Source organism: Pantherophis guttatus, chromosome 6, assembly GCF_059756535.1.
Source record: "Pantherophis guttatus breed Tessera chromosome 6, ASM5975653v1, whole genome shotgun sequence".
NCBI classification, from domain to species: Eukaryota; Metazoa; Chordata; class Lepidosauria; order Squamata; family Colubridae; genus Pantherophis; species Pantherophis guttatus.
Genome location: NC_142068.1, coordinates 87799766 through 88088123, shown reverse-complemented (window position 1 = coordinate 88088123; position 288358 = coordinate 87799766). Strand labels below are relative to the sequence as shown.

Below are 288358 nucleotides of genomic sequence, written 5' to 3'. Positions count from 1 at the left end.
TCGGGCAGCAAAAATACTCGATTTTTAAAAACAGCTAATAATAACATTTTTAAGCATGGAATTCCACCCCGAATCACATTCTAGCATCCGTTGTTACCTTTGAGTCAAAAAAAATTTTTTTGCTCCTGGGCAGTTTTTTTTCTGACCCCGGCATCACGCGTTTTCTTCCTCGGGCAGCAAAAATACTCGATTTTTAAAAACAGCTAATAATAACATTTTTAAGCATGGAATTCCACCCCGAATCACATTCTAGCATCCGTTGTTACATTTGAGTCAAAAAAATTTTTTTTGCTCCTGGGCAGCTTTTTTTCTGACCCCGGAATCACGCGTTTTCTTCCTCGGGCAGCAAAAACACTCGATTTTTAAAAAGAGCTAATAATAACATTTTTAAGCATGGAATTCCACCCCGAATCACATTCTAGCATCCGTTGTTACTTTTAAGTCAAAAACAATTTTTTTGCTCCTGGGCGGCTTTTTTTCTGACCCCGGCATCACCCGTTTTCTTCCTCGGGCAGCAAAAACACTCGATTTTTAAAAACAGCTAATAATAACATTTTTAAGCATGGAATTCCACCCCGAATCACATTCTAGCATCCGTTGTTACCTTTGAGTCAAAAAATTTTTTTTTGCTCCTGGGCAGTTTTTTTTCTGACCCCGGCATCACGCGTTTTCCTCCTCAGGCAGCAAAAACACTCGATTTTTAAAAACAGCTAATAATAACATTTTTAAGCATGGAATTCCACCCCGAATCACATTCTAGCATCCGTTGTTACATTTGAGTCAAAAAAAATTTTTTTGCTCCTGGGCACTTTTTTTTCTGACCCCGGCATCACGCGTTTTCTTCCTCGGGCAGCAAAAACACTCGATTTTTAAAAACAGCTAATAATAACATTTTTAAGCATGGAATTCCACCCCGAATCACATTCTAGCATCCGTTGTTACCTTTGAGTCAAAAAAAAATTTTTTGCTCCTGGGCACTTTTTTTTCTGACCCCGGCATCACGCGTTTTCTTCCTCGGGCAGCAAAAACACTTGATTTTTAAAAACAGCTAATAATAACATTTTTAAGCATGGAATTCCACCCCGAATCACATTCTAGCATCCGTTGTTACCTTTGAGTCAAAAAAAATTTTTTTGCTCCTGGGCAGTTTTTTTTCTGACCCCGGCATCACGCGTTCTCTTCCTCGGGCAGCAAAAATACTCGATTTTTAAAAACAGCTAATAATAACATTTTTAAGCATGGAATTCCACCCCGAATCACATTCTAGCATCCGTTGTTACATTTGAGTCAAAAAAAATTTTTTTGCTCCTGGGCAGCTTTTTTTCTGACCCCGGAATCACGCGTTTTCTTCCTCGGGGAGCAAAAACACTCGATTTTTAAAAACAGCTAATAATAACATTTTAAAGCATGGAATTCCACCCCGAATCACATTCTAGCATCCGTTGTTACTTTTAAGTCAAAAACAATTTTTTTGCTCCTGGGCGGCTTTTTTTCTGACCCCGGCATCCCGCGTTTTCTTCCTCGGGCAGCAAAAATACTCGATTTTTAAAAACAGCTAATAATAACATTTTTAAGCATGGAATTCCACCCCGAATCACATTCTAGCATCCGTTGTTATATTTGAGTGAAAAAAAATTTTTTTGCTTCTGGGCAGTTTTTTTTCTGACCCCGGCATCACGCGTTTTCTTCCTCGGGCAGCAAAAACACTCGATTTTTAAAAACAGCTAATAATAACATTTTTAAGCTTGGAATTCCACCCCGAATCACATTCTAGCATCCGTTGTTACCTTTGAGTCAAAAAAATTTTTTTTGCTCCTGGGCAGTTTTTTTTCTGACCCCGGCATCACGCGTTTTCTTCCTCGGGCAGCAAAAACACTCGATTTTTAAAAACAGCTAATAATAACATTTTTAAGCATGGAATTCCACCCCGAATCACATTCTAGCATCCGTTGTTACTTTTAAGTCAAAAACAATTTTTTTGCTCCTGGGCAGTTTTTTTTCTGACCCCGGCATCACGCGTTTTCTTCCTCGGGCAGCAAAAATACTCGATTTTTAAAAACAGCTAATAATAACATTTTTAAGCATGGAATTCCACCCCGAATCACATTCTAGCATCCGTTGTTACATTTGAGTCCAAAAAAATTTTTTTGCTCCTGGGCAGTTTTTTTTCTGACCCCGGCATCACGCGTTTTCCTCCTCAGGCAGCAAAAACACTCGATTTTTAAAAACAGCTAATAATAACATTTTTAAGCATGGAATTCCACCCCGAATCACATTCTAGCATCCGTTGTTACATTTGAGTCAAAAAAAATTTTTTTGCTCCTGGGCAGTTTTTTTTCTGACCCCGGCGATCACGCGTTTTCTTCCTCGGGCAGCAAAAACACTCGATTTTTAAAAACAGCTAATAATAACATTTTTAAGCTTGGAATTCCACCCCGAATCACATTCTAGCATCCGTTGTTACCTTTGAGTCAAAAAAATTTTTTTTGCTCCTGGGCAGTTTTTTTTCTGACCCCGGCATCACGCGTTTTCTTCCTCGGGCAGCAAAAATACTCGATTTTTAAAAACAGCTAATAATAACATTTTTAAGCATGGAATTCCACCCCGAATCACATTCTAGCATCCGTTGTTACATTTGAGTCAAAAAAAAATTTTTTGCTCCTGGGCGGCTTTTTTTCTGACCCCGGCATCACGCGTTTTCTTCCTCGGGCAGCAAAAATACTCGATTTTAAAAAACAGCTAATAATAACATTTTTAAGCATGGAATTCCACCCCGAATCACATTCTAGCATCCGTTGTTACATTTGAGTCAAAAAAAATTTTTTTGCTCCTGGGCAGTTTTTTTTCTGACCCCGGCATCACGCGTTTTCCTCCTCAGGCAGCAAAAACACTCGATTTTTAAAAACAGCTAATAATAACATTTTTAAGCATGGAATTCCACCCCGAATCACATTCTAGCATCCGTTGTTACATTTGAGTCAAAAAAAATTTTTTTGCTTCTGGGCATTTTTTTTTCTGACCCCGGCATCACGCGTTTTCTTCCTCGGGCAGCAAAAACACTCGATTTTTAAAAACAGCTAATAATAACATTTTTAAGCATGGAATTCCACCCCGAATCACATTCTAGCATCCGTTGTTACCTTTGAGTCAAAAAAATTTTTTTTGCTCCTGGGCAGTTTTTTTTCTGACCCCGGCATCACGCGTTTTCTTCCTCGGGCAGCAAAAACACTCGATTTTTAAAAACAGCTAATAATAACATTTCTAAGCATGGAATTCCACCCCGAATCACATTCTAGCATCCGTTGTTACATTTGAGTCAAAAAAATTTTTTTTGCTCCTGGGCAGTTTTTTTTCTGACCCCGGCATCACGCGTTTTCTTCCTCGGGCAGCAATAACACTCGATTTTTAAAAACAGCTAATAATAAAATTTTTAAGCATGGAATTCCACCCCGAATCACATTCTAGCATCCGTTGTTACATTTGAGTCAAAAAAAATTTTTTTGCTCCTGGGCAGTTTTTTTTCTGACCCCAGCATCACGCGTTTTCTTCCTCTTGGAGCAAAAACACTCGATTTTGAAAAACAGCTAATAATAACATTTTTAAGCATGGAATTCCACTCCGAATCACATTCTACAATCCGTTGTTACTTTTAAGTCAAAAACAATTTTTTTGCTCCTGGGCGGCTTTTTTTCTGACCCCGGCATCACGCGTTTTCTTCCTCGGGCAGCAAAAACACTCGATTTTTAAAAACAGCTAATAATAACATTTTTAAGCATGGAATTCCACCCCGAATCACATTCTAGCATCCGTTGTTACCTTTGAGTCAAAAAAATTTTTTTTGCTCCTGGGCAGTTTTTTTTCTGACCCCGGCATCACGCGTTTTCTTCCTCGGGCAGCAAAAACACTCGATTTTTAAAAACAGCTAATAATAACATTTTTAAGCATGGAATTCCACCCCGAATCACATTCTAGCATCCGTTGTTACATTTGAGTCAAAAAAATTTTTTTTGCTCCTGGGCGGCTTTTTTTCTGACCCCGGCATCACGCGTTTTCTTCCTCTGGGAGCAAAAACACTCGATTTTTAAAAACAGCTAATAATAACATTTTGAAGCATGGAATTCCACCCCGAATCACATTCTAGCATCCGTTGTTACATTTGAGTCAAAAAAAATTTTTTTGCTCCTGGGCGGCTTTTTTTCTGACCCCGGCATCACGCGTTTTCTTCCTCTTGGAGCAAAAATACTCGATTTTTAAAAACAGCTAATAATAACATTTTTAAGCATGGAATTCCACCCCGAATCACATTCTAGCATCCGTTGTTACCTTTGAGTGAAAAAAATTTTTTTTGCTCCTGGGCAGTTTTTTTTCTGACCCCGGCATCACGCGTTTTCTTCCTCGGGCAGCAAAAACACTCGATTTTTAAAAACAGCTAATAATAACATTTTTAAGCATGGAATTCCACCCCGAATCACATTCTAGCATCCGTTGTTACATTTGAGTCAAAAAATTTTTTTTTGCTCCTGGGCAGTTTTTTTTCTGACCCCAGCATCACGCGTTTTCTTCCTCTTGGAGCAAAAACACTCGATTTTGAAAAACAGCTAATAATAACATTTTTAAGCATGGAATTCCACCCCGAATCACATTCTAGCATCCGTTGTTACATTTGAGTCAAAAAATTTTTTTTTGCTCCTGGGCAGTTTTTTTTCTGACCCCGGCATCACGCGTTTTCTTCCTCGGGCAGCAATAACACTCGATTTTTAAAAACAGCTAATAATAAAATTTTTAAGCATGGAATTCCACCCCGAATCACATTCTAGCATCCGTTGTTACATTTGAGTCAAAAAAATTTTTTTTGCTCCTGGGCAGTTTTTTTTCTGACCCCAGCATCACGCGTTTTCTTCCTCTTGGAGCAAAAACACTCGATTTTGAAAAACAGCTAATAATAACATTTTTAAGCATGGAATTCCACTCCGAATCACATTCTACAATCCGTTGTTACTTTTAAGTCAAAAACAATTTTTTTGCTCCTGGGCGGCTTTTTTTCTGACCCCGGCATCACGCGTTTTCTTCCTCGGGCAGCAAAAACACTCGATTTTTAAAAACAGCTAATAATAACATTTTTAAGCATGGAATTCCACCCCGAATCACATTCTAGCATCCGTTGTTACCTTTGAGTCAAAAAAATTTTTTTTGCTCCTGGGCAGTTTTTTTTCTGACCCCGGCATCACGCGTTTTCTTCCTCGGGCAGCAAAAACACTCGATTTTTAAAAACAGCTAATAATAACATTTTTAGCATTGGATTCCACCCCGAATCACATTCTAGCATCCGTTGTTACATTTGAGTCAAAAAAATTTTTTTTGCTCCTGGGCGGCTTTTTTTCTGACCCCGGCATCACGCGTTTTCTTCCTCTGGGAGCAAAAACACTCGATTTTTAAAAACAGCTAATAATAACATTTTTAAGCATGGAATTCCACCCCGAATCACATTCTAGCATCCGTTGTTACATTTGAGTCAAAAAAAATTTTTTTGCTCCTGGGCGGCTTTTTTTCTGACCCCGGCATCACGCGTTTTCTTCCTCTTGGAGCAAAAATACTCGATTTTTAAAAACAGCTAATAATAACATTTTTAAGCATGGAATTCCACCCCGAATCACATTCTAGCATCCGTTGTTACCTTTGAGTGAAAAAAATTTTTTTTGCTCCTGGGCAGTTTTTTTTCTGACCCCGGCATCACGCGTTTTCTTCCTCGGGCAGCAAAAACACTCGATTTTTAAAAACAGCTAATAATAACATTTTTAAGCATGGAATTCCACCCCGAATCACATTCTAGCATCCGTTGTTACATTTGAGTCAAAAAAATTTTTTTTGCTCCTGGGCAGTTTTTTTTCTGACCCCAGCATCACGCGTTTTCTTCCTCTTGGAGCAAAAACACTCGATTTTGAAAAACAGCTAATAATAACATTTTTAAGCATGGAATTCCACTCCGAATCACATTCTACAATCCGTTGTTACTTTTAAGTAAAAAACAATTTTTTTGCTCCTGGGCGGCTTTTTTTCTGACCCCGGCATCACGCGTTTTCTTCCTCGGGCAGCAAAAATACTCGATTTTTAAAAACAGCTAATAATAACATTTTTAAGCATGGAATTCCACCCCGAATCACATTCTAGCATCCGTTGTTACATTTGAGTCCAAAAAAATTTTTTTGCTCCTGGGCAGTTTTTTTTCTGACCCCGGCATCACGCGTTTTCCTCCTCAGGCAGCAAAAACACTCGATTTTTAAAAACAGCTAATAATAACATTTTTAAGCATGGAATTCCACCCCGAATCACATTCTAGCATCCGTTGTTACATTTGAGTCAAAAAAATTTTTTTTGCTCCTGGGCAGTTTTTTTTCTGACCCCGGCGATCACGCGTTTTCTTCCTCGGGCAGCAAAAACACTCGATTTTTAAAAACAGCTAATAATAACATTTTTAAGCTTGGAATTCCACCCCGAATCACATTCTAGCATCCGTTGTTACCTTTGAGTCAAAAAATTTTTTTTTGCTCCTGGGCAGTTTTTTTTCTGACCCCGGCATCACGCGTTTTCTTCCTCGGGCAGCAAAAACACTCGATTTTTAAAAACAGCTAATAATAACATTTTTAAGCATGGAATTCCACCCCGAATCACATTCTAGCATCCGTTGTTACATTTGAGTCAAAAAAAATTTTTTTTCTCCTGGGCGGCTTTTTTTCTGACCCCGGCATCACGCGTTTTCTTCCTCGGGCAGCAAAAATACTCGATTTTTAAAAGCAGCTAATAATAACATTTTTAAGCATGGAATTCCACCCCGAATCACATTCTAGCATCCGTTGTTACATTTGAGTCAAAAAAAAATTTTTTGCTCCTGGGCAGTTTTTTTTCTGACCCCGGCATCACGCGTTTTCCTCTTCAGGCAGCAAAAACACTCGATTTTTAAAAACAGCTAATAATAACATTTTTAAGCATGGAATTCCACCCCGAATCACATTCTAGCATCCGTTGTTACCTTTGAGTCAAAAAAAATTTTTTTGCTCCTGGGCAGTTTTTTTTCTGACCCCGGCATCACGCGTTTTCTTCCTCGGGCAGCAAAAACACTCGATTTTTAAAAACAGCTAATAATAACATTTTTAAGCATGGAATTCCACCCCGAATCACATTCTAGCATCCGTTGTTACTTTTAAGTCAAAAACAATTTTTTTGCTCCTGGGCGGCTTTTTTTCTGACCCCGGCATCACGCGTTTTCTTCCTCGGGCAGCAAAAACACTCGATTTTTAAAAACAGCTAATAATAACATTTTTAAGCATGGAATTCCACCCCGAATCACATTCTAGCATCCGTTGTTACATTTGAGTCAAAAAAAATTTTTTTGCTCCTGGGCGGCTTTTTTTCTGACCCCGGCATCACGCGTTTTCTTCCTCGGGCAGCAAAAATACTCGATTTTTAAAAACAGCTAATAATAACATTTTTAAGCATGGAATTCCACCCCGAATCACATTCTAGCATCCGTTGTTACATTTGAGTCAAAAAAAATTTTTTTGCTCCTGGGCAGTTTTTTTTCTGACCCCGGCATCACGCGTTTTCTTCCTCGGGCAGCAAAAACACTCGATTTTTAAAAAGAGCTAATAATAACATTTTTAAGCATGGAATTCCACCCCGAATCACATTCTAGCATCCGTTGTTACTTTTAAGTCAAAAACAATTTTTTTGCTCCTGGGCGGCTTTTTTTCTGACCCCGGCATCACCCGTTTTCTTCCTCGGGCAGCAAAAACACTCGATTTTTAAAAACAGCTAATAATAACATTTTTAAGCATGGAATTCCACCCCGAATCACATTCTAGCATCCGTTGTTACCTTTGAGTCAAAAAATTTTTTTTTGCTCCTGGGCAGTTTTTTTTCTGACCCCGGCATCACGCGTTTTCCTCCTCAGGCAGCAAAAACACTCGATTTTTAAAAACAGCTAATAATAACATTTTTAAGCATGGAATTCCACCCCGAATCACATTCTAGCATCCGTTGTTACATTTGAGTCAAAAAAAATTTTTTTGCTCCTGGGCAGTTTTTTTTCTGACCCCGGCATCACGCGTTTTCTTCCTCGGGCAGCAAAAACACTCGATTTTTAAAAACAGCTAATAATAACATTTTTAAGCATGGAATTCCACCCCGAATCACATTCTAGCATCCGTTGTTACCTTTGAGTCAAAAAAAAATTTTTTGCTCCTGGCCAGTTTTTTTTCTGACCCCGGCATCACGCGTTTTCTTCCTCGGGCAGCAAAAATACTCGATTTTTAAAAACAGCTAATAATAACATTTTTAAGCATGGAATTCCACCCCGAATCACATTCTAGCATCCGTTGTTACTTTTAAGTCAAAAACAATTTTTTTGCTCCTGGGCAGCTTTTTTTCTGACCCCGGCATCACGCGTTTTCTTCCTCGGGCAGCAAAAATACTCGATTTTTAAAAACAGCTAATAATAACATTTTTAAGCATGGAATTCCACCCCGAATCACATTCTAGCATCCGTTGTTACTTTTAAGTCAAAAACAATTTTTTTGCTCCTGGGCGGCTTTTTTTCTGACCCCGGCATCACGCGTTTTCTTCCTCGGGCAGCAAAAATACTCGATTTTTAAAAACAGCTAATAATAACATTTTTAAGCATGGAATTCCACCCCGAATCACATTCTAGCATCCGTTGTTACTTTTAAGTCAAAAACAATTTTTTTGCTCCTGGGCGGCTTTTTTTCTGACCCCGGCATCACGCGTTTTCTTCCTCGGGCAGCAAAAATACTCGATTTTTAAAAACAGCTAATAATAACATTTTTAAGCATGGAATTCCACCCCGAATCACATTCTAGCATCCGTTGTTACCTTTGAGTCAAAAAAAATTTTTTTGCTCCTGGGCAGTTTTTTTTCTGACCCCGGCATCACGCGTTTTCTTCCTCGGGCAGCAAAAATACTCGATTTTTAAAAACAGCTAATAATAACATTTTTAAGCATGGAATTCCACCCCGAATCACATTCTAGCATCCGTTGTTACATTTGAGTCAAAAAAATTTTTTTTGCTCCTGGGCAGCTTTTTTTCTGACCCCGGAATCACGCGTTTTCTTCCTCGGGCAGCAAAAACACTCGATTTTTAAAAAGAGCTAATAATAACATTTTTAAGCATGGAATTCCACCCCGAATCACATTCTAGCATCCGTTGTTACTTTTAAGTCAAAAACAATTTTTTTGCTCCTGGGCGGCTTTTTTTCTGACCCCGGCATCACCCGTTTTCTTCCTCGGGCAGCAAAAATACTCGATTTTTAAAAACAGCTAATAATAACATTTTTAAGCATGGAATTCCACCCCGAATCACATTCTAGCATCCGTTGTTACCTTTGAGTCAAAAAAAATTTTTTTGCTCCTGGGCAGTTTTTTTTCTGACCCCGGCATCACGCGTTTTCTTCCTCGGGCAGCAAAAATACTCGATTTTTAAAAACAGCTAATAATAACATTTTTAAGCATGGAATTCCACCCCGAATCACATTCTAGCATCCGTTGTTACATTTGAGTCAAAAAAATTTTTTTTGCTCCTGGGCAGCTTTTTTTCTGACCCCGGAATCACGCGTTTTCTTCCTCGGGCAGCAAAAACACTCGATTTTTAAAAAGAGCTAATAATAACATTTTTAAGCATGGAATTCCACCCCGAATCACATTCTAGCATCCGTTGTTACTTTTAAGTCAAAAACATTTTTTTTGCTCCTGGGCGGCTTTTTTTCTGACCCCGGCATCACCCGTTTTCTTCCTCGGGCAGCAAAAACACTCGATTTTTAAAAACAGCTAATAATAACATTTTTAAGCATGGAATTCCACCCCGAATCACATTCTAGCATCCGTTGTTACCTTTGAGTCAAAAAATTTTTTTTTGCTCCTGGGCAGTTTTTTTTCTGACCCCGGCATCACGCGTTTTCCTCCTCAGGCAGCAAAAACACTCGATTTTTAAAAACAGCTAATAATAACATTTTTAAGCATGGAATTCCACCCCGAATCACATTCTAGCATCCGTTGTTACATTTGAGTCAAAAAAAATTTTTTTGCTCCTGGGCACTTTTTTTTCTGACCCCGGCATCACGCGTTTTCTTCCTCGGGCAGCAAAAACACTCGATTTTTAAAAACAGCTAATAATAACATTTTTAAGCATGGAATTCCACCCCGAATCACATTCTAGCATCCGTTGTTACCTTTGAGTCAAAAAAAAATTTTTTGCTCCTGGGCACTTTTTTTTCTGACCCCGGCATCACGCGTTTTCTTCCTCGGGCAGCAAAAACACTTGATTTTTAAAAACAGCTAATAATAACATTTTTAAGCATGGAATTCCACCCCGAATCACATTCTAGCATCCGTTGTTACCTTTGAGTCAAAAAAAATTTTTTTGCTCCTGGGCAGTTTTTTTTCTGACCCCGGCATCACGCGTTTTCTTCCTCGGGCAGCAAAAATACTCGATTTTTAAAAACAGCTAATAATAACATTTTTAAGCATGGAATTCCACCCCGAATCACATTCTAGCATCCGTTGTTACATTTGAGTCAAAAAAAATTTTTTTGCTCCTGGGCAGCTTTTTTTCTGACCCCGGAATCACGCGTTTTCTTCCTCGGGGAGCAAAAACACTCGATTTTTAAAAACAGCTAATAATAACATTTTTAAGCATGGAATTCCACCCCGAATCACATTCTAGCATCCGTTGTTACTTTTAAGTCAAAAACAATTTTTTTGCTCCTGGGCGGCTTTTTTTCTGACCCCGGCATCCCGCGTTTTCTTCCTCGGGCAGCAAAAATACTCGATTTTTAAAAACAGCTAATAATAACATTTTTAAGCATGGAATTCCACCCCGAATCACATTCTAGCATCCGTTGTTATATTTGAGTGAAAAAAAATTTTTTTGCTTCTGGGCAGTTTTTTTTCTGACCCCGGCATCACGCGTTTTCTTCCTCGGGCAGCAAAAACACTCGATTTTTAAAAACAGCTAATAATAACATTTTTAAGCTTGGAATTCCACCCCGAATCACATTCTAGCATCCGTTGTTACCTTTGAGTCAAAAAAATTTTTTTTGCTCCTGGGCAGTTTTTTTTCTGACCCCGGCATCACGCGTTTTCTTCCTCGGGCAGCAAAAACACTCGATTTTTAAAAACAGCTAATAATAACATTTTTAAGCATGGAATTCCACCCCGAATCACATTCTAGCATCCGTTGTTACTTTTAAGTCAAAAACAATTTTTTTGCTCCTGGGCGGCTTTTTTTCTGACCCCGGCATCACGCGTTTTCTTCCTCGGGCAGCAAAAATACTCGATTTTTAAAAACAGCTAATAATAACATTTTTAAGCATGGAATTCCACCCCGAATCACATTCTAGCATCCGTTGTTACTTTTAAGTCAAAAACAATTGTTTTGCTCCTGGGCGGCTTTTTTTCTGACCCCGGCATCACGCGTTTTCCTCCTCAGGCAGCAAAAACACTCGATTTTTAAAAACAGCTCATAATAAAATTTTTAAGCATGGAATTCCACCCCGAATCACATTCTAGCATCCGTTGTTACCTTTGAGTCAAAAAAATTTTTTTTGCTCCTGGGCAGCTTTTTTTCTGACCCCGGCATCATGGGTTTTCTTCCTCGGGGAGCAAAAACACTCGATTTTTAAAAACAGCTAATAATAACATTTTTAAGCATGGAATTCCACCCCGAATCACATTCTAGCATCCGTTGTTACTTTTAAGTCAAAAACAATTTTTTTGCTCCTGGGCGGCTTTTTTTCTGACCCCGGCATCACGCGTTTTCTTCCTCGGGCAGCAAAAATACTCGATTTTTAAAAACAGCTAATAATAAAATTTTTAAGCATGGAATTCCACCCTGAATCACATTCTAGCATCCGTTGTTACATTTGAGTCAAAAAAAATTTTTTTGCTCCTGGGCAGCTTTTTTTCTGACCCCGGAATCACGCGTTTTCTTCCTCGGGGAGCAAAAACACTCGATTTTTAAAAACAGCTAATAATAACATTTTTAAGCATGGAATTCCACCCCGAATCACATTCTAGCATCCGTTGTTACTTTTAAGTCAAAAACAATTTTTTTGCTCCTGGGCGGCTTTTTTTCTGACCCCGGCATCACGCGTTTTCTTCCTCGGGCAGCAAAAATACTCGATTTTTAAAAACAGCTAATAATAACATTTTTAAGCATGGAATTCCACCCCGAATCACATTCTAGCATCCGTTGTTACATTTGAGTCAAAAAAATTTTTTTTGCTCCTGGGCAGTTTTTTTTCTGACCCCGGCATCATGCGTTTTCCTCCTCAGGCAGCAAAAACACTCGATTTTTAAAAACAGCTAATAATAACATTTTTAAGCATGGAATTCCACCCCGAATCACATTCTAGCATCCGTTGTTACATTTGAGTCAAAAAATTTTTTTTTGCTTCTGGGCAGTTTTTTTTCTGACCCCGGCATCACGCGTTTTCTTCCTCGGGCAGCAAAAACACTCGATTTTTAAAAACAGCTAATAATAACATTTTTAAGAATGGAATTCCACCCCGAATCACATTCTAGCATCCGTTGTTACCTTTGAGTCAAAAAAATTTTTTTTGCTCCTGGGCAGTTTTTTTTCTGACCCTGGCATCACGCGTTTTCTTCCTCGGGCAGCAAAAATACTCGATTTTTAAAAACAGCTAATAATAACATTTTTAAGCATGGAATTCCACCCCGAATCACATTCTAGCATCCGTTGTTACATTTGAGTGAAAAAAAATTTTTTTGCTCCTGGGCAGTTTTTTTTCTGACCCCGGCATCACGCGTTTTCTTCCTCTGGGAGCAAAAACACTCGATTTTTAAAAACAGCTAATAATAACATTTTTAAGCATGGAATTCCACCCCGAATCACATTCTAGCATCTGTTGTTACATTTGAGTCAAAAAAAAATTTTTTGCTCCTGGGCGGCTTTTTTTCTGACCCCGGAATCACGCGTTTTCTTCCTCTGGGAGCAAAAACACTCGATTTTTAAAAACAGCTAATAATAACATTTTTAAGCATGGAATTCCACGCCGAATCACATTCTAGCATCCGTTGTTACATTTGAGTCAAAAAAAATTTTTTTGCTCCTCGGCGGCTTTTTTTCTGACCCCGGCATCACGCGTTTTCTTCCTCGGGCAGCAAAAACACTCGATTTTTAAAAACAGCTAATAATAACATTTTTAAGCATGGAATTCCACCCCGAATCACATTCTAGCATCCGTTGTTACTTTTAAGTCAAAAACAATTTTTTTGCTCCTGGGCGGCTTTTTTTCTGACCCCGGCATCACGCGTTTTCTTCCTCGGGCAGCAAAAATACTCGATTTTTAAAAACAGCTAATAATAACATTTTTAAGCATGGAATTCCACCCCGAATCACATTCTAGCATCCGTTGTTACATTTGAGTCAAAAAAATTTTTTTTGCTCCTGGGCAGTTTTTTTTCTGACCCCGGCATCATGCGTTTTCCTCCTCAGGCAGCAAAAACACTCGATTTTTAAAAACAGCTAATAATAACATTTTTAAGCATGGAATTCCACCCCGAATTACATTCTAGCATCCGTTGTTACTTTTAAGTCAAAAACAATTTTTTTGCTCCTGGGCGGCTTTTTTTCTGACCCCGGCATCACGCGTTTTCCTCCTCAGGCAGCAAAAACACTCGATTTTTAAAAACAGCTCATAATAAAATTTTTAAGCATGGAATTCCACCCCGAATCACATTCTAGCATCCGTTGTTACCTTTGAGTCAAAAAAATTTTTTTTGCTCCTGGGCAGCTTTTTTTCTGACCCCGGCATCACGCGTTTTCTTCCTCGGGGAGCAAAAACACTCGATTTTTAAAAACAGCTAATAATAACATTTTTAAGCATGGAATTCCACCCCGAATCACATTCTAGCATCCGTTGTTACTTTTAAGTCAAAAAAAAATTTTTTGCTCCTGGGCGGCTTTTTTTCTGACCCCGGCATCACGCGTTTTCTTCCTCGGGCAGCAAAAATACTCGATTTTTAAAAACAGCTAATAATAAAATTTTTAAGCATGGAATTCCACCCCGAATCACATTCTAGCATCCGTTGTTACATTTGAGTCAAAAAAAATTTTTTTGCTCCTGGGCAGCTTTTTTTCTGACCCCGGAATCACGCGTTTTCTTCCTCGGGGAGCAAAAACACTCGATTTTTAAAAACAGCTAATAATAACATTTTTAAGCATGGAATTCCACCCCGAATCACATTCTAGCATCCGTTGTTACTTTTAAGTCAAAAACAATTTTTTTGCTCCTGGGCGGCTTTTTTTCTGACCCCGGCATCACGCGTTTTCTTCCTCGGGCAGCAAAAATACTCGATTTTTAAAAACAGCTAATAATAACATTTTTAAGCATGGAATTCCACCCCGAATCACATTCTAGCATCCGTTGTTACATTTGAGTCAAAAAAATTTTTTTTGCTCCTGGGCAGTTTTTTTTCTGACCCCGGCATCATGCGTTTTCCTCCTCAGGCAGCAAAAATACTCGATTTTTAAAAACAGCTAATAATAACATTTTTAAGCATGGAATTCCACCCCGAATCACATTCTAGCATCCGTTGTTACATTTGAGTGAAAAAAATTTTTTTTGCTCCTGGGCAGTTTTTTTTCTGACCCCGGCATCACGCGTTTTCTTCCTCTGGGAGCAAAAACACTCGATTTTTAAAAACAGCTAATAATAACATTTTTAAGCATGGAATTCCACCCCGAATCACATTCTAGCATCCGTTGTTACATTTGAGTCAAAAAAAATTTTTTTGCTCCTGGGCGGCTTTTTTTCTGACCCCGGCATCACGCGTTTTCTTCCTCTGGGAGCAAAAACACTCGATTTTTAAAAACAGCTAATAATAACATTTTTAAGCATGGAATTCCACGCCGAATCACATTCTAGCATCCGTTGTTACATTTGAGTCAAAAAAAATTTTTTTGCTCCTCGGCGGCTTTTTTTCTGACCCCGGCATCACGCGTTTTCTTCCTCGGGCAGCAAAAATACTCGATTTTTAAAAACAGCTAATAATAACATTTTTAAGCATGGAATTCCACCCCGAATCACATTCTAGCATCCGTTGTTACATTTGAGTCAAAAAAAATTTTTTTGCTCCTGGACAGTTTTTTTTCTGACCCCGGCATCACGCGTTTTCCTCCTCAGGCAGCAAAAACACTCGATTTTTAAAAACAGCTAATAATAACATTTTTAAGCATGGAATTCCACCCCGAATCACATTCTAGCATCCGTTGTTACTTTTAAGTCAAAAACAATTTTTTTGCTCCTGGGCGGCTTTTTTTCTGACCCCGGCATCACGCGTTTTCTTCCTCTGGGAGCAAAAACACTCGATTTTTAAAAACAGCTAATAATAACATTTTTAAGCATGGAATTCCACCCCGAATCACATTCTAGCATCCGTTGTTACATTTGAGTCAAAAAAAATTTTTTTCCTCCTGGTCGGCTTTTTTTCTGACCCCGGCATCACGCGTTTTCTTCCTCGGGCAGCAAAAATACTCGATTTTTAAAAACAGCTAATAATAACATTTTTAAGCATGGAATTCCACCCCGAATCACATTCTAGCATCCGTTGTTACATTTGAGTCAAAAAAAATTTTTTTGCTCCTGGGCAGTTTTTTCTGACCCCGGCATCACGCGTTTTCCTCCTCAGGCAGCAAAAACACTCGATTTTTAAAAACAGCTAATAATAACATTTTTAAGCATGGAATTCCACCCCGAATCACATTCTAGCATCCGTTGTTACTTTTAAGTCAAAAACAATTTTTTTGCTACTGGGCGGCTTTTTTTCTGACCCCGGCATCACGCGTTTTCTTCCTCGGGCAGCAAAAATACTCGATTTTTAAAAACAGCTAATAATAACATTTTTAAGCATGGAATTCCACCCCGAATCACATTCTAGCATCCGTTGTTACATTTAAGTCAAAAAAAAATTTTTTGCTCCTGGGCGGCTTTTTTTCTGACCCCGGCATCACGCGTTTTCTTCCTCGGGCAGCAAAAATACTCGATTTTTAAAAACAGCTAATAATAACATTTTTAAGCATGGAATTCCACCCCGAATCACATTCTAGCATCCGTTGTTACATTTGAGTCAAAAAAATTTTTTTTGCTCCTGGGCAGTTTTTTTTCTGACCCCGGCATCATGCGTTTTCCTCCTCAGGCAGCAAAAACACTCGATTTTTAAAAACAGCTAATAATAACATTTTTAAGCATGGAATTCCACCCCGAATCACATTCTAGCATCCGTTGTTACATTTGAGTCAAAAAATTTTTTTTTGCTTCTGGGCAGTTTTTTTTCTGACCCCGGCATCACGCGTTTTCTTCCTCGGGCAGCAAAAACACTTGATTTTTAAAAACAGCTAATAATAACATTTTTAAGAATGGAATTCCACCCCGAATCACATTCTAGCATCCGTTGTTACCTTTGAGTCAAAAAAATTTTTTTTGCTCCTGGGCAGTTTTTTTTCTGACCCTGGCATCACGCGTTTTCTTCCTCGGGCAGCAAAAATACTCGATTTTTAAAAACAGCTAATAATAACATTTTTAAGCATGGAATTCCACCCCGAATCACATTCTAGCATCCGTTGTTACATTTGAGTGAAAAAAAATTTTTTTGCTCCTGGGCAGTTTTTTTTCTGACCCCGGCATCACGCGTTTTCTTCCTCTGGGAGCAAAAACACTCGATTTTTAAAAACAGCTAATAATAACATTTTTAAGCATGGAATTCCACCCCGAATCACATTCTAGCATCCGTTGTTACATTTGAGTCAAAAAAAATTTTTTTGCTCCTGGGCGGCTTTTTTTCTGACCCCGGCATCACGCGTTTTCTTCCTCTGGGAGCAAAAACACTCGATTTTTAAAAACAGCTAATAATAACATTTTTAAGCATGGAATTCCACGCCGAATCACATTCTAGCATCCGTTGTTACATTTGAGTCAAAAAAAATTTTTTTGCTCCTCGGCGGCTTTTTTTCCGACCCCGGCATCACGCGTTTTCTTCCTCGGGCAGCAAAAATACTCGATTTTTAAAAACAGCTAATAATAACATTTTTAAGCATGGAATTCCACCCCGAATCACATTCTAGCATCCGTTGTTACATTTGAGTCAAAAAAAATTTTTTTGCTCCTGGACAGTTTTTTTTCTGACCCCGGCATCACGCGTTTTCCTCCTCAGGCAGCAAAAACACTCGATTTTTAAAAACAGCTAATAATAACATTTTTAAGCATGGAATTCCACCCCGAATCACATTCTAGCATCCGTTGTTACTTTTAAGTCAAAAACAATTTTTTTGCTCCTGGGCGGCTTTTTTTCTGACCCCGGCATCACGCGTTTTCTTCCTCTGGGAGCAAAAACACTCGATTTTTAAAAACAGCTAATAATAACATTTTTAAGCATGGAATTCCACCCCGAATCACATTCTAGCATCCGTTGTTACATTTGAGTCAAAAAAAATTTTTTTCCTCCTGGTCGGCTTTTTTTCTGACCCCGGCATCACGCGTTTTCTTCCTCGGGCAGCAAAAATACTCGATTTTTAAAAACAGCTAATAATAACATTTTTAAGCATGGAATTCCACCCCGAATCACATTCTAGCATCCGTTGTTACATTTGAGTCAAAAAAAATTTTTTTGCTCCTGGGCAGTTTTTTCTGACCCCGGCATCACGCGTTTTCCTCCTCAGGCAGCAAAAACACTCGATTTTTAAAAACAGCTAATAATAACATTTTTAAGCATGGAATTCCACCCCGAATCACATTCTAGCATCCGTTGTTACATTTGAGTCAAAAAAAAAATTTTTGCTCCTGGGCGGCTTTTTTTCTGACCCCGGCATCACGCGTTTTCTTCCTCTGGGAGCAAAAACACTCGATTTTTAAAAACAGCTAATAATAACATTTTTAAGCATGGAATTCCACCCCGAATCACATTCTAGCATCCGTTGTTACATTTGAGTCAAAAAAAATTTTTTTGCTCCTGGGCGGCTTTTTTTCTGACCCCGGCATCACGCGTTTTCTTCCTCGGGCAGCAAAAACACTCGATTTTTAAAAACAGCTAATAATAACATTTTTAAGCATGGAATTCCACCCCGAATCACATTCTAGCATCCGTTGTTACTTTTAAGTCAAAAACAATTTTTTTGCTCCTGGGCGGCTTTTTTTCTGACCCCGGCATCACGCGTTTTCTTCCTCGGGCAGCAAAAATACTCGATTTTTAAAAACAGCTAATAATAACATTTTTAAGCATGGAATTCCACCCCGAATCACATTCTAGTATCCGTTGTTACATTTGAGTCAAAAAAAATTTTTTTGCTCCTGGGCGGCTTTTTTTCTGACCCCGGCATCACGCGTTTTGTTCCTCGGGCAGCAAAAATACTCGATTTCAAAAAACAGCTAATAATAACATTTTTAAGCATGGAATTCCACCCCGAATCACATTCTAGCATCCGTTGTTACATTTGAGTCAAAAAAAATTTTTTTGCTCCTGGGCAGTTTTTTTTCTGACCCCGGCATCATGCGTTTTCCTCCTCAGGCAGCAAAAACACTCGACTTTAAAAAACAGCTAATAATAACATTTTTAAGCATGGAATTCCACCCCGAATCACATTCTAGCATCCGTTGTTACATTTGAGTCAAAAAATTTTTTTTTGCTTCTGGGCAGTTTTTTTTCTGACCCCGGCATCACGCGTTTTCTTCCTCGGGCAGCAAAAACACTCGATTTTTAAAAACAGCTAATAATAACATTTTTAAGCATGGAATTCCACCCCGAATCACATTCTAGCATCCGTTGTTACATTTAAGTCAAAAAAAATTTTTTTGCTCCTCGGCAGCTTTTTTTCTGACCCCGGCATCACGCGTTTTCTTCCTCTGGGAGCAAAAACACTCGATTTTTAAAAACAGCTAATAATAACATTTTTAAGCATGGAATTCCACCCCGAATCACATTCTAGCATCCGTTGTTACTTTTAAGTCAAAAAAATTTTTTTTGCTCCTGGGCGGCTTTTTTTCTAACCCCGGCATCACGCGTTTTCTTCCTCGGGCAGCAAAAACACTCGATTTTTAAAAACAGCTAATAATAACATTTTTAAGCATGGAATCCCACCCCGAATCACATTCTAGCATCCGTTGTTACATTTGAGTCAAAAAAATTTTTTTTTGCTCCTGGGCAGTTTTTTTTCTGACCCCGGCATCACGCGTTTTCTTCCTCTGGGAGCAAAAACACTCGATTTTTAAAAACAGCTAATAATAACATTTTTAAGCATGGAATTCCACCCCGAATCACATTCTAGCATCCGTTGTTACATTTGAGTCAAAAAAAAATTTTTTGCTCCTGGGCGGCTTTTTTTCTGACCCCGGCATCACGCGTTTTCTTCCTCTGGGAGCAAAAACACTCGATTTTTAAAAACAGCTAATAATAACATTTTTAAGCATGGAATTCCACCCCGAATCACATTCTAGCATCCGTTGTTAGTTTTAAGTCAAAAACAATTTTTTTGCTACTGGGCGGCTTTTTTTCTGACCCCGGCATCACGCGTTTTCTTCCTCTGGGAGCAAAAACACTCGATTTTGAAAAACAGCTAATAATAACATTTTTAAGCATGGAATTCCACCCCGAATCACATTCTAGCATCCGTTGTTACATTTAAGTCAAAAAAAATTTTTTTGCTCCTGGGCGGCTTTTTTTCTGACCCCGGCATCACGCGTTTTCTTCCTCTGGGAGCAAAAACACTCGATTTTGAAAAACAGCTAATAATAACATTTTTAAGCATGGAATTCCACCCCGAATCACATTCTAGCATCCGTTGTTACTTTTAAGTCAAAAACAATTTTTTTGCTCCTGGGCGGCTTTTTTTCTGACCCCGGCATCACGCGTTTTCTTCCTCGGGCAGCAAAAACACTCGATTTTTAAAAACAGCTAATAATAACATTTTTAAGCATGGAATCCCATCCCGAATCACATTCTAGCATCCGTTGTTACATTTGAGTCAAAAAAAATTTTTTTGCTCCTGGGCAGTTTTTTTTCTGACCCCGGCATCACGCGTTTTCTTCCTCTGGGAGCAAAAACACTCGATTTTTAAAAACAGCTAATAATAACATTTTTAAGCATGGAATTCCACCCCGAATCACATTCTAGCATCCGTTGTTACTTTTAAGTCAAAAACAATTTTTTTGCTCCTGGGCGGCTTTTTTTCTGACCCCGGCATCACGCGTTTTCTTCCTCGGGCAGCAAAAACACTCGATTTTTAAAAACAGCTAATAATAACATTTTTAAGCATGGAATCCCATCCCGAATCACATTCTAGCATCCGTTGTTACATTTGAGTCAAAAAAAAATTTTTTGCTCCTGGGCAGTTTTTTTTCTGACCCCGGCATCACGCGTTTTCTTCCTCTGGGAGCAAAAACACTCGATTTTTAAAAACAGCTAATAATAACATTTTTAAGCATGGAATTCCACCCCGAATCACATTCTAGCATCCGTTGTTACATTTGAGTCAAAAAAAAAATTTTTGCTCCTGGGCGGCTTTTTTTCTGACCCCGGCATCACGCGTTTTCTTCCTCTGGGAGCAAAAACACTCGATTTTTAAAAACAGCTAATAATAACATTTTTAAGCATGGAATTCCACCCCGAATCACATTCTAGCATCCGTTGTTACATTTGAGTCAAAAAAAAATTTTTTGCTCCTGGGCGGCTTTTTTTCTGACCCCGGCATCACGCGTTTTCTTCCTCGGGCAGCAAAAACACTCGATTTTTAAAAACAGCTAATAATAACATTTTTAAGCATGGAATTCCACCCCGAATCACATTCTAGCATCCGTTGTTACTTTTAAGTCAAAAACAATTTTTTTGCTCCTGGGCGGCTTTTTTTCTGACCCCGGCATCACGCGTTTTCTTCCTCGGGCAGCAAAAATACTCGATTTTTAAAAACAGCTAATAATAACATTTTTAAGCATGGAATTCCACCCCGAATCACATTCTAGTATCCGTTGTTACATTTGAGTCAAAAAAAATTTTTTTGCTCCTGGGCGGCTTTTTTTCTGACCCCGGCATCACGCGTTTTGTTCCTCGGGCAGCAAAAATACTCGATTTCAAAAAACAGCTAATAATAACATTTTTAAGCATGGAATTCCACCCCGAATCACATTCTAGCATCCGTTGTTACATTTGAGTCAAAAAATTTTTTTTTGCTTCTGGGCAGTTTTTTTTCTGACCCCGGCATCACGCGTTTTCTTCCTCGGGCAGCAAAAACACTCGATTTTTAAAAACAGCTAATAATAACATTTTTAAGCATGGAATTCCACCCCGAATCACATTCTAGCATCCGTTGTTACATTTAAGTCAAAAAAAATTTTTTTGCTCCTGGGCAGCTTTTTTTCTGACCCCGGCATCACGCGTTTTCTTCCTCTGGGAGCAAAAACACTCGATTTTTAAAAACAGCTAATAATAATATTTTTAAGCATGGAATTCCACCCCGAATCACATTCTAGCATCCGTTGTTACATTTGAGTCAAAAAAAATTTTTTTGCTCCTGGGCGGCTTTTTTTCTGACCCCGGCATCACGCGTTTTCTTCCTCGGGCAGCAAAAATACTCGATTTTTATAAACAGCTAATAATAATATTTTTAAGCATGGAATTCCACCCCGAATCACATTCTAGCATCCGTTGTTACATTTGAGTCAAAAAAAATTTTTTTGCTCCTGGGCAGTTTTTTTTCTGACCCCGGCATCACGCGTTTTCTTCCTCTGGGAGCAAAAACACTCGATTTTTAAAAACAGCTAATAATAACATTTTTAAGCATGGAATTCCACCCCGAATCACATTCTAGCATCCGTTGTTACATTTGAGTCAAAAAAATTTTTTTTGCTCCTGGGTGGCTTTTTTTCTGACCCCGGCATCACGCGTTTTCTTCCTCTGGGAGCAAAAACACTCGATTTTTAAAAACAGCTAATAATAACATTTTTAAGCATGGAATTCCACCCCGAATCACATTCTAGCATCCGTTGTTAGTTTTAAGTCAAAAACAATTTTTTTGCTACTGGGCGGCTTTTTTTCTGACCCCGGCATCACGCGTTTTCTTCCTCTGGGAGCAAAAACACTCGATTTTTAAAAACAGCTAATAATAACATTTTTAAGCATGGAATTCCACCCCGAATCACATTCTAGCATCCGTTGTTACATTTGAGTCAAAAAAATTTTTTTTGCTCCTGGGCGGCTTTTTTTCTGACCCCGGCATCACGCGTTTTCTTCCTCTGGGAGCAAAAACACTCGATTTTTAAAAACAGCTAATAATAACATTTTTAAGCATGGAATTCCACCCCGAATCACATTCTAGCATCCGTTGTTAGTTTTAAGTCAAAAACAATTTTTTTGCTACTGGGCGGCTTTTTTTCTGACCCCGGCATCACGCGTTTTCTTCCTCTGGGAGCAAAAACACTCGATTTTGAAAAACAGCTAATAATAACATTTTTAAGCATGGAATTCCACCCCGAATCACATTCTAGCATCCGTTGTTACTTTTAAGTCAAAAACAATTTTTTTGCTCCTGGGCGGCTTTTTTTCTGACCCCGGCATCACGCGTTTTCTTCCTCGGGCAGCAAAAACACTCGATTTTTAAAAACAGCTAATAATAACATTTTTAAGCATGGAATCCCATCCCGAATCACATTCTAGCATCCGTTGTTACATTTGAGTCAAAAAAAATTTTTTTGCTCCTGGGCAGTTTTTTTTCTGACCCCGGCATCACGCGTTTTCTTCCTCTGGGAGCAAAAACACTCGATTTTTAAAAACAGCTAATAATAACATTTTTAAGCATGGAATTCCACCCCGAATCACATTCTAGCATCCGTTGTTACATTTGAGTCAAAAAAAAAATTTTTGCTCCTGGGCGGCTTTTTTTCTGACCCCGGCATCACGCGTTTTCTTCCTCTGGGAGCAAAAACACTCGATTTTTAAAAACAGCTAATAATAACATTTTTAAGCATGGAATTCCACCCCGAATCACATTCTAGCATCCGTTGTTACATTTGAGTCAAAAAAAATTTTTTTGCTCCTGGGCGGCTTTTTTTCTGACCCCGGCATCACGCGTTTTCTTCCTCGGGCAGCAAAAACACTCGATTTTTAAAAACAGCTAATAATAACATTTTTAAGCATGGAATTCCACCCCGAATCACATTCTAGCATCCGTTGTTACATTTAAGTCAAAAAAAATTTTTTTGCTCCTGGGCGGCTTTTTTTCTGACCCCGGCATCACGCGTTTTCTTCCTCTGGGAGCAAAAACACTCGATTTTGAAAAACAGCTAATAATAACATTTTTAAGCATGGAATTCCACCCCGAATCACATTCTAGCATCCGTTGTTACTTTTAAGTCAAAAACAATTTTTTTGCTCCTGGGCGGCTTTTTTTCTGACCCCGGCATCACGCGTTTTCTTCCTCTGGGAGCAAAAACACTCGATTTTGAAAAACAGCTAATAATAACATTTTTAAGCATGGAATCCCGTCCCGAATCACATTCTAGCATCCGTTGTTACATTTGAGTCAAAAAAAATTTTTTTGCTCCTGGGCAGTTTTTTTTCTGACCCCGGCATCACGCGTTTTCTTCCTCTGGGAGCAAAAACACTCGATTTTTAAAAACAGCTAATAATAACATTTTTAAGCATGGAATTCCACCCCGAATCACATTCTAGCATCCGTTGTTACATTTGAGTCAAAAAAAAAATTTTTGCTCCTGGGCGGCTTTTTTTCTGACCCCGGCATCACGCGTTTTCTTCCTCGGGCAGCAAAAACACTCGATTTTTAAAAACAGCTAATAATAACATTTTTAAGCATGGAATTCCACCCCGAATCACATTCTAGCATCCGTTGTTACTTTTAAGTCAAAAACAATTTTTTTGCTCCTGGGCGGCTTTTTTTCTGACCCCGGCATCACGCGTTTTCTTCCTCGGGCAGCAAAAATACTCGATTTTTAAAAACAGCTAATAATAACATTTTTAAGCATGGAATTCCACCCCGAATCACATTCTAGTATCCGTTGTTACATTTGAGTCAAAAAAAATTTTTTTGCTCCTGGGCGGCTTTTTTTCTGACCCCGGCATCACGCGTTTTGTTCCTCGGGCAGCAAAAATACTCGATTTCAAAAAACAGCTAATAATAACATTTTTAAGCATGGAATTCCACCCCGAATCACATTCTAGCATCCGTTGTTACATTTGAGTCAAAAAAAATTTTTTTGCTCCTGGGCAGTTTTTTTTCTGACCCCGGCATCATGCGTTTTCCTCCTCAGGCAGCAAAAACACTCGACTTTAAAAAACAGCTAATAATAACATTTTTAAGCATGGAATTCCACCCCGAATCACATTCTAGCATCCGTTGTTACATTTGAGTCAAAAAATTTTTTTTTGCTTCTGGGCAGTTTTTTTTCTGACCCCGGCATCACGCGTTTTCTTCCTCGGGCAGCAAAAACACTCGATTTTTAAAAACAGCTAATAATAACATTTTTAAGCATGGAATTCCACCCCGAATCACATTCTAGCATCCGTTGTTACATTTAAGTCAAAAAAAATTTTTTTGCTCCTCGGCAGCTTTTTTTCTGACCTCGGCATCACGCGTTTTCTTCCTCTGGGAGCAAAAACACTCGATTTTTAAAAACAGCTAATAATAACATTTTTAAGCATGGAATTCCACCCCGAATCACATTCTAGCATCCGTTGTTACTTTTAAGTCAAAAAAAATTTTTTTGCTCCTGGGCGGCTTTTTTTCTAACCCCGGCATCACGCGTTTTCTTCCTCGGGCAGCAAAAACACTCGATTTTTAAAAACAGCTAATAATAACATTTTTAAGCATGGAATCCCACCCCGAATCACATTCTAGCATCCGTTGTTACATTTGAGTCAAAAAAATTTTTTTTTGCTCCTGGGCAGTTTTTTTTCTGACCCCGGCATCACGCGTTTTCTTCCTCTGGGAGCAAAAACACTCGATTTTTAAAAACAGCTAATAATAACATTTTTAAGCATGGAATTCCACCCCGAATCACATTCTAGCATCCGTTGTTACATTTGAGTCAAAAAAAAATTTTTTGCTCCTGGGCGGCTTTTTTTCTGACCCCGGCATCACGCGTTTTCTTCCTCTGGGAGCAAAAACACTCGATTTTTAAAAACAGCTAATAATAACATTTTTAAGCATGGAATTCCACCCCGAATCACATTCTAGCATCCGTTGTTACATTTGAGTCAAAAAATTTTTTTTTGCTCCTGGGCGGCTTTTTTTCTGACCCCGGCATCACGCGTTTTCTTCCTCTGGGAGCAAAAACACTCGATTTTTAAAAACAGCTAATAATAACATTTTTAAGCATGGAATTCCACCCCGAATCACATTCTAGCATCCGTTGTTAGTTTTAAGTCAAAAACAATTTTTTTGCTACTGGGCGGCTTTTTTTCTGACCCCGGCATCACGCGTTTTCTTCCTCTGGGAGCAAAAACACTCGATTTTGAAAAACAGCTAATAATAACATTTTTAAGCATGGAATTCCACCCCGAATCACATTCTAGCATCCGTTGTTACATTTAAGTCAAAAAAAATTTTTTTGCTCCTGGGCGGCTTTTTTTCTGACCCCGGCATCACGCGTTTTCTTCCTCTGGGAGCAAAAACACTCGATTTTGAAAAACAGCTAATAATAACATTTTTAAGCATGGAATTCCACCCCGAATCACATTCTAGCATCCGTTGTTACTTTTAAGTCAAAAACAATTTTTTTGCTCCTGGGCGGCTTTTTTTCTGACCCCGGCATCACGCGTTTTCTTCCTCGGGCAGCAAAAACACTCGATTTTTAAAAACAGCTAATAATAACATTTTTAAGCATGGAATCCCATCCCGAATCACATTCTAGCATCCGTTGTTACATTTGAGTCAAAAAAAATTTTTTTGCTCCTGGGCAGTTTTTTTTCTGACCCCGGCATCACGCGTTTTCTTCCTCTGGGAGCAAAAACACTCGATTTTTAAAAACAGCTAATAATAACATTTTTAAGCATGGAATTCCACCCCGAATCACATTCTAGCATCCGTTGTTACTTTTAAGTCAAAAACAATTTTTTTGCTCCTGGGCGGCTTTTTTTCTGACCCCGGCATCACGCGTTTTCTTCCTCGGGCAGCAAAAACACTCGATTTTTAAAAACAGCTAATAATAACATTTTTAAGCATGGAATCCCATCCCGAATCACATTCTAGCATCCGTTGTTACATTTGAGTCAAAAAAAAATTTTTTGCTCCTGGGCAGTTTTTTTTCTGACCCCGGCATCACGCGTTTTCTTCCTCTGGGAGCAAAAACACTCGATTTTTAAAAACAGCTAATAATAACATTTTTAAGCATGGAATTCCACCCCGAATCACATTCTAGCATCCGTTGTTACATTTGAGTCAAAAAAAAAATTTTTGCTCCTGGGCGGCTTTTTTTCTGACCCCGGCATCACGCGTTTTCTTCCTCTGGGAGCAAAAACACTCGATTTTTAAAAACAGCTAATAATAACATTTTTAAGCATGGAATTCCACCCCGAATCACATTCTAGCATCCGTTGTTACATTTGAGTCAAAAAAAAATTTTTTGCTCCTGGGCGGCTTTTTTTCTGACCCCGGCATCACGCGTTTTCTTCCTCGGGCAGCAAAAACACTCGATTTTTAAAAACAGCTAATAATAACATTTTTAAGCATGGAATTCCACCCCGAATCACATTCTAGCATCCGTTGTTACTTTTAAGTCAAAAACAATTTTTTTGCTCCTGGGCGGCTTTTTTTCTGACCCCGGCATCACGCGTTTTCTTCCTCGGGCAGCAAAAATACTCGATTTTTAAAAACAGCTAATAATAACATTTTTAAGCATGGAATTCCACCCCGAATCACATTCTAGTATCCGTTGTTACATTTGAGTCAAAAAAAATTTTTTTGCTCCTGGGCGGCTTTTTTTCTGACCCCGGCATCACGCGTTTTGTTCCTCGGGCAGCAAAAATACTCGATTTCAAAAAACAGCTAATAATAACATTTTTAAGCATGGAATTCCACCCCGAATCACATTCTAGCATCCGTTGTTACATTTGAGTCAAAAAAATTTTTTTTGCTCCTGGGCGGCTTTTTTTCTGACCCCGGCATCACGCGTTTTCTTCCTCTGGGAGCAAAAACACTCGATTTTTAAAAACAGCTAATAATAACATTTTTAAGCATGGAATTCCACCCCGAATCACATTCTAGCATCCGTTGTTAGTTTTAAGTCAAAAACAATTTTTTTGCTACTGGGCGGCTTTTTTTCTGACCCCGGCATCACGCGTTTTCTTCCTCTGGGAGCAAAAACACTCGATTTTGAAAAACAGCTAATAATAACATTTTTAAGCATGGAATTCCACCCCGAATCACATTCTAGCATCCGTTGTTACATTTAAGTCAAAAAAAATTTTTTTGCTCCTGGGCGGCTTTTTTTCTGACCCCGGCATCACGCGTTTTCTTCCTCTGGGAGCAAAAACACTCGATTTTGAAAAACAGCTAATAATAACATTTTTAAGCATGGAATTCCACCCCGAATCACATTCTAGCATCCGTTGTTACTTTTAAGTCAAAAACAATTTTTTTGCTCCTGGGCGGCTTTTTTTCTGACCCCGGCATCACGCGTTTTCTTCCTCGGGCAGCAAAAACACTCGATTTTTAAAAACAGCTAATAATAACATTTTTAAGCATGGAATCCCATCCCGAATCACATTCTAGCATCCGTTGTTACATTTGAGTCAAAAAAAATTTTTTTGCTCCTGGGCAGTTTTTTTTCTGACCCCGGCATCACGCGTTTTCTTCCTCTGGGAGCAAAAACACTCGATTTTTAAAAACAGCTAATAATAACATTTTTAAGCATGGAATTCCACCCCGAATCACATTCTAGCATCCGTTGTTACATTTGAGTCAAAAAAAAAATTTTTGCTCCTGGGCGGCTTTTTTTCTGACCCCGGCATCACGCGTTTTCTTCCTCTGGGAGCAAAAACACTCGATTTTTAAAAACAGCTAATAATAACATTTTTAAGCATGGAATTCCACCCCGAATCACATTCTAGCATCCGTTGTTACATTTGAGTCAAAAAAAATTTTTTTGCTCCTGGGCGGCTTTTTTTCTGACCCCGGCATCACGCGTTTTCTTCCTCGGGCAGCAAAAACACTCGATTTTTAAAAACAGCTAATAATAACATTTTTAAGCATGGAATTCCACCCCGAATCACATTCTAGCATCCGTTGTTACATTTAAGTCAAAAAAAATTTTTTTGCTCCTGGGCGGCTTTTTTTCTGACCCCGGCATCACGCGTTTTCTTCCTCTGGGAGCAAAAACACTCGATTTTGAAAAACAGCTAATAATAACATTTTTAAGCATGGAATTCCACCCCGAATCACATTCTAGCATCCGTTGTTACTTTTAAGTCAAAAACAATTTTTTTGCTCCTGGGCGGCTTTTTTTCTGACCCCGGCATCACGCGTTTTCTTCCTCTGGGAGCAAAAACACTCGATTTTGAAAAACAGCTAATAATAACATTTTTAAGCATGGAATCCCGTCCCGAATCACATTCTAGCATCCGTTGTTACATTTGAGTCAAAAAAAATTTTTTTGCTCCTGGGCAGTTTTTTTTCTGACCCCGGCATCACGCGTTTTCTTCCTCTGGGAGCAAAAACACTCGATTTTTAAAAACAGCTAATAATAACATTTTTAAGCATGGAATTCCACCCCGAATCACATTCTAGCATCCGTTGTTACATTTGAGTCAAAAAAAAAATTTTTGCTCCTGGGCGGCTTTTTTTCTGACCCCGGCATCACGCGTTTTCTTCCTCTGGGAGCAAAAACACTCGATTTTTAAAAACAGCTAATAATAACATTTTTAAGCATGGAATTCCACCCCGAATCACATTCTAGCATCCGTTGTTACATTTGAGTCAAAAAAAAATTTTTTGCTCCTGGGCGGCTTTTTTTCTGACCCCGGCATCACGCGTTTTCTTCCTCGGGCAGCAAAAACACTCGATTTTTAAAAACAGCTAATAATAACATTTTTAAGCATGGAATTCCACCCCGAATCACATTCTAGCATCCGTTGTTACTTTTAAGTCAAAAACAATTTTTTTGCTCCTGGGCGGCTTTTTTTCTGACCCCGGCATCACGCGTTTTCTTCCTCGGGCAGCAAAAATACTCGATTTTTAAAAACAGCTAATAATAACATTTTTAAGCATGGAATTCCACCCCGAATCACATTCTAGTATCCGTTGTTACATTTGAGTCAAAAAATTTTTTTTTGCTTCTGGGCAGTTTTTTTTCTGACCCCGGCATCACGCGTTTTCTTCCTCGGGCAGCAAAAACACTCGATTTTTAAAAACAGCTAATAATAACATTTTTAAGCATGGAATTCCACCCCGAATCACATTCTAGCATCCGTTGTTACATTTAAGTCAAAAAAAATTTTTTTGCTCCTGGGCAGCTTTTTTTCTGACCCCGGCATCACGCGTTTTCTTCCTCTGGGAGCAAAAACACTCGATTTTGAAAAACAGCTAATAATAACATTTTTAAGCATGGAATTCCACCCCGAATCACATTCTAGCATCCGTTGTTACTTTTAAGTCAAAAACAATTTTTTTGCTCCTGGGCGGCTTTTTTTCTGACCCCGGCATCACGCGTTTTCTTCCTCGGGCAGCAAAAACACTCGATTTTTAAAAACAGCTAATAATAACATTTTAAAGCATGGAATCCCACCCCGAATCACATTCTAGCATCCGTTGTTACATTTGAGTCAAAAAAAATTTTTTTTGCTCCTGGGCAGTTTTTTTTCTGACCCCGGCATCACGCGTTTTCTTACTCTGGGAGCAAAAACACTCGATTTTTAAAAACAGCTAATAATAACATTTTTAAGCATGGAATTCCACCCCGAATCACATTCTAGCATCCGTTGTTACATTTGAGTCAAAAAAAATTTTTTTGCTCCTGGGCGGCTTTTTTTCTGACCCCGGCATCACGCGTTTTCTTCCTCTGGGAGCAAAAACACTCGATTTTTAAAAACAGCTAATAATAACATTTTTAAGCATGGAATTCCACCCCGAATCACATTCTAGCATCCGTTGTTACATTTGAGTCAAAAAAAATTTTTTTGCTCCTGGGCGGCTTTTTTTCTGACCCCGGCATCACGCGTTTTCTTCCTCGGGCAGCAAAAATACTCGATTTTTATAAACAGCTAATAATAACATTTTTAAGCATGGAATTCCACCCCGAATCACATTCTAGCATCCGTTGTTACATTTGAGTCAAAAAAAATTTTTTTGCTCCTGGGCGGCTTTTTTTCTGACCCCGGCATCACGCGTTTTCTTCCTCGGGCAGCAAAAATACTCGATTTTTAAAAACAGCTAATAATAACATTTTTAAGCATGGAATTCCACTCCGAATCACATTCTAGCATCCGTTGTTACATTTGAGTCAAAAAAAATTTTTTTGCTCCTGGGCAGTTTTTTTTCTGACCCCGGCATCACGCGTTTTCCTCCTCAGGCAGCAAAAACACTCGATTTTTAAAAACAGCTAATAATAACATTTTTAAGCATGGAATTCCACCCCGAATCACATTCTAGCATCCGTTGTTACATTTGAGTCAAAAAAAAATTTTTTGCTCCTGGGCGGCTTTTTTTCTGACCCCGGCATCACGCGTTTTCTTCCTCTGGGAGCAAAAACACTCGATTTTTAAAAACAGCTAATAATAACATTTTTAAGCATGGAATTCCACCCCGAATCACATTCTAGCATCCGTTGTTACATTTGAGTCAAAAAAAATTTTTTTGCTCCTGGGCGGCTTTTTTTCTGACCCCGGCATCACGCGTTTTCTTCCTCGGGCAGCAAAAATACTCGATTTTTAAAAACAGCTAATAATAACATTTTTAAGCATGGAATTCCACCCCGAATCACATTCTAGTATCCGTTGTTACATTTGAGTCAAAAAAATTTTTTTTGCTCCTGGGCGGCTTTTTTTCTGACCCCGGCATCACGTTTTGTTCCTCGGGCAGCAAAAATACTCGATTTCAAAAAACAGCTAATAATAACATTTTTAAGCATGGAATTCCACCCCGAATCACATTCTAGCATCCGTTGTTACATTTGAGTCAAAAAATTTTTTTTTGCTCCTGGGCAGTTTTTTTTCTGACCCCGGCATCACGCGTTTTCCTCCTCAGGCAGCAAAAACACTCGATTTTTAAAAACAGCTAATAATAACATTTTTAAGCATGGAATTCCACCCCGAATCACATTCTAGCATCCATTGTTACATTTGAGTCAAAAAATTTTTTTTTGCTTCTGGGCAGTTTTTTTTCTGACCCCGGCATCACGCGTTTTCTTCCTCGGGCAGCAAAAACACTCGATTTTTAAAAACAGCTAATAATAACATTTTTAAGCATGGAATTCCACCCCGAATCACATTCTAGCATCCGTTGTTACTTTTAAGTCAAAAACAATTTTTTTGCTCCTGGGCGGCTTTTTTTCTGACCCCGGCATCACGCGTTTTCTTCCTCGGGCAGCAAAAATACTCGATTTTTAAAAACAGCTAATAATAACATTTTTAAGCATGGAATTCCACCCCGAATCACATTCTAGTATCCGTTGTTACATTTGAGTCAAAAAATTTTTTTTTGCTTCTGGGCAGTTTTTTTTCTGACCCCGGCATCACGCGTTTTCTTCCTCGGGCAGCAAAAACACTCGATTTTTAAAAACAGCTAATAATAACATTTTTAAGCATGGAATTCCACCCCGAATCACATTCTAGCATCCGTTGTTACATTTAAGTCAAAAAAAATTTTTTTGCTCCTGGGCAGCTTTTTTTCTGACCCCGGCATCACGCGTTTTCTTCCTCTGGGAGCAAAAACACTCGATTTTGAAAAACAGCTAATAATAACATTTTTAAGCATGGAATTCCACCCCGAATCACATTCTAGCATCCGTTGTTACTTTTAAGTCAAAAACAATTTTTTTGCTCCTGGGCGGCTTTTTTTCTGACCCCGGCATCACGCGTTTTCTTCCTCGGGCAGCAAAAACACTCGATTTTTAAAAACAGCTAATAATAACATTTTAAAGCATGGAATCCCACCCCGAATCACATTCTAGCATCCGTTGTTACATTTGAGTCAAAAAAAATTTTTTTTGCTCCTGGGCAGTTTTTTTTCTGACCCCGGCATCACGCGTTTTCTTACTCTGGGAGCAAAAACACTCGATTTTTAAAAACAGCTAATAATAACATTTTTAAGCATGGAATTCCACCCCGAATCACATTCTAGCATCCGTTGTTACATTTGAGTCAAAAAAAATTTTTTTGCTCCTGGGCGGCTTTTTTTCTGACCCCGGCATCACGCGTTTTCTTCCTCTGGGAGCAAAAACACTCGATTTTTAAAAACAGCTAATAATAACATTTTTAAGCATGGAATTCCACCCCGAATCACATTCTAGCATCCGTTGTTACATTTGAGTCAAAAAATTTTTTTTTGCTCCTGGGCGGCTTTTTTTCTGACCCCGGCATCACGCGTTTTCTTCCTCGGGCAGCAAAAATACTCGATTTTTATAAACAGCTAATAATAACATTTTTAAGCATGGAATTCCACCCCGAATCACATTCTAGCATCCGTTGTTACATTTGAGTCAAAAAAAATTTTTTTGCTCCTGGGCGGCTTTTTTTCTGACCCCGGCATCACGCGTTTTCTTCCTCGGGCAGCAAAAATACTCGATTTTTAAAAACAGCTAATAATAACATTTTTAAGCATGGAATTCCACTCCGAATCACATTCTAGCATCCGTTGTTACATTTGAGTCAAAAAAAATTTTTTTGCTCCTGGGCAGTTTTTTTTCTGACCCCGGCATCACGCGTTTTCCTCCTCAGGCAGCAAAAACACTCGATTTTTAAAAACAGCTAATAATAACATTTTTAAGCATGGAATTCCACCCCGAATCACATTCTAGCATCCGTTGTTACATTTGAGTCAAAAAAAAATTTTTTGCTCCTGGGCGGCTTTTTTTCTGACCCCGGCATCACGCGTTTTCTTCCTCTGGGAGCAAAAACACTCGATTTTTAAAAACAGCTAATAATAACATTTTTAAGCATGGAATTCCACCCCGAATCACATTCTAGCATCCGTTGTTACATTTGAGTCAAAAAAAATTTTTTTGCTCCTGGGCGGCTTTTTTTCTGACCCCGGCATCACGCGTTTTCTTCCTCGGGCAGCAAAAATACTCGATTTTTAAAAACAGCTAATAATAACATTTTTAAGCATGGAATTCCACCCCGAATCACATTCTAGTATCCGTTGTTACATTTGAGTCAAAAAAATTTTTTTTGCTCCTGGGCGGCTTTTTTTCTGACCCCGGCATCACGTTTTGTTCCTCGGGCAGCAAAAATACTCGATTTCAAAAAACAGCTAATAATAACATTTTTAAGCATGGAATTCCACCCCGAATCACATTCTAGCATCCGTTGTTACATTTGAGTCAAAAAATTTTTTTTTGCTCCTGGGCAGTTTTTTTTCTGACCCCGGCATCACGCGTTTTCCTCCTCAGGCAGCAAAAACACTCGATTTTTAAAAACAGCTAATAATAACATTTTTAAGCATGGAATTCCACCCCGAATCACATTCTAGCATCCATTGTTACATTTGAGTCAAAAAATTTTTTTTTGCTTCTGGGCAGTTTTTTTTCTGACCCCGGCATCACGCGTTTTCTTCCTCGGGCAGCAAAAACACTCGATTTTTAAAAACAGCTAATAATAACATTTTTAAGCATGGAATTCCACCCCGAATCACATTCTAGCATCCGTTGTTACATTTAAGTCAAAAAAATTTTTTTTGCTCCTGGGCAGCTTTTTTTCTGACCCCGGCATCACGCGTTTTCTTCCTCTGGGAGCAAAAATACTCGATTTTTAAAAACAGCTAATAATAACATTTTTAAGCATGGAATTCCACCCCGAATCACATTCTAGTATCCGTTGTTACATTTGAGTCAAAAAAAATTTTTTTGCTCCTGGGCGGCTTTTTTTCTGACCCCGGCATCACGTTTTGTTCCTCGGGCAGCAAAAATACTCGATTTCAAAAAACAGCTAATAATAACATTTTTAAGCATGGAATTCCACCCCGAATCACATTCTAGCATCCGTTGTTACATTTGAGTCAAAAAAAAATTTTTTGCTCCTGGGCAGTTTTTTTTCTGACCCCGGCATCACGCGTTTTCCTCCTCAGGCAGCAAAAACACTCGATTTTTAAAAACAGCTAATAATAACATTTTTAAGCATGGAATTCCACCCCGAATCACATTCTAGCATCCGTTGTTACATTTGAGTCAAAAAAATTTTTTTTGCTTCTGGGCAGTTTTTTTTCTGACCCCGGCATCACGCGTTTTCTTCCTCGGGCAGCAAAAACACTCGATTTTTAAAAACAGCTAATAATAACATTTTTAAGCATGGAATTCCACCCCGAATCACATTCTAGCATCCGTTGTTACATTTAAGTCAAAAAAATTTTTTTGCTCCTGGGCAGCTTTTTTTCTGACCCCGGCATCACGCGTTTTCTTCCTCTGGGAGCAAAAACACTCGATTTTGAAAAACAGCTAATAATAACATTTTTAAGCATGGAATTCCACCCCGAATCACATTCTAGCATCCGTTGTTACTTTTAAGTCAAAAACAATTTTTTTGCTCCTGGGCGGCTTTTTTTCTGACCCCGGGATCACGCGTTTTCTTCCTCGGGCAGCAAAAACACTCGATTTTTAAAAACAGCTAATAATAACATTTTTAAGCATGGAATTCCACTCCGAATCACATTCTAGCATCCGTTGTTACATTTGAGTCAAAAAAAATTTTTTTTGCTCCTGGGCAGTTTTTTTTCTGACCCCGGCATCACGCGTTTTCCTCCTCAGGCAGCAAAAACACTCGATTTTTAAAAACAGCTAATAATAACATTTTTAAGCATGGAATTCCACCCCGAATCACATTCTAGCATCCGTTGTTACATTTGAGTCAAAAAAAAATTTTTTGCTCCTGGGCGGCTTTTTTTCTGACCCCGGCATCACGCGTTTTCTTCCTCTGGGAGCAAAAACACTCGATTTTTAAAAACAGCTAATAATAACATTTTTAAGCATGGAATTCCACCCCGAATCACATTCTAGCATCCGTTGTTACATTTGAGTCAAAAAAATTTTTTTTGCTCCTGGGCGGCTTTTTTTCTGACCCCGGCATCACGCGTTTTCTTCCTCGGGCAGCAAAAATACTCGATTTCAAAAAACAGCTAATAATAACATTTTTAAGCATGGAATTCCACCCCGAATCACATTCTAGTATCCGTTGTTACATTTGAGTCAAAAAAAATTTTTTTGCTCCTGGGCGGCTTTTTTTCTGACCCCCGCATCACGTTTTGTTCCTCGGGCAGCAAAAATACTCGATTTCAAAAAACAGCTAATAATAACATTTTTAAGCATGGAATTCCACCCCGAATCACATTCTAGCATCCGTTGTTACATTTGAGTCAAAAAAAATTTTTTTGCTCCTGGGCAGTTTTTTTTCTGACCCCGGCATCACGCGTTTTCCTCCTCAGGCAGCAAAAACACTCGATTTTTAAAAACAGCTAATAATAACATTTTTAAGCATGGAATTCCACCCCGAATCACATTCTAGCATCCGTTGTTACATTTAAGACAAAAAAAATTTTTTTGCTCCTGGGCAGCTTTTTTTCTGACCCCGGCATCACACGTTTTCTTCCTCTGGGAGCAAAAATACTCGATTTTTAAAAACAGCTAATAATAACATTTTTAAGCATGGAATTCCACCCCGAATCACATTCTAGTATCCGTTGTTACATTTGAGTCAAAAAAAATTTTTTTGCTCCTGGGCGGCTTTTTTTCTGACCCCGGCATCACGTTTTCTTCCTCGGGCAGCAAAAATACTCGATTTCAAAAAACAGCTAATAATAACATTTTTAAGCATGGAATTCCACCCCGAATCACATTCTAGCATCCGTTGTTACATTTGAGTCAAAAAAAATTTTTTTGCTCCTGGGCAGTTTTTTTTCTGACCCCGGCATCACGCGTTTTCCTCCTCAGGCAGCAAAAACACTCGATTTTTAAAAACAGCTAATAATAACATTTTTAAGCATGGAATTCCACCCCGAATCACATTCTAGCATCCGTTGTTACATTTGAGTCAAAAAATTTTTTTTTGCTTCTGGGCAGTTTTTTTTCTGACCCCGGCATCACGCGTTTTCTTCCTCGGGCAGCAAAAACACTCGATTTTTAAAAACAGCTAATAATAACATTTTTAAGCATGGAATTCCACCCCGAATCACATTCTAGCATCCGTTGTTACATTTAAGTCAAAAAAATTTTTTTTGCTCCTGGGCAGCTTTTTTTCTGACCCCGGCATCACGCGTTTTCTTCCTCTGGGAGCAAAAACACTCGATTTTGAAAAACAGCTAATAATAACATTTTTAAGCATGGAATCCCACCCCGAATCACATTCTAGCATCCGTTGTTACATTTGAGTCAAAAAAAATTTTTTTGCTACTGGGCGGCTTTTTTTCTGACCCCGGCATCACGCGTTTTCTTCCTCTGGGAGCAAAAACACTCGATTTTTAAAAACAGCTAATAATAACATTTTTAAGCATGGAATTCCACCCCGAATCACATTCTAGCATCCGTTGTTACATTTGAGTCAAAAAAAATTTTTTTGCTCCTGGGCGGCTTTTTTTCTGACCCCGGCATCACGCGTTTTCTTCCTCGGGCAGCAAAAATACTCGATTTTTATAAACAGCTAATAATAACATTTTTAAGCATGGAATTCCACCCCGAATCACATTCTAGCATCCGTTGTGACATTTGAGTCAAAAAAAATTTTTTTGCTCCTGGGCAGTTTTTTTTCTGACCCCGGCATCACGCGTTTTCTTCCTCTGGGAGCAAAAACACTCGATTTTTAAAAACAGCTAATAATAACATTTTTAAGCATGGAATTCCACCCCGAATCACATTCTAGCATCCGTTGTTACATTTGAGTCAAAAAATTTTTTTTTGCTCCTGGGCGGCTTTTTTTCTGACCCCGGCATCACGCGTTTTCTTCCTCTGGGAGCAAAAACACTCGATTTTTAAAAACAGCTAATAATAACATTTTTAAGCATGGAATTCCACCCCGAATCACATTCTAGCATCCGTTGTTACTTTTAAGTCAAAAACAATTTTTTTGCTACTGGGCGGCTTTTTTTCTGACCCCGGCATCACGCATTTTCTTCCTCTGGGAGCAAAAACACTCGATTTTGAAAAACAGCTAATAATAACATTTTTAAGCATGGAATTCCACCCCGAATCACATTCTAGCATCCGTTGTTACATTTAAGTCAAAAAAAATTTTTTTGCTCCTGGGCGGCTTTTTTTCTGACCCCGGCATCACGCGTTTTCTTCCTCTGGGAGCAAAAACACTCGATTTTGAAAAACAGCTAATAATAACATTTTTAAGCATGGAATTCCACCCCGAATCACATTCTAGCATCCGTTGTTAGTTTTAAGTCAAAAACAATTTTTTTGCTACTGGGCGGCTTTTTTTCTGACCCCGGCATCACGCGTTTTCTTCCTCTGGGAGCAAAAACACTCGATTTTGAAAAACAGCTAATAATAACATTTTTAAGCATGGAATTCCACCCCGAATCACATTCTAGCATCCGTTGTTACATTTAAGTCAAAAAAAATTTTTTTGCTCCTGGGCGGCTTTTTTTCTGACCCCGGCATCACGCGTTTTCTTCCTCTGGGAGCAAAAACACTCGATTTTGAAAAACAGCTAATAATAACATTTTTAAGCATGGAATTCCACCCCGAATCACATTCTAGCATCCGTTGTTACTTTTAAGTCAAAAACAATTTTTTTGCTCCTGGGCGGCTTTTTTTCTGACCCCGGCATCACGCGTTTTCTTCCTCGGGCAGCAAAAACACTCGATTTTTAAAAACAGCTAATAATAACATTTTTAAGCATGGAATCCCATCCCGAATCACATTCTAGCATCCGTTGTTACATTTGAGTCAAAAAAAAATTTTTTGCTCCTGGGCAGTTTTTTTTCTGACCCCGGCATCACGCGTTTTCTTCCTCTGGGAGCAAAAACACTCGATTTTGAAAAACAGCTAATAATAACATTTTTAAGCATGGAATTCCACCCCGAATCACATTCTAGCATCCGTTGTTACATTTGAGTCAAAAAAAAAATTTTTGCTCCTGGGCGGCTTTTTTTCTGACCCCGGCATCACGCGTTTTCTTCCTCTGGGAGCAAAAAACACTCGATTTTTAAAAACAGCTAATAATAACATTTTTAAGCATGGAATTCCACCCCGAATCACATTCTAGCATCCGTTGTTACATTTGAGTCAAAAAAAATTTTTTTGCTCCTGGGCGGCTTTTTTTCTGACCCCGGCATCACGCGTTTTCTTCCTCGGGCAGCAAAAACACTCGATTTTTAAAAACAGCTAATAATAACATTTTTAAGCATGGAATTCCACCCCGAATCACATTCTAGCATCCGTTGTTACTTTTAAGTCAAAAACAATTTTTTTGCTCCTGGGCGGCTTTTTTTCTGACCCCGGCATCACGCGTTTTCTTCCTCGGGCAGCAAAAATACTCGATTTTTAAAAACAGCTAATAATAACATTTTTAAGCATTGAATTCCAACCCGAATCACATTCTAGTATCCGTTGTTACATTTGAGTCAAAAAAAATTTTTTTGCTCCTGGGCGGCTTTTTTTCTGACCTCGGCATCACGCGTTTTGTTCCTCGGGCAGCAAAAATACTCGATTTCAAAAAACAGCTAATAATAACATTTTTAAGCATGGAATTCCACCCCGAATCACATTCTAGCATCCGTTGTTACATTTGAGTCAAAAAAAATTTTTTTGCTCCTGGGCAGTTTTTTTTCTAACCCCGGCATCACGCGTTTTCCTCCTCAGGCAGCAAAAACACTCGATTTTTAAAAACAGCTAATAATAACATTTTTAAGCATGGAATTCCACCCCGAATCACATTCTAGCATCCGTTGTTACATTTGAGTCAAAAAAATTTTTTTTGCTTCTGGGCAGTTTTTTTTCTGACCCCGGCATCACGCGTTTTCTTCCTCGGGCAGCAAAAATACTCGATTTTTATAAACAGCTAATAATAATATTTTTAAGCATGGAATTCCACCCCGAATCACATTCTAGCATCCGTTGTTACATTTGAGTCAAAAAAAATTTTTTTGCTCCTGGGCAGTTTTTTTTCTGACCCCGGCATCACGCGTTTTCTTCCTCTGGGAGCAAAAACACTCGATTTTTAAAAACAGCTAATAATAACATTTTTAAGCATGGAATTCCACCCCGAATCACATTCTAGCATCCGTTGTTACATTTGAGTCAAAAAATTTTTTTTTGCTCCTGGGCGGCTTTTTTTCTGACCCCGGCATCACGCGTTTTCTTCCTCTGGGAGCAAAAACACTCGATTTTTAAAAACAGCTAATAATAACATTTTTAAGCATGGAATTCCACCCCGAATCACATTCTAGCATCCGTTGTTAGTTTTAAGTCAAAAACAATTTTTTTGCTACTGGGCGGCTTTTTTTCTGACCCCGGCATCACGCGTTTTCTTCCTCTGGGAGCAAAAACACTCGATTTTGAAAAACAGCTAATAATAACATTTTTAAGCATGGAATTCCACCCCGAATCACATTCTAGCATCCGTTGTTACATTTAAGTCAAAAAAAATTTTTTTGCTCCTGGGCGGCTTTTTTTCTGACCCCGGCATCACGCGTTTTCTTCCTCTGGGAGCAAAAACACTCGATTTTGAAAAACAGCTAATAATAACATTTTTAAGCATGGAATTCCACCCCGAATCACATTCTAGCATCCGTTGTTACTTTTAAGTCAAAAACAATTTTTTTGCTCCTGGGCGGCTTTTTTTCTGACCCCGGCATCACGCGTTTTCTTCCTCGGGCAGCAAAAACACTCGATTTTTAAAAACAGCTAATAATAACATTTTTAAGCATGGAATCCCATCCCGAATCACATTCTAGCATCCGTTGTTACATTTGAGTCAAAAAAATTTTTTTTGCTCCTGGGCAGTTTTTTTTCTGACCCCGGCATCACGCGTTTTCTTCCTCTGGGAGCAAAAACACTCGATTTTTAAAAACAGCTAATAATAACATTTTTAAGCATGGAATTCCACCCCGAATCACATTCTAGCATCCGTTGTTACATTTGAGTCAAAAAAAAAATTTTTGCTCCTGGGCGGCTTTTTTTCTGACCCCGGCATCACGCGTTTTCTTCCTCGGGCAGCAAAAACACTCGATTTTTAAAAACAGCTAATAATAACATTTTTAAGCATGGAATTCCACCCCGAATCACATTCTAGCATCCGTTGTTACATTTAAGTCAAAAAAAATTTTTTTGCTCCTGGGCGGCTTTTTTTCTGACCCCGGCATCACGCGTTTTCTTCCTCTGGGAGCAAAAACACTCGATTTTGAAAAACAGCTAATAATAACATTTTTAAGCATGGAATTCCACCCCGAATCACATTCTAGCATCCGTTGTTACTTTTAAGTCAAAAACAATTTTTTTGCTCCTGGGCGGCTTTTTTTCTGACCCCGGCATCACGCGTTTTCTTCCTCTGGGAGCAAAAACACTCGATTTTGAAAAACAGCTAATAATAACATTTTTAAGCATGGAATCCCATCCCGAATCACATTCTAGCATCCGTTGTTACATTTGAGTCAAAAAAAATTTTTTTGCTCCTGGGCAGTTTTTTTTCTGACCCCGGCATCACGCGTTTTCTTCCTCTGGGAGCAAAAACACTCGATTTTTAAAAACAGCTAATAATAACATTTTTAAGCATGGAATTCCACCCCGAATCACATTCTAGCATCCGTTGTTACATTTGAGTCAAAAAAAAAAATTTTTGCTCCTGGGCGGCTTTTTTTCTGACCCCGGCATCACGCGTTTTCTTCCTCTGGGAGCAAAAACACTCGATTTTTAAAAACAGCTAATAATAACATTTTTAAGCATGGAATTCCACCCCGAATCACATTCTAGCATCCGTTGTTACATTTGAGTCAAAAAAAAATTTTTTGCTCCTGGGCGGCTTTTTTTCTGACCCCGGCATCACGCGTTTTCTTCCTCGGGCAGCAAAAACACTCGATTTTTAAAAACAGCTAATAATAACATTTTTAAGCATGGAATTCCACCCCGAATCACATTCTAGCATCCGTTGTTACTTTTAAGTCAAAAACAATTTTTTTGCTCCTGGGCGGCTTTTTTTCTGACCCCGGCATCACGCGTTTTCTTCCTCGGGCAGCAAAAATACTCGATTTTTAAAAACAGCTAATAATAACATTTTTAAGCATGGAATTCCACCCCGAATGACATTCTAGTATCCGTTGTTACATTTGAGTCAAAAAATTTTTTTTTGCTTCTGGGCAGTTTTTTTTCTGACCCCGGCATCACGCGTTTTCTTCCTCGGGCAGCAAAAACACTCGATTTTTAAAAACAGCTAATAATAACATTTTTAAGCATGGAATTCCACCCCGAATCACATTCTAGCATCCGTTGTTACATTTAAGTCAAAAAAAAATTTTTTGCTCCTGGGCAGCTTTTTTTCTGACCCCGGCATCACGCGTTTTCTTCCTCTGGGAGCAAAAACACTCGATTTTGAAAAACAGCTAATAATAACATTTTTAAGCATGGAATTCCACCCCGAATCACATTCTAGCATCCGTTGTTACTTTTAAGTCAAAAACAATTTTTTTGCTCCTGGGCGGCTTTTTTTCTGACCCCGGCATCACGCGTTTTCTTCCTCGGGCAGCAAAAACACTCGATTTTTAAAAACAGCTAATAATAACATTTTAAAGCATGGAATCCCACCCCGAATCACATTCTAGCATCCGTTGTTACATTTGAGTCAAAAAAATTTTTTTTTGCTCCTGGGCAGTTTTGTTTCTGACCCCGGCATCACGCGTTTTCTTCCTCTGGGAGCAAAAACACTCGATTTTTTAAAACAGCTAATAATAACATTTTTAAGCATGGAATTCCACCCCGAATCACATTCTAGCATCCGTTGTTACATTTGAGTCAAAAAAAATTTTTTTGCTCCTGGGCGGCTTTTTTTCTGACCCCGGCATCACGCGTTTTCTTCCTCTGGGAGCAAAAACACTCGATTTTTAAAAACAGCTAATAATAACATTTTTAAGCATGGAATTCCACCCCGAATCACATTCTAGCATCCGTTGTTACATTTGAGTCAAAAAAATTTTTTTTGCTCCTGGGCGGCTTTTTTTCTGACCCCGGCATCACGCGTTTTCTTCCTCGGGCAGCAAAAATACTCGATTTTTATAAACAGCTAATAATAACATTTTTAAGCATGGAATTCCACCCCGAATCACATTCTAGCATCCGTTGTTACATTTGAGTCAAAAAAAATTTTTTTGCTCCTGGGCGGCTTTTTTTCTGACCCCGGCATCACGCGTTTTCTTCCTCGGGCAGCAAAAATACTCGATTTTTAAAAACAGCTAATAATAACATTTTTAAGCATGGAATTCCACTCCGAATCACATTCTAGCATCCGTTGTTACATTTGAGTCAAAAAAAATTTTTTTGCTCCTGGGCAGTTTTTTTTCTGACCCCGGCATCACGCGTTTTCCTCCTCAGGCAGCAAAAACACTCGATTTTTAAAAACAGCTAATAATAACATTTTTAAGCATGGAATTCCACCCCGAATCACATTCTAGCATCCGTTGTTACATTTGAGTCAAAAAAAAATTTTTTGCTCCTGGGCGGCTTTTTTTCTGACCCCGGCATCACGCGTTTTCTTCCTCTGGGAGCAAAAACACTCGATTTTTAAAAACAGCTAATAATAACATTTTTAAGCATGGAATTCCACCCCGAATCACATTCTAGCATCCGTTGTTACATTTGAGTCAAAAAAAATTTTTTTGCTCCTGGGCGGCTTTTTTTCTGACCCCGGCATCACGCGTTTTCTTCCTCGGGCAGCAAAAATACTCGATTTTTAAAAACAGCTAATAATAACATTTTTAAGCATGGAATTCCACCCCGAATCACATTCTAGCATCCGTTGTTACATTTAAGTCAAAAAAATTTTTTTTGCTCCTGGGCAGCTTTTTTTCTGACCCCGGCATCACGCGTTTTCTTCCTCTGGGAGCAAAAATACTCGATTTTTAAAAACAGCTAATAATAACATTTTTAAGCATGGAATTCCACCCCGAATCACATTCTAGTATCCGTTGTTACATTTGAGTCAAAAAAAATTTTTTTGCTCCTGGGCGGCTTTTTTTCTGACCCCGGCATCACGTTTTGTTCCTCGGGCAGCAAAAATACTCGATTTCAAAAAACAGCTAATAATAACATTTTTAAGCATGGAATTCCACCCCGAATCACATTCTAGCATCCGTTGTTACATTTGAGTCAAAAAAAATTTTTTTGCTCCTGGGCAGTTTTTTTTCTGACCCCGGCATCACGCGTTTTCCTCCTCAGGCAGCAAAAACACTCGATTTTGAAAAACAGCTAATAATAACATTTTTAAGCATGGAATTCCACCCCGAATCACATTCTAGCATCCGTTGTTACTTTTAAGTCAAAAACAATTTTTTTGCTCCTGGGCGGCTTTTTTTCTGACCCCGGCATCACGCGTTTTCTTCCTCGGGCAGCAAAAACACTCGATTTTTAAAAACAGCTAATAATAACATTTTTAAGCATGGAATTCCACTCCGAATCACATTCTAGCATCCGTTGTTACATTTGAGACAAAAAAAATTTTTTTGCTCCTGGGCAGTTTTTTTTCTGACCCCGGCATCACGCGTTTTCCTCCTCAGGCAGCAAAAACACTCGATTTTTAAAAACAGCTAATAATAACATTTTTAAGCATGGAATTCCACCCCGAATCACATTCTAGCATCCGTTGTTACATTTGAGTCAAAAAAAATTTTTTTGCTCCTGGGCGGCTTTTTTTCTGACCCCGGCATCACGCGTTTTCTTCCTCGGGCAGCAAAAATACTCGATTTTTATAAACAGCTAATAATAACATTTTTAAGCATGGAATTCCACCCCGAATCACATTCTAGCATCCGTTGTGACATTTGAGTCAAAAAAAATTTTTTTGCTCCTGGGCAGTTTTTTTTCTGACCCCGGCATCACGCGTTTTCTTCCTCTGGGAGCAAAAACACTCGATTTTTAAAAACAGCTAATAATAACATTTTTAAGCATGGAATTCCACCCCGAATCACATTCTAGCATCCGTTGTTACATTTGAGTCAAAAAAATTTTTTTTGCTCCTGGGCGGCTTTTTTTCTAACCCCGGCATCACGCGTTTTCTTCCTCTGGGAGCAAAAACACTCGATTTTTAAAAACAGCTAATAATAACATTTTTAAGCATGGAATTCCACCCCGAATCACATTCTAGCATCCGTTGTTACTTTTAAGTCAAAAACAATTTTTTTGCTACTGGGCGGCTTTTTTTCTGACCCCGGCATCACGCGTTTTCTTCCTCTGGGAGCAAAAACACTCGATTTTGAAAAACAGCTAATAATAACATTTTTAAGCATGGAATTCCACCCCGAATCACATTCTAGTATCCGTTGTTACATTTGAGTCAAAAAAAATTTTTTTGCTCCTGGGCGGCTTTTTTTCTGACCCCGGCATCACGTTTTGTTCCTCGGGCAGCAAAAATACTCGATTTCAAAAAACAGCTAATAATAACATTTTTAAGCATGGAATTCCACCCCGAATCACATTCTAGCATCCGTTGTTACATTTGAGTCAAAAAAAATTTTTTTGCTCCTGGGCAGTTTTTTTTCTGACCCCGGCATCACGCGTTTTCCTCCTCAGGCAGCAAAAACACTCGATTTTTAAAAACAGCTAATAATAACATTTTTAAGCATGGAATTCCACCCCGAATCACATTCTAGCATCCGTTGTTACATTTGAGTCAAAAAATTTTTTTTTGCTTTTGGTCAGTTTTTTTTCTGACCCCGGCATCACGCGTTTTCTTCCTCGGGCAGCAAAAACACTCGATTTTTAAAAACAGCTAATAATAACATTTTTAAGCATGGAATTCCACCCCGAATCACATTCTAGCATCCGTTGTTACATTTAAGTCAAAAAAAATTTTTTTGCTCCTGGGCAGCTTTTTTTCTGACCCCGGCATCACGCGTTTTCTTCCTCTGGGAGCAAAAATACTCGATTTTTAAAAACAGCTTATAATAACATTTTTAAGCATGGAATTCCACCCCGAATCACATTCTAGTATCCGTTGTTACATTTGAGTCAAAAAAAATTTTTTTGCTCCTGGGCGGCTTTTTTTCTGACCCCGGCATCACGCGTTTTCTTCCTCGGGCAGCAAAAACACTCGATTTTTAAAAACAGCTAATAATAACATTTTTAAGCATGGAATTCCACCCCGAATCACATTCTACAATCCGTTGTTACATTTGAGTCAAAAAAAATTTTTTTGCTCCTGGGCAGTTTTTTTTCTGACCCCGGCATCACGCGTTTTCTTCCTCGGGCAGCAAAAACACTCGATTTTTAAAAACAGCTAATAATAACATTTTTAAGCATGGAATTCCACCCCGAATCACATTCTAGCATCCGTTGTTACATTTAAGTCAAAAAAATTTTTTTTGCTCCTGGGCAGCTTTTTTTCTGACCCCGGCATCACGCGTTTTCTTCCTCTGGGAGCAAAAACACTCGATTTTGAAAAACAGCTAATAATAACATTTTTAAGCATGGAATCCCACCCCGAATCACATTCTAGCATCCGTTGTTACATTTGAGTCAAAAAAAATTTTTTTGCTACTGGGCGGCTTTTTTTCTGACCCCGGCATCACGCGTTTTCTTCCTCTGGGAGCAAAAACACTCGATTTTTAAAAACAGCTAATAATAACATTTTTAAGCATGGAATTCCACCCCGAATCACATTCTAGCATCCGTTGTTACATTTGAGTCAAAAAAAATTTTTTTGCTCCTGGGCGGCTTTTTTTCTGACCCCGGCATCACGCGTTTTCTTCCTCGGGCAGCAAAAATACTCGATTTTTATAAACAGCTAATAATAACATTTTTAAGCATGGAATTCCACCCCGAATCACATTCTAGCATCCGTTGTTACTTTTAAGTCAAAAACAATTTTTTTGCTACTGGGCGGCTTTTTTTCTGACCCCGGCATCACGCGTTTTCTTCCTCTGGGAGCAAAAACACTCGATTTTGAAAAACAGCTAATAATAACATTTTTAAGCATGGAATTCCACCCCGAATCACATTCTAGCATCCGTTGTTACATTTAAGTCAAAAAAAATTTTTTTGCTCCTGGGCGGCTTTTTTTCTGACCCCGGCATCACGCGTTTTCTTCCTCTGGGAGCAAAAACACTCGATTTTGAAAAACAGCTAATAATAACATTTTTAAGCATGGAATTCCACCCCGAATCACATTCTAGCATCCGTTGTTACTTTTAAGTCAAAAACAATTTTTTTGCTCCTGGGCGGCTTTTTTTCTGACCCCGGCATCACGCGTTTTCTTCCTCGGGCAGCAAAAACACTCGATTTTTAAAAACAGCTAATAATAACATTTTTAAGCATGGAATCCCATCCCGAATCACATTCTAGCATCCATTGTTACATTTGAGTCAAAAAAAATTTTTTTGCTCCTGGGCAGTTTTTTTTCTGACCCCGGCATCACGCGTTTTCTTCCTCTGGGAGCAAAAACACTCGATTTTTAAAAACAGCTAATAATAACATTTTTAAGCATGGAATTCCACCCCGAATCACATTCTAGCATCCGTTGTTACATTTGAGTCAAAAAAAAATTTTTTGCTCCTGGGCGGCTTTTTTTCTGACCCCGGCATCACGCGTTTTCTTCCTCTGGGAGCAAAAACACTCGATTTTTAAAAACAGCTAATAATAACATTTTTAAGCATGGAATTCCACCCCGAATCACATTCTAGCATCCGTTGTTACATTTGAGTCAAAAAAAATTTTTTTGCTCCTGGGCGGCTTTTTTTCTGACCCCGGCATCACGCGTTTTCTTCCTCGGGCAGCAAAAACACTCGATTTTTAAAAACAGCTAATAATAACATTTTTAAGCATGGAATTCCACCCCGAATCACATTCTAGCATCCGTTGTTACTTTTAAGTCAAAAACAATTTTTTTGCTCCTGGGCGGCTTTTTTTCTGACCCCGGCATCACGCGTTTTCTTCTCTCGGGCAGCAAAAATACTCGATTTCAAAAAACAGCTAATAATAACATTTTTAAGCATGGAATTCCACCCCGAATCACATTCTAGCATCCGTTGTTACATTTGAGTCAAAAAAAATTTTTTTGCTCCTGGGCAGTTTTTTTTCTGACCCCGGCATCACGCGTTTTCCTCCTCAGGCAGCAAAAACACTCGATTTTTAAAAACAGCTAATAATAACATTTTTAAGCATGGAATTCCACCCCGAATCACATTCTAGCATCCGTTGTTACATTTGAGTCAAAAAATTTTTTTTTGCTTCTGGGCAGTTTTTTTTCTGACCCCGGCATCACGCGTTTTCTTCCTCTGGGAGCAAAAACACTCGATTTTTAAAAACAGCTAATAATAACATTTTTAAGCATGGAATTCCACCCCGAATCACATTCTAGCATCCGTTGTTACATTTGAGTCAAAAAAAAATTTTTTGCTCCTGGGCAGCATTTTTCCTGACCGCGGAGTCACCCGTTTTCTTCCCCAGGCACAAAAAAGGCTTGATTTTTAAAAAGTGGAAGCAACTCCATTTTGAGACATGGAATTTCATCCCGAAACTCCTCCTGGTGTCAGTTTTTGCATTTGGTTTCAAACCAAAAATTTGGCTTCAAAAAACATTTTGGTTCCTGGGCAGCATTTTTCCTGACTGTGGAGTCACGCGTTTTCTTCCCCAGGCACCAAAAAGGCTTGATTTTTAAAAAGTGGAATCAACACCATTTTGAGACATGGAATTTCATCCCAAAACTCCTCTTGGTGTCAGTTTTTGCATTAGGTTTCAAAAAAAAAAATTGGCTTCAAAAAAACGTTTTGGTTTCTGGACAGCATTTTTCCTGACCGGGAAGTCACGCGTTTTCTTCCCCAGGCACCAAAAAGGCTTGATTTTTAAAAAGTGGAAGCAACACTATTTTTAGACATGGAATTTCATCCCGAAACTCATCGTGGTGTCTGTTTTTGCATTTGGTTTCAAACAAAAAATTTGACTTCAAAAAACATTTTGGTTCCTGGGCAGCATTTTTCCTGACCGCGGAGTCACGCGTTTTCTTCCCCAGGCACCAAACAGGCTTGATTTTTAAACAGTGGAAGCAACACCATTTTTAGACATGGAATTTTATCCTGAAACTCATCCTGGTGTCCGTTTTTGCATTTGGTTTCAAAAAACAGGTTTGGCTTCAAAAAACATTTTTGGTTTCTGGACAGAATTTTTCTTGAGGCGTTTTCTTCCCCAGGCACCAAAAAGGCTTGATTTTTAAAAAGTGGAATCAGCACCATTTTGAGACATGGAATTTCATCCCGAAACTCCTCTTGGTGTCAGTTTTTGCATTAGGTTTCAAAAAAAAAAAATTGGCTTCAAAAAAACGTTTTGGTTTCTGGACAGCATTTTTCCTGACCGAGAAGTCACGCGTTTTCTTCCCCAGGCACCAAAAAGGCTTGATTTTTAAAAAGTGGAAGCAACACTATTTTTAGACATGGAATTTCATCCCGAAACTCATCGTGGTGTCCGTTTTTGCATTTGGTTTCAAACAAAAAATTTGACTTCAAAAAACATTTTGGTTCCTGGGCAGCATTTTTCCTGACCGCGGAGTCACGCGTTTTCTTCCCCAGGCACCAAACAGGCTTGATTTTTAAACAGTGGAAGCAACTCCATTTTGAGACATGGAATTTCATCCCGAAACTCCTCCTGGTATCCGTTTTTGCATTTGGTTTCAAAAAAAAAAAAATTGGCTTCAAACAACATTTTGGTTCATGGGCAGCAATTTTCCTGACTGCGGAGTCACGCCTTTTCTTCCCCAGGCACCAAAAACTCTTGATTTTTAAAAAGTGGAAGCAACACCATTTTTAGACATGGAATTTTATCCTGAAACTCATCCTGGTGTCCGTTTTTGCATTTGGTGTCAAAAAACAAGTTTGGCTTCAAAAAACATTTTTGATTTCTGGACAGAATTTTTCTTGACGCGTTTTCTTCCCCAGGCACCAAAAAGGCTTGATTTTTAAACAGTGGAAGCAACTCCATTTTGAGACATGGAATTTCATCCCGAAACTCATCCTGGTGTCCGTTTTTGCATTTAGTTTCAAACAAAAAATTGGCTTCAAAAAACATTTTGGTTTCTGGACAGCATTTTTCCTGACCGCGAAGTCATGCATTTTCTTCCCCAGGCACGAAAAAGGCTTGATTTTTAAAAAGTGGAAGCAACACCATTTTTAGACATGGAATTTTATCCGGAAACTCATCCTGGTGTCCGTTTTTGCATTTGGTTTCAAAAAACAAATTTTGCTTCAAAAAACATTTTGGTTCCTGGGCAGCATTTTTCCTGACCGCGGAGTCACGCGTTTTCTTCCCCAGTCACCAAACAGGCTTGATTTTTAAACAGTGGAAGCAACACCATTTTTAGACATGGAATTTCATCCTGAAACTCATCCTGGTGTCCGTTTTTGCATTTGGTTTCAAACAAAAAATTTGGCTTCAAAAAACATTTTGGTTCCTGGGCAGCATTTTTCCTGACTGTGGAGTCACGCGTTTTCTTCCCCAGGCACCAAAAAGGCTTGATTTTTAAAAAGTGGAAGCAACACTATTTTTAGACATGGAATTTCATCCCGAAACTCATCGTGGTGTCCGTTTTTGCATTTGGTTTCAAACAAAAAATTTGACTTCAAAAAACATTTTGATTCCTGGGCAGCATTTTTCCTGACCGCGGAGTCACGCGTTTTCTTCCCCAGGCACCAAACAGGCTTGATTTTTAAACAGTGGAAGCAACTCCATTTTGAGACATGGAATTTCATCCCGAAACTCCTCCTGGTATCCGTTTTTGCATTTGGTTTCAAAAAAAAAAATTGGCTTCAAACAACATTTTGGTTCATGGGCAGCATTTTTCCTGACTGCGGAGTCACGCCTTTTCTTCCCCAGGAACCAAAAAGGTTTGATTTTTAAAAAGTGGAAGCAACACCATTTTTAGACATGGAATTTTATCCTGAAACTCATCCTGGTGTCCGTTTTTGCATTTGGTTTCAAAAAACAGGTTTGGCTTCAAAAAACATTTTTGGTTTCTGGACAGAATTTTTCTTGAGGCGTTTTCTTCCCCAGGCACCAAAAAGGCTTGATTTTTAAAAAGTGGAATCAACACCATTTTGAGACATGGAATTTCATCCCGAAACTCCTCTTGGTGTCAGTTTTTGCATTAGGTTTCAAAAAAAAAAATTGGCTTCAAAAAAACGTTTTGGTTTCTGGACAGCATTTTTCCTGACCGAGAAGTCACGCGTTTTCTTCCCCAGGCACCAAAAAGGCTTGATTTTTAAAAAGTGGAAGCAACACCATTTTTAGACATGGAATTTCATCCCGAAACTCATCGTGGTGTCCGTTTTTGCATTTGGTTTCAAACAAAAAATCTGACTTCAAAAAACATTTTGGTTCCTGGGCAGCATTTTCCTGACCGCGGAGTCACGCGTTTTCTTCCCCAGGCACCAAACAGGCTTGATTTTTAAACAGTGGAAGCAACTCCATTTTGAGACATGGAATTTCATCCCAAAACTCCTCCTGGTATCCGTTTTTGCATTTGGTTTCAAAAAAAAAAATTGGCTTCAAACAACATTTTGGTTCATGGGCAGCAATTTTCCTGACTGCGGAGTCACGCCTTTTCTTCCCCAGGCACCAAAAACTCTTGATTTTTAAAAAGTGGAAGCAACACTATTTTTAGACATGGAATTTTATCCTGAAACTCATCCTGGTGTCCGTTTTTGCATTTGGTTTCAAACAAAAAATTTGGCTTCAAAAAACATTTTGGTTCCTGGGCAGCATTTTTCCTGACTGCGGAGTCACGCGTTTTCTTCCCCAGGCATCAAAAAGGCTTGATTTTTAAAAAGTGGAAGCAACACCATTTTTAGACATGGATTTTCATCCCGAACCTCATCCTGGTGTCTGTTTTTGCATTTGGTTTAAAAAAACAAATTTGGCTACAAAAAACATTTTGGTTCCTGGGCACCATTTTCCTGACCGCGGCGTCACACGTTTTCTTCCCCAGGCACTAAAAAGGCTCGATTTTTAAAAAGTGGAACTAACACCATTTTTAGACATGGAATTTTATCCTGAAACTCATCTTGGTGTCCGTTTTTGCATTTGGTTTCAAAAAACAAGTTTGGCTTCAAAAAACATTTTTGGTTTCTGGACAGAATTTTTCTTGACGCGTTTTCTTCCCCAGGCACCAAAAAGGCTTGATTTTTAAACAGTGGAAGCAACTCCATTTTGAGACATGGAATTTCATCCCGAAACTCCACCTGGTATCCGTTTTTGCATTTGGTTTCAAAAAAAAAAATTGGCTTCAAACAACATTTTGGTTCATGGGCAGCATTTTTCCTGACTGCGGAGTCACGCCTTTTCTTCCCCAGGAACCAAAAAGGCTTGATTTTTATAAAGTGGAAGCAACAGCATTTTTAGACATGGAATTTCATCCCGAAACTTATCCTGGTGTCTGTTTTTGCATTAGGTTTCAAACAAAAAATTTGGCTTCAAAAAACATTTTGGTTCCTGGACAGCATTTTTCCTGACTGCGGAGTCACGCCTTTTCTTCCCCAGGCACCAAAAACTCTTGATTTTTAAAAAGTGGAAGCAACACCATTTTTAGACATGGAATTAAATCCCGAAACTCATCCTGGTGTCCATTTTTGCATTTAGTTTCAAACAAACAATTGGCTTCAAAAAACATTTTGGTTCCTGGGTAGCATTTTCCTGACCACGCAGTCATGCGTTTTCGTCCCCAGGCACCAAAAAGGCTCGATTTTTAAAAAGTGGAAGCAAGACCATTTTTAGACATGGAATTAAATCCCTAAACTCATCCTGGTGTCCGTTTTTGCATTTAGTTTCAAACAAACAATTGGCTTCAAAAAACATTTTGGTTTCTGGACAGCATTTTTCCTGACCGCGAAGTCATGCATTTTCTTCCCCAGGCACGAAAAAGGCTTGATTTTTAAACAGTGGAAGCAAAACCATTTTTAGACATGGAATTTTATCCGGAAACTCATCCTGGTTTCCGTTTTTGCATTTGGTTTCAAAAAACAAATTTGGCTTCAAAAAACATTTTGGTTCCTGGGCAGCATTTTTCCTGACCGTGGAGTCACCCGTTTTCTTCCCCAGGCACAAAAAAGGCTTGATTTTTAAAAAGTGGAAGCAACTCCATTTTGAGACATGGAATTTCCTCCCGAAACTCCTCCTGGTATCCGTTTTTGCATTTGGTTTCAAAAAAAAAAAAAAAATTGGCTTCAAAAAACATTTTGGTTCCTGGACAGCATTTTTCCTGACTGCGGAGTCACGCCTTTTCTTCCCCAGGCACCAAAAACTCTTGATTTTTAAAAAGTGGAAGCAACACCATTTTTAGACATGGAATTAAATCCGGAAACTCATCCTGGTGTCCATTTTTGCATTTAGTTTCAAACAAACAATTGGCTTCAAAAAACATTTTGGTTCCTGGGTAGCATTTTCCTGACCACGCAGTCATGCGTTTTCGTCCCCAGGCACCAAAAAGGCTCGATTTTTAAAAAGTGGAATCAACACCATTTTGAGACATGGAATTTCATCCCGAAACTCCTCTTGGTGTCAGTTTTTGCATTAGGTTTCAAAAAAAAAAATTGGCTTCAAAAAAACGTTTTGGTTTCTGGACAGCATTTTTCCTGACCGAGAAGTCACGCGTTTTCTTCCCCAGGCACCAAAAAGGCTTGATTTTTAAAAAGTGGAAGCAACACCATTTTTAGACATGGAATTTCATCCCGAAACTCATCGTGGTGTCCGTTTTTGCATTTGGTTTCAAACAAAAAATCTGACTTCAAAAAACATTTTGGTTCCTGGGCAGCATTTTTCCTGACCGCGGAGTCACGCGTTTTCTTCCCCAGGCACCAAAAAGGCTTGATTTTTAAACAGTGGAAGCAACTCCATTTTGAGACATGGAATTTCATCCCGAACCTCATCCTGGTGTCTGTTTTTGCATTTGGTTTAAAAAAACAAATTTGGCTTCAAACAACATTTTGGTTCATGGGCACCATTTTCCTGACCGCGGCGTCACACGTTTTCTTCCCCAGGCACTAAAAAGGCTCGATTTTTAAAAAGTGGAACTAACACCATTTTTAGACATGGAATTTTATCCTGAAACTCATCTTGGTGTCCGTTTTTGCATTTGGTTTCAAAAAACAAGTTTGGCTTCAAAAAACATTTTTGGTTTCTGGACAGAATTTTTCTTGACGCGTTTTCTTCCCCAGGCACCAAAAAGGCTTCATTTTTAAACAGTGGAAGCAACTCCATTTTGAGACATGGAATTTCATCCCGAAACTCCTCCTGGTATCCGTTTTTGCATTTGGTTTCAAAAAAAAAAATTGGCTTCAAACAACATTTTGGTTCATGGGCAGCATTTTTCCTGACTGCGGAGTCACCCCTTTTCTTCCCCAGGAACCAAAAAGGCTTGATTTTTATAAAGTGGAAGCAACAGCATTTTTAGACATGGAATTTCATCCCGAAACTTATCCTGGTGTCTGTTTTTGCATTAGGTTTCAAACAAAAAATTTGGCTTCAAAAAACATTTTGGTTCCTGGACAGCATTTTTCCTGACTGCGGAGTCACGCCTTTTCTTCCCCAGGCACCAAAAACTCTTGATTTTTAAAAAGTGGAAGCAACACCATTTTTAGACATGGAATTAAATCCCGAAACTCATCCTGGTGTCCGTTTTTGCATTTAGTTTCAAACAAACAATTGGCTTCAAAAAACATTTTGGTTTCTGGACAGCATTTTTCCTGACCGCGAAGTCATGCATTTTCTTCCCCAGGCACGAAAAAGGCTTGATTTTTAAAAAGTGGAAGCAAAACCATTTTTAGACATGGAATTTTATCCGGAAACTCATCCTGGTTTCCGTTTTTGCATTTGGTTTCAAAAAACAAATTTGGCTTCAAAAAACATTTTGGTTCCTGGGCAGCATTTTTCCTGACCGCAGAGTCACGCCTTTTCTTCCCCAGGCACCAAACAGGCTTGATTTTTAAACAGTGGAAGCAACACCATTTTGAGTTATGGAATTTCATCCCGAAACTCATCCTGGTGTCTGTTTTTGCATTTGGTTTCAAACAAAAAATTTGGCTTCAAAAAACATTTTGGTTCCTGGGCAGCATTTTTCCTGACCGTGGAGTCACCCGTTTTCTTCCCCAGGCACAAAAAAGGCTTGATTTTTAAAAAGTGGAAGCAACTCCATTTTGAGACATGGAATTTCCTCCCGAAACTCCTCCTGGTATCCGTTTTTGCATTTGGTTTCAAAAAAAAAAAAAAATTGGCTTCAAAAAACATTTTGGTTCCTGGACAGCATTTTTCCTGACTGCGGAGTCACGCCTTTTCTTCCCCAGGCACCAAAAACTCTTGATTTTTAAAAAGTGGAAGCAACACCATTTTTAGACATGGAATTAAATCCCGAAACTCATCCTGGTGTCCATTTTTGCATTTAGTTTCAAACAAACAATTGGCTTCAAAAAACATTTTGGTTCCTGGGTAGCATTTTCCTGACCACGCAGTCATGCGTTTTCATCCCCAGGCACCAAAAAGGCTCGATTTTTAAAAAGTGGAAGCAAGACCATTTTTAGACATGGAATTAAATCCCGAAACTCATCCTGGTGTCCGTTTTTGCATTTAGTTTCAAACAAACAATTGGCTTCAAAAAACATTTTGGTTTCTGGACAGCATTTTTCCTGACCGCGAAGTCATGCATTTTCTTCCCCAGGCACGAAAAAGGCTTGATTTTTAAAAAGTGGAAGCAACACCATTTTTAGACATGGAATTTTATCCGGAAACTCATCCTGGTTTCCGTTTTTGCATTTGGTTTCAAAAAACAAATTTGGCTTCAAAAAACATTTTGGTTCCTGGGCAGCATTTTTCCTGACCGCAGAGTCACCCGTTTTCTTCCCCAGGCACCAAACAGGCTTGATTTTTAAACAGTGGAAGCAACACCATTTTGAGACATGGAATTTCATCCCGAAACTCATCCTGGTGTCTGTTTTTGCATTTGGTTTCAAACAAAAAATTTGGCTTCAAAAAACATTTTGGTTCCTGGGCAGCATTTTTCCTGACCGTGGAGTCACCCGTTTTCTTCCCCAGGCACAAAAAAGGCTTGATTTTTAAAAAGTGGAAGCAACTCCATTTTGAGACATGGAATTTCCTCCCGAAACTCCTCCTGGTATCCGTTTTTGCATTTGGTTTCAAAAAAAAAAAAATTGGCTTCAAAAAACATTTTGGTTCCTGGACAGCATTTTTCCTGACTGCGGAGTCACGCCTTTTCTTCCCCAGGCACCAAAAACTCTTGATTTTTAAAAAGTGGAAGCAACAACATTTTTAGACATGGAATTAAATCCGGAAACTCATCCTGGTGTCCATTTTTGCATTTAGTTTCAAACAAACAATTGGCTTCAAAAAACATTTTGGTTCCTGGGTAGCATTTTCCTGACCACGCAGTCATGCGTTTTCGTCCCCAGGCACCAAAAAGGCTCGATTTTTAAAAAGTGGAAGCAAGACCATTTTTAGACATGGAATTAAATCCCGAAACTCATCCTGGTGTCCGTTTTTGCATTTAGTTTCAAACAAACAATTGGCTTCAAAAAACATTTTGGTTTCTGGACAGCATTTTTCCTGACCGCGAAGTCATGCATTTTCTTCCCCAGGCACGAAAAAGGCTTGATTTTTAAAAAGTGGAAGCAACACCATTTTTAGACATGGAATTTTATCCGGAAACTCATCCTGGTTTCCGTTTTTGCATTTGGTTTCAAAAAACAAATATGGCTTCAAAAAACATTTTGGTTCCTGGGCAGCATTTTTCCTGACCGCGGAGTCACGCCTTTTCTTCCCCAGGCACCAAACAGGCTTGATTTTTAAACAGAGGAAGCAACACCATTTTGAGACATGGAATTTCATCCCGAAACTCATCCTGGTGTCTGTTTTTGCATTTGGTTTCAAACAAAAAATTTGGCTTCAAAAAACATTTTGGTTCCTGGGCAGCATTTTTCCTGACCGTGGAGTCACCCGTTTTCTTCCCCAGGCACCAAAAAGGCTTGATTTTTAAAAAGTGGAATCAACACCATTTTGAGACATGGAATTTCATCCCGAACCTCATCCAGGTGTCTGTTTTTGCATTTGGTTTAAAAAAACAAATTTGGCTACAAAAAACATTTTGGTTCCTGGGCACCATTTTCCTGACCGCGGCGTCACACGTTTTCTTCCCCAGGCACTAAAAAGGCTCGATTTTTAAAAAGTGGAACTAACACCATTTTTAGACATGGAATTTCATCCCGAAACTCATCGTGGTGTCCGTTTTTGCATTTGGTTTCAAACAAAAAATTTGGCTTCAAAAAACATTTTGCTTCCTGGGCAGCATTTTTCCTGACCGCGGAGTCTCGCGTTTTCTTCCCCAGGCACCAAAAAGGCTTGATTTTTAAACAGTGGAAGCAACTCCATTTTGAGACATGGAATTTCATCCTGAAACTCATCCTGGTGTCTGTTTTTGCATTTGGTTTAAAAAAACAAATTTGGCTACAAAAAACATTTTGGTTCCTGGGCACCATTTTCCTGACCGCGGCGTCACACGTTTTCTTCCCCAGGCCCTAAAAAGGCTCGATTTTTAAAAAGTGGAAATAACACCATTTTTAGACATGGAATTTTATCCCGAAACTCATCCTGGTGTCCGTTTTTGCATTTGATTTCAAACAAAAAATTTGGCTTCAAAAAACATTTTGCTTCCTGGGCAGCATTTTTCCTGACCGTGGAGTCACGCGTTTTCTTCCCCAGACACCAAAAAGGTTTGATTTTTAAAAAGTGGAAGCAACACCATTTTTAGACATGGAATTTTATCCTGAAACTCATCCTGGTGTCCGTTTTTGCATTTGGTTTCAAAAAACAAGTTTGGCTTCAAAAAACATTTTTGGTTTCTGGACAGAATTTTTCTTGACGCGTTTTCTTCCCCAGGCACCAAAAAGGCTTGATTTTTAAAAAGTGGAATCAACACCATTTTGAGACATGGAATTTCATCCCGAAACTCCTCTTGGTGTCAGTTTTTGCATTAGGTTTCAAAAAAAAAAATTGGCTTCAAAAAAACGTTTTGGTTTCTGGACAGCATTTTTCCTGACCGAGAAGTCACGCGTTTTCTTCCCCAGGCACCAAAAAGGCTTGATTTTTAAACAGTGGAAGCAACTTCATTTTTAGACATGGAATTTCATCCCGAAACTCATCGTGGTGTCCGTTTTTGCATTTGGTTTCAAACAAAAAATTTGACTTCAAAAAACATTTTGGTTCCTGGGCAGCATTTTTCCTGACCGCGGAGTCTCGCGTTTTCTTCCCCAGGCACCAAAAAGGCTTGATTTTTAAACAGTGGAAGCAACTCCATTTTGAGACATGGAATTTCATCCTGAAACTCATCCTGGTGTCTGTTTTTGCATTTGGTTTAAAAAAACAAATTTGGCTACAAAAAACATTTTGGTTCCTGGGCACCATTTTCCTGACCGCGGCGTCACACGTTTTCTTCCCCAGGCACTAAAAAGGCTCGATTTTTAAAAAGTGGAAATAACACCATTTTTAGACATGGAATTTTATCCCGAAACTCATCCTGGTGTCCGTTTTTGCATTTGATTTCAAACAAAAAATTTGGCTTCAAAAAACATTTTGCTTCCTGGGCACCATTTTTCCTGACCGCGGAGTCACGCGTTTTCTTCCCCAGACACCAAAAAGGTTTGATTTTTAAAAAGTGGAAGCAACACCATTTTTAGACATGGAATTTTATCCTGAAACTCATCCTGGTGTCCGTTTTTGCATTTGGTTTCAAAAAACAAGTTTGGCTTCAAAAAACATTTTTGGTTTCTGGACAGAATTTTTCTTGACGCGTTTTCTTCCCCAGGCACCAAAAAGGCTTGATTTTTAAAAAGTGGAAGCAACACCATTTTTAGACATGGAATTTCATCCCGAAACTCATCCTGGTGTCCGTTTTTGCATTTGGTTTCAAACAAAAAATTTGACTTCAAAAAACATTTTGGTTCCTGGGCAGCATTTTTCCTGACCGCGGAGTCACCCGTTTTCTTCCCCAGGGACAAAAAAGGCTTGATTTTTAAAAAGTGGAAGCAACTCCATTTTGTGACATGGAATTTCATCCCGAAACTCATCCTGGTGTCTGTTTTTGCATTTGGTTTAAAAAAACAAATTTGGCTACAAAAAACATTTTGGTTCCTGGGCACCATTTTCCTGACCGCGGCGTCACACGTTTTCTTCCCCAGGCACAAAAAAGGCTTGATTTTTAAAAAGTGAAAGCAACTTCATTTTTAGACATTGAATTTCATCCCGAACCTCATCCTGGTGTCTGTTTTTGCATTTGGTTTAAAAAAACAAATTTGTCTACAAAAAACGTTTTGGTTCCTGGGCACCATTTTCCTGACCGCGGCGTCACACGTTTTCTTCCCCAGGCACCAAAACGGCTTGATTTTTAAAAAGTGGAATCAACACCATTTTGAGACATGGAATTTCATCCCGAAACTCCTCTTGGTGTCAGTTTTTGCATTAGGTTTCAAAAAAAAAATTGGCTTCAAAAAAACGTTTTGGTTTCTGGACAGCATTTTTCCTGACCGAGAAGTCACGCGTTTTCTTCCCCAGGCACAAAAAAGGCTTGATTTTTAAAAAGTGGAAGCAACTCCATTTTGAGACATGGAATTTCCTCCCGAAACTCCTCCTGGTATCCGTTTTTGCATTTGGTTTCAAAAAAAAAAAATTGGCTTCAAACAACATTTTGATTCATGGGCAGCATTTTTCCTGACCGCGGAGTCACGCCTTTTCTTCCCCAGACACCAAAAAGGTTTGATTTTTAAAAAGTGGAAGCAACACCATTTTTAGACATGGAATTTCATCCCGAAACTCATCCTGGTGTCCGTTTGTGCATTTGGTTTCAAACAAAAAATTTGACTTCAAAAAACATTTTGGTTCCTGGGCAGCATTTTTCCTGACCGCGGAGTCACCCGTTTTCTTCCCCAGGCACAAAAAAGGCTTGATTTTTAAAAAGTGGAAGCAACTCCATTTTTAGACATGGAATTTCATCCCGAACCTCATCCTGGTGTCTGTTTTTGCATTTGGTTTAAAAAAACAAATTTGGCTACAAAAAACATTTTGGTTCCTGGGCACCATTTTCCTGACCGCGGCGTCACACGTTTTCTTCCCCAGGCACTAAAAAGGCTCGATTTTTAAAAAGTGGAACTAACACCATTTTTAGACATGGAATTTTATCCCGAAACTCATCCTGGTGTCCGTTTTTGCATTTGATTTCAAACAAAAAATTTGGCTTCAAAAAACATTTTTGGTTTCTGGACAGAATTTTTCTTGACGCGTTTTCTTCCCCAGGCACCAAAAAGGCTTGATTTTTAAAAAGTGGAATCAACACCATTTTGAGACATGGAATTTCATCCCGAAACTCCTCTTGGTGTCAGTTTTTGCATTAGGTTTCAAAAAAAAAAATTGGCTTCAAAAAAACGTTTTGGTTTCTGGACAGCATTTTTCCTGACCGAGAAGTCACGCGTTTTCTTCCCCAGGCACCAAAAAGGCTTGATTTTTAAAAAGTGGAAGCAACACCATTTTTAGACATGGAATTTCATCCCGAAACTCATCCTGGTGTCCGTTTTTGCATTTGGTTTCAAACAAAAAATTTGACTTCAAAAAACATTTTGGTTCCTGGGCAGCATTTTTCCTGACCGCGGAGTCACCCGTTTTCTTCCCCAGGGACAAAAAAGGCTTGATTTTTAAAAAGTGGAAGCAACTCCATTTTGTGACATGGAATTTCATCCCGAAACTCATCCTGGTGTCTGTTTTTGCATTTGGTTTAAAAAAACAAATTTGGCTACAAAAAACATTTTGGTTCCTGGGCACCATTTTCCTGACCGCGGCGTCACACGTTTTCTTCCCCAGGCACAAAAAAGGCTTGATTTTTAAAAAGTGAAAGCAACTTCATTTTTAGACATTGAATTTCATCCCGAACCTCATCCTGGTGTCTGTTTTTGCATTTGGTTTAAAAAAACAAATTTGTCTACAAAAAACGTTTTGGTTCCTGGGCACCATTTTCCTGACCGCGGCGTCACACGTTTTCTTCCCCAGGCACCAAAACGGCTTGATTTTTAAAAAGTGGAATCAACACCATTTTGAGACATGGAATTTCATCCCGAAACTCCTCTTGGTGTCAGTTTTTGCATTAGGTTTCAAAAAAAAAATTGGCTTCAAAAAAACGTTTTGGTTTCTGGACAGCATTTTTCCTGACCGAGAAGTCACGCGTTTTCTTCCCCAGGCACCAAAAAGGCTTGATTTTTAAAAAGTGGAAGCAACACTATTTTTAGACATGGAATTTCATCCCGAAACTCATCGTGGTGTCCGTTTTTGCATTTGGTTTCAAACAAAAAATTTGACTTCAAAAAACATTTTGGTTCCTGGGCAGCATTTTTCCTGACCGCGGAGTCACGCGTTTTCTTCCCCAGGCACCAAAAAGGCTTGATTTTTAAACAGTGGAAGCAACTCCATTTTGAGACATGGAATTTCATCCAGAAACTCATCCTGGTGTCTGTTTTTGCATTTGGTTTAAAAAAACAAATTTGGCTACGAAAAACATTTTGGTTCCTGGGCACCATTTTCCTGACCGCGGCGTCACACGTTTTCTTCCCCAGGCACTAAAAAGGCTCGATTTTTAAAAAGTGGAACTAACACCATTTTTAGACATGGAATTTCATCCCGAAACTCATCGTGGTGTCCGTTTTTGCATTTGGTTTCAAACAAAAAATTTGACTTCAAAAAACATTTTGGTTCCTGGGCAGCATTTTTCCTGACCGCGGAGTCTCGCGTTTTCTTCCCCAGGCACCAAAAAGGCTTGATTTTTAAACAGTGGAAGCAACTTCATTTTGAGACATGGAATTTCATCCTGAAACTCATCCTGGTGTCTGTTTTTGCATTTGGTTTAAAAAAACAAATTTGGCTACAAAAAACATTTTGGTTCCTGGGCACCATTTTCCTGACCGCGGCGTCACACGTTTTCTTCCCCAGACACCAAAAAGGTTTTATTTTTAAAAAGTGGAAATAACACCATTTTTAGACATGGAATTTTATCCTGAAACTCATCCTGGTGTCCGTTTTTGCATTTGGTTTCAAAAAACAAGTTTGGCTTCAAAAAACATTTTTGGTTTCTGGACAGAATTTTTCTTGACGCGTTTTCTTCCCCAGGCACCAAAAAGGCTTGATTTTTAAACAGTGGAAGCAACACCATTTTGAGACATGGAATTTCATCCCGAAACTCATCCTGGTGTCTGTTTTTGCATTTGGTTTCAAACAAAAAATTTGGCTTCAAAAAACATTTTGGTTCCTGGGCAGCATTTTTCCTGACCGCGGAGTCACCCGTTTTCTTCCCCAGGCACAAAAAAGGCTTGATTTTTAAAAAGTGGAAGCAACTCCATTTTGAGACATGGAATTTCCTCCCGAAACTCCTCCTGGTATCCGTTTTTGCATTTGGTTTCAAAAAAAAAAATTGGCTTCAAACAACATTTTGATTCATGGGCAGCATTTTTCCTGACCGCGGAGTCACCCGTTTTCTTCCCCAGGCACAAAAAAGGCTTGATTTTTAAAAAGTGGAAGCAACTCCATTTTTAGACATGGAATTTCATCCCGAACCTCATCCTGGTGTCTGTTTTTGCATTTGGTTTAAAAAAACAAATTTGGCTACAAAAAACATTTTGGTTCCTGGGTAGCATTTTCCTGACCACGCAGTCATGCGTTTTCGTCCCCAGGCACCAAAAACTCTTGATTTTTAAAAAGTGGAAGCAACACCATTTTTAGACATGGAATTAAATCCCGAAACTCATCCTGGTGTCCGTTTTTGCATTTAGTTTCAAACAAACAATTGGCTTCAAAAAACATTTTAGTTTCTGGACAGCATTTTTCCTGACCGCGAAGTCATGCATTTTCTTCCCCAGGCATGAAAAAGGCTTGATTTTTAAAAAGTGGAAGCAACACCATTTTTAGACATGGAATTTTATCCTGAAACTCATCCTGGTTTCCGTTTTTGCATTTGGTTTCAAAAAACAAATTTGGCTTCAAAAAACATTTTGGTTCCTGGGCAGCATTTTTCCTGACCGCGGAGTCACGCCTTTTCTTCCCCAGGCACCAAACAGGCTTGATTTTTAAACAGTGGAAGCAACACCATTTTGAGACATGGAATTTCATCCCGAAACTCATCCTGGTGTCTGTTTTTGCATTTGGTTTCAAACAAAAAATTTGGCTTCAAAAAACATTTTGGTTCCTGGGCAGCATTTTTCCTGACCGCGGAGTCACCCGTTTTCTTCCCCAGGCACAAAAAAGGCTTGATTTTTAAAAAGTGGAAGCAACTCCATTTTGAGACATGGAATTTCATCCCGAAACTCCTCCTGGTATCCGTTTTTGCATTTGGTTTCAAAAAACAAATTTGGCTTCAAAAAACATTTTGGTTCCTGGGTAGCATTTTCCTGACCACGCAGTCATGCGTTTTCTTCCCCAGGCACCAAAAAGGCTTGATTTTTAAACAGTGGAAGCAACACCATTTTGAGACATGGAATTTCATCCCGAAGCTCATCCTGGTGTCTGTTTTTGCATTTGGTTTCAAACAAAAAATTTGGCTTCAAAAAACATTTTGGTTCCTGGGCAGCATTTTTCCTGACCGCGGAGTCACCCGTTTTCTTCCCCAGGCACAAAAAAGGCTTGATTTTTAAAAAGTGGAAGCAACTCCATTTTGAGACATGGAATTTCCTCCCGAAACTCCTCCTGGTATCCGTTTTTGCATTTGGTTTCAAAAAAAAAAATTGGCTTCAAACAACATTTTGATTCATGGGCAGCATTTTTCCTGACCGCGGAGTCACCCGTTTTCTTCCCCAGGCACAAAAACGGCTTGATTTTTAAAAAGTGGAAGCAACTCCATTTTTAGACATGGAATTTCATCCCGAACCTCATCCTGGTGTCTGTTTTTGCATTTGGTTTAAAAAAACAAATTTGGCTACAAAAAACATTTTGGTTCCTGGGTAGCATTTTCCTGACCACGCAGTCATGCGTTTTCGTCCCCAGGCACCAAAAACTCTTGATTTTTAAAAAGTGGAAGCAACACCATTTTTAGACATGGAATTAAATCCCGAAACTCATCCTGGTGTCCGTTTTTGCATTTAGTTTCAAACAAACAATTGGCTTCAAAAAACATTTTAGTTTCTGGACAGCATTTTTCCTGACCGCGAAGTCATGCATTTTCTTCCCCAGGCATGAAAAAGGCTTGATTTTTAAAAAGTGGAAGCAACACCATTTTTAGACATGGAATTTTATCCTGAAACTCATCCTGGTTTCCGTTTTTGCATTTGGTTTCAAAAAACAAATTTGGCTTCAAAAAACATTTTGGTTCCTGGGCAGCATTTTTCCTGACCGCGGAGTCACGCCTTTTCTTCCCCAGGCACCAAACAGGCTTGATTTTTAAACAGTGGAAGCAACACCATTTTGAGACATGGAATTTCATCCCGAAACTCATCCTGGTGTCTGTTTTTGCATTTGGTTTCAAACAAAAAATTTGGCTTCAAAAAACATTTTGGTTCCTGGGCAGCATTTTTCCTGACCGCGGAGTCACCCGTTTTCTTCCCCAGGCACAAAAAAGGCTTGATTTTTAAAAAGTGGAAGCAACTCCATTTTGAGACATGGAATTTCCTCCCGAAAGTCCTCCTGGTATCCGTTTTTGCATTTGGTTTCAAAAAAAAAAATTGGCTTCAAACAACATTTTGATTCATGGGCAGCATTTTTCCTGACCGCGGAGTCACGCCTTTTCTTCCCCAGGAACCAAAAAGGCTTGATTTTTAAAAAGTGGAAGCAACACCATTTTGAGACATGGAATTTCATCCCGAAACTCCTCTTGGTGTCAGTTTTTGCATTAGGTTTCAAAAAAAAAAATTGGCTTCAAAAAAACGTTTTGGTTTCTGGACAGCATTTTTCCTGACCGAGAAGTCACGCGTTTTCTTCCCCAGGCACCAAAAAGGCTTGATTTTTAAAAAGTGGAAGCAACACCATTTTTAGACATGGAATTTCATCCCGAAACTCATCCTGGTGTCCGTTTTTGCATTTGGTTTCAAACAAAAAATTTGACTTCAAAAAACATTTTGGTTCCTGGGCAGCATTTTTCCTGACCGCGGAGTCACCCGTTTTCTTCCCCAGGGACAAAAAAGGCTTGATTTTTAAAAAGTGGAAGCAACTCCATTTTGTGACATGGAATTTCATCCCGAAACTCATCCTGGTGTCTGTTTTTGCATTTGGTTTAAAAAAACAAATTTGGCTACAAAAAACATTTTGGTTCCTGGGCACCATTTTCCTGACCGCGGCGTCACACGTTTTCTTCCCCAGGCACAAAAAAGGCTTGATTTTTAAAAAGTGAAAGCAACTTCATTTTTAGACATTGAATTTCATCCCGAACCTCATCCTGGTGTCTGTTTTTGCATTTGGTTTAAAAAAACAAATTTGTCTACAAAAAACGTTTTGGTTCCTGGGCACCATTTTCCTGACCGCGGCGTCACACGTTTTCTTCCCCAGGCACCAAAACGGCTTGATTTTTAAAAAGTGGAATCAACACCATTTTGAGACATGGAATTTCATCCCGAAACTCCTCTTGGTGTCAGTTTTTGCATTAGGTTTCAAAAAAAAAATTGGCTTCAAAAAAACGTTTTGGTTTCTGGACAGCATTTTTCCTGACCGAGAAGTCACGCGTTTTCTTCCCCAGGCACCAAAAAGGCTTGATTTTTAAAAAGTGGAAGCAACACTATTTTTAGACATGGAATTTCATCCCGAAACTCATCGTGGTGTCCGTTTTTGCATTTGGTTTCAAACAAAAAATTTGACTTCAAAAAACATTTTGGTTCCTGGGCAGCATTTTTCCTGACCGCGGAGTCACGCGTTTTCTTCCCCAGGCACCAAAAAGGCTTGATTTTTAAACAGTGGAAGCAACTCCATTTTGAGACATGGAATTTCATCCAGAAACTCATCCTGGTGTCTGTTTTTGCATTTGGTTTAAAAAAACAAATTTGGCTACGAAAAACATTTTGGTTCCTGGGCACCATTTTCCTGACCGCGGCGTCACACGTTTTCTTCCCCAGGCACTAAAAAGGCTCGATTTTTAAAAAGTGGAACTAACACCATTTTTAGACATGGAATTTCATCCCGAAACTCATCGTGGTGTCCGTTTTTGCATTTGGTTTCAAACAAAAAATTTGACTTCAAAAAACATTTTGGTTCCTGGGCAGCATTTTTCCTGACCGCGGAGTCTCGCGTTTTCTTCCCCAGGCACCAAAAAGGCTTGATTTTTAAACAGTGGAAGCAACTTCATTTTGAGACATGGAATTTCATCCTGAAACTCATCCTGGTGTCTGTTTTTGCATTTGGTTTAAAAAAACAAATTTGGCTACAAAAAACATTTTGGTTCCTGGGCACCATTTTCCTGACCGCGGCGTCACACGTTTTCTTCCCCAGACACCAAAAAGGTTTTATTTTTAAAAAGTGGAAATAACACCATTTTTAGACATGGAATTTTATCCTGAAACTCATCCTGGTGTCCGTTTTTGCATTTGGTTTCAAAAAACAAGTTTGGCTTCAAAAAACATTTTTGGTTTCTGGACAGAATTTTTCTTGACGCGTTTTCTTCCCCAGGCACCAAAAAGGCTTGATTTTTAAACAGTGGAAGCAACACCATTTTGAGACATGGAATTTCATCCCGAAACTCATCCTGGTGTCTGTTTTTGCATTTGGTTTCAAACAAAAAATTTGGCTTCAAAAAACATTTTGGTTCCTGGGCAGCATTTTTCCTGACCGCGGAGTCACCCGTTTTCTTCCCCAGGCACAAAAAAGGCTTGATTTTTAAAAAGTGGAAGCAACTCCATTTTGAGACATGGAATTTCCTCCCGAAACTCCTCCTGGTATCCGTTTTTGCATTTGGTTTCAAAAAAAAAAATTGGCTTCAAACAACATTTTGATTCATGGGCAGCATTTTTCCTGACCGCGGAGTCACCCGTTTTCTTCCCCAGGCACAAAAAAGGCTTGATTTTTAAAAAGTGGAAGCAACTCCATTTTTAGACATGGAATTTCATCCCGAACCTCATCCTGGTGTCTGTTTTTGCATTTGGTTTAAAAAAACAAATTTGGCTACAAAAAACATTTTGGTTCCTGGGTAGCATTTTCCTGACCACGCAGTCATGCGTTTTCGTCCCCAGGCACCAAAAACTCTTGATTTTTAAAAAGTGGAAGCAACACCATTTTTAGACATGGAATTAAATCCCGAAACTCATCCTGGTGTCCGTTTTTGCATTTAGTTTCAAACAAACAATTGGCTTCAAAAAACATTTTAGTTTCTGGACAGCATTTTTCCTGACCGCGAAGTCATGCATTTTCTTCCCCAGGCATGAAAAAGGCTTGATTTTTAAAAAGTGGAAGCAACACCATTTTTAGACATGGAATTTTATCCTGAAACTCATCCTGGTTTCCGTTTTTGCATTTGGTTTCAAAAAACAAATTTGGCTTCAAAAAACATTTTGGTTCCTGGGCAGCATTTTTCCTGACCGCGGAGTCACGCCTTTTCTTCCCCAGGCACCAAACAGGCTTGATTTTTAAACAGTGGAAGCAACACCATTTTGAGACATGGAATTTCATCCCGAAACTCATCCTGGTGTCTGTTTTTGCATTTGGTTTCAAACAAAAAATTTGGCTTCAAAAAACATTTTGGTTCCTGGGCAGCATTTTTCCTGACCGCGGAGTCACCCGTTTTCTTCCCCAGGCACAAAAAAGGCTTGATTTTTAAAAAGTGGAAGCAACTCCATTTTGAGACATGGAATTTCATCCCGAAACTCCTCCTGGTATCCGTTTTTGCATTTGGTTTCAAAAAACAAATTTGGCTTCAAAAAACATTTTGGTTCCTGGGTAGCATTTTCCTGACCACGCAGTCATGCGTTTTCTTCCCCAGGCACCAAAAAGGCTTGATTTTTAAACAGTGGAAGCAACACCATTTTGAGACATGGAATTTCATCCCGAAGCTCATCCTGGTGTCTGTTTTTGCATTTGGTTTCAAACAAAAAATTTGGCTTCAAAAAACATTTTGGTTCCTGGGCAGCATTTTTCCTGACCGCGGAGTCACCCGTTTTCTTCCCCAGGCACAAAAAAGGCTTGATTTTTAAAAAGTGGAAGCAACTCCATTTTGAGACATGGAATTTCCTCCCGAAACTCCTCCTGGTATCCGTTTTTGCATTTGGTTTCAAAAAAAAAAATTGGCTTCAAACAACATTTTGATTCATGGGCAGCATTTTTCCTGACCGCGGAGTCACCCGTTTTCTTCCCCAGGCACAAAAACGGCTTGATTTTTAAAAAGTGGAAGCAACTCCATTTTTAGACATGGAATTTCATCCCGAACCTCATCCTGGTGTCTGTTTTTGCATTTGGTTTAAAAAAACAAATTTGGCTACAAAAAACATTTTGGTTCCTGGGTAGCATTTTCCTGACCACGCAGTCATGCGTTTTCGTCCCCAGGCACCAAAAACTCTTGATTTTTAAAAAGTGGAAGCAACACCATTTTTAGACATGGAATTAAATCCCGAAACTCATCCTGGTGTCCGTTTTTGCATTTAGTTTCAAACAAACAATTGGCTTCAAAAAACATTTTAGTTTCTGGACAGCATTTTTCCTGACCGCGAAGTCATGCATTTTCTTCCCCAGGCATGAAAAAGGCTTGATTTTTAAAAAGTGGAAGCAACACCATTTTTAGACATGGAATTTTATCCTGAAACTCATCCTGGTTTCCGTTTTTGCATTTGGTTTCAAAAAACAAATTTGGCTTCAAAAAACATTTTGGTTCCTGGGCAGCATTTTTCCTGACCGCGGAGTCACGCCTTTTCTTCCCCAGGCACCAAACAGGCTTGATTTTTAAACAGTGGAAGCAACACCATTTTGAGACATGGAATTTCATCCCGAAACTCATCCTGGTGTCTGTTTTTGCATTTGGTTTCAAACAAAAAATTTGGCTTCAAAAAACATTTTGGTTCCTGGGCAGCATTTTTCCTGACCGCGGAGTCACCCGTTTTCTTCCCCAGGCACAAAAAAGGCTTGATTTTTAAAAAGTGGAAGCAACTCCATTTTGAGACATGGAATTTCCTCCCGAAAGTCCTCCTGGTATCCGTTTTTGCATTTGGTTTCAAAAAAAAAAATTGGCTTCAAACAACATTTTGATTCATGGGCAGCATTTTTCCTGACCGCGGAGTCACGCCTTTTCTTCCCCAGGAACCAAAAAGGCTTGATTTTTAAAAAGTGGAAGCAACACCATTTTTAGACATGGAATTTCATCCCGAAACTCATCCTGGTGTCCGTTTGTGCATTTGGTTTCAAACAAAAAATTTGACTTCAAAAAACATTTTGGTTCCTGGGCAGCATTTTTCCTGACCGCGGAGTCACCCGTTTTCTTCCCCAGGCACAAAAAAGGCTTGATTTTTAAAAAGTGGAAGCAACTCCATTTTGAGACATGGAATTTCATCCCGAAACTCCTCCTGGTATCCGTTTTTGCATTTGGTTTCAAAAAACAAATTTGGCTTCAAAAAACATTTTGGTTCCTGGGTAGCATTTTCCTGACCACGCAGTCATGCGTTTTCTTCCCCAGGCACCAAAAAGGCTTGATTTTTAAACAGTGGAAGCAACACCATTTTGAGACATGGAATTTCATCCCGAAACTCATCCTGGTGTCTGTTTTTGCATTTGGTTTCAAACAAAAAATTTGGCTTCAAAAAACATTTTGGTTCCTGGGCAGCATTTTTCCTGACCGCGGAGTCACCCGTTTTCTTCCCCAGGCACAAAAAAGGCTTGATTTTTAAAAAGTGGAAGCAACTCCATTTTGAGACATGGAATTTCCTCCCGAAACTCCTCCTGGTATCCGTTTTTGCATTTGGTTTCAAAAAAAAAAATTGGCTTCAAACAACATTTTGATTCATGGGCAGCATTTTTCCTGACCGCGAAGTCATGCATTTTCTTCCCCAGGCATGAAAAAGGCTTGATTTTTAAAAAGTGGAAGCAACACCATTTTTAGACATGGAATTTTATCCTGAAACTCATCCTGGTTTCCGTTTTTGCATTTGGTTTCAAAAAACAAATTTGGCTTCAAAAAACATTTTGGTTCCTGGGCAGCATTTTTCCTGACCGCGGAGTCACGCCTTTTCTTCCCCAGGCACCAAACAGGCTTGATTTTTAAACAGTGGAAGCAACACCATTTTGAGACATGGAATTTCATCCCGAAACTCATCCTGGTGTCTGTTTTTGCATTTGGTTTCAAACAAAAAATTTGGCTTCAAAAAACATTTTGGTTCCTGGGCAGCATTTTTCCTGACCGCGGAGTCACCCGTTTTCTTCCCCAGGCACAAAAAAGGCTTGATTTTTAAAAAGTGGAAGCAACTCCATTTTGAGACATGGAATTTCCTCCCGAAAGTCCTCCTGGTATCCGTTTTTGCATTTGGTTTCAAAAAAAAAAATTGGCTTCAAACAACATTTTGATTCATGGGCAGCATTTTTCCTGACCGCGGAGTCACGCCTTTTCTTCCCCAGGAACCAAAAAGGCTTGATTTTTAAAAAGTGGAAGCAACACCATTTTTAGACATGGAATTTCATCCCGAAACTCATCCTGGTGTCCGTTTGTGCATTTGGTTTCAAACAAAAAATTTGACTTCAAAAAACATTTTGGTTCCTGGGCAGCATTTTTCCTGACCGCGGAGTCACCCGTTTTCTTCCCTAGGCACAAAAAAGGCTTGATTTTTAAAAAGTGGAAGCAACTCCATTTTTAGACATGGAATTTCATCCTGAACCTCATCCTGGTGTCTGTTTTTGCATTTGGTTTAAAAAAACAAATTTGGCTACAAAAAACATTTTGGTTCCTGGGCACCATTTTCCTGACCGCGGCGTCACACGTTTTCTTCCCCAGGCACTAAAAAGGCTCGATTTTTAAAAAGTGGAACTAACACCATTTTTAGACATGGAATTTTATCCCGAAACTCATCCTGGTGTCCGTTTTTGCATTTGATTTCAAACAAAAAATTTGGCTTCAAAAAACATTTTGCTTCCTGGGCAGCATTTTTCCTGACCACGGAGTCACGCGTTTTCTTCCCCAGACACCAAAAAGGTTTGATTTTTAAAAAGTGGAAGCAACACCATTTTTAGACATGGAATTTTATCCTGAAACTCATCCTGGTGTCCGTTTTTGCATTTGGTTTCAAAAAACAAGTTTGGCTTCAAAAAACATTTTTGGTTTCTGGACAGAATTTTTCTTGACGCGTTTTCTTCCCCAGGCACCAAAAAGGCTTGATTTTTAAAAAGTGGAATCAACACCATTTTAAGACATGGAATTTCATCCCGAAACTCCTCTTGGTGTCAGTTTTTGCATTAGGTTTCAAAAAAAAAAATTGGCTTCAAAAAAACGTTTTGGTTTCTGGACAGCATTTTTCCTGACCGAGAAGTCACGCGTTTTCTTCCCCAGGCACCAAAAAGGCTTGATTTTTAAAAAGTGGAAGCAACTCCATTTTGAGACATGGAATTTCATCCCGAAACTCATCCTGGTGTCTGTTTTTGCATTTGGTTTAAAAAAACAAATTTGGCTACAAAAAACATTTTGGTTCCTGGGCACCATTTTCCTGACCGCGGCGTCACACGTTTTCTTCCCGAGGCACTAAAAAGGCTCGATTTTTAAAAAGTGGAACTAACACCATTTTTAGACATGGAATTTTATCCCGAAACTCATCCTGGTGTCCGTTTTTGCATTTGATTTCAAACAAAAAATTTGGGTTCAAAAAACATTTTGCTTCCTGGGCAGCATTTTTCCTGACCGCGGAGTCACGCGTTTTCTTCCCCAGACACCAAAAAGGTTTGATTTTTAAAAAGTGGAAGCAACACCATTTTTAGACATGGAATTTTATCCTGAAACTCATCCTGGTGTCCGTTTTTGCATTTGGTTTCAAAAAACAAGTTTGGCTTCAAAAAACATTTTTGGTTTCTGGACAGAATTTTTCTTGACGCGTTTTCTTCCCCAGGCACCAAAAAGGCTTGATTTTTAAAAAGTGGAATCAACACCATTTTGAGACATGGAATTTCATCCCGAAACTCCTCTTGGTGTCAGTTTTTGCATTAGGTTTCAAAAAAAAAAATTGGCTTCAAAAAAACGTTTTGGTTTCTGGACAGCATTTTTCCTGACCGAGAAGTCACGCGTTTTCTTCCCCAGGCACCAAAAAGGCTTGATTTTTAAAAAGTGGAAGCAACTCCATTTTGAGACATGGAATTTCATCCCGAAACTCATCCTGGTGTCTGTTTTTGCATTTGGTTTAAAAAAACAAATTTGGCTACAAAAAACATTTTGGTTCCTGGGCACCATTTTCCTGACCGCGGCGTCACACGTTTTCTTCCCGAGGCACTAAAAAGGCTTGATTTTTAAAAAGTGGAAGCAACACTATTTTTAGACATGGAATTTCATCCCGAAACTCATCGTGGTGTCCGTTTTTGCATTTGGTTTCAAACAAAAAATTTGACTTCAAAAAACATTTTGGTTCCTGGGCAGCATTTTTCCTGACCGCGGAGTCACGCGTTTTCTTCCCCAGGCACCAAAAAGGCTTGATTTTTAAACAGTGGAAGCAACTCCATTTTGAGACATGGAATTTCATCCCGAAACTCCTCCTGGTATCCGTTTTTGCATTTGGTTTCAAAAAAAAAAAATTGGCTTCAAACAACATTTTGGTTCATGGGCAGCATTTTTCCTGACTGCGGAGTCACGCCTTTTCTTCCCCAGGAACCAAAAAGGCTTGATTTTTAAAAAGTGGAAGCAACACCATTTTTAGACATGGAATTTCATCCTGAAACTTATCCTGGTGTCCGTTTTTGCATTAGGTTTAAAAAAAAAAATTGGCTTCAAAAAACATTTTGGTTCCTGGACAGCATTTTTCCTGACTGCGGAGTCACGCCTTTTCTTTCCCAGGCACCAAAAACTCTTGATTTTTAAAAAGTGGAAGCAACACCGTTTTTAGACATGGAATTTTATCCTGAAACTCATCCTGGTGTCCGTTTTTGCCTTTGGTTTCAAAAAAAAATTTGCCTTCAAAAAACATTTTTGGTTCCTGAGCAGTATTTTTCCTGACCGTGGAGTCACGCGTTTTCTTCCCCAGGCACCAAAAGGCTCTATTTTTAAAAATTGGAAGGCAGAAGTGGCAATGACAAATCGTTGTGCTGGTGTGAAGAAATCTACATTGTTACATTGCACAAGGAGGAGCTTAGGCCCAAGAAGGTGTGGTTGTCTGTTCTGACCCAGTCTTAGCCGAAGCAAGAAACAGACTCCTTGTCACTAAAATCCCCTCTTTATTTACCTCTTGTGAATTAATTGCATTCACCCTCCAAAAGTCCATGGAAGAGTCCTTGAAAGAGTTAACTGCAGTTACATACCTTATCGGTTCCTTGCGATAATTGCAAGGCCATGAGCTCCCAGTCAAAAGGCTGCCAATTAAATTTTGGCAAGCAGCCTTTGTGGCACAAAATACCATGAGCAAAATTTTCAGAAATACAAACTGTTGTCTCCTACGACAACCATTCCCCTTCCTTTCTATTTATTCCCCAGCCAGGAAGGAGCCATTTAGCATTCACGTGTGCTCTGCTTCCCGAGTTGACTCCTTGTCCTCAGTTGTTCTCCTCTCCTAACAGCTGTGCACATATGCACATCTGGAACAGGCCCCAGCTATTCTTCCTCCCCACTTATCTCAACCTCCAAAGCCAGCTGCCTCTCCGGTGGCTGGGAAATGTCAGATGGCCCTGGCTCAGGGGTGAAATGCTCCTGGTTTGCACCAGATTGGGTGATCCGGTAATGATGGCTGAGCAAAGCTCTGCCCACCTGCCTGGGTGTCATTCCTTAATGTGTTCACTACCTTCTGCACATACGCAGAAGGTTTTGTGCATGTGCAGAAGGTTTGCGTGGCTTCCAAACCGGTAAGGAAGGTAAATAGATTTCACCCCGCCCTGTCTCTATCTTTGTGTCCTACACAGAGCATTCATCAGAGCCTTCCCCAAACTCCAGAACTGGCCCAACTTCCTCCCCAACCTCCTCATAATCCAAGTCTCAACCCTTTGAGACGATGAGCAGAAGTAACTATGCCGAAATGTGTGAGCGTTTGTGTGTTTTAATGTGCATGTGTGTATTTTAATGTAAACTGCGAGGAACCGTTTTAATTAGCCCGGCTCTGCTTCCAAAGGCAACCCGGTTCCAACGCAAAATAACATAGCATCTTTGAGAAGTACAAAGTGGTTGCATTTTTAATCAATGAGTTGTTTAATTGAAACCTTTTCTGTGCCTGAGAAGCAAGATCAACAGATAAAATAGCTCACTTTGAAGTCATGTTTCTTGGCTGAAGTGTCCTAGCAATGGTGTGTTTTGTGAATGATGAAAGAGGTTTTTTTGAGAATCCTGAAATATAATCCGTATTTCTTTAAAGGGCTAGTGATTTATTTCGCAATTAACGTTGAACATGTTATTTTCACACGGTTGCAGTAGGCCAAAGATTCTGTTCAGAGAGCATATGGTTTCTATCTCTGACCACATCACATGTGACTGGCGAACCCAGGGGACTGGTCTTATCAAGCTAGGATCAGCTGCCAATCATCCGTCAAATGTTGCTGAGGTGAACCCATTCTGTTATTTGCCTGCATTGTTTTGCAAAAAGAGAGAATTGGACAGAATTAAAAATTTTAAAAAGGGGAGGGGGGGAGGAAAGAAATGGAAATTTGACATGAGATTTCTTCTCCAAATTCCAGAATCGTGCATGCAGATTGTGCATTGTATGTGAAATATTGCTTCTGACATATTGACCGCTGGCTGAATCCATCCCAGATGGTAAATATTAATAGATCATTATTAAATTATCTTGGAGTCTTAGTGGACAACCAGCTAAATATAAGCCAGCAGTGTGCAGCGGCAGCCAAAAAAGCCAATGCAATCCTAAATTGCATGAACAGAGGGATACAATCAAGATCAAGTGAGGTACTAATATCACTCTATAAAGCCTTAGTAAGACCACACCTAGAATACTGCATCCAGTTTTGGTCACCACAGTATAAAAAAGATGTTGAGACTCTAGAAAAAGTGTAGAGAAGAGCAACCAGGATGATTAGGGGACTGGAGACTAAAACATATGAAGAACGGTTACTAGAATGGCTAGTCTAGTGAAAAGAAGGACCAGGGGAGACATGAGAGCAGTCTTCCAATATTTGAGGGGCTGCCACAGAGAGGAGGAGATCAAGCTATTTTCCAGAGCACCTTGAAGGCCACACAAGGAATAATGGATGGAAACCGATCAAGGAGAGATTCAACCTAGAAATAAGGAGGAACTTTCTGACAGTGAGAACAGTCAACCAATGGAACAGAAGTTGCCTTCAGAAGTTGTGGGTGATCCATCACTGGAGGTTTTCAAAAAAAATAGACTGGGCATCCCTTTGACTAGTATGATATGAGGTCTCCTGCTTTGAGCAGGAGGTTGGACTAGAAGACCTCCAAGGTCCCTTCCAGCCTTATGATTCTATAATTCTAGTTCATCAGATCAGGGAGAAAACAGATGCTGTTACATTTGAATGGGTCTGTCCTTGGTTAGGTGTTCCTTTTTTTTATTGCTTAGTATACGGTGCAACCATAGAGAGCCAGTTGGGTGTTGTGTTTAAGGTACCCCACTACAAAACAGGTGACTGTGAATTCTAGTCACAGCTGGGTGACCAGTCCCTCTCTCTCTCTTAGCCCTAGGAGGAAGGATCCTTTGAAATCTTTCAAAAAACTAACTAACTAACTAACTAACTAACTAACTAACTAACTAACTAACTAACTAACTAACTAACTGCAAGAAATTGTCTAGGCAGTTGCCAAGAATCAGCACTGACTGGAAAACAAGCCCCCCCCCCGTTCCTCCAAATCTGAACATTAGATTCATTTCTAGATTAAATTAGCGGGTGGATGCAGAAAATAGATTAATTCAGTAGTTAAACTGAGCATCTGGAAGTTTTTAAGAAGATTTTGGATAACCATTTGTCTGAAGTGGTGTTGGGTTTCCTATCTAAGCAGGGAGTTGGACTAGAAGACCTCCAAGGTCCCTTCCAACTAAATCTATTCTATTCTATTCTATTCTATTCTATTCTATTCTATTCTATTCTATTCTATTCTATTCTATTCTATTCTATTCTATTCTATTCTATTCTATCGCTTAACACTTGACTCGCAATGAGAAATTATTCTAATGCAATTCAACCAGGTTTGAAGTGTTGAAGCAGGGGTGTCAAACTCAATTTCATTGAGGGCCGCATCAGGGCTGTGTTTGACCTTGGGGGGTCAGGGGATCGTGGCCAGCTCAATGTCACTCATGTTGGGGGTGCCTGTGTCGGCCTGAGCGCTCTGCCATCAGAAACAGGCTCCCGAGCTCCATTTTTGGCTGTGATGACCTCCTGCAACCCTCTGCCAACAAAAACAGAGCTTGGGAGGGCCACTTTTCGGTGGCAGAGGCACCGTCGGCAGTCGTGGTTTGCTACCAGTTCGCCTCTGATCGGGCGAACTGGTAGCGGTGGCGTCACAAGGCTCCGACCACCCACCTGGATGTTTCTGTGCATGCGCAGAAGTGTTGCGCAGGTGCGCGGGAGCATACACACGCACATGAGCGAACCGGTAGCAAATTAAATTGAAACCCACTACTGACTGTGAGTCAATCCTTTGCTGTTTCCAGGGCGGCCCTGCAGGCCAGATCTAAGCACCTCTGTGTTTGACACCTCTATGTTGGAGTATTCCTTATTAAAGAGAACAACAGCTGCAATTTATCTGGGATATGGGCTGACATTTCTCCCTTTTTGGCAGTCTGAGCTAAGGACAGAGAGACAGAGAGAGACAGAGAGAGAGAGGGAGAGAGAGAGGGAGGGAGGGAGGGAGGGAGAGAGAGAGAGAGAGAGAGAGAGAGAGAGAGAGAGAGAGAGAGAAAATGAGACCGGAAGTAATTGCCCTAAGAGTTGCATATATCAACTCGCATCGACCCAAACAAGATTTTTTTATAATAAACAAAACCATTGATTGTAACGAAGCACAATGTCCTTTCGCGGGGGTAGGTTTTGCAAATTTCACTGAGAGCCCTTTGTCTTTCTTTGCACGCAGGCCCATGTCAAGGCAAGAGAAATTGTGCACCTGTTTGGCACAATTTTTTTTCCCTTCTCTTCAGCCGCTAAAGTACAACATGTCCTTGTTTCAGTCACACTTGTGCGGAGCAGATGAAATATCTCCCTAAAGTTGTGACTCGAGAGATTTGACTCCAAAACAAGACTGCTGTCCTAAAATAATATCCATTCATCCTTTATTTTGCAAGGATTTGAAAGTTTTTTTTAAAAAAAATTACACTTATAATCCAATTGCTTCAGGCAAGTTTTAAAGGAAAGAATAAGAACAGCAAAATACAGGATTATGATTATGATTATTATCTATATTCATTAAACATGAAACTCAGTCAACTGAACATTAAAAAATGCATCACAAATACCATTGACTGGTGCTAATGGTTGATACAGGTTGCTGCCAGCGTCCTAGGTATCAACCAAGTATCTGTATTCGAAACTCCCACAAGATCTTCACCACCTCCACTTTATGTTCCCATTTTGGATACAGGAAAGTCATATTTTTTACATAATGACCAGTGGATTAATTTAGCAACTCGGTCATGTCTCGGTCATATCCAGCTTTGTAATCAGTTTGTGCGAAGTAGCACAGTTTTTTGCAGTTCTGCTGGTGTTATTGCAGGAAGTTGCAATTTGCTGATATATGTTATAAAATTCTTGGACATGGTACCAAGTGCCCCGATGACAATGGGTATCACTGTTACATTATTATTATCTTTATTCATTAAATATGAAACTCAGTCAACTGAACATTCAAAAATGCATCACAAATACCATTGACTGGTGGTAATGGTTGATACGGGTTGCTGCCAGCGTCCTAGGTACAGTATCAACCAAGTATCTTCTTAACAGTTACGATGTTCCAAGTAGCGCAGTTTTTTGCAGTTCCGCTGGTGTTATTGCAGGAAGCTGCAATTTCTTAATATATCTTATAAAATTCTTGGACATGGTACCAAGTGCCCCGATGACAATGGGTATCACTGTGACATGTTTCGTCCATAGCTGTGTAGTTTCGATGGCCAGGTCGCAATCGCTCATGATTTTTTTCTAGTTCTTTTTCTTTGACTTTGGCATTTCCTGGTACCGCGATGTCAATAAATTGTACATCATCATCATCATCACCACCACCATCATCATCATTATTATATTTTATGTGTCTGAATCTATTGAAATATATGGAACATTGAAATGTATTGACATTAATTGTTTCATTAAATAGCAGCTTGCCCAAAATATTTTGGAAAATAGTTGCGCAATGCAGGTAGTTCTTAACTTATAACAGTTCATTTAGTGACCGTTCGAAGTTACAATGACATTGAATTGGGACCGTTTTTGACACTTATGTCCGTTTTTCACAGTTACAACGATGTGGCAGCATCCCCAAGGTCACATGATCAAAATTCACACGCTTGGCAGCTGGTTCATATTTATGACATACAGTATTTATTTAATATGTTTTTAAATTGTTTTTAAATTTTATGGATATGTGTGTTTATATTGTGGCTATGCACCGCCCTGAGTCCCTCGGGAGAAGGGCGGTATAAAAATTTAAATAATAAATAAGTAAATAAATAAATGACGGTTGCAGTGTCCCCAGGCTCATGTGATCTAGGGACCTTTTGCGACCTTCTGACCATGGGGAAGCCGGATTCGCTTAACAACCCCATGTTACTAACTTAATAACTACGGCAAGGAAGGTGGTAAAATGAGGCAAAACTCACTTCACAAATGTCTGTCTTAACAACAGATATTTGGGGTTTCCCAACTGTGGTTGTAAATTGAGAATTACCTGTAATATACATTTCAGGAAATGATTCACAGCTGTCAACTTCAATTGTAACATTCCTGCACCTTTTAGGGTTAGGTGAAGGCTGAAAGCTTTGAGAGAATCCCAGGGCTGGAAATGATCTTGGAGGCCTTCTTCTACTCCAACCCTTATACTCGTGATGGCGAACCTGTGGCACGTGTGCCAGAGGTGACACACAGAGGCCTCTCTGTGGGCACACGCACTATCGACAGCTGCTCTTCTGGTTCCAGAAGAGCTCCAGCCAGCTGGTTTTTGAGGGTTCTGGAGCTCCAGAAAATGGTCTGAAAATGGCCAAGAATGTTCAAAAAACAGGCTATTTTTCAGGCCGTTTTCTGGGCCGTTTTCTGGCCTTTTTTCAGTCCATTTTTGGGTGTTTTCAGGCCATTTTTGGGCCATTCTTTCAAGCCATTTTTGGGGTGTTTTCAGGCCATTTTTGGGGTCATTTTTGGGTTGTTTTTTGGGACATTTTCTGGGACATTTTCCGGGCCCGTAAACGGCCTGGGAAATGACCTGAAAATGGCCCAAAAAATGGCTTGAAAACAGCCCTCAAAATGGCCCAAAACAGCCAAAAAACAGGCATGTGTGTGCCAGCCAGCTTTGGGTTTTCAGCTCTCCACCGGTTCTGTGGGTATGGCTTGGTGGACGTGGCATGGCTTGGTGGGCGTGGCTTGGTGGGCATGACAGGGGAAGAATACTGTAAAATCTCCATTCCTCCCCAATCAGCTGGGACTTGGGAGGCAGAAAATAGATGGGGGCAGGGCCAGTCAGAATTTTTACTACCAGGTCTCTGAATTATTCAAAATTTCCACTACTGGTTCTCCAGAACTGGTCAGAACCTGCTGAAACTCACCTCTGATGCGCGCACCTTCCGGTTTGGGCACTCAGTGCTGAAAAGTTTCATCATCACTGCCTTATACCATCCCAGACAAATGGTTGTCCAATCTCTTCTTAAAAACTTCCAATGTTGGAGAATTCACAACTTCTGGAGTCAAGTTGTTCCACTGGTTAATTGTTCTCACTGTCTGAAATTTCTCCTTAGTTTTAAGGTGCTTCTCTCCTTGATTAGTTTCCATCCGTCACTTCTTGTCCTGCCTTCAGGTGCTTTGGAGAATAGCTTGACTCCCTCCCCTCTCTTCTTTGTGGCAGCCTCTCAGATATTGAAACACTGCTATTATGTCACCCCTAGTCACTTTTTACTCCTGAAGTAAAAAGTGCAATTGTCTTATGAACCAATAAAGGAGAATATTTGCAGCTCAGGGTTGAATTGAGAGGTCCTTGGTACCCTCTGAGCTTGTTTTTTTTCTTGCAGGTGTTTCATTTTCCCAAACTAGATAACATCATCATAGTAAGGGGTGGGATTGTGTGGGATCTCTGAAGGCGAGTCAGTCCAACGGTTAATTGTTTTCACTGTCAGGAAATTTCTCCTTAGTTTTAGGTTGGATCTAATTTCCCACCCATTGTTTCTTGTCCTGCCCTCAGGTGCTTTGGAGAATAGTTCAATCCCCTCTTCTTTGTGACAACCCCTCAAATATTGGAAGACTGCTATCATGTCACCCCTGGTCCTTCTGTGTTAGACTAGACCAGGGGTCTGCAACCTTAAACACTCAAAGAGCCATTTGGACCCATTTCCCACTAAAAAGAAAACACCGGGAGCCACAAAACCCTTCCTGTGTCTGACTATTATTACTTGAGAGGCCATAAAACTAGCATATGTAGTTGAATTAAATGTTCTGTTTTCTTCTGAAACTTTTCTTTTCTTGGATTTATCCATGGTTGGCCTACCGGGGGTTGAAAAGTTCAATAAATCACGTGCCGGCAGGTGTTGCACATTGGCGGTTGTGCCGCATGTTTTGAGTGACAGGGATTTGCAGCAGAAGGGTGAAAGAGCCACATGCAGCTCCAGAGCTGCAGGTTGCTGATCCCTGGACTAGACATACCCAGTTCCTTCAACCATTCATCCTACGCTTTGACCTCCAGGCCTCTTATCTTCTTTGTTGCTCTTTCTTCTCTTTCTAAGGTCTCAGCATTTCGTTTTCTATTGTGGTGACTGAAACTGGACAGATGGAGAGAAGAACAAAAATAAAATGTTCCCAAGTTCAGAAACCGAACAGTACATTTAGTGCTTCAAAAGTGAAGGAGGTAGAGTTGTTACCAAACTCATCAGGGACGTCTGGACATGCCCCAGGGTATATTTATTTACTGCAAATAATATAATAGAAGGCAATAGAAGATAGAATCCTTGCTGCCATGGGACAGAATGACCTTTCTTTGATAATTGATTTACATTTAAAGAAAAACAAATATGACTTAATAGTGGTGGTTGCATAATTAAAATTCCTAGGAAAACAAGGGTGTCTCTCATGCTTACATTTCAGTTGATGTATTGGGAGTTTTATTTTGGAAATGGAGATGGCCTATTTTTTCCCCCTGGGGTACTGATCTTGCATTGGCCAAGATTACAGCAAGTAGAGACGCGAGAGCTAGGTATGTCTAGCCCCATGATGGTGAACCTATGGCACGCGTGCCAGAGGTGGCATGCAGAGCCCTCTCTGTGGGCATGTGTGCCATCGCCAGCTGCTCTTCTGGTTTCCAGTGCCAGCTGGTCTTTGCGGGCACCAGAGCACCAGAAAACAGCCTGAAAACAGCCAAAAAACCAGACCATTTTCTGGGGCATTTTTGGCCTGAAAAATGGCCTGAAACTGCCCCCCAAAATGGCTGTTTTCTGGGCCGTTTTTAGGCTGTTTTCAAGCAGTTTTTGGGCTGTTTTCTGGGCCAGAAATGGCCTTGAAAATGACCCAAAACAGCCAAAAAACAGGCATGCTTGTGCCAGCCAGCTGGTTTTCAGATTTCCGGTGCCAGCGCATGCATGGCACATGCACACGTGTTCCGGTTTGGGCACTCAGTGCTGAAAAGGTTCGCCATCACTGGTCTAGCCTATCAAAGAGAAGGATTAGGGGAGACATGACAACTGTCTCCCAATCGTTGAGGGACAGTGACAGAGAAGAGGGGATTGATGTGTTCTCTAAAGCACAAGAGGGGAAGGACAAGAAGTAATCAATGGAAGATTAACAGAGATCAAATCTAGAACTAAGGAGAAATTTCCCGACAGTGAAAACAATTGATCAATGGAACAGGTTGACTCCTGGAGTTGTGGGTGCTCCATCACTGGATGATGTCAACAATAGACTGGACATCCATCTGACTGGGATGTTATAAGGTCTCCTACCTTGAGCTCCCTTCCAGATCCTTTCCAGCCTTATGGTTCTAGGTTTCTGATTCATTTCACAATCTCCTGAATCTCATAAACTGTTTGCAAATGATCCTTCGAAACCTATCCTGGCAATCAGCTGGGCAGAGAAGAAAAAACCAAGTCAGAATGGGAAATTGTGTATTGAAAGAACAAGAGTGGGGGAAAAATGTGTGTGAGAGAGGGAATACTCAGGATCACTTTTGCACCTTTTGGCTACACAACTCCAGCTGGTATTTGGCTCCCAATTGCTCTAAGAGGAGAGAACTCTATTTAAAGAATGGTTGCCCATCCTTTGGCCAGGAGACCATAAGGGTTTAGAGTTACAATATGTGCATGGATATGTGCAGTGGTGGGATTCAATTTTTTTAACTGCCGGTTCTGTGGGTGTGGGTTGGTGGGCGTGGCTTGGTGGGCATGGCTTGGTGGGCATATGACTGGGTGGGGCAGAGTGGGTGGGGTGGGGTGGAGTGGGCAAGGCCAGCCAGAATTTTTACTACCGGTTCGCCAGAACCAGCTGAATCCCACCACTGGACGTGTTCACATGTTTTAATCATCTTTGGCCCAGAAAAAAGATGGTTCACAGCATTCTTTTTTTTTAAAAAAAAAAAATTTGATTTATATGCCGCCCTTCTCCGGAGACTCAGGGCGGCTTACAATGCGTTAAGCAATAGCCTTCATACTTTTGTATATTCATACAAAGTCAGCTTATTGCCCCCACAAACTGGGTCCTCATTTCACCTACCTTAGAAAGGATGGAAGGCTGAGTCAACCTTGAGCCTTGGAGAGATTCGAACCAGCAGTAAATTGCAGGCAGCTGTGTTAATAACAGGGTGCGTAGACCACTGTACTGTACTTTTTCTGTATCGTCCCCAATTGTGAGATGGGCAAGTGTGCTGTTGAAAATATTCTTCATGCATGCTTATCTAGCTGGGGGAAGGCAGAGCAATTGCCAAACAAGACATTTCCTTGAAGTGGATTGCCGACTTTGCTGCTGGTGTAAATAGTTCAGTACAAAACAGGATGATATACTGTAATAACTGTTAGAATTTCTGCGGTAAGATGTGTGAATAATTGTCTTCGGTCTGCAGCTCTCTTCCCTGGAAGCCTCCAAAATCAACTGCTAATAGCGAGCTGCTTTTGGTAATGTTTCAGTGGCTGAAATGTTTAAAACATATTGCTTGCAGGAAGAGTCAGTTTTTGAGACCTGTATCAACTCAGATGTTCCACCAGGTTTTCAAGGACTCAGGACTTCATCAGAAAGTCTGTGCAAAGCTGCAACACACATCCTGTATGCCGGTGTTTCTTAACCTTGGCAACTTTGAGAGGTGTGGATTTCAACTGCGGAACCTGGGAAATTCTGGGAGTCGACGTCCACACCTCTGAAAATTGTTAAAGGCTGAGAAACACTGGTGTTTCCATGAGCTCTCTGAGGTGTCATGATGTTGTGGCCCATACGCTGCCTGTGCAGTTAGTAGCTGATTCAGACAACGAGGAGGCTGGTGTGGTGCTGGGCCAGCAGTCTGTGCAGCTGGCACTTGAGTCGGACAATGAGGAGGCTGGAGAAGATATGGTGCCAGAGGCGGGGATTCAGCCAGGGCCTTCAGAACCTCCAGAAGCTCCCTTAAGTGAAGAGGACAAAGAGGAGGAGCCTCTTCTCGATGCACAGGCGCGCAAAGCTGCCAAAAGGCAGGAGGAGGTCTCCTCGAGAGTAAGGCTTGGGGCTAATTGGCCACTTCCTTAGCCTATTTAAGAAGGAACGCCAAGTGAAGCAATTTGCAGGGAACAACTTAGTTCACATACCTTCGTGTCTTGTCTTGCTTATCTTATCAGCTTCCTGTAAATTGCTTCTGGGCATTCTGCCAACCATAGTAAGCTTTCAGTTATTATTCTTTGAATTCTTGGCGGCTGTTAATGCAATTAATTAACAGCCGTTGTTGTAAAAGCCTGATTTATTTAGTAAACCAAGGTTTGAATGGACTTTGTGTGTGCTGCATTCTTTGGGGTCCATAGCTGGGGCAGAACACATGGCATCAAACACTGGAATGACTTTTCCTCCATTTTTTGAAACTGCACGGTTCCCTGAATATATTTATGTTAGGTATTTTCTCCATTTCTGAAAGGAGGAGACCATCAGAGGAAAAGAAAGAAAAAGAAAAAGCCAAAGCCATTTTACCCATTCTCACAAACTGATGTTAAGTGTTCATGGTGTTTCTTGAAATACAGCCTGCAGATGGTCTTCTGGTCTGCTTTGAAATCAACCTCACCATCTCTTTTGAGAGGCAGGTAAACAGGTGTTGGAAGAAATATCCATCTGGTTCAGTTCCAAGTGGGGAGAAAGACACTGGAAACACAGAGACTGATTGGAAAGATGATTTAATGGAGCAGAACCAATAGTGGGTTCCTCTTACCTTCACTACCGGCATGAGCAGAGTGTCCGTGATGATTTCCAGGCGGAGAGCCTCCCACCGCTGCCACTACTGGTTCACTCGAACCGGAGTGAACTGGTAGAAACCTACCACTAAGCAGAACCATCAAGCACATGGTCCTGGTGCAGTTGACCACATGGAGTGGAGAGTGAAGGTTATTTATACCCTCTCTTGGGCCTTGCCCTTGAGCTTCCTGTTCCTGTCCAAGAAATGTATTCTATTGGTTGCTGTCAGACTCCCGTTGTCGAACCTGAAAATTGACATATGTGTAGCTATTTTAGTTAGCTCTATATTTTGGCTAGGTGACAGTCTTTCCCGTGGGAACAGAGGCTGTCCTTGCTGAGAGCTGGAGGTGGAGTTTGAAGACACCAGGCAATGTTGATTTTGCTTTTATTGGAGAATGTGACTTTTGTGGGGTGTTTCTAATTTACAATATTATGTGACGTAATTCCGGTTTGTCAGATCTGGAATTACGACAGACTTTGCCAATTTGATATCTACCTAAATAAAAGAAATTTGTTTTGGAAGATGGACTTTGCATATTTCTTTTTTGAATGGGTTTTATCATTTGGAAACCTGACACCCATGGGGCTCTGCAGGGGTCATAGCTGAGGTTGTCTGAGTTAAGTTTCGTTGAAACTTGGAGGGTGATGATGTAATGAAGACACTTGTGTTCTGTGGGCAATTCCTTAATGGCTTTGTCCTGGTTTGGATCTTGAGTGAGGGCTAATCCCATCACCCTGGAGCTGAGGTCTTTTGTTTTGTAGATAGGTTGGCCCAGTCTTTCTTAATGGGCACCAAATACCGTATTTTCCGGTGTATAAGACGACTTTTTAACACATGAAAATCTTCTCAAAAGTCGGGGGTCGTCTTATACGCCGGGTGTCATTCTCCTGTAACCAGGCAGACCAGCCCGAAAGGCTCTGACGAGCCTTAAATGGCTCTGGCGATCCCAGCTCTGAGGATCCCAGCTCTGACAATCCCAGCTGAGTTCCCTGCAACTCAGCTGGGATCGCCAGAAACCACGTAAAAGGAAAAAAGTTTTTTCCCTTTTACTCTGAGGATCCCAGCTGAGTTCCCTGCAACTCAGCTGGGATGGCCAGAGCCATGTAAAAGGGAAAAAGTTTTCCCCCTCCAGCTTGCTTACCTCAGCTGCTAGTCGCAACGCTTGCCTTGCTTTGCTTGCCTGAATCTATTCAGGCAAGCAAGCAACTCCCTGCCTGGAATCAAGCAAGGAGTTAGTTGTGGACTTCAACTCCCAGAATTCCTCAGCCAGCAAAGCAAAGCTGGCTGAGGAATTCTGGGAGTTGAAGTCTACAAGTCTTAAAGTTGCCAAGGTTGGAGACCCCTGTTCTATTGGGTAAGTTTTTTCCCCCTTTGGGAGCTTTAAAAAAAATAGTCAATTGGGGTTTTTTTAGTTGTTCTTTTTTAGACCTAGCCATTTAAAGTTTAGGAAGTTTTAAATTTAGCTTTCATATAAAAATAAAAATAAAATAAAATAAAACAATATTTGTGCAGCTTTCTGAGATTTAGTGTGTTTCTGTAGTGTTTCACTCCAACTACACAAACACACAAAATCTCACAAAGCTGTATGTGGAATTTTGTGTGTGTAAAGTGTGAAAGTTGGTTTTTTGGACTTTTTGTGGCTGTGTGAGGTTCCTGCTTGTTGCAGGGGCCATTTTGGGTCTAGCACAGCTGCTTTTACATTGTGGGTGAGCCAGTTGATGTTTTTTAATTTTTATTTGGTGTGCATTGGGAGAGGGGCAGTCTTATATGGCGAGTATAGCCCAAACCCTATATTTTAACAGGAAAAGTTGGGGGTCGTCTTATACGCCCAGTCATCTTATACGCCGGAAAATACGGTATCTGCCGGGGGCAGGGAGCTGAAGCTTTGAGTTTCTGTCTTTAGAAACATGTTTTTCCTTTAGGGAAATATATTATCCCTTTTTAAAAATTCTATTCTTCTAGGAGGGGCGACTTCCCTCACAGGTAATAATAGGGCAGAAATTACAACAGCAGTAAAACTGCAACATTGTCAGGTCCAGTTCCCTAGAACACAGTTTTTCAGATGAGATTCATTGGTTCTGCAAGAACATGATGGAGTTCCAGAAGAAATTATGGGCAAAAATAAAGACAAAACTATATACATTTGCCTAAATGATTTTACAGCAAGCCCCAGATTGTTTTTGTGTGTGTGCTGCAAATTTTGTGTCATTAGAGCTTTGTCTCTTGATCAGCAATTCCCAGATGTTTGTTTGTTTTTAAAGAAGAGGTCCTACAGCCATAAAAAAGTTTGATGATCTCCATCTTAGATGATGCCTGGAAACCTCACTTAACAGATAACGGAATAACAGAGTTGGAAGGACCTTGGAGGTCTTCTACTCCAACCCCATGCTCAAGCAGGAGACCCTATATTATTTCAGATAAATCTCTGTCCAGTCTCTTAAAAATCTCCAGTGATGAAGCACCCACAACTTCTGGTGGCAAGCTGTTCCACTGGTTAATTGTTCTCACTATTTAGAAGTTCCTCCTTAATTCCAGGTTGCTTCTCTCCTTGATTAGTTTCCATCCATTGCTTCTTGTCCTGCCTTCAGGTGCTTTGAAGAGTAGGTTGACCCCCTCTTCTGCAGCCCCTGAGATATTGAAACACTGCTATCAGGTCACTTTTTACTCATGAAGGTAGTTCCTATGCAACCCTCTTATGTACCAATAAAGGAGAATATTTTCAGCTCAGAGTTGAATTGAGAGGTCCTTGGTGGTCTCTGATCTTGGTGGTTTTCTTGCAGATGTTTCATTGCCTAACTAGGTAACATCATCAGTGCAAGTAAGGAGTGGGATTTGCTCTCTGGGAGAAGCGATTGAGAGCTCTCAGGCACTCAGTGGACCAAGAGCAAGCCCCACTCCTTACCAGCACTGATGATATTACCTAATTGGATAATGAAACGTCTCCAGGAAAACAACCATGTTCAGAGACCACCAAGGAACCTTCAATTCTCTTGTGTCCCTGGCAAGAGCAGAAACGAATCTCAAAATTTTTGCCCATCTATTTTCTGTTCTATTTGTCCCCATCCCTATGACTTGTCACTTATGAAGAAATCAGTTCCCAGATCTGGACTGTGAAAATCCAGATAACTTCAAATAGAGAAGCAACCTGGAATTAAGGAGAAACTTCCTAAGCTAGAGGACAATTAACCAATGGAACAGCTTGCCTTCAGAAAAAGTGGGTGCTCCATCACTGGATATTTTTAAGAAGAATCTCTAAGCAGTCACTTACCTGAAATAGTATAGGCTCTCCTGCTTGAGCAGGGGGATGGAGTAGATGACTTCCAAGGCCCCTTCCAGTTCATTCATTCTAAAAGTTATTTGGGGCCAGCAACTGTCTTGAAGTTAAACCTCCCCAACAATGGCAACAACAGGGAATATACAGAGATTTCTATAAATTTGCATCATTTGGATCATTTGGATGTTAAAGGAACTCATTTCATTCCAAACCAAGAATGACACATTCATCCAGGACACTCCCCCACCCCCCGGGTTATCCTAACTGTAGGATAACAACTGGGGGCAAGAATGAATGATCAAAATAAATGTATGGATCAGTGGTGGGTTGCCCCTGGTTCGGACCGATTCTATAGAAACGGTAGTAAAACTGGCGGAAGGCTCCACCCACTGACCCCAACGTTATTAGGATGCTTCTGCGCATGCGGGCAGCCATGCTGCGAACCGGTAGTAAAGGTAAGTAGAACCCATCCCTGGTATGGATATATAATGTCAATATATTCCTCGAGCAGGGGTGTCAAACTCAAGGCCCACAAGCCACATCTAGGCCATGATGTGGTTGGATCCGGCCCACAGGGCTGTCCTGGTCTACCCAGTGCGAAGAGGAAACATGCCAACAGTTTGGGGAGTAGCGTCAAGCTGCCCACACCCACCCAATTGGCCATGCCCACCCTGTTGGCCACACCCACCCAGTCAGCCATGCACGGCCAGTCCCCTGAGGTCAATCACAGCCCTGATGCAGCCCTCAATGAAATTGAGGTTGACACCAGGGGTGGGTTCTATTTACCTTTACTACCGGTTCGCAATGGGGCATGCGCTTCTGCATGCGCAAAAGCATTTTGATGACATCAGAGTCAGTGGGCGGAGCCTCACACGGGTTTTACTACTGGTTCTATAGAACCGGTGCGAACTGGGGGCAACCCACCACTGGTTGACACCCCTGCCCAAGAGCTTAACTTTTGAACTTTGTTATGCCTTCACAGTACTGACCTCGCTGGATTTCCTCACGATGTGGTGTTCCCTGTGTGCAAGAGAAATTAAGTGCAGGAACTCGAAATATGAAGATAAATATATTCTTGTCAAATGAGTTTTGTTTTGTTTTGTTTTTTTTGGGTTTCGGTGAGAAGGGTTGAGTCTTTTGTTCTCTTTATCTCCTTTCCAAAAGTGTCCAGACTGCCGGTCTCCAAACCCTGTTAAAGTCGACAGGAAATCTGTCGTGTTCAGATTCTTTTATTTCCATCCTCAACAGGGCTCCCCTCCTCCTCCAGAGAGGTCCAGAGATATGAGGCTGTGTTGTATCCTGGGTTATCCCCAGGAAACACAATTATTGTTATCCCTGGCAATGGTGGAAATAAATTATAATAATCTCATTCAGGGAGTACCAAGAACTGGGATGCAACACACATCCCTATGCTCATTTACAGTAGTGGCCAAAATTGTGGAAACCCTTTGGGAAAAGTGTATTTTCTAAAACTAGCTAATAACACCACTTTTTTTTTGGAGTAGTACCATAAAATTATATATCAGTGGAAAGATAATTTAATCAAGAATGTAATGCAATAACTTTTATGAAGGACTTGCTATTAGAATAGCAGTTACAGTATAAAGAAGAAAAGTGAAACACATAGAAAAAATGAGATGTACAAAAATTATCACCATAGAAAAAAAACGAGATAGACAAAAATTATCACCATGTCAGCGGGTGATAATTTAGTTGATAATTTAGATAATTTAGTGATAACTTAATTGGGTAACCTTTAGAATTACGGCCTTACAACGTCTTCCCATGGAGTGAACCAAGTCTTTCAGTCCTGCAGCTGTTATAATGTGAAACCAAGATTGAATGATGGCTTCTAATAACTGGGTTTTATTGCTGGGTCGCTTCTGACTAACAAGTTTCTTTAGTCGGCGCCATCGATTTTCAAATTGGGTTAAGGTCTGGGCTATTCCCAGGCCATTCCAGCAGTGGAATAGGATTATCTTGAAACTCCAAAAAAAAAAGTGGTGTTATTAGCCATCAAACCTCAAAAATACACTTTTCCCAAAAGGTTTCCTCAATTTTGGCCACTTCTGTAGATTGCTTTTAAACCTGGCTTCATATGATTGTCACCTAGCTTTTTTCTGATCAGCAAAGACATGGTGCTTATAGCAGTTAGATTGAAAATGTTATGTGAACAATGATCCCTTCAGGATAGACAATGAAGATTGGGACTGACCATCTGGGTTCAGTTCCAAGTGGGGATTCATGGAAGTTGCTTGGAAAGAAGGTTTATTGATGAACAGGATTGCATGGCTTGAGATCCTGGGCAAAAAAGTAAGAAATGCTGAGTGTCCCTGGGTTTTAAACCCTCTCTGGCTTTGAATTTGAGTTTGTGTTCTGATTGGTTGTCAGAGTCCCATGGCGCCATGCAGGGGTAACTTTGTAGGTTGTCTTTTGAGTCCCAGGCTTGGTTGACTCTTGCTGGGTGATGATGTAATGGAAGGGCTTTGGGCAATTTCTATTATGGCTCTGCCTGAAGGAGATAGATCTTTGTTATGTAGAATAGACTGGCCCAGGCCTTAATGGCCCATTGACAAAGGTTGAGGGGAGGGGGGCTGAGTTTCTGCCTCCCTTTTAGGGGATATATTCTGCCCTTTTTAATATTTCCTAAAATATCTCATTTTCCTAGGAGAGGGATGGGTGCTAACTTCCTACAGGACAAATGTTGGGTTACTGTGTCAAACCATTATTTTTACCAAAAGGAGAGAATGTTTGCAGCTCAGGTTGGAAATGAGAGTGAGTACTTGGTGCTGAGTATTTGAGGGGTGGCAGCCCCTCAAATAACTGGAATATTGCTATCATGTCATGCCCCCCCCCCAATCCTTCTTTTCTCTAGACTAGCCAAACCCAAATCCTGCAACCATTCTTCGTATGTTTTAGTCTCCAGGCTCTTAATTCTTCTTAATTTCTTCTGTATTTGGGTGATAAAATGAAGATCCTTATCACCCAAATATCAAGGGGGTGAGGTTGAGACAAGAGTGGCCAGACCAAAGTTATCTAGGCAATTTTTATGGCTTAGGGTAGTGATGCAGTGGTGAAATGTAAAATTTGTTACTACTGGTTCTGTAGGAGTGGCTTGGTGGGGGGGGGGGGGGAGGTAATATGACTGAGTAGGCGTGGCCAACTTTTTTTTTTCTTTTAAAACCATTTTTTCTACAACCACTTCAACTGAAGAGATTGTAAAAAAAATGCTTTTAAAAGCCTCTGACAATCCCAGCTGACTTGCCTGATCCGCAGAGGCTTTTTTTCCTTTTAAAAACATTTTTTCTATAATGTCTTCGGCCAAAGAGGTTGTAGAAAAAATGCTTTTAAAAGCCTCTGATGACCCCAGCTGAGCTGCGCAATCATCAGAGGCTTTTTTTTTTTACTTTTAAAAGCATTTTTTCGGCCAAAGCAGTTGTAGAAAAAATGCTTTAAAAAAAAGAAAAAGCCTCTGATGATTCTGTGGCTCAGCTGGGCAATGGGGGGGAGGGGACAGGAATTTTTGCTACCAGTTCTCTGGACCACCCCGCCTCCATTGCTACCAGATTGGGTGATCCAGTCCGAACCGGGAGCATTTCACCCCTGCAGTGATGGGTAGTGTTTTCTGGAGCGAATGTCCAAAGTGTGCATGTGCCCAAACCCCCAAAATGCAATGCGCGCATGAGCCCCACGCATGCACCACACACCCCGTGTGTGCCCCCCTCCACACGCCATGCACCACGCACATGCACACCAGAGACCCAGAGACCACCTGGCTGGTGGGAGGCACACATGCATGCATGCATGGTGGAGCTGAATTAGGGCGATGGCTCGCGTTTTCACAGAGAGGGCGCTGTGTACCACCTATGGCACACATGCCATAGGTTTGCTATCACGAGCTTAGGGTATTTTTGAAGCTGGACTTCTCCAATCTTAAGTCAACAGCTTAACTGATTCCATTATTTATTACTGTACTGTAGGTACCATTGCATTAACTCAACATATGCACACCATTTTTATTATTTTCTGTTTCAGATACTGACATGTGAGGGACAGCTCACCTGTAAGATGCGTTGAGGGCATTTGTTATCTGACAAGGCCCTCTGTAGCAGAAGCCTTGAGTTGTGAAATCCAGAATCACCTCTGCACTGGTGAAACATTTGTCTTCAGACCAGAGAAACTCCGGTCTGAGACAAATTAAGTGATGCTGTCTTCTCCATTGGCCAAGAAAGGATGTTCTTTCATGGGCAAGCCCAATGAAAAGGAAACAGATAAGTGTTGCATGTGTATTGTGTATGCTTATTTTTGGAGACGGATGAAGAATTTCTAGTAGGAACTGTTGACCGATTGCTTTCTTGACCAAGTTGTTGCTTGCACTGCCTGAGTAAAAGCCTCTAACCTCAATGCCTGTGAGGGAGAGCCATGGATATTTTTTTTGTTCTGAGATTCATTGATTTTCTTGGTTAGCTGTGATTAGAGTTAAGAGTTGTTGTCTGTGGACAATGACTGCCTGGATAGCAACTTCCGTTCTAAATGATGTTGCCTTCTTGAAAATGTGGAAGTGCAGCATTGATAGCCTGTCTGCTAAAATAAAGCCAGGTCCTGACACACACTTGAAAGTAAATCAGGAAGCCTGTAATTGTAGAGTCTGTCTGACAAGAACAAAGACTGCTTTGAAATATGCATGTGTAAAGCTTGTAAGAATTCTGGGTAGTTAGAAAACTGATAAAAGTAACAAAGAGTTAGGCAACTTGCAGACCTCAGCTAAAAGTGAGGAATAGAGATGGCCTGCAGCAAATAAAAGGTGTGTTAGATCACTCCTGGGGCATTCATTAGCCAAGGCTTAGGAATAGGGACAGCTAGAGACCAATAGAACAAATTGTAGAATTATTCCTAAAATGTTTATCCCACCTTCTCCTTTAGTGAAAATGTATAAAGCTTTCTTAATCCTTTGTTCTTGGCTCTCTTGGCATTTTGGCCAGGAGCCCTTTTCCTTGGTGTACACCAATAAAAAGTAATTAAAACCTGCACCTTGTGTCTGGCGTCCTTCATTGGCCTCGGCACCAAGCTCAGACCTCAACTGGGGACAAGAGCATTTTGCAGTAAGGATAAAACCCCCAGGACCCCAATATCTGATCTCAGACGAAGCATCTCCTTGAATAACAGAGTGAGAAAGGCTGATGGCTGACCAGGCAGTCCTTGACTTACAACCGCTCGTTTAGTGACCGTTCAAAAGTTAGGAGGCCCTGAAAAAAGTGATTTCACACATAGGAGCATCCGTTACAGCATCCTCATGGTCACGTGATCAAAATTGGGACACTTGGCAACTGGCGTGTATTTACGTGGAGTAGCGTGATTGGTTTTTCAGGACTTTCTGACAAGCAAAATCGACGGGAAAACCGGATTCACTTAACAGCCATGTTACGGATTTAACTGGATTTTTTTTACTACCAGTTCTGTGGGTGTGGCTTGATGGGCATGGCTTGGTGGGCGTGGCAGAGGAAGGATACTGCAAAATCTCCATTGCCACCCCACTCTGGGGCCAGCCAGAGGCGGTATTTGCCGGTTCTCCAAACTGCTCAAAATTTCCGCTACCGATTCTCCAGAACCTTCCAGAATCTGCTGGATTTCACCCCTGGAGTGGTTTCACTTCACAAGCCGTGGCAAGAAAGGTTATAAAATGGAGGCAAAACTCACTTAATAACTTTGTGGTTTAGAGGACTACCTATGCTCCAGTCTCCAATTCCACATCTGGATTTCATGGTTTTTCCTTCTAGGATTCCCCAATTCCATTTTGGGTTCAGCACAACCTAGAAACCCACGCAAAGCTCCAAAGAAACAAAGAAGTGAAGACAGTGGTATTCCTTGTTTGTTTGCAGTATTTTAATACAGCATTAAAACTGTCATAACACTAAAGACAAGCTAATACTATCCAGCAATTAAGGCACATGTCGGAATGCCATTTTATGGACAATCCACAGCAGAATTTTGACAGTCTTGTCCGCTACCCTTTTTATAGTCAAGTTGTCACTTTGGTGGCTGAGCTAAGCCTGTCTTCTCTGAGGCCCATGTCCATAGAAAAGTTATTATTTTCTTCATTTAAAAAAAAAAAAGCTGTACAAGTTAACGACCAGTTAAAGAAGAGAAAAATTATACAACTAAGAACTCAAATGAGTACAGCTAGAATTTTTTTTTTAAAGTAAGTAATTAAACTAATTGAAATTGGCAGAAATTAATATAACAACATTAGTTTCATATATTGTAGTTTGCTGCTCTAAATAACTTTTGTAAGAGATATTAAGAGCTCAGTGCGGGCCTGAGCTCGTTTTAAACAGGGTTTAAAACAAACAAACAAACAAACAATCTTAATATAACGGAACTATGGGAAACCGTAAAGAATAAGATGCATATAATATACATGATTCTAACATGCATACTGTATCACGTTATGCATTCTAAATAAAAATAAACACAAAATGCTTATATCACCGCAACCCTTTCCCGGTTTGCAGCCAATGACTGAGTGCATTGCTTTAATGCCAGCCTTATTGCTTTCCAGACCTCAGTGAAATGTTTCTTCAACGGTTTTCAGCATCGTTGGGTAGGGCAAGGTGTACCCTGCTCACCTCTAAGATGCAGTGTAAAAAAAAAAAAACACACACACACACATCCAACCATACTATAGCATTTCAGAAACAGCAACTCTTTGGATCATTTCACACCTTACACCACAAGACACCTGGAGTTCTCCTCAAGAGAGAGCACATGCCACGAAGAATGATGCTTAACTGCCTAACAGACCAATCTGGTTCATGTATGTCCTTTTTACTTTCCAAAAATTGACCCTTCAGATATGAAAATTGTTGGAATTCATTGTTGGAATGTATGTCTATGCAACAACTACAGTAGTATTCAGCCAGTAGATGGCAGTGTTTACAAGTTTGGATCTATGCTATATAATCTATGCTCTAAGTAAGAGTTTCCTGTTTCCTGTTACAGTTGAACAGCTGAGCAGTAAAACACATGGTGACTGTGCTTTACTGCTTTGTGGTGCTATATATAAACAAAATTTCTAACAGAAATGAATATTGTTGTTGTTTTTTAACAGAAAGTTCCTAGGTGTGTGTTTAAGTGGAATGTGTGAAAAATATCCATAGAGCATTTACGCTTCAGTGCTTATCTTTGCACTAGAGTTTCTGCTGACAATGGGCAGATGTGGCAGTCATTAGGCCCAGCCCAAATGCTTGTCTTAGGTCTGGATTGTTAGTGTGTTTCACTCAAGGCCATTAAGTGGAAAAAGTTAACTCCAACAACCTGATTCTTACAAAATCAGTCCTAGCTTTTCTAAAAAGGCAATAATACTTTCCATAATACACATATAAATAAATCGAATAAGCATATTAATATAAGTTCTAAACACCCAAATAATACACTGGTTACTTAATACTGATATTTTCATCCAAATACAAGCAATAAGAAGAACAATATGGCTTAAAAGAATTGCAAGGCTTCATTTTCTTGTCAGAATTATGTATCAACTTTCATATAATATTCTATGTAGACAATATTTCCTTCTTAATGTAGCTCGGTTGCATATTTTATACAGACAAAGGCACGGTAAAAAAAAAAAGAAAAGAAAAAAAATTCCTTCCATAAATATTTTCTTGAGGATACACCCTTAATTTTGTATAATACTTAAGAAAACTCTTAGCTCTGTTAGTATCATAGTATAGAAAACTAAGATCGCTTTCTGAAAGCTTCAGAGTTGTAAAAACACTTTTAAAAAAAGCCTCAAGCAAAACTAACAATAGTAATTTTAAAAGACCCTCAAATATATACAGAAAGGTTACTGCAAAGTTTTCCAATAACAATTCAGTATTACAAAGAAATATTTGTAACCATTCAAAAATTTTAAACATCTAAAAAGTTCTCCAAAATACACACACAGTATTAAAAAAAAAAAAATGGAGAGGAACACTATGTCAAGTATAACTCAAGATAAATACACTTCGGCAAGTAAAACTGTAAAATATTTCATAACAAGGGAGAGTAAACATTAATATCCATGGACTACATTTATGAACTGCACACGATTGTCCCTTTTGACAATTATCCTAAGAAAAAAAAAAACACAAGCCTTCATTTTGTTCAGTTAACCACATCGGTCAGGCTCAATCAGTGCTACAATCACACAGAAATATTTCTAGAGGCAGTGGTTTTTTTTTCGCAGACATGAAAGGAAAGAGCACTGAAATTTTGGCTAGATATAAAATCATGTCTTATAAACAGCGGCCCCCCAACCCTTTCGGGCACTAGGGGACCGGTTCCATGGACAGAGGTTTTCCCATGGACTGGAGGGGGTGTGCCTGCATCCCGTGGATGGGGCTTTGCTTGCTTGTGTGGCCCGGTTTCTGGCATGCTGCGGCCCAGTCCCAGTTCACAGCCCCAGAAGCCAGGCACAACCTTGTCTTACAAGATGATATGGCATGAAATATTCTTAGAAGGCTGAATTAGAATCTACTCGCTGTTGAATTGCAGTGTCACAAGGTTGATAGAGGAATTCAATATAAGGCACGTAGGATGTCACTTGCCCCACTGCAGGGGATCCCCTCTGCTCTTTCAGGTGGGTCATTTGCAACCCTGAATGAAAAACTTCACAATCTGGTTTAAAATCAACCCTTTTATGGTCTCGACAGATACTCAAAATCATAGCGTACACAACTGGTTTGTTCCATCAACAGTGCTGCTATTAATTCTTGCTATCAATGAACTTGATAAGAGTTCTTTTCTCAGCTGTCTTTAAAGTCAGGGTGTTTCCTAGAGTCTCACATGCACAAAACATACATTCTGAGTTCTGCCTGCCACTGACCTTAATCGAATTGCAGAATCCTATCCAGAAGAGCTCTTTTAGTATAACCAGAGATAGTATGCAGCCGGTTCAGACCGGTTTGGGCGAACCGGTAGCTCCAATGATCAGCTGGCCCCGCCCATCCGCTCCCAACCTATCCTGTCCTTTATTTCCTGCTTTCGAGCTCATCTCAATTGCACGGCACAGCTGATTTCTCCCCCTTGCTGTTCTACTTACTGTTACTGACTTGGAAGATAAGCAGCTGAGCTTCTGAATGCTCCATTTTCAGCGCTGCACACAAGTGCCTTAGGCATGTGCGCATGCTCACTGAACCGGTTGTTAAACCAGCAGTATCCCACCACTGAGCATAACATATTAAACCTACATGAAATGGCTTGGGCTGGACTTTCCATCGCAGAGATCATGCAATGATAGGATCTCCTGCTTGAGCAAGGGGCTGGACTAGAAGACCTCCACGGTCCGTTCCAACTCTGTTATTCTCTTAAGGAAATTAAGAACAATCGCCTGCCATTTAAAATGAATTGTGCTCAGCTGGCCTTCATTTTTTAACATCAGTTGAAAAAAAAATAATAATCTTATCTACATTTTGTTCTAATATACTTTTGGGGAATTTTATGTAGGCAGGTATGACAACAACTAGAAAGATTTTGGTTAATATTTTATAAGTGCTCAAACAACAACAATAACACCAATAACAAAACCTGCAGCTGGTTTAATATAAGGCTATTTGTATTGTATTTCTCCTATTATTCAATTCTTACTCCTACTTTAAAAAGAAAAACGAACGAACTTTAACGCTCACGTTCAAGTCTTCAAAAGCCGTCACTTGCATTCTTCCTGCTCTGGATAATAACACAATGCTAGAAAGTGTTTCCCCGAAAATAAGACCCTGTCTTAGAATTTTTCCGAAGCCCGAAAGAAGTGCTCGGCCTTATTTTCAGGGAGGTCATATTATTTTGGGGCGTGTGGAGCAAGACGGGGCTCCTCTTGCCATCTTACCTAATTTCTAGCTCTGTCTCCCTAACCCTAACCAGAAGAAATGGTGGGGACCGGCTGTGCATGCAGTTAAATATTTTGAGGGAGGGCTTATTTTTAGGGAGGACTTATTTTCAGGGGGTGGTTTATTTTAGCGCATGCGCTCAAAAGCGCAATTGGGCTTTTTATCAGGGGGTGTCTTATTTTCAGGGAAACAGCGTAATTATCCAGATTCTCTGGTTTATATCTTTTTCTTAACACATGTTATAATACCATTAATCTTGATTTTCTTTTTTTGGACTCAATTAATTGAGTCCTTAATCATGTAAACAATGCAGAGGAAAGCTTTCAGCTTGGTTAATTCAGAGGAGTTGCTATGTAAACAAAAACTGATCCAGAAATGGTCCTAATCATGGATTCATCTATGCTTATTCATTTTTATAATAAACCCACTGACAATAATGGGATTTAAAGGAGTTGTTTCCAAACAACCGTTGGATCCAATACAAATGATGACCCAACTGCTAATGAATTTTATCTAACTGTGTCAAGAAAATTTACTTGAAGCTAAAAAAATAAAAAATAAAATCGCTTTCTACCTATGGCTTAAAGCAGATTAATAAGGTTCATAATACCCCCATAAAGAGATGCACCTGGTTTCCATAGAAGCCTAAACAGATTTAGCGACTTTTCTAAATTAGGAAGTTCACTCCATTACTGTACAACAAGATGCTGGAAATATTTATATTAAGATACAGGAATTCCCCACTGGTTTGAAGAAGGAAACATGGTTCACGAGAAATTGTAAGGTGTATGTGTTCCATGTACAGTCGTGGCTAAAATTGTGGAAACCTTTTGGGAAAAGTGTATTTTTGAGGTTTGATGGCTAATAGCACCACTTTTTTTTTTTTTTTTTTTTTTTTGGAGTTTCAAGATGATCCTATTCCACTGCTGGCATGGCCTGGGAATAGCCCAGACCTTAACCCAGTTGAAAATCTATGGAGCAGACTAAAGAAACTTGTTAGTCAGAAGTGACCCAGCAATAAAACCCAGTTAATAGAATAGAATCATTCAATCTTGGTTTCACATTAGAATAGCTACAGAACTAAAAGACTTGGTTCACTCCATGGGAAGAGGTTGTAAGGCCATAATTCATGCTAAAGGTTACCCAACTATTAACTGACATGGTGATAATTTTTGTATATCTCATTTTTTCTACATGAAGAAAAGTGTTTCACTTTTCTTCTATATACTGTAACTGCTATTCTAATAGCAAATCCTTCATAAAAGTTATTGCATTACATTCTTGATTAAATTATCTTTTCACTGATTTATAATTTTATGATCATACTCCCCCCAAAAATGGTGTTATTAGCTAGTTTTAGAAAATACACTTTCCCCCAAAGGTTTCCACAATTTTGGCCACTACTGTACATCTGGAAAATTTAATTTAATTTAATTAATATAAATTTATATTAAAAGAATTCTTGGTGTTGGCAACATTTGTCAAGATTTTTTCCCTCCCAAATGTGCTAGACAAACATCTCCAACAAGTCCAATCTATCAAGCCATTGGTGTAATGTTGGCTTGGAGGGTCTCATATCTCTGGAGAATATTTGGAAATAGCTGGAACAGGCTACATTTGAACACTGCTCCTTAAGTTCTATGGCAGAAAGGTATGGGTTGACTTGGAATTTATAGAAAGAGACTAAGAATAGGTAGAGAGAAGTAGCTAGATCTGTCAAATATCTCCCTGCTTTGTAGACCGTTACCCTGTAATTCTTACATTGCTGAACTCTTGTAGTTTGGCAAAATAAGGCAGGTCATCCAGTTCTCTAGGGTCCTACCAGTATCTTGAAACTCTTCCAGATGCAAATCACCTCTGTTTACTTGCCATCTGCAGTACAGAGCATGGTATTACTCTTCTTGATGATCTGGCAATGGTCTTGGTTGATTTTGTATAACGTAACTTCACTGTTCAATATTGCCCTGATCTGAATTCCTAATCCTAGGAATTCAGTCCTAGTTGTAGAAGAGCACACAGGAGTTAAGCGAGTCATTAGCCTAGACCAGGGGTGTCAAACTCGATTTCATTGCGGGCCGCATCAGGGTTGTGTTTGACCTCGGGGGTGGGGGAGAGTGGGCAATGCTGGGGCGGGGGTGGTCAGCTCAACGTCACTCATGTCGGGGGCACCTGTGGTGGCCCCGAATGCTCTGTCAGAGAAAACGGGCTCCTGAGCCCCATTTTTGGTTGTGACAGCTTCCTGAAACACTCTGCCAGCGAAAATGGAGCTTGGGTGGGCCGCATGCAGCCCTCCTGAGCTCCATTTTCGCTGGCAGAGGCACTGTGGGCCAGTCCTTTGTTATTTCCCCATGGGCCAGATCTAAGCACCCTGCAGGCCGGATCTGGCCCCTGGACCTTGTGTTTGACATCCCTCGCCTACAGTCTTTGTGTTTCCACAAACAGTCTAAATCCAATCCCATTGACCTTAACTAGCGCCAATTTAGTGTTGACTAGATTCTTATCTGTAGACTGGAGCAATTAATCTTAACTTCAATTTAATGTATGGTTTTCATGCCTAACACTAAATTTCTAATGAAACAAACAGGGGGTACCTAGAATACTTCAACCGCTGCTTTAACAGCATTTTAAATGAAGGTAATTTTTAAAAAATAAGCTCAACTATTATTCAGGACAGAAACTTGGCAAGTAGGAAGAGCCATGGTTGAGATACTTCCAAGATAGGAATGGAAGAATGGCAACTGAGTTTTTAAAAACAGTAAAATTTGGGCAGGGGGTTGGATTAGATGACTTACAAAGTCCCTTCCAATTCTGTTATTCTGTTCTGTCCTGTTCTGTAAGTAAACCAAGGATCAGAATTAGATCTGATTTGATTTATCTTTACTAAGAATTAAAAACGGTTAAAAAGAATACTTTTTCCAGTTGTTCATTTAATAATTATCTTATTAAAAATTACCCTTAGTTTAACTTCCACAGGACTCTGGAAACCATTTTCAGAGATCAATTGCCACTCAGTACTGAGGAAGGTCAAAGTGGGACACCTCTCCTTCTGTCGAGCTACAGGGCACCTTATCATGAAAATGAAATTTTGGTCTATCGTATGGCATATCGCATTATGTGTCAGTAAGTAAGATCTATCCTCTTTTTCTGGTGTTCTAAACTCAGGGCCAATTGAAATTATAGACTCCCATCGAGAGGCGATCAAGAAAAAGTCTTAATCATCATAATAGACCATCAGCTGAAGGTACCAATTGACCTCCACTGGATTTGATATGATCCCATGGGGATTACCCATTTAGTTGATCTTGGCCAATGGAAGTGTGTAAACAGACTCCTACAATAAATTTCTGGGTGTTCTAAACTGAAGGCTAAATCTTGATCCTAGACTCATTTTTATTAGACATTGTTCTAAAAGTCATGGCACCATGCAAGAATTGAAATAAATTGCAATCTGTAGATGAATGAAGAAGAGAGACAACCTATTCTCCTAAAACCTGAAGGCAAGACAGGAATTAATGAATGGAAATTTATCAGAGAGAGATCTAACCTAGAATTAAGGAGAAATTTCCTGACAGTGAGAACAATTAAATCAGTGGAACAGGTTGCCTTCAGAAATTGTGGGAGGTCCATCACTGGAGAGAGATCAAGAGAGATTGAACAGCCATTTGTCCAGAATAGGGGGTTAGACTACAAGACCTCCAAGGTCCCTTCCAACTGTATTTTGCTCTGATGCGACATTGTACAGCTCCTTATTGGTTGTTGACTTCTCTTACCATGTTTTTAAAACCTCATGTGGCTCAATGGAGAGAGAGAGAGAGAGAAAGAAAGAGAAAGAGAGAGAGGGAGAGGGGGAGAGAGATAGACAAAGATTTCTCAGTCTTTCTTCTCTAAATGTATCAAACTTTCCTTCACCCTAGTTGGCCAAGGATTACATGGGCGTGCAGTCCAACCCATTGAGAGAACATTCATGTGAGAAAGAATAGCATGAAAGAAAGATGAAACTCTGGCTGGTCCCACCATTAATTGTTGATGGAGGAACAGGCCAAACTCCACCCAAAATTATGTGTTTGGGGGACAATGATGGTAGAGAAACAGGCACAAGTGGAGAGGGGGAACCGAATTCGGAAAGTCTTTGTCTGTTGAAGACAAAATGATGCACCTCTTGTTGGCTACCTATGTTGGTTATGCAGCCTGAGGAGAGGAAATTGAGCCACCATTGGTAGCTGAAGAAAAAGGTGAGAATTACCACGGGAAGTTAGGGCAAACAAAAAACAGCCTTTAAAAATAAGTGCATTTATGCAAGCTTGTTCTCAAATAGGTCTCCTGGATTTTAGCGGGACCTCCATTGACCTAAACGTGCATAAAGTTGCTACACAAAAAAGACACATTCTTGTTCCACTCTACGTGTTCGACCATCATCACGCTTCCATGAAAACCACTCATCAGACAATTATTCACTTGTTCTTTTCAGCCCTCAGATTTAAAAAAAAAAATACCCTAAAGCTCACCAAAAGCCTCTCTTCAGCGGCCCTGCGAGACTCTTGGAAAACAAGCAAGCGAGTAGAACTTCCACACCATGTCCACCATCAAGAAAACTGAATATTTGCACCACATCCTTAATTCCTCCTAAAACCTTAGCTTTAAAGAATCCTAGTTGGCAGCATTAGCTAAAATAAGCATTTATCAATAGCGTTTAGACTTAGAGACTGCCCCCATAAAATGCATCTTGAGTCATGCCTGCCTGATCCCATCCCACCCCACCCCACCCCTTACATCCAAGCATATGTTCCAGATCTCTCTAGATAAACAGCACTAGATCACTTAGGGTAGAATACTGGAATTGTGTAAACAATCAGTGGAAACCACCGTAGCAGTGGAAATCCATCATGAGTATGGCGGGTATAGTCCAGCAAGAGCCAGTGGTCAGTTGGTCTCCACCCATATGAAAGCATGGCTTGTTTTGCGAGACCCTTAAGGAAGGAATACGCATCACACCACATAGACCTATAGATGCAAGTTGTATGTCCGTAGTACAGAGTCCGTACATACACAGGGAAAAGTGTTACATTCAGTTAAAGGAAAGGCATATGATTAGGTTAGGCAATATTGGTGACGGATGAAGGTTCTTGGACGACGGTGGTTCCCCTCCTTCCCTTTTGGCTGTTGCCACAGGATCTGTGGAGGCAGACCCAAATCTCCATGGGTTTCTTTATTGCACACGGCGGCAGTAGTAGCCCAGGACTTTGCATTTCTCGCAGAGATGCTGCGGGTGTTCTTTGCTTTGATCCGACACGTCTAGCCCATCGGGTTTTTCCAACGGTCTCTGCATGGAGGAGGCAAGCACAGGGATTAAACCCAGTCCCCACATTTTGCTGCTACAACTCTGAATCTGGACAAACACAAGGGTCTTTTTCAAGCAGCGGCTCAGGAAATGCCTACAGAACCTTCACAAGAAGGTTGCCCGTGGTCTAAAGCATTTGATTAATCGTCACTACATTTGTCTGATTGGAGTTCATTCATTGGACTTACCATTCATAAGTCTTTTGAGGTCAACATCTTGAGCTCATTTGGAGGTTCTAGCAGGAGATCACTGCCATAGCTTAGTCTTAGACTAACTATATTGTCACTTTGAATGTACACTAATTGGCATACATTAAAATGAAATTTTGTTGCCTACAGCTCTCATCAGGTCTCCACGAGAGATATTCACTACATAAACATGACAAAATAAATAAATAAATAAATAAATAAATAAATAAAAATGCATATACCCACATATATTGTCTGACACAGAGAAACAACACAGTCTAGTTCAAACGTATACATGTACATGGTGAGAAATACAAATCTTGCGACTTTGCCAGATGGATGGCCTAGGGAACATCTGGTAGTCCTGCTAGAAATACTTCGAAACCTCCTCCCGAAGGGGAGCAACAGAAACAGACCATGAAGTGGGTGGATGGGGTCTCTAACAATGCTTTGATTTCCAAGTATGATGAATATCGGGAAGCGAGCTTCATATAATCATCTCCGCTGTTCTCATCACTCTCTGTAGGGACTTTCTATCTGAGGCACTGCTGCCACCAAACCAAAGAGGGATGCAGTTTGTTAAGAGGCTCTTAATCATGCCTCTATAAAAAGTGGCCAGGAGGGAAAGATGTGCTCTCCTCATCCGATGCAGGAAATGCAGGCACTGGTTTGCACGCTTCACTATGGATGACGTGTGAGGAGACCAAGTCAGATTGTTGGTCATCTGCCATGTCTTTGTGTGTGTGTGTGTGGGGCGGGTTTGCAACAGCTGATGCTCGGCCAAATAGATATCATGCTATTCATTTTGCAACATTGAAGAAAACATAGAAAAGGAGTAAGTCAAAAGTAGGAAACAAATAAAATGTTGCCAGGACAAACAAAAACAGAAAGCCTAACTAAATGTTGTTTATAACATTTATGTTTTATCTTTAGCCATGGTTGTCAGTTGCCATAAACCACACCCAGTCTTCAACTTACAACCATTTGTTTAGTGACCATTCGAAGTTACAATGGCACTGAAAAAAAGTGACTTATGACCATTTTTCACATTTATGACCATTGCAACGTTCCCAGGATCAAAATTCGGACGCTTGGCAACCGATTTGTATTTATGAGGGTTGCAGTGATCCCCTTTTGTAACCTTCTGACAAGCGAAGTCAAGGGGGGAAAGCCCGATTCATTTAACAACTGTGGGCAAAAGAGGTGGCAAAATGGGACAAAACTTGCTTAACAACTGCCATGTTCAGCAATAAAAGTTTTGGGCTCAGTTGTGGACGTAAATCAGGGACTAGCTGCATTCTTCTGGTACAAAGTTGTTATATACAAAGTAGTCCTCGATTTACGACCACAATTGAGCCCAAAGTTTATGTTGCTAAGTGAGACCTTTGTTAAATGAATGTTGCCCTATTTTACGACTTTTCTTGCCATGTTTGTTAAGTGAAGCACTGCAATGGATAAGTTAGGAACACGGTTGTTAAGTGAATCCGGCCTCCCCGTTGACTTTGGTTGTCAAAAGGTCGCAAAAGGGGATCGCATGACCCCCGGGGGGACACTGCGACTGTCATAAATGTGAGTCAGTTGCCAAGCGTCTCAATTTTGATCATGTGACCATGGATCGTAAGTGTGAAAACCGGTCATAAGTCCCTTTTTTCAGTGCCATTGTAACTTCGAATGGTCACTAAATGAACTGTTGTAAGTCAAGGACTACCTGTACAATGAATACCTACATACACAGAAATCAGTATGATTTACAGGTAACAGCACAATATATTGTTGGAATTTATTCATAGTTGTCCAGTGGTGGGATTCAAATAATTTAACAACCAGTTCTCTGCCCTAATGACGGGCTGGTGGGCGTGGCCTTGGTGGGCGTGGCCATGGTGTGACAGGCAGCACTCGACCTCCTGCAACCCCCTGGGAGCAAAAACGGGCCACAGGGGGAGGGAACGTGCCGCCCCCCCAGCCCGTTTTGGGCCTAGTAGTCCTCCTTGCAGCCTCCTGGGAGTGAAAACGGGCCACGGGGGGGGGGGGCGCCACACCCCCGTGCCCCATTTTGGGCCTAGGAGACCTCTCTGCACTTACCTGGGAGCCAAAATGGGGTGCGAGGGGGCTCCTGGAAGGGGTGGGGTGAGGCCACCCAGCAATTTAACTACCAGATGAATCCCACCACTGTAGTTGTCCCACTTGAAGTGACTGATAAGCTTCATTAAATTAAATTCCAGCCATATGTCCTAAGGATAATGCAAGTTAGGATTTAACTTGCATTAAACAAGATTATTGTGTGAAGAGCATTAATAGGGCTTGTTCAATTTAATATTTCTACTCTCACAGTTAATACTGTCAATTAAATTGGGGCAATGGAATATGTTAAAATAAAATAATATCTCTCTTCTCTTTCCCTCCAAAAATGAAGGCTTTTAATGGAAACAAGTTTTACACAAGCCCAAGTGATTTTTTTTCGGGTGGGTGGGTGGGAACAGGCCATTAATTCAATTTCTGGAATTGCTGACACACTGAAGTGATTTCTGAATAAAACAAATGAAATTAAACTTGCACACACTAGAGTTAAATTAGTGAGTGAGCCAGACAAACACAGTTTGACAGTTCCTATAAAATTGCTCAGTCCAAATATCTTAACTTGCTCAATAAACATGTGCTTTCAGAAAACAATAATACACTGTTTATACTTCGCTCCTAATATGTTTAAGTTACAGATTGGGCTATCATTTATCTGGAATATTTATATGTTTTACCATCTATTTTCTTCTTCTTTTTTAACCAGCCTTAAATTCATCCCAAGAACAACCGTTGAACTGAACTAAACATCTGTATTTCATTTGTACTTCTTATTGTACAATAAACAACTATCTGTCTTGAATAAATAATATAAAAAGCAAAAAGAACCAAAAATCAAGAGCCACCAAGTTCTTATTACGTAAGATTTTAAGGCATCTTTTCTATATGGATTTAAACCCCGAAGAGGGGATAGACTAGACTAGACTAGACTAGACTAGACTAGAATAGAATAGAATAACAGAGTTGTAAGGGACCTTAGAGGTCTTCTAGTCCAACCCCGTTAGGCAGGAAAACCTATACCATTTCAGACAAATGGTTAACCAGTGTCTTCTTAAAAACTTCCAGTGTTGGAACATTTACAACTTCTGGAAGCGAGTTGTTCCACTGATTAATTGTTCTAAGTGTCAGGACATTTCTCCTTAGTTCTAAGTTGCTTCTCTCCTTGATTAGTTTCCACCCATTGCTTCTTGTCCTGCCTTCAAGTGCTTTGGAGAATAGGTTGTCTCCCTCTTCCTTGTAGCAGCCCCTGAGATACTGGAACTCTGCTATCAGGTCACTCCTAGTCCTTCTTTTCATCAAATTAGACATACCCAGTTCCAGCAACTGTTCTTCATATGTTTTAGCCTCCAGTACCCTAATCATCTTTGTTGCTCTTCTCTGCACTTTTTCTAGAGTCTCCACATCTTCTTTACATCGTGGCGACCAAAACATGATGCAGTATTCCAAGCGTGGCCTTACCAAGGTATTATAAAGTGGTATTAACATTTCATGTGATCCTGATTCTATCCCTTTGTTGATGCAGCCTAGAACTGTGTTGGTTTTTTTGGCAGCTGCAGCACACTGCTGGCTTATATTTAAATGATTGTCCACTAGGACTCCAAGATCCCTCTCACAGTTACTACTATTGAGTAAGGTACCACGTATTCCTTGCTCAATAGTAGTTGTACATAAATGGTTCCTTGTTGAATTGAACTGCTCTCTAGGAATCCGAAGAGTTGCTTTGCAAGAGGTTTATTTATCACTTTATCCCCACAGTGGCCATCACTCCCTTAACTCTTTCATTCCTACCCTTGGGTTTTCAGCACTCCCTGAAGTTTCATGACTTGTCTGTTAAGCAATGAAAAAGTTGAGAAACTCCACAGCTGAGTTGTGCTTAGGACCTCTGATGGCTACCATCCAGCCATGGAGGAATCTTCGACTTGGACATCCCTTAAACTTCTACTTCTACCCTCTTTTGAACCCCGTCCGTACCTGCTTATGAGGATAAACATTGATATGGCACTTGATACATTCTTGTCCCATGTTGGCCCACGAGTTCCCACTCATCCATTTTCTCTTGCATTTGGGGCACTTATATTCTCCAAAGCAGCGTTTCTTCCCTTGATATGGAGTCAAGCCTTCTCCTTTTGGACGAGCCTGAGAACAAGAAAGAGAGAGAAAACAGTCTTAGTGAAGGCTAGAATCTATCTATATATATATATAAATGGCTGTGTGTGTGTTTGTGTATGTTCCAGCATAACTCTGGAACGCCTCAAGCAATTTCAACCAAACTTGGTACACAGATGACTTACTCTCTGGAAACAAATACTGTGGAGGTAAAACACTCCTAACACCCGTCGGTGTGTGTGTTCTGTTAAAATACAGCCTGTTGTGCCTTAAAATGGCTTTTACTGTACTGCCTTAAAATGGCTTCTACTGTGCAGCACAGTGGAGTTGCCATGGTAACGGCTTCACAGTACTCCACAAGAGGGCTGCTTCTGGTAAGGGGGAAAATCCAACATTATAAATTACGTTTGGTCTGGACAATTTCAACAAGGCTTTGATTAGTCTTGAGGACAAATGTATGGCCATGGTCAATAAAACATTATTGCAACTTGGCCTGCCTGCACCACTACGAGACCGGCACGACGTACGTCACACAGATTACATACGAGAAAAGAACTACAACGTCCAACAGCTTAGTGCATATATCGTGGACAAGAAGTCACTTCTAAATCAAGATCAGAAAAAAGCATACCAAATGATCATGGATCAGCTAGCAAAAGAACAAGATGGTTTCATGTTACTTGACACTTCTGGGGCTACAGGGAAAACATTTTAAACTAATTCAATTCTCGCCGAAATCAGGGCTCAGGGTGAAGTTGCTCTTCCTGTCTAATACAGGTTGGCTGGGTTAGCAGCTAGTAGAAAATAAAAATGCATTTTCTTTGCCGATTGCATTAACAGAACAAGAACAAGAACAGCAGCTACGTTATAACAAGGTCAATCTGTTTGGAAACCGAAAGGAACATGCAATTTTCTGAATTGTTTGCCTTCTGCAGGTTTGTTTATCTTTCAGTTCTCCCGAATGCATCTCTCCTTGCATTTCTGACTTCAGGAAAATAGGGGTTTTTTTTTCTTCTTTTCATCTATGCTTTTTGAGTTGGCTTAATAAAGATTTTAAGGAAAGTTCAACTGGGACTGACAGGTGTCAGCTAAAAGTTTAGAGCAGGGGTGTCCTGCTCTATAGAAGAATAAATAGAATTAAAAATGGGGGAGGGGAGATAAACACATTGTGGTTAATTATCAGTGTGTCAAAGACATGTGTGAAGGACTGAGAATACTCAGAATAATATAGGAGCAATAACATGAAATATTTTGGAACGTGCTTCAGGGAGGATCCAAAGAACTCAAGTGCAACCAAGGACAGCAGGATTTACTATCATTCCTTCTTTAAAATATAGATTATCCTTCCAGTGTATTGATTAATAGAGATATAATTTCAGTTTACAGTATACCTTGCCTATTGTCCATAGGGAAGAGCTGAAAAACAAAGATTGGCAATTTTAAGATTTGTGGACTTCAACTCCCAGAATTCTCCAGTTGGCTGACTGAGTTGAAGTCCACAAGACTTCAATTTACCAAACTTGGTTTGGAGGTAAAATTTTGCATCTGTGTGCCATCCTCTAGTGGTGAACTGGATTCTATATTTTACAATCTTTTGTTTTCAGCTCTTCCCTATGGTCAATAAGCAAGGTATACCAAGAGATGGGGGGGAGGGAGGAAGGAAGGGAGGAGAAGGAGGCAGGAAAGATTAGATAGATGATAGATAGATAGATAGATAGATAGATAGATAGATAGATAGATAGATAGATAGACAGATAGATGATAGATAGATTTTAGTAGATTGATAGATGATTGCTAGATGGTAGATAGATTGATAGATGATAGATAGAAAAAGAAAAAAGAAAGAAATGAAAGAAACAAAGAAAGAATGAAAGAGAGAGAGAGAGGAAGAAAAAAATGTTTAAAGATACTCTGTTTGTGGCTGGCAGAGGCCATATTTGAACAAAATACACTGAAAAATACATTCCTTTGATCAGTTTCAAAGTCGGAATTGAAACAAAACTGGCCTTCAGAGATTGTTAATGATGGAATTTCTTTGAAGGGGATTCCAGCTCTATGATGCATTTCAAAAGATGGCTGCTTCCATTTTTCCAATTGCCGGAAAATGCAGCGAAGCTTTCCCTTCCTGCAATTAGCCATCTTTCCCCCCCCCTATTCCTTGGCTTCCTTGGTAATTTCACCCGGCAGAGGGGGGGGGGGGTATTTTTGGCTGTCCCACTTTTCAGCCACAAAATATTTGGGCTAAATGCAAAAGTTAAAACCCTTGGACTTTAGCAGTAGTTCTTGCCATTCCTTTGCATTCACCAATCATTGTTTTTTTTCCTTTAGTTTTTCTTTTCTATGTAGTTGTTTTATTATCTCCCTTCTGGAAACCGTGAATCATAGCTTCGATGGATCTGGTGATCTCTGTGTTGCAATATTTTCAGGATCAGACTCAATAAAGATAATAGGAGTTAGAGCTTTAAATATATTTCTTTTTAATTATGATAGGCATTCTATATTCACTGAATATTCAAGGTAGAAGCCAGTGAGAATGGTGAGGGTGGCTCCTTATATATACAAGGGGTGGAGCTAGGAATGGGAGTGGTAAGTTATGAATACATTAAAGTCCAAAGAATAAGTTAACCTCTGATGTTCCATATATACATTATTTACACATTGGAGAATAAGGCATTTACATCTGACAAATCCCCCTCTAAATGCCGGTTCGTTACACAACACCAATTACATTCTGATTCAGGACAATATAATACATATAATTTAGAAGTTAAATATTTGTGTTGTTTAGAAGGTAAGGGTTTTGTTAATATGTCAGCTAATTGTTCAGAAGTATCGCAATGTATTGCTTTAATGAATCCGTCTTGGGACAGTTGTCTCACATGCTTAAACTTTATATCAATATGCCTGGACCTTTGTCCAATTGCATCGGATCTGGATATTTCAATGGCCGCTTTATTGTCTTCATGCATAATAAATGGTAAAGTGGGTTTCTTCCAAACATCAGTGATCAGATCATTGAACCATACAAGGTTATTTGCAGCCTTGGACAAACAAACATATTCCGCTTCTGTAGTAGAAGTGGCTACTAGTTCTTGTTTACCAGTATACCAGTAAACTGGACAATCATTCAATAGAAAAACATAACCAGAAGTACTCTTTCTGCATGATGTATCACCAGCCCAATCTGCATCAGCATAACAAGTAATTTTTGGTTCTCTGTCATTATTGGGTTCCAACATTAAACAAAAATCTAATGTACCCTTCAGATATCTTAGAATTCTTTTGACAGCTTCCCAATGATACAAGGTTGGTTTACTAACATATCTTGACAATAGATTGAGAGGTAATGCAATATCTGGCCTAGTCCAATTAGATATATAGAGGAGTGAACCTATAACTGATCTGTAAAATGTGTTGTCTTTAAACTCAGGGGAAGATTCATCAGTGTTTCTAAGAAAATCAGTTTGCATAGGGGTGTCACAGGTTTTGGCATTATTTAAGTTACATTTGTTTAGGAGTTCGATGATTTTATCTTTCTGTGTAAGTTTGAATCCCCTTTTAGTTTTGTTAATTTGCACACCAAGGTATTTATTCACTTTACCCAGGGATTTCAGTGAGAAGTGTTCATTTAACTTATTTACAAAGATTTCCCTGCTCTCTTTATGCTTTCCAATGTATAAAATATCGTCCACGTAAATTAATACAAATTCAATATGATCATTACTCTTTTTTACAAAGAAACAGTTATCGGCAGTGGTGGCGTTGAAATCCATGGTCTTAAGTACTTTTACCAAGCAATCGTACCATCTTTTGCCGGATTGCTTTAATCCGTACAGACTCTTATTTAATAACCAAATTTCGTTCTTATTAGTGTATTGACTGTGTGGTGCTCTTACATATATTTCCTTATCTAATTTTGCATGTAAGTATGCGGTCTGTATGTCATATTGGAATACGTCCAGATTGAGTGCAGATGCTACTACAAGGGCTGTTTTGACACTCTCTGTTCTCACTGTGGGTGAATATGTATCAGTATAGTCTTCTGGATATTTTTGTGCATAGCCTTGTGCAACTAGTCTAGCCTTGTATAAGGTATTGCCTCCTTCTAAGTTCTTAATTTTATAAATCCACCTGGTACCTATAATTGTTTTATCCTTAGGTGCGATCGCAGGTGTGAATACATTCAATCCTTGTAAACTTTCCATCTCTTTTTCCATAGCTAGTTCCCATTTTTCTCTTTCTTCATGTGGAAGTTTCAATACTTCTTCATATGTATTAGGTGTTATTTGTTCTCCATTCATATGCATTATGTAATCTTTGTATTTATTTGGTATTTGGTTTCTATTGTTTCTAATAGTTCTTTCAGGCTTGCTATGGTTATCATGCAAATATCTAGCTTCCTTTTTTGTTAATGTGTCTGTCTTTATTTTATGCTGACTATTAGTCCAAGTTTTGGTTTTGTTCTTACTTTTGTTAATATTTTGATTTTCTGTTGTTCCTTCCTCGCAAGATATCGTATCTTTACATTTATTAGGAAATATTTCATTAAGGTGCAATTTTGACCAATTGGCCTGTTCATGGAACACAGCTGTTCTGGATACTATAAATTTGTTATTACCATCAATGAATCTGTACCCTTTGGTTCCAGTTTCGTATCCCATGAATCTTAATCTCCTGGATACGTTTTCTCCCTTTCTCCTCAATTGTTTAGGTATGTGTACGTCTGCAGTGACTCCAAATATGTGCATGTGTGATAATTTGGGTTTTCTATTGTACATCACCTCATATGGTGTCTTATTCACAATACTGGACCAGGTTCTATTTTGAGTGTAATTTGAATAATGTAATGCCTCTGACCAAAATTGTTTGCCTAAACCAGCATCCTCTAATGTGCACCTAATCATGGTTTGTAGTGTGGAATTTTTCCTCTCTGCAACTCCATTTTGAAATGCAGAAAAAGGATTGGACGTGAAATGTAACATTCCTCTATCCTTTAACCATTGGGAGAATTCTTTAGACATGAACTCACATCCCCTATCAGTCATAATTTGCTTTATTCTGATATTATGTTGTGTTTCTATACGTTTGTAGAATTCCTTAAATTTCTGAAATGTTTCATCCTTGTGCTTTAATGTGTAAACAAAACCATATCGGCTGTAGTCATCCACTATTGTTAGGAAGTAACGTTTTCTATAGGTAATTGAGGGACTTAATGGACCAACTAAGTCCATATGTACCAAATCAAAAATATTGTTAGTTGATCTGTTAGATTTTTTTGGTCTGGGACTGGTTTTTAGTTTGGTGGATTTACATACTGAGCATTCCAAATAATTTTCACAATTTTTTATTTTGACACCTTCTGCGTGTTCAGTCATTTTTTGTACTACAGGAAAGCTTGCATGTCCTAACTTCCTGTGTAAGATGTGAGCACACTCATCATGAATTGGTTTACCTATTTTTGGTTTCTTTTCCTTGTATGTATTTTTGTGATCATGAGTTATTCTACACTCATCATTGTCACTGTTACTGACATTTTCATCATCTGCTTCAATACAATCTTCCATATTTGAATCAATGTTATGTAAACATCTTTCTTTAGTTATCAGATAGGGTAGACCTCCTTTTATCATTACAGTACCTACATTTGTTTTGTTCTTTTCTATAGTTGCTTTCCCCTTTGAGAAAACTATATTGATATCAGATTCTCTGCTTAATTTTATGGCACTTAGTATGTTGTGAGGTATTTCTGGGATTAATAATACCCCCTCTATTTTCCCTAGACCAGGCAAGGTCACATTTCCTTTGCCTAGTACTTGAACCTTTTCTTGATTAGCTACCTTTATCACAAACTTATCTTCTATAAATGAAGATAATATACTTTTGTTGTTGGTGGTGTGATTTGTTGCACCAGAATCAATAAGCCAATTGTTATTCTCATCCTGCTGTGTTCTGGTGTTGTCTTGTTTATTTAGCCCATTCAGTGACCCAGATTTCCTCTCTTTTGAATTTTCTCTACCCCCTCTACCTTCTTTGTAATTTGGTGGACTTCTATATTTGTGTCTATCTGTGGAAGATTGTCTGTAATTATATTTGCTCTTATATTCTGGCCTATGTCTCTCTCTTGAGACTTTGGGGCAGTCTCTTCTACTATGTTCCCTGGATCCACAATTGTAGCATCTAAAGGCCTCATTATGTTTATCTTGAAAGACTACTTTCCTAAAAGGTTTGTGGTCTGTTTGGTTACTGGATCGATTTTTTCTTGAATTGTCTTCTGCTATCAATTTGTTAGATAGGCTTTCTATGGATAAATATCCCAAATTAATGGTATCTAAGTGTGACATAAAGCTATCCCATGATGGATCAAGTGAATTGATAATAACACTTTTCATTGTTTGATCTGAAATCACTTCCCCCCTCAATTGTAGCTCAGCTCTTATTTTGTTTAGATTTATCAAATGCTCACTTATAGAAACCCCTGGTTTTACTCTAGAGGAAAAGAAATCCTTAGACATTCTTGTGGTTGTAGCTACGCTATCGCTGTGAAATAGATTAAACATGCATTGAATTATTTCTGATACTGTTAGGTTTGGTTTGATGCTATGATACATTGCAGGAGACACGCTAGATATTATTATGAAAAATGCTCTATGATGTAAACAATCTATTTTTAAGGTCCAAGGTCTTCTTGGAGGGCTAGTTATAAAGAATAGTAAATTTTCTTTCATGAAAATAACCTGAAGCTGTTGATACCACTCTTGTAAATTAATGCCATCAATTCTAAGTTTTGGGAAGTCACTGGGTAAGTTACCTACATTATTCTGTCCATTACTTACAACCTGGGGCAGTCCGTGATCTCTCAAGTGCAGGAAATTACAGAACGGCATTGGGATGCTTGCAATGAGTCTGCGCGGTTCTCTGGCCAGTTCAAGTCCTTCTGGGTCGTCTACGTAGTTTCGCACATGCGCGTTGCTCATTTCTTCTTTGGTGGCGTCGTGGAAGGTTCTCTCCCTTTCAGCTCTCTCGATCCGCTCCTCCTCAGATGAGTCGGTCTCTGGCTCGGTTTTTGGGGTTCTGGTGGTGGCGACGGTTCTTTTCTTCTTTTTGTGTGCGTTGGCATTCGATCTTGTCTGTGGTGTAGGGCGAAATCGGCATGGCTCTCTGGGCTCGGGCGTCGTCGCTTTCGAAGTCAGGATGGGAGCGTGCAGGTCTTGAGTCGCCGGTTTGATTTCTTGCTTCTTCGTAGATGTCTTGGTAATTTTCAGTCTTGGCCCAAAAGCAGCAAAAAGCGTTTTCATTGCTGATTTTACTTGAGATTTTGTTAAATCGTCTTCACTTTCTGATTTTGAATCATCTGAAGAGTTTGAGACTTCTTTCTCACTTTCTTCGTCTGATAGTGTTTTTCGCGCCAGAAATTTTGAACTGAGCGTTTTGATTGGCTCTGCTTCATTCTCTTTTGAAGTTCGTTGAAACCAAGATGGCTGCCATTCAAAATTTCGCGCGGGATCACATCTTTTCTTTTTAACAACTATTTTCTCAGTAGTCATCTCACTTACGGTTTTTTGATCTTTGGGTTTTTCTTTAATGACGTTTTTCTCTCTCGCTGCTCCGCTGTTCTTCAGCATCTCCTGGAGGTCCGCGATGAGATTTTCATCATTCTTTTGGCTTTTTAGTATCTTTAATATCTCTGACCTGAGTTCGTTATTTTCTATTTCGATTTCTTTCTGGTCATTATTTTCACTCATTAGTTCTTCTTCTTCAGTGGTGTATTCTTCGGATTCTCTCGAAATCGCATTGGTGGATTCGTTGGTCATCTCTTGATCAGTTTCTATTTCTTTGCTGTAGGCCCTGGTGTTGGGCCTATCTTTCTTGGACATTTTTAATTACTTATTGAGTCAATTAACCATCCTCTGCTACCAGCTTGTTGCAATATTTTCAGGATCAGACTCAATAAAGATAATAGGAGTTAGAGCTTTAAATATATTTCTTTTTAATTATGATAGGCATTCTATATTCACTGAATATTCAAGGTAGAAGCCAGTGAGAATGGTGAGGGTGGCTCCTTATATATACAAGGGGTGGAGCTAGGAATGGGAGTGGTAAGTTATGAATACATTAAAGTCCAAAGAATAAGTTAACCTCTGATGTTCCATATATACATTATTTACACATTGGAGAATAAGGCATTTACATCTGACACTCTGTGTGTGGATATTGTTATCTCTTATGGTTACTCAACATTCCCTAACAGCTCTAACTGTTTCATAATTGTTTGGGGTTCTATATCAACCTAATAAAATTAAAATTCTGGCAGTATAAACATTTCCTTTATTTTATACAGATGCCCCCATTATTGAAGACAATTCTTTTTTGTTTAAAATAATCTTTATTTACATTTTTCATTAAAAAAGAAAGACAACACACCATATAAATAACATACAGAACAATACAACAAATAACAAGCATACCTATAAGTAGTGCCTTAATAACCTAGTATTCGGTACAATATATCTATATTATATTCCGGGGCAGACAGAACAATTTATATACCTTTATAGATCAATTAGGTCTATCCAACCTCACTTTACTTGTATAGTATAAGTTTCTCAATAGATATAGTTCCTCATCTAGTTTGGGTTATAATTTTCTTTCTCTAGCCAAATATATATTTTTTCCCAGGATAAACATGTTTGTGTTTGGTCTCTATCTTTTAGTTTTTTAGTCAATTTATCTGCTTCAGCACATTCTAAAATCTTCTTTATAATTGCCTCCTCTGATGGGATATTTTGTTTTTCCAAAGTTGAGCGTACGTCAATCTCGCCGCTGTGATAATGTGTAATGCAAGGTACCATAAGTCTTTTTAAATATTTTCTGGTTTGGAGCTGAGCAGAATTGAATTGAAGATAATTCTTCAGGTTTTTTTTTCTTCCTCGTTGAGTTGTCCAAGGACACCAATTCATTTCTTTCCTAAATGTCTTACTTTGCGCCTAGTAAAAGTGATGGTCACTCTCTGGGTGTAATAAACCATGTATTAAACTTCCCCTCTACTGCCTCTCAGCACTGATGATGGTACCTAGTTTGGTAATGAAATATCAGAGAGCCCCTGTTGTGGCCTGCCAGCTGCCAGTGGAGCTGGCGGCAGACTTAGATGATGAGGAGGTTGGGGAGGAACTTGGGCCAGTTCTGGAGTCTGGGAAAGGCTCTGATGGATGCTCTGTGTCAGAAGCAGAGATAGAGCCAGGGCTATCTGACATTTCCCAGCTACCAGAGGCAGCTGACTTTGGAGGTGGAGATAAGTGGGGAGGAAGAACAGCTGGGACCTGTCCCAGATCCACATATGCTCAGAGCTCAGAACAATGGAGGACAAGGAGTCGACTCAGGAAGCAAGGCACACCTGGATGCTGGATGCCCCCTCCCTTGCTGGGGAATAAATAGAAGAAAAGGGGAGTGGTGGTCATAGGAGACAACAGTTCGTCTCATCGTGTTTTGTGCCTCAGAGACTGCTTGCCAGAACTTAATTTGCAGCTTTGGGGCTGGAAGCTCATGGCCTGGCAATTATCTCAAGGAACTGATAAGATCTATTACTGCAGTTAACTCCTTGAAGGACTCTTGCCTGGACTGTTCGGTGTGTGAATGCCATTAATTCACAGGAGATAAATAAAAAGGGGTTTTTCAGGACAAGGAGTCTGTTTCTTGTTTCTGCTAAGGTTGGGTCAGAATAGCCCCCAGGACCCCATTTCTACTCCAATATACCATTTTAATTACACTTTTAAAAAATGTCAGACTTTTCTTTTCGCAGAAATTCTGCATCAAATATCCCCGTAATGCTAAATCTCTTTTCCAAGATCCCCAAAAGCTGATTTTTTTTGGCCAAAGAGGTTGTAGAAAAAATGCTTTTAAAAATAAAAATAAAAATCCTCTGATCATTGCACGGGTCAGCTGGGCATTTGGGGGGGGCAGGGATTTTTGCTACCGGTCCTCCGAACCACCCGCTTCCATCGCTACTGGATCAGGTGATCCGGTCTGAACCGGGAGCATTTCACCCCTGGACTGGATGTTAAAACATATCCCCAAGGACTTGGGGTGACATGATAGAAGTCTTCCAATATCTCAGGGGTTGCCACAAAGAAGAGGGAGTCAAGCTATTCTCCAAAGTGCCTGAGGGCAGGAAAAAAAGCAGTGGGTGGAAACTAATCAAAGAGAGAAGCAATGTATTGATAGTGAGAACAATTAATCAGTGGAACAACTTGCCTCCAGAAGTTGTTGCTCTTACACTCGAAGTTTTTAAGAAGAGATTGGACAACCATTTGATTGAAATGGTTTAGGGCTTCCTGTCTGAGCAAGGGGTTGGACGAGGAGACCTCCAAGGTTCCTTCCAACTCTTGTTATTCTTTCATAAATGGGGAGGAAGTAGAAGCTGGCTACAGAAGGCAAGGAGAAAGTAGACCGCATACATAGACTCAGTCAGGAAGATATAATGGATAAGCTTGTCTAGCTTTTTGGTCATCATCATTTAGATTCGAAAAAAAAGCCCTGAAGCATCTTTTCTTTGGCGGAGTGTTTAATGGAACAGCTGGAGTTGTTTCCAAAAAAAATAGAGATTTCCAACCCAAGGCATGTCACCAAAGCAGGGAAGAAGTCGGTGATCAAATGATTGTCTTTGTCAATTCCCCAAATGATCCCTGTCAACTAAGATGAAAACCAAAAAAGCTGAAAGGACATTAGATACAATGCTGCAATTGAGAAAGCATTAATTTAGAGAGACAGTTTGGTACATAGGTTAGAAACGGGAGGCTGTGAGTTCGAGCCCCATCTTGGACACAAAAGCCAGCTGGATGATCTTGGGCCAGTCATACTCTTTCAACCCTAAGAAGAAGGAAATGGCAAACCATTTCTGAAAAAAACTTGTCCAGGCAGTCTCTTCAGAATCGGACATGGCTGTATGGAATTTTAGAAAATTCCAACGATATACCGTATTTTTCGGAGTATAAGACACACCTTTCCCCCCCCTCCCCTAAAAGAGGCTGAAAATGTGGGTGCGTCTTATACTCCGAATGTAGATTTTTTGAAACTTTTTTCCAGCCCTAACGAGGTGCTAATGAGGCTCTAGTGAGTGATATTCCCAACTTTGCCTGCTCTCTCAACTCTCCGCTGTGCTTTAACAAGGCGCTAGCGAGTGAAGCGATTTCCATGCTTTGCTCCGACTCTCAGCTGTGCTTTAGAAGCTTTTTTTCAGCCCTAACTAGGCGCTAGCCGAGTGAAGCGATCTCCCCCCCCCCGTGCTTTGCCTGCTTTTCTCATTGCTGCTTCCGCTCAGCTGTGCCTTAGAAGCTGTTTTTTATCCCCAAGCAGGGGATAAAAAAACCCAGCAAAATAAATGTGCTGAAACTGACCAGACTAAGGACGCTAGCCAGATGAATACCTGGTAGACAGTCCCCCCCCCTCTATTTTCCTCCCCAAGAACTAAGCTGTGTCTTATATTCCGGTGCGTCTTATACTCTGAAAAATATGGTTTGTTAATAGAATTCTTGCAATGGCTATGCAGCATATGATGATATGCAGACTGGAAATAAGAGAACTGAGACTTCGTTACTTCCAGATCATAAGCCTTGTCTTCCTTTCTAAATTAATCTGAGATTGAGGCTATACTGATTTCCAGGTTTTGTTGGGCATCAGCAGAGGTGGTATTCAGATGGTTCGGACTGGACCTGCCTACCCGCCTGGCTGCAATCCTGTCCTATATCGTTGTGTTTTTGATGCTGCATGCAAGTGTGGATGGTGCACGTGAGCGAATTGCTGTGATGTTGCACGCATGTGCGGATGGAACACGCAAATGAATTGCCATGTTTTGTGACACCGCACACATGCACGAATGGCACATGCTCACATTTCCAGTACTGAGCGAACTGGTTGCTACAGTATGTGAATCCCACCTCTGGACATCAGGATACCATGTCTAAGAGTATAGTTATATGTAAGTCTACAACCCTAAGAAAATGGCTTGTATGGGCTGTAAGATGATCAATGCTCATTGGTCAGTACCTGCATATCATGTCCTCTCAAGTCCATGTCTGAAGTGCTTTTACTTCCCCTGCTTTTTAGCTTTTCCCTGGGTTTCTGGGTTTGCCTTCACAACTATGGCAGCCATATTGCCTTGGGCATCTTGATTTAAACATGCTAGCATGTTGCTACAGCAATCCTAGCAGATGGGAGAGGAAGCAAACCAAGGTTATTTTCTGCTGCACAGTAACCCGCAACTGTTTTTTCCACAGCATTTGCCAGGATTCAACTGAATTTACAACAAGTTCATGGGATCAAGAGAAATATCATCCCGTATTGCCTAGATCAGGGGCCTCCAACCTTGGCAACTTTTAAGACCCGTGGACTTCAACTCCCAGAATTCAGCTGAGGAATTCCCAACCCTAACTCCCCATCCCCAATATATAACCTGTCCTCTTACTAGGCTAGAAAACAGTTAGTCCTCGCCTTACGACCACAGCTGAGCCTAAAATTTCTGTCGCTAAGTGAGACATTTGTTAAGTGAGCTTTACCCTGTTTTATGACCTTACCTGCCTTAAGTGAATCACTGCAACAAATAAGTTCTTATCCCAACCAATATACGTACATCCCTATAGTATACTATCTCTGAACATCGAAACTATGTTTTATCATGACTGTTTGATATAGATCTATCGCTATGAATCTGTCTGTCATTTTGAAAGCCACCTTACTCTGTTTGCCAACATTTCTGTTCATGAAACTTATAAATCAGGTAAGGATCTTTGGGGAAAAAAAAACTCATTTGGGGATAATCTGCCTTGCCTCCTGCACATGTATATGTGGCCCCCGCAGTGCCCCGCATGCACCCCACCCTGGATGTGCCCCGCCCCCCATGCATGCATGCACACACCCTGCCCCCTGCTCATGTCTGCATGGACCCCACAGGTGCCCCACCCCCACACATGCGCATGTGGTCCCTGTGTACACCCCACTCCCCGCAGAGACCCACAGGTGCCCCGCTCCCCAGCAGAGACCCACATGTGCCCCGCCCCCCATGCATGCATACGCACACCCTGCATGCCCCCTGCCCCCTGTGCATGTCCGCACAGACCCTGCACATGCCCCGCCCCCACACATGCGCATATGGCCCCACCCCCCCCACATGACCTGCCCCCCTCACATGTGTGCACAGCCCTCACACATGCCCCATCCCCTGTGCATGCATGGCAGAGACCCATAGGTGCTCCACCCCCACACATGTGCATGTGGTCCCTGCATACACCCCACTTCCCACGCATGCCCTGCCCCCCTCATATGTGTGCACAGCCCCCACATGTGCCCCGGCCCCCCGTGCATGCATGGCAGAGACCCACTGGTGCCCAGCCCCCAACAATCATCTGGGCAGTGGGAGGCGTGTGTGCATGCACGGCAGAACTGAACTGGGGTGACGGCTCATGTGCCCACAGAGAGGGCGCTGTGTGCCACTTGTGGCACGCGTGCCATAGGTTCGCCATCACGGCACTACTTGCAAAGTTCCTAGCCAAGATATCTGAGAAACATCTTGAAAGAATATCTTGAAAAAATATATATCTTGAGAAATAAAACAAACAAAGAGGAGACTCAACCTGTTTCCCAAAGCACCAAGAGGGCAAGACAAGAAACAATGGATGGAAACTAATCAAGGAGAGAAGCAATCTAGAACTAAGGAGAAATTTCCTGATAGTGAGGACAATCAACCAGTCCTCCAGATGTTTTGGGTGCTCCATCATTGGGGGGTTTTAAGAAGAGAGACTGGACAACCATTTGTCAAAAATGGTATAGGCTCTGCTGCTTGAGCAGGGGGTTGGACTAGAAGACCTCCAAGGTCCCTTCCAACTCTGTTAGTCTGAAAAATAATGGCAAAAAAGACATGAAGGGCAAAAAAAATAAAATAAAAAAGACAAATAACCTTTCCCACTGCCCCATTTTCTTCAGCCACTGCAGACCTCACCACAACCTTGTATAACAGGTTGTCTCAAGACTGTGGCTCACAACAGCCCATTGTGCCCCAAAGCCCTCCTTACCTTTTCAGAAGATGAGCCCCGTTTCTGAGAACGTTTGGAGCCAGGCATAGTGCTAGTAGGCTTTTTTTAAAGGTGTTCTTCAGAAGAAGAAGTGGAAGAAGAGAAATTTATTGGGAGAGAAGGCATCACAGGACCTCCAGCTGATGGGAGACAGAAGGATTTCAGACCTCCAGAGGAAAGTCTGAAAGCCCTTCAGCAAACTGGTTGGCTGGAGACTCCAGAAACAAACCACAGGCAACCAAATTGATGTTTGGGTCTATTTAAATTGTCTGGAGCCAAGGAAGCTAACAGGGAGGGAGCAAGGAGTTGTTTCAATTACAAACTGAAAGTAGGCAGGAAACAAGCACAAGAGAGGAGAAATGAAAGTGAAAACCTAAAGCAAGCAAGAAGAGAAACCAATCAGGTAACAAAGGTAGAAGAAAAGGAAATAGAAACTTAGGAAGAAAAGAGAGGGGGGAAGGAGCCGGTAATAGAGATTTCACACACACACACACACACACATTCAGTAAATACACATGTTCATTTAACTGGTGGCTGCCACAACAGATTTTAATTAAGCAAATAGCATGAAGAGTGTGCAGTGGTGGGTTGCTCTCGGTTCGGACTGGTTCGCAAGAACCGATAGTAAAACCAGCGGGAGGCACCGCCCACAGCCCCGGATGTCATCATCGGTAATCTGCGCATGCGCAGAAGCAAGGCACGCGCACAGGAGCAAAGCAAGCACACGCGTGAGATTCCATTGCGAACTGGTAGTAAAGGTAAGTAGAAGCCACCCCTGAGAGTGTGTATTTGTGTGCATGTCATTATTAAACAATTCTGGTTTGTTCCCTCCTCCCAAATTCAAATTCAAATCAAGCTCAGAGTCTGCCATGAATCCATCTGTTGTTTTTACCAGGTTGGATTTTGCAAAATACACTGCCCTGAGTCCTTCGGGAGAAGGGCGGTATAGAAATAAAATAATAATAATAATAATAATAATAATAATATTATTATTATTATTATTATTATTATTATTATTATTATTATTATTATTATTATTATTATTATTATTATTATTATTATTATTATTATTACAACTTTCTGGTGCTAAATCTAGCCTAATCTTTATTGCCCTCCTTACAGAAACTGTGTCTCTCTTAACCCTTATTACATTCTTGGCAGTACGCCTAGATTTACTGTCGCTTCCGGTTCCGGAGCTTCTCAGAGTTTTTTTTTTGTTTGCTTGACTTTCTTAAAGGGGAAGGGTTGTTTTAAGCTTTTTACACCGCTGTTGGGAGGAAATACTCCTATCCAAAGAGAAGCAAATGTATAGAAGAACCTCATGGAGACAAGAAGACTATTGAATAGTGTCTCCCTGATTTAGACCAGTGTTTTGCAAACCTGGCAATGTTAAGATGTGTGAACCTGTTCACCAAAGCACCTGAGGGCAAGACAAGAAGTAACAGACAGAAACCTGTAAAGGAGAGCTAGAACCTGGAATTAAGGAGAAGTTTCCTGACAATGAGAACAATTAACCAGTGGAATGGCTTGCCTTCCAAACTTGTGGGTGCTCCATCACTGAAGGTCTTCAAGGAGAGATTGCACAAGTTTTTAAAAAGAGATAGGAAAGCCATCTGTCCAGAATTGAGTAGGATGGAGTCTCCTGCTTGAGCAAAGGGCTGCATTAGAAGACCTCCAAGGTCACTTCAGACTCTTGTTATTCTGTATTCCAGCTCCCAGATGGCTGGGGAATTCTGGTAGTTGAAGTCCACAAAGCTTAAAATTGCCAAGGTTGAGAAACTCCGATACAGAGGAACTCCCTGCTCTGTGGAAGAGCTCTGAGAGATGAAGACGAAGAGGAAGGTAAAGACATGGTGAAAGATGAGAAATGTGTCCAAGAGGTTTCAGCCAGTTAACCAAGAGGAAATGGGCAAAGTCACTGGAAGATCAGCTCTGCCAACTCTTCAAGGTGCTGGTTCTCACCTATAAGGCCCTACATGACTTAGGTCCAGGATATTTGCAGGACCTTCTCCTGCCTGCCTCTCACTGTCCTGTTCGCTCACATAGGGCTGCTCTCCTCAGGGTTCTGACAGCGAGCCAATGTCATCTGACGGCGCCCAGGGGTAGGGCATTCTCTGTGGGTGTTCCCACCTTCTGGAATGAGTTGCCTACTGAGCTCCGGACGGCTCCTGATCTCCGCTTCTTCCATCGGGACCTGAAGACTTGGCTGTTCAAGCAAAAAGGCTGACTCTGATTCTGGGTTTTATTATTTATTATTTATTAGTTAATTTGGTTTAAAATGGGATTTTGTTGTACATGTTTTAAACTTGTGTTCGCCGCCCTGAGTCCTTCTGGAGAAGGGCGGCATATAAATACATGAAATAAATAAATAAATAAATAAATAAACAAACAAACAAACAAACAAACAAACAAACAAACAAACAAACTTTCCAGGCATCAACTTCTGGCATCAACTCAAGTTCTCAGGGGGTCTTATGCACTGGTGGGTTGCTCCCGGTTCGGTCTGGTTCTATAGAACTGGTAGTAAAACCGGTGGGAGGCTCTGCCCACCCACCACGACATCATCATGGGTGATCTGCGCATGTGCAGAAGCGTGCGTGGTCCCATTGCGAACCGGTAGTAAAGGTAAGTAGAACCCACCCCTGGTCTTATGGCATCAGCTAAAGATTCCAGGTATCATTATAGGGTCAACACAAGCTTCTAGGAGTAATTGTGGCCACAACTCAAACTTTCAGGGGTACTTCTGGGGTCAGTTAAGGTTTCAAGGGTCTCTTGAGGATAACTCAAGCTTCCAGGGATAACACTGGGGTCAAATAAGGTCACAGAGGTCATTTGAGGTCAACTCAAGCTTCCAGAGGTAATTTTGGGGTCTTTAAGTTTCCAAAGGTCATTTGAGGTCAACTCAAGCTTCCAGGGGTAATTCTGGGATCTTTAAGTTTCCAAAGGTCATTTGAGGTCAACTCAAGCTTCCAGAGGTAATTGTGGGGTTAGTTAAGGTTCTGATATCCTGCCACCTAGTGGCCATCTGAGGTTCTGGAGTCTATATCTAGTAGCCCCAAACTCCATTCTTATATGGCAGAAATAACCAAAATGAATTCAATTAGCTAATTTTGCACATTTAGTACTAGTGTCAAAAAGAACTGATAAAACTTTTTCGACTACAGAATCCACCTCTCCCTAACGCGATTTAGCAGCTGCCTTTCTGCCCAATGGGAAGGTGGTGTCACAAATCCCAAGCGCTTGCTCCTGTTTTTGGAAGCCCAGTTTCCCTTTCTGCCGACTTTCTTTCAGAAACCAATTCCCCCAAAGAGCCATGTCTAACTGATACCATCCCTTTGATAAATGAAGCCAACAGGCCTAAGCCTTTGTTCCATTTCCGGCCTTGGTTGAGGATTACATCTCTGGGTTATTTTGGTCTTCCTCACAGCTGTTCCTTTCTTCTACTCTTCCATAATTAGAAGGAGAAGGAGGAGAAGGAGAAGAAAGAGGAGGAGGAGGAAAGGTGGAGGAGGGAAGGTGGAGGAGGAGGAGGAGAAGAAAGAAGAAGAAGAAAGAGGAGGAGGAGGAAAGGTGAAGGAGGAGGAGGAGGAGGGAAGGTGGAGGTGGAGGGAAGGTGGAGGAGGAGAGGAAAAAGAGGAAGAGGGAGGAGGAGGAGAAAAGAAAGAGGAGGAGGGAAGGTGGAGATGGAGGAAGGTGGAGGAGGAGGAAAGGTGGAGGAGGAGAAGAAGAAAGAAGAATAAGAAAGAGGAGGAGGTGGTGGAGGGATGGTGGATGAGGAGAAGAAGGGAAGGTGGAGGAGGAGGCGGAAAGTTGGAGGAGGAGAAAAGGTGGAGGAGGAGGAGGAGAAAGAAGAAAGAGGAGGAGGTGGTGGAGGGAAGGTGGAGGAGGAGAAGGAGGAGGGAAGGTGGAGAAGAGGAGGAGGAGAAGGGAAGATGGTGGTAGAGGAAGAGAAGAAAAAGAGGAAGAGGAAGGAGGAGGAGGAGAAAAAGGAGGAGAAGAAAAAGAAAAAGAAGGAGGAAAGATGGAGGAGGAGGAGGGAAGGTGGAGGAGGAGGAAAAGGGAAGGTGGAGGAGGAGGAGGGAAGATGGAGGAGGAAGAAAGGTGGAGGAGGAGGAGAAGAAAGAAGAAGAAAGAGGAGGAGAGGAGGAGGAGGAGGGAAGATGGAGGAGGAGGAGGGAAGGTGGAGATGGAAGAAGGTGGATGCGGAGGAGAAGGGAAGGTGGTAGTAGAGGAAGAGAAGAAAAAGAGGAAGAGGGAGGAGGAGGAGGAGAAAAAGAGGAAGAGAGGAGGAGGAGGAGGAAGAGAAAAAGAAGGAGGAGGGAAGATGGAGGAGGAGGAGGGAAGGTGGAGGAGGAGGAAAAGGGAAGTTGGAGGAGGAGGAGGAGGGAAGATGGAGGAGGAGGAAAGATGGAGGAGGAGGAGAAGAAAGAAGAAGAAAGAGGAGGAGGAGGAGGACGTGGAGGGAAGGTGGAGGAGGAGGAGGAGAAAAAGAAGAAGAGAGAGGAGGAGGAGGAGGTGGTGGTCTGAAAAGTCTCCACAGGAAAACTCTGAAAGAACAGGTGTGCTGTGGAGGAGGGAAAGAGAGAGAAAGAGAACATAGCCAAGACAATGCTTGGAGTGTTTTGATGCCACCGAGTAGACAAGCTTTCAAAGGTGGCCTTGTCAGGGTGAAATCTCAACAGACGGATTCTTTTTCTCCTCTCTTTCCTCGCCTATTCCACCCCGAGTTGACACCCCTCCTGTGCCACACAGAAATGTCATCCATTCTTTGAGCCCCATTGGCATTCGATGGGAACAAAGGCAGCATTTATTGAAACAGGAGCTAGCTTTGTGCGTCTCGGCCTGCCGAGTGGGCCTGGGTCTGTACGTGTTTTCGGGTGGGAGAAGGCTGAACTCCAAGAGAGCTGCCACTTGTCACAGAGACTGGGCTAAATTCAAAACTACAGAGTGGCGGAGACGATGCCCGTTTTCAACCTTGCCCCCGCCCCGTAGCTGGGTTTTCCCAAAGTTCATTCAAAACATTTTGTAGAATACAGTCTCAGTTATTCTTTCCAAAGGCCAGAAAGACTTGGAGTTGTTGCATTGTCCCAACTAGGAACCATGCTGTCATCAAGAGCCAGAGGGTTGTGAGTCCTCTGTTCCTTGCTAAACACATGTGGTAGAAGTTGAAGTTGTTGCTCCAGGACTGTTCAAGTCCTGATGGCATGGAAATTCCTTGGTTTGGTTTGGTTTTGGTTTTATTTGATTTGTATACCGCCCTACTCCCGAAGGACTCAGGGCGGTGAACAGCCAACAATAAAATACATAAATACACAAAATTTAAAAACCCGATAAAATCAAATTAAACTTTTTGGCCCAGACAAATTAAAATACCCCAATAATTTAAAAACAGATTAAAATTTACATATTTTAAAAAGGGAAGAGATCAGGCCAAGCCCGCTTGATGGAATAAAAAGGTCTTCACAGCACGGCGGAAGGAACGCAGATCCGGGATCCTCCGTATCTCCGGGGGGAGCTCATTCCAGATGGTAGGTGCCCCCACAGAGAAGGCTCTCCCCCTAGGGGCCACCAGTCGACACTGTTTGGCTGACGGCACCCGGAGGAGTCCCTCTCTATGAGAGCGTACTGGCCGGTGGGAGGCTATTGGTGGTAGTAGGCGGTCCCGTAAATAACCAGGCCCTAAGCCATGGAGCGCTTTAAAGGTGGTAACCAAAACCTTGAAGCGCACCCGGAAGACCACCGGGAGCCAGTGCAGCTCGCGCAGGAGAGGTGTTACATGGGAGCGCCATGTCGCTCCCATTACCACCCGCGCGGCTGCACTCTGCGCCAGTTGGAGCCTCCGGGTGCTCCTCAAGGGGAGCCCCATGTAGAGAGCATTACAATAGTCCAGGCGGGAGGTGACGAGGGCATGAGTGACCGTGCGTAACGAGTCCCGATCCAGAAAGGGACGCAACTGGTGAATCAGGCGGACCTGATAAAAAATCCTCCCGGTCACGGCCGTCAAGTGCTCTTCTAAAGACAGCCGTGAATCCAGGAGGACGCCCAAGTTGCGAGCCCTCTCCGTGGGGGCCAATGATTCGCCCCCAATAGTCAGTGATGGCGTCAACTGGCTATATCGGGACGTCGGAAACCACAGCCACTCGGTCTTGGATGGGTTGAGCCTTGGGTAGCTTTGTCCCACCATCCCCTCCTTCCCTTCCTTCCTTCCTTCCTTCCTTCCCTCTTTCTCTTCCTCCCTCCCTTCTCTTCCCTCCTTTCCTTTCTTTTCCTTTCCTTTCCTCCTTCCACCTACCTTCCTTTCCTTCCCTCCCTCCCTCCTCCTTTCCTTCCTTCCCTACACTTTTCTTCCTTTCTTCCTTTTCTTCCTCCCTCTCTCCTTCCCTTCTTCCTTCCTTCCTTTCCTTGATCCCTTCTTTCCTTTCTTCCCTCCCTCTCCTTCCCTTCCATCCACTTTTCTTGCTTGCTTGCTTCCTTTTCTTCCTCCCTCCCTCCCTCCCCCTTTCCTTTCCTTTCTTTTCCTTTCCTTTCCTTCTCTCCCTTCCCTTTCCTTCTTTATCCATTAACCACCTTCCCTTCCCTCCCTCCCTCTCTCCCTTTCTCCTCCTTCTTCCCTTCCCTTCCCTTCTCTCCCTTCCTCCTCCTTTCTTTCCTTTCTTCCCTTCCCTTCCTTTCCCTTCCCTTCTCTCCCTTCCTCCTCCTTTCCTTTCTTTCCTCCCTCCCTCCCTCCCACCCTTCCTTCTCACTCACTTACCTACAACCCCTCCTTTCCCCCTCAACAACAACCCTGCCACTAGGATTGTGAGCTTCCACAGCTAAGGCTGCCTTTGTATCTAGGCACCTCTGTTCCTATCTAGGGCCTCAACCCTCCGGCACAATTTCACATTCAGAACTCAACCCTAGAAGGTTTGTCCAAGGGGATGTTCCATTCAATTTGAAAATATCCTTACTGTGCCAAATCCTCCCCCCCCACTCTCCACTTGGAGTCTTAAGTTTGCCACCAGTGTCATGATCCATGCCATCACTTTCCCAGGGAAAGCATGGGAGTGTAATAAGTAGTTCTCCCTCCTGAAAACAGACCTGGAAGAAGAAGCTAGAAAGATGTATCCTTAAAGCCATCAGAAACGGACAGCTTCTAAGACCGTTTTACATCTTCAATTGTTACGTTAGAATGACTTGTCCAATACTTCTGTGCCAGCTTCATGGATGAGTCAGGATATGAAGCTCAGCCCAATAAAGACAATGCCAACTATTCATAATGCACAATTTGGCTGATTTAGCAGATAAATTTCCTATCTGTTAGGTAGCACTTTGGTAGCTTTAACATTTTACAAGGATTAAAAAAATAACACTGCAAGGATAGAGATGCAACGTGCCTACAGTTGTGCCATAAGGAGAAGAAAGGGACTTTCAAGAAAAGCCTGGTAGGTTGCTCACTCATTCTGGTTGCCCACTAACCTTATTGGGCATCGCTCCAGAAAAATGGGTAATTCGTCACCTGCGTTGCTTCCTACCCATTTTGGACTGTCATCTAATCAAGTTCTGCAAAATTGGGATGCTTTCAAAAGACTGAAATGGACTAAGATTGCAAGGGTTTGGTCTATGACTCATCCTTCCATAGTTCCCCCTCTCCAATGGTGGGTTGCCCCCGGTTCAGACCAGTTCGCAAGAACCGGTAGTAAAACTGGTGGGAGGCCCCGCCCACCGCCCCCGATGTCGTCATCGGCGATCTGTGCATACGCAGAAGCAAGGTGCGCGAACGAGCAAACGGATCACGCATACACGATCCCATTGCCGGTGGTAAAGGTAAATAGAACCCACCCCTGCCCCCTTCCCGTCCGCCCCAAAAAAGAACCCAGAGCCCAATGCCAAAATCTGAGACTCAAATAGCAATTTCATGTTTGTTTGTTTTAAAAACATCTTCCCGAGGCGTACTCAGCAGCTCGATGCAATTCAATGTTGTTGAGCACAGAAGACCACAAAGGAACGAATGATAGACTGAAGTTGCTAATGGAGATGCCCAGTTTACTCTTCCGATGCATTCCTTTGAGTAAGTGGAAGCAACAAAGAAAACAACTGACAACCGAGACCCCTGGATCACATTTTCCCCTCGAGTTAAACTTCTTCTTTTTTTTCCCCTTTTAACCCAAAGACTCTCATAAAAGGGAGAACAAACAATAAACATAGATGCGAAGTCCACATCGTTCTGAAATAATTTTTTTTTCAAGAGGAACATAGTCCAGCTGCGCTCGGATGTTAGCCAAAGGTGCAGATGAGTTCATGGACTGCCAATAATTAGTAGAAAAACTCTACCATCCGCTTTTAGTGGAACAAGGATTTAAATCTCAGCTTTGTATCGGAGTCTCACACTCTGATTTGTCTCTTTTCCCCCACATAAATATATTATACACAAAGAACATGGCTGGGTTCTTCTTTTGCTCACTTTTCTCATTAGTGAGGGAGACAGAGAGAGAGAGAGACAGAGAGACAGAGAGAGTGAGAGAGAGGGACAGAGAGAGAGAGAGAGAGAGAGAGAGAGAGAGCGAGAGAGAGAGAGAAAGAGAAAGAGAAAGAGAAAGAGAAAGAGAGATGGAGAGAGTAGGGATGCAGTGGCTCATTGGTTAAGACACTGAGCTTGTCGATCGGAAGGCCGGCAGTTCAGCGGTTCGAATCCCTAGTGCCGCATAACGGGGTGAGCCCCCATTACTTGTCCCAGCTTCTGCCAACCTAGCAGTTCGAAAGCATGTAAAAAAGGCAAGTAGAAAAAATAGGGGCCACTTTTGGTGGAAAGGTAACAGTGTTCTGTACGCCTTTGGCATTTAGTCATGCCGGCCACATGACCACAGAGACGTCTTTGGACAGCACTGGCTCTTCGGCTTTGAAACTGAGATGTTCCCTAGAGTTGGGAGCAACTAGCACATATATGTGAGGGGAACCCTTATCTTTTACTTTTACCCATTAGTGATTTTTTACCCATTACCCATTTTTTTGCACTGATTGTGGGTTTAACCCAGTGGTGAGTTTCTACTAGTTCGCCCCAGTTTGGGTGAACCGGTAGTGGCAGTGGCGGGAGGCTCTGCCCACCCACCCGGATGTCATTACGGATGCTCTGTGCATGCGCAGAAGGTTCTGCGCATGCGTAGAAGCACCGTGTGCGAGCGAAGCAAGTGCCCGCTCACAGTTCCGAACCAGTAGCGAAGGTATGTGGAACACATTACTGGTTTAATCTCTTGGAACAGAAGGCATTCACCTTCTCACTGGAGAAATGCACATACATTTATGTATGAAGTAGAGTCGGAAACATTTCTATCTGGAGTTTTGTTTGTTTTTTAATGAGCAAAATGCCTCTAATGTATTATTTTAATCACCTCATATGCGCAGGGGATCGTACCAGTGGTGGGTTGTCCTCGGTTCGGACCGGTTCGCAAGAACCGGTAGTAAAACTGGTGGTAGGCCCCGCCCACTGTCCCGGATGTCATCATCAGCGATCTGCGCATGCGATCCCATTGCGAACCGGTGGTAAAGGTAAGTAGAACCCACCCCTAGATCGTACATATTACAAAATTGCACAATTGGCTGTATAATAAAATGACGAAATCAGAAGTAGGAACTAGAGCAATGTGAACACAACAACAAGAATATTACTAGGGCATAGAATATTATCAACCCTGGCATCAAACTCTGATGTATATTTTTTTAACAGTATTTAGGTGAACGAAGTGAGAACAAACAATAGAATGAAAGCAGAGCGGTTTCCGACACTAACAATTGGTTCTATGGATATAATTCTGTAATCTTTTGTTTATTTGATCTGCTTTGCTTTGATTTACTATTTGTCTTTCAAGATAAATTGGAGTAGAATAGAATGGAATGGAATACAAAGGAATGGAATAGAATAGAATTTTGGGGGGGGGCGGGGGGACACCTTAATTCAATTTCTGGAATTGCTGACAGACTTGAAGTGATTTCTGGATAAAACAAATGAAATTAAACTTGCACACACTGGAGTTAAATTAGTGAGTGAGCCAGACAAACGCAGTTCGGCAGTTCCCATAAAATTGCTCAGTCCAATTATCTTAAATTGCTCAACAATTGTGTTTTTGGAAAACAGTAATACACACTGTTTATACTTCCCTCCTAATATGTTTAAGTTAACAGATTGGGCTATCATTTATCTGGAATATTTATATGTTTTACCATCTATTTTCTTCTTTTTTTTAACCAACTCTAAATTCATCCCAAGAATGACCATTGAACTGAACTAAACATCTGCATTTCACTTGCGCTTCTTATTGTACGATAAATATCAGTCTTGAATAAATAATATAAAAAGCAAAAAGAACCAAAAATCAAGAGCCAACAAGTTCTTATTACATAAGATTTTAAGGCATCTTTTCTATATGGATTTAAACCTCGAAGTGGGAATAGAATAGAATAGAATAGAATAGAATAGAATAGAATAGAATAGAATAGAATAGAATGCAGAATAGAATAGAATAGTATCCTTACGATTTATATTGATATTGTTTCCTGATTGCTTATTTGTACCCTATGACTATCATTAATAGGGTACATCATGATTCTTGATGAACGTATCTTTTCTTTTATGTACACTGACAGCATATGCACCAAGACAAATTCCTTGTGTGTCCAATCACACCTGGCCAATAAAAAATTCTAAAATTCTAGCACTCTTCAGTGTGATATCCTTGAACCATTCCAAAAATTCTCACTGAGTTGAGCAGCCCTTCTAAAAGTCAATAAATTGTACATTTCAGTATGGTTTTTTTTTTTTAAAAAGGAAATTGTTAAATGTATGGGAAGTGGAATAGGAAGAATAGAATAGAATAGAATAGAATAGAATAGAATAGAATAGAATAGAATAGAATGGAATGGAATGGAATGGAATGGAATGGAATGGAATGGAACGGAACCTAATATAGAATTCAGAATTCAGAATAGAACAGAACAGAACAGAACAGAATGCAGAACAGAATAGAATAGAATTCTTTCTGGCCAAGTGTGATTGGAGACACACAAAGAATTTGTCTCCGGTGCATAAGGTCTCACTGTACATACTATGTGAATTCTTCACATCAGAATTCAACCTTCCTGCAATTGGTTTTTCTCCCTTATTTATTTTTTAAAAAAATACTATGGTTGCATGTATACATGCTCATACCGCACAAGTAAGAAGCACATAATAATCACACCTGTTTATTAATAAGCTGAATGATTTTTTTCCTACAAAGAAAAGAAAAGAGCAACCACATTATTCTAATTTCCCTTTCTCTGGCAGAGGTCTCCCCACTTCTCCTTGGCCACATGGTACAAGCTTCTGGATCAGAAATCCCAGAGTTTTTTTTTTTTTTAGGAGCAAACTACCATGAAGGTCTTGTCTGGAGGCTTTTGCGGCTGTTGTTTTAAGACTTGGCCAAATAGAATAAGGAGACGTTAACCCTCCTTTCCTTGATCACAATTGTAAGAAAAATAACTCTCCCTCTTTTGAAGTCCTCTCCAAACAATAAGTGCTGCCCTTAAAGCTTAAAGTGCTGCCCTTTAACTGGATTAGGGGAATAAAACCTGCCAGATGCTTGTCTTTTGGGGGCACCGTTCTTGCTTTGGGTTTAAAGAATAACAGAGTTGGAAGGGATCTTGGAGGTCTTCTAGTCCAACTCCCTGCTCGAGCAGGAGACCTTATACCAGTGATGGTTAATCTTTTTGTCATTGCATGCCGAAAGTGTGTGTGTGTGTGTGTGTGTGTGTGTGTGTGTGTGCGTGCGTGCATGCCGGCACCCATAATGCAATGTGTGTGTGATGCACTCCGCATGCCCTTCCCCTGTGCATGCACGTATGACCCCCGTGGCCCCCTGTACCCCTGCAAATGTGCGTGTGACACACACACCCCCGGCGGCCTGTTTTGGATCTAGCAGGCCTCTCTGCAGCCTCCTGGGACAAAATATGGCCCACGGGGGGGGGGGGGGGGGCTTATTGCGCCCCCTTGATCTCCCCGCAACCCCCCACCCCCTGCACATGCACATGGGTCTCCCACATGTGCCACACTCACCCCCGCGCATATGTGGCAGAGAGCCGAAAATTAGCTGGCCGGCGGGAGGTCCGTGCGTGGTGGAACTGAGTGGGCAATGGCTCATGTGCCCGCAAAGAGGGCTCTGTGTGCCACCCGTGGCATGCATGCCATAGGTTTGCCATCGCAACCTTATACCATTCCAGACAGATGGCTGTCCAATCTCTTCTTAAAAATCTCTAGGGATGAAGCAGACATAAATTCCGGAGATGAGCTATTTCTAGGCCAGTCTCTGGCCAACTATTTTCATGTTGAACTGCTACATGATTGCCTCTTAAAACTTTTGGCTTCCTTTGGTTGCCCTGTCTCACTTAATTATGCTCAACTCCGGGACTGTATCTTGAACACAGAGCATCTTTCCTATGAAATCCAGAATCCTGCATATATTTTCCCCTCCCCTTAAAGAATCAGAATGAACCCTGCCAAAAAGTACTGAAAGTGAAGAGAACGTCTTTAAGGGTTAGAGGGACAGATTTGTGCCGTCAATTGATATTGATCGAGGAAATTCCTTTTCTGTTATTTTAGCTGGCTCACAAGCTGTGTCTTGCTGACCCTTTGGGTTAGAAGCTTGTTATTTAAAGAAGGAAGGGAAGGGATTTGAATTTATGGTAAGATTATATCGTTCGGGGCCCTGGGGAGGGGCTCTTCACCACTGGAGATGGTTGATGGCTAAGAAGATCTCATCCCGATGTTATCCGTCTGTTGGTTCTGGTTTCTTGGTTTGGCTTTTTTTTTTTTTTGCATAGTTTTAAATTTTAGTTAGTTTTTTTAGGATCTATAAGCCACCCAGAGTCACCTTATCAGGGAGATTGACAGCATAAACATTTAATAGAGATAGATAGATAGATAGATAGATAGATAGATAGATAGATAGATAGATAGATAATAGACAGACAGACAGACAGATACTGGTAGATAGATGATAGATAGATGATAGACAGTTAGACAGACAGACAGATGGACAGACGGACGGACGGACAGACAGATAGATAGAGGGTAGAGATAGAAAGGTAGGTAGGTAGATGATAGATAGATAGATAGATAGATAGATAGATAGATAGATAGATAGATAGATAGATAGATAGATAGATATGGATGGATAAATGGATGATAGATAATTGATAGATAGATAGATGATAGATAGATAAATAGATGGATGGATGGATGGAAGATAATTGATAGATTGATAGATGATAGATAGATAAATAGATAGATGGATGGATGGAAGATAATTGATAGATTGATAGTAGATAGATATAGATAGAAAGATAGAAAGAAAGAAAGAAAGAAAGAAAGAAAGAAAGAAAGAAAGAAAGAAAGAAAGAAAGAGTTATCTACATGTACCAATACTGAATAAATATATTATTGTACATTGTATTTTTCATCAGTCTCTATCCAACAGGCTTCATAGGCCTTGCAGCGATTTAAGTTGAATTTTTTTTTAAAAAAAGTCTGAGTCTAAAGAAGGATGGACAAAGTTGCTGCAATAAACATTGAAGATAACTTACATAAAGATTCCCTTTTACTTCAACAACAGCCCTGTTAGGTGAAGTTGGCTGAGAAAGAAGGTTTGGGCCAAGGTTCATAGAGGATGGTGGATGGTAATGGAGACCTCCTAGGTTCTAGCCTTCATTGTTCCACCAGACAGCTTCTGGACAAATGTTATCATGTGTCCATGACCCCTATCAAAACCAGAAGCATTCCTGATAAATAGCTTTCAAAATTAATATGTTCAGTTTGTGGAAAGGGTGTTGGAGGAAAAAAGAAAGAAAAGGAAGTTCAATTCATTTTCTAGAGAAACCAACCAGAGCAGAAATGGGTTATAAACAGAGCTAGACCATTTCACATCATTGTTGAATGTTAGGGGGTCACAGGCCGTTTTTAATATTGTAGTGGAGAGAAACGTAGAGGGCACGGAAGAGGTTAAAGACAAAAAAAAACCCCGAGTGACTCTCTTTCTCCAACAGCTGCATTTCATTGTGAAAAGGGTCATGTAGTGCCAAGCAAAACAGAAAAGAGGAAGGCACATAGATTTGTTAGTTTGAAGTAATGGACCACATGGTGTCCGATGGTTTATGTTCTCATGTTTTCTGGAGTGGAGTCCCAGGGGACTTGAGATACCGCTTCCAATTCCTAGCACTCTATTGTTTCTATTGATGGTTTCCAGATGGCAGAGACAACCATGGTGAAATCTCTGGCTGTAGGCCAAAAATATAGGGGGAAGACAAAGTGAAAACGGACAACTTCTTTCCCCCACTCCTCACCCTTGTGATTTTTGAGTTGCCATATTTCATTTTGGAATTAGGAAATACACCTCTCAACTCTGCCATTGATACAGCTTATCTCAGAGGGAGAGAGACAGACAGAGACAGACAGAGACAGAGACAGAGATAATGGATGGATGATGATAGATGGGATAGCTAGCTAGCTAGCTAGCTAGCTAGATGATACATAGATAATAGATAGATGATAGATAGAAGATAGATGATAGATCCGTGACAGAGAACCTATGGCACACATGACACAGGTGGCACATAGAGTCATATCTGTGGGCACGCGAGCGCTGCCCTAGCTCAGCTCCAGTGAGCATGCGCATGCCGGCCAGCTGATTTTGGGGCCTTCCGGGCCCACCAGAAGTCAGGAAACAGACCATTTCCTGCCTCTGAAGGGCCTCTGGGAGAGTGGGGAAGGCTGTTTTCACCCTCCCCAGGCTCCAAGAAAGACTCTGGAGCCTGGGGAGGGCGAAAAACAGGCCTTCCGAGCCCACCGGTAACCTTTTTGCCATTGTGTGCCAAAAGCGGGGGTCGCGCGGGGAGGGGGGGCGTGCGCGGGGGCAGGGCGGCATTGAATTATGGGTGTGGGCACGCACGTGCATGACCCCCTCATGCCCCTTACTTTTGGCACGCAATAGCAAAAAAGTTAGCCATCACTGTGATAGATGATAGATAGATAGATAGATAGATAGATAGATAGATAGATAGATAGATGGATGGATGGATGGATGGATGGATGGATGGATGGATGGTAGGTAGGTAGGTAGGTAGGTAGGTAGGTAGATAGATAGATAGATAGATAGATAGATAGATAGATAGATGATGGATAGATAGATATATGAGAGAGAGAGAGAGAGAGAATACTTGGCTTCTAAGCATTAAGAATTAGTTCTGCCCTACTTATCTCATCTGACCCATGGACAATATTTTTCTCTACACTATTAGGATGAACATCAGAGAGATGGACCCACAGCCTGTATAAGCCAGAGTGGGTTCTTCCCTCAAAGCTTGGTAGTGAGTTCTTTAACTGGTTTGGGAATTAAGAAGATGCTGTGTTGTTCACAACTAAACACGCAGTGCTATCCCAGGCCCTCCAATTAACTCAAGGATGGTCAAAGTCTGAAATATTGCAGTCTCCTAAAATGATCGGTGACTTTGCGTCATCCTTCTCCCAAAAGAAATCAGATGATTTCATTAGTATTTAGGTTGGCAAGAAAAAAAAGATACCATTAATAAATAAATGTTTGTCTATCAGAGGGATTCTCAAATTTTCGCCATACAGCAACTGCCAAAGCAAAGCCTGGGGAGAGATTTGACATTGTTCTCACTTTGTTCAATCAGGATTTTCATTTCGTTTTGTTTTGTTTTGTTTTGAATGAGACAAATCTCTTTAAAAAAAAAAAACTTGCTCATAACTTCTCGAAGAGTTTAAAAATCTCCCTTTGCAGGTAAATATAAGAGCCGTGGTGGCACAGTGGTTGGAATGCAGTATTGCAGGCTGACTCTGCCCACTGCCTGGAGTTCGATCCTGACCGGATCAAAGTAAACTCAGCCTTCCATCCTTCTGAGGTCAGTAAAATGAGGACCCGGATTGTTTTTGGGCAAAAGGCTGACTCTTTAAACAGCTTAGAGAGTGCTGTAAATGTCACCCTTACAGCACCCTTTTTACATAGTGGACTTGTATTCAATGCAACCAATATTGACTCCTCTAGTTCCTAAACTTTAATTCAGATTTAGTTCAGTGGTTGACAGTACCTTATGATTGATCCTCACTGAACAGGAAAGTTAGAAGTTGCTCAAGATAGAATAGAATAGAATAGAATAGAATAGAATAGAATAGAATAGAATAGAATAGAATAGAATAGAATAGAATAGAATAGAATAGAATAGAATAGAATTCTTTATTGGCCAAGTGTGATTGGACACACAAGGAATTTGTCTTGGTGCATATGCTCTCAGTGTACATAAAAGAAAAGATACGTTCGTCAAGAATCGTAAGGTACAACACTTAATGATAGTCATAAAGTATAAATAAGCAATCAGGAAACAATCAATATCAATATAAATCGTAAGGATACAAGCAGCAAAGTTACAGTCATACAGTCATAAGTGGGAGGAGATGAGTGAAGGGAACGATGAGAAGATTAATAGTAATGCAGACTTAGGGAATAGTTTGACAGTGTTGAGGGAATTATTTGTTTAGCAGAGTGATGGCGTTCGGGGAAAAACTGTCCTTGTGTTTAGTTGTTCTGGTGTGCAATGCTCTATAGCCTCGTTTTCAGGGTAGGAGTTGAAACAGTTTATGTCCAGGATGCGAGGGGTCTGTAAATATTTTCACAGCCCTCTTTTTGACTCGTGCAGTATACAGGCAGTATACAAGTCCTCAGTGGTAGCCATTGTTGAAAGATCAACATTTCTCTAAATGCTATGGATGTGTGTTTAAAAGATTGGGTAAATGGATTGGCTTAATTGAATATAAATGTACATTTATATAGGTGAATATATGCAATTTATATAAAGGAATTTATATGTCTAGATATCCATTCTGCAATTTCAACACTGTAGTACATGAATAACATGAACTGGATCTGCCACCTTAAAATGAATCATCTCATATGAGTCAGAGGGCAATTTTAAGAAAAATCTTGGCAACTTTTCAATTCCTCCTGCTTTCAACAGCTGCCAAAATACGCAACTTTCGAAATTCTAGAAACTCTAATTTTCCTTACTATGAGCTCTCTCGCAAGTTTGGCCAATAGCTTTTAAGTTCAATATTTCTTTTCTGCTATTTTAGAAAAAAAAATGATTAATTCCCTTCCTGTTGCAGCCCAGGATAAACATTAGGGCATTTGAAAGTGTTCCTTATTTCCTCTCCACCTCTGGCTTACTGCAGAAATAAATTAAAGATAGATAGATCTGGTAAATTTCTGAAATTGTTCTCTGAAAAATGAACATGGAAAAATGGGGGGGGGGGCAGTGGAATTGATGAAGTGTTAAATAGTTTATAACTGACATAACACTTGGCATCATTCCAGATCTTCTGAAAGGACGTTAGGCCCAGCTCCACCCTTCTTCTTCTTTTTTTTGAAAAAAGTTTTTTATTTTATTTCTTATAAACATATTGTAAATGTACGTTCACTTATTCATAATTACTCACACATATACTGTACATATATTTTCTAAAGAATTTTTTTTTAAATTATATTCGGGGTTGCTCTTTTACCCTGTCTTCTCCCTTATTTTACAACAATCCTTTTTCTTCTTCTTCTCTCTTTCCCTTCCCTGTCTTCTATCCTTTTCTACTTTCTTCTTTCCTCCTCTCCTTCCTCTTCTCTCCTTCCCCTTCCTTTTCCCCACTCCTTCCTTCTTCCCCCCCTTTCTAACCTTCTCTCCTACTCTTTTTTCCCCTCCCTTTCTTCCTCTCCTTTTCCCTTTCTTCTGTTCCTCTCTCTCCTTCTCCCCTCCTATCTTACCCTCTACTTCTCTCTCCATTCTCTCTCCTTTGTTGTCCAATATTTCCCCTATTGGTATCCGAGCAGCCCCGATTTTCTATTAATATATGCTTTCTTTTCTATTTCCACCCTTCAATCCACCCTTCTAAATTCCTAAAAAATCTAGTCTGCTTTTCTGTTTTTAATGTGCGAACTAGAATTTCTTTTTCTCTTTTAAACATTGGCTAGAACTTTTCAGATATTTGTCTGTAAACCTTTGCAGCTTTCCTCACAATCTATTACTCCGTAGCCAGATGCGACTTAATAAAATATTTATCATTTGTTTATGTAAAAAAAATATATTTATGACCCATCCCCACCCTGGTGGACTTTGGGTGGGGCACAATAAAGCCAAATGTCTTTATTGGAACTATGGAACTATGAAAACCAAAAATAAACAGTGAAAACCAATCTCCCAGAACTAAAGCAGTTTAGTGCCCATAAAATTAACCTAATAAGCCAAATGCATGGTCCATGCTGTACTTCAATTGCTTCAGTGAAATGTCAAAAATTTTGGGACCTTCTCGGGAAGCCTGTTCCATAAATGAAGGTGCCACTAAGAAGTCTGTCACTGGACCCACCCAAAGTAGAGAAACCTGTAATACAATTCAGTGAGAGCAATCAACCCAGGGAAGAGAAGTTGCCTTCAGAAGTTGTGGAAGCTTCATCACTGGAAGCTTTCAAGAAGAGACTGGACTGCTATCTGTCAGAAATGGTGTAGGGCAGTGATGGTTAACCTTTTTGGTGCCAAGTGCCCAAAGCGTGAATGCACGCGCGCATGCCCAAACCCCCAAAATGCAATGCGAGCACCCCTCGTGCATGCACCCCACTCTGTGCATGCATGCGCACAGTGGTGGGATTCAAGTAATTTAACAACCGGTTCTCTCTCCTACTGATTTCTTGCAACAACCAGTTCACCAAACTGCTCAGAAAGTTAACACCGGTTCTCCCAAAGTGGTGCGAACTGGCTGAATCCCACCACTGCATGCACATCCCCAGTGCATGTGCCCCAGCCCCCAATGCCCCGTTTTGGCTTCCAGGTTGGTGCAGGAGGCTTTCCAGGCCCAAAACGGGGCACGGGTTAGTGGCTTCCAGATTGGTGCAGGTGGCAGAAATGGAGTAAAAAGGTAGGGCAGACTGAGGGGGGGGGAACCTGCAGAAATCGGGGAAGGCCCCACCCACCCCCGCGCATACACAGCAGAGAGACCCGAAGACCACCTGGCTGGTGGGAGGCACACACGCATGCGCGGTGGAGCTGGGCTAGGGCAATGGCTGGTGTGCCTGCAAGGAGGGCTCTGCATGCCACCTGTGGCATATTTGCCATAGGTTTGCCATCACAGGTGTAGGGTCCCCTGCTTGGATGGGGGGTTGGACTAGATGACCTACAAGGTCCCCTTCAACTCTGTTAATTTGTTAATCTTCTTGAGATGGTCTCTGGTCTTGATAAATGGAGATTGAGAGGGTTTGATTTTGCCATTTCTGAATTTACCTTGGCATCCAACAGGGTTCCTGTTTTCTTTGAGATTTCAGCAGTTCGGGAAAAACCCATTTCCGTGTTTCACAAATCTTATCAAGAAAGACCACGCTCACGTTAGAGGCAAGGGAGCATTTCTCCATTTCTATAAGCTCATGGCTGAAACTTAACTGGCTAATCAAGGTCAGAACTCCTTAATACTCATGGGAGAATATAAGGAAATCTCAGGGCATAACTAAATTGAGAAGTTCAAAATAACCTAAAAGGTAAAGGTAAAGATTCCCCTCGCACATGTGTGCTAGTTGTTCCTGACTCTAGGGGACGGTGTTCATCTCCGTTTCAAAACCGAAGAGCCAGCGCTGTCCGAAGATGTCTCCGTCGTCATGTGGCCGGCATGACTAAACGCCAAAGGCACATGGAACGCTGTTACCTTCCCACCAAAGGTGGTCCCTATTTTTCTACTTGCATTTTTTATGTGCTTTCGAACTGCTAGGTTGGCAGAAGCTGGGACAAGTAACGGGAGCTCACCCCGTTACGCGGCACTAGGGATTCGAACCGCTGAACTGCCGACCTTTCGATCAACAAGCTCAGAATCTCAGCCACTGAGCCACCATGTCCCAAAACTTCCTATAATAGTAGGCAATAGCAAACTAGTTTGATATTTGTTGTGAATACATCATCAATATACTTGATATAAGAGACTATTTGTACTTCAAGGTTGAACTGTGCAGTATTGGCATTCTCTGAGCTTGGTTGTTTTCTTGCAGATGTTACATCATCAGTATAGAAACAAACCATCCAGTTTGAAGCAATAGTTATAAAAGCCAACTAGACTGAAAACTAGGTGACTGTGAGTTCTACTTCTCCTTAGACATGGCAGTCAAGATGGGTGACTTTTGGCTGGCCATCTTTTCTTAAACCACTTAAACAACTCACAGTGTTCTTCTTGTGAGGTTAATAGAAGGGCAGAGTCTTATGACTACTGCCTCAAGTTGTCCCAAATAAAGGTAGGATATAAATCTTGAAGCCAACTTTTTTAGCTTTGCGGTTGGGAGAAAACGAAAAATTTAGAAAGTTTAAACAGAATCCATGTGTTCTTAATCTTAGCGTTCTTCGCTAACATTTTATAGAATTTTCCTTCTGAGGATTACATTACATTTGACAAAGGAAAAAGATTTATATCAATACAAGAGTTATCAGGGTTTTTTTTAAAGCAGTACATTAATTTCAAAAATGTACAAGGGGGTTTCAAATCAGTGTTGGGAATGTGAAAAGCGTGAGTGAGCAATTTATCACGCAGGGTGGATTTTTGTAAGAATGCTAAAAAAATTTGGATACAAATTCATAAGGTAAAGGTTCCCCTCGCACATACGTGCTAGTCGTTCCCGACTCTAGGGGGCAGTGCTCATCTCCGTTTCAAAGCCAAAGATCCAGCGCTGTCCGAAGATGTCTCTGTGGTCATGTGGCCGGCATGACTAAATGCCAAAGGCACATGGAACGCTGTCACCTTCCCACCAAAGGTGGTCCCTATTTTTCTACTTGCATTTTTTACGTGCTTTCGAACTGCTAGGTTGGCAGAAGCTGGGACAAGTAACGGGAGCTCACCCCGTTATGCGGCACTAGGGATTCAAACCCGCTGAACTGCTGATTGCTGCCGAACTGTTGATTGCTGAACTGCTTGTCAATTGACAAGCTCAGTGTCTTAGCCACTGAGCCACTGCATCCCTACTCTCTCTCTCTCTGTCTGTCTCTGTCTCTGTCTCTGTCTCTGTCTGTCTCTCTGTCTCTCTGTCTCTGTCTCTGTCTCTGTCTCTCTCTCTCTCTCTCTCTCTCTCTCTCTCTCTCTCTCTCTATATATATATATATATATATATGTAGGTCTTTGGTTATTCGGGTCTTCTCCCACGTAAAATTGGAAGTGTCTTGGCGACGTTTCGACGAAGTCTCATTCGTCATCTTCAGGCTGGTGTTCTCGGCTTCGTGCTTCGTGCTTCCAGGAGCACTTTTCATTTCCATTGCTCCTGGAAGCACGAAGCCGAGAACACCAGCCTGAAGATGACGAATGAGACTTCGTCGAAACGTCGCCAAGACACTTCCAATTTTACGTGGGAGAAGACCCGAATAACCAAAGACCTACATACAAACACCCGCGAAAACCTGAGAAAACATATATATATATATACATATATATATATTTGCAGATGGTATTGCTGGAATAAATAAATGCCAAATTTTAAAGAAAGGAGACATGATTTTACTGGAATCCCTTTCACAGGGAAATGGGCGAAGCAGACAAGACATGAAATATAATAAGAGCGTTCATTTTTTACTGTTATTAATGCCCTGGTTTTATAAGCTCAACGACAATACTCTGAGTGGTTGTTGGACAGGGGAAGAGAGCCCTCAGGTTCGCACTGGGTTTACCAGGGAGTACCAAAATAAATAAGTAAATAAACAAACAAACAAATAAATAAAAAAGGGGTGGCAGGAAGAATATTGACAAGTACCTCGCAGTTTATTAAGTTATGCTTAGGAGGACTCTGCTTGGAAATGGGACAACTTGCCGCAGCCAGCTTGATGTGGCCAACTCACCACGGCCAACTCATCGCAGCCAAATTATTACAGCCAACACCCTACGGGACAGCTCGGCGTAGCCAACTCGCCACGGGACAACTTGCTGCAGGACAATGTAACAATTCTATTTAATCATTTAAAATAAATAATAAAAAAAAGATTTTAATTTTTACCATGAACTTTTTTTTTTTTTTTTTGCTTTAATTTATATGCCACCCTTCTCTGGAGACTCAGGACGGCTTACAAAGCGTTAAGCAATAGCCTTCATACTTTTGTATGTATATTTATACAAAGTCAGCTTATTGCCCCCACAATCTGGGTCCTCATTTCACCTACCTTAGAAAGGATGGAAGGCTGAGTCAACCTTGAGCCTGGTGAGATTTGAACTTGCAGTAATTGCAAGCAGCAGATGTTAATAACAGTGCTTTAGTCTACTGTACTACAGGCTCTTCTACATTAAATTCTGTCCCTCCTTTTGTATCCTTTCTTTAATTATTCTGTTCCAGGGGTAGGTTCTACTTACCCGTACTACCGGTTTGCAACGGGATCACTAGCACAGATCACTTCTGCTGATGTTAGGGTCAGTGGGCAGAGCCTCCCGTCGGTTTTACTACTGGTTCTATAGAACCAGGGGGCAACCCACCACTGTTCTGTTCCACCATTTCTTTGATATTAGTGTAACTCTTGCCCTGCGAGAGTGAGTTGTCCGGTGACAAGATGGCCACAACAAGTTGGTCGTGGCGAGTTGGCCATGGGGAATTTGCCTCAGGATCGCAATTGTAGCAATAGCAATCACATTTAGACTTATATACCGCTTTACAGTGCTTTTACAGCCCTCTCTAAGTGGTTTACAGAGTCAGCCTCTTGCCCCCAACAATCTGAGTCCTCATTTTACCCACCTCGGAAGGCTGGAAGGTTGAGTCAACTTTGAGCCTGGTGAGATTTGAACTGCCAAATTGCAGGCAGCCGGCAATCAGCAGAAGTAGCCTGCGGTACTGCACTCTAACCACTGCACCACCGTGGCTTGGTCGAACATCTTCTAGAATGGCCGTTGTTAATTTCCTCATTTTTACATTGGTTCCAAACATCATCGTGATGATCAGTTGCATACTATCTGTTCACCGGGGTGGTTTACTAATACAGGTAGTCCTTGACTTACAACCATTTGTTAAGCAACGGTTCAAAGTTACGACATGGGGAGAAAAAGATTTATGACCGGTTTTTGCACTTACAACTGTTGGAGCATTCCTATCATTGTGTGATCAAAATTTGGACAACTGGCATGTACTTATGACAGTTGAACTGTCCTGGGGTCACGTGATCATTATTTTTAACCTTCCCCTGCCAGCTTCTAACAAGCAAAGTCAGTGGGGAAAGCCAGATTTGCTTAACGGCTGCATTATTCGCTTAACAACTGCAACGATCTGCTTAATAACCATAGCACCAAAAAATTTTCAAATTTGGGAGTGAATCCCATAATAACCACCTTGCTTTGCAACCAAAATTCTGATCTCAATTATGGTTATAAGTCAAGGACTGCCTGTAGAAAATTTACACTAATAGCTGTCTAAACCAGGGGTGTCAAACTCAAGGCCTGGGGGCTAGATCCGGCCCATGGGGTGCTTAGATCTGGCCCATGGAGCCGCTCTGGAAACAGCGAAGGACCGGCCCTCGGTGCCTCTGCCAGTGAAAATGGAGCTCGGGAGGGCCACGTGCAGCCCTTGCAAGCTCCATTTGTGCTGGCAGAGGGTTGCAGGACACCGTCCCAGCTGAAAATGGAGCTTGCAAGGGCCATGCATGCCCCCCCTCCAAGCTCTAGTTTCAATGGCAGAAAATTACAGGAGGTTGTTGCAGCTGAAAATGGAGTTTGGGAGCCTGTTTCGCTGGCAGAGCACTCGCACCGCCACAGGTGCCCCCGACACAAGTGACTTCATGCTGGCATGCCCCACCCTGGCCACGCCCACCCTGGCCCTCCAAGGTCAAATACAACCCTGATGCAGCCCTCAATGAAATCGAGTTTGACACCCCGGTCTAAACTATTCACACATAGCAGGTCCTCTGGATGTTATACGGAACTAGAATTTGGCATCTCTTCATTATAAAACAAGAGAGTATTCCAGTCATTATAGACATGAGCTTTGTGTAGGAAAAGTATTTGGAGCTATAGGAAGCTCCCCCGCCTCACCGATTAAAATATTCTATATTCTTAGTATTAAAAAGAGGCAGAGAAAAATCTTAATAGAGGCAGAAAGCAGCCCCAGTCTTCCTGCCGTAGGAAAACAGCCTCAACCAGAAGCTTGAAGAGTCTGGGTTTTTGGAATGGAGATTTTGTATCCATTCAGAAAGCCTGGGCCAATCTATTCATAAGCAAAGAGATTCCAAATAAGCAACACAATTAGGCAAGCCAGAACTGACAAGATTAGCTCAGATAAACACCTAGGATCTTCATTTCCCCTTTTGTCTATACAACCAGCCATGACCCCTACATGACCCCATAGGAATCTGACAACAGCCATTAAAATATTAACACACACATACTTACACAGGAACAGGCATCTCAATCATGAGGCCTCAACGAATGTATAAAAGCCCACCTATCCCAACCCTATTTTGGGCAGCCACCCCAGAAACATGCTGCTTTCACTGTTGTTTCCGGAAAACCAAATAAACAGAGATCTCCTTTCCTGCAGCCACTCTCCATTTTATTTCCAGCGTCTTTCTCCCAGCTTGGAACTGGGCTTGATTTTTCTTCCAACAAGACTAAAGGAGAGCCTCAAATAAAGAAAAGACTAGTAAGCCCCAGAGCTCACTGTAACAGCATTGCCAAAAAGGCATTAAGAGTTGTTAACCTAATCTTTGAGAAGCTTCTTCTCCGGTAACATTGTACTGCTAACTAAGGCATACAAAACCTTTGCCAGACCAATTCTCGAATACAGCTCATCTACCTGGAATCCACACTGTATATTGGACATTAATACAATTGAGCGGGTATTTCACGAGAAGAGTACCCCACTCCTCTACTCACAATAGAATCCCTTATGCCACCAGACTTGAAATTTTGGCCTTGGACAATCTGGAACTGAGGCGCCTGCGGTCTGATCTAAGCATAGTACACAAATTTGTCTGCTACAATGTCTTACCTGTCAACAACTTTTTCAGCTTCAACCACAATACACAGGCAAACAATTGATACAAACTCAAGGTAAACCGCTCCAAACTTGATTGCAGAAAATACAACTTCAGCAACAGAGTGGTCAATGCCTGGAATGCTCTATCTGAATCCATTGTTACAGCCTCAAACCTTCACAGCTTCAACCTCAAACTGTCTACCATGGGCCTCACCTCATTCCCAAAAGGTCCATGAAGGGGGCACGCATAAGCACACCAGCGTGCCTACTGTCCCTGTCCTACTGTCCCCATTTATTTGTATTCATTTCCTTCGTTCATGTCTATGTTCATACTTATACCTGCTATCTTGTACATGTTTGACAAACAAACAAACAAACAAATAAATAGTAGAAGTGCAACAAATGTCTGCAACAATTCTGTAACCAATTCTGCAAAAATTAAAAATAGTATGTATCATTTCTCTATCTTTGAATTAGACAGTCTCTCATATTTCTAACTAGAGTCCTTTTTGGAGATTGGCTGCTATATTTACAAACTGTTGTGTCCTTCAGAGAAGGTGGCTACCAGACCTGAAAAACTTCAGTTGACCAATAAATGAGAGCAAAAGGATTTATGGCGATCTGGTTCTTGTTCAGAATTTCATAAATATGGTAGCTCTATTCCTGAAGCTGCAAGAAGAACATAAGGATGCTTACCACATCTTTGTGGTTGTATATGATCCATAGCTTGCAATCACCATACTGTAGGAGAAGAACAGGCAAAGCCTGAAGGTGGAGTCAAGAGAGAAATCAGCCTGGAGTCATTGCATTGCCACAAACTTTCTACGTCCAATCTCTCTTGAATTTCCTTAACTTTTATTGCATTAGTTGACTAGATTCTTGTGTATGAGCAAGAGCAATAAATTAGCTTAACTGAAATTTAATGTGTAGTCCTGATTCTTTGGGCCATACTGTACACATCCCTGTAATGGCATGAGGAAATGACCTTAGAAGACAGGAATGAGAGCTGCACCATGATAAGAGTCTGATAAATGAGATTTTGAGGAGGGGGAGGAGGAGGAGGAGGAGGAGGAGGAGGAGGAGGAGGAGGAGGAAGCATTGCAGAAGGAATCTTTTTCACAAGAAGAAGTCAAAGATGAGTGAGATACTTTCATACTTGCAAGTTTCTGTTAATGCAATGGACTATCTTGTAGGACTGAGTAGCATGCTTAGTGGAATGAATTACAAGAATAAGGATTATTTCTATGCTCTATTTCCCTAGTAATAGGTTGGTTTGTCTTCTGCTTTGGTCCATGTCCAACTTTCTGGAGATCTTCATGTCTGCAGCAGCTGCCTCTTTTTCAGTCCAGAAAACTAAGCAGGGGGCAAGCTTTAGACAATGAAATGTGGTTCTACAGTGTCATTCCAAAAACTCTCATGGAAGATGCTTCCATCAGACACATCCTGTCCCTTAGCATTACACAAACAAACAAACAAACTTTAACCCAAGCAAACAGTACAACAAGCAAAGATAATAATCATATCCTGGGCTTCGTTCCCTGCAATCTTGATGCTTTGTTTGACCCTGCTGCTCTCAGCTGGCTTTAGAAAATGAGATGTTGTCTTTCTCTGTTTAGGTCGGGGAAGTGTTTCCTGTCTGGTATTTACAACCAATTGGTGGCAGCTCTCTGAAGGATGTGTCAAGTTGAGCTGTGATCACAAATGCAGCTAGCTTCATTGGTTTCTTTCACACAAGTATTTGGAGTTGGCTTGCCAGGCCCTAGTAAGCTTCTACCATGACTTTCAAACTTTGTGGCTCAGTGTGCATATAGTCTAGTAATAGCAATAGCACTTAGACTTATATACCGCTTCATAGTGCTTTTACAGCCCTCTCTAAGCGGTCTACAGAGTCAGCATTTTGCCTCCAACAAACTGGGTCCTCATTTTACCCACCTTGGAAGGATGGAAGGCTGAGTCAACCTTGAGCCTGGTGAGATTCGAACTTGCAGTAATTGCAGGCAGCTGGTGCTAGTTAACAGTACTTTAGTCTGCTGCGCCACCATGCCCATGATCAGTGATGGAATTCAATTTTTTTTTACCAGCGGTTCTGTGGGCGTGGCTTGGTGGGCATGGTGTGACTTGGTGGGCGTGGCAGGGGAAGGATACTGCAAAATCCCCATTCCCTCCCACTCCTGGGGAAAGGATATTGCAAAATCTCCATTCCCACCCCACTCTGGGGCCAGCCAGAGATAATATTTGCCGGTTCTCCGAACTACTCAAAATTTCTGCTACCGGTTCTCCAGAACCTGTCAGAACCTGCTGAATAGCACCCCTGTCCATGATCATGTGTTCAAAGTTCAGCTGCTTGGGAACTGGCTCATACTTATGATGGCTGCAACATCCCGGGGTCATGTGATCGTCTTTTGTGACCTGACAAGCCAGGTCAATGGGGAAGCCAGATTCACTTAACAACCAGGTTACTAACTTATCAATTGTGATGATTCACTTAACAGCTGTGGCAAGAAAGGACATAAAATAGGGCAAAACCCACTTTAACAAATATCCCAGAGAAAATTTGGGCTCCATTGTGGACTTACATTGAGGATGGTGATCGGATGGTCACATCCAAATGGGCTCCTCGGTCTAATACGAAAGTGCTTTCTTTGGCCTTTTAAATTTCCCATCTAGCCTATAGCTTGGTGTTTCCAACCCACCCAAAAACTAAAGGTTTCCTCTGTCCTGTCGATTCCGACTCTAGGGGCGGTGCTCCAGTGGTGGTTTTCTACCGGTTCGTCCTGGTTTGTGTGAAATGGTAGCAGCGGCAGCAGGAGCTCTGCCCCCCCCATCCAGACATCATCACGGATGCTCTGCGCATGCGCAGAAGTGCCATGCATGCACAGAAGTGCTGCACGTGCGCAGAAGTGCCATGCATGCGCAAAAGTTCCACGCGTGAGTGCACACTCACAGTTCCGAACCAGTAGCAAACGTAAGTGAAAACCACTACTGCGGTTCTCATCTCTATTTCTTCGGAGGGAACCAGGGTTGTCTGATGACATTTCCCTGGTCATGTAGCCTGCATGACCCAAAGACTTAAGAAGTCCAATCTGCTCAGTCAAAGTAGGTGAGGAGTTGTTGCATAATCCATCATCTATGTATCCATCTCAATCAGAATAGAGTTGGAAGGGACCTCGGAGGTCTTCTACTCAAGCAGGAGACCCAAACCATTTTAGACAAGTGACTGTCCAGTCTCTTCTTTAAAACCTCCAGGGATGGAGCACCCACAACTTCTGGAGGAAAGCCATTCCACTGCCTAATTGTCCTCACTATTAGGAAGTTTCTCCTTAATTCCAGATTGCTTCTCTCCTTGATCTGTTTCCATCCATTGTTTCTTGTCTTGCCTTCAGATGCTTTGGAGAATAGAACATCCTCTTCTTTGTGACATCCCCTCAAATACTGGACTACTGTATCATGTCACCTCTAGATCTTCTTAAAGGTAAAGGTAAAGGTTCCCCTCACACATATGTGCTAGTCGTTCCCGACTCTAGTGGGAGGTGCTCATCTCCGTTTCAAAGCCAAGAGCCAGCGTTGTCCGAAGACGTCTCTGTGGTCATGTGGATGGCATGACTTAATGCCAAAGGCGCATGGAACACTGTTACCTTCCCACCAAAAATGGTCCCTATTTTTCTACTTGCATTTTTTATGTGCTTTCGAACTGCTAGGTTGGCAGAAGCTGGGATAAGTAACAGGAGCTCACTCTGTTACGCGGCACTAGAGATTCGAACCGCTGAACTGCCAACCTTTTGATCGACAAGCTCAGCATCCTAGCCACTGAACCACCACGTATGTCCCTCTTGATCTTCCTAGCCATATCCAATCCCTGCAACCATTCCTCATATGTTTTTGTGTATGGGCCCTTAACCATCTTAGTTGCTTCTTCTTTGTATTTGTCAGATTGCAGAGCTGTTCTTGGCAGCTTTTGGAGACCCCATCCCTCAGCAAACCCACAGCATTGCAGATTCCCACAACATCCCAGATAGCCTGAATTAAGAGAGTTATTTATATATATATATGTGTGCAACAAAAGAGAGAAGCATTCTTATCTGAGCTCTTAAAAACCAAACTCCCCCCCCCCAAATCCTTTCAATCTATCTTGTGTGGCTGGAAGCAAGGGCATCATTCCTCTCCCTCTCTCTCTTTCCTTCATTCCCTTCAAAAACTTTTCCTGAACACTTGCTCTGTTTTTGATCAAACAAGGGAGAAAGAAGCCTGGGCTGAATAGGGCTCTGTTTTCACTCCTCGAGATGGGTTTCTCACTCTTGCTGTTCTGAAAATGTGTGGAAGCGTTAAAGAAAAGACAGCTGCACCCGAGAAACGCCAGTAACCCTTGAAGCTTCCTGCCCCTTTTCTTCCCCGTTCAAGCCTGTGGGGCGTTGGGACCCCTTCAAATCAATGCGCATCTATGTTTCCGTTTAGTTCAGAAGACAATCCAGCTGCCAAGTTTCAAGAATAAACAGTACTGGGAACTTCACAGAAGATGATCTCTGTGGTCAGGTTTGAAGGGACAAATGGATGTTAGTTGCAGAAGGAAAAAAAGATTTCCAGGGTATAATGTTTCAAATTCTACAAAATAAAGCCGATGACAGTTGGCATGAGCTACTGGGATTCAATTATTTGTCCCCTCCGGATTAATATCAGTTAAAGAACCTGTTTAGAGTCTTGGTTGGATACTTATTGGTGACCATGATAGGAGTGGAAGAGAGAGAGAGAGAAATACAATTTGAGAGAAAAATCAATATATTTTCACGGTGGCTCAGTGGCTAAGACGCTGAGCTTGTCGATCAAAAGGTCGGCAGTTCAGCAGTTCGAATCCCTAGTGCTGCATAACAGGGTGTTGTGGCCCATCAGCGGCCTGTGCAGCTAGTAGCTGATTCCAACAGCGAGGAGGCTGGTGTGGTACTGCGCCAGCAGCCTGTACAGCTGGCACTCGAGTCAGACAATGAGGAGGCTGGAGAAGATGTGGTGTCAGAGGCAGGGATTCAGCCAGGGCCTTCAGAACCTCCAGAAGCTCCTATAAGTGAAGAGGAAGAAGAGGAGGAGCCTCTTCTTGATGCATCGGCGCACAGAACTGCCAAAAGGCAGGAGTGGCTCCTCAGGAAGAGGTCTCCTCAAGAGTAAGGCTTGGGGCTAATTGGCCACTCCCTTAGCCTATTTAAGGAAGGACTGAGGCAATTTGCAGGGAACAACTTCGTTCACTCTCATTTGCGTCTTGATCTTAGTTCACTGCAAATTGCTTCTGGGCTTTCTGCCAACCATAGTAAGATTACGATTATTTATTCTTTGGATTCTTGTAAGCTGTTAAGAAAGTTAATTAACAGTCTTTGTTTGAAAAAGACTGATTTAATTTAGTAAACTAAGGTTTGTACAGACTTTGTGTGTGCTGCGTTCTTTGGGGTCCATAGCTGGGGCAGAACATGGGGTGAGCTCCTGTTACTTGTCCCAGCTTCTGCCAACCTAGCAGTTTGAAAGCACATAAAAAATGCAAGTAGAAAAATAGGGACCACCTTTGGTGGGAAGGTAACAGTGTTCCATGCGCCTTTGGCATTGAGTCATGCTGGCCACATGACCAGGGAGATGTCTTCAGATAGCGCTGGCTCTTTGGCTTTGAAACAGAGATGAGCACTGGCCCCTAAAATCAGGAATGACTAGCATATATGTGCGAGGAGAGAAACCTAAGCTTTCTTGTAGACCCACATTCTGTTCCCTTAGTTAAAGTCAAGGATACATTATGGAAATGTTGGGCATTGGAGATGAACTGAAGACCCGAAAGAAGAAAGAGGGATATGCAAGACAACAAAACTCATTTGCTTCTACCTGTGGGATAAATCATCAACCCTTTTTTTGACCTTGTAATCCCTTCATTCGGGGTAAAATCAGGGCGATTGGATGGAGTTGAGCATTTACTGGCTGGATGCCCTTCCTGATGCCATGGAGAGTTCACAGCAGATTTTTTTTTTTGCGCCCTAGGAGAGAGAAATGCTGCCGCTATCTAGGATTGAACTCTCAACCTTCCAAGTAGGAGGTGAACGTCTTCGTCACCAGACAGATAGACTAAGTAAATAAAATGTCCACTACTGTAATTCAGAAATTATTGGCATATAACCTATATAGGTGGTCATTTGTTATTCAGTAAAAAAACATGACTCTATAGAAGAGACTAGTTTGAACCTTCATTCAAATGATGACTTTTTGCATTGTCTGTAATAGGTGAAGGATGACTTTTATTTCTTTGGGAGGGGACACAGAAAGAGAGAGACAGGAGGGAGAGATAGAAAGAGAGAGAAGGAAGGAAGGAAGCAAGGAAGGAAGGAAGGAAGGAAGGAAAAGAAAAAGAAAAAAGAAAAAAGAAAAAGAAAAAAGAAAAAAGAAAGGGAGGGAGGGAGGGAGGGAGGGAGAGAGGGAGGCAGGCCGGTTGGCTGGCCAGCAGGCAGGCAGGAAGAAAGGAAGGAAGGAAGGAAGGAAGGAAGGAAGGAAGGAAGGAAGGAAGGAAGGAAGGAAGAAAAGAAGTGCCCAAACCGGAAGGCGCGTGTTTGCCTGCATGCCCGCATGCACCCTAGAGCACCAGAAACTTGACGACCAGCTGGCTGGCATGCATGCATGCCTCAGAAACCTGACGACCAGCCAGCTGAGCGGGGACGACGGCGCGTGTGCCCACATCTATCTCTGGTACATGTGTCATAGGTTCACCATCACGGATATAGATGTTAATCTGTTAATATTTTCAAAAACAAGATGTTACAGAGTGCAAGATATATCTTACACGCTGTAACATCTAGCGGCCCAGAGTTTCAACGTTGGCTGTGTTTCAGTTTCTCTGGTAATTTTAAGCCAAGGGTTTTACGAGCTTTGCCAAAAAGGAAAGAATCACTCTTCGTGACAGGAAAGGGAGTGAAGACATTAAGACCAACCTTCAGTCTAGCGTTGACCATAAAGCAAAATCTCAAAATCTGCAGATGTAGTTTCAAAAGAAGGTTGTTTTTTTAAAAAAAGATTCTTAATTTTCCTGTAGTTGTGAGGAGAAGAGAAATGGGATGGAGAACAGAAAAAAAAAATATTTAAGAACGGCTCATGTGACTTTGAGTAAACTCTCATCTGGCCATGTTTGAAGACCTAAACCAAGCAATGCATGGATTCCTTAATCCAGCAGCACCTCAAAAACTGCAGATGTAGTTGTTTTCTTAATTTTTCTTTAATTCTGGGCAGGATAGAAATGTGATGGAGAAAATAAATTAAATACACAATTGTGCCCAAAATTTCCAAGTGAGACCGTTGTTCAGTGAGCTTTGCTCCCATTTTACATTTCTTGCCATGGGTTGTGAAGCAAATCACTGCGATGGTTAAGTTAGTAATGCGATTCTTAAGTGAATCTGGCCCCTCCATTGACTTTGCTTGTCAGAAGGTCACAAAAGGGAATCGTTTGAACCCCCGGGACACTGCACACTGTTTGCCAAATGTCCGAATTTTGATCATATGATCATCAATGGTGGGATTCAGCCGGTTCGGACCAGTTCAGGCAAACCGGTAGTAGCGACCTGTGAGACCTGTCCCGGTGCTATGCCGTCCTATTTATCCACATTTTCTAAGCCGCGCACATGTGTGCAAGCCATGTGTCTGCGTGCAAGCCGCACATGCGCTCATATTTTCGGTGCTGAGGAAACCAGTTGTTAAATTATATGAAGCCCACCTCTGATGATCATGGGGCAAAGGTTGTAAGTATGAAAAACAGTCACAAGTCACTTTTTTCAGTGCTGTTGTAACTTCAAACAGTCGCTAAAAAAACTGATGTAAATTGAGGACTACCAATACATAAGAACGGATTATGTGAACTTGAGTAAGGTCTCCTCTGGCCAGAGAAATCCAGGTAGGGAGACCTATCTCCAAACTTGTGCTTAACATGGATCAACAGTCAAGTTTCTTGATCTTCTTCAGGCTCTGTGCCGTGAAGAACCTCTTAACACTCGAGCATGACCATTGACGATGCTCGGAACCAAACAGCAAACAGCCTGGTTAGCTTCAGCATGTTATCACAGCCTGATTCAGCATGAGCAGCTGATTGGCGGTTGGATCGGCCTCCCGGAATACCGCAAATCAGCTGTTCCAGGCTGCGGGAATCTCCACAGCCGATCGCTGCCTCCGCGTGTCACGTTTTCAGACTCTGCATGCCCCATTTTTGGCCTCCATGTGTCACATTTTTGGCTGATTCCAGGCCACATGTGGAGGCCAAAAATGGGGTGTGTGGAGGCCAAAAATGTGACACACAGAGGCCGAAAACATGACGCGTGGAGGCAGCGATCAGCGGCGATGTGCTCTGGTGATCCCTGCAGCCTGGAACAGGTCTACAATGGAGCGTGCGGAGGCTGAAAACACAACTCACAGAGGCTGAAAACAGCCAAAGGGTGGGGCCAGTGGGTGAACAGGGCTTTGGCAACATTCAGTGTATAAGACACACCACAATTTTCACCCCCTTTTAGGCATGGGCAAAGTGTGTCTTATACTCCGAAAAGTATGGTAAGTGGATCTCTTCTTCTTTGTGGCAGCTCCTCAAGCACTGCGATACTGCTATCATGTCACCCCTAGTCCTTCTTTTCTTTTTTTAAAAGCGTTCTCAGTAATCTTTTTATGTACATGTGAAAGTGGAAGAACGATAAAGAGAGGGAAAAGGAGAAGATATGGATGCAAGAGCCAAAATGTGAGAATCTTCCCTCATTTGTTCTTTTCAAACTCCGAATGTTTGCCTACTAACTTGAAGAAACATTCTAAATTTCAGCCACATCTTGATTAGACTGAGGTTGGAAGTGGTAGATACTTCCCAGGGGTAAAATGCTACTGGTTCAGACTGGTTCAGGTGAACCGGTAGTAAAAATGCTACCGGTTTGGGCAAACTGGTATTTTCAATGATCAGCTGGGTGACGATCAGCTGTTACGCATGATTTTTATTAGCGAGAATCGTTGGATTTCCTGCATTCTAGCCAATCTAAATCACAGCGGATTTCCCCGCCCCCCCGTTCTACTTCCCTTTGCAACTTGGAAGGCTTCAGAATGTTCCTTTTTTAGCACTGTGCGGGTGAGCATGTGTGCAAAGTGTGCGTGTGCGCGCTCTCAATACCGGACTTACAGACCCGGTAGCAGGTCTTCAGAGGATTTCATTGCTGATACTTCCTAAAGTTCTTCATTGGAAACCTTTGGGTTTACTGCCCTTTGCACAATCCAGTGCTTTGTGCACATCCTTCTATTTTTATCCATCTCCAGGAACTTGTGGAGTTAGTTACTGGAAATCTAGTTTGGAAGGCACGGTATTGTGCAATACCATGCGTTTTAAGAAGAGCATCTCATGGGACAAGTATTACCAAACAATGTGATGCTTAGGAATAAGAAGACAGGCCCAAACAAAGAAAGCAGTTTTCAAAATATCTGGATAAATATTTATATCAGAGTCCATTGAAAACAAAAACAAAAACAGAACATTTGTCCCACAAAATGTTGGGGGGTAATCGTGGAAGCTCCAACCAAACCTCACTTGTCGCTGTGGGAATTTATCATTTGAACAAACAGATGTGAGTCTTTTCAGCCTGCCTGGACAAAAAGTCCCAGCCTAGAATTGAATTCTGTCCATTAAAAAGGAATGGCAACCAATGTTTCAGTGTAAGAAGCCAAGTTATGCTGGATAAAATAGAATAGAAGTTTTTATTGGCCAAATGTGATTGGACACACAAGGAATTTGTCTTTGGTGCATACGCTCTCAGTGTACATAAAAGAAAAGATACGTTCGTCAAGAATCATAAGGTACAACACTTAATGATAGTCATAGGGTACAAATAAGCAATCAGGAAACAATATCAATATAAATCGTAAGGATACAAGCAACAAAGTTACAGTCATGCAGTCATAAGTGGAAGGATGTTCCCAAACGTTCCAGCAAAAAGACCAACCCAATATGTCAAAGAGGAAAACTGCTCTGGGAAGAAACAGCAATTTTGTTGCATAGGTAACAGTAATAGAGTTGGAAGGAACCTTGGAGGTCATCTAGTCCAACCCTCTGCTCATGCAGGAGTCCTGTACTAGGGATTCGAAGGAAAAGATTGTTTTATTCCTACATCAAATGCCGGCCAGTGTAGAGGGGAATCAGAATTCCTTTTGGCTTAATTAAATTATCTTCAATGAAGTGGATGGAAAGAACTCCGTTTGATGCACTCACATACACCAAAATAATTTGGAGCTTGCCACCCAGATTTATACTTTCGGAAAAAAAACAAAAAATAAGACCTTTCCTATTCTGACATAAAATTATATTTGTCACTTTTATTGATCCTTGTTTGCCACAACGATAGCTTGTGGGTTTTCTGAGTAATTTGGCTGCAGAAACACAGCCTGAAAATTTAGGGACGGTGGTGGGGAATGTGAAAACTGCATCTTTTCAAAGAGGAATCACAGCACTGCTCTCTTCTTTTAGAACTGCGTAGGAAAACAGGACCGACTTGTCCAGGATTCAGAAGGAGAACCTTAAATCTTAACCTTCAGAAGATTTGGTTGACCTGACCCAAGACCTGGCTGTTTTTTCAAACCCAGAAGAAGTTGAGATTGCATTTGTTTACCAAAACAAGAGAATATTTGCACCTCAGTGTTCAACTGTGATGTTACCTAGTTGGATGACAAAACATCTGCAAAGAAACAACCAAGTTCAGATAGCACCAAGGAGTCTCGCATTTTGTTGGTTGCATAGTTTCTTCAGCATCCGTTTTGTTTTGTTTTGTTTTGTTTTGTTTTGTTTTGTTTTGTTTTGTTTTGTTTTGTTTTGTTTTGTTTTGTTTTGTTTTGTTTTGTTTTGTTTTGTTTTGTTTTGTTTTGTTTTGTTTTGTTTTGTTTTGTTTTGTTTTGTTTTGTTGAATCACATCAGATGAACGTAGTTTTTCTTTTATGTACACTGAGAGCCTATGCACTAAGACAAATTCCTTTTGTGTCCAATCACACTTGGCCAATAAAGAATTCTATTCTATTCTATTCTATTCTATTCTATTCTATTCTATTCTATTCTATTCTATTCTATTCTATTCTATTCTATTCTATTCTATTCTATTCTATTCTATTCTATTCCAATTCCAATTCCAATTCCAATTCCAATTCCACTATACTCTGCATTCTATCCTATCCTGTCCTATCCTATCCTATCCTATCGTTTTCTTTTGTTTCGTTTGAAGTTAGCACCCACCCCTTTCCTAGTAAAATGAGATATTTTAGGAAATATTAAAAGGGCAGAATATTTCCCCTAAAAGCAGGAGGGCAGTATCAGGATTGTGTTTGACCTCAGGGGGCCGGGGTGGGCATTGCCAGGGTGGGTATGGCCAGATCAGTGTCACTCGTGTCGGGGACACCTGTGGTGGCCTGAGCATTCTGCCAGCAAAAATGAAGTCCTGAGCTCTGTTTTCGGCTGCGACAGCCTCCTGCAACCCTCTGCCAGTGAAAATGGAGCTTGCGAGGGTCAGCCATGGCCCTCACAAGCTCCATTTTCACTGGCACTGCAGGCCAGTCCTTCACTGTTCCCAGGACGGCCCCATGGGCCAGATCTAAAGACCCGGCGGACCGGATCCAGCCCCCTGGCCTTGGGTTTTACACCCTTGATGTTGACCGTTGTGCAAAACAGGATGGGATTTGATGGACTATGAATGTGACCTAATAGCAGTGTTCCAATGTTTGAGGGGCTGCCACAAAGAAGGTGGGGGCCAATCTATATTCCAAAGCACCAGAAGGCAAAGCAAGAAACAATGAATGGAAACTAATCAAGGAGAGAAGCAACCTGACAGTGAGAACGATAAACCAGTGGAATGGCTTGCTTTCAGAAGTTGTGGGTGTTCCATCACTGGAGGTTTTTAAGAAGAAATTGAACAACCATTTGTTAGAAATGAGATAGGGCAGGGGTATCAAACTCACAATCCATGGGCCGGATGCATCACGCACTGGCCGCACCAACCCCCAGTTTAGCGAAGGGGGAAAAAGTTGTGAATTGTCATGTGATGACAACGTGCCGTTGTGGGTTTGACACCCTTGGTGTCAGGGGTGGTATTCACTTACCTTCTCTACTGGTTTGCAAGTATGCGTGTGCACATGCATGCACTCTCTCCGCTTGCACATGCCATTTTCTGCACATGCGCAAGGCCATCTGCGCATGTGCAGAGCCTCAAAAACATGGAAAAATGGGATGTCATAATGTCCACGTGGGTAGGCGGGGCATCCCATGGTTTCCCCTACCGGTTCACTCAGATAGAACCGGCTGAATATCACCAAACCGGATAGAACTGGCTGAATACCACCAAACCAGATTGAACTGGCTGAATACCACCGAACCGGACAGAACTGGCTGAATACCACCAAACTGGATAGAACTGGCTGAATACCACCAAACCGGATAGAACTGGCTGAATACCACCACTGCTTGGTGTAGGGTCTTCTGACTGCGCAGGGGGTTGGACTAGAAGGCATCCAAGATCCCTTCCAACTATTATTCTGTTATGTAATACAGGAAAACCAGGATTCCAACTTTTAAAACTGGGAGACTATATTGGCCATCCTATTAGCCTAATGGGAGAGAGAGAGAGAGAGAAATTGATTGGGCAGAGAGGAAGATAGAAAGAAGGAAATATTCATAGATCACGAGCTCCTCTGCTTCATGCGTAAAACCTGCATGCATTTAACGTCTCTGAAAAACACAAACATTCCTTTTGTGTCTTGGCTAACTCTCTTTTAAACTCTGGCAGACTTGTGGTTGTTATCTTTATTCAGGGAAGAAAGATGGAATCTATTGTCTACGAATGTGCATGTCTGCAAAATATTAGAAAACAGATGGTTTGGGAGTTGCCTGGTTTTGGAGCAGACATTTTTTTTACTTTATTTCTTTTTTCTTTTTTAAAGAAGCTTACAGCCCAATATTAATTCACAGTTAGCTTTTTTTAAGCTGATTGAAGTCTGAGGGTTTACACACCCTTAGCTCTGTATATCTGGCTATAAAAACTTAACAAACTTCGCTTGTCTTAATTACAAACATAAGATCACAAAGAAAGAAAGATCATTGCTCTTAAACTATACTTAGAGAATCTCTAAGTATAACTGAAACATCTGCCTGCTAGTAAAATCAAAATTAAAACACATGCATGTATGGCTGTGCGTGTAATTATGGCGTGCAGGACATAGACTGTTGAATCCAACATCCCAAAATATGTTCATGAAGCAATGTCTTTATAGATTTGGGCCAAAATCAGCCCCATTGCTGTTCCTGCAACCATGGCTCCAAGGAGGTTTCTGCAACAGGAGACAAATATATTTTATTTTGTAGATGTGATTAATCAAGGTGGCCAACCAGTGTTGGGATGCTGCCGGTTTAACAACCATGAGTGGTGAGCGCGCGCTTTGCGCTGAAAATGGAGCATTTAGATTCTAAATGCTAAATGCTTCTAAATTTTAGAAGCTCAGCTGCTTACCTTCCATGCAGGGGTGAAATTCAAAATTTTTCCCTACTGGTTCTGTGGGCGTGGCTTGGTGGGCGTGGCTCGGTGAGCATGGCAGGGGAAGGATATTGCAAAATCTCCATTCCCACCCCACTCCAGGGGAAGGATACTGCAAAATCTCCATTCCCTCCCCTCCTGGGGGAAGGATATTGCAACATCTCCATTCCTACCCCACTCTGGGGCCAGCCAGAGGTGGTATTTGCCGGTTCTCCGAACTACTCAAAATTTCCGCTACCAGTTCTCCAGAATCTGTTAGAATCTACTGGATTTCACCTTGCTTCCACGTCAGCAACGGTAAGTAGAACAGCGAGGGGGGGGAATCAGCTGTGCTGCATGATTGAGATGAGCTAGAAAGCAGAAAATAAAGGACAGGATAGGGCGGGGGTGGATGGGCGGTGTCAGCTGATTGTCGGAGCTACTGGTTCGCCCAAACTGGTCTGAACTGGCTGAATTCCACCTCTCTGGCCAACTTTTTAAAAAAATGTAGAAATGATAAAAAATTATATTGAAATCGAGACTACCATGGAGCAATACATGTTTGCCAATGGGAAATTATAGCATTATAGATTATGTCATTACAAATAGTTCTCAACATATGACCATATTTGAAACCCCCCCCCCAGGCCCAAAATGGGGCACTGGGTGGCGGGGTGCCCCCCCCCGCCATGTCCACGCCCCCCCACCATGTCATTAGGGCAGAGAACTGATTGTTAAATTATTTGAATCCCACCACTGCCCAAAGAGTTTACCCTAACTCAAAACACAGAGTCTAACATAGGAGAGAAATACTCATCGTGAACAAATCTAACTTTATTCTAATAGGACGGTGGATCATGAGCACATCAGACCCCAGAGATGGAGAAACAGTCATCTCTGCATTCTTCCAAATTTGGGCATTATTTATTAAGCCATCCCCAGCGGGCTCTCTCTCTCTCTCTCTCTCCACACCCTCCACTTGAGTGATCTCAGCGTCTTCCATGTAGGCGGATTCATCCCATTAATGCCAACAAGCTGATAACATTTACAGGATGCCATACGTAGATCAAAGGTCAGTACTTAAGGCAGAGTCGCAAGTCTGGCAGGAAATGCCCCAAGTTGCTACAGGGAAGGGGGGGAAAAAACCATTTACTGTTTCTATCTTCATTCACTCAGAAGGGTTACAAAAACACATACAAAAGCTACAAGAAAACCATATGGCTTAAAAAATAAACTTGAAAAAGAACCAGGTTGTGTTTAATAAATTCACCAAAGAAAGAAAGAAAAAAAGGTTACATCTGGAGAAGAATTAGACCAGGGCTGTCAAACTCAAGGCCTGGGGGGGGGGCAGATCCGGCCAGTGGGGAGCTTAGATCTGGCCCACAGGGCCACCCTGGAAACAGTGAAGGGCCGGCTCATGGTGCTTCTGCCAGTGAAAACAGAGCTCGGGAGGGCCATGCCCTTCCGGCTGCGACGGCCTCCTGTAACCCTCTGCCAGAAAAAACAGAGTTTGGACCTCCTGAGCTCCGTTTTCACAGGCAGAGCACTTAGGCCATCACAGGCACCCCTGACATGAATGATGTCAAGCTGGCCACGCTCCCCCAGTCCCCCGAGGTCGAACACAACCCTGATTTGGCCCTCAATGAAATCGAGTTTGACACCCCTGAACTAGACATAACAAGGTAACTAACACATACGTGCTAGTTGTTCCTGACTCTAGGGGGCGGTGCTCATCTCCGTTTCTAAGCCAAAGAGCCAGCGCTGACTGAAGACTTCTCAATCTCAATCGAAAGGTCGGCAGTTCAGTGGTTTGAATCCCTAGTGCCATGTAACGGGGTGAGCTCCCGTTACTTGTCCCAGCTTCTGCCAACCTAGCAGTTTGAAACCAGGTAAAAAATACAAGTAGAAAAATAGGGACCACCTTTGGTGGGAAGGTAACAGTGTTCCATGCATCTTTGGCGTTGAGTCATGCCGGCCACATGACCACGGAGACATCTTTGGACAGCACTGGCTCTTTGGCTTTGAAACGGAGATGAGCACCGCCCCCTAGAGTCGGGAACGACTAGCACATATGTGCAAGGGTAACCTTTATACCTTAAGACCACACCTAGAATACTACATCCAGTTTTGGTCACCACACTAAAAAAAGATGTTGAGATTCTAGAAAGAGTGCAGAGAAGAGCAACCAAGATAATTAGGGGATTGGATTAGTCAACAAAAGCACACATACACATACATACAGAGAGAGGGAGGGAGGGAGGGAGAGGGAGGGAGGGAGGGAGGAAGAGAGAGAAAGGGAGAGAGAGGGAGAGAGGGGGGAAGAGAGAGAGAATAAGAAGGAGGTAAAGGGGGGAAAATTGAAGAACCACTGATTTATAAGGGCTATTGTGGCTATTGCCAAAAATATTTGCTTTTTCCAGGATGTAACATTATGTGTGAGGTCTCCCTTTCCTTAGCCAAGAGTCTCAGCGAATGCAGCTGTCCTGGTAAAAGATGACCAATTTTTTTTAAAAAAAAGAATCAGAAGTCCGTATTTTCAAAGATCTACCTGAGAGATTCGCCTCTGCTCCGTTAAACCCAGGAAAACAATTTCTGTGAATTTAATCCATTGGGAGTCTCTCGGGTGCAGCTGACATTTCAAGGCCTTATGCAATAACACATCTGTATTTGCTCACTTCTCAACTGGAGCTGCACAACTGAAATTGCTGCCAATCGCATCAAGCATTTCTCACCCTTGAAACGCTGAATCTTTGAGCTCAGAGCGGGAAATTCACTCAGTTATGGTGGCCTGGAAGACATCAATATTCGGAGGGAAATTCTGCTGCGGCAAAGGAAAACATTACCACTATTTTATCAAAAAGCCAAGTGAAAGCAACTCTCCCCTCTCTCTCAAATGAATTTTAATTTATTTTTAATATCTTTCATTAAACTCCACATCAAAGTACCAAAAGAAACAAAAGTTAGCAAACTGAGAGAAAGAAATAGAGAAGGGCAAAGAAAGAAAGAAAGAAAAAGGGTGACTTCTTACTTTTTTAACACGGCAAAATACAAAACAAAAAAATCCAACCTCAGCCTTTTGCTTTATAAAACTCACAATATTCTAGGTGATTTCTATCCTTCCAAAATCATTGTAATAATCAAAACCTAAAATCAAAATTTCATTGTTTTTCAGTTTCGAGCAAAAAAACAAAACAAAAACAAAAACAAAAACAAAACAGAAGCTGTTTCCAAGTAGGAACAAAACTAGATCATTTCAATTTTTTTTAACTTTATTTTTCTAGGCAAACTTTTGATTCTATATATATATCCTAGCTGTCTGAATAAGGGCTTAGATTTCTATAGGCAGCCAGTTAAATTAGCTAGTGTTAATCTTTTAGTCAAGATAATCTACTGCCGTGATGGCGAACCTATGGCACACATGCCACAGGTGGCACATGGAGGCCTTCTGCAGGCATGCGAGCCATCACCCAGCCCAGCTCCACCCCGCATGCGCACGCGCCCCCACTGGCCAGCTGACTTTTGGGTCTCTGCCACGCATGCGTGGGGGGCAGGGCACATGGGGTAATGTGCATGCATGCCGGGGGGGTCATGTGCGGGGGGCGTGGGGGTCATGCATGCATCTGCAGGGGGAGTGCAGTGAGGCAGCCCATTTCTGATCCCAGAAGGCTGCAGGGAGGCCTGCTAGGCCCAAAACGGGGTGGGGGGGGGTTGCACACACATTTGTAGGGGAACACAGGAGGTTACACCAGGGGTGAAATGTAAAATTTGTTACTATCGGTTTTGTGGGCGTGGCTTGGTGGTGGTGGGTAATATGACTGGGTGGGCGTGGCCAACTTGTTTTTTTTTTAACTTTTCAAAGCATTTTTTCTAATGCTTTGAAAATCCTCTGCCGCTAAGGAAACTCAGCTGGGATCATCAGAGAGGCTTTTTAAAAAATATTTCTCTGCCGATCAGGAAACTCAGCTGGGATCGTCAGAGACTTTTCAAAGCATTTTTTTTACCACCTAGTGGTTGCAGAAAAAAATGCTTTGAAAAGCCTCTGGCAATCCCAGCTGAGCCGCGCGATCATCAGAGGCTTTTGTTTTTTTTACTTTTAAAAGCATTTTTTCGTCGAGAGAGATTGTAGAAAAAATGCTTTTAAAAGTAAAAAAAACCAAAAGCCTCTGATGATCCTGCGGCTCAGCTGGGCATGGGGGGGGCACGCAGGGATTTTTGCTACCGGTTCTCCGAACCACCCATCGCCAACGCTACCAGATAGGGCGAACCGGTCTGAACCGGGAGCATTTCACCCCTGGGTTACACGCGCATGCATGGGGCGGGGGTCGCGCATGCATGTACGGGGGGTGCAGGGGGGGGTCACACAAGCATTGCATTATGGGTGGAGGCACACACACTTTCGGCACGCGACAACAAAAAAGTTAGCCATCACTGATCTACTGTATTTTTAGAATTGGACAGAGTCAAAGGAAGAAAGTTATTCTGCATGTTTTTTAAAATCATTCTTTTTTAAAGATCTAGATATGGGAAAGTTTCTTTCATTCCCAAAAACTATAAGTCCACCAAGTCTATTCAAGGTTTTAATTCTTGATTGCCTCTACTCAAGAAACCAAATCTCTGTAAATATTACATGATAATAGTAAATATTTTGCGGCATGGCGGTTGATAAATACTATTGAGATCTTCATGGAGCACCCTTTAAAAGCGGTTCTTTAGGTTCATTAAAAAAAATTACTTAAGCAGGCAAAGACTGCTGTCTTTGAGAGTGGGAGAAAGTGTACAAAAAAAAATGGAAGCCCAACGAGGGGATTAGCTGATTTTGGATGATCTCAAAAGATCTAAGCAACGAAGAAGACCAACAAAAATGATTAGGAGACTGGGGGCTAAAACATATGAAGAACGGTTGCAGGAACGTCTACTCTAACAAAGAGAAGTACGTGATAGGAATTTGAAGGGCTTGCACAAAGAAGAGGGGGTCAACTTATTCTTCAAAGGACCTGAAGGCAGGACAAGAAGCAATGGATGGAAACTCATCAAGGAGAGAAGCAACCTGGAACTAAGGAGGAATTTCCTGACAGTGGGAACAATTCACCAGTGAAACGGTTTGTCTTCAAAAGTTGTAGGTGCTTCATCACTGGAGGCTTTTAAGAAGAGATTGGACAACTATTTGTCTGAAATGGAATATGGTCTCCTGCATGAGCAGGACTAAATCTCCAAGGTTCCTTCCAAGTCTGTTATTAGTTAAACCAGTTTAGTTCTTGATTGGGAATCCTCCAAGCTAGACCGGAAGGTTTAAAGAAGATTTGGGAAAAGGCTATTGGAATACACAAACAAATAAATATCCACTGATAGGGGAAGAAAACCATTTATTTTAAGAAAATGACTTCCGCCTTTTATTACTTAACTTACTAAATAAAAGGTGGAAGTCATTTCTTTATATGCTTTCCTTTTGCTTTCCTGTATTCCTAAATACAATTCTTTCCCATTTTTCTTTGGTTTCCCCCCCTTTTCTCCTTTTCTTTTCTTTCTCTGATTTTTGGTTTATATTAGTTTTTATCTCTTCAATTATATTGCATATTGAAGAGCCGATGTGACGCAGTGGTTAGAGTGCAGTACTACAGGCTACTTCAGCTGACTGCTAGCTGTAGTTTGGCAGTTCAAATCTCACCAGGCTCAAGGTTGACTCAGCCTTCCATCCTTCTGAGGTGAGTAAAATGAGGACCCAGATTGTTGGGGGCAATAGGCTGACTCTGTAAACCGCTTAGAGAGGGCTGTAAAAGCACTATGAAGCGGTATGTAAGTCTAAGTGCTATTGCTATATTGCAATTTATTTTTTAATGGTAAATTTTAATATAAGAGAGACAGATAGAGAGAGAAAGAGAGAAAGAGAGAGAGACAGAGACAGACAGAGAGAAGGGATAGGGTCAGTACTAAATGGAGAAATATTTTAAATGGCCTCAGCATGAAGATTGGTGAGCTTCAGATGCCAGACCCTAGCTGTTAAATAAATACAGACTAATGAAAGCATTGGAACTATGAAAAAAGACATGCGTTGTGTGAGCGTAGGAGGAAAACTGATTCCAGATACGGCTTCTCGGAGCTGGCTTGTCTATTACGGGTGGGTAACACTTGGAAGCGTGCCCCTAAATTTGACTTGTGTTGTAAAAGTGTCTGCATCATGCAGTGAATGTGCAAATCAGATTCCAGAGCTTTTTGTCATGAATGTGTGTGTGTGTGTGTGTGTGTGTGTGTGTGTGTGTGTGTGTGTGAGAGAGAGAGAGAGAGAGAGAGAGAGAGAGAGAATTATTAGAGGTAAGGTTAGGAAGGGGCTTTAAACATACCTCCAACTGAGGTAAACCTTTAAAAAAAAGTAAGTGGGATCCCTGCCCCCCCCACCTCACTCTGAAATCTGAGCACGCCTCCAAGCTAAGCTTCCTTATATGGAAGGATCCGTTCTGCAGAGCATAATCATGGGCAGTTCAATTCAATTCAAACCTTTATTGTCAATGCACAACCTGTGTACAATGAGATTGGGTGAGCCACCTTAGTGCAGTCCCCCGCCCCCGAACACAAAATACATCTCGATAACCCTCAAGTGAAGAAGGAAATCCCAACCCAGTAAGTCATCCAAACAAGACACACAATCCTATATACATACATATGCATAACATTACATTATATTATATTACACCAGTGTGAACATGTTATCATACTAAATAGTTATGGTGTTATGTTGCATTCAGGAGTCTGACAGCCCACAGATAGAAGCTATTTTTCAGCCTTTTCATTCGACTGGCTATGCTTCTGTATCGCCTGCTTTTAAGTTTTTAAGAAGAGATTGGATAACCGTTTGTCTGAAGTGGTGTAGGGTTTCCTGCCTAAGCAAGGGGTTGGACTAGAAGACCTCCAAGGTCCCTTCCAACTCTATTATTCTATTCTATTCTATTCTATTCTATTCTATTCTATTCTATTCTATTCTATTCTATTCTATTCTATTCTACTCACTCTACTCTACTCTACTCTACTCTACTCTACTGTATTCTATTCTCACGTAAGGTTTGCAAAATATTGTTGAAACAATTTGGGAAAAGACTATGAATGAAAATGAGTAAGTTAATTCCATATGATTTCAAGGTAAAGAAGAAAGTCTTTTTTTTTTTTTAATATAATGTTTGAGCAATGGGAAATTTATATTCACACTTTGTGCTGCCAGCTGCTGGAAAATCTAGGACCAGAGGGGTTGCCTGAAAAATGCAGCAGACCATAGATCTAATTTCAGTAGATATGAATTGCAGGAGCAGGTGAGAGATTTCAGAATAAGACGAGCAAGAGAAACCCTATACTGTTCTTTAATTATTAGGGTTTTTTTTGTTTAAAAAAACTGACAAGACAGGCATCTCTAGGCAAAAATATGTAGAACACCATTGGAAAGGATTATTTTGGTGCGCTTGCTTTTGTGCACCACAAAATAACAAAGATCTTTCATAAGAATGGCAAAAGTGTAAGACCAAAAAAATAAAAAAAAAATGAAAAAAAATAAAAAAGGGGGATGCAAAATGTTTAATATTTGGAAATTAACTTCCCAGCTCACCGGCTGTTGTTTTGAGTTGGAAATGGATGGCTTGCTTTTTGACCTTCCTGGAAATGTTCAGAACTTGGAACAAAAGTATGTCAGAACATGTCAACGTGACCTTGATCAAGCCTGAAACATTTCTAATTCAAAATATTTTTTTTCCACACTGTTTGTGAAAACACACCCAAACCAAGCCATTTGTTGGCTTTTTATTTTGATGCAGCATGGAGCCTTTCCCCCCCTAAGTGCTTCAGTTTGTTAAGTGTGTCCTTTTTAACAGCAAATTTCTACAATTTAGCAGATGCTTCCCTCTTTTAAATACCATGATAGATAGAAGATAAATGATAGATAGATAGATAGATAGATAGATAGATAGATAGATAGATAGATAGATAGATAGATAGATAGAGATAAGTAGGTAGGTAGATAGATAGCAGTGGTGGGTTGCTACCGGTTCTTCCCAGTTCTTGCGAACCGGTAGTGTAAATTTTGAGTAGTTCAGAGAACCAGTAAATACCACCTCTGCCTGGCCCTGCCCCCAATCTATTCCCTGCCTCCTGAGTTCCAGCTGATCAGCTAGAAGGAAAAAATCAGGGCTCACTTGAAAAAGAAAAGAGGAAAAAAAAAAAAGCAAGACACCTTAGCTTTAAATTGAGAAGCGAAGAAGCCTCCCAACTGATTGGCTAGAACCGATCCGCTTCTTGTAAACTGCTCAGTGGTGGTAGATTGGCAATTGAGGCCAAGTTGCCTGAAAGCGGTTTCCGATGCTCTCGGTGGTGGCAGAGCGGCAAAAAACTGTTTAAACTCTTTCCGCGGCACTTCAAAGGGCCGCCCTACAGCTGATCAGCGGTAAAAGGCAGTGTGGTGGTAGACCAGTGTGCTCCAAAAACAAATGGGTAGACCGGTGCGCTCTAAAAAACAAATAGGTAGACCGATACGGCTCTGCAAGCAGTTAAAAGCCTGGTAGACCAGTACCTCTGCTAAATCCTAAAGAATTGTTTGTCACATGACCATCAAACCACACCCACAAAATAAGCCACGCCCACAGAACCGGTAGTAAAAAAAATTTAGAACCCACCCCAGATAGATAGATAGATAGATAGATAGATAGATAGATAGATAGATGATAGAATAACTTTATTGTCACTTTGAATGTACACTAATCATCATACATTAAAAAGAAATTTCATTGCATACAGCTCTCAAAGGATCACCACCTCCAATATACACTACATAAATATGACAAAGAATTATGCATATACTCACATATATTATATGACACAGAGAAACAACACAGTCTAGTAGAAACAACACACTATGATAGAATAGTGATTCATTTGCTACATTTCTGTTTTAATAATATTATGAGTTTAATAATGAATTAATGAGAGGGGGAGGGAGGGAGGGAGGGAGAGAGAGATGATAGATGATAGAATGAATAGATAGATAGATAGATAGATAGATAGATAGATAGATAGAAAGAAGAGAGAGGGGGGAGAGAAATGATAGAGAGAGAGAAAGAGAGAGAGAGAAAGAAAGAAAAAGAAAGAAAGATAGATAGATAGATAGATAGATAGATAGATAGATAGATAGATAGATAGATAGATAGATAGAGTGGCTCTAGAAACAATAGAGATTAATATTTACTATTTTCATTCTAATATTCATCATCAACTATCTAGCCGTCATGGTTATATTTCTATAAACAGAAAGTAAAGAAGAAGAGACAAGGTACCTTTCTCGATTGACTGTTTGTTTTGTCTTTCTCAATCCCATATCTTGTAATAGTCCATTCAGAGCTTTGGCCATTCTGTTAGAAGTGCTCACTTAGATATCATCAGGACTCCATCCAAATGGAGGTCATCTTATGAATGTGCTCAAACTCAGAATAACCATCTGAAGCTAACTATCTAAGATCTGGCAGCAAATCCCGCCGAACTTGGTAAGGCCTATTTTTGCATAGATGCCCTTCATACCTGACATAAATTGAGGGTAGGATTTCTGAAGAATCCATAGGCTTGCTCTCAACCAGAGATGGGCTTCACATACTGTAGCAACCAAGTTCGGTGGGATTTCGCCCAGCACCGGAAATTGAGCGTGTGCCATCTGTGCATGTGTCACAAAACATGGCAATTTGCTTGTGTGCACCATTCACGGATATGTGCGACATCAAACAACACTGCAATTCGCTCACACACGCCATCTGTACATGTGTGCGGCATCAAAAACACAGCAATATAGGACGGGATTCTGCCTGGGCAGGTGCAGGTCGCCACTACCAATTCGCCCGAACTGGTCTGAACCGGCTGAATACCACCTCTGCTCTCAACTGACATCACAGCTCTGTTTTAAAGAAAGACTGACCCAAAATCCCCATTCGAGGCTTTTGAAGGAAACCGAGCCTTCACAGGAAATCAACAAGAGTTCTGAATTCTGAAGGCCAGAGAACGGAAGATGCAACAGATAAATGGAAAGATCACTCCGGGCTTCTCTCTCCAAGTTCTAATTTTAGATTTCCAAGAACCTCAACCGCTTAACAATACTCAACGTACAATTCACAGCCTGCACAAGGAAGGTCCCATTCTGTGTGATGAGGCTTATTATTTCCACAGAAAACTGCACAGAATGGAAAGTGTAATGGGCTTTCCAAGAACATTTTATCTACTGTTGAAGAGAGGCTACTTCGCTTTTTGACTTTATGTATTCCTTGCACAATTTTGTCAGCAGATGAGACAGAAAAGAAAGTTCCTATGCTGTTTGGTACCCCTTGAGCTCAGAACGTAGGCTTCATAAGCTACTCTGAACCAATCATTCAGTTCTGATATTCACTTTTTCCAGTGGTGGGATTCAAATAATTTAACAACTGGTTCTCTGCCCTAATGACTGGCTGGGTGGGCGTGGACATGCTGGGCGTGGCCAGGGAGTGTGACAGGCAGCACTCGACCTCCTGTACCCCTCTGGGAGCAAAAACGGGTCACGGGGCGGGTGCCGTCCTTCCCCATGTCCCATTTTGGGCCTAGGAGGCCTATCTGCAGCCTCCTGGGAGTAAAAATGGGATGCAGGGGTACTCCTGGAAGGGGATGGGCGGGGCCAGCCAGCTATTTAACAACCGGTTTTCCCAAACTGGCTGAATCCCACCACTGACTTTTTCCACGTACAAGTGATGCCAGGAGAGAGATTGGGGGAGGGAGAGTAGCTCACACATTTGATGATTTGGGCAGAAGGAGTTTCTCTGTTTATTAAACTATTCGCAATATATTTTCTGTGGTTTGATTGCGTTACAAACAAAAAGGCTTCGCAGCCTATTATCACATCAGGCATTTTTTAAAAAAAGAAAAGAAAAAAAAAGACTGGGTTGTACTCTATTTTATACCTCCAACTTATTCCATTACCTCAGCAGGTGGCAGCATCTGCCTGACCAAATTTTCTGGGGTAGGAAGCTAAGCAGGTTAGTATTTTGGATGGGAAAACCCAAATACAGTACATTAGACAAATAATAACTTTGTGTTATTCCCAATAAATCTACCAGGATATGAATATGAAATCATTGATGAGTCAAGCTAAAACTAGAACTCAGCATAATAGGGTTGGAAGGGAACTTGGAGGTCTTCTAGTCCAACCCCTGCTCAAGCAGGAGACCCTAGACCCATGATAGTGAACCTATGGCACCCTGCCCAAAGTGGGGCACATCGCCCGGTACATGTGGCCTTGCCTGTTTGTCTTCCAGGTATCTAACATGCATGCACGCATGACAATCAACTATCCTTCGTGTGTGCAGCAGTGCTGAAAACCGGTGTGTGCATGCACAAAGGACAGCTGATTGTTGGGTGCACATGCGCACCAGAACCTGGAAGTTTGGCTTTTCTGGAGCATGATCCCTTCGCCCGCGCGGCCATGCCGAAAACTGGCCTGCGCATATGTGCCAGCCAGCTGATCATCAGGTGGGCATGCACACTAGAACCTGGAAGTTCGGCTTCTCCAGAGCGCAATCCCTTTGTGTGCGCAGCAGTGCTGAAAACCAGCATGTGCATGTGCACCAGCCAGCTGATCATCGGGCGCGCATGCGCGCTAGAACCCGGAATTTCAGCTTTTCTGGAGCGTAGCCCGATGAGCGTGCTTGCGTGTGTTTCCGTGTGACCATGGATTCTGTGCCATCACTGCCCTAGACCATTCCAGACTGAGTCTGGTGGCTCAGCAGACTGAAAGCATTGTGATTAACACCAGCTGTCTGCAATTACTGTAAGTTCGAATCTCACCAGGCTCAAGGTTGATTCAGCCTTCCATCCTTTCTAAGGTAGGTAAATTGAGGACCCAGTTTGTGGGGGCAATAAGCTGACTTTGTATAAATATACAAAAAGTATGAAGGCTATTGCTTAACACATTGTAAGCCGCCCTGAGTCTCCGGAGAAGGGCAACATATAAATCAAATTAAAAAAAAAATGGCTGGAATCTCTTCTTAAAAACCTCTAGTGATAAAGCAGCCGCCCCTCTGGTGTGCAAGCTGTTCCATTGATCAATTGCTTTTACTGGCAGGAAAGTTCTCCTTAGTTCTAGGTTTCCATCTGTTACTTCTTGTCCTGCCCTCTTTGGAGAATAGGTTGACCCCTTCTTCTCTGTGACAGCCCCACGAATACTAGAAGATTGCCCTTATATTACCCTACACTAGACATTCCTGGTTCCCTCAATTGTTCATTGTATGGTTTAGCCTTCAGTCCCCTAATCATCTTTGTTGCTCTTCTCTGAACTCTTGAAAGACTTCATGAATGATTTATTAGAACCACTAATATACCTCCTTTTAGAGTATCACAGGGGTGAAATCTACTTACCTTCCTTACCGGTTCGGAAGCAGACGTGCTATGCATGTGCATTCGCCTCACTCCCGCATGTGTATCACGTACGCACGGAGACCTTCTGCGTATGCGCAGAAGGTAAAAAACATATTACTTCCTGGTTAAAACCACCAGGCCCGGGCAGATGGGCGGAACTTCGCTCCGCCATCACTACTGGATCGCCAAACCACCAACCAAGATCACTACCAGATCGGTCGATCCGGTCCGATCCGGGAGCATTTCACCCCTGGGGTATCATCACATAAAGAAAATATTGAATTTCTAGATGAAAAATGTTCTGTCATTGGTTACTCAGAGGAAGAAATATCTGAGGGGTCTCTGAGCTTGCTTGTTTTCTTGCAGACGTTTCATGACCCAACTAGGTAACATCATCAGTGCTGGTAAGGAGTGGGGTTTGCTATCAGTTTATATTCTGGTGGCTTGCCCTGTCAGTGCTGATGGGGACGGTTTTAGAGATTCTTTGGTTGGGATGTTTACTGTTGGCTTCTTTGGCAATTTCTTGATTGGGGTATTGTTTACTGGATTGTGGTCTGAGATTAACCTTGGAGTTCATCTATGCTGATGTGCTGATGGCTGGTGGAGAAGTCTTTTGTTCCTTTTTGGGTTGGGTGATAGTCCCTTTTGGATATCTATGGAGATTCTCAGTCATTCAGGTCATGGTTGTCCCAAAGGTGCTTTTTCAAGAGGCAACTGGACTTTCTGGTTTTTCTTTGAAGACGTTTCACCTCTCATCCAAGAAGCTTCTTCAGCTCTGATGCTTTGAAGATGTTTTTCTTCTTCATGAAACATCTTCAAAAGAAAACCAGAGAGTCCAGTTGCCTCTTGAAAAAGTCTCTTTTGCCTAGTCTAGAGATGTTGCTACTGTCTATGTGTCATCTATTAATGGGTGATTTGTGCCAGGCTTCTAGAAATTCCCTGGCATTTTTGGACTTGGCTTGGTCTAGGAAATATCTATCAATTACCCTATTCTTTTTTTCATTGTGATACCTCTTTCTGGGACACTAATCTCAACTGAATCATGTCCCGATCTGTAAAATAACTAGAAAAATTCTGGACTCTCAAAGACACGAGTAAGTGAGGAGACGACTTTTGACCTCAGCATCAGAAACAACTGGTGGATTCCAGTGTAGGCTGATACACTTGCCCGAAACTATTTTTGAACACAATCAAGGCATTGTATAAAGAAAGAAGATCTGCACAAAGGAAGCATTTTCTAAACACTAGTTAACCTGCATGTGGTGATTCCAGTTTAACGAGAAGGAGAAGTGCTAAAAGTGAACGTTTTGTTACAAGATACAAACAGGGCCCATGCATGTCCAGGAAATAGTTATCTTTCAAACAATGCAATTGACAATGTGAGGGAGATTACTTGTAGACTTGTGACAGCTTGATAGCAAAAGTCCTTCCTTAAAAGGCACCGATAAACATCGGCTGACATCTAGAAACTTGAAGGGCCCATCTTGTTCTTCTGTCAAAATGACAGCTAAAAACCACTCTATGAAGAGGCCGTCAAGATCAGCCATTTTCTATGAAGAACCAACAGAACTAAACCAGATATTACTAGGCACAGATGAAAAATTAATTTAAAAAAACTATAGCTACTTATTGAGTATTAAGTAAGGATGCGGTGGCTCAGTGGCTAAGACGCTGAGCTTGTTGATCTAAAGGTCGGCAGTTCAGCAGTTCGAATCCCTAGTGCCGCATAATGGGGTGATCTCCTGTTTCTTGTCCCAGCTTCTGCCAACCTAGCCAATTTGAAAGCACATAAAAAATGCAAGTAGAAAAATAGGGACCACCTTTGGTGGGAAGATAACAGCGTTCTTTGGCATTTAGTCATGTCAGCCACATGACCACAGAGACTTCTTTGGACAGTGCTGGCTCTTCGGCTTTGAAACGGAGATGAGCACTGCCCCCTAGATTCGGGAACGACTAGCACATATATGCAAGGGGAACCTTTACCTTTTATTGAGTATTAAAATGGAAGAAGAGCAAGTGAAAGAAATAACGATAAGATGGGCTAAAAACTTTGGTTATTCAATAGAATTAGACAAATGGCAGAAATTGTGGGATAGAAACTGTAAATGTCAACAGCCTATAAGGAAAATCTGTACAAAATGTTCTATAGTTGACATTTACCATCAGCGAGGCTAGCAAGGATGTTTGAAAACTTATCAGCTAAATGTTGGAAGTGTAATCAGATACCAGGTTCATATTATCATATGTGGTGGACATGCCCAAAGGAAAAAAAATACTGGACATACTTGGTTTAAAAAAATGATAAAACAACACATAGATTTGAAACCAGAAATATTTCTTCTGGGGATACTACCAGAACAGTATAATAAAGGGAATACATATTTAATTTTGCATGTAGTAATGGCAGCAAGAATAGTGTTTGCACAACAATGGAAAAATGATGAGCTCCTGACAGATGAAATTGTAATGAAAAAAAAAAACATTAGAATGTGTTGAGATGGATAGATTGACACTTAAGATAAAAGAAAAGGAAGAAACAGAATACTTTTTAACATGAGATATATTTTACCAATGGTTAACTAACAAAAACAGAGGTTAGAATTTAAAAAGAATTCAAAGACATAATAAAAATTTGTACTGAAAATGTTGCAAGAGGGACAAACTAATTGTTTTATTATTTTATCATTAATATGGATATATTTATTAAGATTACTAGTATGATTATGGTTACTGTTGTACCTTTACTTAAAATTAATTATACCCAGACAACATGCTGTTCAGATAGGCATGGAATTTTTTATGTTCTTAATGAAAAAATGTACCAATAAAACATATATTCAAAAAAAAAGATTAGCCATTTCCTTTCTGAGGAGAGCAAGAAAAAGCTGCAAACCTGGTGAAGAAGAACCCTATCTTGACCTCAATAAGGTCTACTTTGAATGTCTCCCTGCCGACTTACTCAAATGCCTTTTTTTCAAGAATCGTGGTTAGAAATTTAGAAAGCATTACAATCAGAAAGGAAACAATAACGCTGTTAAAATTGTACAAAGCCACACACAGCTAGCTGAAAAGGGACAATGAGTTTCACTGGCTCTCTCACTCTGTTACTCTGGGGCACTCCTTGACTCAGTTGAGCCCCAACATTTATTGTTGCTAGGTGAGGCGCTTGTGAAATTAATTTTGCTCCATTTTATGACCTCTCTTGCCACCGTCGCTAAATGAACCACTGCATGCACTGGTGCATAACACGGTTGTGAAGCGAATCCAGCTTTCCCCTTGACTTTTAACAGTATAACAGATTAACAGAGTTGGAAGGGACCTTGTAGGTCATCTAGTCCAACTCCCCACCCAAGTAGGAGACCCTACCCCATTTCTGACAAATGGCAGTCCAATCTCTTCTTCAAAGTCTCAATTGATGAAGCTCCCACTTTGCTTGTCAGAAGGTCACAACAGGGGATCACATGACCGTCATAAGTATGAGTCAGTTGCCAAGCGTATGAAATTTGATCATATGACAATGGGGATGCTGCAACAGTCATAAGTGTGAAAAACGGTCATAAGTCACTTTCTTCAGGGCCGTTGTAACTTTGAATGGTCACTAAATGAACTGTTGGAAGTCGAGAGCTATTTGCACTACAGGTGGGATCTACACATATCATTACAAGCCTATTTTTATATCATTAACGGCTTCACCAACATAGTTTTTATTCCTCCATTTAAAATTATTTTTTGGCTTTTGCTCTGCAGAGATTTATTCTTTTCTCCCCGTTTCAAATGTTGCTCTGCAGTTGACTTTCGTGATGCCAGGATTACGTTTTATCACACTGAACTATCCAGGGAATACAATTAAAATATGCATCCTGCAGTGTATTACAAATTCCAAAAAATAAAAAATAAATCTAATCTCTGAATTTGGTCTGCTTTTGAATATGGGGAGATATGAGAGTCTTCAAGGAAAAGGAACAAGAAGTGTGAAGGAATGAAGAAGCAATAGGAAAAAAATGTATTATTGTTACTGCTTTGATTGATTTAAATTAGCCTGATGAATAACTCTGCAACCGTTGCTAGTGTTGTGCTAAGCAGCTATTGAATCCTAAGCTATTCATGATATCTATATTTCCTCCAGACTTTGATATAAGATTTTGTCTATTAGTTACATCTTGACTTCCTGAAGCGTCTTTCCCATCAAAGATTCCTGCAGATTCATTCTTAACACATTCTGAAAAAAACACTTTTGGCTGAAAGGCAAAAGGATCATCTCTAATTTTAATTTATAAATGTAGCTGTCAGATGGTTTAGTGCTTCCAGGTCCAGAAAAACAGAACATAGATTTTCACAATGCCTTGAAAATATTCTGGCGCACCCGTGCCAGAAACCGGAGCATTGGAAATTAGAAGAGAGCATGTGCAACGGGTGGCTGCTCTTCTGGTTTCCGGCATGCGCTCCCGTTTCAGCACTTGGTGCCGAAAAGGTTTGACAACACTGCCTTAGACTGTTCTGAGGAGTTTAAATATGTTCTGAGGAGTTTAAATATTTTCAAGGCACTGTGAAAATCTACGTTCTGTTTTTCTGGACCTGGAAGCACTAAACCACCTGCCTTCCGGTTTCTGGCGCACATGTGTGCATGAAGACCAGCTGGCCGGCGCACCAGTTAATCTTTGCACGTGTATGCGTGCCAGAAAGTGGAAGACCAGGTGGCCGGTGCGCATGCATGCACCAGAAACCGGCGATGAGGAGGTTGGGGAAGAACTTGGGCCAGTTCTGGACTCTGGGGAAGGCTCTGATGGATGCGCTGCATTAGATGCAGAGATAGAGCCAGGGCCATCCGACATTTCCAACCGGAGAGGAAGCTGCCTTTGGAGGCTGAGATGAGTGAGGAGGAAGAACAGCTGGGCCTGTTCCAAATGTACGTATGCCCAGAGCAGTTAGGAGAACTGAACAACAGAGGATAAGGAGTCGACTCGGGAAACAAAGCAAATGTAGATGCTGAATGGCCCCTCCCTGGCTGGGGAATAAATAGAAGAAAAGGGGAGTGGTTGTCGTAGGAGACAACAGTTCTTATTTCTGGAGATTTTACTTATTGTGTTTCGTGCAACAAAGACTGCTTGCCAGAACTTAATTTGCAGCCTTTCCTCTGGGAGCTCATGGCCTTGCAATTATCGCAAGGAACTGATAAGGTCTGTTACTGCAGTGAATTCCTTGAAGGACTCTTGCCTGGACTTTCAGTGGGTAAATGCAATTAATTCACAAGAGGTAAATAAAAAGGGTTTTTTTATGAAAAGGAGTCTCTTTCTTGCTTCTGCTAAGGCTGGGTCAGAACACTGACAGTCCAAAAGTTGGATTGGGTGTCTTGCGCAGGCAGCTTCAGTGAGTCAACAAAGCTGAGCAGGGTGTGCTTGTGCCACTCATCCTCTGCTCTCACTGCTCTGCTTTTGGAGCATTGGGAGCAGGTGACTTGGCGGCCCAGTTGGGAGGAGAGAGGGGAACCGGGCCATACAAGCAGTTGGCTGGCACATATGCGGCTCCACTCACGCAAGCGAGAAGTGTTTGGGGTGCTACTCATGTGGCTGTGTGGGCATGCCGGCCCACCACTCACGTGGCCCAGTTGTGAATAGACCATGGCCCGGTAGTGGGCTGCACTACCACAGGTTTGGGACCTCTGTTCTAAAGCATTGAGGAGAAGGATCTGAAACAGGCTGAGCAGAAAGCTTTGTGATGGAGCACGTAAGAAAGATTCCACAGCTCAGAAAATTATTTGCTTCTTTATCAGAATGCTGGGAAATGATTCACTTCCTGGTTCCAGAAGAGGTTGTTTAGACTTACAACCTGCACCGCCAGGAGATCGCTTAGACTTTTAGCACTTAATCCACCTGGGAGATCAACTTAAGTCATCTTTTGCTGTAATTGAATCAAGTTATTTCCACCTGTACAACATGTTTTGAAACTTTTAAGATGTGCAAGTATATGTTATATTGGGTCACTTAGGAAGCCTTGCATTCAGTGGTGGTATTCAGCCGGTTCGGACTGGTTCAGGCTAACCAGTAGTGGTGACTTGCGGGTGGGCACCCGCCCTGGCCATCCTATTTAGCTACATTTTCTAAGCCACGCGCAAGCAAAGCATACACGCAGAAGGCCAGGTGGATGTGCGGAAGGCACATGCTCACATTTTTGGTGTGCAGCGAACTGATTGTTGTGGTCCACCAGCAGCCTGCGGAGCTGGCAGCGGAGTTGGACAGCGATGAGGTTGAGGAAGAACATGGTCCAGTCCTGGAGGCTGGGGAAGGCCCAGATGAGAGCTCTTCGTCAGAGGCAGAGATGGGGCCAGGGCCATCGGGGAGTGATGTGCGGACTTCGGAGCCTCCAGAGGCTGACAGTAGAGAGGCAGAGGAACAGGAGGAGCCTGTTCCTAGTGCACGTATGAGAAGAGCAGCCAGAAGGCTAGAGCAGCTAAAGCAAAGAGGACGACTCAGGAGTAGGGCCAAGAGATTATTGGCCCCTCCCATAAGGCTTAAAAGACCAGCAATGGCTCTTGGCCTCTTTGCCGGAAAACAACCGTTGAGAGAATTGCTTCTTGTCTGGCTGTAGTTATTTCTTCTGTTCCTGAACTGTTGCCAAGAAAAGCCTTTGGCAGTTTGCCTAATTATCCCAAGGTCAGAGATAAACTAAAGACTGGTGTTTTGAGGACTTTGCTTTCTTTTAATTTAGAATACGCTGAGAATGAGTTAATTCTCAGCTGTTTTAATAAAATCTGTTTGTTTTTCTGGAACTGTTTTGCATTTAATTTCAACTACGTGGGCCTGGGTCACAACACTGGTGGTAAAATTATGTGACACCCATCTCTGCTTGCATTGCCTCACAAGATAAGCAACAGAGGCAGAAGAAGGGTGGACAATGGACAGCGAGATAGGTGGCATATATATTTAATAACTAACTAAATAAATACTCATAGTCCTCGACTTACAGCAGTTCAATTAGTGATCAAAGTTACAAAGGCACTGAAAAAGCTGACTTGTGACCATATTTCACACTTAAAACCATTGCAGTATCCCTATAGTCATGTGATCAACAGACTTGGCAGCTGACTCATATTTATGACGGTGCCTCCGTGTCCCGCGGAGTCACTTCTGACAAGCTAAGTCAATGGGGGAGCCAGATTCACTTAACCTTGGCATAAAAGGCTGTAAAAGGAGGCAAAATTCACTTAACAAATGTTTCACTTAGCAACAAAAACTGGGGGCTCATTTGTGACTGAACATCACACGTCATGCCAGAATTGTTTCTTCTCAACTCAAGAATGACCAAATAGCACTGCCACTTAGCACCAAGGAAATGCCCTTATTCCATCCACCCACCCAGCCAAACCCCAAAACTCTTCGGTGTACGTATAAAAGTCTTCTGCTTCTGGACTGTGACCATCATCAAAATTATTATTATTGAACTCTTCTGCCAGCAACAGCCCCTTCCCCACCTTCCATATTCCTCCATTTTGTAAAGCAGCAGGTGCCAAAGCAAATTTAGCAGCAACCTATTTTTACCAATGGAGAAACAGCTGCGTGGAGGGAAGTAAAAAAAACAAACGCCACACCGAATGAAAATTTCAGCACCGTAAGATCTCTGGCACTCACTCGGACCAGAAAACCCTGTAATTTAAGTATGTATATATGTTCTAGGTCCGTGATGGCAGACCTATGGCACGTGTGCCACAGGTGGCATGCAGTGTCCTCTCTATGGGCATGCAAGCTGTTGCCCCAGTTCAGTTGTGCTGTGCATGGGCACGCGCCTCCCACCAGCCAGCTGGTTGTTGGGTCTCTGCTGCGCATGTCTGGGGGCCTGCATGTGCGGGGGGCCATGTGTATATGCATGGGGGGCAGACGTGTGTGGGGGATCACATGTGCATGCATGGGGAGGCTGTGTGGGGGCCGTGTGCATGTGTGGGGGACGGGGGGGCATGCGCGCATTGCATTTTGGGGGTTTACACACGCTTTGAACACTCGGTCCAGAAAAGGTTAGCCATCACTGTTCTAGGTTCATTAGGTTAGATATAAAAGGAGATCCTGTGAGTTTTGTTCCGCTAGTTGTTGCTGACTCTAGGGGGCGCTGCTCATCTCCGTTTCAAGGCCATTGAGCCAGTGCTGTCCGAAGACATTTCCGTAGTCACGTGGCCAGTTTGATGTCATGGAGCACTTTTAGTTTCCCACTGAAGTGGTACCTATTTATCTACTCTCATTTGTATGCTTTCAAACTGCTAAATTGGCAGGAGCTGAGGCGAGGATGGGAGCTCACCCCGTCACACGACACTTGGGTCTTGAACCTGAGCTGCCAGCTTTTCAGATGACAAGCCCAGTGCCTTAACTGAGCTACCACACTGCCTCAGGTTAGATATATAGATAGTCCTCGACTTACAACAGTTTACTTAGTGACTGTTCGAAGTTACAATGGCACTGAAAAAAGTGAGTTATGACCATTTTTCATAGTAATGACATAATAATGACAGTCGCAGCATCCCCATAGTCACATGATTTACATTTGGATGCTTGACATCCGACTCACATTTATGACGGTTGCCATGTCCTGGGGTCATGTGATTGCGACCTTTTGACAATCAAAGTCAATGGGGGAAGCCAGATGGACTTAACAACCATTTTACTAATTTAATAACTACAGTGATTCGCTTAGCAAATGTGGCAAGAAAAATCGTAAAATGGGGCAAAACTCACTTAACGAATTTCTCACTTAGCAACCTAGATTTTGGGCTCAATTGTGGTCATAAATTGAGGACTACCTGCATGGGATCAGAATCATAGCTGAGTGAAATTAATCTGGTTCAAGAGCAAGAAGGCTCCCTTGATGACTCTGGGAGAGGGACCCAATAATTCAGGGGAGTCAAACTCAAGGCCTGGGGGCAGGATCTGGCCTCCAGGGTACTTAGATCTGGCCCGGGGGGGGCACCCTAGAAACAGTGAAGGATCGGCCTGCAGTGCCTCTGCTTGTGGCCCTCCCGAGCTCCGTTTTTTGCTGGCAGAGGGTTGCAGGAGGCCATCACAGCCAAAAACGGAGCTTGGAAGCCTGTTTTCACTGGCAGAGCGCTGGGCCACTACAGGCACTCCGACATGAGTGACATTGAGGTGGCCATTCCCACCCTGGCCAACCCTGATGCAGCCCACAATGAAATCGAGTTTGACACCCCTGCAATAATTGATGGCTAACAGAATAAAGAGAGTGAATTTTCTAGCAAAGTAGGTCCAACAAGTCTGTGGCAAACTAAACATGAGGCCCAGCAAAAATGAGATTAAAGGAACTGAAGTCAGCAATGATGAAGGCAGGATGACGGCCTATGCTCACAACTATTAGGCAGTGGAACAGCTTGTCTCCTAGAGTTGTGGGTGGTTTGTTGCTGGAAATCTAAGAAAAGATTTGACAATCATTTGTCCAAGATAATATGAAGACTCCTGCCCTGGGCAGGGCTTTGGACTAGAAGATCTCCAAGGTCATTCCAACCCTATGGATCTATGATTGCTCCCATTTTTTCGTCTAGTGGAGCATTTCACAACTGGGTGACCACCAGATGTGAGAACTTCAACTCCAGAATTCCCAATATGTGTGGTCCTTACTGAGTTTGGGGAAACTGACATCCACACATCTAGAGAACTGCCCAGGTTGAGGACAAGTCTGATCGACTGCTTTTATTCATCCTAATAATATAATATTGAGACACAGTATGTTAACAGAAGTGGTGAGGGACATGGTGGCTCAGTGGCTAAGATGCTGAGCTTGTTGATCGAAAGGTTGGCAGTTCAGAGGTTCGAATCCCTAGTGCTGTGTAACGGGGTGAGCTCCCGTTACTTGTCCCAGCTTCTGCCAACCTAACAGTTCGAAAGTGCGTAAAAAATGCAAGTAGAAAAATAGGGACCATCTTTGGTAGGAAGGTAACAGTGTTCCATGGATCTTTGGCATTTAGTCAGCCACATGACCACGGAGATGTCTTCCGACAGCGCTGGCTCTTCAGCTTTGAAATGGAGATGAGCAATGCCTCCTAGAGTCGGAAACAACTAGCACATATGTGCGTGGGGAACCTTTACCTTTTACCTATGTTAACAGAATCTCTGACTTAACTAGGATGATCAGATCAGGGTTGCAAAACCACATGCAACCGCTAGATGTCAGCAAAGAGATATGATGGGGGTGGAAAAATAAATTCCACCACCCACTGGTCAACTGAATTTTTGCAGCCCAGATTTGTAGATCTGCTCTTTTACAATTATTGGTTTTCTAGGAAGAAATCCCCAAATGATTTAAGTCTCCAAGAAGAAGTGTTTGAAATCTGCAACAGTTGCCCAAATTTTCATGGCAAATGGCCTGCTGGGAAAATTTATTCTGCCCACCCAGCTGACTCTCGTTAAGATTTACAACTTCCTTTAAGGATCCAGCAAGCTTTCCACATACCTAAACGAGGGCAGATGATTTGTTCAAAACCGAAGCATGTAAACAATGGACCAAAAAGAGCCATGTGAATTCCATCATCTGCAACTGAGGATCAAAAGTTTTGGTCAAAGTGGCTTTTTTCCACACACGATTCTGTTCCTCCAGGTTACAGACGGAGCCAGGATAAAGGAAATATTTCAACATATCATGGGAAAGGCTGGGTTTCTCCCCTCCTCTTTTGTTTCAGCCTGGCCTGGAGCAACAACAATCCTGGCCTCTCTTTGCTTTCCAACTGAGTTTGGCAGGCCACCCTAAAGAGGTCAGGAAAGGTTCAAGAGAGAAAGTGCAGCATTTATCCTGCCTTTAAATATATAGCAATTCAGTCTTGAGAACAGCTTCTTAACTATCACGTCTGAAGCTCATTCAAAGGAAAAAAAAAATCCTCCTTGAACATCATCTAAAGAACATTCTATGTAACCAATGTTTTGAAGTCCAGGCAACCACACAACTATCTTCATCTTGATGTTCTTGCTGCACCAACTTCTTGTTGGACTGAAGACCTGCAACCGAAGGGTTGGGTTTCGCCTTCAAACCACAACACGGACTTTCATGTTAAAGGCCTTCTTTAAATCTGTAGCTTTTTATGCTTTCTATCCTCTGATATTTTCTCCACAAAGAAGAGGGGAGTCAAGTCAACCTACCATATTTTTCGGAGTATAAAATGGACCCTTTTCCCCCCTAAAAGGGAGTAAAAAAATTTAGGTGCGTCTTATACACTGAATGTAGCCCTGCCTACCCACTGGCCCCCACACCTTGGCCTCTGCCTCCCAGCAGTTATCTCCTTGCAGCAAGCAGCAAGAAGAAACAGCTCCTTTCAGCTTCAGCACAGCCTAATTAGCACAAGTTCATTGGATCGGCCTCCCGACTCTCAGCTGTTTTGCTCTCAGCTGTTTTGCAGGGGCCTCTGCTGCTTGCTGTAAGGAGGTAAATTGCTGGAGCAGATTTTTTTTTCTTGTGCTAATCAAGCTATGCTGAAAACGAAAATGAAAGTAAAGCAGGCTGTTTGCTGTTTGCTGCAATGAGGCAAAATTGCTGGGAGGCAGAGGCAGATTTCTTTTTCTTGTTTTCCTCACCAAAAAAGGTAGGTACGTCTTATAGTCTGGTGCATCTTATACTCCGAAAAATACGGCATCCCCCAAAGCATCTGAAGGCAGAACAAGAAGCAATGGTGGAAACTTCCTGATGGAACACTTCAGTGGAACAGCTTGCCTTCAGAAGTTGTGGGTCCTTCATCACTGGAGGTTTTTAAGAAGAGAGTGGACATCCATTTGTGGACATCCAACTCTGTTATTCTGTTACAATCCTTCCGTTCTCTGCTTTGAAGAGCTCAACCCATTCTCTTTATTTAGTCTTCTCTTACTCTCCTATTTCCTCTGCCACTCTGTTTGGTCTTCTCTCTCTCTTCAGGACCTCTTTGGTCACAAGGGAAATTAGCAATAATGTGGTTCATAGCAGAAAGTTGCTATGAGGTTCTTTTCCAGCTAATGGTGAAGTTTAGGGCTGCCTCTGTATCGTAATTCTACACAGACACCAAACAAGGAAGAGTGAAATATTGCACACAGCATTCATTTTCTGAAAAGCCACATGTTACATATTTTTAGCCCCTGACATCTGTTAAGATACATATGAATGGGCATGAATAATGTTACAGTAAAACTTCTTAAGCCACGGAGATCTAAGGTTTCTGCGGTCTGTCTAAGTTCCCCTATTCCTCCCCTAGCCAAGTCCCTTACGAACCCTAAACAAAGTAGAATAAATTATGCAAAACAATATTAAATGCAGGGTACCCAGAGAACAACTTTCTTCCATCAAGCATGGACAGCAGAAGACGACGTCAGAATAGTATGGAATGAGTAGAGCTCTTTTCTAGACTGGCTGGGGTGGGGTGGGGGAAATATATCGCATTGGCCGGTATTCCCAGCCACAGCAAGTAATGGAAGCAAGGAAGTTTCATAAAACATTGAATTGTAGAGTTGGAAGGAACAGTTATGTTACAGATTCCAATCCCCTGCAGGAATTCAAAGAAAGCAATCTCAAACAGATGTCTGTTCCCCCTTCTCTTGGATATACCCAATGGAAGGCAGCACACCAACCTCTTTGTCATGAGTTCCTTTGTCAAACCTCTGGGTTAGAAAGAACTCCCCCCCTCCCAAATGTAACTGGAATCTGCACTTCTGTAACTTAAAGCCACCGTTCCACATTCTTCACAAAAACGGGTCTTGAGCTTCACTTGAGCTTCAGAATAGAATCCACAATAACAGAGTTGGAGGGACCTTGGGGGTCTTCTAATCCAGCCTCCTTGCTCAATCAGGAGACCCTAGATGAGCGATGGCGAACCTTTTCAGCGCTCATGCGGAAATGCCGGTCGCATGCTCATCGGGGCCGCGCTCCGGAAAAGCCGAACTTCCAGGTTCTAGTGCACATACACGCCCGATGATTAGCTGGCTGGCACACATGTGCAAGCCATTTTTTGACACGTGCGTGAAGGGATCACGCTCCAGAAAAGCCAAACTTCCGGGCATGCATGCACGCTCAACAATCAGCTGGCTGGCGTGCATGTGCATCCTGGTTTTCAGCAGTGCTGTGCGCGAATGACAACTGATTGTCGAACCCGGAAGAAACCTGGAAGGCAAACAGGCAAGGCCCCGCGTGCCGGGCGTCATGGCTTCACGTGCCACTTTGGGCAGACGTGCCATAGGTTCACCATCACGGCCCTATACCATTTCAGTCATATGGCTGTCCAAACTCTTCTTAAAAACCTCCCACAACTCTTAAAGGCAAGCTGTTCCACCGGTGAATTGTTCTCACTTGTCGGGAAATTTCTCCTTAGGTTGGATCTCTCCTTGATAAGTTTCCATCTGCTGCTTCTTGTCCTGCCTTCAGGTGCTTTGGAGAATAGCTTGGCTCCCTCTTCTTTGTGGCAGCCCCTGAGATATTGGAACATTGCTATCATGTCACCCCTAGTCCTTCTCTTCGTTAAGACTCCATGAGGAACTTTATATTTCAAGAAACGATGCAGGAAGAGAATAGAGTTCACTGTTTTCATGGTGGGTACGTGCTGCGTGGAAGCTCATTCTGTTCTCCTTGGGGAAATGACTATGAGAGTGAAAAGGGACTATGGAAGAACTTGCCCATTCCTGCACCCTCAAAAAAGAAGACGGGGTAATAAATTACCGCGCTTCTTTCCCACTCAAGTTGACTAAATTGTTGTTAAGCACAGCCGAAAGACGATGGCACGAGGGTTTATCTGCGGGCCCTCGGGAGCGGATACGAAGCTCAATCTCAGCTGCTTCACCAGAGCAAAGGGAAGCAGTGGGACTGCTGGATCAGCAAACGATCCCGAAAAAAAAGCCATGTTCCCTTTTCGAAAACTCACATCTGGCAGGAAGCTTTCTCTTTTGGTTGTGAGGTTTTTAGTTTCCTTTTTTTTTTTTTAAAGCCGAGGCCCTGCCTCTCCATACCCACCCCCGCTTCTCTATGCGTCAGTGCCCCACGTCTCCATCTTTCCTTCTGGAGGGCCACCTATTTTCTTAATTTAGATTAGAACCACTTAGTCTTTTGGAAGAAACATAAACAGACTTAGGCTTCACAATGTGCCGGTTAGCCCTGAGCTGCTGATACAATATCACTGGGAGGCCTTTTGTTTATTGTAAGTAGTATAAGCAGAAGCTACAGCAGCCGTTTCACTTCCAAACAGGCCACAACACGGAATAGCTCAGTGTTCACGCTCAGTGCTACTAAGCGAAAAATGCATTTCTCCCGAAGACCAATCTCCTACCTATTCAATAAATTAAAACAATGTTTTATTTCCGATTTCCAGGTTTTGACACTCGGGAGTAGGGATTGCCCCAGCTAAGAAGGAGAGATACTTTAACTACAGTATCTAGTGCTTCATGTGTGAATAGAATAGAATAGAATAGAATAGAATAGAATAGAATAGAATAGAATAGAATAGAATAGAATAGAATAGAATAGAATAGAATAGAATTCTTTATTGGCCAAGTGTGACTGGACACACAAGGAATTCGTCTGGTGCATATGCTCTCAGTGTACATAAAGAATAAATAAAATATATTCGTCAAGAATCATAAGATACAGCACTTAGTGATAGTCATAGGATACTAATAAGCAATCAAATCATACTCGGAAACAATAAAAACGATATAAGTTGTAAAGATACAAGCAACATGGATATAGTCATAAGTGGGAAGAGATAGGTACTAGGAAGGATGAGAAGAACTACAGTCTTAGTAGTTAATTTGACAGTGTTGTGGGAGTGAGTTGTGTGGGAGTGTTGTGTGTGTGTTGTTGGTAGAGGTGTTGTATAGATTTTATATTAAAGCGGGAGAGCTATACAGGTCGTTCTCAACTTATGACAATTGAAGCCAAAATTCCCGTTGCTAAGCGAGACAGTAGTTAAGTGAGTTTTGCCCCATTTTTCGACCTTTCTGGCCAGTGTTGTTAGGTGAATCACTGCAGTTGTTAAGTTAGTAACCCAGTTGTTAAGTGAATCTGGCTTCCCTATTGACTTTGCTTGTCAGAAGGTCTCAAAGGCGGAATCGCGTGACTTTGGGACACACCAACAGTCATAAGTATGAACCAGCTGCCCAGCATCTGAATTTTGATCACATGACCCTGGGGCTGCTGCAACTGTCATAAGTGTTGGAAAACGGTCAACGGTCAGTTCTTCGGTGCCGTAACTTCGAACGGTCACTAAACAAACTGCTGTAAATCTAGAACTATCCGTAGCCTCTGTTATGCAGGGGTTCATAAGTAGAACTGAGACTGAAGGCAGGGAAATGGAAACATACTGCTACGTGGGATGGTTAGAAGATTTAACAGATTAACAGAGTTGGAAGGGACCTTGTAGGTCATCTAGTCCAACCCCTTCCGCCCAAGCAGGAGACCCTACACCATTTATTAACAGCATTGGAAGGGACCTTGTAGGTCATCTAGTCCAGGGGTCAGCAACCTGCAGCTCTGGAGCCGCATGTGGCTCTTTCATCCCTCTGCTGCGGCTCCCTGTGACTCAAATTATGCATCACAACCGGCAACGTTTGACACCCGCCGGCACGCAATTTATTGAGCTTTTCAACCCCCGGTAGGCCAACCATGGATAAATCCAAGAAAAGTAAAGTTTCAGAAGAAAACAGAACGTTTAATTCAACTACATATGCTAGTTTTGTGGCTGCTCAAGAAATAGTCAGGCACAGGAAGGGTTTTGTGGCTCCCGGTGTTTTCTTTTCTGTGGGAAACGGGTCCAAATGGCTCTTTGAGTGTTTAAGGCTGCAGACCCCTCATCTAGTCCAACAACCCCACCCACCCACCCAAGCAGGAAATCCTACACCATTTATTAACAGATTATCAGAATTGGAAGGGTCCTTGTAGGTCATCTAGTCCAACCCCCCGCCCAAGCAAGAGACCCTACACCATTTCTGACAGATGGCAGTCCAGTCTCTTCTTGAAAGCCTCCAGTGATGAAGCTCCCACAACTTCACCAAAAACTTGTTACAGCATAGATAAACCAAGATCATGGAGAATGGCCAGTGGAACAAAAATCCACGGGATTCCCCTCCCCCCCCCCGCAGGAGTTGGACCAGTCCCATGTTGTGATAACCTCTGGGCAATGCAAACATTCAGTTCCTTACTGGCTGACCAGCTTTGGTTCTCCTATCTCGTATTACACCAGATGTCAGGCAACTGCCTCCCCCTCTCTAAGTCCCACCCCACACCTCTCTTAAAAAAAGAAAACTGCTTCAGACTCTTATTCAGCACAGTTGCTAATCTTGGCCCAGAAGTCAGAGGCATCAGGATGGCCATGAAAGAAAGAAACAAAACGTACTTGCAAACACGGGTGTTCAGACATGCACGCATCCTGGCCTTTGCATGCATCACTCCGGTTCTTAAATCTGCAGCTACGGCACCGTAGAAGGAAAGATCTCCGACACTGATTTGACTCCGAATACGAAAAACAACCAACAGGTAGACCACAATTCGTAAGCCCCAAATTTCTGTTCTTAAGCGAGATGTTTGCTAAGCGGGTTTTGCCCTGTTTTACAACCTTTCTTGCCACAGCTGTTAAATGAATCACTGCAGTTAATAAGTTAGTAACCCCCAGAGGTGGGTTTCGCATACTTTTACCACTTGTTCGCCATGCACTGAAAATGTGAGTGAACACACTCTTTTCATTCTCACGTGCGCCTTCTGCAAATGAATGAGGACTTCGGCACATGCGCTTTGCATGCGTCCATGTCTTGCACGCATGCACACGGCTTAGAAAACATGGCTAATTAGGACGGCATAGCACTGGGACAGATGGGCAGGCCCACCCATATGTCACCACTTCCAATTCGCCTGAACCGGTTTGAACCAGCTGAATACCACCACTGGTAAACCTGGCTGTGAAGTGAATCCGGCTTCCCCATTGACTTCGCTTTTCAGAAGGTCACAAAGGGGGATCCCATGACCTTGGGATGATCATAAATTGTAACTATGAAAAATGGTCGCAAGTCCCTTTTTTTCAGTGCCGTGGTAATGATGAACGGTCACTCGATGAATTGTTGTAAGTTGAGGACTACCTGTAATTGCTCCCCTGGCTGTTTCGCCAACATCCATAATTAGATGATTTATTATATGCATAGCGGTGTCGAAGGTCAGAAGAGGGCAATTGAAATAAGCAAACAAACATCCCAAAATATCTGGAAAGGGAATGTGTGCCCCAGAGTAATATCAGCTCAGCTCTCAATTTTGCTCCATTTTTTATTCCACTTCAAGGCATTGCATACAGTGGTACCTTGAGTACTCAATTGCTTTGAACCTCATAAAATTTGATCCTCAACACATTCTGATGTGAAAATTTCGTCCCGGTGCTCGTTGTTTGTTTGGTACTCAACATATAAGCTAAAACTCAGGGGTGAAATGCTCTCGGTTCAGACCGGCTCAGGCGAGTAGGTAGCGATGGCAGCGGGCAGTTTGGAGAACCAGTAGCAAAAATCCCTGCCCCCGCCCCCCATGCCCAGCTGAGCCGCGCGATCATCAGAGCCTTCTTTTTCTTTTAAATGGCTCTGATGAGCCCAGCTCTGACGATCTCAGCTGTTGCTTGCTAATCGGTAGCAAAAATCCCTCCCCCTCCCCCACTCAGCTTGCTTGCCTTAGCTGCTGGTCGCAAGGCCTTGCTGTAATCCCTGCAATCCATTGCATCAGCAAGCAACTGAATCTCCTGCCTGCAATCAAGCAGGCAGAGAGTTGTGGACTTCAACTCCCAGAATTCCTCAGCTAGCAAAGCAAAACTGGCTGAGGAATTCTGGGAGTTGAAGTCTACAAGTCTTAAAGTTGCCAAGGTTGGAGACCCCTGTTCTATTGGGTAAGTTTTTTTCCCCTTTGGGAGCTTTAAAAAATAGTTAATTGGGGGGGGTTAGTTGTTCTTTTTTTAGACCTAACCATTTAAAGTTTAGGAAGTTTTAAATTTAGCTGCTTTTATATAAAAATAAAAATAAATAAAAATAAAATAATATTTATGCAGCTTTCTGAGATTTAGTGTGTTTCTGTAGTGTTTCACTCTAACTACACAAACACACAAAATCTCACAAAGCTGTATGTGGAATTTTGTGTGTGTGAAGTGTGAAAGTTGGTTTTGGGGTCTTTTTGTGGCTGTGTGAGGTTCCTGCTTGTTGCAGGGGCCATTTTGGCTCTAGCACAGCTGCTTTTACATTGTGGGTGAGCCAGTTGTGTTGTGTTGTGTGTGTGTAAAGTGTGAAAGCTGGTTTTTTGGACTTTTTGTGGCTGTGTGAGGTTCCTGCTTGTTGCAGGGGCCATTTTGGGTCTAGCACAGCTGCTTTTACATTGTGGGTGAGCCAGTTGTGTTGTGTTGTGTTTTGTAGGTTAAAAAAGGGCAAAGAAGTGACATTGACTTGGCCACGCCCACCTGACCAACAAGCCATGCCCTCCCAGTCACTTTACCACCAAGCCCCACCCACTAATTAAGCCACGCCCATAGAACCGGTAGCAAAAAAATTTAGATTTCACCCCTGGCTAGAACTGGTTGCTGTCAGCTGCCTTGCGTCCCACTACATCAGAGGTGTCAAACTCGATTTTGTTGAAGGCCGCATCAGCGTTGTGTTTTACCTCAGGGTGGGGGGATTAGTGGGTGTGGCCATGGTGGACGTGGCCAGCTCGAAGTCACTCGTGTCTTCACACTCTGCCAGCAAAAATGGGCTCCCGAACTCCATTTTCAGCTGTGACAGCCTCCTGCAACCCTCTGCCAGAGAAAATGGAGCTCGGGAGGGCCACACACGGCCCTCCTGAGCTCCGTTTTCACGGGCAGAGGCACCGTGGGCCAGTCCTTTGCTGTTTCCAGGGTGACCCTGCAGGCCAGATCTAAGCCCCCTGTGGGCTGGATCTGGCCCCTGAGGCCTTGAGTTTGATACCCCTGCACTACATTATTCCTTCTGGGGTAAAAATGTCAGGTACTCATCATTTTTGGTACTCATCACACTTCCCAGAACCAATTGAGGTATCACTGTTATCTCGTACTAAACTGTCCAAACAAATGGCTGTGTTAGTTGGAAGCATGGCATTGTGACAGTCCTAACTCGAGAAAGACAACATAGCCTATTCCCAGCATTGCCTGTTGTCTACTTTTTGCGATTTTAACAGACACATAAAATTACACACGTTCTCCTATCCCTAGGAATCTTAACAACAACAACAACAACAACAACAACAACAACAACAACAACAACAACAACAAAAGGAATTAACTTTGTGGACTGGAACCTGGACAAGAATTGCACACTTCCTTCCTTCCTTCCTCTCTTGGGGAATCGCACAGGCAGAAAACCCTTTATTTGCTCTCCGCGGTTCCATCCCCCCCCCCAGCTTTGCTTCGAAATGTTTCCAGTGTTAGTTACTAGTTGGATTCTAAAGTTTCAGCTCTTCTAGGAATCTTCTTCTCCAAGAAACCCGATGCACCAAAAGGGAGGGTTTTGTTTTTTTTAATTTGGAGGAGGAGGGGGGGTTAAACCTCACATCTGGTTCCTATTAGCAGCTTCATGCCTGCCGAAGTAGGAACGGAGCACTTGAGCATTTAGAAATGTATTTCAGAACCAAGGGGGGAAGTATATATATATATAAAAAAAACCTTTTCAGTGGGCTGAACAAGGAATGCTAACTGGCCTGCATTTCTTATTTTGTTTTTTCCCTGCACATGAAGTTAGTCCTGGACTTATAACCATTCATTTAGTGACCATTTGGCGTTACAATGCCACTGAAAAAAATTGGCTTAGCACCATTTTTTTGTACTTACAACCAGAGATAGGTTTTACATAATTATATCACCAGTTTTCCGCGCACCGAAAATGTAAGTGCGCACGACTTGCACACATGTGCGCGGCTTAGAAAACATGGCTAAATAGGATGGCATAGCACTGAGACAGGTGGGCGGGGCGGGGCGGGCCCACCCGTAGGTCACCGTTACTGGTTCTCCCGAACTGATCTGAACCGAATAAATACCACCACTGCTTACAACGATTGCAGCTTCCCTATGGTCAAGGGATCAAAATTCCAGATGCTCGGCAACTGGCACATATTTATGACGGTTGCAGTGTCCCAGGGTTACTGCATCCCCTTTTACGATCTTCTGATGAGATTCACTTAACCGTGTTACCATCTTAACAACTGGGGGGATTCACTTAACAATTGTGGCCAGAAAGGCAGTAAAAGGGGGTGAAACCCATTGAATTGCTGGTTTAAGGAAAAATAATCTGAATGCCCTACAATAATTTAGCAAAAAAAAAAAAAAAAGAAGTGATTATTTATTTCATGATTATAAACCAAGCTGGCTTTTCAGAGCTTTGCGGTCGCATTAATCTACGTCTTCAAATGAGAAAGCTGCCAATTTCCCACGAGATGCCAGGTGTTTTGAGTGCTGTGAGAACCAAACGATCAGTCTCCAGACCCGTTTTGCCCATTTCTACCAAATAAATCTGAGAGGGTCTAACACCTTAAGAAGGACGTTGTTCATTGTTAAATATCCTTCGGGGAATGGTAATTGCTAGAAAACCCGAATGAGAAGGAAGCATGAAAACAAATAAAAGTGAGGAAAACTTTGATTGATGTTGGACTGAACCGGTCTTTTCAATATTTTACCTGATTCTATTGCAAAGACACCTTTGAGTTTGAATTTGCTTTGGCCCTGAAGGTCAGTTTAGTTTGAAACTTACTAGACCAGTGATGCCTAACCTTTTTGCCGTCACGTGCCAAAAGCGGGGGGAGTGGGGGGGGTTGCGCACGCATGTGCCCACACCCATAATTCAATGCCCACCACAGCCCACCTCCCTGCGCATGTGTGTGTGCTCCTGCCGCGCTCCTCCCGCTTTTGGCACACAATGGCAAAAAGGTTACCGGTGGGCCCAGAAGGCCCATTTTTCACCCTCCCCAGGCTCCAGAGGCTTTCTTGGAGTCTGGGGAGGGTGAAAACACCCTCCCCGGAAGCGCTCTGGAGGCAGGAAATGGTCTGTTTCCCAACTTCTGGTGGGCCTAGAAGGCCCGAAAATCAGCTGGCACACATGCGCTGGAGCTGAGCTAGGGCAGCGTTCGCATGCCCACAGATATGGCTCCACGTGCCATCTGTGGCACATGTGCCATGGGTTCATCATCACAGTACTAGACTATCAATTGTTGTTGTTTTGTTTGAACACCCTTTTCTTCTTCTCTGTTTTTCTGGAAAATGGGTCCATTCTTAAATCATTTTGAACCATGTTTACACCATGGTAGGTATGGTTTGCAAGATCCATGGCCTCTGATCTCTGATTTTTGCCAGGTTGGGGCCTATAGCAACTGTAGTCCAAAATCATCTAGAAAGCATCAGGTTGCCTTCATCCTGCTTGAAATTAGATGATCTCTTTCCTACAAAGTCAGTGAAATGTTTTGGTTTTTTTCTTCCCAATCCTGATTTTCCAAACATTAAATATAGGGTGTAAAAACCAAGTCCACCGATAACAAGAACATTATCTTGCAGCTATTATCTTCCAGATAGAAAGCTGAATACTAAAAGAAACAATCTCTTTGTCAGGCAGACAGTTCCAAGCAGTTTGGCACACACAGTGGGAAGAAACAGCAACATTTTTTTACTCCCAAAACCACATGTTGATATTTAAATAACAAAGCTTGCTTGATCCCTCCCTCCCTCCCTCTTTCTTTCTTTCTTTCTTTCTTTCTTTCTTTCTTTCTTTCTTTCTTTCTTTCTTTCTTTCTTTCTTTCTTTCTTTCTCTCTCTCTCTCTCTCTCCCTTCCTTCCTTCCTTCCTTCCTTCCTTTCTTTCTTTCTTTCTCTCTTTCTTTCCTTCTTTCTTCTTCTTTTTCCTTTCTTCTTTCTTGTCTTTCTTGTCTTTGTTTCTCTTTTTTCTTTTTCCTTTCTTTCTTTCTTCCTTTTTGTCTTTCTATTTCTATTTCTATTTCTCTCTTTCTTCTTTCTTTTTCCTTTCTTCTTTCTTGCCTTTCTTTCTATTTCTATTTCTCTCTTTCTTCTTTCTTCTTTTACCTTTCTTTTACCTTTCTTCTTTCTTGTCTTTCTTTCTCTCCTTCCTTCCTCCCTCCCTCCCTCCCTCCCTCACCTGCCTTCCCCCCTCCCTTTCTTTCTCTCAAGATGATTTAATGGAGGTTCAGAAAGCTAGAAGGCAAAAACTGAGGAAGCAGAGTTTGGCAGAAGCTCAAGACAAAAATCCTGGCAAGAAAATTTGTGATCTTCAGCTGGTTGATCTGCGTGTCAACAACATGCTAATATCTTAACCTGAATCTACCTTGATTGAGAAGAAGAAGAGCAGCAGGAGGCTGCTAAATAAGCCAGTTTGGTAAAGAACTTAACATTTGTGATACGGTTTTTTTGTTTTCCAAGGACCTTATCCAAATTCGAGGTGAAAAAAGATGAGACAAAATCAAAACTGAGGCTGTGGGATCCTCTCTCCTTCCCTCTTTCTCTCACACACTCATAATCAATATTAAATAGGTCCCTTAGCAAAGGAGTAACCTCAGTCTAAACATCTCATTAATGGAAGGTGAACTTGTAAGATTAAAAAGCTATCGGTTCAGGTAAAGCGGTAGTTTAAAAAAGCTACCGGTTCCTCTGAACCGGTATTTCCAACGATCAGCTGTCCTGTTTTCTAGCGAAGCTAAATCACGCACCACAGCTGATCCCCCCTCGCTGTTCTACTTACCTTCCCAAGCCTCCTTTTGATGTGCACTGCGCATATGCACGCAGCGCACATTTGGCACTCACTGTGCATGTGCCACGTGATGTATCCTGACTTTTTTCCCCTTTGCTAAACCAGGCATGGGTGTGGCCAGTGAGTGATGCACCCTGCCCACAGGCTGCGAATTTGACACCCCTGTTCTAGAGGAAACAATCCAACACACATCAAAGCACCAAGAAAGCTGACATCCTCTCACACTTCCTGAAAATCCACAATTTTTAGTGGAATTAAGTAGATACACAGGGCAGTGGCGGGTTGTTACCGGTTCTTCGTGGTTCTTGTGAACCGGTAGTGGAAATTTTGAATAGTTCAGAGAACCGGTAAATACCACCTCTGCCTGGCCCCACCCCCAATCTATTTGCTGCCTCCCAAATTCCAACTGATCAACTAGAAGGAAAAAATCAGGGCTCACTTGACAAAGAAGAGAAAAAAAAACAAGACACCTTAGCTTTAAATTGAGAAGCCAAGAAGCCTCCCAACTGATTGGCTAGAACCGATCCGCTCCTTGTAAACCGCTCGGTGTTGGTAGATTGGCAATTGAGGCCAAGCTGCCTGAAAGTGGTTTCCAATGCTCTCAGTGGTGGCAGAGCGGCAAAAAACTGTTTAAACTCTTGCCGCGGCGCTTCAAAGGACCGCCCTAAAGCTGATCAACGGTAAAAGGCAGTGTGGTGGTAGACCAGTGTACTCCAAAAACAAGTAGGTAGACCGGAACGCTCCAAAAACAAATGGGTAGACCGGAACGCTCCAAAAACAAATGGGTAGACTGGTATGGCTCTGCAAGCAGTTAAAAGCCTGGTAGACCAGTACTTCTGCTAAATCCTAAAGAATTGTTTGTCATATGACCATCAAAGCACGCCCACAAAATAAGCCACGCTCACAGAACCGGTAGTAAAAAAATGTAGAACCCACCCCTTACACAGGCGTATCTACTCCTCAATTCTTAGTAAATGTCCACTTTGCCCATCACTCTTTGCATCTGGTCTTTGCTAACTGACTTTGCACTAGGGGAAAAAAAATTGATTGGGCAAATGCCTAATTCAACTGAGCCTCAAATTAGTGCTATCTTATCTAATAACGGAAAGCTCAGATTACTTTACATCAGCTGCTTGTTTTCTTCTGCTATTCTTACTTGTCCTGGTTACTTATCACTATGTATCTGGTCAGCTTTCTTATCTCTCCTGAGCACTGGTTCCAATTTTCTATTGTTTGAGATTTTTCCCTTGCCCCTGTACACATACACAGGAAGGAGTATTTTGAAGCCTGCTTAAAAAGAAATCTAACTAATTCTAACATATGTAAGATTTTTTGAGTTAATTATTATGCATTTAATCAGGAATGTAATGCAATAACTTTTATGAAAGATTTGCTATTAGAATAGCAGTTACAGTATAAAGATGAAAAGTGGAACATGTAGAAAAAACAAGATATACAAAAATTTTCACCATGTCAGTTAATACTTAGTTGGGTAACCTTTAGCATGAATTACAGCCTTACAACATCTGCCCATGGAATGAACCAAGTCTTTTTAGTTCTGCAGCTGTTATAATGTGAAACCAAGATGGAATGATGGTTTCTATTAACTGGGTTTTATTGCTGGGTCGCTTCTGACTAACAAGTTTCTTTAGCTGGCTCCATAGATTTTCAATTGGGTTAAGGTCTGGGCTATTCCCAGGCCATTCCAGCAGTGGAATAGGATTGTCTTGAAATTCCAAAAAAAAAGTGATGTTATTAGCCATCATACCTCAAAAATACACTTTTCCCAAAAGGTTTCTACAATTTTGGCCACTAATGTACATTTTAGGCTCAATTGTGGTCAAGACTACCTATACAAAGCATCAGGATGTCTTCAGTGATATAAATATGTGCTTGATTTATGTGTATTATTATTATTATTTATTTGATTTGTATACCGCCCTTCTCCAGCAGGACTCAGGGCGGTGAACAGCCGGGATAAAACAGAGCATACAAAATTTTCATACAAAATTTTCGCACACAAAGTATATTAAATATTCAGAGGCTAAAATCTCAGAAGACCATCAAACCTCACAAAATTTCAGTTCCCTCACTCCTGAGATCTCTCATGATCGAGGGATTGAGATCTCACTCAAAGTCCTCATGATCGTGCGGAAGATCACCAACTTCTCATGAGGTTTCACCGTTGCTTTCTAAATTCTCCTGAAATATCAAGGTTCTGGATTAACTTGTAGAAAAAGATTTCACCAAAGAGCCTTGAGAATTTTCAACTTGGCATGACCATGACATGACAATGTTGGACCGTGGCAAGTACAGTGTGATCTCCACTGAGAAATCATGAGTCACCTTGGAAAAGTTTGGACATTAGCTTCAACTTGGACAAATCATAAAAATATTTTCACTTGGAAGTATTTTGGAGTAGGAACAGCTGTGAGAAAAATAATATCCGGACGTCCCTTTCACACAGTTGTCCAAATCAGGGTGATTTTGGCTCACACTTTTGTGGAAGAAGCTAAGGAAGGATCCACATTACTTTCCTTTGACCTAAAGATGCTTTTTCAAGAGGCAACTGGACTTTCTGGTTTTTCTTTGAAGCCATTTCGCTTCTCATCCAAGAAGCTTCTTTAGCTCTGAAGCATCTTGGAGAAGACCTGTTCTTCGTGCCAGCCACGCACGCAGAAACCATTGCCTGCTGCACCGTAGGGACTGTTCTGACACAGCAGGCAATGATGTGTGCATGCGCGGCTGGCGCAAAAAACAGGGTGGCGATGGTGACGATGGGACTGACTGAAGCTCTTTTTCAGTGCATTTGAGAAGAGGAGGCCTGTAGTTTTTGGCGCAAGAAGCCTGCAGTCAGCTGCTGCTACCGACTGGGTTCCGTCTGGCAAAGAGGTGGCAGCTGGGAGACTTCTCGCATTGAAAAAAAGATGTGGCGGCTGCAGGCATCTCGTGACAAGGGGGGGCAAACAAATGCGGGCTAGAGGGGAGCCCAGCGGCGACGGCTCAGCCCTGGCTTGCCTTTCCTGGCAACTAGCCACAGGAGGAAGGTAAGGTAAGGATGGAGAAAGATATGGTTATGGGGGAGGAAGTGGGGAGAGTGAGTAAGGGCAGGGCTGAAATGCTCCCAGTTTGGACCGGATCACCCGATCCAGTAGTGATGGTGGCGGGTGGTTCGGAGAACCAGTAGCAAAAATCCCTGCGCCTCCCCCGCATGCCCAGCTAAGCCGCGTGATCATCAGAGGCTTTTTTTTTTTTTTTACTTTTAAAAGCATTTTTCCTACAACCTCTTCGGCCAAAAAAAATGCTTTTAAAAGTAAAAAAAAAAGCCTCTAATGATTGCGCGGCTCAACTGGGATCATCAGAGGCTTTTAAAAGCATTTTTTTCTGCAACCCCTTCGATCGAAGAGGTTGTAGGGGGAAAAAATGTCTTTAAAAGCCTCTGGTGATCCAAGCTGACTTGCCTGATCGTCAGAGGCTTCTAAAAGCATTTTTTTCTGCAACCTCTTAAGGTTGTAAAAAAAAAGCTTTTAAAAGTAAAAAAAAAAAAAAAAGTTGACCAGTCACATTACCCACCACATTACCCACCAAGCCAAGCCCACAGAACCAGTAGTAACAAATTTTAGATTTCACCCCTGAGTAAGGGCGAGGGCCTCTGAAGGAGGGGAAACAGGGTAGTGCATGGTGAAGGGAGAGTGGGCGGCCTGCAGGAGGAGGCCTTTGACAGATTCTGAGTTTAGCCACCTCAGACCCTGGGCAGAAAATAGGTAGAAAGGCTGCAATAGCTGTAAGTTCAATTTTTTTTCCTACTGGGTTATGTGGGCGTGGCTTGGTGGGCATGGCTTGGTGGGTGGGACATGTGACTGAGTGTGCATGGTCAACTCGATGTCACTCACAGCAAGGTTCCACCCCACCAAGCCATGCCCACCAAGCCATGCCCAGAGAACCGATAGTGGAAAAATTTGAATCCCACCACTGGATGCCTTCCAGCCATCCGATTAATGATCGTTCAAAATTACGATGGCACTGCAAAAAGGGACTTAGGACCTTCTTTCACACTTACGACGGTTGCAGTCAAGTGATCAAAATTTGGATGCTTTGGCAACTAGTTCCTATTTATGATGGTTGGAGCCTTGGTGGAGCAGCGGACTAAAGCGCTGTTAAATAGCTCTTAGCTGCCAGCTGCCTGCAATTACTGCGAATTCAAATCTCACCAGGCTCAAGGTTGACTCAGCCTTCCATCCTTCCGAGGTAGGTAAAATGAGGACCCGGATTGTGGGGGCAGTAAGCTGACTGTGTATAAAAAAGAACACCGCTTAGGGGGGCCCCCCAAAGCCCTACTAAGCAGGTATATACAAAAGTATGAAGGCTATTGCTTAACGCATTGTAAGCCGCCCTGAGTCTCCGGAGAAGGGCAGCATATAAATCGAACCAATAAATAAGTAAATAAATAAATAAATGGTTGCGACATCCCGAGGTCATCTGGTCAAACTTTTTGTGACCTTCTGACAGGCAAAGTCAATGGGGAAGACAGACTCATTTAACAACAATTCGATTCATTTAACAAACCTTGGTGATTCGCTTAACAACAGTGTGGCAAGACAGGTCATGAAATGGGGCAAAACTTACTCGGCAACTATCCCGCTTAGCAACACAAATTCTGGGCTCCATTGTAGTCATAAGTCAAAGACTATATATATATATATGTATATGCATATTCTTTCTAGCCAGGTTTTACCTACGTAAACTCAGTTGTTCTACAGCCCTAGGTTTACAGTAAACAACTGAGTTTACGTAGGTAAAACCTGGCTAGAAAGAATATGAACATAAAAGCCTATGAAAAAGGAAAAAAGATATATGTATATATATATATGTTCAACCTCATTTGTTGATAACGGAGCGGGAAATAGGTCTCCAAAGATTGTACGGTCCTTACCTGTGGGCAGTCTTTGATGTAGTGTCCCTTGTTAAAGCAAAGGTGGCACAAATAGTTTGGTGGAGGTCTCTTGCTTGGCTTTCTGGCATCTGATGATAGGGAAATGTCAGAGAAATGTTCCGTAAGGGAATTCAAGCCATCCACAATGTTATTAAGAGATCCATAAGGAGAGGCACTCTTATACAGACTGCTGTTCAAGGCCTGGAAAAGAAAAAATAAATAAATTTAGTTGTTGTTGTTTTTCCCAAGGTGAGCATTTCTTCTTCTTTTTTACGGACCCCAAAGAATGCAGCACACACAAAGTCTGTACAAACCTTAGTTTACTAAATTAAATCAGTCTTTTTCAAACAAAGGCTGTTAATTAACTTTCTTAACAGCCTACAAGAATCCAAAGAATAAATAATCGTAATCTTACTATGGTTGGCAGAAAGCCCAGAATCAATTTGTAGAGAACTAAGATCAAGACATGAAGGAGAGTGAACGAAGTTGTTCCCTGCAAATTGCCTCAGTCCTTCCTTAAATAGGCTAAGGGAGTGGCCAATTAGCCCCAAGCCTTACTCTCGAGGAGACCTTCTCCTGAGGAGCCTCTCCTGCCTTTTGGCAGCTCTGCGCGCCCATGCATCGAGAAGAGGCTCCTCCTCTTCTTCCTCTTCACTTATGGAAGCTTCTGGAGGTTCTGAAGGCCCTGGCTGAATCCCCGCCTCTGGCACCAATTCTTCTCCAGCCTCCTCATTGTCTGACTCAAGTGTCAGCTGCACAGGCTGCTGGCACAGCATCACACCAGCCTCCTTGCTCTATCGAAGCACCTGGTCTACCCCAATATGGGAAGGAGCATACTGCTTCCCTTTCGCCTTTCAGCTCCAATCCAGGAGCCCTCAAGCAGTCGCATTCACGACAAACCATTTTATACAAATATAAATTTGTATATTGATTTTCAATATTGTTACTACCTTACAAAATATTGTTTCTCTATCCATCATCTCTCAGCCTTTCTAGAATTCCATGGCTTCCATGACGGCCATGGACCTGACCCAGTTAGTTCACGGCCCTACTCACAGGGGAGGTCACACTCTGGATTTGATTTTTGTCTCTGGCCAGTGGTTGAGTGGTCTTGTTATAGGGGATATAGACATGGAACCCTTGTCATGGACTGACCACTCACTCCTTCGCCTAGATCTTCGAACCGCGACCCCTCGCCGCAGGGAGGCGGACCCAATTAGATGGATCCGCCCCAGGCGCCTGATGGATCCTGATAGGTTCCAGACAGAGCTTGGGCCATTTCCTGAGGATCTAGCACATGACTCGGCCGAGGACCTGGTAGCCGCCTGGGATCGGGCGGCTGGTGGGGCCTTGGACCGAGTTGTGCCTTTGCGGCCTCTGACCCGATGCCGATCCCGGGCGGCTCCTTGGTTTACTGAGGAGCTGAGGGAAATGAAGCGCCGGAAAAGACGCCTGGAGAGCGGTTGGAGGGCCAGTCTCGCTGAATCTGATCGAACACTGGTAAGGTCGCATATTAAGACCTACCTAGTGGCGATAAAGACGGCAAAGTCTAACTACTTTTCCGCCTCTATTGCGTCATCAGGGAATCGTCCGGCCGCCCTGTTTAGGGTGACCCGCGCCCTGCTCCATCTGGGAGTGCGGGAGGATCCCTTAGAAGGCAGGGCGGAGGATTTCGGACAATACCTGTATGACAAAATCGCTCAGATCCGGGGGGATTTGGACTCTGACTGGGTAGATCAGGGCAGGGTGACGAGGAACAGTCTTGAGAATGTTATCTGGGAGGAGTTTGATGCTGTGACTCCCGATGATGTGGACAGGATTTTGGGGAGACTTAGTGCGGCCACATGTTTACTGGACCCGTGTCCCTCCTGGTTGGTACTGGCTTCCCGGGAGGTTACACGAGGCTGGCTCCAGGGCGTCATTAATGCTTCGTTGAGTGAGGGTCACTTCCCCGCTGCCCTGAAAGAGGCGGTGGTGAGGCCTCTCCTCAAGAAGCCGTCCCTGGACCCAGCAATATTGGCTAACTATCGTCCTGTCTCCAACCTTCGCTTCATTGCGAAGGTTGTTGAGAGTGTGGTCGCGCAACAGTTTCCACAATTCCTGGAGGAAACATCCTATCTAGATCCGTTCCAGTCGGGTTTCAGGTCTGGGCACAGCACGGAAACGGCATTGGTCGCGTTGGCGGATGATCTCTGGAGGGCTCGGGACAGGGGTTACTCCTCTGTTCTGGTCCTATTAGATCTCTCAGCGGCTTTTGATACCATCGACCATGGTATCATGCTGCACCGGCTGGAAGAGTTGGGGGTGGGAGGCACTGTGTTGCGGTGGTTCTCCTCCTTTCTCTCCGACCGGTCGCAGTTTGTGTTGGCAGGGGGGCAGAGGTCGACCTCGAGGCCTCTCATTTGTGGAGTGCCGCAGGGATCGGTCCTCTCGCCCCTTCTGTTCAACATTTATGTGAAGCCGCTGGGCGAGATCATCCGTGGCTTTGGGGTGAGATACCACCAGTACGCTGATGACACCCAGCTGTACATTTCCACCCCAGGCCACCCCAACGATGCCCTTGAAGTGATGTCCCAGTGCCTGGAGGCTGTGCGGATCTGGATGGGGAGGAACAGGCTCAGGCTCAACCCTTCCAAGACTGAGTGGCTGTGGCTCCCGGCATCCCGATATAGTCAGTTGACTCCATCACTGACTATTGGGGGCGAGTCTTTGGCCCCCACTGAAAGGGCTCGCAATCTGGGAGTCCTCCTGGATAGGCAGCTGTCTTTGGAGGAACATCTGACGGCTGTTACCAGGGGGACTTTTTATCAGGTTCGCCTGATTCGCCAGTTGCGGCCCTTTCTTGATCGGGATTCCTTGTGCACAGTCACTCACGCCCTCGTCACCTCTCGCCTTGACTACTGCAACGCTCTCTACATGGGGCTCCCCTTGAAGAGCACCCGGAGGCTCCAGCTGGTCCAGAATGCAGCAGCGCGGGTAGTGATGGGAGCAACATGGCGCTCCCATGTAACACCGCTCCTGCGCGAGCTGCACTGGCTCCCGGTGGTCTTCCGGGTGCGCTTCAAGGTGTTGGTTATCACCTTTAAAGCGCTCCATGGCATAGGGCCTAGCTATCTCCGAGACCGCCTGCTGCTACCGACGACCTCCCACCGACCCGTGCGCTCCCACAGAGAGGGCCTCCTCAGGGTGCCATCAGCCAAACAATGTAGGCTGGTGGCCCCCAGGGGGAGGGCCTTCTCTGTGGGGGCTCCTACCCTCTGGAATCAGTTGCCCCCGGAGATAAGAAGAATCCAGGACCTCAATGCCTTCCGTCGTTCCCTGAAAACCCATCTTTTTCAACAAGCCGGGTTGGCCTAAGAAGAAATTTTTAAAATTTTAAAATTTTTAAATTCTTTTAATTAGTCTGTGATTCTTAACTTTCGGGCCAAAATTTATATATATTTTTAAATGTTTTAATATTTGTATCCTATGTTTTTTATCTTGGCTGTACACCGCCCTGAGTCCTCAGGGAGAAGGGCGGTATATAAATTGGAAATTAAATTAAATTAAATTAAATCATTTATTGATTTTTTTTGGTGATTCTTTTATATTTCTCTCTTGGAATCCTATATGTCTTTCTAACATTTTTACACAAACTGATTATTCCCTCTGCCTTATCCTTTATCTCCTTCTGCTGCGTCTTTTGAATATCCATCCATAACCCTTTCTTTGTTTTTGTGAGCTCCTCCTTCCCCCACCCCCTCTATTCTATTATAAGCTCTCAAGGGATTGTCTATTTATCAACATTATTAGTATTTGTCATTGCTGCCTTTTCAGTATTTTTCTCTGCTTTTAATTCATTTTTATCTTTTTGTAGTTTATTTTGCATTGTCTCCTCCACCACTCTTTCTAATTTCTCAGCTGTCTTCTGTGTATCATATTCATCTTTTCCCACCATTTGTTGAGTGCCCTCTACTTTCACATCTTTATCTTTAAATGCTCCTATCTGCTTCTTATAGTTCTTTGTCGCTATTTCTAACATTTCTTCATAAAACTTTACTGTCTCCTGATGGATCATTTTGTAACAAATTAATATCCTTCTAATATCCCAGTATTCCAATATTTAAAAATTAAAAAATAAATAAATCAATTATTAGCAAGATTTGATCAATCCCAAAGTTATTTTTTTTAGGTGAGCACCTCTGATTTATTCTGCATTCAAACAAAAGCCACATTTGAAATTGTGACAGTTACAATCATAGGGACATAGATCAATCAAACCAGAGGGCAAGAAAAGAAACAATGGGTGGATAATAACAATGAGAGCTCCAACTTGGAACTAAGGAGAAACTTAGAAGGTCCATCTGGCAGGGCCCAGAAGAAGGGCCTTCTCCATGGTGGCTCCCTTCCTTTGGAACATCATCCCCACAGAGATTAGATTGACCCCCCTTTTTGATCCTCCTTTGCACGCTCAGAAAATCTGATTTTGCCCCACGAGCCTGAGAACTCTAGAGTGAGATCATCAAGCAGGGGTGAAATGCTACTAGTTCGTACCGGTTTGGGCGAACCGGTAGTAATAAACGCTACCAGTTTGGGCGAACCGGTAGTAAAATAAAGCTACCGGATTGTCTGAACTGGTATTTCCAATGATCAGCTGTGCCGAATGATTTATATTCACTAGAAAACAGGAAATCCTGCTTTCTAGCAAATTTAAATCACGTGGCACAGCTGTTCCCCCCTCGCTGTTCTACTTACCTTCAAACGCCTCCTTTTTCCACAAAATCACGCATTTGGCATGCAGCGCTCATGTGCGGGCAGCAAACCAGTGGCAACCCATGGAGGATTTCACCACTGCCATCAAGTGGCTTGTTTGGTTGATTGTTGTCATTGGGGGTGGGGTGTTTTTATATATTGGGTTTTCATTTTTTGTAAGCTGCCCAGAGGCACAGAGAGTGAGTGGACCACCATATAAATTCAATAAACAAACAAATAAATAAAACTTCCTGACCGTGAAAACAATTCATCAATGGGTTAGCTTGCCTTCTGGTGTTTGTAGGTGGTCCATCACTGGAAGTTTTTAAGAAAAGTTTGGCTAGTCACTTGTCCGGAATGGTATAGTGGGTTGGAATAGAGGACCTCGAAGGCCCCTTCCAGCCCTGTGAATCTTTGTTCTATGATAATCGAGGGAGAGACAGAATTTATTTATCTGACTCCCATCAAAATTCAAATGAATAAAACCAAAGTTGGGGCCCAGTTCGTAACAAATCTGCGGTGGGATTTCAGTAACCGGGCTGAGTTCAAGGCTTTCTTACCCACTTCTTACTTGTAAACGATGTGTTCTGACCAAGGCTTCCTTAAAAAGAAGGAAGCAGGAATTGGTCCCAACAAAACCTCTTCTATTTACACAACTGTGAATTACTTTCATTCACAGTCAGCAAGGCTTGTCCAAACAGTTTTTCAAAGGAATATTTATCAACACAGATTTTATCTCGCTTGGCAAGCTGCCATGTAACTTGTTTCCAAATGCAGAGTTAGGCAAAACTTGGCACAGAGTCTCTTAGAGTCACAAACAGAACTTTCCACTCTTGAAACTACCGAACAAACAAATTGTTTCCTGCAAAAGCTCCCTCCCCATTTGCTCCTCTTTTGTTTCCTATGGGAGGGGCCAATAATCTCCAAGGTGTGGCTTTACTCTCAAGTCAACCCTGCTTTCTGAGTTGTTTTTTTCTTCTGGCAGCTCTGCGCATGCGCACACTGGGAACGTGCTCCAGCTGTTCCTCTGCCTCGCTGCTGTCTATCTCCCTTTCTGCCTGAGATGCAGAGCCCTCGTCTGAGCTTTGCCCAGCCCCCATGATTGGCCCATGTTCCTCCCCAACCTCCTCACTGTCTGACTCTGCTGCCAGCTCCACTGGCCGCCGCCGGGCCACAACACAAAGCTTTGTTTTAAGAATATACATAACTGCATCAAACAATCACTGCCCATTCTATTAAACCAGAAGTTCATGTTTCATTGCCATGATAGGTGTATTACAATACTCCTTTGGGCTGGCGGGGGTGTTAGGGGGTGGGATTGCTGTTAATTTTGAGCTTGCAACAGCCAATATAAATTGCACCCAGATTTAATTTCAGACGTCTCCCCGTGGTCTTCTTAGAGAGACCATTTAGGCCAACAGACAAACAGAGGCAACATTTCTTTGGCTGAAATAAGCAAGACTGGCTTTCCTCCTCCGATGTATTGGACTCCAGGCTGAGGATTATGGGCATTGAAGTTCGCACCCCATCTGCAAGTCCGCAGGAAGAAGAATGAATCGGTGCATTCAGGAAATGGGAAAGCAACACTATTCGGATACAAAGAGCAATTATTTGATGCTCTTGCATTCAACAATCCTTGTGCGGTTAGAAGTTTGACGAGAACCTTTTTTAAAAAAAAAAAAAATGCATGCACACACACACAAGCCAGGACATTCTTGGCACCCAAAGGTATTGAAATAAATATGTGAAATTTTAAAACGCCAGGAAAGGTCAAACACGTAAAATAAGTAATTGCTTATTTGTGGTGGGTTAAAATGGCCTTAAACACCCTGTTCTGAATTTTACGAAAAGAAACCATACAGAGAAGTTAGATCCACATCTGTTTTTGTTTTGTTTCTGCAGAAAACCTGTGGTCATTTAACTATTCCTTGTTAATTGCACCCCCCTTGCTTTGGGATGCCTGCTGGCTTTAGTGTCAGTTCAAAGTCAAGGGAAAAAAGGACCTTGTCGTTTCTGTTTGCAAAGCTCTATCGAACAAAAACTTTGCCCAAGGCCTAGCACCAAAATGCACTTCCTTACAAATGTATTCAAATTCTGGCTGAACCGAGAAATTAAAATCCTGACAATTAAAAGAAGGGTGAATATGCAGAAGATGGCTCCAAAGTGCCGAATCTTCTCTTTGTCAAAGACTTTCCAAGGGTAGATAAATAATTTTCCCAAGAGGCCACACGAGAAACTGGGAGTGTTGTGGAGGACTGAACCAATAGGACCAAGACATTATTGTGAAGGTGTGTAGGCAGGCGTGCACCCCCACACACACAAATTGGAAAAAAATATTGTATTTTTCAGAGTATCCCCCTCCCCAAAGTGGGTGAAAATGTAGGTGTGTCTTATAGACCAAATACAGGCATTTTGGGGCTCCCAAGCCCTTCACATGTCACGTTTTTGCTCTCCCTGGTCCCCAGAAGCACTCTGCAGACCAAAAATGGGCATATTTTTTGGTGAAAATGGGCGTGTTTTGGGCAAAAACGGGCCACATGGAGCACTGCAGAGTGCTTCTGGGGGCCTGGGAGGGCGAAAATCCGATGCGCAGAGGCCAAAAGCTATTTTTTTCTTGTTTTCCTCCTGTAAATTTAGGTGCGCCTTATAGTCCGAAAAATACGCTAACTGTTGCCTTCAAAATAAAAGCAAGGAATGCAGTTGTATTGCATACATGCCCTACATTTATTTATATTTGATTTCTAATTACTGATCAATCTCTCCCGAGCCCGACAGGGACCCATCTACGACAATTTACCATGGCCAAGTTGCCCTGTCCAACTCGCCGCAACCAACTTCTCATGGCCAACTCATTGCAGGACAAGGATTAGTTATACTAATGTCGAAGAAATGGAGGAAATAGAGCTAATGAGACTATATTAATAAGAGAGGGAAAGTGGAGGGTGGGATGGGGGAGAGGGAGAGAGAGAGAGAGAAAGAGAGGGAGAGAGGGAGGGAGGGAGGGGGAGAGAGAGTGAGAGAGAGAGAGAGAGAGAGGGACTCCCCACTCCCTCCCTTTGACAGGCAAGTTTCTGGGCTGCTTGCCACAAAAGCCAGACCTCTGGTGTCTTCCCTCCCTCTTAGTTTCATTCCTTTGTTTTCTGTTTTATTTTTTTTACAGATTCAGCAGTTGAACAAGGAAGTGTTGGTTGTTTCTTGCTTTCTTTTGTTTCTTCCAGACTAAGGGAAATAAAAGGGGAAGGCAGTGAATGAAATAGATAGTCAGGATGGTTATCACAACAGGAGTTCTGGGTTATCAGCATGGACAGGTTGCGATGGCAGATATTTCCAAGAGACAAAGTCAGCCACGATGTAAAAAAAAAAAAGATGTGGAGACTCTAGACAGAGTGCAGAGAAGAACCACAAAGATGATTAGGGGACTGGAGGCTAAAACATATGAAGAACAGTTGCAGGAATTGGGTATGGCTAATCTAGAACCAGGGATGACTTGATAGCAATGTTCTAATATCTCAGGGACTGCCACAAAGAAGAGGGAGTCAATCTGTTATCCAAAGCACCTGAGTGTAGAACAAGAAGCAATGGGTGGAAACTAATCAAGGAGAGAAGCAACCTAGAACTAAGGAGAAATTTCCGGACAGTTAGAACAATTAACCAGTGGAACAACTTGTCTCCAGAAGTTGTGAATGCTCCATCACTGGAAGTTTTTAAGAAGTGACTGGACAGCCACTTGTCTGAAATGGTATACGGTTTCCTGCCTGAGCAGGGGGTTGGACTAGAAGACCTCCAAGGTTCCTTCCAACTCTGTTATTCTAATTTATTCTGTTATGCTCTGTTAGCCTCTTTGGGCTCTTTAGAGTTAACAAGACTCTGATTAATTTCACAGACCATTTGATCTGCTCCTTCCTTCTCTGTTTTTCTTTGTTTTTCTCCTTTCTGGCCAGTGGAAGGACACTAGTTTCATCTTGAGTGGTAGGGAATAAAATGGAGAACCTTTAATGGTTTGTGTATAGTATACACAATTAAAACCTTTGCAAGAAAAGGAAGCAACTTCTGTCTGAACTTCCTCCAGAACTCAACCAATTTATTTGAGGAAGATTTTAGGACTGCAACTCTAAGGAGCTCAGTCACGTTCCATCAAGTAGGACTCAAGAACTGGAGATTAGATCAAAAAACATAATCCGCTCCATTTGACTTTATGAATATCACCATTTCTTTTTCGTTTGTGGATTTTTCAAGGCACGTTAATTGTGATGTTGTGCAGAGTGCAGAAAGGAAGAGCGCCTGTCAAAATATTTAGCATGCAGGTAGTCCACAATTTATGACCACGGTTGAGCCCAAAGTTTCAATTGCTAAGTGAGACATTCCTTAAGTGAGTTGCCCCATGTTACATCCTTTCTTGCTAGACATCTGTTAAGTGAATCACTACAGTTGTTAAGTTAGTAACGCGGTTGTAAAGTGAATCCTGGTTTCCCCATTGACTTTGCTCATCAGAAGGTCACAAAAGGAGATCACAGATCACAAGAGCCTTGGTAGTACAGTGGTCTAAAGCACCCTGTTATTAAGAACAGCTGCCTGCAATTACTGCAGGTTTGAATCTCGCCAAGGCTCAAGGTTGACTCAGCATTCCATTCTTTCTAAGGTAGGTGAAATGAGGACCCAGTTGTGGGGGCAATAAGCTGACTTTGTATAAATATACAAAAGATTGAAGGCTATTGCTTAGCGCACTGTAAGCCGCCCTGAGTCTCCGGAGAAGGGTGGCATATAAATCAAATTTAAAAAAAAAACAGGACCCTGCAACCGCCATAAATACATGCCAGTTGCCAAGTGTCTGAATTTTGATCACGTGCTGCATCGGTCGTAAGAGTGAATAATGGTCCTAACTCACTTTTTTCATTAAATGAATGGTTGTAACTCAATGACCACCTGTATTCCTTGACTGTGGTATCCTAACTCTCTTGCCAATGAAGACCAAGGAATTCATGTTACAGTACATTAATCTTCCTTCAAAGTTTCCCCCAGATCAGTTTCAAACAAATAATTGTTTGCGGAGAGAAAACAAAAGGAAGCTAGTTTATAAAGAGAAAAACAATAGTGAAACAATTATTCCTTTTGTAGTCCTCAAAGCAGGGGTGAAATCCAGCAGGTTCTGACAGGTTCTGGAGAACCGATAGCGGAAATTTTGAGTAGTTCGGAGAACCAGCAAATACCACCTGTGGCTGGCTCCAGAGTGGGGTGGGAATAGAGATTTTGCAATAACCTTCCCCCAGGAGTGGGGAGGGAATGGGGATTTTGCAGTATCCTTCCCCTGCCACACCCACCAAGCTACGCCTACAGAACCGGTAGTAAAAAAAGTTGGATTTCACCACTGCCTCAAAGGTTCAATAATATAGCTCTCAAACTGGTGAATGGAAGAACAGGTTGAGTACTGCGAAAGAAAGGTTTGAATTCACCTTCCAAAAGGAGGCAGCAAAACTGATGGTTCTAATCCAGGGGTGTCAGGGTTGTGTTGGACTTGGGGGGGGGGGTGGGCAACACTGGGGTGGGCATGGCCTGTTTGACATCACTTGTATCATGGGCACCTGTGGTGGCCCAAGCACTCTGCCAGCGAAAACGGGGACCTGAGCTCCGTTTTCAGCTGCGACAGCCTCCTGCAACTGCCCATGGCCCTCGCAAGATCCATTTTCACTGGCAGAGGGTTGCAGGAATCCCGTCACATCTGAAAATGGAGCTCAGGAGCCTGTTTTCGCAGAGCGCTCAGGCTGCCACAGGTGCCCCTGACACAAGTGACTTTGAGCTGGCCACGCCCACCCTGGCCATGCCCACCCCGGCCCCCCAAGGTCAAACACAACCCTGAGGTGGTCCTCAATGAAATCGAGTTTAACACCACGCGTAGCCCTCCTGAGTTCCATTTTCACTGTCAGAGGCATCATGGGCCAGTCCTTCACTGTTTCCAAGGTAGCCCCATGGGCCAGATTAAGCACCCCATGGGCTGGATCTCGCCCCTGGGCCTTGAGTTTGACACCCCTGTTCTAATCAAAGAGAAGGATTTATGCAGTTTTGTTTCTCTTTGGAAATCCCGTCTGAATTTTGTACTCAAAAAGTGGAAAAAAGCGAAACTTTAACATTTGATGATTAAGAATGACTTTGTTCTTAAGGAAGTGGCTTGAAACATGAAGCAAAAGGCTGAGATTGTGATTTTTTTTGCACTCCTGTGCAGAGTAAATAGGAAGTCACTATTTTGGAGTGGATTCTTGATGGCCTTCGAGTTTGGCAGTTTTCTTCAAGACGTTTCGTTACCCAACTAGATAATATCCTCTGTGCTAGAAGGGAGTGGGGTTTGCTCTTCTTTGTTTTCTCTTTCTTTTTTACTTTGTTCTGTCTCTCTTCTCTCTGTCGGTCTTTAAATTTTCTCAATTCTTGTTTCTATTTGTATTTTATCTTTAAAAAAGCCTTGGTAGTACAATGGTCTAAAGCACCCTGTTATTAAGAACAGCTGCCTGCAATTACTGCAGGTTCGAATCTCGCCAAGGCTCAAGGTTGACTCAGCCTTCCATCCTTTCTAAGGTAGGTAAATTGAGGACCCAGTTGTGGGGGCAATAAACTGATTTTGTATAAATATACAAAAGAATGAAGGCTATTGCTTAGCACATTGTAAGCCGCCCTGAGTCTCCGGAGAAGGGTGGCATATAAATCAAATTAAAATAATAATAATAATAATAATTTTAAAAAATACTTTCCAAAACGTTAATACATGCCTGCAGATGTGCAATTCTCTGATGGAAACATGAGTGCTCATAGATGGGTACTACAGTCACAAAACTGCAGTTGTTGATATTGTTCAGTTGCTAAGTTATGTCTGACTCTTTTGATCCAATGGACTGTAAGACTCCAACGCCCTCTCCACCCCACCATCCTCCACTGTATTCTGGATATTGCCCAAACTCATGTTCATTGTGTCAATGACACCATCTAACCATCTCATCAGGGGTAGGATTCAAAAATTTTAGCAACCAGTTCTCTGCCCGGTTTCTGGGTGGGGATGGCCTTCCCGAGACTCCATGAAGGCAAAAATCGCCTCCCCCAGGGAAAACGGGCCCATTTCCAGACTCCAGAATTTCTGGGAGGCCCATTTTTTGCCCTCCCCAGGCTCTGGAGGCTTTCCTTGAATCTCTGGGAGGGTGAAAATGGCCTCCCCCAGGCTCTGGAGGCCCTCTGGAACTTCCAGGAGGCCTGTTTTTCACCCTCCCAGAGACTCCACACAGGCGCTGCACTTACCTGGCATCCAAAACAGGCCATGTGGAGACTCCTGGGAAGGGATGGGCAGGTTGGGCGGGGCCAGCCAGTCCATGTACCTACTGGTTTGATGAACCAGATGTAAAATTCGCATCCAGTTTGCCCAAAATGATCTGAACCAGCTGAATCCTACCCCTGTATCTCATCCTCTGCCATCCCTTTCTTCTTTCCCCTTCCATCTTTCCAATCTCTGGCTTTTCTCCAAGGAGTCCTCTCTTCTCATTAGGTAGCCGAAATATTTGAGCTTCAGCTTCAGTATCTGTCCTTTCAAAGAAGGGTTGATTTCATTTAGGATTGACAGATTGAATCTCCTTGTAACCCAAGAGACTTTTGAGAGCCTTCTCCAACACTGCAGTTCGAAAACATCAATTCTTTGGCACTCAGCTTTCCTTATGGTCCAACTCTCACAGCTGTACATCACTAACAAGGAAACCATAGCTTTGACTCTACAGTCCTTTGTTGGCAAGGTGATGTCTATGCTTTTTAGTATGCTGGCTAGGTTTGCCATAGCTTTCCTCCCAAAGGGCAAGAGTTTCTTTTAATTTCATGGCTGCTGTTACCCATCGGAGCCCAAGAAAACAAAATCAGTCACTGCTTCACTTTCGTACCCTGAATCAAATTGAAAATGTCACATCAAACATTCCTTCCCTTTTAGAAATATTCAAAGCAAGCTCCTTAGAAAGTGCTCTGTCCCCGTCCCACACACGCACCCCCACAGACGGCGCGGAGTTAATAAGCCACACGACAAAATCTTTGAAGATAAAGCTGGCAGCAACCCAGTGGCTAGCTGCCAATTCAGACTTTACTCACACAAAACAAAGATTAGACTGCAAGCATTCCGATAAAGCAAGCAAAGTTTCCGCAATACAAGAATTAGTCCAAAGGCAGGCAGAAGTCCAGTATCACAGAGATCATGGATTATTTCTAGTTTTTGCTCATCACAAACTGAACTGGCCACTACACCCACATTTATACCCTGTGGGGTGTGGTCCAGTGACTCAGCTAATCTTTGGAACGCCTTCCCCTCTGCTGCGCACGCTTCTCCCTGCGCCTCTGCCGAGGGTCCAGCCAGCACTTATCTCCTTCGTCGCTGTCCACCTGTGGCTGCGGGGACGTGCTTGGCTCTGGGCCTATCTTTTGGCCTTTGGTGTCCTCCGGAGGCATTGCTAGAGAGGAGGGTCCTGGAGAGGGAGGCCTTGCCAACTCCTCTCCCTCACTCTCAGAGTCTGCATCTGTCGATAGCCCAGGCTCAGGCAACGGAGCCACAACAGAGAGATTGAGCCTTGACATGGGATGGTGATTTCAGCAATGGATGGAAGCTTGTCAGAGGGAGCTTGTCAACCTGGAAATGAGGAGGATTTTGTTTTCCTAACAGTGACAACAATTAATTAATGGAACGGCTTGCTTTCAGAAGTTGTGGGTGCTCCATCACTAGAGATTTTCAGGAAAAGATCAGACAGCCATTTATCCAGGATGGGCAAGGGGGGTTGGACTAAAAGACCTTCAAGGTCCCTTCCAGTAATTTGATTCTACGATTCTATGCCATTTTTCTTATATTTCTACCATTGTAGTTCATAAAAAAAAAGTTACATATGTGATGATTGTGTAAACTGAGAGCAAAAAGAAGCCTTTGTTGGTTTACAATTAGTGGCAAAAATTGTGGAAACCTTTTGGGGAAAGTGTATTTTTGAGATTTGATGGCTAATAACACCACCACTTCTTCTTCTTCTTCTTCTTCTTCTTCTTTTTTTTTTTTTTTTTTGGAGTTTCAAGATAATCCTATTCCACTGCTGGAATGGCCTGGGAATAGCCCAGACCTTAACCTAATTGAAAATCTATGGAGCCAACTAAAGAAACTTGTTAGTCAGAAGTGATTCAGCAATAAAACCCAATTAATAGAAGCCATCATTCAATCTTGGTTTCACATTAGAACAGCTGCAGAACTAAAAGTGCCCAGAGAGCATCATTAGGATCTTGGCAGTCACCTGAGATCAAGTGAGTCTGCTTTTGTGTTATTGCTCTGTGCAATCTCAGTTTGACCATAGGCTATTGACATGCTTGGCAATGTTCCTGCTGCCCTTCAGGTGAACCTCACTCCTAGCCCTTCCTGCTGTTTGCCTGGCGTTGCCTGCTTCCTTTCGCCTTCTCTAACAAACAAACTTCTCTCCTGGATTTTAGATTAGAGTTTGTGCACTGGAAAACATAACGGCCCAGTGCTTTCTTCTTGTGAGCCAGGTATGGTCTTCCTGATTAAAGAGGAAGAGACAAAGATTGAGAAGGCCGAGCCAGACTCACCATGTGGTAGATCAACCCACAACAGAGTGGGTGAGTCACCCATTCTTAACATCTGCTGGAATTGGGAAAACCTACTAATGAAACCAGCATACTAAAAAGCAGAAAGCAGAAACATCACCCTGCCAACAAAAGTGCGTATAGTCAAGGCTATGGTTTTCCCAGTTGCAATGTATGGCTGTGAAAGTTGGACCACAAGGAAGGCTGAGCGTCAAAGAATTGAGGCCTTTGAACTCTGGTGCTGGAGAAGCCTCCTGCGAGTCCCTTGGACTGCAAGGCAATTAAACCAGTCAGTCCTAGAGGAGATCAATCCTAACTGCTCTTTAGAAGGTCAGATCCTGAAGATGAAACTGAAATACTTTGGCCACTTAATGAGAAGGAAGGACTCACTGGAGAAGAGCCTAATGCTGAGAACGATTGAAGGTAAAAGAAGAAAGGGACAACAGAGAATGAGGTGGCTGGATGGAGTCACTGAAGCAATCGGCTTGAGCTTAAATGGTCTCCGGGGGATGGTAGAGGACAGAAAGGCCTGGAGGAACGTTGTCCATGGGGTCGCGATGGGTCAGACACGACTTCACAACTAACAACAACAACAACTTATGAAACCATTATGGAAATATTTTTGGACTGCTTAACTAAGTCTTATGGTTATCTGCAGTTGTCTCTTATGATTTATGGGGATAGTGTTGAGATCATCCCTCTTGAAACTATATTGCAGGAGGGAAATTCATCGTTGGCAAGAAAACCACCAGAGGAAGTGTTATAGATGTCAACCTACTGGGAGCCTTCCAAAATCCTTTCTCCACCTCTCCAGGCTGATTTTACTCACACGCCCTTACTCACACATGTTCCTGTTCTGCACACACAAAGAAAAGAAAGCTTTTCAGGCCAATGTTACATTTCAGAAGAGGAAACTCAAACATGGTTAATTGTCTCTGGGTAACTGACTATGTTGGGGGGTGGGGTTTAAGTAAAATATATATATATGGGCAAAGACCCAAATTAAGATTCAAATTGGAACCATCAGCAGAAAATATTACTTCCCCCTATCTGTGGGGGGGGGGGCTTGGAGGACTTCTAGTGCAAACCGCCTAACTTGGCACCAACTTGGGCACCTATAAAAAGGCTACTTAAGGAAGAATTCATGGAAAGTTAGGTGGGATGAGATTAGGGAGCAGAAAGGCATTCTTTCAATCAATCAATCAGAATAAAGCTGGAAGGAACCTTGGAGGTCTTCTAGTCTAACCTCCTTCTCAAGCAGCAGATCTATTTCATTCCAGACAAGTGGCTGTCCAGTCTCTTAAAAAACTTCCAGCAATGGAGCACCCATAACTTCTGAAGGCAAGACGTTCCACTGGTTAATTGTCCTCACTGTTACGAAGTTTCTCCTTAATTCCAGGTTGCTTTTCTCTTTGATTAGGTTCCATTCATTGTTTCTTGTCCTGCCTTCTGGTGCTTTGGAGAATAAGTTGACCCCCTCTTCTTTCTGGCAGCCCCTCAAATATTGAAACACTGCTCTTATGTCTCCCCTAGTCCTTCTTTTCACTAGACTAGACATACCCAATCCCTGCAAACGTTCTTCATATATTTTAGCCTTCTGCCCTACCCCCCCACCCAAATCTTTGCTGGAATTTCGGTAGGTTTGGTAAACCTACCAAAAGAATAAATTACTGCATGTCTCAGCCCAGACTGGATTAAAGGGTGGGGGGAAGTTAAGACTGTGTATAAAAGGTAATCGCCATTCACATGCATTTCATTCAAAAATATGCCAAGTTCATCCCTCATTGAATTTTAGATGAAGACATAAGTCAGAATCTGTGTAAACATTGAAGTTATCCATGGGTTAGGCAGCTGGTTTTATTTTTTTACTTTTTTTAAAAAAAAAATTGTGTATATAATTTTATGCAGTCTATTAAAACAATATTTTTACGTTTTTATTATTGCCGTCAGCTGCTCAGCATTGTGCTCCATATCAATATTTAAATAAAACAATAACACATTACAAGCCCCCCTCCCCTTGGACATGTGGGCAGACTACAATTCATTTCAGATATTAATGGGTATTGCATCACTGGAGGTTTTTAAGAAGAGACTGGAGTACTAGACAGTCACTTATCTGAAATACTACAGGACAGTGATGGCGATTGCACAGAAACGTCACGTGTGTGTGTGTGTGTGTGTGTGTGCTCGTCGGCACCGTGCTCCAGAAAAGCCGAACTTCCGGGTTCTAGCATGCATGCGCGCCTGATGATCAGCTGGCTGGCGCGCATGTGCAGGTCGATTTTCAGCACTGCTGAACGCATGAAGGGATTGCACTCCGGAAAAGCCAAACTTCCGGGTTCTGGCGCACATGTGAACCCAACAATCATCTGGCTGGCGCGTATGCACATACCAGTTTTTGGCATTGCTGCACATGCGAAGGACAACTGATTGTCGTGTGCACATGCACGCCAGAAACCCAGAGTACAAACAGGCAAGGCTGAGTGTGCCGGGTAACATGGCTTTATGTGCCACTTTAAACACGCATGCCATAGGTTCACCATCACAGCTATAGGTTCTCCTGCTTGAGCAGGGGTCTGGACTAGAAGACCTCCAAGGTCCCTTCCTACTCTACTCTACTCTACTCTACTCTACTCTACTCTACTCTACTCTACTCTACTCTACTCTACTCTACCCTACCCTACTCTACTCTACTCTACTCTACTCTACTCTACTCTACTCTTCCCTACCCTACCCTACCCTACCCTACTCTACCTTACCACCCCATCCCACACCCCACACCCCACACCCCACACCTCACACTACATTCTATTCTATTCTATTCTATTCTATTCTATTCTATTCTATTCTATTCTATTCTATTCTATTCTATTCTATTCCACTGCCTACACCTTGGTGTTGCAAATTCTTGCTTTCTTTCAAAATATGCTCAGCGTTGACAAAGGATAGAAAAGCTAATTCCTCTGGTGGCTGTACTTACCCATAAAAACCAACCCCAGATTTTAAGATATGATTATGATTGGTCGCACACTCCTGGAATGAGGCCTCTCCAACCACAACGGAGAGATTTGCAAATCACACCAAGCTAAACAAAGCAACAAAGGACATTATCGCCTAATGTTATTGTACACCAGGCCAGCAGGAGATTACCCAGCGGCGACATTTAACAATCATCATTCTTTGATAAAAAAAACATTTAAATACAACAATGGCCATATTGCTGATGTAGAGGACTTAATTCATGGACTTTATTTTGGCCTGCAAAATCATACAGGGTTTTTTTTTTCTTCCAAAGGGAGCTGCACGCAAGGCTTCCCAATTACAATTCGCCAAGTGGTCTTTGAGGGTGGAGGAACAGCGCTACTAGGACAGCTCCTCAAATATGTTGTGCTGAGCTCCTAATCTTGTCAAAAGAAGTGCATCATCTCATCCTTTTGTGCCAATTTCCAGCATAGGGGACAGAGTTAACTGAAATATAAGCCCCTGTGATTTCAGTGGAAATTATGACATCGCCTGGCCCTTCAAATTAAAGGAATGAAAATTGGGAATGTTGGAATATTGCAGCCAAACCGGGTCCTTTGGGAAGGGAGGAGGCTAGGAGGGATTAGTTTCAACAAACCTTGGACATAGAGCAGAGCAAGTCTGAGTAAGCAATTTGCTGATGTAACCTTCACTTATCTCCCGACTGAATGCAACCTCAGCAGATAGATATTTGAGGCAGATCAAAGCAATTGTGACAATTTGGTCACATTCCAAGCTCTTTCGTTTCGTTTCACGGCATCACCAAAAACAGAACTTGTATAAATTTGTATAAAAAGGAGTGGGGGTAACCTGAAGAGTGGGGGAAAAAGAGAAAATGCTCCCCCTCCCCTCCTAATTTATCTTCTAAGAAATGTGTAAAGGTTTCAAAATGAACGCCTGTCCTTGTGCCAAGATTTTGACATTTCAGGACTATGTGCAATGGCATTCATTGAAACCAGATGTGATGGTTTGGTATTTTAGTACTGTGATTAGCCAGTGGTGGCGCAGTGGTTAGAATGCAGTATTGCAGGCTACTTCTGCTGACTGCCGGCTGACTGCAATTTAGCAGTTTGAATCTCACCAGGTTCAAGGTTGAGTCAGCCTTCCGTCCTTCCGAGGTGGGTAAAATGAGGACCCAGAATGTTGGGGGGGGGGGCAAGAGGCTGACTCTGTAAACTGGTTTGAGAGGGACGTGAAGCACTGTGAAGTGGTATATAAGTCTAAATGCTATTGCTATTGACTCAGTCTTCCATCCTTCCCAGGTGGGTAAAATGAAGAGCCAAATTGTTGGGGGCGAGAGGCTGACTCTGTAAACCACTTAGAGAGGGCTATAAAGCACCGTAAAGCAGCATATAAGTCTAAAAGCTAATGCTATTAAGACACCATGCGTCATTATTAAGCTTTCTTCTTTTTTATATATGGAATATCATTTGCACATGACAAGTTAGATGTCACATTTATTCCCTGTGAAAGTGATGGGTCTTTTTTCAGGCTTAGCAAAAGCAATAGCGCTTAGATTTATATACCACTTCACAGTGCTTTACAGCCCTCTCTAAGAGGTTTACAGAGTCAGCCTCTTGCCCCCAACAATCTGGGTCCTCATTTTACCCACCTCAGAAGGACGGAAGGCTGACTCAGCATTGAGCCTGGTGAGATTCGAACTGCCAAATTGCAGGCAGCTGGCAGTCAGCAGAAGTAGCCTGCAGTACTGCACTCTAACCACTGCGCCACCGCGGCTCATTAGACTTAGAATAACTTTATTCTCACTTTGAATGTACACTAATCGGCTTCTCAGGAAACAACAACTGAATGAAAAACCGCTGGTGATCTTCTACTGCTGCACCATAGAGAGTATTTTAACTTACTGCACCTGTGTATGGTTTGCCAATTGCACAGTGGCAGATAGGACAGCATTCCAGAGGGTTAACGTCATTGCCCAGAGGATCATTGGTTGCCCACTCCCCTCTTTGGAAGAGCTTTAAGAGCTTTAAGAAAGTTCAAAACGTTTTTAAAGATCCATCTCATCCTGGGCACCCTTTATTTTAAACTATTACCATCTGGCAGCCGGTACAGGACACTAAAACAAGGACAAATAGGCTGAAAAACAGCTTCTATCCCAGAGCGGCAACTATATTGAATTCTACTGTATAGTGCAATATTAATGCATTTGCAGGGGTTTTCAATTCAATTGCATAGAATGTGAAGGATGTATGTTTTTGTTTTACTTTTATAGTTTTCTTATGTATGATGTACACTGAAGATGGCATTTAACAATCTGGGTCCTCATTTTACCAACCTTGGAAGGATGGAAGACTGAATCAACCTTGAGCTGGTCAGGATCGAATTCCTGTGAGTGAGCTGAATTAGCCTTCTAACCACTGTGCCACCACGGCTCCTAAGTCAAAGAATTAAAACTTGGTGTACACATGTCTGCTATACATCTATCAGTGGTGAGTTGCCCCCGGGTCACACCGGTTCTATAAAGCTGGTAGTAAAACTGGCGGGAGGCTCTGGCCACAGACCCTGACGTCATCAGAATGCTTCTGTGCATGCACAGAAGAGCGCAGGCACGAGTGAAGCTAGTGCGCACGCCCGGCCCCATTGTGAACCGGTAGTAAAGATAAGTAGAACCCACCCCTGATATCTATGTTTGGTATCAATTTAACCTGATATGATTCCTGGAAATTATCCTTTACTGAAATAGCTGTGTTCTATGTTGAAGAAACATCACCACACCTTTAAATCACTGTTTCTCAGTTTCTACTGGAAGGATTGCAATTAAATACACTTAAGTCTACCCGAAGTGCTTGGAATCCAAACCATTTCAAACTCGGAATACCTCATTTTGTGTTTGAAAGAGTTGTTTCGAGGCCAAAATGGCTCGTTCCAAGAGTCCTAGGATTGTTTCCAGTTCAAAACACCAATTCCTCACTCAAATGTCCTCTGAACGAATCATTCCGAATGGTCAAAACAACTGTATTTCAACTCAAAAAAGCAGCTTTTCCTGACTCATAATGTTGCCAGTTCAAAATGTTTTCTACATCCCTTCTCTAAGTCCGGAGCAGGCAGAAAACAGATGGTGACTTAACCCTAGTTCGTTAAGGTGCTGTGAGATAGACTTTCAAGGATTCTGGTTCCCATTTCTTTTAATAAAGGAAAGGGAGCAATTATCCTCTTGCCCTCCCACTTTGATCAAAATAAGAAAATAACAGAGCTGGAAGAGACCTTGGAGGTCTTCTAGTCAACCCCCCCTGCTCAAACAGGAGACCCTATGCCAGTGATGGCAAACCTTTTCAGCACCAACTGCCCAAACCGGGATACGCGTGCATGTGCGCACGCCGGAGCGCTTGAAACCCGACGACCAGTTGGCCAGTGCGTGCATGCCTGTTTTCAGGCCATTTTTCAGGCTGTTTTCAGGCTGTTTTCAGGCCGTTTTTTGGGGCCTTTTTTCAGGCCATTTTTTGGGCCCAAAACTGCCTGAAAATGGCCCAGAAAAGGGTCTGAAAATGGTCTGAAAAACAGCCTGAAAATAGCCTGAAAGCAGTCCGAAAAATGGCCTGGTTTTTTAGTTATTTTTGGACATTTTTCTGACATTTTCTGGTATTCCAGTACCTGTGAAGACCAGCTGGCTGGTGTACATGTGTGCACTGGAATCCAGAAGAGCAGCTGATGATAGTGCATGTGCCCACAGAGAGGGCTTTGTGTCCCACCTCTGGCATGTGTGCCATTGGTTCGCCATCACGGCCCTATGCCATTCTGGACAAATGGTTGTCCAATCTCTTGATTATGATTGTTTAAAAATAACTGTACCTGTTGCAGACGCAGGCGCGCTGCTACCTGGCAACACAGAAGTGCCTCCCATTGGCTGAGACTTGACAGCTCAGCCAGCGGGAGAAATAAGCAGGCGCCATTGGCTGTTCCTTTTGACAGCTGCTATATAAATAGCAGCCGTGACTGAAAGTTGTTGTTGTAGCCGTTCTATTCTCGTTCTGGTTGCCTGTTAGTTGTCTCAATAAAGAGATTTCCTTTCAGCCATTTGCCTCAGTTTTCCCTATTTCATTCTCTCGATCTAGAACACTGGCGACGAGGATGGGATTTTGTTTTACTGAGCAACGGCAGAGAACTAGTCACGGCGGTGGTTCTAATCACCGCCTTTTGTTCAGGGTGAATTTTTTCTTTTCCTGTCAGTAAGGAAAGGCTTCCATTCCTTACGGGACTGTCCCTTTAAGGATGGCTTTCGTGCAAACATTTTAAAATCACACTATTTGATGGCACACAGATCACACACTATTTGATGGCAGCTGAACGTTATACAAATAAAACATGACGGGGGGGGGAAGGAGACCAGTCCACAGGTTATAGTCTTAGTGGACTTTCTGTGGCCCGGTTCTGAATGGATCAAGACCTGGTAGTGGGCCACAGCCCGGGGATTGGGGACCCCTGCGCTAAAAGCTAAACAATTGACTATTTTTACTCAAGAGAAGCCATACGCACATGGGTACAATGTAAGGGACAAAAATAGCATTCACTCTGCAAATTATACTTCACACACACACACACACACACACACACACACACACACACACACAGAGGCCTGAGAACATACACTGGCTTATTGGTTGTTATTGTGGTTAAATTGTCAAGAGTTCAGCTCTTTGAACTTTTTCCAAATCAAGAGGTGTACAAATCCGGATCCATTTCTGGATCTTCCGCTTTAGACCGTGCCTGTGTTCCAATGTAAAAATAGCCAGAGAGCGTTTCCACTGGTGTCTGATACTCTGAAAGATAGGAGAGGAGAGGGACAGAGGGAGGTGAGAGCAGAGCAAGGGCATTGTTAAATCTCTTTAGTAGAAAAAAAAAAAAAGCAGACCCAGAAAATATGTGATAAAAAAATAAATAAATGCAACACTTATGGAGGCCATTCCCGCAGAGCAACTCCGTGGTGATTAAATGTTTGGCTAAGAAATCTTGATTGCGATTCCATTTTGAGCTGGAGCTTTGTTGATATATAATTTCAAGGCAGTTCAACACCCTTGCCAAACTGAGAGACGTTAAATGCCAGGTCTTAAAAGAGATACGTCTGGAGGTCAAAGCAGAAGAAATTTACTATCTGCCCAAGGAACAGCAGGGCCGCACACTTATCGAACGACTTAGTAGTAAATATATCAGTATGCAGAAAATCCAGAAAGGCAAGAAAGTTTTCAAAACAATATATAACAGAACAGAATAACAGAGTTGGAAGGTCATGTTGTCCATGTTGTCCAACCCCCTGCCCAAGCAGGAGACCCTACACCATTTCTGAAGAGGGCAGTCCAGTCTCTTCTTGAAAGCTTCCAGTGATGAAGTTCCTACAACTTCTGAAGGCAACTTCTGTTCTGTGGGTTGACTGCTCTCACTGTCAGAAAATTTCTCCTTATTTCTAGGTTGAATCTCTCCTTGATCAGTTTCCAGAATGTCAAATCCCCCGCCCCCCCAATAATAATCATTTCCATAACGCATTTGTAGAAATTGCTGTAACTAAGCAGTGGTACCATCTGAGTGAGGAAGTCTTCCATACGACATTGATTAGTCAAACGACATATTAGTGCAATCTTTTTTAAAAAGCATAATAAAAAATAAATAGCACATAAATAAATAGTTTCAATTTCCAAGGGAGGATTAAACACTTTTTTTTAAAAAAAGCTTGATTTATTTTGTACCATAATATTTGTCAGGGGAAAAAGCCTTGTTGCTCAATAAGATGGAAATTAATTGGCTCTGCGGGAGGCCTGGTTCTCTTACTTTACGACTTTGAGAGAGAAACACCAAGAAAAATATTTTGCAAGACTGTGGCTCCATGCAGATGGGAAGGTAGAAATCATATAAATTATTCAACATGTAGATTTGGCATATTATTGTAGGAGAAAGAAAGCCAGAGCCAGGGAGGTGGAGTCAAGAAGGGAATCAGCTAGGAGTCATTACATTCCCACAAGCAATCCAAGACCCTTCCCCCCATGAATGGCATTAACTCTTAACTAGTGCCAATCATCTAGTGCTGAGTATAAATTTAAATTATTTAGTGCTGAATTTAGATTCTTGTTAATCGGCATGAGCAATAATCAGCTTCACTGGAAGTTACTGTATTTTTTGGAGTATAACATGCTCCGGACTAGAAGTATATATTTTGGAGTATAAGATGCTCCAGACCTATGGCTTAGGACCTGGGTACTTACGAGATCGCCTGTTGCTACCGATAGCCTCCCACCGGCCAATACAGAGGTACTCCTCAGGGTGCCGTCGGTCAAACAATGTCGACTGGCGACCCTCAGGGGGAGAGCCTTCTCTGTGGGGGCACCTGCCCTCTGGAATGAATTGCCCCCGGAGATACGGATGATCCCTGACCTACGCGCCTTTCGCCGTGCCCTCAAGACGTTATTGTTCCAAGAAGCTGGGCTGGCCTAAACATGAATTTTAATGGTTGTTTTAGTTTTTTAATAATACAGGGGCCAAATTATTTAATATATTTTTAAATTGCTTTTAAATTTTTTGTATATGTGTGTTTTAGTGTTGGCTGTGCACCGCCCTGAGTCCTTCAGTATAAAAATTTAAATAAATAAAAAATAGATAGATAGATAGATAGATAGATAGATAGATAGATAGATAGATAGATAGATAGATAAATAAGATACATCTACCTTTTTTGGTGAGAAAAACAAGAAAAATAAATCTGCCTCTGCATCGCAGCAATTCTGCCTCATTGCAGCAAACAGCAAACAGCCTGCTTTACTTTCATTTTCGTTTTCAGCATAGCTTGATTAGCACAAGAAAAAAAAATCTGCTCCCAGCAATTTACCTCGTGTAAATTGCTGGGTACAATTAGGCTGTTTTGCCCGGGTACAATTAGGCTGTTTTGCCTGGGTACAATTAGGTCCGGGCAAAACAGCTGAGAGCAAAACGGCTGAGAGCAAAACAGCTGACAGTCGGGAGGTCGATCCAATCAACTGGTGCTAATTAGGCTGTGTTGAAGCTGAAAGGAGCTGTTTCTTCTTGCTGCTTGCTGCAAGGAGGTAAACTGCTGGGAGGCAGAGGCCAAAAGGTGGGGGGCAGTTGGTGGGTGGGGCTACATTCGGTGTATAAGACGCACCTAAATTTTCACCCCCTTTTAGGGAGTAAAAAAGTGCATCTTATACTCTGAAAAATATGGTAAATCTTTGTGCCTGACATTTATCTAGTACATCGCCAGTGATGGTATTCAGCCAGTTCGGACCAGTTCAGGCAAACCGGTAGTGGCGACCTGCACCGCCCACCCGCCCCGGCGCTATGCCATCCTATTTAGCCACGTTTTCTAAGCTGCACGCATGTGTGCAAGCCACACGCATGAGCAGAGCATATACACGGAAGGCCACGCGCATGCGTAGAAGGCACACACTCACATTTTTGGTGTGCAGCGAACCGGTGGTAAAATTATGTGAAACCCACCTCTGTACGTCACCATCAGTCACAAAAGTAGCACCGCCAGCCCAGCAGCCTAGGCAGACAGATATATTCCATCCAATTTTTAAAAAACAACATTTTAATTTTTTTTTAATGGCAATTTTACATGCTAATCAGTGGTGGGTTTCAAAAACTTTTACTACCAATTTTGTGGGTGTGGTTTGGTGGGCATGGCATGGCTTGGTGGGTGTGGCTTGGTGGGCTGGCAGGGGAAGGATACTGTAAAATCTCCATTTCCTCCCTATCAGCTGGGACTCGGGAGGCAGAGAATAGATGGGGGTGGGGCCAGTCAGAGGTGGTATTTACCAGTTCTCCGAACTACTCAAAATTTCCGCTACTCGTTCTCCAGAACTAGTCAGAACCTGCTGAAACCCACCTCTGATGCTAACGCTTGCCAAGGATACACAACATGGTTGTAGAGTTTCTCCATCTAGCTGCAAGAGACTGCTATATACAAACCCAGAGACTGATAACATTGTTCAACCCTGGTTCCTGCACTTACAGATCACATTGGATACAAACTATGATTGGAGTTGATTAGATCATCAGGAAATCAGGCTTGATCAGGAATAAATGTTTTTTTAAAAGAATTCCAGAAAAAGCAAATAGTCCCATTTCATGACCAACTATGTGGTTGTGGCCATGAAGTCACTTTCGCTCACGGGTGAAATGCTCAGCCAAACCGGTAGCGATGGCGGCCAGTGGTTTGGAGAACCGGTAGCGATGGTAGCCGGTGGTTCGGAGAAGTGGTAGCGATGGCGGCTGGTGGTTCGGAGAACTGGTAGTGATGGCAGCGCGAGGCTCTGACCACCTGCCTGATCGTCATTGCTTCCTGGTTTTAACCAGGAAGTAACCTGTTTTTTACCTTCTGCACATGCTCAAAGGATCGGTGCGTGCACTTCCGAACTGGTTGGGAAGGTAAGTAGATTTCACCCCTGTTTTTGCTCACAACAAGATCATGTTCCTAAGTTTCCAAGAGGCACCGCAGAGAGATCTTATGAAAACCCTGACATTTTGCAAGTCCATCCAAGGATTTACTCATATCTTGGAAGATCTGAACATTTTATTAGGGCTTGTCTGTTTATTTTAATTTCCTCTGGGGAAATTGCAGTCCTTCATTTGTGGTAGGGTGGAGTGTGAATTGATGGAAGCTCCAGTGTCCATCAGAGCAATATTACTAAACCATGCCTAATTATTCCGAATATTGCTTTTTGTTAATCGTTTCATTATGATCAACTTGAATATCTGGCTAAGCCTTCTGCCTTTCTAAATAAACATGTTAATTTATGTATAAAAATGCACCAAACAGATGTTGGGACAGTGGAATTAGCGCCAATCTGGAATTTCTTTCTTTTTCTTTTTTTTAAGGATTTATTGAAATTCGAGCATTTAAAACACTGTACAAAAGTACAACACAGAGAAAAAACATAAAAACATAACAAAAACTTTCCACTAATAGCAGCTTTTCTATATCGGTATCTCTATCATAACAAACATATTTACAAAAGTTATATCTCTATATATCTCTATCTTAAATTACATCCTTATTTATATTATAATTACCTTTATTCATATTCAATTCCATATCCTCTATTTCTTCAACAATTTTACTCAATCTGGAATTTCTAAAGGCTGAATGATTTGGCCACAAATGAGACTTGACACTTCAACCTAAGGGAAACACAGCCTATCTGGAATCAATTGGATTGAGATAGCTGGCTATAGAAATTGAATAAATGAATACGTATCTGTAGGGTATTCGGGGCTCCCTGAGTTTGGCTGTTTTCTTGCAGATGTTTCATTATCTTTGCTAGCACTGATCATGTTACCTAGTTGGGTCATGAAACGTCTTCAAGAAAACAACCACGTTCAGAGAGTACTAAGGATCCCATAGTTTGAGCCTGAACTCCAAATATTCTCTTTTTAAGAGCTGTGGTGGCACAGTGGTTAGAATGCAGGATAACTATGCCCACTGCAAGGAGTTCAATCCTGAGTGGCTCAAAGTTGACTCCGCTTTCCATCCTTCCGAGGTCAGTAAAATGAGGACCCAGATTGTTGGGGGCAAATATGCTGACTCTATAAACAGCCCAGAGAGGGCTGGTAAGCACTGCGAAGTGGTATATAAGCCTAAATGATATTGCTATTGCTATTGACTCCATCCTTCGGAGGTCAGTAAAATGAGGACCCAGATTGTTGGGGGCAATAGGCTGACTCTAAACCACTTAGAAGTGGGTGAAAATCTGGGTGTGTCTTATACTCCGCCCAGCTTCTCAAACAGAAGTTTCAGAGGCTGAAAAAGCATCAGAAATGAAGCTTCAGAAAAGAAGCCCCCAAACAGAGCTTCAGAGGCTTTTTTTTCTGAAGCCGTTTCAGAGGCAGGATTTTTTTTTTCTGAAACAGAATTTCTGAAACAGAATTTCAAAGGCTGAAAAAAAGCAAAAAAAAGCAAGGCACAGAGCTCACAACCAAGGAACCTGTTGCTAAAATTCACCTCTGGGAACAGCTGATTGGGAGTATTCCAGGAGGCCAAGCCACCTCCCAATCAGCTTTTTTCTTATTTTCCTCCCCAAACACTAACAGGTATCTTATACTCCGGTGCGTCTTATACTCTGAAAAATATGGTCAGTTTAAGTGCTATTGATATGTCTCCTTAAATAAATATCTACCGTTCCACTACCTTACTTTGCCACATCTAACTGCTCTAAGCTACCCTATTATCCCCAGACAGGTCAATTCACATCTCACTGCTCTAACCTATTATCCTAAAACTGGTCAATTCTTATACTGCAAGTACTGGTGCCTACAGGGAGATCAAAATCAGCAAGATGGTAGGTAGAAGGTACTCAGAGGCTGCCCCCAACATGTTGCTGTCGCCTGCATGTTCACAAAGGGAAAAATTTGATTGCAACAGTCCTCTAGCTGTCTCACCAATGTTGAGCCCTTCCTGGTAGACACCATTGCTGGAAAATGAACCGGCTGAGGTGCGGCAATCCAGATCTCATTCCCCATCTTTCCCTTGCTCTCCATTTAGTATAAAATACCGAGCCCTTTTCCAGCCCAAGGTGTGTGTCTGTCTTTAACAGACCTGTAGAGACCTATATGTTTCTTTACATCAGGGGTATCAAACTTGATTTCATTGAGGGACGCATTGGGGGGCCAGCAGGGTGGTGTGGTCAGGGTGACTGTGGCCAGGGTGAACCTGGCCAGCTTGACATCACTAGTCAAGGTTCTGTTTTCGGCTACAATAGCCTCCTGCAGCCCTCTGCCAGTGAAAATGGAGCCCAGGGGAGCCCATGCGGCCCTCCCAAACTCTGTTTTCGCTGGCAGAGGCACCACGGACCAGTTCTTCGCTGTTTCCAGGGTGGCCCCGCAGGACAAACCTAAGCACCCTGTGGACCAGATCCAGCCCCCGAGCCTTGAGTTTGACACCCCTGCTTTACATGGTTCAATTGTGAACAATATCCGATGATCTATTGTTAAGTTGGGCCTATTTTCTGTTTCACAACTGGGGCATTAATGTGCTGTGCCCCCTGAATAAAGATTTGGAAGAACAGCCTTGACAGAGAAGGTTCGGTTGTGTCACTGCCACAACTATTGAGGGAAGAATGGAACAAAAATTGTTCTGCAAAGTATATTCATGATGATTGTCTACTCACTTAAGATGGGGAAGGCCTATAAATATTCTAACCAAATAAATAAATAAAATTAACATCTCAACATCTGCAGGAAAGGGTGAAGAATGAACCAAGGAACAGAGCTGGGGAAACGGATCTTCTAAACTGCTGCTTTCTAATTTTCTGCTCACATGATGAGCTAACCGTTCCTCGATCCCAAAGCACAAAGCTAACCTTGTTAAAATGTCATTATTTCATTGCCGACACCCAAAAGTCAAACCCAGCCTTTTTAACGTTTGCAATCCAACTGCCAGCGCGATCTGTATGTGTCCCAACAAATAGTGATCTCAAATATTGACACAGCTCATTTCCTTTCCCCCTGCTCTGTTTTCTGACGTGATTTTGCAAGGATTTAGGCAAAATCATTTTCTAGTTCTGCGGCACTTCGCGACAGAGGCAACAAACTGAACCGATAGCTATAAAGTCTATCTTCCCCCATTATTTTATTTTTATTTTTCAGCAAAACGGAAAGCAGTCAGCATTTCCAAACTTTGTTTTTTGGGTCCAAAACTTTTTTTCCCCTCTTCATATTTTATTTCTTTTCCAATCTCTGGCTTATCGTTTGACTTTCCAGGGCTTTTGGGAAGCAGGGGGGGAAAAAAAACCCCTTTTGTGACGCAGTTTGGTTATCTGATTACTTAACCCGTCGGGAAGACAAAATAGCAGAGAAAGGAAATGCATTAACTATCTGAATTTTCTCTCGGGCGATGTTCAGCTGAAAGAGTGGATTCTGTGTGTCTGTTTCCTGATTTACTTTCTGAGATTTAAAAAAAAGAAGAAGAAGAAGAAGAAGAATAGAGAGGCTTTTCACCCCCTGACTTTTGTCTGGAGGGTAAATAACTTTAATAAGTTTCTGGGCTCTGTTTCTTGGATTGTTCAGAGAGCAAAAAATAGGATTGTATTTGCACAAAATTGGAAAAATGAAGAGATCCCTACGGATGAGAATGTGATTAGGAAAATATTAGAATGTGCAGAAATGAATAGATTAACACTTGAAATTAAAGAGAAGGAATAATTTGATTATTATAATATATGGGAATTATTTGATCAATGGTTAGAGAATAAATATGAAAAGTGGAGAAAAACAGAAGAGTGAAATGGAGAAAATGTTTTGACAAAGTTAAATAACTTAAGAAGAGGATTGTTATAGTATTAGGTATATATTAGTATTAGTATTAAATTAAGAATAGATAAAATGATAAATATGGCTGTACATTGTAATTGTATTGTATAAAATATTTGCACAAAATATATGTACCCAGACAACACACTGTTTAATGGAAGATGATGTTTGAATTAAAATAAAATAAAAAAGTTATAAAAAAAGAGAGAAAGCAAAAAAAATGTTGGAAACAGACAAATAGAAAGAAAGACAAATAAATAAGAGCCCTGTTTGAATAGTCGGCCAGAGTGGCGAAAAGAAATAAATGTAATTTAAAAGGCAGGCAAAAACATCTGACTATCAGGAGGAAAACGGGTGGAATTCTAAAAAAAGGAGCAACTATTCTCTTCTATGTTAATATTCCATTCGTTCAATTCTTTTTGCACATTTTAGAATTTCGGGAGTTTAGTGCGATGTCATTGAATTAGATTCAGCTCCTACCAAATGAATTAATGACAGGTAGTCACATTAGAAAGGGGACCCGGTGACTCAGTGGCTAAGATGCTGAGCTTGTCGATCAGAAAGATCAGCAGTTTGGCAGTTCGAATCCCTATCACTGCGTAATGGGGTGAGCTCCCGTTACTTGTCCCAGCTTCTGCCAACCTAGCAGTTCGAAAGCATGTAAAAAATGCAAATAGAAAAACAGGGACCACCTTTGGTGGGAAGGTAAGAGCGTTCCATGTGCCTCTGGCGTTTAGTCATGTCGGCCACATGACCACAGAATCGTCATCAGACAGTGCTGGCTCTGAATAGCATGTATGTGGGAGGGGAACCTTTATCTTTACCTTAGTCAAATTAGAATTTCAAATTAGAATAAGGTCTTCTAGTCCAACCCCCTGGTCAGGCAGGAAACCCTACACAACTTCAGACAAGTGGTTGTCCAATCTCTTCTTAAAAACCTCCAGTGTTGAAGCATTCACAACTTCTGGAGGAAAGTTGTTGCATGGATTAATTGTTCTAACTGTCAGGAAATTTCTCCTTAATTCCAGGTTGCTTCTCTGTTTGAGTAGTTTCCATCGATGGTAGAACAACTTGTTATGTAGAAGGTAGGGCCAAGCATAGAGTTGAAAAAGTCTCTTTAGGAATATTGAATTTTTTTTTATAGTTGTATTCAATGATTAACTTTCTTAGAATATAGAGTAATAGAGTAGGGAGGGACCTGCGAGGTCTACTAGTCCAACCCCCTGCTCAACAGGAAACCCTGTATCATTTTAGACAAATGATTGTCCTGTCTCTTTTTGAAAACTTTCAGTGATGGAGCACACACAACTTCTGGATGCAACCTGTTCCATTGGTTAATTGTTCTAACTATCAAGAAATTTCTCCTTAGTTCTAAGTTGCTTCTCTCCTTGATTAGTTTCCATCCATTGCTTCTTGTCTTGCCTTCAGGTGCTTTGGAGAATAGCTTGATTCCCTCTTCTTTATGGCAACCCCTGAGATATTGGAAGACTGCCATTATGTCTCCCCTAGTCCTTTCATTAAACTTCCAATTTCTGCAACCGTTCTTCATATGTTTCAGCCTCCAGTCTCCTAATCATCTTTGTTGCTCTTCTCTGCACTCTTTCTAGAGTTTCAACGTATTTTTTTTTACATCATGGCAACCAAAACTGGATGCAGTATTCCAAGTGTGTCCTTACCATTGAGAGCCCAAAGTTTCTGTTGCTAACCAAGGCAATCGTTAAAATGGCTGCCCATTATTTTACAACCTTTTATGCCACAGTTGTTAAGTGAGGCATTTGTTAAAGAAATCATATGTGGGGGCTAAGCAAATCTGGCTCCTCCCCCCCCATTGACTTTGCTTGTTACAGAGCCATGGTGGCGCAGTGGTTAGAATGCAGTACTGCAGGCTAACTCACTGCCCCCTGCCAGGAGTTTGATCCTGACTGGCTCAAGATTGTTTCAGCCTCCTGTCCTTCTGAGATCAGTAAAATGAGGACCCAGATTGTTGGGGGCAAGAGGCTGACTCTGTAAACCGCTGAGAGAGGGCTGTAAAGCACTGTGAAGAGGTATATAAGTCTTAAGTGTTATTGCTATTGACTCAGCCTTCCATTCTTCCGAGATCGGTAAAATGAGGAGCCAGATTGTTGAAGGCAAGAGGCCCTGAATTAAAGTGGACAGAGTCCTTTGCCTGCTTGTGTATTTCCTTGTAATATCTCACAATCTGATTGTTTCCTTGCCAAAAAACATCTACAAACTCCAGCAGATTTGCCTAGAACTAATTAACTCCAGAATTGGCTTACTCATTTTAAATGATGCTAAATATTATCGGTCTGATGCATTCTTTTTCTACTTAACTGATGCTATTAATCTTCAGGCATCATAACAGCCAAAGACTGCCTGTGTAACATTTCACAGCCAATGAGAGCAAATGTTGGAGGGGGGGGGACCCTATTACAGTAGTGGCCAAAATTGTGGAAACCTTTTGGGAAAAGTGTATTTTTGAGGTTTGATGGCTAATCACACCACTTTTTTTTTCTTTTCTTTTCTTTTCTTTTCTTTCTTTTTTTTTTTTTTTTGAGTTTCAAGATAATCCTATTCCACTGCTGGAATGGCCTGGGAATAGCCCAGACCTTAACCCAATTGAAAATCTATGGAGCTGACTAAAGAAACTTGTTAGTCAGAAGCGACCTAGCAATAAAATCCAGTTAATAGAAGCAAACATTCAATCTTGCTTTATAAAAGCTGCAGAACTAAAAAACTTGGTTCACTCCATGGGAAGACGTTGTAAGGCCGTAATTCATGCTAAAGTTTACCCAACTAAGAATTAACTGACATGTGATTTCCACTACCGGTTCGGGCAAACCGGTCTAAACCGGCTGAATACCATCTCTGGTGTCAGCTACCACCACCCCTAAGGAAGGGTCAAGACTTTGCATCTTGACTTATTTTTTTTTACTATTATTATTATTATTATTATTATTATTATTATTATTATTATTATTATTATTATTATTATTATTATTTAATCTTTAGTGAGATTCACAGCCTTTGAGGCTGGTTAATAGCTCAGCAGCTCAAGTCCTAACCAAGGACCTAGGAACTGTTAAGGTATTGTCAGAGGATGTAAGCTGTTTCGAGTAAGATGGTTTTTTGTAGAGTCAAAATGTTCAAGTCCGGTAAATTTAGAATTTCTAAATAGCGGGGTAGCCCTTTGGGTATTGCTCCAAGGGCTCCAATTACAATCGGGACAACACACGATTTCTTTTTCCACAGTCGCTCAACTTCAATTTGTAAGTCCCGGTACTTTGTGATTTTTTCTTGCTGCTTATCTTCAATTCGTGCATCACCAGGTATTGCAATGTCAATGAACCATACTTTTTTCTTTTCAACTATTGTTATGTCAGGTATGTTGTGGACCAAGTGTCTGTCAGTCTGAATCCTAAAATCCCACAAAATCTTGAGTTTCTCATTCTCTAAAACTTTCTCAACCTGATGTTCCCAGTGGTTTTTGCTGTACTCAAATCCAAACTTCTGGCACAATTTCCAGTGAATGATTTTAGCAACACGGTCATGGCGTTGTAGGTAGTCAGTTTGTGAAATTTTGCTGCACCCACTGATCAGGTGGTCGACTGTCTCATCTTTCTTTATTATTTCTTTATTTGTTTGTTTGTTTGTTTATTATTATTATTATTATTATTATTATTATTATTATTATTATTATTATTTTCCCCTTGTCCCATTAGGGACACCACTCTGAAAATGGGGTGTTTTTCTCCTGGAAAGGTTTTGGCAGAGACAGAGCTCTGTGCTTTCTTTCCACACAATTTATGAGTGCCAAAAGTGGTCTTTAAAAAAAAAAAAGTCCTCTCTAAGGAAAGTTGGCTGTCCGTGCCAACTATGGATGAAATAAACCCTAGATCATTCTCAGCCAGAATCCCTAACATCATCGGATCAGACTGACTGCAGTAACGCCAAAACCTTTTCCCAATCGCCAGATTTATTTCCGACAGTGTCCAATAACGGGTTGATCCAGAAATATCAAGCAAGCCGCTCTTCCACGACATCCAAAGGCTGGTTGAAACATGTGGGGGCCATGAGGATCCTTTGCAGATTTGATAAATAATAACAAAAACAAGAACCGGAAAGGGATTATCTTTTTTAAAAAACCCTCCCTTAGGGAAGGGAACAAGGGCTCCTTTTTCAGCTGGCGATTTAAGTGAGGTGCCGCTGCTGCTTTTTATGCAGCCAAGGAGGTTTGTTAAGGAGGCAGCTACTTTGGTGGGAAAAGTCAGAGGGAGAGAAAGACGGGAGAATAATGGTGCTTTTTATTTTTCCTATCCAGTTGCTTTGGTCAGCATGCCAGTCACATACGCAGACATTGCTAGGCAGTTTTGTAAGTTCTCATGAACGGGACCCATTCAGAGTCTGTCTGCTCTGGTCTCTCTCTCTCTCTCTCTTTCTCTCTCTCTCTCTCTTCCTTCCTTCTTTCCTTCCTCCCTCCAACCCTTCCTTCGTTCCTTCCTTCCTTTCTTTCTTTTTCTTTCTTTCTCTCACTCTTTCTCCTTCCTTCCCTCTCTCCCTTCCTCCCTTCCTTTCTTTCTTTCTTTCTTCCTCCCTTTCTTTTTCTTTCTCTTTCCCTCCCATTCTCTCCTTCTTTCTTTCTTTCCTTCCTTCCTTCCTTTTTCTTTCTCTTTCCCTTCCACTCTCTCCTTCCTTCCTTCCTTCCTTCCTTCCTTCCTTCCTTCCTTCCTTCCTTCCTTCCTGTTTTCTCTTCATTTTGACCCTTTCCAAATATTTCACCTACCTTATGTGGTGCAGACACTCATCAACCTTCAATCTCAGCTGCACTAAGACAGGATACAGTTGACAAGGGTTGGGGAGGGGGAAGCAGGAAAATAAAGAGTTTGTTTTTGGGTTAAATCGCCTAGCGAATGCAGAATGACCTTCTGCATGGCAAAACCTCACAGGAGTTTCAAAAATTAGAAGCCCAAGTCAAGAGTTCCAGGAGGAGGATTGGAAGGCGATTGTAAACATATAATTATCTCCTTTTCAAGGAAAAACACACTGAAGCATGATTTGTTCAGCATCAAAAAATAGAAAAGCAACATTAAATTGCAATGCTCCCTATAATGATTTTTTGCTATTTAGCTGTGCATTAAAACACTGCTTCCAAATATATTATTGCCAACGAGATTTCCTTTATAAATTAAAATTTATATTGGGGAATGATTTGAGCATGCCAAGACTGTATAAAAGGAAAAGTTTTCACTTAACCACATGGCATGACATGATTAGCATGTGACAGCAGCATGACACTTCTCCAAAATAGAAATGGTAAACTTTCTAAGCTGTGCTGGCAGAGGTGAAGCACAATGCTGTCTTCGGGGGCCATGCCTACTCTTTGCAGTCAAAAGGTTTTCTTAAAAATAAATCAGGAAAATAGTTCCACAGTTAGCGATCATTAATTAATTTACAGATTAACAGAGTTGGAAGGGATCTTGTAGGTCATCTAGTCCAATCCCCAGCCCAAGCAGGAGACCCAACACCATTTCTGACAAACGGCAGTCCAATCTCTTCTTGAAAGCCTCCAGTGATGAAGCTCCCACAACTTCTGAAGGCAAAAGTTGTTCGCCATCATGGCTATAAGAACTCTCAATGCCTGCTATTAGTGCCAAATTTATTATTAGGAAACATTGGTATTTACCTCTTGATCAGGATCGTGGATGTTAAAATACTTATATTTCTCCTAAATTATGCACTCTAAATGCTTTTTGCTCTTGCTGATTCTATTTTTTTTAAAAAATAACAATAATAATATGCCCAAGACTTTACCACTGTCAATAAGAAAGACAAAAAAGTCAGGATAACGGACGTGGCAGTACCTGAAGACAGCAGAAGAGAAAGAACTGGAGAAGTTCACAAAATATGAAGACCTACAAATAGAAATAGAACGACTGTGGCAAAAGAAAGCAAAGATAGTACAGGTAGTCCTTGGCTTATGACCACAATTGAGCCCAACATTTCTCTTGTTAAGTGAGACATTTGTTAAGTGAGTTTTACCCCGCTTTACAACCTTTCTTGCCACAGTTATTAAGTGAATCCCTGCAATTGGTAAATTAGTAACCCGGTTGTTAAGTGAATCTGGCTTCCCTGTTGACTTTGCCTTTGTCAGAAGGTTGCAAAAGGTGATCACGTGACCCTGGGACATGGCAACCATTATAAATACGGGGAAGCTGGAAAGGTCGTAACTGTGAAAAGGGGTATTAAGTCACTTTATTCAGTGCCGCTGTAACTTTGAACGGTCACTAAATGAACCATTGTAAGTCAAGGACTATCTGTACCAGTAGTGATAAGCACCTTGGGTGCAACCCCAAAACATCTGGAGCATCAACTTGAACACCTTCATTGGCATTGAGAAAATCGCCATCAGTCAATTTCAAAAGGCAGTCTACTCAGTACAGCTTTCATCCTGCAAGTGTCTATGGAGATTCTCAGCCATCTAGGTCATAGTTGTCCCAAAGGTACTTTTTTTCAAGAGGCAATTGGACTTTCTGGTTTTTCTTTGAAGACGTTTCGCTTCTCATCCAAGAAGTTTCCTGAATTCAAGAAGAAGCTTCTCATCCAAGAAGCGAGACATCTTCAAAGAAAAACCAGAAAGTCCAGTTGCCTCTTTCATCCTGAGACGAGATCTGCAACACCACAAAATATATCAACATCTGTCTATCCTAGATCCTTGGGAAGGAGTCCATGGGTGAATAAAAACGCCAAATCCAGTCTGAACATCTGGCTGACTGTGCAACAAACCATAATAATAAATACATCCTCCTTTTCTCCTCCTTCTCTCTGCTTTCCTTCTACTAAAGAGCCATTAAAATGATAAAACGGGGGAAAGAAATACAGACAAATCCTCAACTTATGACCATGATTTTTTTGCTAAGCAAAGTAGCTATGAAGTGAATTGTACCAGACTTTACTAACTTTTTTTTTTGCCAGTTGTTTAAGTCAATCATGCAGTCGAGAAATGAATCTGGGTTCTCCACTGACTTTGCTTTTGGGAAGTCCACTAGAAAGGTCTCCAGTGGCAACCATCGGAAATAGATAGCAGGACTGTGAGGATACCATGAAGGTCGTAAGTGCAAGGACCAGTCTCAAGTCACTTCCTCCCCACCCCCCAGGGCTATTGTAACTTCAAATAGTTACTTAGCGAATATTGTACAGTGAGAATGTTGTACGGTGAATGTTGTACTTATGACCTAAACTTTGCAGGATTGCAACCACAGATGTGCTTAGAAGCCCAGAGATGGGATTCACTTACTTTCCCTACCGGTTTGCAAATGTGAGCATGTGCAGTAATTGCGCATTATGTCCGGGCGAGTGGATGGAGCCTCCCACCATCGCCACTACCAGTTCGTGCGATCCGGACAGAACCGGCTGAATCCCACCACCAGAGAAGCCGCTCTGATAACACAAGCACCATTGCACCAAGATCGTTTGTGCATTCGTTCACGCACACACAATCGTTTATGCGACATCGCATAACCTCCTTCCCCTCCCGCTGTTCCTGCACATAATTTTGCAGGCGTTCTTTTTAAAGGTATCCTAGGATTGTGGAGAGACTGTACGTTTCAGTCCTCATTCCAAAGTAAAGTTCACAGGCTTTCTGGAATCTAATGAGACTTTCGAAGCACAGCAGGATATATTTTCTTTCTGAAAGTTTTTCGACATGTTTTTCTTAGCACGCACACATTTTAAATTGAGATGCCAGAGACCGACTTCTTAAAATGAGCCACTCTGTGAGGATGTCTCTCCCCCTCTTCTTTTCATTAGAACAGCACAGAATAACAGAGTGGGAAGGGCCCTTTGAGGTCTTCTAGTCCAACCCCCCCCCCCCGCTTAAGCAGGAAACCCTATACCATTTTAGACAAATGGTCGTCCAATCTCTTCTTTAAAAACTTCAAGTGTTGGAGTAACCACAATTCTGGGGGCAAGTTTTCCATTGGTTGATTGTTCTCACTGTCATGAAATTTCTCCTTAGTTCTGGTTCCTTCTCTCCTTGATTAGTTTCCATCCATCGCTTCTTGTCCTGCCCTCAGGTGTTTTGCAGAATAGGTTGACTCCCTCTTTTTTGTGGCAGTCTCTGAGATATCGGAACACTGCTATCATGTCACCCCTGGTCCTTCTTTTAATTAAACTAGACATACCCAATTCCTGCAACCATTCTTTATATGTTTTAGCCTCCAGTCCCCTCTTTGTTGCTCTTCTGTGCACTCTTTTTAGAGCAGGGGTCCTCAAACTTGGCAGTTTTAACACTTGTGGACTTCCAACTCCCAGGCAGCTAAGCTGGCTGGAGATTTCTGGGAGTTAAAGTCCACAAGTCTTAAAGCTGCCAAGTTTTGAAGACCTCTGTTCTAGAGTCTCAATTTCTTTGTTTACATTGTGGCTTCATTAGATAATTAAGACATTTCCATCTAATGCATAAGAGCTTTATTTTCCTTTCCTTCATCCTCCTGGATGATGACCGATTGACTTGCAAAGATGGCAAGGAACTTTCAAACAAGAGGAGGAAAAAAATTCTTCAACTAAGATCCTGTTACTGGGACCAAGAAGCTGTTAACGTTGTTGTTGTTTTTTATTTGCCCCCCTCCCCCCCGCCATTTCTCGGTGGGTTACAGCTAGAATGAGGCCACCACCGAGATTTATCTAGTTGAGGAGGCCACACATTGGCTGGGAGGGACACTCAAGAGGGAGTGTTTTCACGCACACGTACACACACGGCAGCTGTATTTGCAGATGCACTTAACTGGGTCATGGGCAGAAAGTGTGCCAAGAGAACAGCTGAACCGAGTCAGCTGTAGGGTTACAAAAAAGGCCCAGGATTCATTTGGAGTGGAACCAAACAAAGTAATTCCAAAGTCACTCCAGTGAGGCACAAGGGAGTTCATAAAAGGGCTTGCTTTTCTCTTGCACCTGCCTTCCCAGAGGACCATCTAAAGTGGTTCCTCCAAAGTGTAGAACTTCCTCTCCCTCATGGCCTGTTCACAGCCACCTCTCCCCACAAGGGAATGAAACACAACGTGGGCGTTTTAAGCCTCCGGATAACTCCATCCATGGTGGCTCCATCCCAATCAGGCTATCCATTCCCTTTGTTTTTTCTTCCCTTTTCATCCAGGCAGATTAACTAGCAGGAAGGAACAGAATCCCATCTGTCTTTGCAGTGACTTCCTGTGAGAAGATTATAGCTCTCCCTCCATTCCTATCACCATCCTTAAAAAAAATCCCTTCCCAACATTGAGAGACTCAGAAGTGGTATTCAGCCAGTTTGGACCAGTTCATGGCGACCTGCGGGTGAGCGGGCCCGACCACCCACCCGGACACAACCCCATCCTATATCGCTGTGTTTTTGATGCTACATGCATGTGTGGACGGTGCGCGTGAGAGAATTGCCATGTTGTTTGACGTCACACACATGTGAGGATGGCGGTGCACGCGTGCTCAAGTTTCCGGTGCTGGGCAAACCAGTTGCTACAGTATGTGAAACCCACCTCTGGAGAGACCCCCACTGAAAAGAAGGACACTTTGATCCCTACCATGGGCAAATGAATGGTTGCAGAAGTTGATGGAGTTGGCTGAAAGGGCAAAATGGACAACTTTGATTAAAGAAAAGAACATAAGTATTTGTGTTTCCACGGGGAAACCGCTTCTGAACTTCGTGCTTGAAGTGGAAAAGAATGCAACTCTGATTTTGGGTTTTACCGAGTAGATGGATAGATCTTTACAGAAATGGCTTGTTCATAATTATTATGAACAACGCAAAAAGTTGTGATTTGATGTTACTGCCTTAATTTACTGTAACGGAGAGAGTCAGAAGTCAACGCTTCTTTTTTTTCTTTTTCCTTATCCTTCCTCACTTCCCCTTTTCCTCCCCACTGCTTTTCTATTTACTTTTGTATTTTACAATATTTTATAACTCAATGAAAATGTTGAACTGGGAGAAACTCCCACTGAAATGAAAGTATAACTAGATTCTGGCTACATACGTTTCTGCTGAATATTGAAGGCATGGTCTGAGAATACTATAGGCCACCTCTGGATTGCAGATTGCCATCCCAAGCCAAGAGGTATCATTGCAAGATGGTCTCTCATTTCCAGACAGTGATGGGAAACATTGATTATCTAGTGCAGGGGTGTTAAACTCAAGGCCCAGGAGCCGGATTCGGTCCATGGAGTGCTTAGATCTGGCCTGTGGGACCTCCACAAAAACAGCAAAGGACTGGCCTGCGGTGCCTCTGCCAGCAAAAATTGAGCTCAAGTTTTTGCTGGCAGAGGGTTGTTGGAGGCCATCACAGGCAAAAATGGAGCTCACAAGGGCCAGGGGCGGCCCGCCCAAGCTCCATTTTCGCTGACAGAGCATTGCAGGAAGCTGTCGCAGTCAAAAACGGAGCTCGGGAATCCATTTTTGCTGGCAGAGCTCTCGGCCACCACAGGCACCCCTGACATGAGTGATGTCGAGCTGGCCATGCCCACCCTGGCCCCCCAAAGTAAAACACAACCCTGATGCGACCCTCAAAGTAATCGAGTTTGACACCCCTGATCTAGTGGGCCTGGGAGACTGAAATAGGTAGGACAAACCATAAGTGGGTAGGAAGAGGGAGAGAAAAAACTATTTTCTTAATACTTTCAGCAGCCTGGCCTCAGGAGCCACGTTCTCCATCTGCTCTCTGGGTGGGGTTGAAGAATGACCACGTAGAAGAAGACATGGCCCACTATTCTACACTTCAGATCTTTGGATCTGAACACACCGGTCTTCTCTTTCCATGAAGCCTTCCTTGTTTTTCAATCCACAATGCTGAAGAACAGCAGCCATAAGAGTTATGACTTTATTTATCTTTCTCCTGGAAATGTGTCCTATGATGCAGGGGTCCCCAATCCCCTGGGCCATGGCCTGTTCGAAACCGGGCTGCGGGAGAAATGGGCAAGTGTGCACTTCATGAGACGCTCTGCTCGCACGAGTAAAGGGCGTTGGCACTCACGCGCAAAGCTCGTCACGGAGAAGAAATTTCGCATGGGCTTCCGGCAGTGACATCGTGCTGGCGCGGAGCAAACAAACTGGGCTTTGGAGTTGTGTGTATGCACATGTGCCTGTCACTCACTCACTCACACACACACACACACATACACTGGGCCACCAAGCTAGAAAGATTGGGGACCGCTGCTATAATGGGCAGAAAATATACAGTGGACACATATGGCAAGCTTTGGGAACAATTCTAGAACTGAAGAAAGCACTTGGCCAGCCAAGATTATAAAGACTAGTGAGTTTTGTGAGATATTGGACAAGGGGTCCTTGGTGTTCTCCGAGCTTGGTTACTTTTTTTTTTTTTTTTTTGCAGATTTTCATTAACCAAACTAACATCATCAATGCTGATAATGTTATCTAGTTTGGTAATGAAATGTCTGCAGGAAAACTACTTCATTTCAACCCTGAGCTACAGATATTTTCTTTTATTGACACTGGACAAGGTCCAACAAGAGTTGGGTGTCATGAGGTCCTCTTGTAAGCAATGGAGCAGGACAGTCACAACTAGTGTGGGGAAAAAAAAACCTCCCAAGCTTGAGACAACATGCAATGTTTCATTTTCCTGATTGTTCTAACATCCCATGCTAAGCAGGATGACTGCAGAAGAAACATTCATATAATCTAAAACAGTGTTTTCCAACCAGACAAGTTCCAGATGTATGAACTTCAACTCCCATGATTCTTAGCAACGGCCATCATGGCAGAGGCATTCTGTGAGTTGAAGATCAAATGAACTGGAAGGTACCCAGATTGGGAAACAAATGATTTAAAAATTTGAAAATGCCAGCTTCCGGAAGACTTAAATAGATGGAGCAATTCCCCGCGTCGAGAGCCGTAGTAATCTGTAGCCACAGGAATAGTGAAGCAGCTTATGGCATGTCAATAAATAACAGCTGTATTATGGAATATGTTTTTTATGAATGAAAGGAAAGTTCTGCCTGTCAAGTCAGTCCTTTATGACTTGTGGACTTCAACACCCAGAATTCCGGAGCCAGCTATGTTGGCTCCGGAATTCTGGGAGTTGAAGTCCACAAGTCATAAAGGGGACATTATTCCCCACCCCTGCTGTAGAGGATGCAACAATCATCGTGTTGAGTAACTTAACCAATCCTTGACCTTTGCAAACTAGGCCAAGACATAGTTTTACTCAAGCGTTACTTCAGCATTGCAATCAACAAACAATGGCTCTTATGTACATTACCAATCAGTCTACTCAGATCTACTTTCTTCGGTTACTTTGGTGGGTTAAAATTGAAGAGCAACTCATTTGTAAAACATGTCCTTACTTCCTCCGCTGGCGGCCATCTTTTCTCACATTTGGCAAGTCGCTTTCATATGATCCACACAATTGACCCACACAGATATCCCACAGAGGAGGAGGTATCAAGCACACAACTCTTGTTGTGATACCCAGCCCACTCTGTGATGTCATTTCTCTGCGTTGCCTGAAGACATTCTGCAAACATTAGCAGAGTGACCACTTCACCGGGAGGGTTAAAAAAGATTTGAGGGAAAAAGTTTCACAACCGAGTGCAAAGGTCAACATTGACACACAACCAAGATTAAACTGTGAAAAGGAAGAGTGGTCAAGAACCTACAAGGGATTCTGCTCTTTTCAGAGCTTGTAAACGTAGCAATTTATTCTTATTCTTCAATCGCCTTTGTCTACAAATGTCCATGGGGGTTAAAATTGGTGGTAGGAATATCAACAAATTCTGATATGCAGATGATGCAATGTTTCTCATGGAAAGCAAGGAGAATCTAGAGTGGCCAATCCTGAGAATCAAAGATGGAAGTGAAAAATGTGGACTGCACCTTAACATCAAGAAAACAAAGGTAGCGAAGAGAAGACACAGGTGGGAGTGCAGATAGACAAGGAGACCATCGAAACAGTAAAGGAATTTATCTTCCTGGGCTCTAAAATTGACTAAAGTGGTGACTGCAGCCCTGAGATCAAAAGATGTATATCACTTGGAAGAACTGCAATATCTGGCATGAATATCATCTGGAAGAGTAAAGACACCAGACCCAGAAGCCACTCATCTGAGATGGTATAGATCAGGAGTCTCCAACATTAGCAACTTTAAGACTTGTGGACTTCAACTCCCAGAATTCAGTTGAAGTCCACAAGTTTTAAAGTTGCCAAGGTTGGAGACCCCTGGTATAAAGGTCTGCTGTTTGAGTGTGGACTAAAAAACCTCCAAAATCCCTTCCAGCTCTATTATTCTATTCTATTCTATTCTATTCTATTCTATTCTATTCTATTCTATTCTATTCTATTCTATTCTATTCTATTCTATTCTCTCTAAATGTAGATTGATGCAATAATTTTGTCAAATTGCTACTTATGGCCATGAGACTTCGACTCTGAAAAAAGGTCGATTAGGAGAAGGGTGGATGCCTTTGATCTGTAGGGCTGGAGGCAACTATTACGCATCCCATGGACTGCATGAAGTCCTAGACTGAACGTCACTTGAAAATACCACTTGAAGCCAAGATCACCAAACAGAGGCTGTCATACTTTGGTCATGTCATTAGAGCTGACTCATTTGAAGTCAATCATGCTGGGGAAAAAGGAAAACCCGGCTGGACACTATAAAGGTTGACACCAATATTGTTGTATACATGATGTACAATGACAATAAAGGCTATTGAATTATTGAGCACCAGGACGCCCATGATGGATCTGAAGGAGGCGGTGCAAGACAGAGGGGCATGGAAAGGGCTGATCCACAGTATGGCCAAAGGTTGGACATGATTGAATGGCTGACAATGACAATAACATGTCCAAGCAATATTGGATGCCTTGGTTGGGAATTATGGTAATTGTAGCTAAGACACTTTCCCAATGCTTGTACAATACTGGAACAGGCAGGAGAAAGAAAGAAAGAAAGAAAGAAAGAAAGAAAGAAAGAAAGAAAGAAAGAAAGAAAGAAAGAAAGAAAGGAAGGAAGGAAGGAAGGAAGGAAGGAAGGAAGGAAGGAAGGAAGGAAGGAAGAAAGAAAGAAAGAAAGAAAGAAAGAAAGAAAGAAAGAAAGAAAGAAAGAAAGAGGAAGGAAAGTGAAGGGAGAGAGAGAGAGAGGAAGGGAAGGAAGGAAGGAAGGAAGGAAGGAAAGTGGGTGGAGGGAGGGAGGGAGGGAGGAAGGAAAAAAGGAAAGTGAAGGAAGGGAGAAAGGGAGGGAGGAAGAAAGGAGGGAGGGAAGAAAAAATGAAGGGAGGGAGGGAGGGAGGAAAGTGAAGGGAGAGAGGGAGGGAAGGAGGGAGGAAGAAAGGAAAGAAAGTGGGTGGAGGGAGGGAGGGAGGAAGGAAGGAAAAAAGGAAAGTGAAGGGAGGGAGACAGGGAGGGAGGAAGAAAGGAGGGAGGGAAGAAAAATGAAGGGAGGGAAGGAGGACATCAACCTTCTTGACAACAAAACTAATTTAAATTTTAAATTAATTGCTTTTCTCCAGGATGTTTGTTTGACTTCGTAGATCAGTCTACTGATGATGACCTTAGATTTCTGCAAGGCATGGAAAGAGAAGATAGGGAGACATTTGTCTCCCTCTCTCCATCCACCAGCATCAGGGGTCATCCCATGAAGCTTACTGACAGGGAATTGAGAAAATTGCCTAACACAACCGTGGAATTCAGTCTCACAAGACGCAATGATGTAGTCTGGATACTTTCCCTTAAGGACCGATCTCTTAAAGACCATGATCCTAGACCAGTGTTACTCAACCTTGGAACCTTGAAAATGAGTAGATATCAACTCCCAGAATTTCCCATCCAGTTTCTGCTGGAATTGAAGTCTACACGTCTTCCAGTTTCCAAGGCTAAGAAGCCCTCATCTAGAGACTCAATGTTATCTTTGGACTGGGGACAACATGCCTCCAGATTCTGGTTGCAGGAGAACAATGGTTGGAAGAAGAGTTTCTCTCCGCCTTCTGCTTGCAAGCATCCTCCAAGCATTCTACTAGCCATTGTGGGAAGCCAAATCCATTCCCCACTAGTGATTTCTATCATCTGACCCAAGACATTCTTGAAGGGGGAATCAAACCCATCTAGTTTAGCCCAATGATGGTTGAGGGATTCCAAAAGATACTGTGAGCCCCTCCCCCCGCCAGTGACTGGACCATGATAGACCTTGGCCTGATCCAGAAAGGGCTACCCTTGGGTTATCTGAGATTCAGAAATGAATCATGTCCCATGCAAAGGTTGACTTGCAAGGATAACATGTCTGCCCACATCGCCTTCTTTCCCCACAGATTTTACATGTCAGTATTTCTTCTCATCAAGCCCTGGGTAATTATTGACCATAATACCCAGGTTGTGAAGCTCCAGTGACGTCTGCCTTGAGTCTGAGAGGTGAGGGCATTCTTCAGATATACTCCCCCATGTCTCTCAAAATAACTCACTCCCCAGGGATCAAAATAGGAAACCGACGTGAAAACTGTGTTCCCAGTTCAAGTCACAACCCCCCTATTCGATTGTCCGATGCATTCAAGCCCACCAGTTATTTCTTCTCCTCGCTACTTTCCTTAAGACCAGAGTCTAAACTGAGCCAGCAATTTGACTTCAAGATCCCACATCTTCTTCCCAAGAAGAGAAACATTTTTCAAAGTCATTTTTTCCTTACTGTGGGTAAAAATCTGCTGATTGAATCACCAAATACCTTCTAGTTTTCAAATAATCCAGCAAAGAGAAGGAAGGAAGGAAGGAAGGAAGGAAGGAAGGAAGGAAGGAAGGAAGGAAGGGGAGAGAGGGAGGGAGAAAGAAGGACAGAGGGAGGGAGGAAGAGGGGAAAGGAGGGAGGAAAGGGAGGAAGGAAGGAAGGAAGGAAGAAAAAAAGAAAGAAAGAAAGAAAGAAAGAAAGGAAGGAAGGAAGGAAAGGGAGGGAGGAAGAGGGGGAGGGAGGAAGGAAAGGAAGGGAAGGAAGGGAGGAAAGGAAGGGAAGGAAGGGAGGAAAGGAAAGGAAGGGAGAGAGGGAGGAAGGAAGAGGGGAAGGAAGGGAAGAAAGGAAGGAAGGACAGGAAGGGAGGGAGGGAGGAAGGAAAGGGGGGAAGGGAGAAAGGACAGGAAGGAAGGAAGTACAGGAAGGAAGGAAAGGGAGGGAGGGAGGAAAGGAAAAGGAGGGAGGAAGGGAGGAAGAGGGGGAGGGAGGGAAGGAAGGAAGGAAGGAAGGAAGGAAGGAAGGAAAGGGAGGGAGGAACAGGTGGAGGGAGGGAGGAAGGACAGGAAGGAAAGGGAGGGAGGGAGGAAGGACAGGAAGGAAGGAAAGGGAGGGAGGGAGGAAAGGAAAGGGAGGGAGGGAGGAAGAGGGGAAGGAAGGGAGGGAGGGAGGAAAGGGAGGAAGGAAAGGGAGGGAGGGAGGAAAGGGAGGGAGAAGGAAGGAAGGAGAGAGGAAGGAAGGAAGAAAAGAAGGAAAGGAAGGCAAGAAAAATCTTGCAATCCTTTACGAAAAGCCACATACTGTAAAAAAAAAAAAAAGCATCATGGCGGTACCGAAGTTTTGAAGGATGAGCTAACTTTTCCGCAAACTTTTCCCAGCAGTTCCCCTCCCCGTCCCGTTCGCTCGCTAGCTCGCTCGGCTCTTCTTCCCTTCCTTTGGCAGGACCAGCAACCAAAGTCAAACTCCCTCGGGGTGGCCTTTGGCAGGCCGACCCTCACCTCCCCCCCACCCTCCCCCCACCCAGCTGAGAGCGGAGGGCTCGCGATCCCGCCCCCCCACACTTTCACCCCCCCCCCACTTCCAGACTTCCCGCAGGCATTTCTGCGGGGGGAGGGAAGGGGTCGGCTGTAACCCCCCCCCAGACACACATACACACACACACACACACACACATTTTTCCGCCCTTCCAGGGGAGCCGCTCACCTCGTTCCTCTGCAGCTGGAGGAAGCTGTTTAGGTAGCTGGAATTGAGCGAGGAGGTGCCCAGCTCGGCGTTGCTCTTGCTGGGGTAGCTGAGCTCCGGGTGCTGCGTGGAGGAAGACTCCGGCCGAAAGGCGTCGAAGGCGCTGGCCTGGTGGGTGTCTTGCAAAGAGAGGTAAACCCAGTTGAGCAACTGGGCCGGCTGGTAAACGGAGGCGGCGGTGGTCTCGATGGCTGACAAGAGGCTCATCCTTGCCCCGCGTCGAAGGGCCCGCTGGCGGACGGGACCCCTCCCCTCTCCTCCTCCTCCTCCTCCTCTTTTTCTTCTTCTTCCTCCTCTTCCTCCTCTTTTTCTTCCTCCTCCTCCTCTTCTTCCTCTTCTTCCTCCTCCTCCTCTTCTTCTTCCTCCTCTTCTTCTTCCTCCTCCTCCTCCTCCTCCTCCTCCTCCTCCTCCTCCTCAAGCCCCTGGGGCTCGCTCGCCTGGCTCCCCCTCTTCTCCTGGGGGGGCGTCGTCCTCCCCGCGGGGACCCAGCTCCAGGAGGGAAGGAGGGAAGGAAGGCGGGGAAAAGCCGCTCGGCTGCCCGGCGTCCTCGATCTTCTATCCGGCCCCGTCTCAGCTCTGCCTAAAGCGCCCCGGGACCCTCCGGCAGCCGCAGCGCCCCGCTCGCCCCCGGCATAGCTGCGGAGACCGTCTTGGGCTGCTCCCGCCGCGGGAATCGCAGCACTTTCGCGGAATTCTTTGCAGGCGCTCTGCCTCCTCCTCCTCCTCCTCTTCCTCCTCCTCCTCTTCCTCTCGCCCCCCTCCGGCCTCTGCTGCTGCTCTTGCCCTGGCCCTCCACCTCTCTTGGCCGAGCCCGATCCGCTATCTGGCTTTATCCTCACTCCCTCCTACTCCGGGGCGGAGGGAAGGGCTCCCGCACTCCTTCAGCACCACCACCACCTCGTCGCAATAGGAATAAGTGGAGGGTTGCGGGAGGGGGGGGAGGACGGACGGGTCCGAGCGGGGAGGAGGGGGAGGGCCGGGAGAAGGAAAGGCGATTGGTGGCTGAAAGTTCCGGACTTCGGAAAACTTTGAACGTTGGGGAAGAGGTGGGCCAATCGGAAGAGAGCTGAGTGCCTTTGCTTTCCCTTTGGTTCTCTCCCCCTACTCTCCCTCCCTCCCACCCACCCGAAAAAAAAAAAAAAAACAACGTAGACGCCTCTTCTTACAGGATGCAAGCCTTGCCTGGCTTGGCTTTAAATCGGAGTCTGCCAGGAGCTTCGAGAAGGACTTTCTTGGGTTTAAAAGAGCAAGCGTGTACTTTGGATCAGGGGGTCCCCAAAGCCTTTGCTGGATGAGGAATTCAGCCAGTCCACAAATCCACAAGTCTTAAAGAATAGAATATTGGTTCGATTTAGCAATAGCCTTCATACTTTTGTACATACCTGCTTAGTAGGGCTTTTGCCCCCCCCCCCAAAGCGGTGTTCTTTTTTATACAAAGTCAGCTTATTGCCCCCACAATCCAGGTCCTCATTTTACCTACCTCGGAAGGATGGAAGGCTTGAGTCAACCTTGAGCCTGGTGAGATTTGAACTCGCAGTAATTGCAGGCAGCTGGTAGCTAAGTGCTACTTAACAGCACTTTAGTCCGCTGCACCACCAAGGCTCCCTAAGAAAAGAATAGAATAGAATTTTTTATTGGCCAAGTGTGATTGGGCACACAAGGAGTTTGTCTTGGTGCATACGCTCTTGGTGTACAAAATTTGTTTAATTTAATTTAATTTAATTTAATTTAATTTCGAATTTATATATTGTTTTAATAATTTTAAATTTTGTATTGGATGTTTTTTTATTCTTGGCTGTTCACCGCCCTGAGTCCAGCAGGAGAAGGACGGTATAAAAATTTATAAAATAATAAAATAAATAATAAAATAAAACCTTTGCTGGATGAGGAATTCAGCCAGTCCACAAGTCTTAAAGAATAGAATATTGGTTCGATTTAGCAATAGCCTTCATACTTTTGTATATACCTGCTTAGTAGGGCTTTTGCCCCCCCCCCACCAAGCGGTGTTCTTTTTTATACAAAGTCAGCTTATTGCCCCCACAATCCAGGTCCTCATTTTACCTACCTCGGAAGGATGGAAGGCTTGAGTCAACCTTGAGCCCGATGAGATTTGAACTCGCAGTAATTGCAGGCAGCTGGTAGCTAAGTGCTACTTAACAGCACTTTAGTCCGCTGCACCACCAAGGCTCCCTAAGAATAGAATAGAATTTTTTATTGGCCAAGTGTGATTGGGCACACAAGGAGTTTGTCTTGGTGCATACGCTCTTGGTGTACAAAATTTGTTTAATTGTTTTAATAATTTTAAATTTTGTATTGGATGTTTTTTTATTCTTGGCTGTTCACCGCCCTGAGTCCAGCAGGAGAAGGACGGTATAAAAATTTATAAAATAATAAAATATAGTATATAAAATAATAAAAGAAAAATAATAAAAGAAAAGATACGTTCATCAAGAATCATAAAGTACAACACTTAATGATAGTCATAGGATGCAAATAAGCAATCAAAAGTTGCCAAGGTTGGAGAGCCCTGCTTTGGACAACCTCTTTTCTCCTTCCAGCTGTGGTCAAGTCACAGAGAGGAAGGGGGTCAAGCTATTTTCCAAAGCACCCGAAGGACAGACAAGGAATAATGGATGGAAACTGACCAAGCAGAGATTCAACCTAGAAATGAGGAGGAACTTCTGACAGTGAGAGCAATCAACCCATGGAACATAAGTTGCCTTCGGAAGTTGTGGGAGCTTCATCACTGGAGGCTTTCAAGAAGAGACTGGACTGCCATTGGTCAGAAATGGTGTAGTGTTTCCTGCTTGAGTGGGGGAGGGAGGGTTGTTGGACTAGATGACCTATAAGATCCCTTCCAACTCTGTTAATCTGTTATCTGTTAAGTGGAACTTTCAACCCAAATCCATTCGTGGAAGTCCATCTGCTCACTCCACTGTAGGTACTTGTAAGGTGCTAGTTCCAACAGTGGGCAAAGACTTTTTTTTCTTGGAAATTCAGACTGGATCAAGCTGTGGAGCTCTTCTCTCCAACAATTTTCAGTCAGGGGCTTCCAAGAAACTCTTAAGGCAGGGGTATCAAGCTCGATTTCATTGATGGCCTCATCGGGGTTGTGTTGGATTTATTTGGATTTATTTATTGGATTTGTATGCCGCCCTTCTGCCAAAGGACTCAGGGGCTGGGATGGGGGTGGCCAGGATGACCTCAGGGCTGGGATGAGCATGGCCAGGGTGGGCATGGCCAGCTTGAAATCACTTGTGTCAGGGGCACCTGTGGAAGCCCGAGTGCTCTGCCATTGAAAACGGGCTCTCGAGTTCAGTTTTCAGCTGGGATGGCCTCCTGCAACCCTCTGAGAGCAAAAATGGAGCTCGGGAGGGCCACGTTTTTGCTGGCAGAGGCACCAGGGGCCGGTCCTTCACTATTTCCAGGGTGGCCCTGTGGGTCAGATCTAAACACCCCGTGGGCCGGATCTGGCCTCCCAGGCCTTGAGTTTGACACCCCTGCTCTAAGGCAGTTCTTCATAAGCTCATATTTTCAACAATATCAACCATTTCATATCAGAAACCATCTGGGACATCAAGATAGTCCATATCAACATAGCTCAAAATCTATTTCCAATAGTTCAATGCTTCTAGAGCAGGGATGTCACACTCGATTTCATTGAGGGCCGCATCAGGGTTGTGTTTGACCTCGGGGGGGGGGGAGGCGTGGCCAGTTTGATGTCACTCATCAAGGCTCAGTTTTCAGCCACGATGGCCTCCTACAATCCTCCTGCAGCCCAAGAGCTCCGTTTTCACTGGCAGAGGGCTGCAGGAGGCCGTTGCGGCCGAAAATGGAGCCTGGGAGGGCCACCTCCAACAACAAAGATAATTGAAGTCAAACTTTATTGACAGAAGTGAATATTTGTAGCTCTGGGCTGAATGAACTGTGAACTTCTTGGTACTCTTTGAGCTTGGTTGTATTCTCGCAGACTTTTCATTACCCAACTAGATAACATCATCAGTGCTAGGGGGGAGAAGGGTTTGGTCTCTTTTTATATGCCAGTTTTCTGTGCCATCTTTCAATATATACTTTTATCTGCTTTCTTTCCACTATTTTATTTATTTAAGTCTTGACTTTTTTGCCATTATTTTCCTATTTCCACTCAGTAACATAATGAGTTGCACTGATGATGTTACCTAGTTTGGTAATGAAACGTCTGAAAGAAAACAACCAAGCTCAGTCAACCTTTATTCAAAGTCAAAAAAAAAAAATGTTGTATTAGCTTTGTTCTAATGGGAAGCTGATCTCACAAACAACCCTTCAATGTGTATCAAGGTGATTATTCCAGATGTCCTGTAAATAACACAGTAAAAATAAAACAATATCGCATTTTATCACCTTCCTTCAACTTTCTTCAAAGGAAAAGGTTCCTGGCTTAGGAACTGCAGTTCATTCCTCCAAAACCTCTAACCGCCGTAGAACTTCAGAAGCTCCAATAGCATCTGGACCAAATAAACTGAATAATAAATGCTTAAGGTGATTAAGCTGCCAGGAAACACCGTGAGGTAAATCACACTCATTCTGTAATCCTGACATTTTCATTGAGTCAAGCACCATGGCTCCAAAATTCCTTTTTCAGTCAGCCAAAACTAGCACAGAGTTCATCCAAAAGAAATTGTCTTGATTTCAGCTTTGGAGAATGCTTTTTGGAAAAGATGATTTCTTGAAGCACCAAAACCTTTTTTAAAAAAAGGGGGGGGAGGAGGATATGTTGACCTGTGATTTCACACATGCATACATAGAGACACAGAAGATGGTACATTCTTTAAATGTAGCATCTTCTCCTGGTTTCAAAACTTTTGTGCTCCAATGGTCGTAATTTATAGCTTGTTCTAAATGCATTGGGAGATCCATATCCCAAATTCTTTGTTTGAGGGCTATTCTAGCACTGTCCAAACCTAATGAGCATAGACTTTCCATAGAGAAAGCCAATAGATAAATCTGACCTAAGGCTTTTTTAAGCCATGCTTATTTCAAGAGCTCTCTACTTACCAATGGGGCTAAACCTATAAAAAGTAGCATTGATTTCAGCCAATAGAGAAGAAAAAGAAGCCATGTTCTAACATGCAATGAGAGTATACTGTATCTGTATGTGTATCCTACACATACAGTAGGATAACCATTTGATATAGATGGAGTTTAGATAGATAGATAGATAGATAGATAGATAGATGATAGATAGATAGATGATTGACTGACTGATTGATAATGATAGATGATTGATAGATTATAGATAGCTAGATGATTGATTGACTGACTGATTGATGATAGATGATAGATAGATAGATGATTGACTGATTGATAATGATAGATAGAAAGATAGATAATTATAGATAGATAGATGATTGACTGATTGATAATGATAGATAGATAGATTATAGATAGATAGATAGATAGATGATTGATAGATGATTGATAAATAGATAGATAGATAATAGATAGATCTATAGATAGATAGATAGATAGATAGATAGATAGATAGATAGATAGATAGATAGAAAGATAGAAAGATAGATCGATGATGAATCGAGAGAAGCAGGGAATGTGATTAAGAGAATAATTAGGACAGGGTAACATTGGGATCCATTGGAGTTTCCAGTTAATAAATGGCAAACTATTGTGAATTAATGTTATATCTATCATACCAGGTATTGGGTGAAATTGACTCAGTTAGGCATTTGCAGAGCTGTTCCCCAAAACTGATAGCCAAAGAGAGCATTATTTTATTTTTGTATGTGTTTGTGTGTTTCTTTGCTTGTTTGTTAATTAAATTTATATGCCACCCATCTCACCAATAAGGTGACTCTGACTGTTTTAAGGCAGGATTGGATAGATTTCATATTTTTCTCAAAATAAGTTAAATCTATTGGTGCTCAAGCAGGATAATTAATTTGGTGTTTAGATAAATTTGGCCAAATTACATTTGATTGAAAGAAAACACTATTACTATTATTATTGTTGTTGTTCTTGTGTTGTTATTGTCATTGTTGTTGTTGTTATTATTGTTATTATTATTATTATTATTATTTATAATTATTCTTAAACATGAAACTCAGTCAACTGAGCATTTAAAAATGTGTCACAAATACCATTGACTGGTGCTAATGGTTTATATGGGTTGCTGCCAGCGTCCTAGGTATCAACCAAGTACCTTCTTAAGATGTATGATGTTCCAAGTACTGCAGTTTTTTGCAGTTCCGCTGGTGTTATTGCAGGAAGCCGCAATTTCTTGATGTATTTTGTAAAATTCTTGGACATGGTGCCAAGTGCCCCGATGACAATGAGTAACACTGTCACATGTTTCATCCATCATCATCATCATCATCATCATCATCATCATCATCATCATCATCATCATCATTTACTTTATTCATTAAACATGAAACTCAGTCAACTGAACATTCAAAAATGCATCACAAATACCATTGACTGGTGCTAATGGTTGATACGGATTGCTGCCAGCGTCCTAGGTATCAACCAAGTACCTTCTTAAGTTGTACGATGTTCCAAGTAGCACAGTTTTTTGCAGTTCCACTGGTGTTATTGCAGGAAGCTGCAATTTGTTGATGTATTTTATAAAATTCTTGGACATGGTACCAAGGGCCCCGATGACAATGGGTGTCACGGTTACATATTTCATCCATAGCCGTGTAGTTTCGATGGCCAGGTCACGATATTATATGAATTTTCCAGTTTTTTTTCTTCAACTCTGGCATCTCCTGATACCGCGATATCAATAAATTGTATGTTTTGGTTTTCGACAACTGTGATATCTGGCGTGTTGTGTTCCAAGTGACAATCTGTCTATATTCAAAAGTCCCACAAGATCTTCACCTTCTCATTTTCTATAACTTTTTCCACTTTATGTTCCCATGACTTTTTGGATACAAGGAAAGTCGTATTTTTTACATAATGATCAGTGGATTAATTTAGCCACTCGGCTGTGTCTAGCTTTGTAATCATTTATTATACTTTATTATAATTATAAATAATAATAATAATAATAATAATAATAATAATAATAATAATAATAATAGTTCAGAAATAGATAATACTTGGTAACTATTGGCAAACCCCTCCCAAACATCTATAAATAAGATTTCTTCTGAACTTATCTCACTTCCAACTGATCACTTTGGGGGATCAACATAGCTTTTTCTGGTAACAATCCCAGCTTACGTATTTTCTAAAAAGCAGCAAAATCTGCTTGTAAAAAGAATAAACTATTGGCATGAAAGATATCCATCAATTTGGGGAAGCCAGTCAGTTTTAAGGCGTGCAAAATTATATACCCGAGGAGAGTGCGTAAGTCCTATCGTAAGTTGCATTTCAAGCCGCCTCAGAGAATAAGCTTAGGCTGATACCCTACACCAAACTGGATAGAAATTCCAGAGTATCAAATTCCAGGGTTCTCCCACATGCTTGTCGTAAATAGGGCTACATATGTACTTTACAACTGTCCTGAGAGGCTGAAACAAGCGATATAAATAACGCTGTGTAAGTCTCCTCTTGGGTTGGGGCTCTTGTGAATTTTACAGACCTTAACAGAAGGTCTTAACAAGGTCAAGGTGAAACCTTCTGGGTTTCCCACCATTTCTCTGAAGGAACAAAATCGCGTTGCTTTGTGGTGGTGATCATCTCCACCAGTGCTATCATCACCACCACGTGATTCATCTCATTGGTTCCATGCTTCCTGCCCTCAGTTCACACCCTGCTGATAAAAGCCCAGACATGCTGGGCAGGCCATGTTGCAAGGATGCCAGACCAGTGGTAAAATCTGAACTGGTTTACTACCGGTTTGCCGGCCGTGCATGCGCGCCATACACCAAATGTGTGCAGTGTGCACGCATACGCAGTGTGCACCAAATGTGAGCTGCACATGCGCACATGCAATGCGCACCAAAATGAGGCTTGGGAAGATAAGTAGAACAGCGCCGGGGGTGATCAGCTGTGGCGCAAGTGGGAACCTTTTTAAAAGCATTTTTTGCTACCGGCTCGGGCGAATAGGTAGTAAAAAAATGCTTTAAAAATGTTTTTTAAAAAAAGGCTCCGGCGATCACGTGGGACAGCTGCGCTCATCGGAGCCTTTTTTAAAAAAACTTTTTTAAAGCATTTTTTACTACCGATTCACCTGAACCGGTAGTAAGAAAATGCCTAAAAAGTAAAAAAAAAAAAAAAGTTCCAATGATCAGCTGAATGATGTGCGATCGTCGGAACTTTTTTTAAAAAAATACTTTTTAAAGCATTTTTAAATACTGGTTCTGGAGAACCGGTAGGAAAAAAATGTTTAAAAAGTAAAAAAAAAAAAAAAGTTCTGACAATCGTGTCTTGCTCAGCTGATTGTCGGAACTTTTTCTTTTATATTTTTAGTACCGGTTCGGCGATCCAGTAGCATTTTTTACTACCAGTTCGGGCGAACCGGCCTGAACCGGTAGCATTTCACCCCTGTGCCAGACCATCGCATCCCTAAACAGCTCCTCTTTGGGGTTTTAAAATTGGTTTTAAAATGAGAATTTTAAATTCGGCCTATGATTTAATTATTTTAATCTGCTTTTAAATTCTATTTTGTACATTGTTTTTATTATGGCTGTTCACCGCCCTGAGTCCTTTGGGAGAAGGGCGGTATATAAATAAAATAAAATAAATAAATAAATAAATAAAATCTGTCTCAAGGAAAGCGATCGCATGGGGGACAAAGGAAATGATACAAAGACACATTGAAAGCCTCCTTCAAGTCCCTAGATATCAACACCACTTCCTGGGAAACCCTGGCACAGGATCGATCGACACAGCGCACGCTGATCCACCAAGGCTGCCAGACATCTGAAGACAGAAGGACAACCATAGCACAAGAGAAGCGAGCACTCCGCAAAGCCAGAGCTACAAATGCTGCAACAATGGTGCCCACACATGTCTGCCCGACATGTGGCAGAACATTTTGTGCCTGTATAGTCCTTATCAGCTACCTGTGACACATCATGGACAACCTGTTAGATGTCAAGGTCCTCTTCGAACACGATGGACGAACATCATCCATGCTTCCTAGGATATGATAGATTTATATTTAAGAGTAGGCACTGGATTAGATCAAGGATCTATCTCATGGCCTTTCACAACTCTGGCACTCTCTGTGAGATAGAAATGTCAGTGCCAACATGCACAATTTACTGATAGAAGAGAATATTTGTAGCTTAGGGTTGGACTGTGGGGGTCCTTGGTACTCTATGAGCTTGATCCGTGTACTGATGATATCACCTAGTGTGGTAATGAAACGTTTGCAAGAAAACAACCAAGCTCAGAGAGCACCAAAGACTTTACCTGGCATACACCCAGGTTGAGGCATCCCAGATTAGAATTTCTAAAAGTAGGGTTTTCTTCCCACTTCTCATAAGCAAGAAATTCTGAGTTTTTCTCAGTTCTATCCGTCAAATATTGGACATCACAGTACCAGAAAAAGTGAGACTCTACTGTTGGAAGAAATGTCCATCTGGGTTCAGTTCCAAAGTGGGGAGAAAGACACTGGAAACATGGAGGCTGTTTGGTAAGATGGTTTAATGGTGGACAGGACCACATGGTTTGAGGTTCTGGGCAATCGAGCACATGGGTGAGAGAGAGAGAGAGAGAGAGAGAGAGAGATTAATACCCTCTCTTGGGCCCCACCTTGGAGCTTCCTGTTTCTGTGTAAGGGCAGGTATCCTGATTGGTTGTCAGACTCCCATGGGGCCACACAGGGGTAACTTTGTAGGTTGTCTTGAATCTCAGGCTTGGTTGAATCTTGCTGGATGATGGGGTAATGAAGCTAATCCTATCATGTCCTGAGGGTGAAGGTCTTAATCCCATCACCCTAGAGCTGAAGTGGGGAGCAGGGAGCTGCTGGGAGCTGCTTTTTCTTTAAAAACATATTTTCCCTTTTCTCATCCAGAGAAATATAATATTCTGCCTTTTTAATCTTTCCTAGAATATTTCATTTTTCTAGGAGAGGGGTGGGTGCTAACTTTCTACACTACAAAGAGTGCAGAGAAGAGCAACAAAGAAGAAAAGGGGTCTGCAGACTAGACTGTACAATGAACAATTGAGGGAACTAGTCTAACGAAGGGAAGGAGTAGGGTGGTATGATAGCAGTCTTCCCATACTTGATGGGCTGTCACAGAGAAAAGAAGGTCAACTCATTCTCCAAAGCAACAGAGGACAGGAGAAGAAGCAATAGATGGAAGATCATTAAAGAGGTAGCCAACCTTAGGGAATAAGGGAGAAATTTACTGCTTGCCTTCAGAAATTGTTGATGCTCCATCACTCAAGATGCTTAAGAAGATATTGGACAGCCATTTGTCTGAAATGGTATAAGGTCTCCTGCTTAAGCAAGGGGTTGGACTAGAAGACCTCCAAGATCCCTTCCAACTCTACTTTCCTATGTTCTATATCAGTGTTGGCAAACCTTTTCGGCAATGAGTGCAAAATGGGAGTGTACCAGTGGTGGGTTGCCCCCGGTTCGCATAGAACCAGTAGTAAAACTGGCGGGAGGCTCCACGCATCGACCCCGACGTCATCAAAATGCACAGAAGAGCACGCACGCACATGAGCGAAGCAAGCGCGAGTGCGCACCCCCGCTGCAAACAGGTAGTAAAGGTAAGTAGAACCCATCCCTGGAGTGTACGTGCCAGAAACCATAAAAGCACATGATCTTCCAGTTTCTGGCGAGTGCATGGCAGTGGTGAAATCCAAATTTTTTTACTACCGGTTCTATGGGCGTGGCTTGGTGGGCATGGTGTGGCTTGGTGGGCATGGCTTGGTGGGCATGGGAAGGGAAGGATACTGCAAAATCCCCATTCCCTCCCCACTCTGGGGCCAGCCAGAGGTGGTATTTGCTGGTTCTCCGAACTACTCAAATTTTCTGCTACCGGTTCTCGAGAACCTGTCAGATTTCACTCCTGATTCTGTTTATGCAGCCTAGAACTGTGTTGGCTTTTTGGACAGCTGCTGCACACTGCTGGCTCATATTTAAATGGTTGTCCACTAGGACTCCAAGATCCCTCTCACAGTGATTTTGCTTTTCTTGCCTAAATGTAGAACCTTTTTTCACCATTGATTTTCATTTTATTAGATACCGCCCAATGTTTAAGTCTGTCAAGATCCTTTTATCTTAAGTCTATCTTCTGGAGTGTTGGCTATTCCTGCCAGCTTGGTGTCATCTGCAAATCTGATGAGTTTTTTTTTTATTATTTGATTTATATGCCGCCCTTCTCCAAAGACTCAGGGCGGCTTACAATGCGTTAAGCAATAGCCTTCATACTTTTGTATATTTATACAAAGTCAGCTTATTGCCCCCACAATCTGGGTCCTCATTTTACCTACCTTAGAAAGGATGGAAGGCTGAGTCAACCTTGAGCCTGGTGAGATTTGAACTTGCAGGCAGCTGATGTTAATAACAGTGCTTTAATCTGCTGCGCTACCAGTTCCCCATCTATCCCCTCATCCAAGTCATTGATGAAGATGTTGAAGAGTACTGGGCCTAAAACAGAGCCAATTTAGGGTTGACCATCAGTTGACTAGATTCTTCTGGCTATCAAAAGTCAGTTTGTTGGCTCTTTTTTTCTGTAGCCCAGTAATTGGAGGACAAGGTTTATCCACAACAGTTTGAAGTGGCCAACAGGAGATCCTGACCTCCCTTCCCCAGCAACCACAACCACAACCACAACAACCAAGATTTTGTCTAGGTAAATGTCCCATCTGGCAAAGAAGGTCAACAGTACTTTAAAATCCGAAGATCAAAAGTTCATTTGAAGCTGCCTCAGCTGTTGACCAAGGAAGAGATGCAGGCAACTTCATGAGAACATGGCATTTAAAATATATATATATATTTTTTGTGGGGCGTGTTGGGGGTAGATGAGGATAAGTCTTCCAGGCATGACATTCATCCCATTAAAAATATGTTTCGAAATTTGACTTAATGGTAAACTAACAAAGGACAGAACATCAAGGCTTGAGATGTTCCACCAACGCATTTATGTGGCCCAAGAACTCCAAGTGATTGTGATATTCCTTGGCCACTGTTTAAAAGGTTTAGCTTTCCTAACCTTAATTTTGTTTATTCTGAACATTTTGGCATGGCTGGGATTCCTTCCTTTGACCACTGCAATTTACCCTACCCACCCGAAGTGAAATGTTTCCCCCACCCCCGGGTCCTAGGTTCTTTGCGCATCCAAAATATAAACAAAGAAAGAGAATTTTTCAGATCAACCCTCTTTCTGGGTAAGGAGAGACATGTTCAGTCTTTGGCATTTTTGCTAGTCTGTCACAGACTCTTTCCCCTCCAAACCCATGAAAATAAACAAGGGAGAAAAAGAGAAAACTTTGCACCATCTGGAAGGGCTTAAAAAAATGACCTGAGGACAATTGAACTTCTTGCATTATTGGCACATGAAGGGAGCTGGGGCAGCCTGGTCCTTCAAACATGGCATGTATTATTAACCTGGCTTGAAGCCATGTAACAATAACCATAAAAATATATGAAATTCCAGGGAAGATTAGCTTTCCTTTGCAACAGCGTAAGTTTAACTTTTCCAAAAGAAAATCACATCATCTGTTTTCCTAAAGCTAATTTGGTTTGTTGGTGCACCAAACTTTCTTCTAACATTGCAAGCTGTTATTCCTACCTCTGATTTCACCTTGACTACTACAATCCGGTAGCGGAAATTTTGAGTAGTTCTGAGAACCGGCAAATATCACCTCTGGCTGGCCCCAGAGTGGGGTGGGAATGGAGATTTTGCAGTATCCTTCCCCCAGGAGTAGGGAGGGAATGGGGATTTTGCAGTATCCTTCCCCTGCCAGGCCCACCAAGCCACACTCACAGAACCGGTAGTAAAAAAAAAATGAATTTCTGGATAGACTCAAGATCACATGAAGTGTTAATACGACTTTATAATGCCTTGGTAACGCCACACTTGGAATACTGCATTCAGTTTTGGTCACCACAATGTAAAAAAAAAGATGTGGAGACTCTAGAAAGGGGGCAGAGAAGAGCAAGAAAGATGATTAGGGGACTGGAGGCTAAAACATACGAAGAACGGTTGCAGGAACTGGGCATGGCTAGTCTAGTGAAGAGAAGGACCCGGGGAGACATGATAGCAGTCTTCCAATATCTCAGGGGCTGCCACAAAGAAGAGGGAGTCAAGCTATTCTCCAAAGCAAATGAGGGCAGGTCAATAAGCAATGGGTGGAAACTAATCAAGGAGAGAAGCAACCTAGAACTAAGGAGAAATTTCCTGACAGTTAGAACAATTAATCAGTGGAACAACTTGCCTCCAGAGGTTGTGAATGCTCCAACACTGGAAGTTTTTAAGAAGATGTTGGATAACCATTTGTCTGAAGCGATGGTTTCCTGCCTAAGCAAGGGGTTGGACTAGAAGACCTCCAAGGTCTTTTCCAACTCTGTTATAACTATTTATAATAATGTTATAATAACTCTGTTATTCTATTCTGATTCCTGTCTTGATTCCACTCTCAGGTTCTACCTATCCTCCTTCACATGCTGGTTTATTTCATCTTTTTGCAGGGGTTCACCCATTTTGGGCTAAGAGACATTTAAAACATAGATTAATAGAGTTGGAAGGGACCTTGGAGGTCTTCTAGTCCAACCCCCTGCTCAAGCAGGAGATTCTATACCATTTCAAACAAATGGCTGTCCAGTCTCTTTTTGAAAGCTTTCAGTGATGGAGCACCCACATAACTTCTGAAGGCAAACTGTTACATTGGTTGATTGCTCTCACCGTTAGGGAATTTCTCCTTAGTTCTAGGTTGCTTCTCTCAATTGGTTAGTTTCCATCCATTGCTTATCATCCTGCCTTTTGGTGCTTTGGAAAATACTTTGGCCCCCCTCATCTTTGTAGGAGCCCCTCAAATATTGGAAGACTGCTATCATGTCTCCCCTGGTCCTTCTTTTCATTAAACTAGACATACTCCATTCCTGCAACCGTTCTTCATCTGTTTTAGCCTCCAGCCCCCTAATCATCTCGGTTGCTCTTCTCTGCACTTTTTCCAGATCTTTTTTTTTTTATAATGCGGTGACCAAAACTGGATGCGGTTTCCAACACCGTATGACTTCTTTCATTCCTTTCATGATGGACCAAAATAAAACCAATGATTTGTAAAATCGGATCATTACTTTAGATAATGAAAAAAAAAATTCAGAATTACTGCTTTAAGACAGGGGTCACCAACCTTTCAGACCTCAGGGACCACTAAATTCATAATTTAAAATCCCGTGGACCACTAATATGATCTGCCTATTGACCGGCTGGGTGGGCGTGGCTAGGTGGTCATGTGACTGGGTGGCCGTGGCCAACTTCTCACCTCCGCGCCCAAACTCCTTAGGGCCCCAACAGGAAGCAGTTGTTGGAGCTAAGCAGCCACCATGAGAAAGAGTTGGCAAAACAGCTCAGTTCAAATTGGATCTGACCGAGAAGGAAGCTCAGCAGAAGCACCTCACTGAGGACTAGGAGCATAGGCTTTCCAAGTAGAGGGAAGACCTGTCAGAGTGCAAGACCAGTTACCAGCACCTGGAGGCTCAATGGGCTGAGATGGTCAGCCAGTTCAAGGACATGATGCAGTCCCACTGGAACAAGGCCCTCTGGCTCTTCGCCACCAGTGGCACTTCCCTCTAGCCTTTGCCCAAAGCTTTGCACCAGGAGGCCAAAGCAGACCCAAAGTCAGAATTTCTGCCCCCCTCTGACCCACACAAAAAGACCTCGAAGGGGGAGTCTCTCTGCAGCAACAAAAGTGTTCATTGCACGTATCTGGCCCAGGGGTCATAGTTAGAGGACCCCTGATTTAGTGCAATATTAAAAATGCAAATAATTTTTCTGTGGACCACCAAAATTTTCTTGTGGACCACCAGTTGGTGACCGCTGCTTTAAAAGACCTATCCAGGTATCGCCAAAGAGCTTTACGTTTCCCCAAGGGCTGGAAAAATCCTTCAAGAATCTACTGCATAACACAACCAAGGCCTCCGACACCTTTTTTTCCTTGCCAAGCTGTTATTTCTGGTCTATGCAACTTCCTCTTTTATTCATGATTGTTTTATATTCCATTGCTGCTTTAATAAGGTTGCACAAAACATTACGTTCTGGAGATAGAACGTTCTAGAATTCTACTTTCCCCCCCCCCAATTAAACAAAGTGATTTGACCCAGCAGATTTCTATTGCGACTGATTCTCTTTTTTTTTTTCCCCAGTTGATGAATTGTCCTGAAATTTACTTTTAATTGAAAGATGGGATAAAATGAGTTTAATAACTACATAGGTCTAAATTTCGTTAGAGATCTGTTAGCTAACAAATCACATTTTCTAGGAAGCGATCCTAACTTCCTATACATTTCCAGACCAGCTTTAAAGATGCTTGCCTAGATAGATGAACTGTCAATCATAAAGGTTCAGGACCATCCGCTAAGTTGCCCACAGAAGGTTTATTCAAGATACCCCCCCAACCGTTACAACAAGTTACCACAGCATTGAAAAAAAGTGACTTATGACCGTTTTTCACACTTACGACCGTTGCATTGTGGTCACATGACCAAAATTCAGATGCTTTGTCAACTGGCTCGTATTTATGACGGTGGCAGCGTCCTGGGGTCACGTGATCCCCTTTTGCGACCTCCTGATGAGCAAAGTTGCTGGGGAAGCCAGATTCACTTAACAACCAGGTTACTAATTTAACAACCGGAGTGATTCACTTAACAATGGTGGCAAGACAGGTTATAAAATGGGGCAAAACTCGCTTAACAACCATCTTACTCGGCAGCAGAAATGTTGGGCTCCGTTGTTGTGGTCGTAAGGCGAGGACTAGCTAAATTTAGCAAAACAAAGCAAAATGCAGGCCTTCCATTTTCCCTTGCTCGAGAGCCTGCTTACAACAGGCCTGGTTAAATCAGTGTAGTTGGTCTCGCTAAAATAGATCACATTGATGTAAGTGGGTGTAATTGAAGCAGGACTAAAAATAGATCCACCTCCGAGAGGCCCCTCCAGATCATCTATCAACACCGTCCCAGCAGGGGTGATTCCCTTCCCTAAGATGCTTTTCTCTTTCCAAGTGGGAAGCAAATGGCTTTGTTTGCTTACTCAGTCTTTGCCCGGGGGCCATACGTCTTCCCATCGCTTTGCTCTCCAATGTATATACATGCCTCTTCCTGACAACTGGAATTTGCTGTTGAAACAGCCTATATCGTCTTCCTGCCAGCAGGAAATGGCGCCTTTTTCTAATTAAAGAGCAGCAGTGTTCTGGGTTTCACAACTGGGTAAGAATGACAGCAATTCTATCTATTGCCTGGCTGCCTGTCTACATCTATCTATCTATCTATCTATCTATCTATCTATCTATCTATCTATCTATCTATCTATCTAATATTTATCTGACTATCTATTATTATTATCATCATCATCTATCTATCTATCATCATCTATCTATCTATCATCTATCTATCTATCTATTATCACCATCTCTCTCTCTCTCTCTCTCTCTCTCTCTCTCTCTCTCTCTCTCTCTCTCTCTCTCTCTCTCTCTCTCTCTCTCTGTGGTGGCGCCATGGTTAGAGTGCAGTACTGCAGGCTACTTCTGCTGACTGCCGGCTGCCAGCAGTTTGGCAGATCGAATCTCACCAGGCTCAAGGTTGACTCAGCCTTCCATCCTTCCGAGGTGGGTAAAATGAGGATCCAGATTGTTGGGGGTAATAAGCTGAGTCTGTAAACTGCTTAGAGAAGGTTGTGAAACACTGTGAAGTGGTATATAAATCTAAGTGCTATTGCTCTATTTATCTATCCATCCATCCATCTATCTATCTATCTATCTATCTATCTATCTATCTATCTATCTATCTATCTATCTAATATTTATCTGACTATCTATCTATTATTATTATCATCATCATCTATCTATCTATCATCATCTATCTATGTATCATCTATCTATCTATCTATTATCACCATCTCTCTCTCTCTCTCTCTCTCTCTCTCTCTCTCTCTCTCTGTGGTGGCGCCATGGTTAGAGTGCAGTACTGCAGGCTACTTCTGCTGACTGCCGGCTGCCAGCAGTTTGGCAGATCGAATCTCACCAGGCTCAAGGTTGACTCAGCCTTCCATCCTTCCGAGGTGGGTAAAATGAGGATCCAGATTGTTGGGGGTAATAAGCTGAGTCTGTAAACTGCTTAGAGAAGGTTGTGAAACACTGTGAAGTGGTATATAAATCTAAGTGCTATTGCTCTATTTATCTATCTATCTATCTATCTATCTATCTATCTATCTATCTATCTATCTATCATCTATCTAATCTAATCTAATCTAATCTAATCTAATCTAATCTAATCTAATCTAATCTAATCTATCTATCTATTCATCTATCAATTCATCCACAGTCTCTCTCTTTCTCTCTCTCCCTACTATCCATCCACCCACCCACCCATCTATCATCTATCTATCTATCTATCTATCTATCTATCTATCTATCTATCTATCTATCCTCTGTCTCTCTCTTTCTCCCTCTCCCTCTCCCTCTCCCACTTTCTCTCTCTCTTACAGCAGGGTTTTCCAATCTGAACAACTTCCAGATGTATGGCTTTCAACTCCCAGCATAGATACTGTAGAAAATTCCCTTCCCTTCCCCCCCTTTTTTTTGTACAACCCTCTACACTTCTGCACAGAAGTGACCCCAACCCAAGAAATGAAGAAGGCAAAACAATAGCATGCTCTATGCATTGTATCACAATAATTGTTTTAACCAATAGAATACCTAAACGATATTAAGTACTCCAATGGAGGGAGGGTAATATTATTTGCAAAAGTCATCTTTCATGTCATATTTTTTTCCTAAGACCAACAGATTTCTGCGGTCCAATCAATTTTAGCTCCTACTCCAGTGCCTGACACTGTTTTCTCTTCCTTAGAGAGCTTAGTGCAAATTTGAAATATTTCAGCAACTGAACTCTCCCGAGTACAATGAAACCATGAAAAGCACATTTTTTTTCCTGGAGTGAAGGACTGCCTTGTTTCTTCGAAATTTCCAATAAATCTTGTGTCACCCTATTGCAAGACACAACGAAGTACAGGGCCAGCAATAAACACTGGGCTGTTTGAGGGCCACCATGCCTGTTAGCTTTGTATTTCTTGTCAGCCCTGAAATTCTGGACAATTAAGAACAATAACATCTATCACTGCAGTGGGGTGGCTTAGCAGAACGGGTGATGTACATGACTTCAAGAAAGCTGTTGCTGCTTCTACGCGTGTGTCTCCAAAAAAGACGACCCACCTTGAAAAGAAGCCCAATCACGTTTTTGAGCGCATGCAATCAAATTAAGCCCCACCCACAAAATTAGCCCTAATTAAGACCCCGCCCACCCCTGGGGTACAAGGGGTGGGGCGAGGCACACAGGTAAAAAATAAGCTAGGGTGGAGATGGGGGGGTGGAGATGCCCTACTTACTAGCCTCACACACCCGGAAACCTGCCTCGCCTTCTTCTGCAGCCGCTTCTTCTGCGGCCACTTGCCGCCACTCGCACCCATCGCCCTGGCTTCCATTTCGCCTTCAGATCAGTGGTGGGATTCAATATTTTTACTACCGGTTCTGCAGGCATGGCTTGGTGGGCATGGCATGGGTTAGTGGGCATGGCTTGGTGGGCATGGCAGGGGAAGGATACTGTAAAATCTCCATTCTGATCCCACTCCAGGGGAAGGATACTGTAAAATCTCCATTCCCTCCCCAATTCAGGGGAAGGTTACTTCAAAATCACCATTTCCTCCCAATCAACTGGGACTCAGGAGGCAGAGAATAGATGGGGGCGGGGCCAGTCAGAGGTGGTATTTATCGGTTCTCCGAACGACTCAAAATTTCTGCTACCGGTTCTCCAAAATTGGTTAGAACCTGCTGAATACCACCTCTGCTTCAGATGCTTGCCGGAAGGCATCTGCAGCCGATAACGAAACTCCGGATTGATCAGAAAGGATGAAAAAGGAGGGACAGAATGAAATGTAAAGGACAAAAAGTAAAATAATGGCGAGTTGGCCGCACCAAGTTGCCCCATTCTGTCCTGAAAGGCTGGACTGTAACTGCCTCTTTAACAGAAGAAACAACTTACTCTTGAGAAGTGGGAAGAGGTTGCAAAAAAAAAAAAGAGGTAAATTTTGGAAGATAGTAGAATGTGATGTTTGCTTTTCAGTTTTCTTTTCAGAGAATGTTCAATCAAAGAAGGAATCTCAACAGAATCTGATGCAAGAAATACATGGAAGATGTAGGGAATACATGGAAAAAGCAGAGATACGGGAAGAAAAGTTGGACCTAAGGAAAGGCAAGGAAAACAATATAATATCAAGTCTGCAAAATAAATTTATTTATTTATTTATTTTGTCAAACATGTACAAGATAGCAGGTATAGGTATAAACATAAACATAAACAAAGGAAGTTAAGTACAGATAAATGGGGACAGTAAGACAGGGACAGTAGGCACGCTGGTGTGCTTATGCACGCCCCCTTCACGGACCTCTTGGGAATGGGGTGAGGTCCACGGTAGACAGTTTGAGGTTGAAGCTGTGAGGGTTAGAGGCTGTAACAACGGAGTTGGGTAGAGCATTCCAGGCATTGACCATTCTGTTGCTGAAGTTGTATTTTCTGCAATTGAGTTTGGAGCGGTTTACCTTGAGTTTGTATCAATTGTTTGCCTGGGTATTATTGAGGTTGAAGCTGAAGAAGTTATTGACAGGTAAGAGGTTGTAGCAGACAAGTTTGTGTACTATGCTTAGATCGGACTGCAGGCGGCAGAGTTCCAGATTATCCAAGCCCAAAATTTCAAGTCTGGTGGCATAAGGGATTCGATTGTGGGTAGAGGAGTGGAGTACTCTTCTCGTGAAATACCTCTGAACCCGCTCAATCGTGTTAATGTCGAATATACAGTGTGGATTCCAGGCAGACGAGCTGTATTCGAGAATTGGTCTGGCAAAGGTTTTGTATGCTCTAGTTAGCAATACAATGTTATCAGAGAAGAAGCTTTGTAAGATTAGGTTAACAACTCTTAATGCCTTTTTGGCAAAGACTAAAACATCCTCGGGTCCCATAAATTGAAACTCACTTCAGATTTGCAATGCAGAAAGTATAACCATCTATGTTTAAATGAAGACTTTGGTTCTACTTTATGGTTGCCCTTAGAGAATCCAGGGATTGCCAAAGATCCTGCTTTTTTTCCTCCATCAAATTCCTAAGTGTACCCTCTGTAGGCTTTCTCTAGAACTGCAGCGTTTCTCTTCTAACCGAGGGACTGCTCAGATGGTTTCAGTTAACTTTGCAAGAATTTTATGAACAGAAACTGTCTAGTCGATTCACACTTCATAAAAAGTCTTGGCCGACTCACATTATATATTGCTATGGATTAAAGGATTGAGTCCCTATCATGCTTTCCAATGCCCGCAGATTAAAAGAAGGATATATATACATCTCATCCTGGCTTGGAACTGCTGGGAAGGCAGGAAGGCCTTCGAGGGACTTGGCGGATGCATGTCCATTTTCACAGAAAAGAAAAATTAACCTCTTCCTACTCCCTGCTTCAAGTAACCAAAGATCTTTTCTGCATTATTCCAGGACAAATGTGTCCAACAATGATTAAGGAGACCAATTCAGCAAAGGCGCCACCCACTCAGCATGGATAGTATGGTTCAGAAGCTCACATTCAATGCAATGTATGGAAAGTAGAAAGAAATTCAGGTATGTGATGTAAAGACCACAGGAGCACTGTAGGGTAGGTCCCAGCATCTGAAGCATAGCAGTGTGCTCTATTTCCTAACAATGAGAACAATTCATCAATGGAACATCTCGCTTCCAGACGTTGTGGGTGCTCCATGACTGGAGGCTTTTAAGAAAAGTTTGGACAGTCATTTGTCCAGAATAGTCTAGGACCATGATGGCAAACCTATGGCCATATCTGTGGGCATGCAAGTGTTGCCCTTGCTCTGCTTCAGCGCACATGCGTGCACCGACCAGCTGATTTTCGGGCCTTCTTGGCCTGCCAGAAGTTGGGAAACGGGTTGTTTCCGGCCTCTGGAGGGCCTCTGGGGGGGGAGGCCGTTTTCGTCCTCCCCAGGCTCCTAGAAAGCCTCTGGAGCATAGGGAGGGCAAAAAACAGGCCTACCGGGCTCACCGTGCCATTGAGTGCCAAAAGCATGCAATTATGAGCCTTGGTGGCACAGTGGACTAAAGTGCTGTTAAGTAGCACCAGCTGCCTGCAATTACTGCGAGTTCAAATCTCACCAGGCTCAAGGTTGACTCAGCCTTCCATCCTTTCGAGGTAGGTAAAATGAGGACCCGGATTGTGGGGGCAATAAGCTGACTTTGTATAAATATACAAAAAGTATGAAGGCTATTGCTTAACTCATTGTAAGCCGCCCTGAGTCTCCAGAGAAGCGCAGCATATAAATCGAACCAATAAATAAATAATAAATAAGCAGGGGGCGCACAGGGGGTGGGGCACATTGAATTATGGGTGTGGGCACGCACGTGCATGACCCACCCACACACACTCCCCCTGGTTTTGGCACGCGACAGCAAAAAGGTTAGCACTGGTCTACCATCTCCTGCTTGAGCAGGAAATTGGACTAGAAGACCTCCAAGGAAGAGGTGGTATTCAGGCAGTTCACACCATTCAAGTGAATTGGTAGCGGCGATTGCGGGTAGGTCCACCTACCTGCCACCTCCCCCGGCTCCAAGTTGTGCTATTTAGGCACATTTTTGAGGCCAGGCGCATGTGAGGAAGGTGCGCAAGTGAGCAGAGTGCATGCGCGGAAGACCGGAGGCATGTGCGGATAGCGTGTACATGCGAAGCAAGCATGCACACAAATGGCGAATTGGTGGTAAAGTAAGTGAAACCTACCCTGCTCCAAGATCCCTTCCAACTCTGTTACTCTGTTGTTCTGTTATATCCCAGCAATATCTGAAGCAAAAGCAACTGATCTATTCTTAAGACCCAACTGGAAAATAAGCCCTAGCATGATTTTTCAGGATGCTTGAAACTTAAGCCCTACCCCAAAAATAAGCCCCAGTTAAGATCATCAACCAGACAGATGCATTTAGTACCGTATTTCCTTGAAAATAAGACCTAACTGGAAAATAAGCCTTAATGCATTTTTTGGAGCAAAAATGAATATAAGACTCAGTCTTATTTTCGGGGAAACACGGGTAGGGTCATAAAATTTGAATTTCTCAGGATGTCCTTTGGAACAAACCAGTGGTGAAATCTGAACCGATTTATTTATTATTTTATTTATTTTATTTTTCATATTTGTATACCGCCCTACTCCCGAAGGACTCAGGGCAGTGTACAGCCATAATAAATACAAATACATATAGAAGTTAAAAACTATTAAGAAACAGATTAAGTAATTTAGGCTCAAAGATTAAAAACATCCAAATTTATCTAAAGAGGTTTAAAACCCAATTTAAAAGCCAGTTTAAAAGCCAATTAAAAAGGGAGAGTTAGGCCAGACCAGCTTGTTGGAATAGAAATGATTTCAGGGCACGGCGGAATATGCGTAAGTCTTGGATGTTTCGTAACTCCGGGGGAAGCCCGTTCCAGATGGTAGGTGCCCCCACAGAAAAGGCTCTCCCCCTGGGGGCCGTCAGTCGACATTGTTTGGCTGACGGCACCCTGAGGAGTCCCTCTCTATGGGAGCGAACTGGTCGGTGAGAGGCTATTGGTGGCAGGAGGTGGTCTCGTAAGTACCCTGGTCCTGAGCCATGGAGCGCTCTAAAGATAGTAACCAAAACCTTGAAGCGCACCCGGAAGACCACTGGGAGCCAGTGCAGCTCGCGCAGGAGGGGGGTTACATGAGAGCGCCACATTGCTCCCATTACCACCCGCGCGGCCGCATTCTGGACCAGTTGGAGCCTTCGGGTGCTTCTCAAGGGGAGCCCCATGTAGAGAGCATTACAATAATCCAGGCGTGAGGTGACAAGGGCGTGAGTGACCGTGCGTAACGAGTCCCGATCCAGAAAGGGATGCAACTGGCGAATCAGGCGAACCTGATAAAAAGTCCTCCTGGCTACGGCCGTCATATGCTCTTCAAAAGACAGCCGTGAGTCCAGGAGGATGCCCAAGTTGCGAACCCCATCTGTGGGGGCCAACGACTCGCCCCCAATAGTCAGAGATGGCGCCAACTGACTATATCGGGACGACGGAAACCACAGCCACTCGGTCTTGGATGGGTTGAGTCTGAGTTTGTTCTGAGATTTACTACCAGTTCGCTGGCTGCGCATGCGCAGTGCACACCATGCACCAAATGCAAGGTGCACATGCGTAGTGCATGCCAAAAGGAGGCATGCGGTAAGCAGAACAATGCATGAGGGGGGGTGATCAGTTGTGACACACAATCTTTTTTTTTACTTTTAAAAGCATTGCTTTTAAAAGTAAAAACAAAAGCCTCTGATGATCACCACAACTCAGCTGCGATTGTCAGAGCCTTTTAAAAGCATTTTTTCTACAACCTCTTCAGCCAAAGAGGTTGTAGAAAAAATGCTTTTAAGTAAAAAAAAAAAAAAAGCCTCTGACGATCAGGCAACTCAGCTGGGATCGTCAGAGCCTTTTCAAAGCATTTTTTTAACAACCTCTTCAGCCAAACCGGGGGCAACCCATCACTGTACTATTCCAAAAAAAAAAAAAAAAAGTAGTGTTATTAGCTAGTTTTAGAAAATACACTTTTCCCAAAAGGTTTCCACAATTTTGGTCACTATTGTGTTTCCTACAGGAAGAATCATTTCCTTCCTTCCTTCATCTACTGAAAATAGGGTGATGTGATCACCATTTCTCAGCTCAAAGTCAATGGGGGAAACCAGATTCATTTAATGACCAATTTTTTTTTACTTAACAACAGGGAATGTGTGGAGTGGATTCTACATATGCTGGAGGCCAGGACAGAAAGATATGGAGGGATATGGTGAATATCTATTGGATTTACAGTAGTTATCTTACTTTGTTTTTATCTCAGTAATTTTAACCACAGCAAGGAAAGAGATTTTATGTTTTACTTAATGGAGAAGACTTTGGGGCCCACTTTGATATCTAAGTGCCCAGAATTTCCAGAATCAACATTCAGTTTTCTATTAGAGATGGGTTGTGACCCAGGCTCACTTAGTCATTACAAGTCACAATTGGTCCCAAACAAAACTGTTTTATTATAACAGCGGAGAATTATTTCATTCCCAGTTTAGTCCAAATTAATTCCAAAACAAGTCCTTCAGAAAAAGTCCTTCAGACTTATCTCAAACCTTTATCTTCTTTGGCACCCTGACAAAGGCCTTTCTTGGCAAAGCCCCACAAAGTTCAGAAACAAGAGACACCGACTGGAAACAGATTTAGCAACGTTGCTTTCCTACAAAGAGCCCAAGAGCCTTTGCCACTCTTTTAAGCCTTATGGGAGGGGCCAATCATCTCCTGGCCTTACTCCTGAGTCGTCCTTTTTGCTTTAGCTTCTCTTGCCTTCTGGCAGCTCTGCGCATGTGTGCACTAGGAACAGGCTCCTCCTGTTCCTCTGCCTCTCTACTGTCCGACTCTGGAGGCTCCGGAGTCCGCACATCAGTCCCAGATGGCCCTGGCCCCACCTCTGCCTCCGATGCAGAGCCCTCGTCTGGGCCTTCCCCAGACTCCAGGACTGGCCCATTGTCCTTCCCAGCCTCCTCACTGTCCAAGTCCGCTGCTAGCCCCGCGGGTTGCTGGCAGACCACAACAAGATGCTGTCAGTTACAAAAACCCACAACTTCTAGAAATGCAAGAAAGATCTCTGGGTTGTTTTTTTTTGTTTGTTTGTTTTTTTGTTTTTTGAACTTTTCTATTTACAAATGAACAGATTGGACTGAAGTACATTGGCAGTTAAATTCCCCGTTAAATTCTCCCGGTGATTGCGTTTTAAACTAAAAGGAATATTGGGTATAGTTCAGACCACATTTGCAAGGAAAAGATAAGGACGAACTGTCTGTGCCAGAATAAGAGATAAAAATCACATAAAATTCTTCTGGTTTGCAATTTTTCATGCTGGGATTTTATGAGAGTTGGGATCCAAGACATCTGGAAAACACAAAACTGTAGAAAACCAATCTTATTTGTCTGCTGTCCCGTGGAGGTTGCGTTCATTTTGAAGCGCCACCAAATTCATTCAAGAGCTGCTCTGCTTATTTACAGATATTCAAAATATATGAACAGCCTAACAGAATCATGCACTTTTCTGCCTTCCCTCCGTCTGAAAGATTTTACTCCATTCTTGCCATCGCTGGGCTGCAATTAATCACACCGGATGAAAGATTTCTCCATTTTAAGGAAAAGGCTCCCTCTGTTGGTGAACTGCTCCAGTTCTCATGGTGACTTAGAATAAGAGAGTTGAAAGGGGCCTTGTAGGTAATCTAGTCCAACCCCCTGCTCAAGCAGGAGACCCTATACCCGTGATGGCGAATCTATGGCACGTGTGCCACAGGTGGCATGCAGAGCCCTCTCTGCGGGCATGCCAGCTGTTGCCCCAGCCCAGCCCCACTGTGCATTTGCATGTGTGCCTCTCAATGGCCAGCTGGTTTTCAGATCTCTGCCATGCATGCCAGAGGGGCGGGGCCTTCCCCAATCTCTGCAGGTTCCCCCCCATACCTTTCTCCTCCATTTCTGCCACCCGTGCCTTCCCCGATCTCCGCAGGTTCCCCACCCCCAGTGTGCCCGATCTTTCTACTCCATTTCTGCTGCCCGTGCCTTCCCTGATCTCTAGAGATTCCCCCTAGCGTGCCGTACCTTTCTACTCCATTTCTACCACCTGCACCAACCTGGAAGCCAAAACAGGGCACAGGGGCACCACACAAGGCCCCCCGTGCCCCATTTTGGACCCGGAAAGCCTCCTGCATCAACCTGGAAGCCAAAAAGGGGTGCGGGGAGGGGCAGGGCACATGCACGGAGGGAGGTACGCATGCGCTGGGGAGCTGGGGCACATGCGCGGAGAGCGTTCGCATTGCATTTTGGGGGTTTGGGCATGCACGCGTGAATTCGTGTGCACATGCTTTCGGCACTCGGCACCAAAAAGGTTAACCACCACAGCCCTATACCATTTCTGACAAGTGGCTGTCCAGTCTCTTCTTGAAAGCCTCCAGTGATGAAGCATCCACAACTTCCAAAGGCAAGCTGCTCCATTGGTTGATTGTTCTCACTGTCAAAAAATTTATCCTTATTTCTAGCTTGAATCCCTCCTTGATCAGTTTCCATCCATTGTTCCTTGTCTGGCCTTCAGGTGCTTTGGAAAATAGGTTGACCCCCTTTTCTCTGTGACAGCCCCTCAAATATTGGAACACTGCTATCATGTCTCCTCTAGTCCTTCTCTTCATCAAACTAGACATACCCAGTTCCTGCAACCGTTCTTCATATGTTTTAGCTTCCAGTTCCCTAATCCTCTTGGTTGCTCTTCTCTGCCCTCTTTCTAGCGTCTCCACATCTTTTTTATAGTGTGGTGACCAAAACTGGATGCAGTATTCTAGGTGTGGCCTTAATAAGGCTTTATAGAGCGGTATTAGTACCTCCCTTGATCTTGATTGTATCCCTCTGTTAATGCAATTTAGGATATCATTGGCTTTTTAAGCTGCCACTGCACACTTCTGGCTCATATTTCATTGGTTGTCCACTAGGACTCCAAGATCCCTCTCTCAGTTACTGCTATTAAGCCTGGTTTCCCCCACTCTTTATGTGTACTTTTGGGGTTTTTTTGCCCAGGTGTACTTTTCTCTACATTGAATTTCGACTTTGCTAGATAAGGCCCGTAGTTCAAATCTGTGATTGCTCACGATCACAATGAAATGTGAAATTTCATCTTGACATCAGCAGTTTTTCACAACCCACAGTGAAAAGATATGCATATGGGAATGTGTACTAGTTATTACTTATTTGGGTTTAGGGATTTCTTTTTCTTTTATTTATTGAGTTATTGAGATGTATTATGTGTTCAGGGAGGTTGCACCAAGGGAGGCTCATTTAATCTCATTGTACACATGTTGTGCATTGACAATAAAGGTTTAATTAGATTTGCATCCATTTCAGCTGGGTAATCACGTAGAGATGAATGACACATTCCCCATGCATCACAAACCGAGTTCCAAGACTCCTGGTTTCAGACCTTTTTTCTGGAGTGATGGACCACTAGTAAGCTACCATAGGAGGGCAGCAAAGGTCTGTTTAAGTTAGTTTTGTTTGGGCTACATTGCATTTCTTTCTATTTCATTCTGCTTTGACTTTTGTTCCCTCCTGACCAAAGAAATTCTTCTTGTTTGCAATTTTTCATGCGGCGATTTATGAGGGTTGGGTTCCAAGACATCTGGAAGACACAATCCATCAGAATACAGCTGGAAGGGACCTTGGAGGTTTTCTAGTCCAACCCCCTGTTCAAGCAGGAGACCCTATTTCCATGATGGCGAATCTATGGTCTGCGTGCCAGAGGTGACACGCAGATCCCTCTCTGCTGGCACTTGCGCAGTTGCCCCAAGTCAGTTCTCTGTGGCATTTCTTTCGTAAGCTTCTGTTTATCTGCAAACAACGAAACAGAAGCTCACAGAAGAAAAAGATCTTGCCTCTTGCCGTGCTGCCAGGTTGGGATCTCCTGCCTCCCGCAGGCCAGTTGGTCTTCAGGTCTCTGCTGCACATGCCTACGCATGTCTGCACATGTCTGTGCATATCTGTGCATGTCTGAACATGTCTACGCATGTCTGCACATGTGCACGCATGTGCACACATATGCACGCATGTCTGCACATGTGCACACATGTCTACACATGTGCACGCATGTCTGCACATATGCATACATATCTGTGCATGTGCATGCATGTCTATGCATGTCTGCACATGTCTGTGCATGAGCACACATGTCTGCACATGCACACATGCACCTTTCAGTTTGAGGATGCACACGTACGCAGTTTGGACACTCGGTGTCTAAAAGTTTGACCATCACTGCCCTATATCATTACATATAGGTGGCTGTCAGTTTCTTCTTAAAAACTTCCAGTGATAAAACACCCACAACTTTGGAAGACGAGCTCTTCCATTTGTTGATTGTTTTCACTGTTCACCTTAATTCCAGGTTGCTTCTCTTCTTGATGAGTTTCCATCCATTGTTTCTTGTCCTGCCTTCAGATGCTTCGGAGAATAGGTTGACACTCTTCTTCTTTGTGGCAGCCCTTCAAATACCGGAAGACTGCTATCATGTCCCCCTAGTCCTTCTTTTGTCTAGATTGGCCATACCCAATTCCTGCAACTGTCCATCATATGTTTGTGCTTCCAAGCCTTTAATCGTCTTAGTTGCTCTTCTCTGCACTTTTCTACAAAGTGGTGAAAAGTTGATCATGTAGATCAGGGATGGGTTCTCAATTTTTTTACTACTGATTCTGTGGGCATGGCTTATTTTGTGGGTGTGGCTTGATGGTCATGTGACAATTCTTTAGGATTTAGCAGAGGTACTGGTCTACCGGACTTTTAACTGCTTGAGGAGCTGTAGCGGTCTACTCATTTGTTTTTGGAGGCCCCGGTCTCTCCATTTGTTTTTGGAGGCACCGGTCTACTCATTCGTTTTTGGAGGCACCAATCTACCATCACACTGCCTTTTAACACTGATCAGCTGTAGGGCGGCAAAAGTTTAAACAGTTTTTTTCCTTTTAGCCGATCAGCTGAGACTCAGGAGGCAGCAATTGATTGGGGGTGGGGCCAAATAAAAGGTAAGAATAACGCGGGGGGTGCGGTAGGGCCCAGCTCCCGAACAAAGAGAACCGGTTCGGTGATGTCATATCATCACTGCTACCGGCTTAGCCAAACCGGGCCGAACCGGAAGGAACCCACCACTGATGTAGATGTGAGGTAAAGTGAAGATTCAGTTCTCTGGATGTAAGAGATGACTGGGTTGAGTCTGATGGAGGAATCAAGTGCATCATCATCCATCCATCTTGAGTCTCTTCACACCCACAAGAGATTTAACTCCAGCCCAGTTCAGATTCTTGTAGAGAACTTTAACATACAATAAACTTCCTTTTTATGACCCTGTAATCCCTTAATTTGGGGTAGAGTCAGGGTGACTTGGTGGAGCTGAGCATTTACTGGCTGGATGCCCTTCCCAACACTATGCAGAGTTTGCAGCAGATATTTTTTCTTTGTGCCCAGAGAGAGAAATCTCTGCTGCTACCTAGGATTGAACTCTCAACCTTCCTAGTGAGAGGTGAGCATCTTCCCCATTAGGCCACTACACTGTTCTAGCTTTATCACATAATAACCCTATATACAGTGGTGGGTTTCACATTTTGTTGCTACCGGTTTGTCGTGCGCACGCTCGCTCGCTTTGCGCACACACGCTTGCTTTGTGCACCTTCCACCTATGTAGCCGGCCTCAAAACCGTGCCTAAATAGGACAGCATAAAGCCGGAGTGGGTACAAATCAGTATGAACCAGTACCCGAACCAGTACAAACCAGCTGAATACCACCTCTGCCTATATATTCATTTGAACTGCATGGCTTAATGATTTCTTGAGCCTGACATTTGAGGCAGCCTGGACTACTGGTTGAAAGCTAATGCATTTAGGAAGCTCTCCAGAATCTAGCCTGAACCTGCATCCTTATAAATTTCACCCATTGGTTTTGGTCCTGCCAATATCAAAGATGTCCACATCACCTTCTATGTGACAACCTATCACATGCTTGAAAACTGCTATCATGTCTCCTCTTTGTCATTTCTTCTTTAGATGTTTTTACCATTCTTCATTCATCTTGGTTTCCAGATCTCTAAATTCCTTAGTAATTGTCCCCTGAACTTACCCTAAAATGTTATTGTCCTTCTATAACTGTGGTGCCCAGAAGATAACATTTCAATAGCAGGCATGCATAAGATGTAGCCAAACATAAGCAAGATTGGACTTGGTTAGTACTTGGAAGTTAAGACTTCCAGAAAATAGCAATAGCACTTAGACTTTTATATCACTTTACAGTGCTTTACAGCCCTCTCTAAGCGGTTTACAGAGTTGGCATATTGCCCCCAACAATTTAGGTTCTCATTTTACCCACCTCGGAAGGATGGAAGGCTGAGTCAACCTTGATCTTGGTGAGATTTGAACTCCCAAATTGCAGGCAGCCAGCAGTCAGCAGAAGTAGCCTGCAGTACTGCACTCTAACCACTGTGCTACCGCTCCACCAGGGCTCAAAATCCCAGGATTATTCTGAAAAGTTGCAGAATAGAAGAGGGATTAGCTTTGATTTGAGAACTGAAAAAGAACATATGACCAAATATAAGGGAGGATGTTCATAGTTTAAGAATGTCTTTTGTATCTGAAAATCTGATCCTCCCTATTAATGACTCAGGAACCAAGCCTCCAAAACTAACATCAAGGTTCAGGTTCTTACAGATGCAGGCAAACCATTTGGGACACGGGTCAACGCCAGTGGTGGGAACAATGCTCAGAAACTGACTAGTACTCAAGATCAGGTTTGCACCTTGTCCTCCCAAGTGCGTGATGATCCAGCTGAAATGTGCAGATATCTTGAAAGACAGCTCTACAAAGAGAAAGTTTTTGTTGAGTTGTCTAAAATACTTTCAGGACATGCCCAGCCATGATTATTCCTGCTTTCTCAAGAGAGAGTATTAGCTTCGGATTCCATCAAAGCTGATAAACTTCAGTCCTGGCTTCTGACAATACCTGGTCACCACAAATACTGCTGGTTTGAACAGATCCTCAGATTGAAGATCTGATTCTTCAAGTGTTGTCCAACCACTTCAGGAGCAAGTTAAGCTCTCCGAAGAAACCACGTTACAATGGATCTGAATGACATTTCAATTTGTTCACCCTCGTCCATCCGTCTTCCAGAGTATTAATTCATATGTCCTTCACCCTCCTACGTCAATTTAGATGATGGGAAGAAGAAACTATAACTGAATATTGGCTGCTAGACATCTGGGCAAGGTTTTACGTACAGTATAAAAAAAAAATGGAAGGCCAAAAGCAAAGTCTGAAGACTGGGGGTATTGTCAGCTCTTAGCTATTAACTTTAGGAATTCAAAATAGAATCAGAATCAGAATAGAGGTGGACGGGACCTTGGAGGTCTTTTAATCCAGCCCCCTGCTCAAGCAGGAGATCCTATACCATTATCTGAAATGTGAATGTCTAGACCCGTGATGGCGAACCTATAGCACGCGTGCCACAGGTGGCATGCTGAGCCGTCTCTGCAGGCACGTGAGCCATCGCCCCAGCTCAGCTCCAGCACACATGCCTCCCACCAGCCAGCTGATTTCCGGGTCTCTGCCATGCATGTGCAGGGGTGGGGCGCATGCAGGAGATGTGCACGTATGCAGGGGGCGGAGGGTCATGCGTGCATGCACGGTGGGAGTGCAGAGTGCATGGGAGGCTGGGCACGTGGTGACGGGGATGCATGCATTGCATTATGCTTTCAGTATGCAACAACAAAAGGTTAGCCATCACTCTTCTTAAAAACTTCCAGTGATGGAGTGCCCACGATTTCTGAAGGCAAGCTGTTCCACTGGTTAATTGTCCTCACTGTTAGGAAGTTTCTCCTTAATTCCAGGTTGCTTCTCTCCTTGATTAGTTTCCGTCCATTGTTTCTTGTCCTGCTTTTTGGTGCTTTGGAGAATAATTTGACCCCCTCAACTTTGTGGCAGCCCCTCAAATACCAGAAGACTGCTATCAAGTCCCTCCTAGTCCTTTTTTTCTCTAGACTGGCCAAACCCAATTGCTGCAACCCTTCTTCATATGTTTTAGTCTCCAGGCCTTTAGTCATCTTAGTTGCTCTTCTTTGCACTTTTTCCAAAGTCTCAACCTCTTTTTCGTAATGTGGTGACCAAAACTGGATGCAGTATTCTTGGTGTGGTCTCCCTAAGGATTTATAAAGCGGTAATAATCAGCGGTGAAATCTGGCCGGATCTATCCGACTTGTGTGAACCGGTAGCGCTGGTGGTAGGAAGCTCCGCACACCCATCGGGACGTCATTACATCCTGTTTTTGACCCTCTGTGCATGCATGGAAGGCTCTGCGCATGCACAGAAGAGGCACGCATGTGCATAGCATGCATGCGCTCCCGTTCCCAAACTGGTAGCAAAGATAAGTGGATTTCACCGCCGGTATTAATACTTCACGTGATTTTGATTCTATGCCTCTGTTTGTACAGCCAAGGATTGTGTTCGCTTTTTTGGCTGCTATCGCACACTGCTGGCTCCTGTTTAAGTGATCGTCCACTTAAGGTCATCGTGAAAGTTACACTTCCTCAATAGAGATCACACACCAGGGTGGGCAAATTAGCTTCGGTCTCGAAACTCAAGAGCATCTAAATTGTCTGGATGTCATGACAATAAAGCATTTTCTACCCCAGAAACAATGGCCTTTCTTGCACCATTGCCAATCCTTTTCCAGTTTAACAGATGGAGAAGTAGCCAACAAGAAGCCTCCTCCACAGTTGGGACCAGAATTGTGGTTGCTAAGTGATGCAGTCACGAAGCAAGTTACCAGGTGACTGGATTTTATGAGCATTTTTTCCCCCTATAGCTGTTAAGCAAAATCGCCACGGTTGTCTTGTTAAGTGAATCGTGTAGTCAGTAAGCGAACCGTGCCTTACGTGGTTTAAGCGAATCTGGTTTTCCCCTTCGACTTGGCTTGCCAGAAGCTGGCTTGGAAGCTTGATCAGGTGACCCCAGGATGCAGCAAGCTGCTTGCCAAGGGCTCAAATTACCATCAGGCGATTGTGGAGATGGTATGAAGGTCGTAACTTGGAGGACGAGTTGTAAGCTCAGTTTTTTTAGCACCGTTGCAACTCTGAACCATCATTAAATGAACAGTTGAGCATAGTTTCTAATAAGGCTCCATTGTTCATTGAGATTCTTGAGCAGAGGGCTGGACTAGAAGACCTCCAATGCCCATTCCAGTTCTCTTCTCTTCTCTTCTCTTCTCTTCTCTTCTCTTCTCTTCTCTTCTCTTCTCTTCTCTTCTCTTCTCTTCTCTTCTCTTCTCTTCTCTTCTCTCCTGTCCTATCCTACCCTACCCTACCGTACCCTACCCTACCCTATCCTACCCTACTCTACTCTACTCTACTCTACTCTACTCTACTCTACTCTACTCTACTCTACTCTACTCTACTCTACTCTACTCTATGTCTGGGTTCCAAGTAACACCTCCACCACTGCCAAATAAGACTCCAAGACAATCAATTCCTCAAAAATCCATTTTATTGAAGATGTCATATTGGCACATCTGGGAAAAACCCGAATCTGAAAGCTCCCAGGTTTTCCCCACCCAAAAGAAAGTCAAAGTCCCTTCCCCTTCCCCTTCCCCTTCCCCTTCCCCTTCCCCTTCCCCTTCCCCTGCCCCTGCCCCTGCCCCTGCACCTGCACCTGCATCTATTCTATTCTATTCTATTCTATTCTATTCTATTCTATTCTATTCTATTCTATTCTGTGCCTCCTAAAGACTATGTTGATTGTCCATCCTTGGTTCTGGGGGGGGAGAAATTGTCCCGTCAGAACGGGTTTGCAATTTGGGTGTCCTCCTAGACTCACAGCTAAGATTAGAGCAACATCTGACAGCTGTGGCTAGGGGGACCTTTGCACAGGTTCGCCTGGTGCACCAATTGCGACCCTACTTGGATCGGGAGGCTCTCCTCACGGTCACTCATGCCCTTGTCACCTCACGGTTAGATTATTGCAACGTGCTCTACATGGGGCTACCCTTGAAAAGTGTTCGGAGACTACAGTTGGTCCAGAACACAGCCGTGCGAGCTGTCGTAGGTGCACCTAGGTACACCCACATTACACCAATTCTCCGTGAGCTGCACTGGCTCCCTATTGGTCTCCAGTCACAATTCAAGGTGTTAGCTATTACCTTTAAAGCCCTACATGGCTCAGGGCCAGGGTATCTTCGAGACCACCTTCTACCGCATAGCTCCCAATGACCGGTAAGATTTATTTATTTATTTATTTATTTATTTATTTATTTATTTATTTATTTATTTATTTTATTTTATTTTATTTTATTTTATTTAAATTTCTATACTGCCCTACTCCCGAAGGACTCAGGGCGGTGAACAGCCACAGGATAAAACACATACATACAAAAGTTTAAAATAAAATAAAAACGAATTAAATAATTTGGCTGAATTTAAAATACCCCATAATTTAAAAACAAATTAAAAAATGTAAGATCCCACAGAGTTGGTCTCCTCCGGGTCCCATCAGCTAAACAATGCTGGCTGGTGGGCCCGCGGGGGAGGGCCTTCTCTGTGGCTGCCCCAGCTCTCTGGAACCAGTTACCTCCTGAGGTCCGGACCATCCCCACTCTATTGGCCTTCCGAAAAGCGGTGAAGACCTGGATTTTCCACAGGCCTGGGGCCATTGATCTTGCTCTTGCGATCCGGCAAGATCCAGCCATGAATGGTGTATGAGTTTTAATGTTTTTAATGTTTTTAATTTTTAAATGTTCCTTATAATGATTTTAAATGCATTGTGAGCCACCCTGAGTCTTCGCAGAGGGGCGGCATACAAATTGAATAAATAAAGAAATAAATATTCTATTCTACTCTATTCTTATCCTATTCTATCCTATTCTATTCTATCCTATCCTATTCCATTGATTATTCTATTCTATTCTAGAACTGAGGTCTGCCTTGCAATCTCAAAGCAGCTTGGAAAGAATGCCGCCTTATTCAAAACTTTGCTAAATAACCTGGATTGTCCAAAACTTCCAGAAACAAAATTGTCCTAATGGATGTGATGGCTGCAATATTACAGCAAGTGGGAAGATAGTTTCATTTCCTCCTTTCCAGGCATTTGACGAATGCAAGCCATACAGGCTCAGTGAGAAAAGTTTTGTGCAACAGCAGCATGGAATGTCTGTGAAATCCTTGACTCTTTCTGGAAGTCACACCCAGTTTCAGGAGCTGTAGTAAAATGCTAAAGGCACAGTTCCCGATTGCTAAACCGGATGCTTGAGAGATACTCTTTCCTGTTTTATTTCTCCCGCTCTGAACTGGTTACCGTAATTGTGGGAGTTGCATTAATGGCATGTTGGAATTCCCAGCAACCAGCTTCGGTTCACACTCAATCAAGGGTAAATAAATAAAGATTATTTTTCTTGTTGTAATAGAAGTTTTGTTTTTCTCCTAACTAAGCCTGATTTTTTTTTTACAGACCTAGAAATACTAATACTCTGATAGGTTATCCACATGAAATCTTAGGTTGATTTTTCACATGAGTAGGGGAGAGGATGAATCTAGTTAACCTAGTCTAGGTTTTCTGCAGTTTGGGTGTCTTGTACCAACTATGCTGTAATGTTGTGGTTCGATGGGTAGATTTTATATATATTTTTCCTGTTTTAATTGTATATTTTTTTCCCCCTGTTTTCCAAATTATGGAGAGGAAATTGTTCAGCAGCCGCTACTCTTGGAACCCTAATATGTAAAGTGTTTATCTTAGATTCCTTTTCAGAGCAGAGAAGACGAGGCAAGATCTTGGTTGGTAAAAGCAACATCTGGTGATGATTATTGATGATGTGTGACAAAAGATAGAATGATAGATAGATAGATAGATAGATAGATGGATGGATGGACAGGTAGGTAGGTAGGTAGGTAGGTAGGTAGGTAGGTAGGTAGGTAGATAGATAGATAGATAGATAGACAGACAGACAGACAGACAGACAGACAGACAGACAGACAGACAGACAGACAGACAGATACCATATTTTTTGGAGTATAAGACACACCTTAGTTTTTGGAGAGGAAAATAAGAAAAAAGCTGATTGGCAGGTGGATCGGCCTCCTGGAATACCCCCAATCAGCTGTTCCCAGAGGTGAATTTTAACAACAGGTTCATTGGCTGTGAGCTCTGTGCCTTGCTTTTTTTTCTGTCTCCGAAAGCCTCTGAAACAGAACCTCAGAAAAAAAGCCTCTGAAACTTCCTTTCAGAGGCTTTTTTTCTGAAGCTCTGTTTGGAGGCTTTTTTTTCTGAAGCTCTGTTTGCAGGCTTTTTTTTCTGAAGCTCTGTTTGGAGGCTTTTTTTTCTGAAGCTTCGTTTCTGAGGCTTTTTTTCTGAAGCTCAGTTTGGAGACTTTTTTTCTGAAACTCTGTTTGGAGGCTTTTTTTCTGAAGCTTCATTTCTGATGCTTTTTTCAGCCTCTGAAACCTCCGTTTGAGAGGCTGGGCGGGGCTACATTTGGAGTATAAAACGCACCCAGATTTTCACCCTCTTTTTTGGGGGGAAAAAGGTGCGTCTTATACTCCAAAAAATACAGTAGATGGATGGATGGATGGATGGATGGATGGATGGATGGATGGGATAAATAAATAGAATAGGATAGATAGATAGATAGATAGATAGATAGATAGATAGATAGATAGTTAGATAAGGATGGATAATGGATGGATGAATGGATGAGATAGAATAGATAGAAAGAGAGAGAGAGAGAGAGAGATACTGTAGATGGATGGATGGATATAATAGATTACATTATATTATTTATTATATCTATAAGTATATATATATACATATACATACATACATACATACATATATATATATATATATATATATATATATATATATATATATATATATATATATATATATAATTTGTTTTCTCAGGTTTTCGCGGGTGTTTGTATGTAGGTCTTTGGTTATTCGGGTCTTCTCCCACGTAAAATTGGAAGTGTCTTGGGAAGAGACAGCTGCGATCTCACATTGCTCCTGGAAGCACGAAGCCGAGAACACCAGCCTGAAGATGACGAATGAGACTCCGTCGAAACGTCGCTAAGACACATCCAATTTTACGTGGGAGAAGACCCGAATAACCAAAGACCTACATATATATATATATATATAATTAAAATAGCTTGCTTTTTTTTTTGAAGGAAATTTGACACGATATTTGAGATTTCCAACCCCTAAGTGACACATACTCATTATCTTCTGTTCACTGAATTCAGCATTTTTTTTTTTTTTTTAGAAATACCACCAGTCACTTTCCTTATCAAAGGTGTCAAGCGTAAGAGTCAGAGAGCTGTTCCTTCAGGAAAACACACCTGTACAGCGTTTAATTTATATCAGAAATGACAAGGTTTTATTTAATGGAGACAGAGCTATTTTTAGTAGCAGTGAAAAAGAAAGGAACCCTTTCTCCCTTTCTCTGCTCATCCTGCCTTTCCTTCCCACTTAGCTGAATTAGCAAAGAAAGAGTCCTGGTTCATTTCTTTTTCCATACTTTACTAATCTGGCTACAGATTAGAGCAGGCAGAATCTGTTGGCTTTTGGCATGAAAATGATGCAGTTTAATTTTCCCTTTTCTCCTGGCCATCCCCCTGTTATCAGTCAAGGTCTGATTTAAAGTTCTCAGATTGTTTGGGGATCTGGATCCTGCATTTGCGTCATTCCCATATCCACCTTCCTTTTGCTGACCTTGTGCTTGACTGGTGCTCCTCCTAGTCAGGGCTGGCTGTGCTTCAATCCCCCTCCCCCGCTAACCATCCATATTCCAATCTCTCCCCCCTCCCGCCATCGCAAATGTCAGGCTGGCAAAATGCAAGGCAAAGCAAGCAGCAGAAGGGCAGCCATAACAAAGCAGAAGAGCCTTGGTAGCGCAGCAGACTAAAGCACTGTTAAGTAACACCAGCTGCCTGCAATTACTGCAAGTTCAAATCTCACCAGGCTCAAGGTTGACTCAGCCTCCCATCCTTTCGAGGTAGGTAAAATGAGGACCCAGTTTGTGGGGGCAATAAGCTGACTTTGTATAAAAAAGAACACCGCTTCGGGGGGGGGGTGAAAGCTCTACTAAGCAGGTATATGCAAAAGTACGAAGGCTGTTGCTTAACGCATTGTAAGCCGCCCTGAGTCTCTGGAAAAGGGTGGCATATAAATCAAACCAATAAATAAATAAACAGCAGGCCTGCAATCTGCCACACCGATCCAAGCACTGATGAGATATACCTAGTTAGGGTAATGAAACGTTTGCAAGAAAACAAGCAGGCTCAGAGAGCATCAAGGACCCCTCAATCTGCCACAGATGATCCAGAGTGCCCCCTTGAAGGACATCTGCTTTGGACCACATGTCAACCAAGTTCTGATTTCGTTAGTATTGATTTAGTGAGTACCAAGACATTTCAGACTAGACTTGGAAGTCAGATATGGACCAGCGGTGAAATCCTCCGTTGCCACCGGTTCGCTGCCCACGCATGTGTGGTGCATGCCAAATGCACACTACGCGTGCATGCACAGTACACACAGTACACACCAAATGCATGCTGCACGTGCGCAGTGCACACCAAACACACACTTTGCACAGAAAAAGGAGCCATTCGAAGCGGTGGAAGTGGTAAGTGGAACAGCGAGGGGGGGACAGCTGTGCCGTGCAATTTAGATTTGCTAGAAAGCAGGATTTCCTGCTTTCTACCAATTTTAAATTACGTGGCACAGCTGATCGTTGGAAATGCCGGTTCAGATCAGAGGTGGGTTTCAGCAGGTTCTGACCAGTTCTGGAGAACTGGTAGTGGAAATTTTGAGTAGTTCGGAGAACCGGTAGTGGAAATTTTGAGTAGTTCAGAGAACCGGTAGTGGAAATTTTGAGTAGTTCGGAGAACTGGTAGTGGAAATTTTGAGTAGTTCGGAGAACCGGTAGTGGAAATTTTGAGTAGTTCAGAGAACCGGTAAATACCACCTCTGACTGGCCCTGCCCCCATGTATTCTTTGCTTCCCAAATCCCAGCTGATTGGGAGGAAATGGGGATTTTGCAGTAACTTTCCCCTGGAGTAGGGAGGGAATGGATATTTTACAGTATCCTTCCCCTGCCATGCCCACCATGCCACGCCCACCAAGTCATGCCACGCCTACCAAGCCAAACCCACAGAACCAGTAGTAAAATATTTTGAAACCCACCACTGGCTCAGATGAACCAGTAGCTTTTATTACTACCAGTTCACACGAACCGGTGCGAACCGGTAGCATTTCACCCATGATATGGACAATTGTAAGGACATTTTGAAGCCAGCATTTTTGGCACGTCGAACATTTTAATTCAGATCTATTTATAGATGGCTCCCTGTCTTAAATACACAGCTCTGGGCCGCTAACAATGAAGAACAGAAAACAATAAAATGATTTGTAAGCCACACAAATAGCAGCCAAGCAAGCAATCTACAATGCTAATAAATCATCCTAATGGACACAACCAGGAAATGGGGCTCGCCAACATCATAAGGCCTCCAGGCTTGATTGCAAAAACCAGCTCTTGAAGGATTTGCAAAACATCAGGAGGGTCAGGGAAACTCTGATTTGTGGGGAAAATTACTCTAAGCATCTTTAGATAAGTGTGTGTACGTGTGTGTATGTGAGAGAGAGAGGGAGGGGAGAAATCCATTAGGTCATTAGAAACTACCAAAGAAAATTGAGCTATATATACCAATTAAAAAAACCACCCACCAATTATAACAATTGAACCTACTGTTCTTCATTTGAATAGCACTCAAAACTCAGGAGCTCCGTCTTTGAACCAAAGATGTATTTATTTTTCTTTGACGGGAGTAAGAAGAGAGAAGAAGCAAAGTCTAACATTTTTAAAAGCAAACCTTCCATTTAAAAATGTGATAATCACTGTTCTTAATGCTGAGTCTATTGTCTGGAACTGCGGGTATGCCTCTCCTGCGTTTATGCCTCCCAGCCTGTTTGAAAAAGCTGTTTTAAAAAACCCCTGGAAATGTTATATATGAATGTATTTGTCCTCTTCTGGAAGTGGAAAACTTTTTAAAAAATTGTGTTCTTTCTTTTACTGCTGTCAGTAAGCCCAGCGTCTTATGAAGTTGGTTGGCCTCTAAATTTAATAAACAAATAAATAAAAAAAAAGGGGAATGAGAAAATCACGGCATTAAAAGGCCACCGAAATGTAATCAATAAAATCCATCCGTCAGAGTCTATTTTTTAAAAAAGAGATCACCTTATTCACTGGATCCATTACCTTTATCCTATAAATAAATTTCACAGTCTGGTGTGTTACACAATTTCCCTAGCGGGGAATTTCTCTCTCGCTTTGCAAATATACTCCAATTGCAGAATGACACATGAGCCCACGAATGTTTATGTAATTGCTGCTTGCTAATAACAAAGAGCGAGTGTTGTTTGGGGGAAAATTTGGGAGCTCCTAAATAGAAGCTGTTTTACGGTGTGGTTTTTAGGTCAGACTATTTAAGCTCCGGATTTAAACAGAGGAGTTACTATTCTAAGACACGTTCATTCATATATTTTTCTGGCTGGTGGCTTCTCCCTAGGATTTTATAAAGGAGCCTATAAACTGATAGGGTGGGCACTAGTGGTGAAATCCAAATATTTTTACTACTGGTTCTGTGGGCGTGGCTTGGTGGGCATGGTGTGACTTGGTAGGCGTGGCTTGTTGGGCATGGCAGGGGAATGATACTGCAAAATCTCCATTCCCTCCCCACTCCAGGGAAAGGATACTGCAAAATCCCCATTCCCTCCCCACTCCTGGGGGAAGGATAGTGCAAAATCTCCATTCCAACCCCATTCCAGGGAAAGGATACTGCAAAATCCCCATTCCCTCCCCACTCCTGGGGGAAGGATATTGCAAAATCTCCATTCCCACCCCACTCTGGGGCCAGCCAGAGGTGGTATTTGCCAGTTCTCAGAACTACTCAAAATTTCTGCTACCGGTTCTCCAAAACCTGTCAGAACCTGCTGGATTTCACCCCTAGTGGGCACCCTATAGGAAGGAAGTGCTCCTTATGTGGGGTTGGATCATTGCTGAAAATATATATAGAGAGACTGCTATATATAAGAAGAATAGAATAGAATAGAATTCTTTATTGGCCAAGTGTGATTGGACACACAAGGAATTGTCTTTGGCACATATGCTCTCAGTGTACATAAAAAGAAAAGATACGTTCGTCAAGAATGATAAGGTACAACACTTAATGATAATCATAGGGTACAAATAAGCAATCGAATCATACTAGGAAACAATATCAGTATAAATTGTAAGGATACCAGCGACAAAGTTACAGTCATACAGTCATAAGTGGAAGGAGATGGGTGAAGGAAACGATGAGATTAATAGTAATGCAGACTTCGTGAATAGTTTGACAGTGTTGCAAGAATTATTTGTTTAGCAGAGTGATGGTGTTCGGGGAAAAACTGTCCTTGTGTCTAGTTGTTCAATTTATGTTCAGGATCTGAGGGGTCTGTAGATATTTTCACAGCCTTCTTTACATATGGTATATAAGACATATATAACTGTAATTATCAGTTGAGGGTTGCCTGTACATCAGGTTGTCAATCTCCCTCCTTCCCAAAGAAATCATATTGATTTCAGCACCAAAGCTGTTTTTGTATGTGGGTGGGTGTGAATTAATTAGCTCTTCAATTCAGGAATGTAAAATAGGTTGGAAAAACTGAAGGATCTTGACTCCATCATTCTCAAAGTATGAAAAAGGGGAGGCACCATCAGAAAGGCATCTATTATAGAATCCTAGGGCTGGATGGGACCGTGGAGGTCTTCTAGTCCAACCCCTTACCCAAGACAGGAGACCTTATAGCATTCCCTACCAAATGATTGTCTAATCTTTTCTTGAAAATGTCCAGCGATGGGGCAGCCGCCACTCCAGGAGACAAGCTTCTCACTGTCAGGAAATTCCTTATTGGCTCTGGAAATAATGCCACTTTTACCAGTATAATGCCAGCTTTACCTGCTCCAACCTAACCAAGCTGTTGGGGAGATTGCCATTGGGGATCCACGAAGGCATTGGACTAATGGCCCTAATTTTTTTTTTTTTAAAAAGAGAGCACGTTGGGCGCTCCAAGCCAGGCAGAATACAGTATAGAATACAGAATAGAGTTGGAAGGGACCTTGGAGGTCTTCTAGTCCAACCCCTTGCTCAGGCAAGAGACTGTACCATTTCAGACAAATGGTTGTTCAATCTCTTCTTTAAAACTTCCAGTGTTGGAGCATTTACAACTTCTGGAGGCAAGTTGTTCTACTGGTTAATTATTTTAACTGTCAGGAAATTTCTCCTTAGTTCCAGGTTGCTTCTCTCCTTGATTAGTTTCCATCCATTGCTTCTTGTCCTGCTTTCAGGTGCTTTGGAGAATAGCTTGACTCCCTTTTATTTGTGGCAGCCCCTGAGATATTGGAACTATTGGTAAAATAAGACAGTGGAATGCCTGATCCCTAAAAAT

At 42.2% G+C, this 288358-nt stretch overlaps 1 protein-coding gene, 2 long non-coding RNA genes and 1 pseudogene across 4 annotated transcripts; 3 read left to right on the top strand and 1 right to left on the bottom strand.

Moving 5' to 3' along the window:
- Window positions 1–93189: 93189 nt before the first annotated feature.
- ZCCHC24 (zinc finger CCHC-type containing 24) lies at window positions 93190–247107 on the bottom strand. Its single transcript, XM_034423443.3, has 4 exons — window positions 246042–247107; window positions 199527–199727; window positions 106771–106935; window positions 93190–102517 (listed from the first exon to the last, which is right to left on the bottom strand). The coding sequence occupies exons 1-4, from the start codon at window positions 246285–246287 to the stop codon at window positions 102404–102406; spliced, it is 726 nt and encodes a 241-aa protein (XP_034279334.1). The 5' UTR covers window positions 246288–247107; the 3' UTR covers window positions 93190–102403.
- LOC148113188 (uncharacterized) lies at window positions 122826–150013 on the top strand (annotated as a pseudogene).
- On the top strand, window positions 246086–250456 carry LOC148113187 (uncharacterized). Its single transcript, XR_015728378.1, has 2 exons — window positions 246086–246191; window positions 248639–250456. It is a non-coding gene; the product is annotated as an uncharacterized LOC148113187 (long non-coding RNA).
- Window positions 250457–262183: 11727 nt separating this feature from the next.
- LOC132712427 (uncharacterized) lies at window positions 262184–281278 on the top strand. Of its 2 annotated transcripts, none has more exons than XR_009623084.2 (4): window positions 262184–262410; window positions 265321–265449; window positions 266734–266856; window positions 280784–281278. It is a non-coding gene; the product is annotated as an uncharacterized LOC132712427 (long non-coding RNA). The 2 variants fall into 2 exon arrangements; XR_015728377.1 differs by lacking the exon at window positions 280784–281278 and adding an exon at window positions 270015–270158.
- The last annotated feature ends 7080 nt before the right edge of the window (window positions 281279–288358 follow it).

Coding starts and splice junctions, on each gene's coding strand:
- ZCCHC24 (XM_034423443.3), bottom strand. CDS start 246,287: ATGAGCCTCTTGTCAGCCATCGAGACCACCGCCGCCTCCGTTTACCAG. Junction 106,936..199,526: donor ACATCAAAGACTGCCCACAG/GTAAGGACCGTA, acceptor TCTTGTTCTCAG/GCTCGTCCAAAAGGAGAAGG. Junction 102,518..106,770: donor ATGTTTATCCTCATAAGCAG/GTACGGACGGGG, acceptor TCCTCCATGCAG/AGACCGTTGGAAAAACCCGA.